Raw genomic sequence first — 288,358 nt, 5'->3', positions numbered from 1 at the left:
GGCTGTCATTTTGCTTTTTTTTTTTGAGGAAGATCAGCCCTGAGCTAACATCTGCAGCCAATCCTCCTCTTTTTTGCTGAGGAAGACATGGCCCTGAGCTAACATCCGTGCCCATCTTCCTCTACTTTATATGTGAGATGCCTGCCACAACATGGCTTGCCAAGCAGTGCCATGTCTGCACCCAGGATCCAAACTGGTGAACCCCAGGCCGCTGAAGCAGAAGGTGCGAACTTAACCACTGGGCAACCGGGCCAGCCCCTCATTTTGCTTTCTTGATGGTATCCTTTGCAGCACAGAAATTTTTAATTTTAATAGATAAAAAGTCCAGTTTATCTATTTTTTCTTTTGTTGCTTGTGCTATTGGTGTCATATCCAGAAAACCACTTTTTCAAATTTTTTTAAATTTTTTAAAATTTTTTTCCTTTTTCTCCCCAAAGCCCCCTAGTACATAATTGTATATTCTTTGTTGTGAGTCCTTCTAGTTGTGGCATGTGGGACGCTGCCTCAGCGTGGTTTGATGAGCAGTGCCGTGTCTGAGCCCAGGATTCGAACCAATGAAACACTGGGCCGCCTGCAGTGGAGTGCGCGAACTTAACCACTCGGCCACGGGGCCAGCCCCCAGAAAACCATTTCTTAATCCAAGATCATAGATTTCCACCTTTGTTCTCTTCTAAGAGTTTTATAGTTTTAGCTCTTACATTTAGGTTTTTAATCCATTTTGAATTAATTTTTGTGTTGGTGTGAGGTAGCAGTCCAACTGCATTCTTCGGCATGTGGCTATCCAGTTGTCCCAGCACTCTTTGTTGAAAAGACTCTTTTTTTTTTTTTGCCATTGAATTGTCTTAGCACTTGTAAATTGGTGTAAATCAATTTACTGTAAATTTTGGGGTTTATTTCTGGACTATCATTTCTATTCCATTGATCTATTGTCTATCTTTATGCCAGTAGCATACCATCTTGATTACTGCAGCTTTGTAGTAAGTTTTGAAATCAGGAGGTGTGGGTCCTCCAACTTTGTTCTTTTTCAAGATTGTTTTAGCTAATCTGGGTCCCTTGAATTTCTGTATGAAGTTTAAGATCAGTTTGTCAATTCATGCAAAGAAATCAGTTGGGATATTGATAGAGATTGTGTTGAATCTATAGATCAATTTGGGAAGTATTACTATCTTATCAATATTGTCTTCCAATTCATGAACATGAGATATCTTTCCATTTATTTAGGTCTTCTTCAATTTCTTTCAACAATGTTTTATAGTCTTCAGAATATAAGTTTTGGATTTCTTTTGCTAAATTTATTCCTATTTTCTTCTTCTCCTTTTTTTTTTTTTTTTTTTTGGTGAGGAAGATTGGCCCTGAGCTAACATCTGTGCTGATCTTCCTCTATTTTGTATGTGGGTCACTGCCACAGTGTGGCTTGATGAGTGGTTTAGGTCTGCACCTGGGATACAAACCCAAGAACACTAGGCCACCAAAGCAGAGTGCACCAAGCTTAACCACTACACCACTGGGCCAGCCCCGTATTTTCTCCTTTTTGATCATTTTCTTAATTTTATTTTTGTTTAGACTACATTGTTAAAGGTAATTTTCTCTGTTTATCTTTACTTTTTAAATGTTGTATAAAATTTAAAATTACATAGGTGACTCACATTATATTTCTAATGGACCGTGCTGTTCTAGAATAAAGAACTGAGGTTGGTGAAAATGAAAGAACTTAAAGGATGGGGTACATCCAGGGTGCTCATGACATTATGCCTCCAGAGCTACATTTGTGAAACCTGGTCTAGAATTTTCTCCTATTCTGGAAATCACTAGTCTTGAAGAGCTTCTGACTGCACTCCGAGATGACCCCTGTAGCCGCTCATCCTTGTTCTATACAGAGGGGGTCTAATCAGATATAACTGCAGGGTCTTCTGCGACTTCTTGGCTCTTGGGCCTACAAGGGTAGTAAAAGTCACATGGCCTGAGCCCAGGAATGAGAAACCAGGAAAAAGTAAGAAAAGACAGCTCATGATGAGTACGTCAAATTCTTTCGTATTATTTCCAGGAAAAGGAGTCATAGAGCCTTGTCATTGACCCTGGACTGTCTTGTACTCATCTCTCACCACTTCTGTTCACCAGTTGGCAGCCCCTCAGGAAATCTTCCCTGATCCTCCAGGATTGGAATAGATGCTCTTCCTATGTGTGCCCTTGGTGTTTTTGTATCATTTATTATACATATTTGAAGTCGTCGCTTTACTTTTCTTTCTTCCCCATAGCCTATAAGCTTCTTGAGCAGAGACAATACCTTGTTAACCACTGAACCACCTGTACCGAATTGACTGGAATGATAAATATTGAGTGAGGGAATGAATGAATGATCACTATGTTCCTTCTTTCTTTAGAATATTTTTACAGCATTGCCTTTAAAAAAAAGGTGCTTTGTAAGTGTATTTTGGTTCAGTGGACAGAATATTAAGCGTGTTGTCAAAAAACTGACCTGTGTTCCAGTTCTGCCTTTACTAGCTTTATTTACTAGCTGTGTGACCTTGAAGAAGTCACTTAGCTTCTCTGGACTACATCCCTCATCTGCAAGATGAGAGATTGAACTATTGAGCCTTAAGACTCCTTCCAGCCCTAATATCCTGTGAGATGTTGAAAACAGGACAAGCCTAGCTTTCAATTGTAGGTTTGCTTCCAGACAAGCAATTCAATGGAACAGCTGAGATCCCCAACCTTTTGCAAGGGCCTCTGCCTCCTCTCTCTCCTCCCTCCTCCTCCATGTCTTAGGAAATATTAATAGCCAAGAGCCTCACTGAGTATGGTTTTTAATAGAATCCAATTTCAGTCCATTTAGAGTGGGACTTTTCATGCTGACTTGGTAATTTGAACTCTATCATGCCTGATGGACTGAATGCATTTTCCCTGTCTGTGTGCCCGCCCTGGGCTGGTGGGGAGAGAGTGCAGGCATTGGGAGCGGGAAGCAGGGGCATCTTAATCAAAGTGGCTGCAGATCAGCTATTGTGGCCTCACAGCCAGCTTTGCTTTTCCTGCCCTGAGGCAGCTGATGGGGATGACAGGGCATTGGAAGAAGAGTGGACAAGGACTACTCTCCTGACGTTCGCCTTCTCCGTGCAGCCCAGAAGCCACTGGCCGGTGGGTGGAACTGTAGGAAGAAAACTGTGTTACTCTTTGGATGTGACTAGAAGACACTTGGTTCTGAAGACCATCAGAATTATTCCAATGGATTGCGATAGAGTCTCTGATACGCTTGGAGAGGGCACGTGATGGAGCATGGAGCCTCCTCTGCCCCCCTACAACCCCTAAGTACTTGTCCTATTTGATCAGAGAGTAGTCCAAGCGCCTGTTGGAAGCCCCCTTCCTCCTAGAATAAGATGGGGGAATATGGAAGATGAACATACAGGTATTAGTAGCCACACTCTAAATGAGAAAACTGAGGCTGAGGAGGGTTGGAGGAAGTAAAGGAATGTTTATTCCATGCTTACTCTGTGGCAGGCACTGAGCTAGGAGACAGCTAATTAATCCTCCGAGCAGCCTTTAAGGGATATAACATTATTCCCACGTAGAGGCAAGGAAAATGAGGATTAGAAAAGCCAAGTAACTGCCCAAGGTCACACAGCTAGTGGAAGTCAAAGCTAGTATTCAAACAAAGCTCCATCTACCCACTCCAAAAGATCACATGGTTTGAAACGGTGGAGCTCCATGCTCTGATTTGTCTGCTGGTCTACCTCAGCAGTGGCTCCTTAACCTGGCTGGTCATCAGAAGCACTTCAGGACATTAAAAAAAACTGTTGTATCTTGAGCTTTATCCCTTTGAGTCTGATTCAGTGGGCCTAATGCAGAGTCTGAGATTATATATTTTTAAAAAGCTACTTCAAGTGATTCTGATGTTTTGGAAAGCACAGCCCTGGAGCACATGGCTTCTCTTCTAACCCAAGTGTCCTAGGATTTCTTTGGTTCTCAGAAGCGCAGATCTAGTCCAGCCCTGCACTGATCTGAGGTAACATTTGCCACTGAATCCATTATCAATTCATCCCAGGTTCAATGCTCAACATTTACGGAGCACTCACTGTGTGCCAGGCATTGTGCTAGACATTCTGGTTGCAAAGATGAGTAAACCACAGTGCCAGCCTTGAGGAACATCCAGGTAGTGGGCGAGACAAGCACAGAGAGGAAGTTCCAATTTGTTGTCACAAATGCTAGGCAGAGGTCGGCTCGTGCTGCTTCAGGAGTGCAGACTAAGGGGTCAAGGAAGGTTTTAAGCACTGATGCCTTGGCCAAGTCCTCTAGGAGTGAGCAAGGCAAGGAGGGGGCTGGAGGGATGAGGTATGGACAATTGGACAGAGGGAACAGCATGGAAAGGCTGAGAGACCCAGGACAATGGGCTCAGGGAATCACAAGAAACTGTGCAGCAGTGGAATGTGGGGAACCTTGGGAGGAAGCCCAGGAGGTGAGCCTGGAAGAGTCAGTGGGAAAAAATCACATGACACATTGTGTGTTATGCTGAGTTTGGCCTTTATCCTAAAAGTGATGAGGAACCACGAAAGATTTTTAAGCTGTGGAGTGACATAATCAGATCGTGTTTTAGAAGGATCACTCTGATAGAACTGAGAGGGCGAACCGGAGGCAGAAGAAGCTGGCAACGGAGGAACAAATTAATTGCAGAATTAAGAATTTATGTATGTCAAAAAGCACCATAAATAAAATTTGAAAGCAAAGCACTTGGAAAGCATATTCGCAATGTTTCTTGACAAAAATAATATTCTTAATAAAATTACATATCGATAATAAACATACCAATATCAAATAAATAGAAAAATTACAAAGAAAGAAGTACAAGTGGTCAACAAGCATACGAAGAGGTTATTCACTAACAATCAAAGAAGTGCAAGTTCAAATAACATTGACATACTATTATTTTCCTATCAAATTGGTAAAGATTTGATAAGTGATCATACCCACGGAGTGAGGGTGCAGGAGACAGGGCACTCTCTGGGCTGCAAATAGGAGAGTGCTTCAGTACAAACTTTCTGGAGGGCAGTTGGCAATATATGTCAAAATTCCTAAAGATAGCCAAGCAATTTCCTTCTTGGATTTCATCCGAAGGAAAAAGTCAGAGATATGTGCAAAATTTAGCTGCAAGAATGTCTGTTGCAACATTATTTACAATGAAGACTGGGAACAAATGAAATAATCTCTGTTAGGAGATTGGTTACCAAACGAGGGTCCATCTATATAGGGAGGATGCTGTTGAAAAAGTTTGAGAGACGCACGAAAAACGTTGTGTTCATGATATAGTAAGTGAAGTAGCACAAAGTGCAAAAAAGTGTGTCCAATATGCTACCATTTGTGCATGTGGAAAGAGAATAGATATGCATATATTTGAAAACGCAAAAATCTCTCTGGAAGGATATACAAGTAATTGGAGAGAAACTAGAAGCTGGCAGACAGGGCGGGAGAGATTTACTTCTTATGCTATAGAGCTTTGTGTACTTTTTGAATTTGTATCTGTGTATGTATTACATATTCTAAAATATAAACACACGTTTTGAAAAGTAAGTTATTAAAGAATATATACAATGTGTTCCAGTTTTTGTAAAAAAAAAACAACTGTGTATGTGCATGTGTACATTTATACCAAAAAGAACAGAAAGATACATCCAAGAGGATAACAATGTTTGTCTTGGATGGTAGGGTTATAAGTTGGAGTTTGTCTCTTTTTTTCCTAAAATTTCTACAATACACATGTGAGGCTTTCATAATAATTACAAGAAAAGTGTAATTTTTTCCCCCAAAGAATCTATCACAAAAGTCCAAGCAGGAGATCACAACACAGGTCATATCCAGGATTAGTGATCCAGGTAGAGTTCAGCAGTGACATCTGCCAACAAAGTGTGTAATTAAATGACAGTCCCTGTTCTGGGGAGGGATGTCAGGAAGAAGGAAGCTGAAGGTTTGGTAAGGTGAACAGACCTGATTTTGCATAATTGCCCTCTGAAATATCTGTTGGACAAATGCATAGAAAATTCAGTCCCATCATCCCAAACATCAACCAATACCCCCAGGCAGCTTTTTTCTTTGGGATCATTTAATTTTGGGTCACAACGAATGGAGTTCCAATAAGCATGTGTACCTAAGCTGCTAGACAAGCAGACGGCCTGTACACTCGTACTGTGTGGTCCCACGAGGTTGTCCTCACTACTTCTGGTTTTTAACCTTTCTCTTTGGAAGGATGGCAACAATCTTATCCCCATCTGTCCAGTCCTGCCCAGACTCACTCGCCGAGGCAAGACTTCTCTCCTGCTCCATGTTGGGAATAGTTACTCTGAGTCCTTCTTGATGATAGGAAGACCTTGCCAGTTTTAACTGGTTCTGCAGGCCACTTCTGATATCATCTTCATCCTTCAGATCCCAACAAGCAGTTTGCCACCTCACAAACTTTCTGAGCTGCAAGCTTGGGAACAGGGAGTTTTGCACATTTGCTTTTCTACGTGTGCTGCAGGGTGGGGCCATGCGAAATCATTTTGGAGGAAGGGGGCAGAGAGAAGGATATGGTACGGGAGGGGGAGAATATGGCAGATGTAACAGCTTTTTCCTTTTCCTCTTCTCTAGAGGGTGAGCTATAGGCAAGCAACTGTGGGTCCCTGGATATTTCTAGCATCTTCTTGCAGCCCCCTTTGGAAGCCTTTGAGGAGCTTTGTGAATATAACCTGTGGTGCTGGCTTCTGGTCCCCTCAGCAGTGATTGGATTCTACAGCGGTGGAGCCTCTGATTAAACAAACAACCCATCATTAACTTTGTGTTGCCTTTCAATCTCTACCTATAATTGTGACTCTTTCCCAAAGCTGGGATGGAGTGAGGAATGCTAGGTGGGTTGTTTGGATACGTGCCAGCCCCAACAGCAAGTAGAATGAACAATACACAGAAATAACTGCTGAGTCTCAGCTGTCTCTTCCTGGCCTGTTACTGCCCTGACCACGAGGGAGTCAAGTGTAGGGACCTTTTCCTGCCTTGGGCTAAATGCAAGAGGCGGTCCACGTACCACCGTTGACGTAGTCAAGGCTTTTCAACTTAATACAAATTGTCCTGCTCTTGAATGGTTGCAACTGCTCAATATAATACTTTGCTGAGCAGCAACTCACTATGGAGAATCAGTAGCTAGAGTTCTGGCGTCAGACAGACCTGGTTCACATCCCAGCTATGCCACCTAAGGTCATGCAAACTCGGGATAGTTAATTTTTCTGGTTTTGAGTTTTCTTATCCATCAACTGGGAATAGTATCTCAGAGAATAATTGCATGAAAGAAATGAGATTATACATGTAAAGATCTGAGGATAGTGCATTTAATAAATGTGAACTATTAACATTATTGCATCTGTATATTTTAATTTGTACAATTATTGTCTCTTTCACTAATCACACGAAAAATACATGAAAGTGCTTTGAAAATTTTAAAGCATTCATAAATTAAAGGTGTCATTGGTAATCATCTCATATGAGGATTTCTCAACTCTTCCATTTCCTTGAAGACTGGGACTACATCCTATGTCCCACAGCATATTGCACAACGATAGGCAAACAATAAGCCCTCAGTAAATGTTTCTTACTTGACTGAAGCAACATGGCAGAGCACAAAGAGCAGAGATATCAGGAGACTAGGCTGGGATAAAATTAGTTTAAGGCAGGAGAGCCAGTCTGCAGTCATAATTTACTCATTCAACAAATATTTGTTGAACACATTCTATGTGCTAGATACTGAGTCCAGATAATTTCTTCAACAAGAGGCAGTACGAGTTCCCACAAAGCCAGGTCCCTGGGCAGTCTCCACCATCTCAGCCTACTCTGGAAGCACAAAGGCAGCAGCCAGCATTGTATACCACTGACAAATGGCCCAATTCTTTGGGGGAAGCCCCATCCTGCCTGGCTCTGATTGACCCTAAGTAGCTCTGATTGAGAGTTGGGAGAGGGAGTAAAAGAGAGGGGCAGGGCTGCTTCCAACAGAAATGACAGGAACTGCTGCCTGTTCACTTACTTTTATTTATACTTAATTAGTCCACAGTTCAATCCCCCAGTCTATACAATGCCCTTTTCCCTAGACGTCATCTCTCCCTCCCTCCATCACCTACGTGGTCAACCCTTGGCTCACTATACCCTGCCCTTCTGCTGTCGCAGCTGCCTGCTGGATGGGAGTATGGGAGAATGGTATGTGTGGTCACCAGAGAGCACTGAGAGTGGGCTTCAATGGCATGTGAATCCTGGCAGAGTCTCAGATCCCCAAGAGGGAGAGAAGAAAGCAGAAGCCAAGACAACAAGTGAGGGAGGGAGGCAAGGGCTGAGGTTCTCGGGGGTGGGAGTTGGGGGAAATCCAGTGTACAAATTCACAGTCTCTCTGTTGGCTCCTGGTGTTTGTCTCATCCCTGGATTTGTCACAATTGCCTTGAGATGCTCTGGTCTGTCAGAAAGGTGTGGAGGGGCCCAGCCCGTGGGCTCTGTGCCTCCTGCCTTTGAGATGGTATACCTGCCAGCCTCTGCCTCTGTCAGAAGCATTGGCCAAAGTCAAAGCTGAAATGGCCTGTGAGAGTCCTCTCCAGCTGTCCCCGAAGAAGTTAGGTCTCTCTCAGTGGCTGACCTACTAGAGAAGAGAATGTCTCTATTGTCTGGGCAACACACCAGATTCCAAATTTGCATGTCTCCTTTTCACACTGGAAGTAGACAAAGAGTTGAGGGGCAACCGGAGGAAGAAAGGGGAGCCAGAAGAAGTGGGGAGAAAGGAACAGAACCCAGGGAGGGGCTCTCCACCAGGGGGTGCCTGGAAGTCCCGGGTCAGGCACGGATGCAGCTTTAGAGAGGTGGTCTAGTTACATGGCTTCTTTCTCTCTCTGGGAGCATCTGCTGAGCTTCATCTCCGTCAGCTGGATATACCGAATCACATTGGTATCTGCGAGGAGAGAAACATACCTTAGGGAACACCTGGTGAGAGAAACTATTGGGTCTACCCAGAATCAGGGCAAAGCTGTGTCTGCAGATCACTGACAGGCTAGACTCCCTCAGCCAAGGTCCATGGTGGCTGATAGGGGAAGCAGGATGTTGGCCCACTCCTTCACTTCCTCTCCCAGCAAATGTGGACAGGTCACTGTGACCCAGGGGACAGACGGGAAGGAGAGGAGAGGAGGGAGAATTTCTCCCCTTATTTCTGGGTAGCAGCATCTCCCAGTGGTCCTGAGTCAGCACAGTTAGTTGAGACTCTGCTTGGAGTTGAACCTCAGGCAAGTCACCAACTTCTCTGAGCCTCACGTCTTGTCTGAAAGAAACAACCTCCATTTTTGAATGCCTACTTTGTGCCAGGTTTTTTTCCTTCATTAACTCATTTAACCCTTCTTAGAATCCTGTAAGGTATGCATCATCATCTTCACTGTGACAAAAGGGAAAACCAGGGTCCAGAGAGATGCCCACAGAGACACATAGTAGTCGATGCCTCTCCTGAGGATCATAATACCTTCCTCATAAAATTGCTGTGAGGACCAAACTAGACAAGTCTAAAAGTGCTTAATCCAATGATCAATAAATACTAGTTGAATGCAATATTTTTAATTGAAGAGTTTAAAATGATTTTGCTTCTTTGTCTTATTTTTATTCTTCTAAGTAGGGTCAGACAACCACCTCACCACAAACTGGGGAGTTTCCCCCCGATATCAGTTCGTAAATTAGTGAGCTGGGTACGACATACAACAGCTGCTTAGCTCTGCACACACCAGAATATAAGAGCTCCAGGGCTGCCTGGGATGTTTACTTCCAAAAGTAGAAATTAATACTATAGAATTCTCAAAAATACCAGGCACAGCATCCAGAACAGTGTGGACCTATTGCAGGTGCTCAAGAAAACTCCATTGAATGAATCCAGTTCTTAGTCCTTAAGTTGCTTACCGTATAGTTGGGAGAACACAATTTATATACAGAAAACCAATCAAAAACACACAAAAAAGAACTGCATTAAAAAAAATCAGACATATGAACAAGAAGGGCAACATCAAGCCAAAGTCATTGTTTAAACGGCATCTCCTCAGAGAGGCTCTTCCGACCACCTGGTCTAAAATAGCATCCCCTTTACTCCTGATCCTTTGACTCTGCTTTATTTCCTTTATAGCACTTGCCACTGCTAAATGTTACATAATCTATTTGTCCATTGGTTTACTGTCCATTTTCCTCCATTATGGCGTACACTTCTTGAAGGTAGCAACTTCCTTTCACTCACTGCTCTTTTCCCAGCACCGAGACAATTCCTGGCCCATTGTACCCATTCAATAAATATCTATGGAATGAATAAATGCCTGAGCTAGTGGGGATAAATTTAAGTGAATGGTACAGATAACGCATGCTCTAAGGAATGGGATTGACTGGAGAAACCACAGCATGCTTCCTGGAAGATGCTGAGCTTAGCACCAAAATTGTCCATTTGTATTCTGTCTTGCCAACCAGTGTGTGAGCTCCTTACAATAGGGATCATGTCTTCTCATCTGCATTCCTGGTGCCCAGCACAAATCTTGGCACATAGTAAAAATTCAATATATATTTATTGAATAAGTGAGGAGAGCTGGATTCTGGGTTGGAGAAGACAAAGAATTTCATATTCTATTCGAAAAGAAGAGGTGCCCAAGCTCCCTGGAACCCAGATCCTAGGCAAATGCATGGACTGTGTACTTTCCTCAATCCAGGTCCTAACACACACCTCACCCCTAATTTGCCATTTCTGCCCCTGCCTAACCCTGCCAGCCATGCAAGCTGTACACAACAACGAGAAGGCCTTGGAGCTGCCAGAGGGGGCTGATGGTAAGAAAACAGCCATTGATGCCTTACCTGTTGGCTGTCGGGTCCTTGCTTCTTTCAGATAGTAGAGTGCTTTGTCATAGTCTCCAAGGTGGTAGAAGGCCACACCAGACCTGTAAAGGGCCTTGAAGTTCTCGCCTTCCTTCTTCAGGACTTTGAGGCAATACTCCTTGACTCGTTCGTAGTTCACCAACTCAGCCTGCAGCAGGCAGGCTATGGAGGAAGCGAGAAAGATGGGAAAGGGCCATCAACACAGCAGAATCTGAATGTCTCCCTTTGGTTCTCTCTCCCCATTCAGAGAAGGTTTAGTAGGGTTGGGGTTTTTCACTGGGGTTTATGCCATGGAATTGGTGATCAAATAATCCTGGGTTCTAGGACTCAGTTTCATCACCCACAAGCTGTGTGACCTTGAGCAAGTTACTTAGCCTTGTCATATGGGTTGAGTTGTGTCCCCCGCAAAAGATATATTGGAGTCCTAACCCTTGGCACATCAGAATGTGACCTTATTTGGAAAGAGTCTTTACAAAGGTGATCAAGTTAAAACAAAGTCATTGCATGGATCCTAATCCAATAGGACTGCTGTCCTTATAAAAAACACCCTATAGACTGAGTTTTTGTGTCCCTCCAAAATTCATATGTTGAAAACAAATGCCCAGTGTGACAGTATTTGGAGGTGGGGTCTTTCGGAAGCTCCGCCCTCATGACTGGGATTAGTGCTCTTAGAAAAGAGACCCCAGTGAGCTCCCTCGCCCCTTCTGCTATGTGAGGACACAGCGAGAAGATGACCATTTACAAACCAGGAAGTGGGCTCTCACCAGACCCTGAATCTGCCAGCACTTGACCTTGGACTTCCCAGCCTCCAGAACTGTGAGGCACAAATGTTGTTTGACCCCACCCAGTCTATGGTATTTTTACTATGGCAGCCCAAATGGACTAAGACAAAGGGGAAGTTTGGACACAGAGACAGACACACACAGAGGAAATATGACGTGAGAGGCACAGGGAGGAGATGGCCGTTTATATGCCAAGGAATGACTGAGGCTACCAGAAGCTAGGAGAGAAGCATGAAACACATTCTTCCTCACGGACCTCAGAAGGAACTAGCCCTAACAACACCTTGATCCTGGACTCCTGGCTTCCAGAACTGTGTGTGGCAATAAATTTCTATTGTTTAAACCACCAGTTTATGAGACTTTTGTGGTGGCAGCTCTAGAAATAAGCTACAAGAGGCAATAACAATAGTAACTATGGCTAATATTTGTCAATTGCTTGCCTTGTGCCAGATGCTTGCCTCACTGTTTTACTTATATGAAAAATAATACATATAATCCTCAGAATACTATGATGTAGGTCATATTATTATTCCCATTTTACAGATGAGGAAGCTGAGGCCCAGAGAGGTTAAGTAATTTCCCAATGTCACGCAACATGAAAGAGGCGAGGCTGAGATTTAAATCAAAGTTGTCTGGCTGCAGAGCCCCAGTTCTTTATTGAGCTGTTGAGGGGATTATATAAAATAATGGTCATAAAGTATTTACTACAGGGCTTGGCACATAATAAGTACCCAAAGTGTTATTTAATATTATTATAATTCTTTTCTGCCCCTGCACCACTGCAGTGATGACCTCCTCTGACTTTCTTAAAGTTCTCACTCATACATGTTTGTCTCTGCAGTTCCTGGTAGCAGGGGCCTTCTGATGCGCTAGTAACCTGTCTCACATGGGGCGCAACTCTGGACATGAGAAGTGTGTCCTCTTGCCCTGAGTGTCCTGGGCAAGAGGGCTAAGGCTGGCAGGGGCCTATGGTGGGCCCCTCCTATTCCACAGTCAGCCATCTCTGAGTAAACCGTCTCCCCTTGAAGCTTTCTCTTACCTGCAAACAGCCACAGGGCCAGGACCAGGGGGCAGAAGCTTGTACAACTCTGGCGAGTGGGTGCCTCCTAAACTGTTGTGCGCTAAGAGCCTCACCTGCCTCACCCTGATCCCAGCCCAGCTCAGCAACCTCCGCCTCCATGGGATCACTCGAATATCTAGCAGGCACTAAGGGCAAAGAGGTGTGTTAGACACGCTGGAGGGATTACAAAAAAAGAAGGGGGAAAGACATCCATCTGCTTCTTCAAAGCGAATGAACACAGAGACTTAGAAGGCAAAACGGCGGCTTGGCGCCCAGCCCCGGCTGGTGGGATGGGGGAGAGGGCTCATGTACCGTTCCTTTGTGTTCAGGTCCAGGGGTCTAACGTCAGCTGTTTTGATCCCTTAAATAACTTTCCAGGGGAAAAAATCCCCCCAAATCCCTCAAACTCTTGCATTCTGAGGGGGAGGTGAACCACACAGTCTCTCAAGTTGGAGGTGTGAGAACCAGGAAGTGGAAGAGAACCAGCCCAGATCTAGAAACCGATCCATCAGGTTTCCCTGGCCAGAGGGCAGAAAGCCAAACAAGTCGACCGAAGCAATAGGCTGCCAAGCCGGTGGGCATGGGCGTGGGTGGCTGTTGTCACAGGGAACAGCAATAGCTGGCACGCCAGGGGGCCATCCCGCTGAGCTGATGCCACCAGCTCCCTTCCCCTCTCCTCCCTCAGCTGCGGGGCCTGCAGCTCTCTGCCCCGCTACCCCCATGATGCTGTTGGAGTCGGTGGTGCTTCCACAGCTCTGCAGACCGGGAGGGGTTTCTGTCAAGAGGTTTCTGCGTGTGAACCTCATTGGCTGCTACCTGAGTGGGACTCGGCGCCAACATCTGCTCCCAGAGCTAAAGGGTTTCCTGTCTGCAGCTTCCACGTGCCCCATCTGATGCCCTCTGCCAGCTTGAGAAGCCCTCTTCCTGTCCAGCCCTCTGTCTGCAAACAGACACTGCTGTTTGCTGACCGGAGCAGTCCAGGAAATGAACCTTTGTTTCTTTTAAAAACAGTTTTTGAATGTCCAAAATTGGAGGGAAAGGAAGCAGAAAGGCCTAGAAATGGAAAAGTTCCCCGTTCCCTCCCCCCCCCCCCCAACACCAACTCCCCAGGACAAAAGGAACAATAACAATTTCTGGGACTCATTCAGTGAAAATGTTTCGAATGCCCCTGCAGATCCAGTGGGAACTGTGATGTCTGGCTGCGGACCAGGGTTCAGACCTGGAGAGAGGTGGACCAGGTAGGTTACAGAGTGTGGAGCCCCTGCTGGCATTGGAGGCTGAGCCCAGGAAGACGGAGAAACCAGAGCTAGCTCAGGTCCAAACGGGCTGCCGTCCTGAAAGACTGGGCCGAGAGGTGACATCCAGATAAGAAACCAGAGGGGCCAGGCCCAAGCTCTCAAGAGGGTCGAGGTGGAGGGGGTAAGAGACAGTTTGGAAAGCTGCCCTCAGCCAGACCTACAGGTGATTTTTAGGTACCTCTCTAGTTCCGGTGGGGAGCTGTTTGGGAAACGTATGACAAGCCCATGGGATAAGTAAGATGGGATGTTTGTAGGCACATTTGTTTTGGAGTTGAGGAAGTTAAGAAGGAGACGTTGACCAGCAGTCTCCTGATGTTCCTTCCATGTGCATATGCCCACCCCCAGGGCCCGGGGCTGCAGTGGATCTTGAGAAGGTCTGCCCTTTCCTCCTCTCAGTTGTTAATCTCTTCCCCTACGTCAGAGGTGGTACTCAGAACCTTACATATACCATGTCTTAATCCTCACAGCAACTCTATGAAACAGGTTCTATTTTTATGCATCTTTTACAGATGATGAAACCCAGTTCCAGAGAAATTAAGTAACCTGCTGAAAGTCACTCAATGACGAGGTGGTAGAATTATGATATCTACCCACTTCTGCCAGGCTCCCAAGACTGTGCTTTTGATCATGGGCATCTGTGGGTCTGCACTTGAGACCCCTGGAAATCCATGTAACATCTGGTAAAAGACAGGTCACCTCTGGAAACTACCTTCCTCTGTGTTCTAGGGTCAACGAGGCAAAAAATGATGCCTAACTGCACTGGGCACCACACTGAGCCCTGGGATCAGCAGATAAACCAAACATTCCACTCCATCCTGGAGCTGATGGACTGGTGGGGAAGGCAGATATTACATTATCTCAAATATCCATGTGCCAAGTCCTGTGAAGGAGAAGGGAAGAGTGGGAGCATACTGAGAGGCCCTCAACCAATATAAAGTATCATGGGAGGGCTTCTTGGAAGAAGTGGTATTTAAGTTGGGTTCCAAAGATTGAGTGTTTCTCAACCTCAGCACTGTAAACATTTTATGCTGGATAACTGTTAGTTGTGGGGGATGTCCTGTACATGGTAGGATGTTTAGCAATATCCCTAGCTTCTACCCCCGAGGTGCCAGTTGCAACAAGCAAAAAAATGTCTCCAGGTATTGCCAAATGTCTCCTGGGGTTAAAATCACCCATTTGAGAACTACTGATCTAGGTGGAAAGGAGAAAAAGCTTTCTAGGCAGAGCTGAGAGAGAGAGAAGAAGAGAGAGAGAGAGGATGGCTTTTTCGAGGTGCTCTCAGAAGCCATGTCTGGCTGGAGCAGAGAGACTGAAGGGGAGGGACGGAATAAAGCTGGAAAAACAAGATGAAACCAGAACACCCAGACCCTCTGATCCAAGGTGAGGATCTAGGACTTTATTCTTAGGGCAAGAGAAGATTTGGATGATGAAATGATGGTGACTAGTTTGACTCAAGTGGAGGAAGAAAGGCAGGAGGAAGGGATTAATTTAAGTGGCATCCGACAGATAGAACCGATTGGCATTAGGGAACTCCTGAATGTTACATTCATGTGACTAGAACCCTTCATCCAGGAGATCTTAGACTGTCATTCTGGATTCACTGATGACCCAGGAGTGTTTTTCCACATTGTTGTAACCTGGTCTCTATTTGAATTAAGGTTTATAATACAATAGTCTCTGTGCTCTGCTACACAGCATGGATCAATATTTTACAGCACTGGGCTGGGAATCAGAAGAGCTGGATTCTAGTCCCACCTTTGCGACTAATGCTAAGATTACGAAAATCATTTTCCCTTTCTGGGCCTCAGTTTCCTATCCGTAACACACGGGGCCTGCACTTCGCTGAATAATCTCTACCATTATTTCATTCTAACAGCCTAGGAACACAGCTGTCCGCCACTTAATAGAAGGGTGAAATTGTTTCACTGGCTCTTCTTCAAAAGGAATTCTGTTCTCCCTATTCCTATCATGAGGCATCTTCTGTTGGGGATGACAATCAGAACTGGTGGGGAGGTGATCAAAAGGGCTTCTGTAAGACAACTCTCCCGCAATGTGCAGATTTTTTTGCGTGGAGATTGGATTGTGTTCTGACGTGGTCTTCCCAAGCCAAGGCTCTGGGCCAGGATCTTCCCTGAAGGGAGTAAGCACTGCCACTGTCAGTCAGTCTCAGGAGAGGAGGCTGTGGATTTGGGGAGAGGCAGGATACAGGCCAGACGGAGGGAGTCTGTTCTTGTCTGTGGCCTTGACTCTGCGTATACATTTGGATTCAAAAATTGAGTCATTCAGGGCCGGCCCTGTGGCCGAGTGGTTAAGATCGTGCACTCTGCTTTGGGGGCCCAGCGTTCATGGATTCAGATCCTGGGCACGGACCTATGCACCGCTCATCAAGCCATGCTGTGGCAGCATCCCACATAGAGGAACTAGAATGACCTACAAGTAGGATATACAACTATGTACTGAGGCTTTAGGGAGAGAAAGAAAGAAAAAAATAAGAGGAAGATTGGTAACAGATGTTAGTTCAGGGCCAATCTTCCTTACACACACACACATACAAAATGGGGAAACAGCGCTAAAAAAAAAAAAAAAAGATGGAGTCATTCAGTGGCAGAAGGGGTGCAGGGTGGGAAGACACATCCACAATCGACACAGGAAGATGGGCCTGGGCTCCCAAACACCAAATCTAGAAATCCTTTCAAAACAAATGTTATTAACTTTCTGGTCTCTGGGTCTTCTGAAAAGTCTGAATAAATGCTGCAGCATGGAATCCAACCTGTTGAGAACTGAGACAAGCTTCCATTCAAGCTTGGGAAGAAGTGCTAGAAGAGAAACAGCCTGCCCTTAGCCTCGTATGGTGACAGCAATGGTGGCCAGTGCAACTTATGAGAGAAAGGTAAATTAGGGGGACAAAAATTGGGGCTGTAAATCTTCAACCAACCTTCCCATGTGGAGACTCCTCTTCCACTGCCAACCTTGAGAGGTTAGGGCACGATTTTCTGAAAAGAGCTGGCAGGCTTTTTTAGCTCCACAAAGGAGCCTGTAGCAGGAGAAAGTTAGAGAAGTGGCAACCTAAAGAACCCTACTGCACACCCATGCATGCAGACAGAGGAAATCATACGATGTTGCCCAAACCAACCACACTGAGACCTCAGGCTAAACCATGCCAGATTCTCCTGGCTCTGGCACCTCTTTTGTTTTGTTTTTCCTGGTGCATGCAGGGCATAGTGACTGTCTGGGCAGAGTGCCACTCATTGGCATGAGATGAAGGGAAATGGGATGAGAGGAGGAAGAGCAAGTTCATGTAGCCCTTGGTTTTCTTCTTACAGCTGGTTCACTATAGTTTGCCTTTGCCTGTTGGACAGAAGGGAAGCATGGGCTGGATGGGAGGGAAGGAAAGACCCACCTGGGGCCAGGAGTGAGGAGAAGGAACCCAGTCTATGAGACCGCCTCACTTTTCTGGGTTGAATTGTGTCTCTCAAAAAGGTATGTTGGAGTCCTAATCCTCAACACCTCAGAATATTTGGAAAGAGGGTCTTTACAGGGATACTCAAATCAAAATGAGGTTATTAGGATGAACCCATATGTACTATGGCTGGTGTACTTATAAAACGGAGAAACTGGGACACAGAGACAAACCCCCACACAGGAAAGATGATGCGAATAGACATAGGATGAAGATGGCCATCCACAAGCCAAGGGACGCCTGAGGCTGCCAGAAGGTAGGAAAGAAGCCAGGAATAGCTTCTACCTCACAGCCCTCAGACGGAACCAACCGTGTCAACACCTTAATCTCGGACTCCTAGCCTTCAGAAATGGGAGACAATAAATTTCTGTTATTTTAAGCCACTCAATTTCTGGTACTTCGTTATGGCAACCCTAGGGAACTAATCCACCTTGCTGGTCATTCCTTTGGGAGGCGGGCCCAGGAAATGGCTACTACCTCAACGGGGGAAATTTTCCCCGAAGCTAATCAAATTTATTTGATTGGTTTTCAAATTTATTTCAAAGGGCAAAGGCATAGTAGTAAAGCGGAAGGAGCTTGGATGTGGGCAGAGGTGACATTCAGAATATTGAACAACCGCTACGGGTCCTAACCAAGCTGAATAGGCACATAGTATAGTGCCAGTTCTGGGGTGTTCTGGCTGCACATCAATGCTGGACCTGGAGATACAGTCTTGGGCTGGCATCCAAGCCCTGCCACCTACTAGCCCAGGCCCTTGGGCATGTTACTTAATCTCCCTGGGTCTCCTTCTTCTCATGTGTTAAATGAAGATAATGATACCTATTTTGTGGGAACTTTTGTGATGAGAAAATGAGATAATTAATGTATGTGACATGCCTCACACAGTGCTAGGCACAGAAGCTGATTCTCATAAATGCCAGTTCTTTATGAAGCCATTTGTCAAATATGGTTTCCCCAGCAATGTGCACATTCATTAGAAAAAATTTCCATTTTGAGTCCTACACACAACATATGATACACACTCGAAGCTACAGCTTAGTTTAAAGTAAATTTTTCAGAATGGTCAGATACATTTTGGAGGGTGATTTTAGAGGGTGTTTCTACGGCAGAGCAATGGGAATGTAGCGTGTGCAGTGAAATGACGATAAGTTTGACTTATGAGGCTCCGTATCCAGGACTGCAATGACCCACTAGTTTCACCTTTCCATCAAAGTGCTGATTTTCTCTTCCGTGTACACAAATGCTTGCATTCAGAGTTCTGAAAACAACTCTTTTCTTTTGATTTCTCATTTTTGTTTCATGGTCTAGGATGTACATAAACTCACACTGGCCCCAAACGTTTCCCAAATCTAGGTTTGATGCTTGGTTTTACTGACCAGCTTTCCTTTCAAAAGTGTGTTTTCCCTGTTGGAGGTGGGTGGGTAGATGCAGAGAACATTACAAAAGCAGCTTTGCAGCAAGAAAAGAGGGCAAGAGGGAAAGAATGGGGTGGGGTTCCAGGCCTGTTTTCTTCTCACTTACAGATTAGACGGGCTCTGAGTCAACAGTTGGTCCTACCTGCCCTCACCCCCACCACACACACACACCCCTGCTACCTGTCTCAGCTCCTTCCTCCCCCACGAATGGATTCCAGTCAGTATCTGGCTGACAGTTTTATGGATGGGGTTGGGGATGGACCCAAAGTCACTGGGCTCCTCTAGAGTCCTAATAATTCAGGAAAGCGAGGAGTTCTAAAAGCCAGCTGTGGCAGGAAAATTAATGGGCCTGGCTCTTGACTCTACAGGGCATGAGAGAGCCTATGAGGGAAGAGGGAAGTATTTTTAGCAGAGAAATGGCTGGCTACTTTCAGTGTCTCTGAGCTAGTTGATTTAAGGCAGTGTCCCCAGCACTGGTACTCACTCAGGTGTCCTTGGATTAAAACACCTCACCTCTGAGGGTCTCAGTGTTGAAGTGGGTAAAAATGAAGGTAATTATGGTTGCTGTCGACCTTTTCCTTGAAGACTCGTTGGCAGGATGAAGAAAGTCAGTGTTTCCCAAGCGCCAGACCCTGACGTCTGGCAAGAAACCCACAGACAAATGTTTCTCATTAAATCATCCGTGGAAACTTATTTAACATGGAGATTCTCAGACCCCATGCCCAGCGACGCAGACTCCAAAGAGCTAGAGTGGAGCCCAGTAATCTGCATTTTTAATAAGTCCCCAGTGGGCGCCTGCAGGTGGGCCTCCTCACCTCCTTTCTAGCATTTTAGAATTTGTTTCTTAAGGACCATCCAGTTGGTTAAACCGTGAGAGCCCAGGACAGATAAGGGGAGCTCCAGGATTACACACAAGGGCAAAGAGGTCCCAGATGGCCAAATCCTAGAGCTGGAAATTTGCACCATAGGCAAACAATTATCTCAGACAGACAGTCAACTTGTGACATTTTGGGCTTTTCTCTTCTTAGTGATTAGATACTTCTCGCTGGAGAACAGGAGCCCAGGCCAGGGAAACGGGGAAACAGGGCAGAAGGGCCGAGATGCTCCACAATGAGTCATGAGTCAGGAGAATCAAGTCCTGTGCCAGTCGGCAGTATTCATCCATCCTCCCAGAAGGGTAACAAGAGTAAGAGCAGGTAACTTTTATTAAACATGAATGGGCCAGACACTGTTCTAAGCATTAGCTGATTTAATCTTGACAACAGCGGCTGGCCCGGTGGCGCAGTGGTTAAGTTCTCACGTTCCGCATCTCAGCAGCCTGGGGTTCGCCCGTTTGGATCCCGGGTGTGGACATGGAACCGCTTGGCATGCCGTGCTGTGGTAGGCGTCCCACATACAAAGTAGAGGAAGATGGGCACAGATGTTAGCTCAGGGCCAGGCTTCCTCAGCAAAAAGAGGAGGACTGCCAGCAGATGTTAGCTCAGGGCTAATCTTCCTCAAAAAACAGAGTAAATCTTGAAAACAACCTATGGGGTAGGTTCTAGTATTTTGCCCATTTTCCAGATGGGGAAACTGAGGCCAGAAGTTCAGTCACTTGCCCAAAATTAGTAAGTGTCAGGGACAGGATTTGAACCTAAGCCATTTGGCACCTGAGACTGTGCTCTTAAGCATCACACACACGCTGCCCTCCTAGGTTGCTCAACTGCCTATAATGAATTTTAACGCCATGCCCTCATTAGACAGATTTGAGGCATGAGTTCTGCTTCTTGTGAGGAGTAAGGGTGAGATGGTGCCAAACTGTGCTCACTTTATATATTTCTCATCTAGTAGCTTCCAATATAACTCTCCAAGACCCTCAACTCCACTTGTTTCTCTACATTCAAAAAGAAAAGCAAACAAACAAAACCAAATGCAATTTCTATCAAGGCTTTTTCTGTTTTTCTAAGTTCTAAAACCAGCAACATCTTCAGTTCCATTGAGAGTCTGCCGTTATCCTAGTAGGGCTGACATGACACGTCTCTGGTTTCTTCCTGAAACAACTCCTACCTTAGCTGGTGCTTGAAAAACTAATCCCCACAATATTACTTTTTAATTGAAATTTTTATTGAGATAATTGTAGATTCACATACAGTTGTAAGAAATAATAGAGAGAGATCCCCTGTAGGCTTTAACCCAGTTTTCCCCCAATGGTAACATCCTGTAAAACTATAGTGCAATATATTCACTATAACATTGACAGTGATACAATCCACAGATCTCATTCAGATTTTCTTAGCTTAACTTGTACTCATTTGTGTGTGCGTGTGTGTGTACGTGTGTGTGTTTACCTATATAATTTTATCACCTATGTGAGTTCCTATATCTACCTCTAAAGTTAATTTATGGAACAGTCCATCACCATGAGGATCCCTTCTGCCCTTTTATAACTACAACCATGTCCTTCCCATATCCTCACCTCCTCTTTAACCCCTGACATCAAATCTGTTCTCCATTTCTAAAATTTTGTCATTTCAAAGTGTTATCCAGATGGAATCACACAGTATGAAGTCTTTCAGATTTGGCTTTTTTTCACTCAGCACAATCTCCTTAAGATGCATCCAAGTTGTTGCATGTATCAACAGTTAATTCCTTTTTCTTGTTAAGTAGTACTCCATGGCATGATGTACTGTATGTAGTTTGACCATTCATCTGTTGAAGGACATCTGGGTTGTTTCCAGTTTTTGTTATTATGAATTACACTGCTATGAGCAGTCATGGACAGCTTTCATTTCTCTAGGACAAATGCCCAAGGGTGCAATTCCTGGGTCATGAGGAAAAGCCTTCAGTCTCTCACCATTTAGTATGATTTCAGCTTTGGTTTCTTTGCAGATGCTCTCTATCAAGACAGGTAATTCCCCTCTATTTCTAACTTGCTGAGAACTTATTATTCTTCTGAAATACCTGTGAATTATAGCACACCCTTGCCTAATGGTAATGCTTTCACAGAACATGTTGGCTAGTCTTTTTCTAACGAGGTCAGATCTACAGGTATGGTCCTCAAGTGGACCCTGTAGTTTTCCCAAGAATAAAATTATTTTCACAGCCACATACGTAGATCCTGCCCATCTTTGCAGTTATTTATGAAACATGTCTTCTTTGCCCTTTCAGACAAGCATCTACAGGGCATCTTTAAATCCCCACAGACCAAAACCACATCACAGTGGTTTGCACATATTGTACACTCAATAAGTAGCAATACCTAATATTTGTATAGTGTTTTACAAATCACCTCACCTTGACAGTGACTCTGGGGAATAGGTGTTATTGGTCCTCCTTCTAGTAGCTAAGGTTTAAGGAAGTTAAGTCACTTGCTAAGGCCATCTGACTTGTAGGGAAAGAGCCAGGGTTGTCTAAGCCCAAGTCCCATGTTGGTTCTACTCCAGCAGAGCTGGTGGTAAAGAGTGGAAACCTGGACTGGCTGATCTCTAAAGGTCTTTTCCAAGTCTAAGGCACTGAGAAGCTATGACAAAAGAAGGATGGCTGACTCAGGGAGTTAGCATCCCACAAGTGACAGTATCTTTGGTCACACTGTACTTGCCCTGCGTGGGGTCCAGATAAAGAGTTCTCCCACTACTGCAGCTGCTGCTTCAACTACCAGGAATCGCTGGGCTTTATCTAGCGGACTAACTCTGATTCCATTCACATTAATTTCTGACCTTCTATGTTTCCAATCTAGCACATTCTTGCACTTGACTCAAACAAATATTGGCGAATGTTTCTTTTGTCTTGTTTTAACAATAATATCTTTACAGATCTCTTTTTTTCAGCATTACCAAGCTGCTCTTTGTTTTCCCACCCTTTGAATTCTTCACCTGGATGCCCCCAGCGTTCAAGGGCTGCTTGATTGAGGGCTGCTGCATCCCTCTCACCATCACCAAACAATCCTGGGCAGAGGCTCTTAGTAAACTTAATCAGTAAAGATTCATTCATCATGGCCTGTGCCTGAGGCTTCATAAGGAAAATGGAGAGCATTCAAAAGATATTGATATCTTCAAGGAGTTTATATTCTTCTTATTTACCCTTTGTTGGCCAGTACTTAGCTGTCATAGTGGCAGGTAAAAGAGCTAAGGTGAAAAACCAGTCTAAAAATCTTACACACGGAGGGCTTAAGTTGACAGTCCTTTAAGGGATATCAGAATCTGCTCAAGGGAGTTGCAGGGACAAAGGCTGAGGTCAGTTTAGCCTTGTGGTGCCTGTCACATGCCACCGTTCATGAGGGAAGGCAGAGACCTAGGTGCTATGGCAGCATACTTACAAGTTATCCCATCCATGGCTCCTAACACTCACTCTTGACCTCATTGTGTACACACAGAGAAGGGAGTAGTAGGAAGAAGGTAGGACAGGATTGTTGTTCATTGGAGTCTTCATTAACATCCCTTGTCTTGGGTTGGAAGTGGACTCTGGAATGGCCAGCAGGGCCATTTGGAATGTAACGAGTATATACCCTGAAATATTCAGAAGAAACCCATTATCTCCTATTATCTTTACTTTATTGGCTCTGGCCAAGGACACATGTCATTCCCATTGGCAGGATTCCTGAGCCAGGGTTGGGGAAAATCTCAGAAGCCAAAATTCCATGCTGTTCTCCTTTTGGACTTTAAAGAACATCTCTCCTATTCTGGTCACCTCTCCCACCATCCCTCCATGACCCCAGCAACGTCTCTCCTGTTCCTGTTGCCTCTCTACCATCCTTCCATGACACCAGTGCAAATATCACGTCACCAGATATGTTTGGGGATAAGTTAGTTAACAGGCACACGTGTAGCAGAAAGAGCACTCCCATGGCCTCTCTGTGGCAGCACAGTGTGTAGCAGCAAAGTGCTGGAAATAACCTAAATATCCATCAGTAGGAGACTGGTTAAATAATAACGGGACATTGGTACAATGGAGCATGACATAGACATTAAAATCAGGCTGTAGAAAAATATGTAATGACACTGAAAAATGTTTTCAGTGGAAAATACTGGTGGAAAAAACGAAGGTTGTAAAAGTTTGTAAAGTACAACCTGAATCTTGTGAAAAATAAATGTGTGTGTGTATATCAGTGTGAAGAATTTGTAATAGCAGGCATCAGATTTCCTCTTATGGAAGAAATTATCTTTTTCTGTTTTAGAATACCCTTATCAACTGCCTCCGTGGGGAAGGTGAAGATTTGAGATCAGCTGGAGGCAAATTAGGTGGATGAAAAGATGGCCAGACTGCTCTGCACATGAAATGGCAGGAATTTGAGGGTGGGAGAACCGAAGAAGGGGAGAAAGGCTGGAGGTGAAAAAAAGAACCTGAGAAGCATGGTAGGTAGTTGGAACCTGCCAAAACAGGTAAGTGGACGATAAGGAATTCCTGGTAGTCTGATGGCCAAATGAGCTTTAGGAAAAAGAATTTCCAATAGTCAATTTTTGGGATGTAAACTCCTTCTGTATCCCGTAACTTTCAGTAAAATCTGGTATGACATAAAGCCTGATGCGGTGGTGCTGTGGGATATGAAAGGGAAGACGCAACGAGGGGAAGTAGACGCCCTGGCTGACACCAGGTAGAGTGAGCAGCACCCTGTGGGGGCAGAGGGGAAGAAAGGAGACCAGGGGTCCACAGCACAGAGGAGACAAACTCCTTCTTTCCTAAATAAACTGGAGAAAGGTAGAACTGGAAGTGGGCCGGCTGACGTTTGTTTTACATATACATGTTTCAATACACTCAGAAGAAAGACTGGAAGAAAATAAACCCAAAGAGGAAAGAGTTGGCATCTTGGGGTGGTGGATGACAAGTGGGTTTTACTTCCTTCTTTGAATTTCCTTTATTTTCAGTATCTTCTACAACTACAATGTTTTACTTTTGTAATTAGAAAACTATTAAAAAAAATCACCTCTGCCCATTATGTCTTGAAGAAAGCAGGGGTGGAACTCGGGAGGGGAGGTGTGGAGAAGGCTTCTGAAGGGTTTCCTGAGCATGGTCATGGGCACTGCCTGTTCATGGGCACTGCCTTGGGGAGCCCTAGGTCATGAGAGGACCCTAGGCGTGATGGGGGAGGAGAGCCTGTAGGGGGATTAAAAGGAGGGCCCAAGGGACACACCTGCTGGTGCTTCCACCCTCAGAACATCTGCTCAAGCCAGGGGCTTTCTTCATCCGGCACCACGAAGGAAGCTCCATAGGCTGGCCCCAGCATGACGCGCAAGAGGGCAGGTAGTGCAGGCGTGACGCCGCCAGCCTTGCAGCCTCTCCCACAGATGGCCTCTCTCACAGAGGCCTTGCCTTCCTCCATTTCCCCTTCCCACCAGCAAGCTTTCTCAGTTGTAAAGCTCCCCAGGGAACCCAACTGATCACAGCATGTATCTTCTCTTCCTGGCAAATCCTTGTTCTCTCCTCTCAGACTTGGAACTGGTCTGACTCATGAGAGAGAGAGCCCAGGTTCTGTCATTGCCAGTTCAGTTCAAAGAAAGGGTCGGAGAATCCTGGGGCAGAGTACAGAGCGTGGCAGAGAACAGACACTGTCTGACTGAGGCTTACCTGCTTGCACAATCTCAGGCCAGAGACATGTTGGCCTAGAACCCAGCAGTTCCTGTTTCCTGGACACACCTGTATCCTGAGAAGCTGGAAGCAGGCACGGGCCCCATCACCCAAGGGCCCTTGGTTCTGCTGGAGCTCAGCTGCCCTTCAGAGGAGGCCTGAGGGGTTACTTGTTCACTCAGCCTTCCAGGCCCAGGAACGAACACAGCAGCTAGGAAACACCTATGTCAAAGGATGTTGGTTCACATCCTGCCCTGGAGCCACTTAGGGACGTGGAACTTCCCCTGACCCCTCTTTGTCCTGCTGTTTCCTCACTTGCTTCTCACATTCCCCACAGCCTCCTTTGCTGAGTCCTTTTTCCCTCCCCTCTCGCATGCTTTCCTGACTTAGTCCATCTTGGAGTAGGAGTTAGATTTACCTCTAACCTTCATTTATGAAGCATCTGTTATGTGCCAGGCACTGTGCTTCGCATGTATGCGTGTGTCATTTAATTTCAATCACCATCACAATCCTGTGCGGTGCATATTATTACTCCCATGCTGTAATGGAAACAGAAGCTCACAGAGGTTGGGACCTGTCCAAGGTGAATGAAGGAGTCAATGGGATGTCAGGATTCAAATCCAGATTCTCTTCTGCTAAGTAAAGTTCTCTCCTATTAGGCCACATTGCCCTGCAGATTTTCTGGGGTCCAGGTCTGCTGCCTGTCTGTTCCTCTGTGTTCTGTCTCTTTCTTTCCATCCTCATGGGCAGACACAGGGTTATAGCCTTCTTCCTATGTAGGTATCAGAAAGACTCCACACAAGTTCCCAATGATCCAGCGGCCTCTACAACCCAGAGGTACAGGTCCATTCAAGAAGGGAGCTCAGTTCTGACACAGCAGGAGCAATAGGCCCAGAATCACATCCCAAAATGTTCAGATCTGGCCCAGACGCTCAGGGTTCTCCAGTCTTGGGCCCAGAGTGGCAACTCTCTGAATCCCTATAACTTAGGCTGCAACTGTTCCCTGGAACTCTTGGCCCTGCCAGTCCATTTCTTAAAAAGCTTTTTTTTCTTGCCACCAGGACTTCATGGTCTAATGTAGCCAGTATTGCCAGGTCTTTGATGTTGAAGTCTGAATTTTGTAATAATTTGGGAAGATACAGAAGCAATCGGTAATATTTGGTGCCATCAACTTAGATTCGAGGGCCCAGATAATATTTTATATAGGCTTCCAGTCCATCCCCTGGGTTCTCTCAGAGACAGTCTGTCTGACTCTACTACCCTGGGGGGCTGTGAGGTCCCTTATTTTGGTTTATGCCCAAATTTGCAAGGGTTACCTTGGAAAGCTTAGTTGAGATCTTTTAATAATTGTTTGTCAGCACATACCAGTAAAGTGGAATAAAAGAGAGCTTGTTTCCTGTTTCCTTCCTAAATCTGGCTACTCCCAGAGAGAGAGGCCAAGGCGGGATGGGACTAGAGGGCTTTCAAAATCCTAGATGGTTCAACACTTCTGAAAGGAGACTTGGAGGGCATCTGACCCAACCCCCTTTGTTTATATATGGGGAAACTGAGTCTCAGAGTGATGTGACTTGTCCAAAGTCACAGAGCAAGTTAGCAGCAGAGTCTGGACTAGAATACTGGTTCTTACTCCCCCATGCGATGGTTTTGAGAACAGAGAAGGTTTAGATTTGGGCTGTGAAAAGCCACGACAAGCATCTAGTAACGCTTTGATGAACAAGTGAGCTTCCTTCTGGGGATTTCCTAGACTCAGAGGCCACCAAGAATCTTGGACCTTGAGGTCCCATACTGCCCCTTCCTCAACACCAGGGTCACACCACTGATGTTCAGGACCAGTTTATATCACAAGTGCTGACCCAACTCTCTTCCTAACTAACTAACGTGCTCTGAGTCCAGAGGGGAGCTACACTACTGTGGGGTCCCATGCTGCCAGGATCTAGCCCTGTATGTGGATTGGAGTTGGAGGGCACTGCAGAGGGTGATGAGTCATATTATGGGATATTAAGAGAAAGTTTGGGGTTTGGGATAATTTTTGTGTTACTGGCAGACAAGGATAGACAAGGCACAGATAATATGCAGAATGGCATTAAAAATTATGTGTTTAAGGTGGGTTTTCTTCAAGAAAATAAAAAGAAGAAAGCAGAAACTACCCATAATTTCTCTACACAGATAACCCTGTCATCATTTTTTCTTAAAAAATAAAAGCAATAATGCATATAGTTAGAAAAGTCAAACATTACTGAAAGATTTAAAATAAAAAGTTACAAAAAGACATGGAGGAAACTTAAATGCATTTTACTAAGTGAAAGAACCCAATCTGAAAAGGCTACATATTGTATGATTCCAACTACATGACATTCTGGAAAAGGCAAAACTATGGAGACAGTAAGAAGATTAGTGGTTGCCAGGGGTTGGAGGTGGAGGTTAAGAGATCGACGGGCAGAGCAAAGAGGATGTTTAAGGCAGTGAAAACACTCTGTATGATAATATAATGATGGATACATGTCATTATACATTTGTCTAAACCCATAGAATATACAACACAAGAGTGAACCCGAATGTAAACTATGGGCTTTGGGTGATAATGATGTGTCAATGGGGTTCATCAATTGTCACAAATGTACCACTCTGGTGGGGGATGTTGATAATGGGGGAGGCTGTGCACCTGTAGGGCAGGGACTAGATGAGACATCTCTGTTCCTTTCCCTCAATTTTGCTGTGAACCTTAAACTGCCCTAAAAACAATAAAATCTTAATAGTTAAAAAAAAAAAAGTTAAAGTCTCTCATCCCAATTCTTCTGCCTAGTCCCTTTTTCAAGCGAAGTTAGCAGCTTCACTTGTATGATTTCAGATAATCTTCTTGAACACAAATACTGTATTAGCATATACGTTTATGCTAGTTTATATCATTTTTTACACACCGGAATCATATTAAACACTGTTCTGCATTCTGCCTTTACACGTCATAGCAGATTTTGGAGACTGGTCTATACACCAGCACACACAGAACTACCCCATTCTGTGTAATGGGCCACACAGTTGAGAAAGAATGGCATGGAGAATTTTTCTTTTAAGAGCTGGAAGGGACCTTAGAGATCTTGGAATCCAACCCTAAATTTTATAAATCTAAAAACTGTGGCCAAGAGATAAAATTTCTTGAGCCAAGTCACCCAGCATGTTAGAGACAGAACTTGCACTCCAAGTCCCTGGTCACTAAGTCACGCTTCCGCCGTGTTCTTAAAGATGGGGACACCTGAACAGAACTGGGGAAATCTTAGCCTTCCGAGAACACCCCTTGTATTCTCCTCATCAGATGCTTGCTTTTTTGTGGACTATGAAGCAACCTGCATTTGGGAAACCATTTTAGTGTGTGTGTCTGAAACAATGTGGGAGAGTCAGTGTCAATAAGATATTTAATACAGAAACCAGGCATCAAGAGAGTTTTCCTAGTAGACACTATCCAATTATCCCTATTATCCTAAAATTGTAAGAATTAGAGATGAGAATTTCCTTCATTGGGCAAGTCTCACTTCTTATTCCTCCTCTTTTTTTGTTTTTCTCCTACATATTCCTTCCACTTAAAATGATAATTTACACTTCTAATACTTTGTAGCTTATAAAGTCCATTCACATAATCTTCTTTTTCCTTGCCCTCACCCTGTGAGTCAGGTTGGCATGATTATACCCACTTACTAAGGGAGGAAACTCAAGGTTAGAGATCTTGTGACCAGATTAAGTTCACATATGTAGTGAATGTGCCACCAGCTGTCATGTGAGTCTTCCTCAGTCAGTGTTCCACTGGACACAGGGCCAGTCGGTCTATTTAGTGCTGAGTTTGGGTTTTTTTGTTTTTGTTTCATGGGAGATGAGGTTTTGGCCCATGAAAACAAGAAGTTAGTATCAGTCAGTCATAAAAACACAAACTAAAAAATAAATATTAATTCCCAGGATGTTAGAAGAGCAAATGTTCCATGCCACACAGAAAAATACTGTGTCCAACCTCATTTGGCACTTAAATTGAAACACATTTTTAAATGATGGTATCATTGCTCTCATGACATTAAAATTGGCCAGGTCTAGAGTAATGCATTTGGTCAACTCCAGATGTTCTTCTGGTGGATCACACTGTATCCACAAAGGGTTATGGAAACAGTAATGGCTGAAGTGAACTCCTGCTTTTAACACTTGCACTTAAATTTCTCAAGACCTCTTAACTGGAATTCACACAGTCTGGAGCAAGAGGGGTAGAAAAGAGGAGGAGGTACAGGTGGGGCTTCTGCAGTCTCCAGGCTCATTAGAAATTATGACTCACTAGCTCCTCATTCCTCTCTGTCCATACAAATTCAGGTCACCTTCCTAATGAGAAAAGACCTAGGGAAACTATGACCTGGTTATAGAATGCAGGATACTTTTCCCTTACTCACCAAGGATGGGCATGGAATGAGAACCTATTCATACGAGGCACAATCACAGTAAAAGGATGTTTACCCTACAGAAGACAAGACTGAAGGGTGGGCAAGCGAGTTGTCCTAAAAATGTCAAGGTTTGTCCTTGTTACAGTGGTGAGACGTATTCTATGCTGCTCCAAAGGACAGACAGAATATGGAGGGATCAATAGAAATTTCAGGGAGGCAAGTTTTAGTACTTAAGGAAGAAACTCCTGAAGATGGAGGCTGTGGGGTGAATGGTTGGGACTATAGGTGTGGGAATTACGGACTTAGATGAGAAATCCCAGTTTGCCACATACTACCATGTGACCATGGGCAAGTGACTTAACTGTTCCAAGCTTGAGTTTTCTGTCTCACCAAGTTATACAGATTAAATGAAATTATATATGTGTGTGTGTGTGTGCATATATATACACACGCATATACATACATGTAAGTTCATTAAAGGCAGTGACCTTGTCCTTCATGTCTACTTCCATATACCAGCCCCCAATCCCACGGTCTAGCACATATTAAGTGCTCAATTAATATTAATGGAATGATTGAATTTATTGGATCCTTAATATGAGACAGATGCTGGGATAATCATTTTCATTCCTTTCAAACACATTCATGGAACATCTACGGGCTGCCAGGAACTGGGCTCATCATGGTATTTTTTACCACCAATACTGTCATTATTATTATTGTAGTTATTGTTTTGTGGGGGTGGTTCTTAAATGGGTCACTTTAGGCGGTGGTGAGTATCCCTATTGTTGGAAGTACCTAAGGTCGTGCTGGATGACAAGCTGGTAATGTTCACAAGGAAATTCATGCACCTGTGTAAGGTTTGGGGTCATATCCAAATCCGAAATCATAATTCTGATTTTACACAACTCTCATGCTAGCTAGTTAGCACCACTTCTCACTTTTGTTCTTTATACACAGAAACATTGTGGAAGGGAAACATTTGTCCCATGAACTTCCTCCATGAAAACTTGTCTGTCATTTGAGTGCCCTTTTAAAGTCCTTTTGGTAGAAAGGGAAGGGAAGCTCCACTAGGATGCATTTCAACCCAGGATTCTTCTAGCTCAAGTCAACCTCCCTTGGCACTGAACATCCTGCTTCCTTTTCAAAAATATTTGGGAACTGTTGGTTTTGGGTCCTACTAGACATAGTATCATATCATTGCTGATATGAAAATTTGTGTGTATGTATAAAAGAAAGATAACGAGCTTTACACTGCTAATGAATGATTTCAAGGCCATCTGAATACCACCAGGAAGGCTAAACTCCTTGAATCTTCTGTAGCATTATCTTTGGCTTATTTTTTATGTTTGGTACCATTGTCTGAGCTAGAGGTTGCTGCTATGTGGTTGGAACTGGACTAATCAGCTCAGAGAAAATGGAAAATTCTGTTCCCAACATGGACACCTGACTTCTCAATGCCAAATAGTGGGGAATTAGGAAATTGCTGGTTCCTTGGTTGAAACCAATAGGTTTTCATCCCGTTGTTGGATTAGGCAGAGCCTGGTGGTAAATGGGAACAGCTGGAAGGAGAGATTGTCCCATCAGAAGGTCACTCACAACCTGTGAAGCTCTGGGAACATCTTCTGGCTGCTCCACATCTTGGCCTTTCTGTCTGCACCGCAGCTGAGTCCCCTTGCCTTGGATGGGGTACTCCCATGTATTTTGGCTGTAGGGACTCTGACTTCAAGATGTCCTAAAGAGTTTCTGGCTAAGAGTCATCCAACTCATTTCCCTTGGAGGTAAACTAAGGAGCTTCAGAATCCACTTTAGAAACTCAGCCTGAGTCTACATTCCGAATGTTCTTTCCTTGAAAGCATTCTACAAATTTCAATTCTCACAACCTTTCTTGAAGATGATAGAAGCCACATTTACAGGCTTAAGATTTATTGGCCAACGTGCCGTCCAAGGAGCAGCCTCAGACCAACAATGGCTTGACTAGTCAAGCTCTCCCCTACAGATGGCAGGATCTTGGCTGAGCATCCTAGCATGAAGCCCCTTCTTTCCTCTTCTTTTGCCCAATTCTTACCCCAACAACTCATCTTCTGGCTACCAGGTTGCCACTTGTCTCTAGCTCTTGACCTCCTTTTCACCACTGAGTTCTTGCATTCGTAATTCATCCATCATTATGCTTGGTCCGCTGGTTCCACATTTCTGTTGAGTACCCCTTGTCTTAGAATCTGCCTCAGAGTCTATATTTAATTTTGTCCACCTTCCACGTACCCAGCTAGTCATCTTCTAAGTGTCCGATCTAGGGTTGGCTGTCACATAGGACCTATGCTCAGAGGGCCCTGTATTTGGTTTAATGCTCTGTTGCTGCCTTAATTTTATCTTTGAAACTGTGCTTTGTAAGTCAAGTTCAACAGGACAATGGAGCATGGATATGAGCAGTGGAGATAGGCACAACCATTCTTTGCAGTCCCATTTGCATATAGCACTCATGAGGTTCCACGAACACAGAATTCCAGTGGATCCACAATGCATGAGAGTTCCTCAAGACCCAGCTTAAGCACAAGGTAAGAGTGTTAAGTCTATAACTAAGTAAGCAGACATGCTAACAGCCCCAAGAAGCCATGCTTTCCATGCAACCCAGAAACTGCTTCAACTGCGGAAAGAAAACAATAGTGTTCTAAGAAAGATGAATGACCTAAATCTTCATTATATCCTTTCTTACTTATTTACTTTCCTGTACTAGCCAAAATGCTGAAAATGATGCATGGAAGCAAAGAATAGGGTAACCTATAGTTCCTTTTCCTTTCCTTACTCATCATAAAGCCAAGCTCAGTAGAAAGTGTGCACATAAAGTATGGATATGAAGAACTGCAATAAGAAGAGTTGAGTTTGTTTTGTCAGCATTTCCACTATTCTAGTAAGACTAAACTACATATGTATGTATAAGCCACAAAATGTGAATCGTGTAATTTATATGATTTCACATACAAGTGCTCAAATATTTCCATTTAAAACTGGCATTGCACAATATACAGAGGAACAGTAAGATTCATGCTAATAATTTAAAATTTTAATTTTCTTGTAATGACATTAAATAGCAAATAAAAACACCACGTCAAGTCAAAAGAGAGAAATCATGAAAGAACGGAAAAAGCTTTATCTTTTAAGACCTTTAATGACACTCTTCCCCTGCTTTTTGAATAAGGAGCCCCATGTTTTCATTTTGCACTGGGTCCCACAAAGTACGTAGCTTGCCCTGGTCCCATGGCTTCAAGACATGTTCCCAACACTGATAAAGCTGGTTCCCATGCCAGGTGTTTTCCCAGGGTGACCTCTCTAGGCTTGTCACACCCCTGTCCTGGGGCTTCAGTTGGGATCAATTGATATTATCTGCCCCTTTGGTAAAATAAACAAAAAAATCTCCCAAACATAGCTCTAAATGAATGGGAAAATGGAGGTAAAATGACGTGGTAGGGGCTTCTCTAAAGTCCCAGGGTATGCCATGGATAGAGGCACAAGCTGACTTTCATCTAGCCTTCAGATCCAGTGCCGTGGCCTGTTGGCACCCATCTCCACTGCTGGCATTTGAGTCTCGAACATCATTTGAAAATACCAACAAAGTCATTGTGTGCCGCAACCTTTTGATCACACCCCAGCTGGGGCCACCACAACCCCACAGGAACAGATGTAGAGCAAAAGGCTCTGCCCTTCAAGAGATTCTGCTAAGAACATTCCAGTGCCCCAGGGGAGTCCTGTGTCTTGTTCAAGGTCAACAGGAGCTGCTCCACAGGCCAGTACATGCTTCCTTTGCAGCCCTGGTAAGGATTAGATTTCTACATCTCCCCAGGCAGGTCAGAATGTCTTTTCTAATCATGTCAAAGTCATTATAAATTCTGAAGGAACAGGAGGCTTCCCATTTCTTTCCTTGAATTTCTTAGAGAATAAGACATGCAGGGGCCAGTCTGGTGGCGTAGTGGTTAAGTTTGGGTGCTCTGCTTTGCCTGCCCAGGGTTTCTGGGTTTAGATCCTGGGTGCTGATCTGCACCACTCATCAAGCCATGCTGTGGCAGCATTCCACATACAAAATAGAGGAAGATTGGTACAGATGTTAGTTTGGGGCCAATCTTCCTCACCAAAAAAAAATAAAAAAAGAAAGAAAAAGAATAAGACATGCAAAATCAAGTCTTGCACAACTGGCCATATCCCTCCTAATCAGAAGGAACTCCAAGCCAGAACAGACCACAACCATGGGCACTTTGAAAATTGCCTACGCACCCTTCATGTAGTCCCCCCAGGTCATCCAAATGGATTTCCAGAAGAATATCTGTTAGCACACTGTAGCTGCCCCCTTGCTATTCTCTTGGAGCCTTCCATGCAGAGTACAAATGTCCAGTGAGCCTAGGTTTCCTCCAGAAGCCTCACAACAGCCTTTTGTTTAGTGCTGAGATGCCCTTAGCAACATAGCCTAATCCTCCAGGTACTTCTGGCCTAGTCTAAGTTCCTTCAAAATGCCAACCTCTCCCTTATGCACAGCTGGGTAGAAGGACAGATCCTTGAGAGAACAAATATCTTCAGGTTGTCCCCACCTGGAGCCAGCTGGGCTGCTCAGCTGGCACTGCAGCCCGAGGGAGGGTCAGCTGCCTTTTTGCCAGAACGAACTTGTAGTTGCTGTCTCCTTTCTTTCAGCAGGCACAAGGGGGAAAGGATATCTTATGGACCATGCTGCATTGTCCCGCTCTAACAACAATAACAGGGATCGTTTTTCCTTCCCTTTCCATCAAACGATAATTGTAAACACGTGTAAAAATTTTATGTCACCATTTAAAATCATCTTCACAAAAATATTTTAATGAAACATAAAAATGCTCTGACATAATGGTAAGTGGGAATAAAAGCGGTATACAGGAGGTCCTTAGCTTTGTAAACCGTTTACATTTATGTACAGAAAAAAGTACAGGAAGGAAATATATCACAATGGATTTTGTTAGGTGGGGGTATTAAAGGTAATTTTGTATTTTCTTCTTTAAACTTTTTGGTATTTTCTAAAGTCTGTAGTGGTTTTGCAATCCAACAATAAAGGATACCTTCCTATTAGCTAGGATTTCTGAGAAAGTAGTAGTAACGATTTTGTGCATTGTCCCAAAGGAAACTAACATCAGGCTTCTGCTACTTCTCCAAGTGACTTCTACATGGCTCCCTTCTCCCAGTTGAGTTTTCTACACAGGATACAGATTCTGGCTTGACAAGACTGCTCAGCTCACAATTACTCTTCTTTTTTTTCTTGTTTATGTGAAACTTGACAATATTTGGAAATAGCCCTATCGGAGCCTTGAATCAAGCTGCCGTATTTCTTTCTCCTGGTTACCAAGGCTGAGAGCTCCCATCAGAATTTTCCAACTGTAAGGCTCTGGAGCCCACCCGAGACTGTACTCAAGGGAGACGGAGGCCTAGAGGACAGTGACTTTGTGCACCAAGGTGTGATGACAAGACACCGATTTTGGAGTTGAACGGCTCTGGAACCTCTGGGTTTTTTCCTCTGCAAAACTGATGATCATATTTCTTTAACTGAGTTGTTTTAAAGATTAAAAAAGATAAGGTATGTAGAGTGCCTAGCACAGTGCACATAATAAATTATGAATATTAATAAGTGGTGAGCACTGGGGAAGGCAGCAGAGGGGGAAATCGGCTGTTGCTACTCTCCTTTCTCTCATCGCTGAAGTTTTCCTAAGTGTGTGTGTGTTGGGGGGTGGGGGCGGAAGTGGAGGAGCTGTCCAGATCTCAGCCCTGCCCGGAATGGACCCATCTTTGGTTTCACCATGGAAATGTAACCACTTCTGGGGTAGAAGATAGGCAGTGCTAGCCACATGCCAGCAGCCAAAAGCATGGGGTGAGGGGCAACCCTCGAATGCCCATGAATAATACTAAATAGAAGACTCCATTACCACTCTGAAGTCATCGCATCAGAGATCCAGAGTGCCTCTTCCTCCTCCCACGGCCACTCTGCCCTTTAACTATTCATCAGGCAGGAGTGAGTGTGCCAGAGACTTACGGGAAATAAAGGGAATCAAGCTGTAGCTTGCGATGGATTGAAACATCCCATCTTTGCTATAAACTAGCACTTTATCTGCTGCTGTTGTTACTGGCACTGCTATCAGCACCCCCATTTCTACAACTGCTACTACCACTATTACTAGGGGTTCTGTAAGTTTGTAAACTACAGTGTATCCAGGGCCTGGCTTTTGCCTGATTAAAGAGGACACTGGACATGGCATTATGGGAAGGCAGAGAAAGGCTGGCACTAGAACCCTCAGAGGGAACAGAGCAGAACTGCATTTAGGAACAGAGCAGAATTATGGATTTTTTTTTCATCCCCCAACTGCTTGGGCCCCAGACACAGCCACCATCCCCAGCCACACCCAGTCACTCTCCCAACCCTCCTCTGCCCCAACTGTTCATAGCTAGTTTAGGCAACTTCAAGGGTTAGGGACCAGGAATAATGGCCTTTTATTTGGTCAGAGGAGCTAGACCATGCCCAAATGCCACCAAATGGAGTGGGAGAGAAGGAGAGATTGCTTTTCAAATACACGGCCATTGCCTCTGCCATCATCTTCCACTTTCACACAGAAAAACCCTGGAAAGACCCAGACCCTTCCTTTTGTAGGGACTTTAAATTTTCCTGTGTCAAAGTTAAATTTTTAAAAATGCCTGACTTTGACCTAGATCCCCCAAGTGAACTCTGGAATGTATATCTCACCTTCTCATCCCAATAGAAGGACCCCCTTTCTCCTCACACCCTACAGCCAGCTGGTGTGAGGACCAAAGCTACCCGGAGTGAGAATGAGGCAGGCAGGAGAGGGAGAATCAAGCGCAACCGTGAACTAGCTTCCCTTTGAGAGCGCTCTCTTCACCTGGCAACCGGGGGCCCCAGCAGAGCTCGGAGAGAAGAAAGGGGCATTTTGGAATCCATTTTGCTCAAGATGCTGAAGGCATCGTGGCAAACTGCCCTTGCTACTGGGGCCAAAGGAACTTGGGGAAGGACCTTACCCATAGGGATGAGGTCACTTGGGGGGAAGGTGAGGGCGAGCTCTGGTGCCAACGATACCTGAGGAGAGCAGCCACTGGGCACGCGGTGGGTGCGGGTGGCCCACCCTGGGCGCTGCTTCCCGCATTTGGACCCAGGTCCACTGGGGAGCAGCAGCAGCCACTGCCAGGCCAGCTGGGTCCCCTTCTGTCCCTCCAGTTATTTATAGGTGAGATTTACGATGGATGCGGAGGAAGGGACACGGGATGACAACGAGTTTGGGAAGGTATAATCCTAAAGTCACACTTTTTCCAAAGCGCCCCCCTCCCCGGTTCTCCTTCCCAGAGCAGCACGGTCCCCGCGAAGGAGTATGCATCTCGGGCGCGCCGCAGAGGTCGGCTTTGAACCGGAGGGCCGGGGACTGGGGACCCGCGCGGAGCGGGAGGCGGGGAGGGCAGGGGAGGAGGGGCCGGTGCGCGGCGCAGCTCACCTGCCAGGCTGTTGTAGCAGTCGATCTCGATGGCTTCCACCGTCTTGCTCTGCTCCTCCGAGAGGCGACCAGGATTGGGGGCCCCGGCCGGGGAGGCCGCGCGCGAGTCTCGCTCCCGTTCCCCGGGGACCGGCAGCAGCCCCTTCAGCTCCAGCAACGCCCGGTGGTATTTGCCGATGGCTTCGCGGAATTTCTTGTCCTTGTAGCACTGCGCCCCTTGGCTCTTGAACTCGTGCGCGCGCCGGATGAACTCGGCGGGCTCGGCCGCCGCCCCAGCCTGGCTCCGCGCCGGGGCCCCTCCGCCGCCGCCGCCCGGGACGCACAGTGGTGGCGGCGGCCGCAGCGCCTCGCTGGCCGCGGGCGGGCTCGGGTTCCCCTTGGCCCCGGCCGCCGAGCCCTTCCTCTCCATTCGGCCGCCACCCGGCGCCCCGCGCGCGCCGAGATCCGCCCGCCGCCGCCGCGCCCTCCGGGGTTTAAAAGCGGCGGGCGCCGGCCCCGCGCCTGGCGAGCTCGGCCGCGGCCGTGACACCCCGCGGCGGTCTGCCGCCCCGCACTCCCATTCTCCTCGCCAGCTGCGGGAAGCTGTTCTCTCCTCCTCCTCGGATTGCCTTCCCCTCCTTCCCTCCCTCCCCCACCCCCGCGCCGCCCGCCCTCCTCCTCGCCCTCCTCCCCTCCCGCAACCTGCGGGCGGCGGCGACCTGGCCCTCGCGCGCTCCGGGGCTAGAGGTTTAGGGGACCGCGGGCCCGATTGGGGTGGCGGTGATTGTCGCTGACCCGGAAGAAGCTTGGCTCGCCCGAAGGAGGGGAGGATTAATGACAAAGACGGCCCCGTTCTTTCCCATTCAATCCAGTCTTCGGGGGCGCGCCTAGTCAAAGAGACGAATGGGGGAAGGGGTGTGCGTGTGTGTGTGTTTAGGGAGGGGAGACGCCAGCGACGAAACGCCTGAAGACTCACCCTGGATAGATTTCTTAAAAACTAAAAAGGTGCGGCGGGGAACAAGGGGCGTAGGCACAAGCCATAGCTTCTTGTCCTTTGCAGTAAGACATTCATTTGTTTAAGGTGGCAAGGCCTCCTTTTTATGGATCCAGGTTGTCGCCGAGGTGTGTCTCAGTGTGTGACCTCCCCGGCGCCCAGAACAGTGTGCACTTCAGCGTGTGGGACGTTGTATTCCAGGAGCCACCGTGTGCCGACACCTTGGTGTGCCCACAGCTGTGCAGAATGAATCACAGATACCAGAGATGGAAAACACCTGTTACTGTCGGTCATCGAGCTTGGTATGAGTGCTTCTAATTTCCATTTACAGGACAGTCCATGCCCTTCCTCAGGAGATTCCATCCCTTACTTCATTCATTCCTTCCGTCAGCCCCGAGTGTCAGCTGTCTGCTGGGGATTTGCTGAGGCCCAGGGGCAGACAGATAGGCAAGCGACTGCCCTGCTCCCAATTAAGAAACTCCCAGCCTACTGGGAGAGCTACCCCGCCCACCCGTAGAGCCACTCTAGGAGGGAAGATGGCTAAGTGTCACCAGGGAGGAACAGAAGTGCTGTGGAGCCCGAGGAGGGGAGGGAGAGGTGGCTTTTTAAATAGTCGTGGGTCAGGAAGCTTTATGGAGGAAATGGCATTCAAGGGCCTGGAAGGATGGGTAGGATTTGGGCATGAGGAAACAGAAGGAAGTGACATATCAACCAGTGAGGAAACAGAGCAGAGTCGTGAAGTTTGAAATCTCAGGTGTGTTTGGGGTATCGTGGTTTGATTTTTTGGCCTAAACAGTACCGGGAAATGGTTGGGTTAGATGATGGAGGCATTTGGATGAAGAGTTTGGGTTTGATTTTGTAAGCAATGAAGAAGGCCGACCTATTTTTCTAGTGCTCCCCTCTCCTTTATGATGCTAAGGAAAACTATATACATTCTAAAGCAGTGGTTTTCAAAGTGGGGTTTCTAGACCCACAGCATCAGCATCACCTGGAAAACTGTTAGAAATACAAATTCTAGGGTTCCACTCCAGACCTGCAAACATCAGAAACTCTAGTGGTGGAGTCCACCAACCTGTACTTTAAAGAGCCCTCTGGTTGGTTCAGAGGCACACTCAAGTCTGAGAACCCCTGCTCCCCAGCCTTGCTACTCAAAGTGTACGCCGTGGGCCAGTAGCATCATTATCACCCAGGAGCCTGTTAGAAGTGCAGAATCTGCAAAATCGCAGACCTATTGACCCAGAATCTGCATTTTAACAAGCTCACCAGGTTATTCACAAGCCTGTCAGAGTGTGAGAAGCTGTAGAGGATTTGCAAAGTACAGAAACCTCCAACCTTGCACCATCACCCAGATAGGTTTTTTGTTAATATTTTGGTGTAATTCCTGCCAGTTGCTTTCTATTCATCTATGTTTATACAAAGCGCTCTTTTAACAAACATGAGTGATATGGAACCATAGATGCAGTTTCCTGCTCTTTTTACTTTACATTCTATGTGATTAAATAGTCTTCTAGAGCCTTGTTTTTAATGGCTTCATAAATTCATTTTATGTCTATACCATAGTGTACTTAACCATTTTTCTATGGTCAGACAGATAGATTCCAATTGTTTGCTGTTATAAATAACACTGAGATAAAAATAATATACACCGTTTATGTATAGCGCTTTCTTTGTGCCAGAGAGTGAGTTAAACACGCTACATATGATAATTCATTTAGTCCTCATAACAGCTCAGTGAAATAGGCACCATTATTACCCCTGTTTTGGACACCAGGTCACAGAGACTTGCCCATGGTCACACTGCTAAAAAGTAGTGGAGCTGGGACCTAAATCCAGGCAATCTGGCTTCAGAATCTATGCTCTTAACTATATTTACACTTAAATTTTTGTCCTAATTTAATTTTCTTACAAGAAATTATGTCCACTTTTAAAAATGTCTTGAAACATATTGTCACTTTGCTTTTTAGAAAGGTTGTGCTAACTGTGCTCCCGCCAGCAATGTACTAGTTTTCCAACATCCTTGCCAACATTGAGGGGTAAGCTTTAAAAAATGTTTTCTAATTTGGTAAATGGGAACTGTATATTGAATGAACTGGGATCTCTTTAATTACAAGGGTGAGCATTTTTCACATCTATAGTTCCCATTTATATGGTATGGAGGGTTTCTATTTGGACACAATCTTTATGTACTAAATTATACCTTATATGTTACAGTATCTTTTCTAAGTGCCTGAACATCTTTAATCTCATTTAATCCTCACCTGGGCCCCAGAGAAGGAAAATGATTCTCTGCTCACACAGCAAGTTTGCAGTGGTTTATGACCAGTGAGACATGGTATTAGTTTGGTGGTTAAGAGGCTTTGGACTCAGACAGGGGTGGGCTGCAATTCTATCTTTGCTGCTGCTTGGGCAAGTTATTCAACTTTTGAAAACCTGACATTTCCTCACACATTAAATGGGGATACTACTTGCTTCGTAAGGTTGTTGTGAAACACATTCTAAGTGCTCCACAGATGGTAACTTTACTCATTGAATCCTGTCATTATTGGATTCCATGATAATGTTATGGCAGACTCTAGTTAATCCATATTTGCCAACACCTGGCCCTTTTTATGTTAAGGTATTGTGTCAGGTAGAGCAAAGAGAAGACATTGGGAGTTGGGTGCTCTGAGTTTTTATTGTTAACTTCCTACTCCGGTGGTAGGAAGAGCTACTGAGGGCAAACAATGGATGAAGATCCATGCCTGGGATTTGGCTACTGTCAGAAATAAGACATAAATTGGGTCATGACAGTTACAACTATTTAAAGGTGAGAAGTACTGATGCGCCAAATTGCTTTTTGTTTTCCTACTGTGTCTTGGCTGTGTCATTCTTAAATTTTGGGTTTGAGAACAGGGCTGCAAGAGACATGAAATCCACATGGTATTATCCTGTGTGTGAAACAGAGCCCAACACCAGAGCTTAATACTAGCTTGGATGAAGGAGAACGTGAGTCTGGAAGGAAGGGGATATCATGGGCTGGGGGATGGAGTGAGAGGAGACTTACTATGCCCGTCTGTCCCACTTAGCAGAGCTGTGTGAGTATGTCTAGAACTGTTTTGTTTGCTTGTTTTTAGTATGCTTCTGTCTCTGTCTAAGCTACTCATTGGTAAATGTGTGCCGATTACTCAGAAATGGTCTCCTCCCTTCGAATGGAATTAAATAGGTGCCAAAGAGAATTTCTCAAACATCCTTTCATTAACTATTGACCGTATGCAGAGCACTATTTTAGGAAGTGAGCAAAGATACAAATGACAGACGATTTGGGCATGGATTTAGGATTCAGAAACTCAGTGCTTCTCAGACTTTAACGTGCGTATGAAACCCCCAGAGATCTTATTAGGATGCAATTCCCTAATTCCATTCATCTAGGGTGGGCCCAAGATTGTGCATTTCTAACAAGCTACCAGGTAGTGCTGATACCCATCTGGTGGGCTATGGCCCACATTTTGAGGAGCAAGTATTTAGAGGAAAGGGAAGGCCTCTCCCAGGGAGGACTTATTCACTAGATTGGTCAGGTTCCAGGAAATTAATTGGTCCACATTTAACAAGGGCAGGGTTGTGAACCCCCATGCAGCTTTCTCTTCTACCTCAAGCAGTAGGAATAGGTAAGCTGAACCAGGGCCTCTTCTTGGGATCTGGCCATCTTGTTTTCTCCTCCTCAAATGCATAGCCAGGCATACTTCTTATTACTTTCATTTCTGGTCCAATGTGGCAGGACACCGGGTGAGAAGATTTTGGTGTGTAGTGGGGAGGGAAAGGCTCATGTAGGCCTTTACTGTAGGCTGCTTGCTCCAACCTTCTGTTTACCAGAAAGCTCTGTACTAAGAAATTGGGTGTTTATTCAGGTGAAAATAAAGTAGTATTTTGATTTCTTCCTTGAATGTATTTCTTGCTCATGAACCTCACAGGGAAGAAAGACGATTGAGCCACAGTAGATTTCTAGTTCTCTTGGGTCCTTTGGTCCAATGTCATCAAAACCTCTCCCTTCATTCCTAACAGGCAAGCACTGGACAAAGGCCAATGAATCCATGGATGATCACACCACTAATGGAATAACTCATTACTGCTAAGAGATGCTGGAAGATTTCTTACAGAAGGTGTATGTGGAACTATTTGGATGGAAAGAACTGGGTGTGGTACCCAGCAGAAGGCACAGTGCTCCTGGTGGTTTTATGGGTCTCAGGCTCTGGATCTGCGCTGGGTTCTGACCTTGCTTCTGCTTCTGTGAGTCTCTGCCTTTCCCACTGCCTACCGGTCTTAGAAGACTGAAGTCCCTTTTCTTCCCGGACTCACTCTGGAGCTTGCATACCTCCTAAATAGATGGCATGCACTGCTTTTTCTCTTCCTTAAGCTCAGTTTCTTAAGCATATGCAAAAGACATATATTTGAATCTCTTTTATACTAATCTAAGCTGTTCAGGGTTTGGTCACATGCCAACCAAACCAGAGCTATTTTGTGGATGTTTTTCTAATTGCATTCAACTTCACAATTTACCTGAGAAAATTACAGCATTTCTATCACCAGTTTTTATCCATATTCAATCTTCAATCATCGCTCTGTGGAAAAGTGGGAGATTTTTAACTGTTTCATGTCCGCTTCTAGCATTAGCCATATGAGGCTAATGTAAGCTTCATATTTTCATTTGTGTCACCATCTGTCCCCTCACCCTCACCCCAACAACAAATTTCTCTATAATTCCAGGGCCCAGTTCAGCCTGGCCTTAGTTAGAAAAATAAGGCCTCTCTGCCTATCCCTGCTCTCTCCTACTACTCAATCCACTCTGCACCCTCTAACCTTCCCATCTCCAATGTCAACTGTAGCCCTCCATAGGGGCCATGATGTCATTATTTGAATTTGCTAGCATCCTTCCCTTAGGGGATTCTTTCTTCCCCTATTCCATGTGGTCCTGGTGGAGCTGTCAATCATGGTGTCTGAGGTTCCCCCTCCCCCAGTTACAAGTGCCTATTCCACTCTTGGCCAATCATATTATTCCATCTCCATACCCCACAGTGATTGGTTCAGGGAGGGGCATATGACCCAAGTAGAGACCATCAGAGATTTCCATGAGATTTATATACAGCTATTGGGAGAGAGAAGTTCTTTAAGCTGGAAGAATTTGAGGTGCTGCCTATCAGTTGTCATCTTGCTCACCACTTGGAAAAGGCCTATCTGAAAAATGAAGTTGAGGGGCTGGCCCTCTGGCGGAGTTAAGTTCCCATGTACTCTTCGGCCCCTGGGGGTTTCCCTGGTTTGGATCCCGGACACTGACAAGGCACCCCTCATGGGGCCACGTTGAGGTGGGTCCAGCATGCCACAACTAGAAGGACCCACAACTAAAATATACAACTGTGTGCTGGGGGAATTTTGGGAGAAAAAGCAGGAAAAAGAAAAGATTGGCAACAGTTGTTAGCTCAGGTGCTAATCTTTGAAAAAAAGAAAAGAAGTTGAACAGAGGCAAAAAGGATATGAGGGAGAGACAGAGCTCTGGTGGTATCAATTCAGTTCTTGGACCCAGCAGTTTTTAACACCAGATACCCCCTTGGACTTCCTAGTATGTGAACCAATGAATTCCCCTTTATACCTGAGCTGACTGAGTTGTCATCTACAATTGAAAAACTATTGACGTATTCCTTCTCAGATATTTACCCTCTTCACCCACCTCCTATTGCCACCCCAGTTTGGCTGCTGTTACATGTGGCTGGCAGCTAAAGCTGTGTCCCTCTGCCTAGAAAACATTCATTTAAAGAATTCTTTTATACTCACTAAAAAATAGTTTACTTATTCCGTTATTCTTAACTTTGTATTATAGAAAAATTTAAACATAAGCAAAAGAAAGAATAGTATAACAAATCTTCAAGAACCCATCTCCCAGCCAGCATAAACAATGAACAGCAACCAATATTTATTGACATATGCTCAGTTTTCCATGTTTCCATTCTCTCTTACATCTCCATGCCTTTGGACTCACAGTTGCCTCTATGTTTCATCTTTCTGTATTTTTCATTTGCTTACTCTTAGAACATTAGGTCTTTCAGCCAAAGTCACCCAGATTTGCTTCAAGATTTAGCACAGGTGTCATTTCTACTATGAAGCCTATTGACTTCCATATACAAGTTGGGTGTTCCTTCTACTCTTTTCTGGTAGCTCCTTCTTCATACTTTTATATTACAAAGCGCTTATTCATTCAACAAACATCTATTGAAAAATTTCACCATTTCAGGCAGTGGAGAACTAGCAATGAACAAAACAGGCAAAAATTCTCACCTTCATGGAGTGGAGGGAGACTGACAATAAACATCATAAGTAAATAAATTATATTGGATGTTAGAATGTGATAAGTGCAACAAAAAAAAGGGAGTTTAAGGGGAATTGTGTGTATATTCAAATTTTAAATAAGGAAGATCAGAGAGGCTGTGCTTATTATACTGCATAATGGATACCTGCTTACTTTTTTGTCTCTGCAACTGGACTACATCTTCTTGAAAGCAGGGATTGTGTCTTACTCTTTTTGTAGCCCCAGCACCTAGTACAGTAGTGCATTTTGTAACAGTTGTGGAATAAATAGAATAAACAAAAAATACAAGACACAAACTCGAAAGACTTTTGGTGTCAAGGAAGCTTTTTTAAAGATAGTACATATACATGGAAAAAAATTCAAACAGTTCTCTCTGTAAAAGAGTATATAATACAAATCAAATTTTCCATCTAGCCCTGGGCCAGTCCTCCAAAATTCATCCCGATGGCATCCACTGTTACTTATTTTTTATGCATCACGCCAGAGATTATCTACCTATCATCTATCTATCTATTGATCAATCTAAAATTATGAGTATTATCTTGGAAATCATTTTATTTCAGTATATTCAGAACTGCCACATTTTAAAATTTAGCTATACACTATCGTCTGTACATATGCATTGGAATATATTTTACCAGGCTTCAGTTGATGGATATTTAAGTAGTAATGAAGCTGTATTGATGAACCACTCAGCTCTTTGGGAAGTCAGGTTGTGCTGATTCTGATGATCAAATCTTTCATACTTAACTAAGTCAACACCTCCCCATCGGGGAGGAGGCCAGTCTCTACACCTCTTCATGTATTATTTAGTTTAACCACAACCTCCTGAAGCTGTTATTATGATGCTCACTTTACAAAGAAGAAACCTGAGTTTTTCAGAGGTTAGGTAATTTGGCCAAGATCATACAGCTTGGAAGTAGGGAGCAGGCCTGTCTGATTCCACAGGCCATGTTTTGCCACCATTGGAGTTTTGGGTTCTTCGGCTAGGGATGAAACAGAGAGGATTTACACAGACTGCCTAGTAGACTGTCTTAGATGATCTTTAAGATTCTTTCAGAATTTGGAAATGCTCTAACACTGTGCCACCTACAACTGGCCGTTCTCTGCTATTTTCTTTCTGGCTTTGTGCCCTGGGAGACTGACCCCTGCACCAACTGGGCTCCTTTGCCCTCTTGCTGCTGGTCAGCTTTCCCCAAAGGCAAGCACCAGCATGAGACTGGAGGATGGGGGAACAGAGAGATTAATAGATTTCTTTCCCACTCCCTCCCTGCTTTGGCACCACAGTTTTAGGGGTGACCATGTCCCACCATTAGGATAGTTATGGGAGGGTGCCCCCTTCTCCTTGGGTCCACCTGTCAATGGACTCTGGTAACACAATTTCTGCCTTTTGCCCAAATATCTTCCCTCTCCTTCTAGTCTCTGGATGTTTCAGCATTCTTTCTTGGTTCCTATAACCATGCCCACACTTTTGTAAATAGTCTCCATATTAAAAGTCTCTTCAGGTGAACCATTTACAATTAGATTTTATTTCCTGTCATGATCCTATTGTAAATACTATTTTAAGATATGCCTTTCAGGGACTCTTAAAGACCTGATACTACAAGACCCAATGAAATTTATCTCTAATGGTAAAATTTCAGGTTAGTAGGGCCAGCTCTTTGGAGCTAATCTAGACCTTTTAACTCTCAAATTCTATCTACTTGGCAGCAGCTTACTTGGCCAAGCACTGAGAACTCCTCTCCTATTGGTGTGTGAGGTTGTCAGCAGATGGATTTTTTTGTTATTGATCTATTTCTTATAATTTTATGTATGCATCAGTAGGCATTTAACATTTTAACAGTGTTTTCTAAGACACACACATACACAACTTTTCTTCCCCTACAGAACTGCTGGAGAGATGTATTAGTTATCTATAGCTGCATAACAAATTACCACAAAACTTAGCAGCTTAAAATGTTATTTGTGGTTTTTAAACAAACCCACAGTTTCTGTGAGAGTATCTTAGTTGAGTAATTCTGGCTCAGGTTCCTTCAGGAAGTTGTAGTCAAGCTGTCGGCTGGCACTGAAGTTGTCCGAAGGTTCTGCTGGAGGAGGTTCCAGTTCCAAGCTTATTCACATCATCGTCGGCAGGCCTCCATTCCTCGCTGGCTGTTGATTGGACATAGTTCCTTACCAGGTAGGTCTCTCCATAGGCTTTTTTTTTTTTTTGAGGAAGATTAGCCCTGAGCTAACGTCTGCTGCCAGTCCTCCTCTTTTTGCTGAGGAAGACTGGCCCTGAGCTCACATCCATGCCCATCTTCCTCTACTTTATATGTGGGACGCCTACCACAGCGTGGCTTGCCAAGTGGTGCCATGTCCGCACCTGGGATCCGAACCAGTGAACCCTGGGCCACCAAAGTGGAACATGCGCTGTACCACTGGGCCAGCCCCTCCATAGGCTTTTTGAGTGTCCTCATGACATGGTACCCAGCTTCGCCCAGAGCAAGAGATCTAAGAGATCCATAGTCTCTTAAAATCTAATTTCAAAAGTGATGTACCATCACTTTTGCCATATTCTATTGGTCACACAGACTAACCCTGGTACAAAGTGGCAGGGGACTGCACAGGGTGCAAATACCAGGAGGTGGGGAATATTGAGGGACATTTTGGAGGCTGGCTGCCTCAAGAGAGATGTAAGTATTATGTTTTTATCGTATATAGCTACCTGCTAGAGCTTAAGAGGGCATTTGTGTAATATCAAAAGAAAAATAAAATGAGGGAAGCTGACCAATGATCACAATATGTATAAAAACATGCATTTTTATTACAAAGGTCAGATAAAATTCAGGGCATTGAAAGGAATTTAGAACTCAAAGCTCTTTAGGTTTTTGTTTTTCTGTAAATTCAACTTCCTAATTTTAAAGTTGAAAAGTATTATCAATGCATCTTTAAGATGTTAAAATATCATTGGTTCCTGGAACATTGCTTTGGAGCTACGCTGCTGTTATGAAGTTTCCATAAAATTATTCTGTCAATCATTACCTTATGGTCCACTGGTTCTTAATCTTCTCAGGGGGAAGAGTCATGGACTACTTTGGCAAGTGTTGCCAGTGACAGAATCTGGTGGTGGTGTCGTGCAGGCTGCAGTATCCAGCGCCTAGCGGTGGTAGCATGCTGCTCGCACTGCACATTTATTTAATGGCATGATTGGGAGCACTGTTTTTGCCTGTGTATACCTAAGTCTAGCACTGGTGATTCTGTGAGCTACCCCAGAGCATTTTTTTTGGAGTATTTTGTTTACTTCTATTTTACTTCTATATTGAAAATATTTATGTAATGGATTCTGAAGGTACTCTGCCAGGGAGTGTGGAACACAATTTAGAGTGAAATGAATTTGTTGATATGGTCACACTTACTGGTTATTTTGGATTCAGTGTTTTTTTTTTAAATTATGGTAAGATATACGTGCCATAAAATTTACCATCTTAACTGTTTTTAGTGTACTGTTCAGTGGCATTGAATACATGCACATTGTTATACAACCATGACCACCATCCATCTCCCAAACTCTTTTCATCTTGCAAGACTGAAACTCTGTGCACATTAAACATTAACTCTCCCCTCGCCCCCCATAGCCTTTTTTTCTATTGTGGTAAAAAACATAAAATTTACCATCTCAACCATTTTTAAGTGTCTTGTTCAGTTGTGTTGAGTGTGTTCGCATTATTGTGAAACATATATCCAGAATTTGCTCATCTTGCAAATCTGAAACTCTATACCCATTAAACAACTCACCTCCTGCCAGCCCTTGAAAACCACCATTCCACTTTTGGTTTTTGTGAATTCGACTAGATACCGCATGTAAAATTTTCTTTGTGGTTACCATTGCAATTACATAAAGCATCTTAAAGTTATAGCATTCTATTTTAAACTCATAACAGCATAACTTCAATTGCATACAAAAACTCCACTCCTTTAAAGCTCCACCCACCACTTTATGTTATTGATGTCACAAATTCTATTTTTGTATATTGTATACCTGTTAACATGGATGTATAGTTATTTTAAAGTTTTCTTCATTTAAACTCTATGTACCAAAATTATAATAGTGCAGTTTACTATATTTGTCCATGTATTTACCTTTGCCGGAGAATCTTATATTTTCATATATCTTCATGTCTGCTCTCCTTTTGTTTCAACTTGAAGGACTCTTTTTAATATTCTTGTAGAGCAGGTCTAGAGGTAATAAACTCCCTCAGCTTTTGTTTACTTGGGAAAGTCTTCATTGCTCCTTCATTTTTGAAGGACAGTTTTGCTGAATACAATATTCTTGGTTGACAGATTTTTTTTTCCTTTAGCACTTTGAGTATATCATGCCACTCTGTTCTGGCCTGCAAAGTGTGTGCTGAGAAATCCACTGATAATCTTATGGAAGTCCCCTTGCATGTTATAAATCGCTTTTCTGTTGCTGCTTTCAGGATTATCTCCTTATCTTTGATTTTAGACAGTTTGATTATAGTGTCTCTCAGTGTGATTCTCTTTGGATTTATCCTAGTTGGATTCTTTAAGCTTCTTAAATCTGTATGTCCATTTCTTTCCTCCAGTTTGGGAAGTTGTGTGCATTATTTCTTCAAGTGAGCTCTCAATTCCTTTCTCTCTCTCTTCTTCTGGGATTCCCTAATATGTATATTAGTCCTCTTGATAATGTTCCATAAGTACCTCATGTTCTTTTTGCTTTTCTTTATTCTTGTTTTCTTTTTACTTCTCTGACTCAATGATTTCAAAGGACTCATCTTCAAGTTCACCAATTCTTTCTTCTGCCTTATGAAGTCTGATATTGAACTCCTCTAATGAATTTTTCAGTACTGTTATTATATTTTTAAGCTCCAGAATTTGTTTGGTTCTTTTTTACAGTTTCTCTCTCTTTGTTGATATTCTCATTTTGTTCAGGCATCATTTTCCTGATTTCATTTAGTTGTATATTTGTGTTCTTTTTTAGCTTATTCAGCATCCTTATGATAGTTATTTTGAATTCTTTGTCAGACAGCTCATAGATCTGTGTTTTGTTTTCATTTTTGTTTTGTTTGCTTGAGGAAGATGAGCCTTGAACAAACATCTGTGCCAATTTTCCTCTATTTTGTGTGTGGGTCACCACCACAGCATGGCTTATGAGTGGTGTAGGTTGGCGCTGGGAATCCAAGCCCACAAACTCAGGCCCCAGAAGCAGAGCACACAGACCTTAATTACTACACCATGGGGCTGGCCCCAGATCTGTGTGTTTTTTGGAGTCAGTTTCTGGAGTTTTATTTTGGTCCCTTGATTGGTCCATGTTTCTTTGCCTTGTAATCTTTCGCTGATACTTGGGCATTTGAAAAACAACCTCCTCTCCACCTTTGTGTATTGGCTTCATGCAGAGGAAGACTTTCACCGGTGGGCTCAGCTGCCGGTTCTAGGACATCTCAAACCTTTTCTGATCTATTGCTCCCCCTAGTGTCTGCATGTGATTCTGCAGCTCTAACACGCTGCTCTGTTTGCCTTTGTTTTGAGCGGCTTCCAAACTCTGGTGCCAGTCCCGTCAGTGGTCCAAGTCAGGCAAGATAGACACTAGTCCCTTAGGTAACCCACAGACAAGCTGGAATGTTGGACTCATGGTCCACTCTTCTGCTTCTATCCTGAGGGGGAACCCTGGTCTGAGAGATTTCGTCCCAGTTGCTCACCACTATGCTGCATAGGGGAAGGGCAGGGATAGGCGTGGTGAAAACTGCAAATTTTCTACCCCTTTTGTTGGATTCCCTTTTTGGTTTTACAATGACCTGAATGCTGTAGCTTCTTGGCTGGTCTCTAGAGTTCTCATAGAGATATTCTGGTCCATATATTGTTAACTTGGTGTCTCTGTGGAGAAAGAAGGCCTATAGCTTCTTAGTCTACCATCTTACTGACATCACTCTCTCCCCCCATAGACCTTTTTCTCTCTCTCTATTTTTTTAAGAGGGGGTAAGATTTGCCCTAAGCTAATATCCATTGCCAATCTTCCTCCTTTTTTCTTTCCCCCACAAAGCCCCAGTACATAGTTGTGTATAGTTGTAAGTTGTAAGTTGTAAGTAAGTTCTTCTGGTTCTTCTATGTGAGCCACTGCTGCAGCATGGCTACTGACAGACGAGTGGTGTGCTTCCGTGTCCAGGAACATAACCTGGGCTGCCAAAGTAGAGCACACTGAACTTTAACTGCTAGGTCGTCAGGTCTGGCTCCCCTGTAGCCTTTTAATCAATCGCTTTTCTACTCAAATCAATTTGACTAGTACAATATGATTCTCCTGGTGTTATGATGTTGGAATTGGGAAAACATCGAGGTTTGACAAATGAATGTGGAATTTCAGGCCCAGCGAGAGAGAGATTTTTCTGAGTTGGTAGCTGTTCTCATGCACCTCAAATCATACTTTTGACCACGACAAATGTTTGGATTGTGTGGGACAACTCTGGTTGCCTTGTGATAACTGTGAAGTGTGGGCTCATAATTATGGAGCTGCTGAAGATGGCCAGATTTTCTTTCCCTTCTCTTGTACTGAAGAACTCCTCAGATCTGCAGAATTGCATCTAAACTCCTACAGATTCTGCTGCTGTTGCAACAATCTGTCACCAGCCATGCTTATCATCCATTATTTATTTCCTTCCCTTACATTCTGCCCTAGCTCTCCCACTCAGAGTCTGCAGAGGCTTTGTCAGTAAATTCAGAGCTCAGGTGTAGGCCTGGGAGGGAGGTATTTGAACATAAGGGGTGGGTAGGGCAGGGGAAAAGACTTGGGATGAACATACAACTTCATTTACACTTATTTCTCTTATGTGGACCAGATAATCTTATACTGGGAATGTAAAATATCTGACCTGTCAAGACCAGAAATCCAGGGCTCTCTGAACTTCCTCAATAAATCAAAGTTCAAGCTCAGTGGTGGGGATTAAAGTGGTTGCTTAAGGCTAATATTAAGAGAGAAACATGTGAAAGTACATATTATACTACACAGAGGGAGTTGAATAACAATTTCCCTTTTTTCTTTACCTCTTTCCTTTTTCTCTCCTTCCAATCTTCCTTTAATTCTATTGTCCAGCAACTGAGCTGCATTATAATTGATAGATTTGTTCTATATTCATCAAGTAACTTTCTGTGCTGAGAAGGTAAGGTACGACATTGTTTTGAATTGGCTGTTATTTAATTCACAAAGTACTAGCACTATCAGGGCCACCTTAGCATGTGGGAGAAGAGGGGATGGTCTGGAGAAGAATTCAGAATCAAAACAGATAGACCTGAATCACTGGGGGCCTGGAAGGGCGGTACAGAGGTATTGTGGAATTTGAGGACTATCAGACAGCGAGGGGGCAAGTACAAAAAAGCAAGCCAAGTGTTCATTTCCAAGTCTGGGACATTAGCTTGAAGACTTCTCAGGAGTTATTTAAAATTTTTTAAAATTAAAACAAAATGTTGTTTTATTTTGTTGGGTTTTTTTTTTGTCCTGGCAAATCTGGGCTCTAGAGTTCCTCCTGAGCACTGAGAAGGAAATACAGCCAGCCTCGTGTTTCTGGAGCTAAAAGAAGAGCGAATAAAATATTGCTTTGTGAAGCAGAGACTCCTGCTGGCAAAGGTGGCTTCTGCTATATGGGCAGGCACTAGACTTTCCCAGGCTGTGGAGTGGGAAGCCAAGACTCAACCCTTTCCCTGAACCCTCAGTGTTAAAAAATGAATCTCTCTGCTTCAACTTGGCCCTGGGCCGACCTGTGACTGGCTCTACCTACCTCTTCTTCCTTAGCTACTTCCAATGCTTAGGTTAGACAAAAAGTTGTTAAACCAGATAAATTCACCACAACTATTCAAAACCATGATTTTAATGATGTAACTTAAGTGAAATAAAATCTGATAAGGCTCCATGGTACAGGGACAAATCATTGAACCTTTGAACAACAGGCAGCAAGGGGTTGGGTAGTAGGAGAGGGACCTCACAGGTCACCCTGACCAAAGTGTAGTAATTACAGTGAGGATTCTGAAGTCAGACTTGTGTTTGAAGCTTGGCACTGCCACTTATCACTTGTGTGCATTCAGCAAGTGACAACTTCTCTAAGCTTCAGGATCCCCATCTTAAAAATGGAGACAGTAGTACTTATTTCATAAAACTGCTGGGATGGTTAAACACCAAAATCCATGTCAAGTGTTTTCATTGAGTTTCTGGGGCATAATAAATACTCAATAGTTGTCAGTTATTTTTGTGACAATTATTGTCACCATCAAGATTAAGATGATAGGGGCCGGCCCCATGGCTGAGTGGTTAAATTCGCACGCTCCGCCTCAGCGGCCCAGGGATCCACCAGTTAGGATCCTGGGCATGGACATGGCGCTGTTCATCAGGCCATGCTGAGGCGGCATCCCACATAGCACAACCAGAGGCATTCATAACTAGAATCTACAATTATGTACTGGGCCCTTTGGGGAGAAGAATTAAAAAAAAAAGATTCTGAGCACTGAGAAGGAAATACAGCCAGTTGCAACAGTTGTTAGCTCAGGTGCCAATCTTTAAAACAAAAAAGATTGAGATAATAGATAGAAAATGGGAGCCATTATAGCGTGGTTGCTAAAGAATGTGGGCTCTGTGACCTTGGGAAAACTATTTAACCTCTCTAAACCCAGTGTCTTCTTATAGGATTGTTTGTGAGGTTCACGTGAAAAAATTTTGTCTGTACTTAGCCCAATATCTGACCAATGTTAGTTGTTATTATTTAGTCAAACTGAGATATAGAGAGGTTTACTGCCAACCTAGAAAAACACTTCAGTACTCTCTAAAAGGAAGGGGGGCATGTAGAGGAGTTTAAGGTTGAAAGAAACTCACTATAGTTTGAATTCAAAGGTCTAATATCCTTTTTAAATCACAGAGGTCAACCTAACTTACCTTTAGGCAAGGGCTACCCTCGTTCCAGTCTAGGCTGGGCTGGGCTCTTCCCTGGGACAAGGCCTAAGTTTTTGCAGTGATGAATCAGGATTAGAGGAGGAGTTAGTGAGACTGTTTATGTGTCTATGGCAGCTATAAAGGGTGTTTCGGCATGAGCCTATTCCAAACACTTAAAAAGTCAGTTGTTATTATTTGTGTTGTTTCCAACAAACAATGTGACCTCTATTACCACCCTCTTTGAGTCACCTCTCTCAAATGTAGCCCAGGTAGCTGCCCGGAATGAAAAGGATCTAGAAGAGTTTAGCAAATAGGATCTGTTACATAACAAACACCAGGTTTTGGGAGTACCTTATTCAGCAAGTAAGGCTAGGGGAAGCCAGAACAGAATGTTAAATCAACTCAAGCCCTTGGTGGGACAATAAAAAATTTCTATTGAACCTGTTTCTTTTGATGTTTTTGACAGAGCGCCAGGGTTCTGCTACATACTCAGTGGCTGCTAGAGCTCCTGAGTTTACATGTGGGATTCATGGAGTTCCCTTAGTTTCATCTGTCTAGTAGACATCTTCACTTGGATAATCCACCAGCACTTCAAACACAGCTAAAACAAAATCCAACTATTCTACCCGCTTCTCCAAACTGCTCTTCCATTCTGTTTCCTATCTCAGTAAATCATTCACCCAACTGCCAGGCTTGGAAGTCTGAGGAATTCCCCGTTTCTTCACCAGTACCTGGCAAATCCACCTCCTAAATATCATTTTAGTTCATTTCTTACTGTCACGTCCTTAATATAGGTCATCATCTTTTCAGGCTTAGATTAGGGTAACAAATTTCTAAATTCAAATTTGACCTCATCACTTCCCTCCTTAGAATCTTTCTTTAGTATCCTACTGCTCTCATTCCTTGATGTAATTTACAATGATCTTGCCCCTGGTTTCTGCTCTAGCCTTATCTCTCCTAATCTTCTCATATATTCTATGCTCCAGGCATTCTGAACATTTTCCACTTTTATGCTCTCTCTTGCTTCTTAGCTTTGGTTCATGCTCTTCCTTCTGCCTTGTATTTTCCTACCTCTCCTGTTCAGCTGGTGAACTCCTGCTCATCTTTCATGTCTCTGCTTAGACATCCCTTCCTCCAGGAAGTCTTCCCCTATCTCCTTCCTGTGTTTTGTACCCTCTTTTCATGGGTACATGACCACTCTGCTTCTGCTTCCTCCACCTCAGCTCCAGTTGCAGTGTAGTTTAATAAACAGGTTTTTAGTCCGTATCCCTCACTAGACTGAAACCTTGAGACTATGTCTATCTTATTCACTGTTATTTCTCCATCACCTAGCAGTGCTTGGCATAGGAGATTGCATTCTAAATATTTTTTGAATGAATGTATGAATAATAACACGAAAATGTCCTTTTATTATTCTTTTAACACTGCAGCTCTCTTAAGGTAAAATCAGCAATACTTGGTGATATCAACATGTAATCAGAAACTGAAAGATCCTAAAGTTCTCTCTTGATCCACATCTTCTTCAAGTCATCATTGGAAGTTGTCATCCCATCATATGCTCAGACCCATGCATATAGCCTATGGAAAGGGGGAGTGAGCCAAGGGTTTGATGCAGGAGTGTTGAAATGCAACAGCCTGAGATGTCAAAAGTTTCCATCCCTTATAGATTTAAGAACCTATAGGGGCTGGCCTGGTGGCGTAGTGGTTAAGTTCATGAACTCTGCTTCAACAGCCCGGGGTTTGTAGGTTTAGATCCCAGGTATGGACATGGCACCACTCATCAGACCATGCTTAGGTGGCGTCCCACATAGCACAGCCGGAGGCACTCACAACTAGAAATATACAACTATGTACTCGGAGGCTTTGGGGAGAAGGAGAAAAAAATGATTGGTAACAAGTGTTAGCTCAGGTGCCAATCTTTAAAAAAAAGATATAATTCACGTATTACACATTTCACGCATTTAAAGTGTACAAATCAATGGCTTTTACTATTCATAGTTGTGCAACCATCACCACAATCAATTTTAGAATCTTTTCATCAACCCCTAAATTATCACCCTCAGCCCCCCACCCCAATTTCCCCCAGCCCTAGACATCTACTAATCTAGTTTCTATTTCTATAGATCTGCCTTTCCAGACATTTAATGTAAAAGGAATCATATAATATGGGGTCCCTCTGAAATTTTAATAGGACAGAAATACTGTATATTTATTTATGTACTGTATGTATGTCTGTGCTTTATACATAGAGTAAGATTTTTTTACACCCCCTGTGAGGACCAGTTTTCATCGCCCCCATTGAGAATGCATGATCCAAGGTGACACTTAATTTCTCTACAGAACTGTCCTAACCAGCTGCGGATACCAAAAGTGTGAGTCATTTGTTGACAATACACGATTATCAAGATGAAGTCTTTGTTTAATTGGTTTTAATTATTACCACCAACCCCAGAAACTGGCTACAAGTGAACTCGTCATGAGCTTAAATAGAAGTGAATGCAGTTTTTCTGACTAAGCCTAAATATGATTTTATAAATGGAAAAAACTGATCCTAAGAAGTAGCAATCTGGGCTTTGTCTTTCACCTGCATCTGCCTTTGAGTGGACTTACTGAAGAGCTTTGGGTGTCACCTGGAGATGTCACCAGGGGGATCGGATCTGGCCATCAAAACTCTGCCACATTCTGGAAACCATTTGGGATAAAATAATAAAGTTGAAAGAAAAAGCTGGTAGTCTATGAAGTGCTTTGAATCCCTTTGAAATAAACATAATCTGAGGTTTGAAAAATATTCCTATTCCTTATTGAATAAGTGTCAAAATACCAGTGGGTCTCCCTTTTGTGGATGATTTTCCACTCAGTAGCTGTGTGCTTCCCCTAAGCTTGTATGTTTTGTTCCTTTTAACTACTGGAAATTTCTTCTGGGCAGAGACTATCATGAAGAAATCAATCCTGTCTCTTGTGTACCTTGGATTATTATAAACTTGACTATGAAAATCATCTCAAAAATCCTTATTTACAAGATTATTAATTGGTCCAGACATACCAGGACAGTTGGCTCTATACTGACAAGTTGGGGATGGCTCTTTACAAATGACTTTTTCAGGGATTAATAATTAGAGAAGGAAACCTGGTCTGGGGATATTTGCCAGAAGTGCCGATTTCCATTTTGCAGTGAATCAACATAGATACATTCCTTTCTTCCTCTTAAACTGTGGTTCTCAATCCTAGCTGTACACTGGAACAACTAGGCAAACCTTAAAAATGCTGATGCCTAGGCCTCACCTCAGAGATTCTGATTTAATTGGTTGGGGTTGTAGCCTGGGCATCAGGATTTTTAACCTACTTACATGAAAATCTCTGGGGTTGGGTCTCAGGCATCAGTACTTTTTAAAGCTCTCCAGGTGATTCCAGCATGCAACTAGAGCTGAGAACCACTGCCTCAAGCCTAGCTTCTTTTTGAGCATGTAAGTCAAAATCCACTCAACAGAGTAGGTACTTAATAAATTTTTACTCATTGATGGATGAATCATATGGAGTTAGAAAGCCTGGGTTTTACTTCCAATTCTGCTACTAACTACCTGTGCAAGTTACTTCCCTCTCCTTCGCCCTAACTTACTTATCTGCAAAGTGAGGAAAATGGGCCTTATGACATCTAAGGCATTTTCCTGTTCCAACTTTCTATGGCTAATACTAACTGTTTCTTTGTATTTTAAAGCTACAAAGGGTCCTTGAAACTTTTGTAGGATTTGGTTTATCAGATAAATAAAAGGGAATAGTGCCACCATTCTTCTTTGGCCAGTTAATTTTCACTGAACAGCTTTAGTAGTTTATCAGCTAATTACTAGGTGCTGGACACTGAACAAAACTAATGTAATTTCTTTCCTCATGGAACACAGGGGAAGAGGCTGCCCTTACATAGAGTGAGCATGGAGGTTATAGTTAAGCAGAAACCTGATAGGAGGTGTTAATTCACTCAACATTCAACAAATATCTATTGAGCTCTTCCTACGGGCCAGGGTTTACTCTTGGTGTTAGAAATAGAGCAGTGAAAAAAACCAAAGTCCTTTACTTGAGGAGCTTGCATTCTGGAAGTGAAAAGGAGGCAAAGGTGGTCTGGAGTCTGTGTGTTTATGGGAGTGGTGGGTGGAAAGAGGGTGCATCTCAGGCCAAGGAACTAGGTGGTGGAAAGATCCTGCGGAGGTCAGCTGGTTATTTCAGGAACTAAAAGCAGGCCAGTGTGGCTAAAACATAGTGAGGGTAGTGAGACTTGGTTGGAGAGATGAACTGGTGCTGGACCACAGAGATTTTTCAGGCCATGAAAATGAGTTAAGAAGGTTAAATATTCCATATTTGGTTTATGAAAAGCCTCTAGCATGAATTTGAATTGAGTCTGGGTTTGAAACAACTGTGCAGGGTTAGTACCTCAGCTGATGATTGAGCCCCACTTATATACCTTAATTAGCCATATTCTTGAATTTGGAAATGCAAGAACTTCTGCAATGTCTGTATATTGTTTACCCACAAGGCTGCTATAATACTAGTTGGTTGGTGGAGTCATGGCAGTAGTGAGTATGTGTGCATCCCTGGGATGGAGGATGGAACTATAGCCTGTCTGAATCTTAAAGGTCAAAGATCATGACCCATAAAAAAAGGTCTTATCAAAGGATTTATAGAGATCTACAGTAGCACCAAGAAACATATTTGGTCATTTATTCATTTGTTAATTTCACAGTGGACATTTATTGAAAGGCTACAACCACAGAAGTTTCCCCAAAGAAGAGAGACAGAGAATTTGACAATTACAACTTAATGTGATAAGTGTTGTATCAGCGATGTGCTCTGGATGCTATGGTAGTGTATAAGAGAGCTACCAAACTTACTTTGGTGATGGGGAGGGTCTGGGAAGAATTCTAACTCAGCTAACTTGAATTGCCTCAACTAAGTTTTGAAAGACTTCTAGGAGTTGGCCGGATAAAGGAAGGGAAGGGTATTCTAGTTAGAGAGAACTCCATGGGTGGAGGGATCAAGATGAGAGAGATTATAAGTGCACTGCTAGAGACAAAAGGTAGAGAGATGAGGTTGGAGAAGAAAATAGAGTTCAGGTCATGAAGGGTATTGTAATCCACGCCAAGGAGTTTGGACTTCATCCTGAGGACAATGGGAAACCATTCCATAATTTTAAGCAAGGGAGTGACCTACTATAACTTCAATAATGAATAATAATAGCTAACATTTATTGATTTCTTATTGTGTGCCAGGCACTCTTTTGAGGAGTATCACAAACAATGACTCACTTAATCTTTTCTGGAATCCTTGGAGTTAAGAATTATTATCAGCACCATTTTATAAATGAGGAGGCTGAGGCACAGTAATGCAGGAATTTTTCCCAGGGTGGCTCAACTAGTAAGAGGCTGAACTAGAATCCAAAACCAGACTGTTGGCTCCACAGAAAAGCACTTAACTACCATGCCACCTACCTAATTCCTTGTCACTCAAACTGTGGATCCTGGACCAGTAGCATCAGCATTACTTGGGAGCAAATCTTGGGCCTCACCCTAGACCTACTGAATCACAATCTGAATTTTAACAAGATTCTCCCAGGTGATTGCATGCACGTTAATGATTGAGAAGCACTGGCCTACCCCACATGAGGGAACTGGGTCAGAGGTGATGAACTGGAAGCCAAATACCCCATCTAAAGAGGAATACTCTTTTAGCTCCAGTTGATTTGTGAATGTCAAAATGTAAATAGCACTCTCACCCCTACTGCAAGTTCCTTTTTCATGTTTTGATGACAGGGAAGGGATAAAGATTTTTAAAAAACATTGTGTGGGGCATCAGTGTGTTGGCTAACAAAAGAGTTTGCAAGAAGAATTTGTCTAGCAGCTGCCAGTGTAAAACTCTGGCTCACATTTTAGAGATTTAGGGGGCAGGGAGAAGCTTCTCTTCCCTTGGATCAATTTTAGTTGCTTTTCATTGTCATTTAAGATGACAAATATTTGAGAGTAATGATTAGGGAATAAGTCTGGGAGTAAGGGGCAGAGGAAGCTGCTTCTCCTGTGTTTCACCTAGAGTCTTGAGAACTGCCTGAATATTCTAGGTGCATCTTCCGTGGTCCATTCAAGGTCTCCAGGAGAATACATTGGGGCTGGGGGCCAAAGCCACAGTTGGTGATAAAAAGCAATTATTTTCTTGGTGTGTCTTGGACCTTAAGGTGACAGCAGAAGACAGCTTGTCAAGAATATGGGGGCTCAGTGTTTTGTCCATCTGTCCTTGTCTTTTCAGAGAGTAATCAACATACATATGTATTTGGGAACCATTTTTCCAAGATATCCTTGGAATAACTGTAAAGTGTTATATCCTTATAGAGCATGATATAAAAATAGGTGTCTTTAGTGAGGCTGCTCTATTCTCTAACTGGCAAGAAACCCAAAGCAAGAAGTATAAATTTTCTTTTGCAGGCTTGTTAGGTAGCCATGAGAAGTTTTAAGTGACAGAATCTATATAATTGTATTTTAGAAATATCAGTCTGATGGGAATGTGAAGAGTGAATTGGAAAGGGTAGAGACTGAAGATCAATAAGGAGGCATTTTAATGGTCCAAGAGAGAGATGATGAGGTCATGAACAGTGTCATTGTCAGGACCACAGAGCGGAAAGATGAATTCTCTTTGCTTCAGACATTGCCCAGGTACATAAGACTCTACTGCACAGCTTTCCCCTGACCTCTAGCTCTTATTCCAATTGGATCTCACTATTTATATGGTCTATAGTCATCCCAAGCTTCATAAATTAAAAACTCCTCTTTCCTCCTTTATTCCCTATCTCAGTTCACCCATTCACCCAAGCCAAACAACTAAGAGTCATCCTGGACTTTCTTACTCCCACATCCGTTCAGTCAAAGTCCTTTAAATTCTACTTTCTTGAGGCCCATTATATCCATTCTTTCCTTTTCATTCCACTGCTATTTTCCCTATTCAGGTCCATATTCTTTTTCACTTAAACTATAGGCAGTAGCATCTCCAGTCACTTATACCCTTCAAACCATCTTTCATATAACTGCCAGATTGGTCTTTCTAAAGCAAAAATCTGACCTTATAATTACTCTCAGTAAAAAATTCTCCAGGGCTTCCCTCATTGCCTACAGGATAAAGCCCAAATTACTCATTACGGAATATAAGCCCTCCTATTACTCGGCTTCAATTCGCCTGTTGCTGTATCTTATACTTACTTATCTCACTCGTTAGCCACTTTACCTCTAATATCCAGACACAGGTAAATGTTTGCAAAACTTGGAATATACCAGCATGCTTCATGCCTACATATTTCTGTTTCCCTTCATTTCTCCTCTCGCTTGTCTCCTTTCCACCTTATCTGAAAAAAACCTCCTCATCTTTCATGTCAGCTCAGACGTCATCTCTTCCACGAAACCTTTGTGGAAAACTCCACCCCACTGCTCCCCTTATTTCCTGGGTAGAATTTCCTAATCCCTAGAGTGTAATAACAGTATAATAATAAATATTCAGAATAATTATTTATTGAATAAATGAAAACAATGAGTGTGTGCTCTTTACCTAGTTCATGAGCAGAAGAGTTTTGGTTATTGATATTTTTAAATACCACATCACTGTCTAGGAGAGCTTGTTCATTCCCATGGGCTTCAATTACCAGCTCCACACAACTAACTTCCAAAGAATCTCCAGTTATGTGTCTCTTACTGCTTACAAGATATTCCAGTGGGAAAAATAAACCAGAAGCAGGGACAGTAATCAGAAGTCTATTATAATATTGTACGCGAGAGGCAGTGAGAATGGAAATTAGGGAGCAAATTTAAGAGACATCTGAGATATGAGTTGCTTCCAGGCCATATGGGGAGACTCTTGCCAGTGCTCTGAAATTACACAATATGTGCTGATGTCTCCTTCCCCTATGGCGAAGGCTGACACAATGAATGCTCATAGGACTGAGGAAGGTCAAATATTTTCAGAGCACCACTCCTTTTCCCTTCCGTTCTCAAAGTCTGATGTACAGATGAGTGGGAAATCAGCAGAGTTGGGAAACAGGAAGAAAAATTCCAGTTTCTCCTTTCCCTACCCAAGCCCTGGGTCTAATCTTTGGTCTTGGGTTTCCCAGATATAATATATAAAACCAAGTCTGCCAACTACCCTCAGTAACTGCATGACGTTAGACCAAAACATTTCCTTTATGCCCTCTATTTACAATTTATAGCTTTTGGCAAATTGGCATGCTGGGCACTTCAATCCACCTCAGTTTATTACCAGATCTTGATTCTCCTGGATTCATATTGAGGAGTGTGGCTCCAGGACAAAATCCTATGTGTGATCTGTCTGGTCTGACCATAGCCAATTACAAGGCTTTGCCTGGCAGGCCTCATGCGGGAAGCTGCCCTCCCTAACTTAGACTTGGTGCACAGTGAGTGCATTCTAGTTTTCTGGATGGAGTTGCAGTCAAGAACTCAGCCCACCTTGGGCTAGCCATGCTCATATGCATATCTGCATTCCCATCCCACACACCTCCATTTGGAGGCCTCTTTACTGGGGGCTTCGGCTGAGACACTTTCCAAGCACCTCCACCAAGACCTCATTATCAGGGGCCCTTGGCTGAGGCAGTTTGACTCGGTACCTTTTCACACCTAGCCCTTTCCGCTCTTCTTTCCTGTGGCCCCACAGGTCCATAAAAAAGCAGGAGCTTTTTGTTCAGGCCTTCTTGGCAGTGAGACGATATCCCCCATCTGTGCCTCTATTAGATCCTTGTCTGGTGCCATTCCATGGGGAAAATGCAACACTAATGAGCCAGTGCCTTTCTCTTTTGCTTCTTGCCTGGACTGTTGCAGTAAGTGAATAAAGAGGTTTGGTTGTTACTTTCATTTTAGCTTGTTGTCCTAACTAACTGTCCACCTCAACACCTGGCAGCTGTTTCATTTCTCTATCTTTTAAATAGGTATAAGAATATTCCATTCCAACCCCCTTCTATTAAGGGCTCTGGGCTCTTGAAATAAGAGCTTTTTATTATACAAGCCATATATTCTACTTTTTTTTTCACTCTAGTAAGATTAAAATATTTTGAAAAAAGGAGAATGGATAATCCAGATGCACATTAGACTACGTTGGATAGAATACGGAAACCTCTAAAACAAAACAAATATTTTTGCTTGGCCTATGGAATAATGCGAGTAATTTTGGCCAGATGGAGCATGATCATGAATTAGCTACATGTAGATGAGATTTGAGGCACTAAAGAATAACCCACTGCATAGCTTTAAATTATACAGATGAGGCTCTTTGCCCATGGTGGTTTAATTATTTTCTTGGAAGACATTACACTTCATCATTCAGGAAGCTTAATGAATTTTATAATTACCCTTTCCTCTGAAGTCCACAGTGGTGATTTCCCATCTGGATTGGTAAAGAAGAACTCAAAGCAGGAAACCTTATTGAAGTGTGAAAAACTCAGGACAGCATTCCTTTGCTGACCATTCCCATTTTTGTACATATCCAACAGCAGATTGAAGTGCTTGCACCTGTGGGCCTGGGGGAGGAGGAGAGCAAGTTTCTTTTACCCCTCCAAAGGTCTATGCCTCTATTACTTTGATTGCTCCTGCCTTAGTTTAGGCCATCATCACCTCTTGTTTGGATTGTTAGAAACTATTGCTTCGTATGCATCCAGTTGACCTTCCACACGACAGTCTGAGTTCCCGTTACCAAATACAAGCCTCCATTGGCTAGCCAATGCCTTTAAGATCAAGGCAAAACTCCTAAGCAAATAATATCTGAAACAAACGGGGCCCAACTGTCCCTTCCAGGCTCATCTTTGAGCATCATCACATTGTAGGCTCAAGGCACAATATACCCACTCTTCTTTGAACAAAATCTCTTCCACTTCTGTGACTTTGCACCAGCTACATCCCCAGCCAGTGCAGTGTCCATTCCCTTTCCTCTTCTAGGAAAAATCATATTCATCTTTTGATACTGGTTGAAATTTCACTTGATGTGTTCAATATGTTAAAGGCAGAACAGCAAAGTGAGAAAGAGTAAGGGTACTGGAGACTTGAGCTCCCCTATTGATCATGGTAAGCTTGAGTGATTGTTTCACTTTCCTAAGCTTCTGTTTCCTCATTTGTAAGTTGGTGACTTTTCCCTCCTGGCTTCATTGAAGTATGATTGACAAATAAGAATTGTATATATTTGGGTTGTGCCATGTGATGATTTAATATATGTATACATTGTGAAATGATTACCACAATCAAGTTAATTAACACATCCATCACCTAACACAGTTACCATTTTTTTTTTTGTGGTGAGAACATCCAAGATCCACTCTCTTAGCAGATTTCAAGTACATAATACAGTATTATTAACTATAATCATCATGCTGTACATTAGATCCCCAGAACTTATTCATATTATAACTGAAAGTTTATACTCTTTAACCAGCATCTCCCCATTTCCCTCAGCTCCGGACACCATCATTCCACCCTCCGGTTCTGTGAGTTGGTGATTTAATAGTAACTGCTGTGTGAGGATGTCAGGAAGATTAAATGCAGCAATCTTTTTAAAGTGCTTAGCACTGTGCCTGGCATATCATAAGTAGTTAATATGTAAATGTTAACTATTATTTCTTTTTGCTGACATTTTCTCCAACTCAGTTGTATTTTAACTTTGTTATGTTTTAGCTTAACTAGCTTTTATGCCTAGACTTATATTAGGTCAAGTGAATTGAATGATGAAGAAAGCAATTTACCAACTCTAGTTCATTTATTCCTAAATATTTACCCCAGCTGTATCTCATGGAATATGGTTGAATAAGTTATATTGAACTGCTATGTGATGGTGATACTTCTAAGTGTCATTCTAGCAAGGACTGTTAAGCCAGGATCAAGCTTTTGTATTTTGGGAATTCTTAGAGTTCAGTCAGTTATTTTTAGTGCTTTGCTTTAATAATAAGCAACATTAACATAACCAAATAATTTGAGGACTCTTCCTTTGTCAAATCTTTCTACCTATATTTGCTATGTCTGGATGGAGAAAAATATTTTTACTGGATTTATACAAACAAGTGTGATTTTTAATACCACATACCATTTTGGACTTATTCTAATTTCAAACTTGACTTAATTCAATATTAACTACACACCAAAGCCAAACTTATTTCCATTCTATATGAAAATGCCATAGATATCATTGTGATTTCTAATCTTGCTTTGAGATCTGACAAACTCTTACATGTAAATACAGTTTTCTTATAAGGGGGTAACAGAATTTGCAGCAAAAATTAATTATGAATTACTTGTTTCATCTTTGAGTGTATACATGTGTACAACTCTGTCTTCTTCAGCTAAAAATATAAATTTAGACATGTTGAGAATAGAAAGCTTCGCCCATTATTCCACAGCTCCTCAGGAGCTTTATATTTGCTGTGTCTTATGTAAACCGTAACATGTACTACGTCACTTTTCACTGTGTATTACAATTTTGGTTCACACGGCTATTCTTTACCCACCCACAACTGAAGTTGAATGAATAAATAAAAATGAATAGAGGAATGAATACTGAGAAGATAAATTGTTTCTTTGAGTGATTTGTCCATGAATCAGACAGAGAATCTCAGGTTTGTGTACGGCATATTAAAAACAAAGCCCTGGGGCTGGCCCCGTGGCTGAGTGGTTAAGTTTGTGCACTCTGCTGCAGGTGCCCCAGTGTTTCGTTGGTTCGAATCCTGGGCGCGGACATGGCACTGCTCATCAAACCACGCTGAGGCAGCATCCCACATGCCACAACTAGAAGGACCCACAACGAAGAATATACAACTATGTACTGGGGGGCTTTGGGGAGAAAAAGGAACAAAAAATTTAAAAAAATAAAAACAAAGCCCTGAATGCTAGCACATATATAATATGGTTTTCCATTGTACATGGGTATACTGTATATCCAAATAGTATATGCATTGATACTCTTCATTTGCGTATCACTTGGGAATAACTTATGGCATGGATCAGTGACATGAGAAAAGACACTTTATTACAAAGTCTATCGTTTCAAACCTTTTTTCTATTTTTATTTGTCTACTGGTGAATTTTTTATCTTCTTTTAATCTGAATATGTGAAATGACACTGAATCTTACACTTGGACACCCACAGGAAAGTAAAGAATCAGCTCACATTATATTTTAGTTTCACATAAAGCCATACACACAAGGACAGAGATCTGTGAAGAAAAGTGTCATGTTATTGGTCAGAAAATGGAATATGAACCCAGAAATGTTCTTCCTACCAATAAATATTTGGTAAATGTTAGTATAAAATATACTCTAAAATGGCCCTAAGAAAATAAAATTATTTCTTTATGTCCACATATTTTAGATGTAGAACTAAATAAAATGTAAACTGCAGGGAAACTCAGCAGGGGATAATTATTGGAGAAAACAAAGAGCATAATTACTAGGAAGGCAAGCCTGGTATCAGAGTTACCAGGCAACCAATCCCAAGAGAAAGTAACATGAAAGTGGATTGGGAGATAAAGTCATCCAATTTTCCAAATGCCTGGGCAAATTAGGTGTCTGAGAAGAAGTGGAAATGAACACGTTATCATTTCATGGAGGCTCAAGAAAATTTCCTAACAAGTCAGCCGAGAGAGGATGAAGAGAAGGGAACTATTTGCAGACATAGACGTTATTAACCATTTCCTGCCTTCTCACTACTCACCTACTCCCCTCCAACTAAAATCACATTAACCACTAATTGGCAGCATGTGCAGAATAAAGTTTCTCTCCCCATTCTAATCTTGCTTACACATGAATAGACTTTTCCAGATAAATGCGTGTGTGTGTGCATGCACATTTGCTCTCTTGTGTATTATAAGCTGAGGGTGTGAATGAGGGAAGGAAGAGAATAGCTTTCAAAGTTTCCAGGTAGAATGACTTCCAAGGTCTCAAAGAAAAATATCCCGTGCAGTTCTGGAATCTGTGAGATGCTCCATGTTGTAGTGGTTCAGGATGTGGAGTTGTGGCTTAGGGTGGGAGATAAAGCTGAAAGGAAATTGGGGCCCACTTACACTTCATCCTGTGGGCAGAAAATAGAGAGTCAGTAGAGATTTAGAACAAGAAAACACTTTTTAAAGAAAAATTCCTCTAGCAACAACGTTCAGGCAAGACAGAATGGGTGTTGGGATTAAAAGAGATGCAGAGGAGGAGCCTGATACAAGAGAGGTGCCTGAAGAGAATGGACAAGATTTGCTAGATTAGATGTGGGCAGTAAGGAAGAGAAGAGGCAAGGTTTCTTAGCTAAGACCAAAAACACAGGCAGGAATGAAAATCTTTCAGTCTGGGATGCAGAACAGCAAGCTGGAGCTGTCAAGTAGACAGTTGCAAATATGTTCCTGGAACTCAAGAGAGAGGTCTGGATTAGGCTGCTTTGTAAATCATGATAACACGGATAGAAACTGAAGCCATAGTGTGGATTAGATCATCTAGAGAGGAGAGTAAAAATCAGGAAGATAGAAAAGACAAGGCCTGGAATTTAGGATTAGAGAATTTGTGGGTAAAAGAGAGAGAGAGAAGCCAATGTAAGAGATAGAAGAGGCATTGTCTGAGAGGCAGCAGAAATACTAGAGGAGGGTAGTGCCATGGAGATCAGGAAAAGACAGTTTTGAGAAGTTGAGGGTGTCAAAGAATATCAAATATCAAAGAAAAGGTGTTAAATAGAACATGTTCTCTGAGAACAAGGCATTTAACTTAGAAGTTAATAATAAAAAGATAAAACAAAAAGACAAAATTCCATATATTTGGAAGTTTAAAAAACTTACTTATAAGTAACTCATATGTCAAAGAATAAATTGAATTAAAACTTAACCAACTGTTAGAACAAATAATCATGAAAACACTATGCATCAAATCTTGAGGTATACAATGAAAATGTTTCTTCAAGGAAAATTTATAGCCTTACATGCTTCTTTAAGATATGAATAGAGGCTGAAAATTAATGAGCTAAATGTTCATCTCAATAATTTAGGAAAAGAACAAAGCCAAAGAAAGTAGAAGGAAATAAGTAATAAAAATAAAAGCAGAAATAAATTACATAGAAAAAGACATCATGGAGCAAGTTAATAAAGCTAAAAGTTGTTCTTTAAAAAAACAATCAAATTAGATAAACCTTTGGTGACATTAATCATAAAAAAAAGAGAAGGAAAAATTACTAAAAATTCGGGACATATGTGAAGATATAGCCTAGATTAAAACAACAATATGAGAACACTGTGAACAATTTTATGACTAATAAGGTTTGGGAATTATTAAATTATTACTTTCTTTCCTGTATTCTAGTTTAGGAAACTATCTAATCCTTTACTTGCAGGTCCCCAAGAGTCAAGTAACATCTACCAGCAAATTTCCAAGCTATTGCCACAGCAACCCACTTCCCAAGGTTTACTGGGATTGTCACTTGAGATATAGCAATTGACTTTCAGCGTCACTTCTGGGACCCTACTTGCCATACCAGTAGTTAGTCAAGGATCTTCCTTGTGATACTGTCTTTGCTTCACTCCAGAATTAGCCAAACATCTCAGGGGCATATTCAACCCAATCAGTGTGAGGATCGTTAGCCATCTTGAATGCCATACTGGCGTCTGATCAACTGAGTCGACCTTTGCCATTGCTAATGGGATCTTATTTGAGGTTTAGTTCTACACAAGCTCACAGACACTTGACAATTAACCTGCGATGAGAACAAAATTCCGTAAGAGGTTCTTGGAGGGAAGATGATTCTATTTCTCCTGGGCTAAGCTTATCAGTGCGCTATGTCTGGGATTCTAGGGTTGAACTCTTAGTGATCAAATTTTTTGTTTTCCTAAGGTGAACAGCTGCCTTCAGAGGTAACTGCCCCAGGTCAGGTTTTGGCATTTGCCATGCAGGGGTGGTGAAGATTTTCTCACAACCCTTAAAATACAAAATATTTGGTACCATATCTCCCTCTGGACCATTGGGGCTACTCTCACAGGTTCCAGGGTAACTTTTGAAAGATATCTCCTAGGTAATTCTGAGGTGATTTTCTGTCCTGGTCTGTATGATGAAGTAGCTGGCTTTTTCCTCACTAAATAAGAGAGAAAAAAATCCCACACAAATTTAATATTTGCTAGAACACTTTTCTGGTAGGATACCACACAAAACATAACTATGTATTTTTCTTTTTATTCTGTGGATTTCCAGAACATTAGCATAAATGAAGTTGTTGTTTGTTCTGCATTGTTCTAAGATCAAGAGAAATTTTGTTTTTCTTTATAACTTCCCATAAATCTTTTTCCAATGAACAATCTCATTACATTTCATTTATTATTGAATTCCAGAAGTTTATTATTGATCTGAGGGCCATTTTATCATCCATTCATTTATACACAATTTGTTCAATTGTGTGTGCTCAAATACTTGTTGAGCACCTGTTATACGGAAGACAGCTCGCCAGGGACTAGGTAAATACCATCAAGCAAACACATACATGAGCAAGTCCTCATGTAGTTTACAGTCTAGAGAATTTCTTTTTAGAAAAGTCTAAATTCAGGCCCTAGAGTTATAGAGGTATCCCTTTAAGGAAGGGCACACATTTCTGTATGTAAAGAATGGGGATAACATTATGTGTGTAAATTTAGCATATTGGAAAGAATGTTACAGAAAGTGAAACGCAGTAATGAGGAACAGTGTGTCAAGCATTTAAAAGGATCCTGTTTGAGGAAAAGCTGTTTATCTGGACTGTGACCATATGGAGGAAGGTGACTACTGTGCATTATCAATTATCCATGAGCACCATTTCCTTTAACCAATCAGAAATAATTGCCACCCTCTTATTGCAGAGCTTCTTGTTTTTCTCTTTCACTTGTACACTCACACTTGCATATCAAAAGATGTAAGTCCCCAAATCACAAAACCTCAAAAGGCCACATTGTACGTAGGGGAGACAGGTACAAATTTTTAGCATATCCTACAGAAAAGGAGGGTAGATACACCAGCATAAATGATTTTATAACAGAGGTAGTACGTAGCAAGAATTTTTATTTGTGTGTGTGTATACGGGTGTGTGGTTTAACACAATAAAACCTTATTTCTTGCTTTTGTTAAGGTCCAGTGCAGGTCAGTAGGGTGGCTTGACACCTGTGGTTGGTCATTCAGAGACCCTTGCTCCCTTCATTTTCAATCCATGGCCTCAAGTCTCTCTGACATCTAGCTGGTGGATGCAGAGGGAGAAAGTGGAAAAGGCACCAATGCCTTTAACCACCTTGGCCTGGAGATAACACTCCTCCCTTCCATTCATAGTCCAGTGATGGGAACCAGCTATGTAGCTCCATGTAGATGTAAGGGGAGTGGGAAATGTAGATTAGCTCTGTACTCAGGTAGATAATAAGTTTATGAGCAGCTAGCTCATCTACCTCATTCAGTTTCCTCATTTGCAAAATGGGAGTAATAATAGCTTGTGCCTCATAAAATTGTGAAGGAAAACATTCATCAAAGTGCTCAGCACAGTGCCTGATCCATAATATGTGGCTCAATAATCTGCAAATAATGTTGACATCCATAAGCAAATTTCCAATTAGATCTAATACCTTTGTGGCATTCTACTCCTTAAAATCTTTAATAGCTTCTCATTTCCTTTGAATAAAAAATAAATTATTTACCCAAGCTGAACAGAAAAAAGAAAAAAGAATTAGACAAAATGAGAACAGTCTAAGAGAACTCTGGGACAATATCAAGTGTGCTAACATTTGGATTATAGGTGTCCCAGAAGGAGAAGAGAGAGACAAAGGGGCAGAAAATTTATCTGAAGAAATGATAAATGAAAATTTTCCTAACCTAAGGAGGGAAACAGACATCCAAGTACAGGAACCACAGAGAGCTCCAAACAAGATAAGCCCAAAGAGGCCCACACCAAGACATATTATAATTAAAATGTCCAAAATTAAAGATAAAGAGAGAATCCTAAAAGCAGCAAGAGAAAGGCCACAAGTGACATACAAAGGAAAGCCCATAAGTCTATCAGTGGACTTCTCAGCAGAGACCCTACAAGTGAGAAGAGAATGGCATGATGTATTTAAAGTGCTAAACGAAAAACATCTACAGCCAAGAATACTCTATCCATCAAGGTTGTCATTCAGAATGGAAAGAGAGAGAAAGAGCTCCCCAGACAAGCAAAAATTAAAGGAGTTTATCACCAAGAAACCAGTTCTACAAGAAATGCTGAAGGGACTTATTTAAGTAGGAAAGTGATGACTGCAAATAGAGATTAAAAATTATCAAAACAAAAACAAAAAAAAAAACCAGGCAATAAAATCACTTGTAAAGGTAAAAATATAGTAAAGGTAGCAGATCAACTACCTGTGAAGATAATATGAAGGTTAAAAGACAAATGTACTAAAATCAACTATTTCAGTGATAAGAGGGTAACGGATAGACACACACTAAACAAGAGACTATATATGATTTCAAAAACAGAAAATGTAGGAGGAGGGGAGTGAAAAAGTAGATCTTTTAGAAAGAAGTGAAGCTAAAGAGTCTATCAACTCCATATAGACTGTTATATACATAGAATATTAAATAGGATCCTCATGGTAATCAGAAATCAGAAACCTATAATAAGCAAGAAAAAGAGTAAGACAAAAGAAATCAAACATATTACTAGAGATAGCCATCAAACCACAAGGGAGGAGAGCAAGAGAAAAAGGAACAGAGAAGAACTACTAAAACACCCAGAAAAAAAAGTAACAAAATGGCAATAAATACATATTTATCAATAGCTACTTTAAACATCAATGGACTAAATGCTCCAATCAAATGCCATAGCTTGGCCAATTGGATAAAAAAACAAGACCCATGTATATGCTGCATACAAGAGACGCACTTCAGACCTAAAGACACTCACAAACTGAAAGTGAAGGGATGGAAAAAGATATTCCATGCAAATGGCAAAGAAAAGAAAGCAGGGGTAGCAATTCTTATATCAGATAAAATAAACTTTAAAACAAAAACCGTAACAAGAGACAAAGAAGGGCACTACATATTGATAAAGGGAACAATCCAACAAGAAGATATAACACTTGTAAATATCTATGCACCCAACATAGGAGCACCTAAATATATACAGCAATTATTAACAGACATAAAAGGAGAAATAGTAACACAATAGTAGTAGGGGACTTTAACACTCCATTTACACCAATGGATAGATCATGCAAACAGAAGATCAATAAGGAAACACTGGACTTAAACAACACATTAGACCAGATGGACTTAGTAGATATATATAGAACATTACATCCAAAAATCACAGAATACTCATTCTTCTCAAATGTACATGGAAGATTCTCCAGGATTGATCACATATTAGGCCACAAAACAAGTTTCAATAAATTTAAGAAGATCGAAATACCATGCATCTTTTCTGACCACAAAGGTATGAAACTAGAAATCAACTACTGGAAGAAAACCAGAAAAGCCACAAAAACATGGAGATTAAACAAAATGCTACTGAACAATGATTGGGTCAATGGAGAAATCAAAAAATTCCTGGAGACAAATGAAAATGAAAATACATGCCAAAATCTGTGGGATACAGCAAAAGTGGTTCTAAGAGGGAAGTTTATAGCAATTCAGGCCTACCTCAACAAACAAGAAAAATCCCAAATAAACAATCTAAAGGTGCATCAAAAGGTACTGGAAAAAGAAGAACAAACAGAGCCCAAAATCAGCAGAAGGAAGGACATAATAAAAATCTGAGAAGAAATAAATGAAATAGACGCTAAAAAAAATAGAAAAAATTAATGAAACCAAGAGCTGGTTCTTTGAAAAGATAAACAAAAGTGACAAACCCTTAGTTAGACTCACCAAGAAAAACAGAGAGAGGGCTCAAATAAATAAAATCAGAAATGAAAGAGGAGAGATTACAACAGACATGTCAGAAATACAAAAGATTATAAGAGAATACTATGAAAAGCTATACACCAGCAAATTGGATAATCTAGAAGAAATGGATAAATTCTTAGAAACATACAATCTTCCAAAACTAGACCAAGAAGAAGTAGAGAATTTGAATAGACCAATCACCAGTAGGAGATTGAAACAGCAATTAAAAATCTCCCAAAAAATAAAAGTCCAGGACCAGATGGCTTCATGGGTGAATTCTACCAAACATTCAAAGAAGACTTAATACCTATCCTTCTCAAACTCTTCCAAAAAATTGAAGAGGAGGGGAGGCTTCCTAACTCCTTCTACAAAGCCAACATTATCCTGATACCAAAACCAGACAAGGACAACACAGAAAAAGAAAATTACAGGCCAATATCACTGATGAACATCGATGGAAAAGTTTTCAATAAAATACCAGCAAATCGAATACAACGATACATTAAAAAGATCATACATCATGATCAAGTGGGTTTCATTCCAGGGATGTAGGGATGGTTCAACATCCTCAAGTCTATCAACGTGATCGATGACATTAACAAAATGAAGAATAAAAATCACATGATCATCTCAATGGATGCAGAGAAAGCATTTGACAAGATACAGCATCCATTTATGATAAAAACTCTAAATAAAATGGGTATAGAAGGAAAATACCTCAACATAATAAAGGCTATATGTGATAAACCCACAGGAAATATTCTCAATGGAGAAAAACTGAAAGCTATCCCTCTAAGAACAGGAACCAGACAAGGATGCCCACTGTCACCACTCTTATTTAACATAGTATTGGAAGTCCTAGCCAGAGCAATCAGGCAAGAAAAAGAAATAAAAGGGATCCATATTGGAAAAGAAGAAGTGAAACTGTCACTTTTTGCAGACGACAATTTTATATCTAGAAAACCCTAAATAACCCACTAAAACCTTTTAGAAACAATAAATGAATACAGTCAAGTCGTGGGATACAAAATCAAAATACAAAAATCGGTTGTGTTTCTATACATTAACAACGAAGTAGCAGAAAGGGAAATTAAGAATAAATCCCATTTATAATTGCAACAAAAAGAATAAAATACCTAGGAACAAACTTAACCAAAGAAGTGAAAGATCCACACACCAAAAACTATAAAACATTGTTGAAAGAAATCGAAGAAGACACAAAGAAATGGAAAGATATTCCATGCTCTTGGATTGGAAGAATTAACATCGTTAAAATGTCCATACTTCCTAAAGCAATCTGTAGATTCAACGCAATCCCTATCAAAGTTCCAACAACATTTTTCACAGAAGTAGAACAAAGAATCCTAAAACTTATATGGAACAACAAAAGATCCCGAATAGCTAAAGGCTTCCTGAGAAAAAAGAACAAAGCTGGAGGTATCACACTCCCTGATTTCAAAATATACTACAAAGCGATAGTAACCAAAACAGCATGGTACTGGCACAAAAACAGACACACAGATCAATGGAACACAATCCAGAGCCCAGAAATAAACCCAGACATTTATGGACAGCTAATATTCGACAAGGGAGCCAAGAGCATCCAATGGAGAAAGGAGAGTCTCTTCAATAAATGGTGTTGGCAAAACTGGACAGTCACATGCAAAAGAATGAAAGTAGACCATTCCCTTACACCAGGCACAAAAATCAACTCAAAATGGATTAAAGACTTGAATGTAAGACCCAAAACCATGAAACTTCTAGAAGAAAACACAGGCAGTATGCTCTTTGACATCGGTCTTAGTGGCAAATTTTCAAGTCCCATGTCTGACCAGGCAAGGGAAATAAAAGAAAAAATGAACAAATGGGACTACATCAAACTAAAAAGCTTCTGCACAGCAAAAGAAACCATCAACAAAACGAAAAGACAACCTAACAATTGGGAGAAGATATTTGCAAACCATATATCAGATAGGGGTTAATGTCTAAAATATACAAAGAACTCATACAGCTCAACAACAAAAAACCCAACAACCCAATTAAAAAATGGGCAAAAGATCTGAACAGAGATTTCTCCAAAGAAGACACATCGATGGCCAACAGGCATATGAAAAGATGCTCAACATCATTAGCTATCAGGGAAATGCAAATCAAAACTATAATGCAGTATCACCTCACTCCGATCAGAATGGCTATAATTAACAAGACAGGAAACAACAAGTGTTGGAGAGGATGTGGAGAGAAGGGAACCTTCGTACACTGCTGGTAGGAGTGCAAACTAGTGCAGCCACTATGGAAAGCAGCATGGAGTATCCTCAGAAAATTAAGAATAGGTCTACCACATGATCCAGGTATCCCACTGCTCGGTATTTATCCAAAGAACTTGAAAATGCACCCCTATGTTCCTTGCAGCATTGTACACAATAGCCAAGACTTGGAAGCAACCTAGGTGCCCATTAAGGGACGGATGGATAAAGAAGATGAGGAATTTATACACAATGGAATACTACTCAGCCATAAGAAACGATGAGATCCAGCCATTTGTGACAACATGGATGGTCCTTGAGGGTATTATGCTGAGTGAAATTAGTCAGAAGGAGAAAGTCAAATACCATATGATCTCACTCATAAGTAGAAGATAAAAACAATGACAAACACATAGCAATGCAGATTGGATTGGTGGTTACCATAGGGGAAGGAGGGAGGGGGGAGGGCAAAAGGGGTGATCAGGCTCACATGTGAGGGGATGGACTACAATTAGTTTTCGGGTGGTGAACATGATGTAATCTATGCAGAATTTGAATTACGTTATGATGTACATCTGAAAGCTATATAATCCAATGTTACTGCAATTTTAAAAATTAAAAAAAAATAAATTATTTACAAAGCCCTCTTTCATCTGACCCCTGCCTACCTTCCCAGTCTTTTCCTACCATTCCTCCTTCACTTGTATGATCCAGTTTATATTGGCCTCTTTCGGGTTCTCAGACCAAGCCATTTTCCACTGCAGGGTCTCCTGTTCCCTCTACCTGAAATGCTTGTACCCAAGCTCTTCATGTGGCTGGTTCATTCTCATCCTCCAGGTCTCAGCTCAGATATCTCACATCCTCAGAGAGGTCTGTCCTAACCGTCCTATCCAAAGTGGCTTCCTCCAGTTATTCCCTAATTTATCCTCCCCCATTTTTGTTATCACAATCCGTAATGCTCTTCTTTATTTGTTTACTTATTTATTGGCTGTCTTTTCCATCAGATGTGTTGGCTCCCTGATGCCATAGGCTTTGTTTACTGCTTTATCCTTTCTTTCTAGAGCTGAGCAAAACATAGAGTGGGTATTAGATAACTGATAACTGACTGAGTGAATGGATGAATTAATTGAAGTTATACATTGAAGATCTTCTCAACTGGGTCTCTCACCTTAGACGACCAACATGTTAGCATTTCCCTGTTATTATTTCCACACAACTTCCAGTTGGCGCTCTAGCTCTAGCCTTCCCTCTCAGCCAAACCTCTTTTTTTTTCTTTCTGCTTTTTCTCCCCAAATTCCCCCAGTACATAGTTGTATATTTTAGTTGTGGGTCCTTCTAGTTGTGGCGCATGGGATGCTGCCTCAGCATGGCCTGACGAGTGGTACCATGTCCGTGCCCAGGATCCGAACCAGGGAAACCCTGGGCTGCCGCAGTGGAGCACATGAACTTAATCACTTGGCCGGGGGGGCGGCCCTCAGCCAAGCTTCTTGAAAGCACAATCTACACCCAATGCCACTTTCCCTTACTCCTGAACGTACTCTCCTCTGGCTTCTGCCCCTACCATTCCACAGAAGCTATTCTTGTTAGAGGCATCCTGTTTACCAAATCCAATGCCTGCTTCTTAGCCCTTTCCTCACTTGTTGGATTGCTCTGTTGAGTACTCCTCTCTTCCTGAAACTCTTCTGCTTTGGCTTCAGACTTCTATAGATACCTCTGTACAGCAGTGGTTCTCAATGGGGAGTAGTTTTGCCCCTTGGGGGATATTTGGAAATGTCTGGAGACATTTCTGGTCATTATACCTGGGAGGTCATTATATCTGCTACTAGCATCTAGTGGGTAGAAGCCAGGGATGCTGCTAAACATCCTCCAATGCACAGGACAGCTCCCCATACCTCCAGCAAAGAATGATCTGGCCCAAAACGTCAAGAGAGCAAAGGTTGAGAAACCCTAGTGTACAGAACATCCTGCAGACACTTCATGCACAACATGGACATGTTAAAAAATAAGTCATTACCCCTTTTGTCACCTATGTACTTATTACTTGTTATTCCTAATCTGATTAATGGCACCTAGTCTTATAAATCAGTATCTTAGGAATCATTTTTATTTCCTCTCTCTTCCTCATCAGGCTCATCTATTAGTCACTAATTCCCTTTCAATACTATTTCCTAAATATCTGTAATCTTTTCTCATCCCTCAGCTACCACTGCCTTTGTATGACTTCATTTGTTTGCAACTTCATTTGTATGTAGACTTCATTTAGTTTGCAACTGTTTCCTAAATGGACTTCTTCGAGTCTTATAAATGCCTCTGTCAACTTAAAAAGCAAATTTGCCTGTTATTTTATCCTCAAAATGAGTTTATTCAGGATATGCATGCTATGGCAAACCATAGGCAAATCCAGAAAACAAAGGTGGGCATGAAGAAAAAGAGGGAGTAGGGAGGGGCTGTTCTAAAGGAAACTGGGGGAAAGTAACAGTTGGAGGCTGCAGCAGCTTCTCATTGGCTGGGCTGTTGCTGAGTGGGGAGAGAAATCTTCAGTGCTAAGGTAGTTTTACTTCAGTACTAAAGTAGCAGGCGTTCATCTCTTCCTGTTTCACGTGATTGACATTGTGTGGTAGGGCATGAGAACTCCCCCTATAGGCCTTCTCAACTCCAATTAAGGTTTCTTTTTAATTTCCACACTTCCAACACATCGTCCTTAAATAATCTTCTAAAGTGGAAGCTCAGTCACATTTCTCCCACTGCCTACAAGATAAAGGCGGAGCTCCCAGGTCTGGCTTACCATATGTTTATTATCTACAGATCTGTGTTCTGTTGCTCTTCTTCCTAATCTTCTCTCCTAATAAAAACACAAGAAAAGGAAACCAACAAAGCAAAACGAAGAGCTTGATATCAAGTTTCACATTTCTCTTCTTTCTTGTTCTTTCACATTTCCAATAGAAATGATGTCCCCCTCTTTTGGAATACCCTCCCCACTAGGCCCTCCTGAAAATTTACTCCTAGAAAAATCTGTCTTTTTAAAAGTCTGCTCTGTGCACGTGCATATTTCTGTTGGGACACATTATATGCATACCATCTCAGGTATAAAATCTCACTTCAAAAATTGAAGTGTAACAAAGCAATATATTTTTATTCTACTTAGATTTTAAAATTTTGACTTCCCAGTCTACGAAGTGGAAAATCTCAGTAAATGCATGGTCCTGCTCCCTTGCCCCTGGGTTGTGTTTAAATTCTGGGGGAGCCTACATAGTACCTAAGTTTTCGAGAAGATGTAGGCACCTCTCATCACTGTACATAGGGTTTCATCAGGTTTTGGGGTTCTTTTCTCAGTAACTGTCTCTTGCTGGCAGATATCCTCACCATTTTGCTTTTATGGGGCTTGAGAATCTTTCTGAGGCTTTCTATGGGTTCCCCATACCACCAAATTATTCTCTCTCTGGTGTCTTGCTACCTACCCGATTACCTGGAATGCAAACACTAGGTCCTTACTCAGGGACTCAGTGGTATTCCCTTTCTTTTACTCTTGTTCATATTTTACTTCAGAAGTATTTCATGTCTGGTGAAATTTTTGTCTCAGAGGCATGGGTTTAGTTTAATGGGTTTAGTCACATAAAAGCTAATGACTCACAAATTCTGCTTAGTCCTGTCCCATCCCCACACTGGGGGCAGGATGAAAACTAGAATGGCCAGCAGCTCCTAAATCTAACAACTCATTGGATACACCTGAGGGAGCTTTTAAATGTAAAGATGCTCCCACCCCCAATTCTGCATAATCAGAATTTGTTTCATTAAACAATCACAGGAGAGCAAGGTCGAATTTTTGAATCTCTCAGCGGTGGGCTGGAGGCAGATCTCTGCTCTGTCTCTTTTTCCTCAACGTCTCCAAATTTCTTTCTCCAACAGTACGCCCAGCCTCTTCCTCTACTTCCCAACCGTCCCCTCCCCTCTCCCCCCTCCCCTCCCCTTCCCTCCTCCCCTCCCCTTCCCACCTCCCCTCCCCTCCTTCCAGTCCTGCCCCTCTCCTCCCCTCCCGCTCCACCGCCCGGTCCGCCCTTCTCCTTCCAGCCCCGCCCCTCTCATCCTAGGTCCGCCCCTCTCCTCCCAGCCCCGCCTCCTCCCCCAGGCCTGCCCTTTCCTCCCAGCCCCGCTTCCCTCCTCCCAGGCCCGCTCCTCTCCTCCCGGCCCCTCTCCACCTCCCAGCCCGCCCCTGTCCTCCCCGCCTCCTCCCCTTCCCTGGCAATCCCCTCCCGCGTTTGTGTTCCTTCTCACTATCCCTACCGTGTGCCACCCGCCGCTTCCGTCGTCATAGTTGTTACGTGTACTCTGCGCCGGAAGAAGAAGGCCCCAGCGCTTTTGGAGTTATGGCGGCGGTGGATATTCGAGGTAAGCTGTGCTGTTAACGCTTTGTTTCCTGCTTGTCTGGTGGTCTGGTTTGGGATTTATAGCTCGCGGGGGCAAGGTTCACGTTCGTTTGTGATGCCTCCTAAGTTCTTATGAGTGGTTTTTGTGTACTACCCGAGACTAATCTGGCGAAAAGTTGACTCGTTTTTCTGTTTCTCGGGGGGCTCCTAGAAGCGTGGAAACCAAGGGGCTGGAAGAAGCTCTGGGCTTTGAGCGCTCGGACCTGCAGTATTGTTCTGCACGCGTCTCTCTCCAACAGTATTGGGACTCTTCTTTTTCGTTGAAAGTGCGGCCTTTGGGCAGAGAGGGGTTTGGGGTAATGAGCGGACAGGATTGGGTTCACCTCCTGGGACTTGGCGTGGGGGCTGCCTTGTTCATTGCTAACGTCGAGCACGACGCGTCCCTGGGCATGAATCCCTAAGATATTCAGTGAGTTTTATTTTGGAGCCTATAATACCTTCCATCGAACTCCCAACAATTACTGAGGGCGGGGGTCGTTTCTTTTTTACAGCCGAACTGTAAAGGTACGCAAATATTTGTTGAATCATTTAGTAAATATATGGAGACGCAATCCCTTAATTGCTACTTGATCACGGGTAGCATTAGGCCATACATCTATCTCATCAACACGCATTCCCACATCCGTTTCGGTGAATTTGTAACTAAAAAAAAAAGTCTAGAATTGTGCTCTGGGTTTCCAAAGAGTGAACGGAAGGGCAACTGAAAAATAACTGAAGCATGAGGACTTAGTTCCACACAGATCAGGTTCCTCCAGGTTGGGATGAGGTATCGTGGAATTTCCCAGGAAAACTTCATAAGAGTGAGAAAGCGCCCGCGAATACCTTTATCTTTTACTATTGTGGTGGTGGCTCCCACGACACTTCCTACACCTGTGTGAAACTCTCAATGTAGATTTATTTCCCTTTGAAACTTTGTGGTACTTTTTCTTAGAGGAAGTGTGAATTTTTGTACCTAGATGCAAGCTTAGATTCATGATTAAATTTATCCTTCTCCCTTATATCAGATTAAACACAAAGGGCTTCCCTCAAAAGATGTTTGACTATAATATGTTTCTAATCATTTCTACACAGGGTTGTTTTTGTTTGTATATACTTGATTTTTAAACGGAAGTGTTTGAGATTCCTTTTTCTGTATTAACCAAATTGGAGTCCAGCGCATTTATTACAAATAGATTTTCATTTGTAGTTACTCAGAATATCCACTGATCTTCAGCATTTCTGGATAATGTTTTTCCATGTGTATCTTTCATTATAAGTGAGAGTTTCAAGTGGGTAATTTCGTCACTTGCTGATTGTTGGAGAGCTGTACTTGGACTGTGTCAATATATTCCCTTGTTGCTGAATGAAAAAGAGAAACATTTAGTCCATCACACTATTTTCAAATATTTAGCTTTCATAATGTTTTACTTTTTATTTAAATTTGTTGGGGTCATTACAAAGGCTCTAAGGTGGGAGTGTGTCTGATGTGTTAGAGAAACAGCAAGGAGGACAGTATGGCTGAAGCAGATTGAGAGAGGATGCAGGAAGGAAATGGGGTCAGAGCAATAATTGGCGGCTTGATCATGGATTGATGACTGACAATCCCTAGTAAGGTCTTTGACTTTTCTTCTGAGTAAAATGGAGAGCCACTGGAGGATTTTGACCAGAGGAGATGAACATAATCTGACTTAAGTTTTTCAAGGTTCACCTTGGCTGCTGAGAACAGTGTAGGACGGCAGGGGAGGAATTAGGGAGACCAGCTAGGAGACCATTTCTGTAATGCAGGGAGATTTGGAGGTAGCTTGGACTGGGGTGATAACAGTGGAGATGGTAAGAAGTAGTTGCTTGACTTGGTAGTGTATGTTCACTTTATGGGGCTGTGGTCATAGGTGGTCTCCAGGTGGGACATATAGTTCTATTTCACAGCCACATACTGCTCTCTTAATCCCAGTTAACCCATTTTGTAAATGAACATACTTGGATACTGGGGTATGAGTAAATCTGTGACCAGAAGAGTAACTTGTCCTTGGCTCTCAATCATGAATTATTAAACATTTGCTAACTGTTACAAATTAGGTCCTGTGCTAATTCCTGATGAGCGAGACACAACCCCCATTCTCTAAAAACTCACAATTTAATGGGAACACATTTAGATTTCTGGATTATGATGTGTTGAGTATTAATAATAAAAGTGTATAAAAACTGCTGTAAGAACATAGAGAAGCCATTATTTTTGACTTGCAATGTAGAGAAAGGCTTTGCAGAGATACTGACATTTGAAGTTTTAACCTAGCATGACCATTTAAATTATCTACTAAACTCATACTCTTGAGAATGAAGAGTCTCTATTAAAAAAATAAGGCACAAATTGTGGGGGTGAAGGGAGAGGCACAAACTAGGAGCACCGTGATTAAGACAGAAATAGGTTTGGTCATCGTAGTTGTAATTTGGCTACCAGCATTACCATTATCATCATCATAATTAACATTTATTGTCTTATTACAATGTGCTAAGCACTTCACATACATAATCTGGCATGTAGATATTATAATCCCCATTTTATAGATGAGGAAACTAAGACAGGGAAATTAACTTGTCTCAAGTTGCATTATTGTCAGTATACCTTTCCTTGTGCCATTCTTCTGTGGTGGTGAATTGTGGGCAGTGAAGTGGGAATTGTGAAGCTAGATTGTGAAATGCCACGTTAAGGAATTTGAACCTTATTTTTTTAGACAATAGGAATGCACTGACATTTGTTAAGTTAAAAGTGACATAATTAGATTTGTATTTTGCATAGAGGAGCGTGCCACGTTATGCAGATCTCACTTAAAAATGCATGAGTAGCATTTTTAAGGCTGAATAGGATTGAGAGAAGACCTGAAGACAGGAAGCCCCGTGAGGGGCCTGTTGTCCAGGTGACACTTCGAAAATGATTAAATAAGATAGTGGCAGTGGGGATGGAGAAGAGGAAATGTACTTGATTAGACTACATACTCTAGGGCAGCACTCACTGTTCTCCAGGTGGTCTCCAAATTTATAGTATTAACCCTGGCTTCTCTCATAAGTTCTTGATCTCTCTCTTTAGTGGATCTGTTCAATTTGAGGCCGCATAGTGTAGAGGAGTGTGGGCTCTGGAGCTGGGCTGCCTGGATTCACATCTCAGCTCTACCATTTATAGCTCTGTGACCTTGTCAAGTTACTTAGCCTTCCCATCTTTCAAGTTCTTCTGTAAAGTAGTATTAATAATAGTACCAACCTCCTTGAGTTGTGTGCTAAAAAGGTTGGAACAGTGCTTGGTACGAAGTCATTGTTTTCAAATGTGGTATATAGTATTCTCTCCATTTGCATCAGTCTCACAGGTCATACTTGCCTTACTTTTCATCTTTGACTAGTTTACTAAATGAGAAAAATGTGACATATAACTGCTGATCAAGAAACAGCTTGGTGAAGAAAATTATAGGGAGAATTTACTGAACACTCACTTGGAGCAGATGACATTTATAATTCCTTCTAATTCTGAGAGTCTGATTCCATATTTAAACTCAATGCATCTAAGCCAAATTTATTATCATTACTTCCCTAAATGAGTTATTGGTTCTTACAATCTCTGACTTTATAAATGGTCATTCAGGAAATTGTCTCTTTTTTCCCCTAAAAATGTCTCTTTTGTCCTTTACTTCATATGCATTGCCATTATCTTCCACCAGGTCTTCATTACCTCATACCCAGGTCAGCAAACTCTCCATAATCGTTGGTAGATAGGATCTATAATTATACATTTATTTGTTTCTGCAGATTATTCCTCTACCTATTTTGAAATGGTCTGTAATATTATCAGTATATTGTTAATAACTTAGTATGACACCATATAGACATTGTTTCCACCATCTAAGTGAGAAACAAACCTAAAATTGTCCTACAAATGCTTTTATGCAGTCATTCCTAAGGAAATAAAAAAGAAATGTGTAAGAAAGTTGATTTAAACAAAACTTTTAATAACCAGACTGTAGTGTTTAAAGCTGAGAATAATGGTTGTCCTTAGTTGTTTTTCATTAGAAGATCTGTCCTTTTCTGAAAACGTTATTTCCTGGCCTGTTAGATAATTTGGTTATGTCATGATCCATTTATGATGAACCATCTTAATGGATTGAACTGATTATTTGGTCATTAACATGCTTCATCTCTTTGTTTCCTCCTTTATTTTGTAACCCTTATAGCACATTTTACCTTTCTTTGCTTTTTTTCATTTGATTCATTTCGCTCAGAACTGCTTATAACCTTGGATTAGGTATTACTTGTTCAAAGATGCCATAAGCAATTACAGTTTAGGAGAGGTTGAAGTTTTCAGTTCTTTCTCCTTCAACCAGTATTTACCTCATTATCCCATCTATCATAATAGCTTCCTAACTTCTCTCTCTGTTCCTAATTGGGTGGTCTCAAACTGTTGGCTGTAGTTGTATCTTCTCTGGCGTGCATGTTTGAAAATTTTTGAATTAGTTGCCAACATATAAAAACTCATGGTTTCCAGTTTATGAAAGACCTGTTTAGATTTCAAGCCCATCATTTCTTCACCTAATCAAATTATTCTCTAAACATGTACTTTTATATTTCCCTACCTCTGTATGTGCATTTTCTCTGCTTGAAATTACTTTGCCTCTCTTTTCTCCATGGTGAACCTCTATTCTTGAACATATAGTGCTAAAACCTGCCTCCTCCTCAACCCGTGAAAAATCATTCCTGTTCCCTCAGGTAGGGTATTCTGCTCCCTCTACTGTGCTCTCATAACACATTTATTCGTACCTTGATTACAGCACTATTATGTTGCATATCATTGCTTTCTTGCATACTTATCTCTTCTGTTAGACTATGAGAGCATGTAGGTTAGGATCCATGTTGTCCCTATGTTCATAGTGCCTACAACATTAGATGCATAATAAATGTTTGTTGGGTTGGATTCTTTTTCTCTTTTCTCATCCTTTATCATTTTGTTTCTTTCCTATAGATAATCTGCTGGGAATCTCTTGGGTTGACAGTTCCTGGATCCCCATTTTGAATAGTGGAAGTGTCCTGGATTACTTTTCAGAAAGAAGTAATCCTTTTTATGACAGGACATGTAATAATGAAGTGGTCAAAATGCAGAGGCTTACATTGGAACACTTAAAGTAAGTTACTGTAAGAAGGTAGCGTCTTTGCCAACTAGAGATTTTACAGTGAACGGTTCTTTCAAGCTGTGGATCATGAAGTCCAGAGCGAAGTTTTGGAAGAACTGGAGTTTTGTTTGGGTTGTACCAATTTGACATGCAAATAAATTATTAGTAGTCAGTTGTAACCTAGTGTCTTTTCTGTATAACTTCATATATTACTGTCCAATTAAAATGTAACTATGAGGTTTATGTATCGATCTGATGAGTGATTTTAGCAATGCAAATGTTATCCTCAACCAAATAACTATACTTATTGTCTCCTCTTCATCTAATTTAATGTCTTAAACCATAGTCTGGTTTATAGTAGATTTTTCTTTGTATGGCTAAAGCAAACAAAAATTTTAGTCAAACAGTGCAAAGCAAGATTCTTCAGACGTAGGACGCTAAATAGTTAAGAATTTATTACTATTATGAAAGTTTCTGAAACAACTGTAATATAGTTTTTTATCTGTCAGGTAAACATTGGAGAGGGTTCATAAAATTAAATTCCTATGGTATTTTAAATAGCTTTTGTTATGAAGCAAATATTTACAACTATTAAGACAACTTACTATTTCTTTTAAACATAATCTGTTGGGTCAAAATCTTCTTGGGGGCAAGGATAAGGTTTTGATGTTTTCTAGTTGGGTAAAATGTATAGTTGACATATATAGTCAAGACCTGTAGAGTTTTCATGTATATTTTGATATTTTATCTATGTTTATAGATCTCCTTGGTCAGGAAACATGGTATTTTGGTTGCCTTTTTGGAAATATACACTCTTCAGTGTACTTTCATGACTGAAAACACTCAGATTGAAATTCATCATGAATTTTTGTAGAGAAATTTTGTTCTTATTTAATACAAATTTTACTTTATCTGTACCTGGGAAAATAGCCAGTTTTATTGAACAACTGCTTTTTAATATTAAACATAGGCAGTTTTAATCCTGTTTACAGTGTTGCTATACTTTTCTATAGTAATTTGAATGTTCTACAAAATTGTTTGTAGGTTTTTCATAGATGTCTGAATGGCTGTGTTCTGTTTTCAGTCAGATGGTTGGAGTGGAATACATCCTTTTACATGCTCAAGAGCCCATTCTTTTTATCATTCGGAAACAACAGCGGCAGTCTCCCACGCAAGGTAAAATGTGTAAACTTCAGGCATTATTTTCTTCTTAAGATACTGTGATTTATTTACTTCCTGAGCTATATGTTCTTATTTTTTTGGATTGGGTTCTGTTTTGGGGGTCCCCAAGACCAACATACATACATGTTCCGTGTTTTGCTAGAAGGACTCAGCAGACACAGCTTGTAGTTAGTTATGCCTAAGATTTGTTAGGACAACACAGTAAGGATACCCAGCCAGATCAGTAAGAGAAAAAGCCATCTCTAGGAATCCATGTGTAAGCTTTCTGTGCTTTCCCTCCTGTGAGGGACCACATCAAGTGTATCCTCCCTCCAGCAGTGAAATGCAGCCCCACGAGTGTAATATGTCTCCTCAGGGAAGTCCATTGGAGACTCTGAGTCCAGAATTTTTATTGAGGGCTAGTCATGTAGACATCTTCACCTGCCAAAATTCCAGACTCTCAAAAGGAAATTAGGTTTCCGATATTCAGTTACATGTCACTTAAGGACAGGGATACGTTCTGAGAAGTGCATCATTAGGCAATTTCATTGTTGTGTGGACATCATAGAGTTTACTTACACAAACCTAGATGGTATAGCCGACACACCTAGGCTATATGGTACCAATCTTATGGGACCACTGTTGTATGTGTGGTCTGTTGTTGACCAAAACATTGTTAGGCTGCGCATGACTGTAATCACATTGTTTGTACAAATTGTCTAGGCAGACTGGTGTAGCAGGCATAAATTTATCACTGAGGAAATGTTTCAAACCCTGAGTTCCCCTAGTCACATGCTTACACACCAAGAGTCTTCCAACATGCCCAAGGAAAACTCTCCAAGTGCTAACAGAATAACTCACTACATTGAAGCCACTTCTTCCTGTGAGAATAGTTGTTGGAGTTCCACCTGAACCTCAAGCATCCCAAGTAACTTTTCTTCTCATCTCAGTCCACTGAGTCTAATTCTGTTACAAAATACATGGTAGATGCATTTGCCCAAATTCATAGAGGATCAATTGAAAATCCTCATTGACACATTCAGCCAAAAGTCTTACCTGAATTATATTAGCAAACAAAAACTTGGTTTTGAAATTACACTGAAGAGTATAGAATTCGGATTTGATTTTGAACCAGAGAGCTGGTCACTTGTTCCAGAGATGACCACTTACATTTCCTAATTAGATAACCCTCATCAAGATTTTTAGGAGCAACCTTCACCCTTTCATTCCAGAAAATGACTTGCTAAGGAGATTGTGGTTCTAGAGTCGAGAATCCAAATATAGTTTCAAAATCAAAGATCTAGAGTCCCTGCCCAGAGGAAAAGAGAACCTTAGAACAAAGACAAGACCAAGGACAAGATTTCCATGATGAGAAGGTTCAAGGTATAGAAGCTATACAAGACGGCACCAGCCTCACTAGCAGCTGTTTTATTCCTTCGGACCCAGGACTGGGGCACAGAGGCAAGTTTGGTGCATCTGGTATCTTCACCCTGAGCCCTAAATCTCTCTTGCTCTAAGCTTTTACTCCCCAAAGTGTGGTTGAGTGACAGCAGCACTGGATCTCTTGAGAACTTGTTAGAAATGCACTATTCCTACTGAGTAAGGATCTGATTTTAACAAGATACTCTGGTAACTCAGATGGCACATTAAAGTTTGAGAAGCACTGCTCCTAGGGCAAGAGTAGGCAAACTTTTTCTGTGAAGGTCCCAAGTACATATTTTAGGCTTTCTGGGCCTCACGATCACTGACAACTACTCAACTAGTGCCTTAGCAGCCTTAGATGATGACGTAAGTGAATGGGAACTCCTCTGAAGCTCCAGTGTAACTTGATTTACAAAAATAGGAATTGCCGAACCCTGCCTTAAGCTGTGATATGGGAAAATGTCAAATTTTGGTTGTTCTTTTTATAGAAATCTATTTGGCAGTTTGTGTGCATAGCTGTATTCATAAACTTTTTTTTTTTTGTTTTCCTTGCACTGCTTTAGTTATCCCACTGGCTGATTACTATATCATTGCTGGAGTGATCTATCAGGCACCAGACTTGGGATCAGTTATAAACTCTAGAGTGGTAAGGGTCTTTACATTCTTTAAACACTAAAGAAATTTTAATTGAGCTACCTTGCTTCGAAGAATTAAACAAGAGCTCCTCTCCCTTGTGTAAATTGGTATAAAGTGTTGACTATTAGCATGTCTTGAGCATTGGTTACTGTGGACCAACTCCATGTTAAAAGTATATACCACAGCCCCAGCTATATAGTGATTCAGGTTCTGAAAAACAGAAAATTACTGTCTTTGCATATGTAATGTTTTGTGAGTATTTACTTTGTAAATTTTGGTTATCTAATAAGAAATTTAGAATTCATTTTCTTTTTACAAGCTTACTGCAGTCCATGGCATTCAGTCAGCTTTTGATGAAGCTATGTCATACTGTCGATATCATCCTTCCAAAGGGTATTGGTGGCATTTCAAAGATCATGAAGAACAAGGTAGGTAGGATACCTAGGTCCTCCTAAAACTCTTTTTGATACTTTGAGAATGAAGCTGTTTTCTTAAGGAGAACAGCTATTCGTGATTTCTGGGTGTGTTTTACTTTTCTGTAGGAAGACTCTTCATAGGATGATGATATTGTCACAGCTATGATTCATGTAACTAGATGTGGTAGTAATAGCTTTCTCATAGGAACAGATATAAATTTTAATGTGTTAAGTAACTGGTAATAAGTTGATTCAAGGTTTTAAAATATTTGGAACATACAGAGGAAATTGGTGATGAGGAATGAGTAAGAATGATATTTCCTGCTTACCTAACTGTTGAGTCATCTTGAAATCTGGAACCTGAATCCCCCCAGTCTGTGAAGTAGGGGAGATGCTCTTAGAGCCCTCTCTCCAGATAACCAGTCTGTTTTTTTATCTTTCTATGTTATCACCTGTCATCAAGCCAGCTTCCCGGTTTCCATAGCTGCTAATCTACTGCTTGTTCTGCATCATATTTTACCAATAAAAGTACTTGTAGAAATGTGTCTCTAGCATTATACCTATATCCTACGTTTCCTTCTCTGAGAAATGGCAACTCAGAATAAATCACTGAGGGAAAGGTAGCCTTTAAATAGAATTCAGACCCATGGAATGAACAGCTATATTTATTTATTTATATTTATTTATTTTCAGATACAGCTATATTTATTCTTGATAGTAGGTGCAGGCCACAACATTTGACGTAGGAAAGTGTGTATCAGTTGAATAAACCTCTCTCAAGAGCTGTTTGCCCCTAGCTTAAGGAAATGTTTGGAGCAATGCTTACCTGGAAGTCTTCATTTAGAGACAGTTCCCCTATACACCACACTCCTAGGGAAAATTCCACATGTGATTAGCCTTAGAATTTCTCTTGCAAGTTGTTCTTGTCTTCATGGTCTTCTGTTGTTTGGTTTGTCCTGTTTTTTCCCAATGGGTTATAGTCTTCACAGTTGAGTATGGTAACTTGAGTTTGTAAAAGTTGCATTTTCCATTTGCACCTATCAAGTTTTGTGGGAAAAGACCATTTAATTCATGTAAAATATACACAAGATAATTTCAAACCAATAATCTGGATTATGACATAGGTAATTGTGGAAAACTTTAGCCTTAAAATTCTCATGTCTGTTTATGTTTACATACTAAAACTGGAGTATCTTTAAAAGACATATCAGCTTTTTAAATGTTAGAATGTTAACTTCATTTCAGAGGGACAGTTAGAATACTTCTGTGTATATGTTGTGTTTAACTTATTTGGGGGATTATTTTTGGAATAGCAGCCATTAAAAATAATGGAGTTTGAGTGTATTCATGGCAGGCAAAGATTTGTAAAAATGTAACACACAAAACTAGGCAGTGTTTTTATTTAGACTTCGTATTTTAATAGATAAAGTCAAACCTAAAGCCAAAAGGAAAGAAGAACCAAGCTCTATTTTCCAGAGACAACGTGTGGATGCTTTACTCCTAGACCTTAGACAAAAATTTCCACCCAAATTTGTGCAGGTAATGAGAATGTGTGGTTAATTTTTTTTTTTTTTCCTTTGGTGAGTAAGATTGGTTCTGAGCTAACATCTATTGCCAATCTTCCTCTTTTTGCTTGAGGAAGATTGTCGCTGAACTAACATCTGTGCCAGTCTTCCTCTATTTTTGTATGTGGGATGCCACCACAGCGTGGCTTGACGAGTGGTGCATAGGTCCGCACCTGGGATCTGAACCCTCAAACCCCAGGCTGCCAAAGTGGAGCACATGAGCTTAACTACTATGCCACTGTGCTAGCCCCTGTGTGGTTAATTTTGATTTGACGCTTTTCCCTGGCATATTTAGTTTTAATTGAGAACTGTTTTCAGATGTGACCTAAAAATACGGATTTTCCTCAGTTAAAAAATGATCTGTGAATCAAAGGAAAAGTTTTTAAAGACTTAGTGGAGGAAGGGAATGGAATTAATACTGTTCTGTGCTCTTGAGTGTAATTCCTCGTTGAATCTTCAAAAACTATGCGGAGTGCATCTAGATAATATTCTCATTCAAAAGGTTGCTAAAAGTGTCATAGATGGTAACAAAACTAGAATCTGAAACTCATGCAGTTTTTACTCTGTGTGCTGCCTTCCAGCCTTATGTAGTGGATAGTTAAGTCTTTATATGATAGAACAGTTAAAACTTTTGTAACAAAAAGAAGAGAATATTTGAAGCAGAGAGTTTGATGTGATAGATGGGAGAGGGCAGGAGTAATGATAGTTGCATCATATTGGTGTTTAAGTTACGTGAATTCTATCACAGTAGTCCCTGCTCATCCATGGTTTCACCTTCCGTGGTTTCAGTTACTCTCAGTCAACTAGGATATCTGATGTATAGTCAGAAGGTCAGTAGTAGCCTAATGCTACATCGCAATGCCTGTGTCATTCACCTCACTTCATCTCATGTAGAAAGCGCAAAGACTCTCTTGAATCTTAAAAACAAAATAAAAACAACCCTTACCTTGTAGAAAGTTATGGAAATTTAAAAACATCTGAAAGTAGAATAATTCAAAATGAAACCCCCTTGAAACCTATTACCTTGCTTCAACAATTATCAAACATGGCCAGTCTTGTTTTATTTCTTCTTCCCTCACTTCGTCCCAGTTATTTAGAAGCAAGTTGCAGACTTCATATCATTTCAGTGAGTTTTTTACATTTTTGTTTTAAAGCTTTAGCCATAGTCACACTTAAGTTGTCATTTTCCAGAACTCTCCCCTTTTAACCATCCAAGGGCCAAAAGCCCACTCCCAAAGAGAGAGTATGTCCAACTCTATGTAACAGAAGTAGGACTAAGATGGCTTTCTCTAGAACTGTGAATAATCCCTTTGCCCCTCCTACCCAAAAGATTTCTCCTCAGATCTGGAGAAGAAAAATTCTTGGTCTACTCGAAGTCTCCTCTGAACTCCTATTTACCTTTTGCGTCTCCCAAAACCATCTGTAGCTCAGGACTTTACTCCTACTTATCCATTGTATTAAATAGTTGAGCTTCTGGATCCAAGGGTTGTTACCCCTATTGGGAGGTGCTTGGGAGAATATTGGTGGAGTCCTGCCTGCTTCTTTGAAGCTCTTTTTTCCATATTTTAATACTTGTCACTACTGAAAGTACACTAAAACTGATATGATGGGACTTCAGGCCCTCAGAGCCTTTTATGATGAATGCCTTTTCACTGCTGCTTTTAGAAGATGCTAGAAAACCATAGGATATTCACTTCAGCTAGGTTTAAGTTTGTTAAGTTTGTTAGAGATTTTCTTGAAGGACTCACAGGATTTATTACAGTGACATAGTAAGGATATACAGGCAGATATAAGGGAAAAAGACATAAGTGGAGTCTGGAGGAATCCATGTGCAGGCTTCCTTATACTCTCTTATTCTGGAGAGGGGTCACCAGAGGGCACTCTTCTCTCAGCAATGAAAACGCAGCAACACATATGTGATATTTCTGCCCAAGGAAGTCCCATAGAGACTTGGTGCCCAAGTCTTTCGGGGAAGTTTATCATGTAGGTGCCCTCTGTCTTACACATGCTGAAATTCCACATTCCCTGAAGGGAAGCTGGTATTCAGCATAAACAACATTGTTTGCAAAAGAGCTAGGCACAGTGAGGCATCACTATCTGTTAGGGAATGGTGGAACCGTCCCCAAACCCACGTTCCTAGACACCAGCCAAGGGTTAGCTTTGCAAGCTGGCCTTTTCAGGGATAGCAGCCGTAGACCTTCTACGTTAACCTTTTCTACACAATGGATAATAATATGGAGCTCGGTTTTGGTCTTATTAAGTGTAATAGTTCCCAGAACTTGTAGTTGGAGTGGACTAGTAGGCAAATGGCAACATGATTCTGGAACATCTGCTATCAGAAGATTTTGTAGTGTTTAGTCATACGAATAGATAAGAAAGCTTAGGGAGGGCATGTAAATTCAGAAAGAAATTCAGAAAACAAATGGAGGCATTAAACTTAGAAATGAAGAGAACACTTTTCTTCTGAGATGAGAGGGAAGTATATAAAGGTGTTTTATATATATGTATATATGTATGTGTGTACATATGTATATGTATATATGTAAAGGTATAGTAAGTTTGAAGGTAGATAGGAGGGAACTTGGGGCATTGACGTCCTTTTTTTTCTTTAAACATAGGTGGTAGAATCAGTATTGCTGAGGGTGAGGGGTAGGTTCTGAGCCTTGAGGAGGGAGGAGGAGAAGGAAAGTGTTTTAAAGCATTCAACTTGGGTAATGGGAAAAGGGAGATGACAGGGCCCAGTCAAGTAAAAGAATTGCTGTACAGAATGGAGGATCTGACCTTGTTCCTGACCCCTAGGGCCCCCATCATTTTCCCCTGCAGTTTGATATCTAATAGGATACTCATCACAAGCCTTATGTTTATAGTAAAATACCCCTTTTTCCTCTTACTTCCGGTAGCTGCCAACTTTAAAAGTTGGAGAGTTCATCCAGATGTCATTCTGCTTTCGTATAGCTCATATCCCCTAGACAGATGAGGCTTTGGAGTCTTGAAAGGCTCCATGTTCCCCTCCCATTGGATTCTACTTCGCTGCTTTTTGAAAAGCATTGTAGCCTGGCTGCAGAGGCAGAGGGCTCTGTAGATGTTCAAGGATTTTTATGTTTGACTCTCTGTTCTAGGTTGAGGTTTGTGTCTTTTCTGGAACGGGAATAAGAAGTAGAAAATGATAAATTTACTTTATGGTACACGAGTAGTAGTGCTTTCTTCATGAAGTCATTTATAGTATAATTTGAGTGAAGATATAATTTTAAAAAGAATTAGGAAGTCAAGAAGAAGAAAGGTTTGCTAACCTTCCCTGTTTTCTTCTCCCTCTTTCTCCCCCTCAACCACCCCTTTAAAAAAATTATAGCAAAAGTCTGGAGAAAAGCCTGTCCCAGGTATGTTTCATCTGATATTCTTATTAACCTTGAAATAAGACCAAACAACCTGTTAAACTCTATAACTATAGCATGTGAGGTGAGTGAGCTATGGTCATTTTGTCCTTCTAGACTCTCATGGTAGTTTGTTACTCCTAACCTTTGAGACTTCCTGAATTGCCAAAAGATGGTGCTTTTGTGGTAGTGATATTAGTACTTAAAAGATGAATTGGAGTAGGAAGAGTAGGTGTTGAGGAGACGTGGAGAGGCTGAGGTGATTTGAGGTTGTTTTTAGTTCAAATCTCAGTATAAAGAAAGGCTTTGTGTTTCATTATTGAAAACAAGTATTGAGCTATCTGTTGAACTGGGATAGAATAATTATATATTGTTTTTATGCATAGTTTCTTATTTAAGTGTCATTTGTTTTTGTCTAATATCACAGATTTGCTTGAGTTATCCAGTTTTTAGGTTTATAAATGGGTTCTTTGACATCTGCCTGATGAAACCACTGAATTTAGAACTTGAGATAAGGAGTTCTAAATGAATTTGAGAGTCTGAACCATTCACATTAACCATTGTCTAAAATGATCTCATCCCTCCATCCCCACCCTCCAAAATATACGTTTTTGATGTCCAGTGGATCAGACAAAGAAAGAGGCAGAACCTCCGCCAGAAACTGTGAAATCTGAGGAGAAGGAGACCACAAAGAACGTTCAACAGACAGTGAGCACTAAAGGCCCCCCTGAAAAACGAATGAGACTTCAGTGAGTACTGGACAAGAGAGAAGCTTGCGAGACTCCTCTTGTCAATCATTATGCCTCATTACTGTGAGAGGCTCTTGAACTTTACAATTCTTTGTCACAGCCCTCTTATTTGTGTAGAATGTACTTGTTCTTTAAGAAAGGGTGTAAAGATCCTGATACTTTTGATATTGATATTATGTATCTTTTGTAACCTGTCCTCAGCTGGACTTGAGCAGCCTCCTCACTCACATGTGTACTGCTATATGTGTTTAAAAACAAAGTAAAGGTGTTTGTATAAATTACTTTATCATGACTTTTCTTCCCCCTTATTTCTTTCTCTGAAATATTTCCAGATGCACTTTGTAAACACAAAGGATTAATGTTAAAGTAGTGACTAAGCTTATTTTCTTTTATTAGTTGCGTATTCCTCAATATTAAAATAATATAGATACTGATAATACTGATAATTTGAAAGATAAAGGAAAGGGAAAAAACCTCACTCACCAAATACCATCACCCTACCCATACTAAACGATGTTGTGAATTTTGTCTTTTTCTCTGTGTAGATATTTTTAAAACCAGTTTGTAATTATTCTGTTCATACAATTGTACTTTATCATACTATGATGTCTGTTGTAAGCGCTTGTCCATGTTTACTTAATTTTTATAGACTATTTATTTTAGTGACTGAATAATTCTTGTGAATTACGTGTTTTTTTAAACTCTTCCCATGTTATACTTGTTTTCCCAATTTGCATTACTTTAAAAAAAGGCTGCAGTGATTACATTTGTATATAATGACTTTTCAATATTTAGTATTTATTTCCTTAGGATAGAGTCCCAGCAATAGAATCACTAGAATCTGTACTTTTTTTTGTTTTTTGAGGAAAGATTAGCCCTGAGCTAACATCTGCCAATCCTCCTCTTTTTGCTGAGGAAGACTGGCCCTGAGCTAACATCCATGCCCATCTTCCTCTACTTTATACATGGGATGCGTGCCACAGCATGGCTTTGTACTTTTTTTTTTTTTTTGCTCAGTCCATAGTGCCAAGTTGTTTTTCTCAAAAGGCTTGGACTTCTTATCATTCAGACAGCAAAGTATGAAAATACCAAGTTCTCCAGAATCTCACTGCCACTGAGTATTGTAATTTATGTTTTTTAGTGCTAATTAAGTAGCAAAAAGTGATTTATTATTTTAAGTGGTTGAATAAGTTCTCATCTTTGATTTTTGCTTTTTTGAAGTGTCTGATCTATATTATGTAAAATTTTTCTTTTAGCTTTTTATTTTGACATAATTTCAGGCTTACAGAAAAGTTGTAAGAATAGTACAAAGAATCCCTACATATATACCTTTTGCCCAAATTTCCCATATATTAACATTTTTCTGTATTTGTTTAATCTCTCTCTCCCTCTTACCTCTTGCTATCAATTGCTGTTTCTCTCTCTGTATTTTATATGTATGTGTGTATAAAATACATATATGTATCAAATACACACACACACACACATATACACCTTTTATTTTTGGATTGAAAGTCAGTTACAGTCATGATGCCCATTTCCCCTAAGTACGTTACTGTGCATTTTCTAAAATCAAGGACATTCTTTTACATAGCCACAGTACCAAAATTAAACTGGTATGATACTATTATCTAATTAGATCTTATTCAGATCTTGGTGGTAGTGTCAAGAATGTCATTTGCAGCAAAAGAATATCCTGAATTATACATTGGATTTAGTTGTCCTGTCTCTTTAGTCTGCTTTAATCTGGAACGGTTCTTTAATCTTCCTTATTTTTGCTTGCTAATGTAAAGAATTTAGGCCAGTTATTTTGTTGAATGTGTTTCAGTTTGGGTTTGTTTGATATATTTTCATGATTAAATTCACCTCATGCAGTTTTGTCAGGAATACTATGGAAAAGACGCTTATAGAGGCATGTGTTGTGAGTTTGCCCCGTTTCTGTTGATGTTAACTTTGATCACTTGGTTAAGGAAGTAGTCTCTGTCAGGTTACTCCACCATAAAGTTACTATTTTTCCTGTTGTAATTTATAGATGTCTCCTTGGGGAAATAGTTTGAGGCTCTGTAAATGTTCTGTTATTCATCTAATTTTTACCTTCTAGTTAACATCCACTGATAATTCTTGCTTGAATCATTTATTACTATGATGGTTGCCAAATGATGATTTTCTAATTCTGTCATTCCTTCAGTTTATTAGTTGGCTTTCTGCTATAAAGAAGAGCTTACCTTTCTCCTCTACTTATTTATTTATATCATTGTGGACACCTGGATTCTTATTTTATTCATTGAGTAGTATTTCTTTACTATTGTGATTTATATTGATGTCAAATTGTCCCAGATTGGCCAATGGAAGCCCCTTTAAGCTGATTCCTGTGTCCTTTTGACCTGACCCTGTCTAACATTCATTGAACTTTTTTCTTTAAAGGTTGGCACCTGAGCTAACATCTGTTGCCAATCAATTTTTTTTCCTTCTCCCCAGTACATAGTTGCATATTTTAGTTGTGGGTCCTTCTAGTTGTGGCGTGTGGGCTGCTGCCTCAGCATGGTCTGACGAGCAGTGCCATGTCCATGCTGAGGATCCAAAGCAGCGAAACACTGGGCCACCAAAGCGGAGTGTATGAACTTAACCACTCAGCCATGGGGCTTGCCCCTAAACATTTTCTTTGTTTTTTGGCGCAATAAGATATTCCAAGCTCATCCCAACCCTGGAGTCAGCCATTTCTCTTAAGGATCCTTAATTCCTTTTGGTGGAGAATGCATTTGGAAATCAAGATGTGTGTGCTAGATGTGCGCATTTGCTACTGAGGTGCCATTGCTTCTAGGTTCTCTCAGCTGATAGAGTTAAGAAATAGATATATACATATGTGTGTGAGTGAATACACATATGTTCACACACATCTATATCTATCTGTCTATTCTATATATATTAAAAGCTATCACTTCACGCTGATACCACCATTTCCAATCTGTCACCACAGGGTTCACTCTGTTCTCTTCCATATTTGTAACTCTCTTCCACATTGCTGAGAATTCTGGTTCTTGTTATCCACAGTATTTTTACTTACTTGCTTAATCCTAGAATAACAGAATGTAGTTTAGAATTGCTAACATACGCCTCTGCAAGAAAGAAACCTAGTTAGAGTCTACTATTTGTGTTTAGCTTGAGGACGTGTATAGTTCAGATACTGTGTTTACAAGAATTGGGTTGATTTTTTTTCCTCTTCAGTGTGGTTACATTACTCATTTGTTGGATGGTTCAGTTCATTTGGTTCTGTTTTGAGTTCCATTTTAGGTTTTCTCCTCATTCTTATTGGTCTTTCTGTTTTGTTGTTGTATTGTTTTGGGGTGTGTGAGATGTGAACGATTCTAAATGTCTGAACTGTCCAAAAGAGATTTTGAGTATCACTCCCCTTCCTCCTCTCCCCCACTCATTTCTTCTGTCTTTTCTACCTCATTCCTACCCACCCCCTCAAAGGAACCAACCTAGTTTCTAGTTTACCTTTACTGTATTTCTTTTGCACAAATGAATAGATCTTCTATTTCTCCTTCTTACACAAAAGGCAACATATTATATAATCTCTTACACTTTGCTTATCTTCCACTTAATTTAAGCATGAATTTTTGACATAAAGATATTAACTCTGTTTATTATATTTACTTCAAGTATTTTTCCAACTTTTTTTTTCCAGCAAAGCTCCTTTTCTTTCAACTACATTATTATAAAATACACTTACAGAAAAGGACACAAAAGACTACAACTCATTGTACCCCTGTAGCTCACCATGCAGGTAGAGGAGTTGAATGTTACTAATACTCCAGAACCTCCTTTATGTCCCCTCCTGATCACGACGCTTGTCCTTATGATCAGAGGTCACCCTTATCCAGTTTTATGGTGATCACTTATTTTTTTGATATTTTTACCATGTAAATATGCATCTGTAAATAAATGTTTAGTTTTAATTGCCTGTTTTTTATTTCTAATATAAATGGATTCAGCGTGTATGTTTCATGTATGGCTTTTTTTGTTCAATGTTATGTTTTTGAGGTTCATCAAAGTTGTTTCATGTTATTGTGGTTCTTTTATTTTTATTTCTGTTCAGCATTCCATTACATAAATATGTTACAACTTCTTAAATCCATTCTAATGGTGATGGATGTTTGGATTGTTTGTAGTTTTTGGCTGTTATGAAAAATTGCTTTTATGAATATTCTTGTATGTACATGTTTTTTGGTATATATTATAGGCTGAATTGTCTCCCCCCTCAACAAGATATGTTGAAGTCCTAACTCCCAGTATCTCAGAATGTGACCTTATTTGGAAATAGGGTCATTGCGGATGTAATTAACCAAGTTGAAGTCCTGCTAGATTAGGCTGGGCCCCTAATCTTATGCAACTGGTGTCCTTGTAAAAAGATGGCCATGTGAAGAGACAAAGGGAGAACACTGTGTGAAGATGGAGGGTTGGAGTGTTGCACCTACAAACCTAGGAACATCAAAGATTGCCAGCATCACCAGAAGCTAGGAAGAGGCAAGGAAGGATTCTCCTGTAGGTTTCAGGAGGAGTATGGACCTGCTCACACCTTGATTTTGGACTTGCAGTCTTCAGAAGTTTGTCACAATTAATTTCTGTTGTTTTAAGCACCAGTTTTGTGGTACTTTGTTATGGCACCCCTAGGAAACTATTAACAGTGTACATGTGCTCATGTTACTTTTTTACTCAAAGTGCTGGATTATAAGTATACCTTTATTCAACTTCGGTGATAATGCTAAAATATTTTCCAAAGTGATTGTACTGTGTTATACTCCCACCAGCAGTGTGTGAGAGTTCCCGTTCCACACTTTTACTGACCCTTGATGTTGTCAATTAAAGAAAAATTTAGTCATTCTGATGGGTGTACAGTGGTATCTCGTTGAGGCTGAAATTTGTATTTTCTGGTGATTGATGATGTTAAGCATCCTTTCATATAATTATTGATTACTTGAATATTCATTTTTGTGAAGTGCAACTTTTGCATTTTCCTGTCGTTTCATTTGTCTTTGTCTTATGGAGTCTTAAGAGTTCTTTTTGTGTTTTGGATAGGCGTCCTTTGTCAGTTACATGTGTTGTGTTTAAATATATCTTCTCCACTCTGGCTTGCCTTTTTACTCTTAATGATGGCCTAAAAATGAACAGAAGTTCTTAATTTTAATGTAGCTCAGTTTATCAGTCTTTTCCTTTATTGTTACTGCTTTTTTGTGTCTTGTTTGAGGTTTTTCTCTACATTGAGGTTATGAAGATAGTTCATTCTCTAGATGCTTCGTAATTTTGCATTTCACATTCAGTAGTATAGTCCATTTGGTTGGGATTGACCTATAGATAGTTTGGGGAGAACTGACATTTTAACAATATTGAGTCTTCAGAACCATAAACATATTATCTTTCTACATTTTCTTTCATTTCTCTCTGCAAAGTTTTGAGTTTTCAGAGTGCAGGTCTTGTACACCTTTTGTTAAATTTATCCTAAGCATAACTTGTTTTTTTGATGCTATTGTAAAAGATGTTTAAAAATTTTTATTTTCTATTTGTCTCTAGTATATAGTATATGGTTTTGCTTTTTGTTTATTTGACCTTGTATCCTGCTACTTTACTAACTTCAGATATTAGTTCTGGTAGCTTTTTTGTATGGTGCTTAGGATTTTCTACCTCCATGATCATGTCATCTGGGAATAAAAAATTTTATTTCTTTTCAATCTGTATGTATTTTCTTAAAATTGTGGTAAAATGTACATAACATAGAATTGACACTTTTAACCATTTTTAAATACACACCAGAGGCATTAAGTACATTCACATTGTTGTGCAGCCATCACCACCATCCATCTGCAAAACCTTTTCATCATTTCAAACGGAAACTCTGTACCCGTTAAACAACTCCCCTTTTCCCTCTCCCCCAGCCCCTGATGTCCACCATTCTACTTTGCATCACTATGAATTTGACTACTCTAGGTACCTGATATAAATGGAGTCATACAATATTTGTCTTTTCGTGCCTGGCTTATTTCATGTAGCATAAGGCCTTCAAGGTTCATCCATAGTCTAACATGTATCAGAACTTCCTTTTTCAGGCTAAATAATATTCTGTTGTATGTATGTGTGTGTATGTGTACGCACACACATTCTGTTTATCCATTCATCAGTCAAAGGACATTTGAGTTGTTTCCACCTTTTGGCTATTGTGAATAAGGCTGCTGTGAACATTGATGTACAAATATCTGGCAAGGTATGTGGGAAGGGATGCAGAGCTTCCATGCCCTTTCTGGGTGTCCCTTTCTCCCTGAATCGCCACATGTTCACCGATCTGGAAGCTCTCTGAACTCTGTCCTTTTGGGTTTTTATGAAGGCTTCATTACATAGACAAGATTGATTAAGTGCTTGGCTATTGGTGATTGAACTCAATCTCTAGTCCCTTTCTCCTGGAGATGCTTGGAGTGGTGGGACTGCAAGTTTCAGTCCTCTAATCACATGGTTCCTTTGGTCGACCAGCCCCCATCCTTAGGTGGCCTACGGGCATTCCAAATGCCACCTCATTAACATCACAAAAGACATTTTTATGGCTCTCCTCACGTAGGAAATTCTGAGGGTTTTAGGAGCTCTCTGCTAAGGAGGGGATGAAAACCAAATATGTTCTTATAATATCACACCTAATGGTTAGTGATGTTCAGCATCTTTTCATGTACTTATTGTCCGTTTGTATATCTTGTTTTTTACGTATAAAATATTAAAAATATTAACGGAAGATTTGTATATCTTTGGAGAAATGTCTATTCAAGTCCTTTGCACATTTTTGAATTGGCTTTTTTGTTATAGGAGTTCTTTATTCTGGAGGATATCAATCCTTTATCATATATATGATTCATAAATATTTTATCCTGTGGGTTGCTTTTCACTCTGTTGATGGTGTCATTTGACGTACAAAAGTTTTTAATTTTGATGAAGTCCAGTTTATCTACTTTTTCTTTTTTGCCTGTGATTTTGGTATTGTAAGAAATCATTGCCAAATCCAATGTCATTTAAGTGTTTTTGCTATGTTTTTTGTAAGTATTTTATACTTTAAGCTGTTACATTTAGGTCTTTGATCTATTTTGAGTTAATTTTTGTATTTGATTTTAGGTAAGTGTCCAGTTTCATTCTTTTGCATGTCAATATACAATTTTCGTAGCACCATTTATTGAAAAGACTGTCCTTTCCCTATTGAATAGTCATGGCACTCTTGTTGAAAATCATTTAACCACATATGTGAAGGTTTATTTCTTGGCTCTCTATTCCTTGGTCTGTATGTCTGTTTTTATGCCACTAACACACTCTTGATTACTGTAGCTTTGTAGGAAGTTTTGAAATCAGGAAGCATGATGCTTCCAACTTTGTTCTTCCCTTTTAAGATTGTCTTGAGTATTTGGTATCCCTGAGATTCCATGCAAATTTTAGGAATTATAACTGTGTACTGGCCATTTGTCTTGTGTTTTTGTGGGGTGTTTTTGGTGAGAAAGATTTCCTTTGAGCTAACATCTGTGGCTAATCTTCCTCTTTTTTTTTATGCTTGAAGAAGGTTAGACCTGAGCTGACATCTGTGCCAATCTTCCTCTATTTTGTAAGTAGGTCACTGGCACAGCATGGCTTGACAAGTGGTGTAGGTCCATGCTCAAGATCTGAAACCACAAAACCGGGCTGCTGAAGCAGAGCGTGCTGGAGTTAACCACTACACCATGGGCCTGGGCCCCGTCTGTACTGGCTATTTGTCAGTGTTTGAAAATAGTTGTTTTATGTATTTGGTCTAGTGTTCTAGTTCTTGTGGTGTAAGGGCACGTTAGGTGCCGGTTACTCTACCATGGCAGAAAGCGGAAGTCTGGTAGTTTTAAATTTTATCAAACACATTTTACACTTTCAAAAACAAAATCTGTTGAGATAATCATATGATTTTTCTTTTTTCTTCTGATAATATGATCAGTTACACTGGGTTTTTGACCCAAATGTTAACTAGTCTTGTATTTCAAGAATAAACTCCATTTTGTTATGTTGTTAGTTTTTTTTATATATTATTGGAGTAAATTTGCTAAGAATTGGTTTGGAATTTTTACATTTAATTTTAGTAAGATTGCTCTGTAATATTCTCTTTCCTATAAGTTCTTTTTTGTTTTGGTAACTAGGTTATGTCAGTGTCATATAATGAGTTGGGAAATATTCTCCCCTGTTTTGTGGAATAATTTGTGTAGTTTTATTTTTTCCTCAAATGTTTGGTGGAAGTTACCCATGAAACTCGTGTTTTTCTTGAGAGGAAGACTTCTAGTTATGGATTCACTTTCTTACCTATTAAAGATTTGAAAAGTTTTTTTTATAAGCTTTCGTAAATTAGTTCCTTCTAGTACTTTATCTATTTTAGGCTAAAGATTGTTCATAATATTCTGTGATCTTTTAATTTCTGCAGGATCTGTAGATATATCCCCATTTTTCCATGCCTGATAGTTATGATTTATGTCTTCTGTTTGTTTTTTTAAAAATTATTTTATTGAGGTCATAATGGTTAATAACATTGTGAAATTTTGGGTGTACATTGCTATTTATCAGTTTCTGTATGGACTGCGTTGTGCTCACCACCAATAGTCTAATTTTTATCTGTCACCATATATATTTACCCCTTTTGTCTGCCCCCCAATCCACTTCCCCTCTGGTAACCACTAATCCATTCTCTTTGTCCACATGTTTATCTTCCACATATGAGTGAAATCATACAGTGTTTGTCTATCTCAGACTGGCTTATTTCTCTTAACATAATACCTTCAAGGTCCACCAGTGTTGTTGCAAATGGGACGATTTTGTCTTTTTTATGGCTGAGTAGTATTCCATTGTATATATATATATACCACTTCTTCTTCTTTTTTTTTTTTAAAGATTTTATTTTCTTCCTTTTTCTCCCCAAAGCCCCCTGGTACATAGTTGTGTATTCTTCGTTGTTTGTCCTTCTAGTTGTGGCATGTGGGACGCTGCCTCAGCGTGGTCTGATGAGCAGTGCCACGTCCGCGCCCAGGATTCGAACTAACGAAACACTGGGCCGCCTGCAGCGGAGTGCTCGAACTTAACCACTCGGCCGCGGGGCCAGCCCCATACCACTTCTTCTTTATCCATTCATCACTTGATGGGCACTTGGCTTGCGTCCACATCTTGGCAATTATGAATAATGCTGCAGTGAACATACGAGTGCATAAATCCCTTTGAATTGTTGATTTCAAGTTCATTGGATACGTGCCCAGTAGTGGGATAGCTGGGTCATATGGTATTTCTATTTTTAGTTTTTTGAGAAATTTTCATACTATTTTCCATAGTGGCTGCGCCAGTTTGCGTTCCCACCAGCAGTGTTATGAGGGTTCCCTTTGCTCCACATCATCTCCAACATTTGTTGTCTTTTGTCTTGGTAATTGTAGTCATTCTAACAGGTGCAAGGTGATGTCTCGTGGTTTTGATTTGCATTTCCCTAATGATTAGTGATGTTGAACATCTTTTCTTGTGCTTATTGGCCATCTGTATATCTTCCTTGGAGAAATGTTTGTTCATATCCTCAGCCCATTTTTTGATCGTGGTTGTTTGATTTTTTCTTGTTGAGTTGTGTGAGTTCTTTATATGTTATAAAGATTAACTCCTTGCCGGATATATGATTTACAAATATTTTTTCCCAGTTGGTGGGTTGTCTTTTTGTTTCGATCCTGGTTTCCCTTGTCTTGTAGAAGCTCTTTAATCTGATGAAGTCCCACTTGTTTATTTTTTCTTTTATTTCCCTTGTTCGAGAAGACAGGTTGCTCAAAAAAGAACCTTTAAGACTGATGTCAACGAGTGTACTGCCTAATTTTCTTCTAGAATTTTTATGGTTTCAGGTCTCACCATCAAGTCTTTGATCCATTTTGAGTTTATTTTTGTGTATGGTGTAAGAGAATGGTCACTTTCATTATTTTTCATGTGGCTGTCCAGTTTTCCCAACACCCTTTGTTGGAGACTTTCCTTTTTCACTTGTATGTTCTTAACTGCTTTGTGGAAGATTAGCTGTCTGTAGATGTGTGGTTTTATTTCTGGAACTTCAGTTTTGTTCCATTGATCTGTGTGCCTGTTTTTGTACCAGATCCATGCTATTTTGATCACTATAGCTTTGTACTATGTTTTGAAGTCAGGATTGTGATGCCTCCAGCTTTGTTCTTTTTTCTCAGGACTGATTTATCTATTTGGGATCTGTTGTTGCCCCACATGAATTTTAGGATTCTTTGTTCTATTTCTGTGAGGAATGTTATTGGGATTCTGACTGAGATTGCATTGAATCTGTAGATTGCTTTAGGTAGTATGGATATTTTAACTATATTTATTCTTCCAATCCATGTGCGTGGAATGTCTTTCCATTTCTTTATGTCATCATCAATTTCTTTCAGTAATGTCTTGTAGTTTTCATTGTATAGGTCTTTCACTTCTTTGGTTAAATTTATTTGAAGATATTTTATTCTTTTTGTTGCGATTGTGAAGGGGATTGTGTTCTTAAGGTCTCTTTCTGTTAGTTGATTATTAGAGTATGGAAATGCAAGTGATTTTTATAAGTTCATTTTGTACCATGCAACTTTGCTGTAATTGTTGATTATTTCTATTAGCTTTCTGATGGATTTTTTAAGGTTTTCTATATATAAAATCATGTGATCTGCAAATAGCGGAAGTTTCACTTCTTCCTTTCCAAATTGGATTCCTTTCATTTCTTTTTCTTGCCTAACTGCTCTGGCCAACACCTCCAGTACTATGTTGAATAAGAGTGGTGAGAGTGGGCACCCTTGTCTTCTTCCTTTTCTCAGAGGGATGGCTTTCAGTTTTTCCCCATTGAGTGTGATATTGGCTGTGGGTTTGTCATATACGGGTTGTATTATGTTGAGGTACTTTCCTTCTATACCCATTTTATTGTATGTTTTTATCATAAATTGATGTTGGATCTTGTCCAATGCTTTCTTTGCATCTATTGAGATGATCGTGTGGTTTTTGTTCCTCATTTTGTTAATGTGGTGTATCACATTGATTGATTTGTGGATGTTGAACCATCTCCGTGTCCCTGGTATAAATCCCACTTGATGATGGTGTATGATCTTTTTAATGTATTACAGTATTTGGTCTGCCAATATTTTGTTGAGTATTTTTGCCTCTATGTTCATCAGTGATACTGGCCTGTAATTTTCCTTCTTTGTGTTTTTCTTGTCTGGCTTTGGTATGAGGGCGATGTTGGCCTCCTAGAATGTATTAGGAAGTGTTCTGTCTTCCTCAATTTTTTGGAATATTTTGAGAAGGATAGGCCTTAAATCTTCTTTGAATGTTTGGTGGAATTCTCCAGAGAAGCCACGTGGTCCTGGACTTTTATTTTTTGGGAGGTTTTTGATTACCATTGGAATCTCTTTACTTGTGATTGGTCTATTCAGATTCTCTATTTCTTTTTGATTCAGTTGTGGGAGTTTGTAGGAGTCTAAGAACTTATTCGTTTCTTCTAGATTGTCCAATTTGTTAGCATATAGTTTTTCATAGTATTCTCTTATAATCTTTCCTATTTCTGTGGTGTGCATTGTAATTCCTCCTCTTTCATGTCTAATTTATTTATTTGAGCCTTCTCTCTTTTTGTCTTAGTGAGCGTGGCTAAGCATTTGTCAATTTTGTTTATATTCTCAAAGAACCATCTCTTTGTTTCATTGATCCTTTCTACTGTCTTTTTGGTTTCAACTTTATTTATTGCTGCTCTGATTTTTGTTATTTCCCCCCTTCTACTGACTTTGGGCTTCGTTTGTTCTTTTTCTAATTCTATTAGGTGTCGTTTGAGATTGGTTATTTGAGATTTTCCTTGTTTGTTAAGGTGAGTCTGTGTTGCAGTGAATTTCCCTCTTAGGACCACTTTTGCTGCATCCAAAGCGTGTTGGTATGGTGTGTTTTCATTTTCATCCGTCTCCAGATAATGTTTGAGTTCTCCTTTAATTTCTTCAGTGATCCAGCGCTTTTTCGGTAGCATGCTGTTTAATCTCCACATCTTTGCCCCTTTCCCAGCTTTTTTCTTGTAGTTGATTTCTAGTTTCATAGCCTTATGGTCAGAAAACATGCTTGATATTACTTCAGTCTTCTTAAATTTATTGAGGCTTGCCTTGTCTCCCAACATCTGGCTGTCTTTGAGAATATTCCATGTGCGCTTGAGAAGAATGTGTAACCTGCTGTTTTTGGATGGAGTGTTCTATATGTACCTGGTCTAGTTTTTCATTTAATTCTACAATTTCTTTGTTTTGACTTTCTGTCTGGATGATCTACCCATTGGTGTAAGTGGGGTGTTGAAGTCCCCTGCTATCATTATGTTGTTGTTAATATCTCCTTTTAGGACTATTAATACCTTGCTTTATGTACTTTGGTGCTCCTGTGTTGGGTGCATAAATATTGGTGTAATGTCTTCTTAGTGGAGTGTCCCTTTGATCATTATATACTGCCCCTCTTTGTGTCTCTTTACCTGTTTTGTCTCGAAGTCTACTTTGTCTAATTATGGTGACACCTGCTTTCTTTTGTTTGCCATCAGCTTGGAGTTTCGTCTTCTAACCCTTCACTCTGAGTCTGTGTTTGTCTTTGGGGCTGAGATGTGTTTCCTGGAGGCAGCATATTTCTGGATGTTGTTCTTTAATCTATCTTGCCACTCTGTGTCTTTTGATTGGAGAATTCAATCCATTTACATTTAGAGTGATTATCAATATATGAGGGCCTAATGCTCTCATTTCTTCACTTGTTTTCTGGTTCTCCTGCATTTCCTTTGTTTCTTGTCCTGCGTATTGCAGACTACCAATTCAGGTAGGTAGTTTTCTATGCTACTTTTCTTAGTTTTCTCCTTATTTATCATTGTGTCTCTGTTCTAATCATTTGTTTAGTGGTTACCATGAGGTTTGTATAAAAAATCTCATAGATGAGACAGTTCATTTTCTGATATCCTCTTATTTACTTAGACTAAGCTGGTTTCATCCCTTTCCTCTTCCAAGTTGTTATTGTCACATCTTATTTCATCTTGTGTTGTGAGTTTGAGCTTAAAATGACAAGATTATATTTACTTTTGGTGTTTTCCTTCCCATTGTCTTTAATGTCATAATTAAGCATTTGCGTAACCTGTTCTGATGGAAAACTGCAATTTTCTGTTTTTGTCTATCCACTTATCTCCTTGCTCAGGGTTTTGTAACCCCCCACCCTTTTTTTTTCAGGTATGAGGGCCTTCTTGAGGATTTCTTGTACTGGGGCGGCGGGTGTCTTGTGGCGATGAACTCCATTAACTTTTGTTTAACCAGAAAAGTTTTTGTTTCTGCATCATATTTGAAGGATTTTTGCTGGATAGAGTATTCTTGGCTGAAAGTTTTGTCTTTCAGAATTTTGTATATATCATTCCACTCTCTCCTAGCCTGTAAGATTTCTGCCGAGAAATCCGCTGACAGCCTGACAGGGGTTCCTTTGTAGGTTATTTTCGTCTGCCTTGTTACCCTTAATGTTTTTCCTGTGTCATTGACTTTTGCCAGCTTTACTACTATATGCCTTGCGGTTGTTATTTTTTTAACATTCGTAAAGTTTGGAGATCTATTGGCATCTGTCACATGGATTTCCAGCTTCTTCCCCAAGTTTGGGAAGTTCTCAACTAATTTTTTTTTGAACAATTTTCTGCTCCATTCTCCTTCAGTTCTCCCTCTGGTATACCTATAATCCTTATGTTGCATTTCCTAATTGAGTCGGATATTTCTTGGAGAATTTCTTTATTTCTTTTTAGTTCTCTCTCCTCTATCTGCAGCATTTCTATATTCCTGTCCTCCTGACAGCTAATTCTGTCCTCCATATTATCAGCCCTAGTGTTCAGAGAGTCCATATTTTTCTTTGTCTCATCCATTGTGTTTTTCATCTCCAACATTTCTGATTGGTTCCTCTTGATAGTTTCAAGCTCTTCTGTGAAGTAACTCCTGAAATCGTTGAATTGTCTATCTGTATTCTCTTTTAACTCGTTGAATTTTTTAGTGACAGCTACTTTGAATTCTTTATCATTTAGGTTATATATTTCTGTGTCTTCAGGATTGATTTCTGGGTACTTGTCATTTTTCTTGTGTTCTGGAGATTTAATATATTTTTTCATACTGCTTGATGGCATGGATTTGTGCCTCCACATAGAGATAGAATTTGGTCCCGGCTTCCACTTTCTGCCACTAGGGGGAGGTGGCAGGAGCTATGTAATCTGCACCCACCAGGATCCCCATCAACAGAGCCTGTTTGAGCCTGAGCCGCTCCTTGTTATTGCAGGGATCCTCAGGGGTCTCCCACCAACTGTGGGAACAATCACACAGGGGCTCTGGGCTGTTGCCGCCTGGTCCTACAGATCCACCCAGGTGTGCATCCCCTTTCAGGGCCTCAGTGGTGTTACGGGCTTTTGAGGCAGCCAGGAGCTCGTTCGCCTGGACTTGCAGCTCCACTGCTGTCTGGTCCTAGGTTGTAGCAGCTGTCGTGCTTGGTGGATGGGGCCTCCCTGCTGGGTCTTAGCCAGTGCCGCTCCCTGGAACTGTGCTGGGATTATGGACTCTCCCACCAGTTGAGAGAGTGATCACACAGGGGCTCAGGGCTGCTGCCACTTGCTCCCACATTCCCACCAATTGTACTGCCCATTTGGGGATGCTGTGATACTGTAGACATTTGTGGCAGCTGGGGGCACTTTCGCCCATGCTGCAGATATGCTGCTGTCTGCTGCTAGGTCACAGCAGCTTTTGTGCTTGGTAGGTGGGGCCTTCCCACTGGGACCAAGCTGAGTCTCTCCCTGGGGCCACAGTGGGACTGTAGGTTTACCTGATGGCCCAAGGAGCGATCATGCAGGGGCTCAGGGTTGTTACTGCCTGTTCTAACAGCCCTGGTGGGGTTCCCCCTTTGGGGCTGCAGCAGAACTATCGGCATTTAAAGCAGCCAGGGGTTTGTTTACCTGGACTTGCAGCTCTGCCGCTGTCTGCTCCTAAGCCAAACCAGCCTTTGTGCTTGGTGGGCGGGGCCTCCCCACTGGGTCCAAGCCTGAGTCACTTCCTGGGGCTGCGGTGGGACTGTGGGTTTTGTCACTGGACAAAAGAGCAATCACAGAGGGCTCAGGGCTGCTGTCACCTGTTTCCACAGTGATACCAAGGCTCACGCCCACCCTTGGAGCTGCAGTGGTCCTATGAGCACTTCAGTCAGGAGAGCAGTCGCTTATGGGTACTGGGCTGGCTTGGGGCCAGAGTATTCTCACCTATCTCCACCTCCTCCCTGGGGGTAGTCCATTCACCTTCCAATGGGTCTCTTAGGCATCCTGAGGTGCTGTGTGGGTATCCTCCATTGATCAACACATGTCCATTTAGTTGTAGTTCAAAGGGGGAGAGAAAGGGAACAGCTCACTCCACCATGTTGCTGACACCGTGCCATTTTTATTTTTACCGTTTATTGAGACTTCCTTTATGACCATGGATATCATCTATTCTGGTAAATATCTCACGTGCATTTGAATATGATGAGTATTTGAAATGGTTGGATATGGTGATTTATGTGACACTTAGGCTAATTGATTAATCTTGCTTAAATCTTCTATTTCCCTGTTCATTTGTTTTGTCTGAGTGTTCTATCAGTTGCTGATAGAAGTGTGTTAATACCCACAAGTAGCTTTCTTTACTGTTCTATTTCTCCTCTTTGATCTCTTGACGTTTGCTTTCTATATTTTCAAGCTATTAAGTAGATATAAATTCCTGTTGAATTATATCATGTCTTGAGGCAGCTAGGCATCCCCTTGAGGGATAACTTCCCCAGCAGAGATCATTACAGGGTTTCGAGGTAGAGGTGGCTAAATTCCTCAGACAGGAGAGGTCTGGGTTCTCTCCCTGGTGAAGGAGTCTCAGGAATAATTGAGGGGATCTAGATACTCAGAATCACTTAAGTCCACCTGGAATTCCCCTTTGCAAGTGTCAAGGATTTTTCCCTTCTCAGTCAGTATCATAAATTTCCCTCTAGAGTCTTGGCGAATCTATGTACTCAGCTTACGTTGTGATTCTGTATCTCCACAGTTGAATTCGATTTCCTGTGAGGTTGGTCATGTGGCTAAAACAAATGAGAGATTCTTTTAGGCCCACCATTATCAGCTCTCTGAGCTGAGAATTTAGAGCCTTGAGCTTATTGTGCAAATTCTCCAATAGAATGCAGTATGGCCACCCCACCCCTCAGTCCTGGAGGTGACCTTAGTCATCATCATAGCCCTCACTTAGTCCCCCCACACACTTGCTTCTGTAGGATGCTTCATGACAACGAACATGGGGTGGTAATTTAATTGATTGTGATGTCACTGTATGCCCATTCCCCACTGGACAGGAGTTCAGCAATGCGTTAAAGCCATGGACATGCCCAAACCAATCCCACAGTCCTGTTTTGTCTTGTCTCTCTTGGCAGCACTCCTGGTACCTAGTCCTGTATCTGTCAAGATCTAGTCCAGAAACGAGAAACCCAGCAAGTGTAATTATTATAGGGAATTCTTGAAAGGGTGTTAGAGGACTAAAATGATAAAAAGGGCACACTGAGGAACACAGAGGTATGAGTTGCCAGAAGGAGCCCCACTCCTAAGAATGGGGGAACAAAGGGAAGTGATTGGGGTTATCGTAACCTAGAAACTCTCCAAGTGGGCCTCAAAGATCTGGACCTTGACTGTAGAAGACAGAGCATTGCCCAGGTGATGCTGGCAGTTTAAGAACTCAGAAAAGGGAGACCGTGCAGCTGATAGCTGTACCTCTTCTAAGGTAAGGCTGAGCTGGTGCTGGTTCCTTGGGTGGAAGAAGGTCCTCCAAACTGTGACTCAGATCTTGGAGAGAGAGGTGCTACACACATGGGGCTTATATCAAGCTGCTTTGTGCTATGGCCTGGAACATCTGAGAAAGGAACCCTGGCATGGGTTGCTTAGGATGCTGGAGGATGGCTGTGTACATCTGGCTTTCAGACTTCTGGGGAGGGCGCGCTGTCCACCAGGTACTTATGCCTTTGACAGGGCTTGATGGAGCTGGTCCTGGGAATGTGATAACCAACTCTCACCACCGGAGCAAAGCACCATTGCTGAGGATTCACAGAAAGTAACGACAGAAAGCAAGTCCCTTGTCCTCTCCTTTTGCCTTTTATTCTTCCTCTAGTACCCTTCTTGGCAAAACTCTTCAGCAAGCCAAATAGCAATGGAGAAATACGATGTGCAGATTCCCATCTCTAGCTTCATAGACACAATATAAATTTTATTTTTGGAATTCAGAAAATAGTTGATAATTAGCATAAGGAGTGTCAGCAGAATGCTGCTGTAGCTTTTGTGGTTACAGGTAAGAGAAGGTGACACTGATCTTTGTGAAGTTCTCTGATATTTTCTACCTTATCATGTTTCAATTACTTGTGGCTCCCTAAATCGATTTCATAACCCTGTGTGGTTTGTGACCCAAGTTTGAGAAACGCTGAGTTAGGTTGTGAACGAGAGTGAGTGGAGACATAAGAGAGGGATTTTGATGAGTTTGATATAGTTTCTAGAAATAGAAGAAAGAGTTCATGACTGATGCAGAGGAAGGTTCTCACACTGCTTGAAGTGCTGGTCATAAAAAAAGGAAGGGCTTTGGAGTGACACCAGTCAGATAATTAGTGCTAATGCCATGTTCCTTCAGGGCTTGTCTTTGGAGCAATGCAATGGTGGCAAAGACAAGAGTCTCAAAGACTCTTGGCAATGGACTTTTCTATTTTTACCACATCATTTTCCTGATAAAGCTTAATAGAGGTTATTTTCCTCTTTATGATCCTTCATCTTTATTAATCCTCTTACAACTCACACATTCCTATCTTAATATCTCCAAATCTGTAGCAAATACCAAGGATATCTTGAAGAGAGACTTGGATAGGAAATGTGGTAATTAGGATTTCACCTCTATCAGAGGTGCTTTCCCTGAGAGGTTTCATCTAGTATTCTTGGTTTCCAGGAGCCATCTATTAGTTCTGGAAAAGTCCCAGACGTATACAGGTGTTCTTGATATAATACTGAGGTTATTTCTCATGCTCTATACTGCTGATCCTGTTTCTGTTCTTACTTAGAAGATTCAGGCCACCAGTATGTGTTTAAATATGTCTCCACGTTTGTTTTAACTTTTGCTGTCTAATATTAAGCAAATTATTGTTACTTTTAACTGAAAGTCAGTCAATGAGCACAATTAGCTTTTAGCTGAACTAAAATTTTCATTTTCAATGGAATGACATAAGTCCACTCGAATTATGGTCTTTTGAACATTTTAATGTACTGACTCTAGGCTTAAACTCCTCAATCCAGCTTTCTCTAGAGAACTCAGCTAACTCACCAGCCATGTAAAGAAGAGAATAGAGTCTGTATTTATAGAACCAAGATGAGTCTCTTATAATTGAGAACATGATGCAACTGGGCTGGGTGGAGAGCAGCCTGCTGCCTCCTTGTGTAATTGGAGGCAACTGGGCTGTTTGCCTTGCCCCAAAATAGCAGCCCCACTCCCTGTTTCCCCATCAGTGTGGCTGCCTTCCTTTGAATGTCCAGGGCTTTTCTGCAGATAAAAATTTGTCTTGATTGGATGGGGTCTCCCCAAGTAATGAGTCCCTTACATGGGGCTTACTTTGACTGCTAGCTTCAAACAGAGTGGGGCTAGATAAGATGCCTGCAGAAGAAAAGGAGAGATGGAACAAACTGTCTGAATAAAGGGACAAAAATGGTGGGTTTGGGGTTGTTTGTCCACGTGCTTGCTGAAGATAGCAGGGTACCAGTAGAGTTTTGGGTGGAGGGAAAATTTGGGAGTCAGATGTCAGTCTTTTTTAATGTGGAAAATTTGATGCCAGTTTACATGTTTAGAGACTAGTATGTAAGGAATCCTTGTGTATCCACCATCCAGGTTCAACAATTATCCACCTGTGATGAATCTCCTTCATCTCTTCCCCTGGAAGCCTGCCCTTCCCCTACTCCTTCTCCTTTCATGTGTATGAAAGACAGTCTCAGGCACTTTATTGATTCAAGCCTTGTCCCAATTGCAGAATCACTTTTATCTATGTTCTTCTTTCTCTCTCTTCCACCCTCCCTCTCCTACCCACCCATCCTAGCTCTTCTTTCTATTTTCACTTTCAGCATTGCAGCTCTGATGGTCCAGGTCTGCCAGGACACAAATCCATAAGGGTCAGCGCTGCACCCTGAGCAGCTCAGAGGGAGGAGCCAGACCAGCAGTGCCTTGTGTTCTGCTCTCTTCTGCCCTGGACAGATAGCTCCATAATGACAGCTCCATGATGGCAATGGGTAAGACCCTGGTGCACATCAGGGTCACTCTTCTGCTGCTCTGGTTTGGGGTGTCTCTGTCCCTTTCTGGACACTCTCAGTCCAGGCCCTCTCAGCGCTTCTCCTCCCCGGAATTGGTGATCCCCTTGAAGGTGACTGGCAGCAGCAGAGATGCAGAGGCTCCAGGCTGGCTCTCCTACAGCCTGCGGTTTGGTGGCCAGAGACACATTGTCCACATGAAGGTCAAGAAGTTCTTGGTTTCCAGACATCTCCCGGTGTTCACCTACACAGACCAGCGTTCCCTCCACCAGGATCAGCCTTTTGTTCCTGATGACTGCTACTATCATGGTTATGTGGAGGGGGTCCCCGCGTCCCTGGTTGCCCTCAGTACCTGTTCTGGGGGCTTTCGAGGAATGCTACAGATAAATGGCCTTGCTTATGAAATTGAGCCAGTTAGGTTTTCTGCCACATTTGAACACCTGGTCTACAAGATAGATGATGATGATACACAGTTCCCACCTAGGAGATGTGGGTTAACAGAAGAAGAAATAGCACGCCAATTGAAGTTGCAAGAGTCATATGATTCCACTCTGAGGCAAAGTTCTTTTACAGGCTGGTGGACTCACTTGCGGTTTCTTGAGCTAGTAGTGGTCGTGGACCATCTTCGATATGTTCACTCTCAAAGTAATGTGTCCGTAGTGCAGACCGAAGTAGTTAGTGTCGTCAATATATTAGATGCGCTCTATGGCCCTTTTGAGCTTGACATAATTTTGACTGGGCTTGAGATCTGGACTGAAGGAAACCAAGTTGCCACAGATGACATATATAGGGTTCTGGAAGATTTTGGATTGTGGAAGTATTTACAACTTGATGCCCGACTGCCACATGATATTGCCCATCTTTTCATTAAAAAACACTTCGGCATAACGATTGGTCTTGCCTACGTTGGAGGAGTATGCCAGAGTCCTCACAATTCTGGAGTTGATGTTTTTGAAGATAGGAGTCTGCTTCTTTTTGCACTTCTTGTGTCCCATGAGCTTGGTCATAATTTGGGTATGGCTCATGACGATCAATGGTGTCTATGTGCACTTGAGTTTTGCATAATGTATCCCTCCAGACAGGTGACAGATAGATTCAGCAATTGCAGTTATGCCCAGTATTGGGACAATAGTTTCCGTAGTGGAATATGTATTCAGCCTCCTCCATATACATGGGATATACTGCAGTATTGTGGGAACCTAGTGGTTGAAAAAGGAGAGGAATGTGACTGTGGAACCACACACCAATGTATAAAAGATCCTTGTTGTCTGTTGAACTGCACTCTGAAGTCTGGAGCTACTTGTGCTTTCGGGCTTTGTTGCCAAGACTGCAAGTTCATGCCATCAGGGTCTTTGTGCAGACAACAGATCAATGAATGCGACCTTCCAGAGTGGTGCAATGGGATGTCCCATCAGTGCCCAGAAGATGTATATGTGCAGGACGGGATTCCCTGTAATGACAGTGCCTACTGCTATGCAAAGAGATGCAATAACCATGACAAACAGTGCAAGGAGATTTTTGGCAAAGATGCAAGGAGTGCATCTCAGAAGTGCTACCAGAAAATCAACACCCAAGGAAGTCGATTTGGTCACTGTGATATCCAGGGCACAATATACGTAAGATGTAATGACTCTGATATCCTGTGCGGGAGAGTTCAATGTGAAAATGTGGGAGTAATTCCTAAACTGATAGAACATTCTACAGTGCATCAGCTTCACTTCAATAACACTACTTGCTGGGGCACTGATTATCATTTAGGGATGTCCATACCTGATATTGGTCAAGTGAAAGATGGCACAATGTGTGGTCCAGAAAAGATGTGCATCCAGAAGAAGTGCGTTGAGAAGGTTTCTCCTTCACGAGACTGTAAGCCTGATACCTGCAGCATGAAGGGGATCTGCAATAATAAACAGCATTGTCACTGCGACCGTGGATGGGCACCTCCCTTCTGTACACAGGAAGGCGATGGAGGTAGTGATGATAGTGGCCCACCTCCTAAGCGCCAGAAGCCAGAAGTGCAGGCGAAGTGGGGTTACCTGTTAGCATTGTGGCTTATTCCTTTGATTCTTTTAATTTTATGTTGCTGCCTTGTGCTTTGTATGATATGCACAAAGGAGGAAGAAGAGACTGAAGAAGAGACTGAAGAAGAAACAGAAGACTAAGGGTCCTGCTTCATCAAACATATCTCTAGTTTTCTTTTAGTAGTAGAGAAACGTTGGGGCATGTCTGACTGTTTAAAGAAAACATTAATGGTCCCTCATGTCAGGATCACAAGCATTAATATGACACCAAAGGATTTCTAGCATGTTCTTACTCTTCAGTGTTTAAAGCAATATTAAAAGTTCACTTTTTCTGGAAGTCACATCTTTATGTTTCCTGAGAAAAGACACAGCAAAGACACCTTTTAAAAAACTGAATTATAGTTGACATACAATATTATGTTAGTTTCAAGTGTACAGCATAGTGATTTGACATTTATGTACTTTACAAAGTGATCACCACAATAAGTCTAGTAACCATCTGTCACGATACAAAGTCATTACAGTATCATTGACTATATTCCCTATGCTGTACACGACATCCAGATAGAACATTTATAACTTGAAATTTGCACCTCTTAATCTCCTGACCTATTTTGCCCATCTCCCTATTCCTCACCCTTCTGGCGACCACCAGTTTGTTCTTTGTATCTATGACTTTGTTTTGTGTTTTTTTGTTTATTCCTTTGTTTTCTTTTTTAGATTCCATGTATAAGTGAAATGATATGGTATTTGTCTTTCTCTATCTGACTTATTTCACATAGTGTAATACCTTCTAGGTCCATCCATGTTGTCACAAATGGCAAGATTTCATTCTTTTTCATGGCTGAGTAATATTCCATTATATATGTATACCACATCATCTTTATCCATTCATCTGTCAGTGGACACTTAGGTTGGTTCCATATCTTAGTTATTGTAAATCACGCTGCAATGAACATAGGGGTGCATGTATCTTTTTGAATTACTATTTTCATTTTCCTTGGATAAATACCCAGAAGTTGAATTGCTTGACCATATGGTTGTTCTATTTTTAGTTTTATTGAGGAACCTCCATACTGTTTCCCACAGTGGCTGCACCAATTTACATTCCTACCAACTGTGCATGAGTGTTCCCTTTTCTCTATATCCTCGCCAACAGTTGTTATTAGTTGTCTCTTTGATAATAGCCATTCTGACAGGTGTGAGGTGATATCTTATTGTGGTTTTGATTTGCATTTCTCTGATAATTAGCGATGTTGACAATCTTTTCATGTGTCTGTTGGCCATCCATCTGTCTTCTTTGGAAAAATGTCTATTCAGGTCTTCTTGCCATTTTTTAAATCAGATTGGTGTTTTTCGTTTTAATATATATTGAGTTGTATGAGTTCTTTATATATTTTGGATGTTAACCCCTTATTGGCTGTGCCATTTGCAAATATCTTCTCCCATACAGTAGGTTGTCTTTTCATTTTGTGGATGGTTGCTTTCATTGTGCAAAAGATTTTTTTTTTTTTCTGAGGAAGATTTTCCTGGAGATAACATCTGTTGCCCATCTTCCTCTTTTTTGTATGTGAGCTGCCCCCGCAGCTGACCACTGACAGACGAGTGGTGTAGGTCTGCGCCCAAGACCTGAACCCCAGCTGCTGAAGCAGAGTGCCAAACTTAACCACCACGCCACTGAGGCTGGCCCTGCAAAAGCTTTTTAGTTTGATGAAGTCCCATTTGTTTATTTTTGCTTTTGTTGCCCTTACCTGAGCAAAAATGCATTGCTAAGACTGACATCAAAGAGTTTACTGCCTATGTTTTCTTCTAGGCATTTTTTGAGTTCAGATGTTACATTCAAGTCTTTAATCTCTTTTGAGTTAATTTTTGTATATTGTGTCAGAAAGTAGTTCAGTTTCATTCTTTTGCATGTAGCTGTCCAGTTTTCCCAACACTATTTATTGTAGAGACTGTCTTTTCCCCATTATGCATTCTTGCCTCCTTTGTCAAAGATTAATTTACCATGTAATTGTGGGTTTATTTCTGGGCTCTCTATTCTGTTCTCTTCATCTGTGGGTCTCTTTTTGTGCCAGACCTATACTGTTTGGATTACTGTTGCTTTGTAGTACAGTTTTAAACCAGGAAGCATGGTACTTCCAGCTTTGTTCTTCTTTCTCATGATTGCTTTGGCTATTCGGGGTCTTTTGTTTTAGGATTTTAGGATCGCTTCTTCTAGTTCTATGAAAAATGCCATTTGTATTTTGATAGGGATTGCATTGAATTGTAGATTGCTTTGCGTAGTATGGACATTTAAAAAATAGTAATTCTTACAATCTATGAGCAGGATATATCTTTCCATTTATTTGTGTCATCTTCAATTTCTTTCATCAGTGTCTTGTTTCAGACTACAGGTCCTTCACCTCCTTGGGTAAGTATATCCTTAGGTATTTTATTCTTTCTGATGCAGTTATAAATAGGATTGTTTTCTTAATTTCTCTTTCTGATAGTTTGTTGTTCATGGATAGAAATGCAACAGATTTCTGTATATTGATTTTGTACTCTGCAACTTGACTGAATTCATTTATTAGATCTAATATATTTTTGGTGGCGTCTTTAGGGTTTTCTCTATATAGCATCATGTCATCTGCGAATAGTGACAGTTTTACTTCTTTCTTTGAAATTTGGATACCTTTTACTTCTATTTCTTGTCCGAATGCTGTAGCTAGGACAATGCTATGTTGAATGAAATGGCAAGAGTGAGAATCCTTGTCTTGTTTCTGATCTTCGAGGAAAAATTTTGAGCTTTTCACTGTTAAGTTTGATGTTAGCTATGGGTTTGTCATAGATGGCCTTTATTATGTTGAGCTGTGTTCCCTGTGTACCCACTTTGTTGAGAGTTTTTAATCATAAATGGTTGAATTTTGTCAGATGTTTCTTTCTGTATCTGTTGAGCTGATTTTTATCCTTTCTTTTGTTAATGTGGTGTATCATGTTGATTGATTTGCAGATATTGAACCATTCTTGTATTCTGGGGATAAATCCCACTTGATCGTGACGTATGATCCTTTTAATGTAGTGTTGAATTTTATTTGCTAATATTTTGTTGAGGATTTTTGCATCTATGTACATCAGGGATATTGGCCTGTAGTTGTCTTTTTTGGTAGTATCATTGTCTGGTTTAGGTATCAGGGTAATGCTGGCTTCGTAGAATGAGTTTGGAAGTGTTCTTTCCTCTTCAATTTTTTGGAATAGTTTGAGAAGGGTATGCATTAATGCTTTAAATGTTTGGTAGAATTCACCTGCGAAACCATCTGGTCCTAGACTTCTGTTTGTTGGGAGGTTTTTGGTTATTGATTCAATTTCATTATTAGTAATCAGTCTGTTCAGATTTTCTGTTTCTCCCTGACTCAGTCTTGAGAGATTGTATGTTTCTAGGAACTTTTCAATTTCTTCTTGGTTGTTCAATTTGTTGGTGTATAATTGGTCGTGGTTATTTCTTATGATCCTTTGTATTTCTGTAGTGTTGGTTGTAACTTCTCCTCTCTCATTTTTGGTTTTATCTATTTGGGACCTCTCTTTTTTTTTCTTGGTGAGTCTGGCTAAAGATATATCAATTTTATTCATCTTTTTGAGGAACCAGCTCTTAGTTTTATTGATCTTTTCTTTCTTTCTTAGCCTCTAATGGTTTATTTCTGCTCTGCTCTCTATTTTCTTCCTTCTACTACTTTTGGGCTTTGTTTGATCTTTTTCGTGTAAGGTTAGATTGTTTATTTGAGATTTTCTCCTGTTTCCTGAGGTGGGCCTGTATCACTATAAGCATCCCTCTTAGAACTGCTTTTGCTGCATCCCATAGATTTTGGAACATTGTGTTTCTATTTTCACTTGTCTCAAGGTATGTTTTGGTTTCCTCTTTGATTTCTTTATTGACTCATTGGTTGTTTAGTAGCACGTTGTTTAACCTCCACGTGTTTGTGTTGTTTCCAGTTCCCTTCTTGTAATTGATTTCTGGTTTCATAGCATTGTGGTCGGAAAAGATGCTTGATATGATTTCAGTCTCCTTAAGTTTATTGAGACTTGTTTTGTGGCATAACATGTCCTCTATCTTGGAGAATGTTTCATATGCACTTGAAAAGAGTATGTATTCTGCTGTTTTAGGATGGAATGTTCTGTATCTATCTATTAAGTCCATCTTGTCTAATGTGTTGTTTAAGCCCAGTTGTTTCTTTATTGATTTTCTATATGGATAATCTATCCATTGATGTAAATGGAGTGTTAAAGTCCCCTACTATTAATGTATTACGGTAGATTTCTCTCTTTATGTCTGTTAGTATTCTATATTCAGGTACTGTTATGTTGGGTGCATAAATATTCACAAATGTTATATGCTCTTTTTGGATTGATTCCTTTATCCTATGTAGTGCCCTTCTTTGTCTCTTGTTACAGTCTTTTTTTAAAAGTCTATTTTGTCTGCTGTAAGTGTTGCTTCCTCAGCTTTCATTTTGTTTTCACTTTCATGGAATATCTTTTTTCGTCCCTTCACTTTCAGTCCGTGTGTGCCTTTAGATCTGAAGTGAGTCTCTTGTAGGCAGCATGTATATGGTGTTGTTCTTTTATTCATTCAGTCCCAGTATGTCTTTTGGCTGGAGCACTGAATCCACTTACATTTAAAGTAATTATTGATAGGTATGTATTTATTGCCATTTATTAATGTTTTCTGGTTGTTTTTGAAGTTCTCTGTTCCTTCCTTCTCTTGCTCTCCCTTGTGATCTGATGAACTTCTTCAGTGGTACATTTGTATTCCTTTCCCTTTACTTTTTGTGTGCCTGTTATAAATTTTTGGTTTGTGGTTATCAAGAGGTTCACATATAGCAGTCTGTTTTAAGTTGATGGTCACTTAAGTTTGAGTGCATTCTAAAAGTACTACGTTTCTACCTGCCTCCATGTTTTATGTTTTGTTTTGTTACATCGTATTTGGCATCTTTTAGCTTTGTGTATCCTTAGCTGATTATTGTAGCTATAGATGATGCTTAGTACCTTTGTCTTTTAAGCTCATTCTAGCTATAGAGGTGGTTGGGCCACTACCTTACTATATGTTCGCCTTCACGAGTGACACCTTTCCTTTCGTATTTTCTTATTTCTAGTTATGGGCTCCACTTTTCTGTTTACAGGAGTCTCTTTAACATTTCTTGTAAGACTGGTTTAGTGCTGATGAACTCCTTTAGCTTTTGCTTGTCTGGGGAATTCTTTATTTCTCCTTCAATTCTGAAAGATAACATTGCCAAATAGAGTACTCGTGGCCGTAAGTTTTTCCTTTCAGCACTTTGAATATATCATGCCACCCCCTTCTGGTCTGTAAAGTGCCTGCTGAAGAATCAGCTAATAGTCTGCTGGGCTTCCCTAGTACATAATTAGTTGTTTTTTTCTTGCTGCATTTAAGATTCTTTGTTTATCTTTAACTTTTGATGTTTTCATTGTAATGTGTCTTGGTAGAGGTCTCTTTGAGTTCATCTTATTTGGAACTCTCCGTGCTTCATGGACTTGGATGTCTGTTTCTTTTGCCCATTTGGGATGTCTGGCCATCCTAGTTTTCAGCCATTATTTCCTCAAATGGGTTTTCTGTCCCTTTCTCTCACTCTTCTTCTGGGACCCCTTTAATGGTAATGTTAGTATGCTTGATGTTGTCCCAGAGATCCCTTAAAGTAGCCTCCTTTTTAAAATTATTATTTTTCTTTCTGCTGTTCTGCTTGGGTGATTTCCACTACTCTGTCTTCCAGTTTGCTGAGCCATTCTTCTGCATCATCTAATCTGCTCTTGGGTCTCTCTAGTGTATTTTAAATTTGTTATTGTATTCTTTGGCTCTGATTGCTTCTTTTTTCTATTTTCTGTTTCTTTGTTGAGGTTCTCACTGTGTGCATCCATCCTTTTCCCAAGTTGAATGAGCATCTTTATGACCATTACATGGAATTTCTCTGGTAGATTGCTTATCTCCATTTTGTTTAGTTCTTTTTCTGAGGTTTGCCTTGTTGTTTCATTTGGAATATATGCCTCTGTCTGTTCATTTTGCCCAGGTCTTAGCCTTTTCTATTTCTGTTTCTATCACTCTAACATGTAATGTCTGGGATGTGTCACTACATACTCTGTTTCTGTTTTGCCAGCTGTCTTCCAGGTGGCTGTGCCAAAAGGGTGCAGCAGAAGTAGCCTGGAATGATGGATGGGGGAGAATGGAGTTTACTTTCCTGTGTGCTAAAATGTACTCTCACTGTCCTTTTGGCTGGGGCCATTCACTCTGGTAGCCATGTCTGGTTTCAGATTCCAGATTTGTTGGCTCTATCAGAACCACCTTCATTCATCCTTAGAAGTATCAGCACCGGTTGACCACTGATACCCCCAGAGATCCTAGTTGCAGCTGGGGTTAGCAGGTAGGTTGTCCTCCTCTGAGTTCCTGAAGCACTGGCCGCAGGGGGTCACTTGCCCTCCTTGGAGGTCCTGGTCCCTGCTCTGCAGAGGACCTGTTTTAATCCTCAGTACTCTAATAAACCCAGCCTCTTTCCTTTGTTCCCCTGGCCCTAGGGCTGTTAGGTGCTTTCAGGAGTTACTTGATTGTGATAGTTTGAGTTCTCCAGAAGCAGACACGGAATTGGAGTTTAGGGGGCAAGATGGTTATTAGCAACGAAGGTCTGGAAAGGAAAGGGATCTCTGATGAAGCCAGTTTTGCAGACAGAGAAATTGATCTATTTTGTAGGCCTGAACAAACCTTGGCCAACCTGGGTGAGCACTATGGAGTGAATGTCTACTGTCAGAGTTTTCTCACTTTGGACTGCAGTGGTGAAGTCTTCATACCCTCATTATGGTGTGAAATGTAGTTGTTGTTGGTTCTGGACCTCTCCCTACGCTGCTCATTCTGTGTGACTGTTTCTTAAAGTTATTAATAAAGTTTAATAAGGATAAGACCTCTGATTCTTGACAATCCAGTTTTTTCTGTTTTCTCAAAAATATTTGGAAGAACTAACTGTCAAAATCTTTTCTGAATGTATGATTTCACATTCAATCCTTTTAATAGAGGTAGAACTGTTCAGTTTTTCTGTTAATTGTGTCAGTTGTGGTGAATTGTGTTTTTCAAAGCATTTGTTGATTTTTCTTATGTTTTTATCTTTATTGGCATAAAGTTGTTCATAATATCTTTTCATTTTCCTTTTTATGTCTATAGGAACTCTAATTTTTTTAAAATAAAAATCTTTTATTGTAGGAATTGCAAACAGAAATATATGCAGAAGTTGGAAAGTGATGGAAACCGTGCCAGTGGACTGGGTTTGAGTAGAATTGCTGGTAGTTTTAGGGACTCGGGTGAACACAAGAGCATATACTGTGCTAAAAGGAGAAGCTATGGTTCATTTCCATGCAGTTGTTAGACTGGTGTTGCTAGATCTTCTAGTTTTTAAGAAAAAACTTGAACAAAACAAATCACATACCTGGAGGCCAGTTATGGCCAAAGACCACCAGTTTCTGGCCCTTGCTTTAATGCTTAAAACGTGAATGCTGCAGATCCTAGGCAGAATGCACTTGCTTTTCTCCTCCCTGGTTTTCCCTAGAATCCCAGATAGCAGTCAGCATGGTCGGAACTATCCCCTTTCTGAATGGAGTTGGTGGTTCGTGGGTGCAGCTTCATGGTTACTATTACTCAGAGTCTTGCCAACTCTGCTACATCTGAGAAAAGCTTGAATTTATACTTCCAACTCCTTATAAGTGAAGTCTCCCTACGTCTCCTGTGATTTCGAGTTAGGTAAGGACTTTGAGGAGAGCGTGTCTTAAAATATTTTTCTACTCCCATGTAAGTTTCTGCATATCCCAAATTTTGTCAAGACCAGAACCTATGAACCAGTGGACTAGTTGTGGGTATGAAAAATAGTGTCCAGGAAAAGAAAACTAGGAAAACATCATGATCCCAAAGTCAAGGGAAGACAGTGTTTCAGGAATGGGGATGAATACAGTTGAAAAGTCAAACGGAATGAAGAAGTTTTTAACTTTTCATTTTGAACCAATTTTAGACTTACAGAAAAGGTGCAGAAAGATATTCAGTATATTCTTCACCCAGTTTCCCCAATGTTAACATCTTACATAACCTCAGTACAATTCTCAAAACAAGGAAATTAACTTGGTACAACACTTGAACTAAATTGAAGACCTTACACAAATGTCACCAGTTTTTTCCACCAAGGTCCCTTTTGTTTCAGGATACTTTCCAGGCCTCCACATTGCAATTTCTTATTATTTCTCCTTAGTCTGTAGCATTCTATAAGAGTTAATGACTCGAATTTTACCTCCTTACTTCTTCCTGAGACTGGCAATTTGTGTTTTTTCAACTTTTTTCTTGATCAATTTTGCTAGATGTTTATCAAGTTTATTATTCTTTTCAAGGAACGAGGTTTTGGCTTCATTGGTTATTTTATGTCATTGTGTTGTATTCTTAATGTTTTTCCTTTTTTCACTTTTAAAGGTTTTATTAGCTGTTGTTTTTCTAACTTCTTGAGATTATAGATTATTTTTATTGTTTCTAATTTTCTAATATACACTCTGAAAGCCAAAAATTTCCATGTAAGTATTGCTTTAACTACATCTTGCGAATTTTTCTCCTGTTGTATTTTCATTCATTAGCAGTTAGTCCAAAATATTTTCCATTAACATTTCCATTTCTTGTTTTAATCATGTGTTTTTAGGAATTTGTTTTTGAAACACTTCGTTGCTTTTTATTCCTTTTAATATATATATTTAAAATTGCACAGTAGTTAAGGAACATACGGTGTAATTTTTATTCCTTAAAATATGTTGAGTGTGTAAATACATAAACATCTATTTTGGCAAATATCTCCTATGATTATGAAAAAGTATGTATTCTGTATTTGTTTGGTGAATGTTTTCCATGTGTCTGAGTTAATGTGATGAATGTTACTTTAGTCTTCTACTTCTTTATTAATTTGTTTTCTGGTATTTACTCTTGTTTCCTGAGAAAAACGTGATAATGTCTCCAACTAGATTTTGGATTTTTCTATTCCTCCTTTTTGATTTCAGCTTTTGTTTTATATATTTTGAAGTTATATTAAGTATATACAAATTCTGTTTGACTTGCCCCTCTTATCATAATAAATACAAACCTCTTTATCCCTATTAATACCTCACCTTTTCTATTGTTACTATGGTTTTGCCAGCTTTCTTTCATCTAGTATTTGTGTGGTTTATCTTTTTACACCAGTTTGTTTTAAACCCTCCATGCCTTTAAATTTAAAATATGTCTCTTGTAAGCAGCATATAGCATAATAGCTTTCATGTATCTTACAAAGACATCTATTTGCTGATGTACTGCTAGTCAGGATAGCATCCTGCATATCCAGTTGAATCACAGGAGCGTCATTACTGTAGTGGACCAGTGTGATGTTCTGTAGGATGATAAGAGAAAAGAGAGCAGAGGAGCTGATATAAGACCTTAAAATGTATTTATGGCCCAGCCAGATAAACCACTTCTGATTGCTGTTAAAAATTGTATAGAGGAAAAAGCATTTTCTGAGAACTAGTTACATAGCAGATTCTGTCTGTGTTAGGTTGTTTGGCCGAGATATCATATCTGAAACAGCAGATGTAATTACAGTCACCCCTGCTTAAGTTTACCGTCATCCATAGATATTTTTCATGATGCACCTACTTTGCATGTCAAATAGGTGAGTTAAATGTGGACTTGATGGGTATCATCACGCCTATTTTTTTAAAGTCTTTGATGGTGGCACAAATTCTTGCAATTTGCAAAACATGTACGATCATGTGTCACTGAACAATGGGAATATGTTCTGAGAAATGCATCATTAGGCAATTTTTTTGCTGTGTGAACATAGAGGGTACTTATACAAACCTAGATGGTATAGCCTACTACACATCTAGGCTATATGGTACTAACCTCTTTTTTTTTAATTGAGGTAACATTGGTTTATAACATTATATAAATTTCAAGTGTACATCATTATATTTGGTGCTAATCTTATGGGACCACCATCATATACACAGTCTATTGTTCATTGAAATGTCATTATGTGGCACATGACTATGGTATTGCTTAGAAGATGAGGGGTATGCACATATGTGACCATTCCTACAAAAACAGACTCCACATGATGGGTCAAGGTGTCAGTGAGGGATTTTTCCAGTTGCTGATCACGATTATTCCAATATGAATTCAGAAACTGTGGAGATACACCCAGGTAGCGTCTTCAGACCCATTGAGCCCAGTGTGAAACAGCTTTGGGCCAAAACTCCCATCTATTGCTCAAATGATCACAAGTATCCCATTTGAATGGTAGACCACAGTCGTGTTTTGTGTCCCAATAAAATAGAATCAATTTAGACACATGTATAGCAATCCCTGAAATATATGGGTATTTCACTTTCTGCATGGCACCGTCCTTCTCAGTAATGGCCATAGGTCTTGGTGGGGAAATAATGGTATATTTTCAGTGTATGCTTGAAGCTGTGTTGCAGGTTTATTCCTCAAATGGACCCAGCCTCCTATTCAATCAAGGGGTCTTGGGTCTGTGAAGTGGTCTAGTCTAGAAACTGGGTGAGAAGTTGTGGCTGTCTACTTTGGTAGAGAGATTTTTATCCATCCAGTCTAGTAGGTTCCCTGTTATATAACCAAGTAATGTTTTCATAGGCTTCCTATCTTTTAATCAAGGATCATAATGAACTATTAGCCTTTGCTAAAGACTCCTAAGGCTCAAAACATTCTGGTTAGCACTTCATTCCTGCAACCCATTATGAGAAATGCACCTATTTTGTATCTGTGGTTTAAGCTCTGGCATGTGGTTACTGCTCCTCTGGAACCTGATTATTCCCTTTAGAATCAGGGAACCCATCAGATCACCTGATCTCCATAAGTTCCTACTCTGACTGGAGGGCCACAGTGATGTTTTGGGTCTACTGGAATCAATGTTAGTTCAGAGTTAGTGTCTAGTTATCTCCAAAAGCTGTGATTATTTCCTTTCCCCCAGTGTACAGTTACCCTGGTAAAAGGCCATAGGTCCCTCTGGGGAAGACTGAGAGAAAGATTAACTGTGTACATTTTCATTAGTGCATCAGGGTCCTTCCTCAAGGGGATCTGGCCTCCCATTCATTCAAGGGGTTCTGGGTCTGTAAACTGGCTCAACTCTGGGAATTGATTGAGGAGCTATGACTCTGTTTTATGATTTGAACTAGACTTTATTCACTTGACTTAGAACTTTTCTATTTGTATAGATCCAGTAAGAATTTCTGTTTCACTTCTAGGAACATCATGATTAACTAGCCAACACCATGTGTCTGCATAATTCAGACTATTCTGATTGCTGCTTTGGCCCTGCTATCCATTACAGTAACCACTCTTACCTTGTCTTTGGTGATTGAGTGCTGCCACTTGTCCGCTGCCACCCTGGGATCCATATATTCCCATTGCATTTAGGTTTTCCAATTAAGTGGCTGTGTTTCCCACTCTAAGGTCTGGACTACAGAGAAGAGCCCTCATGGAGCTCTTCAAGCATGCTGGGCTCCCCTCACAAATTTATTTCTGAAAACATTAGTGACAGATGTGGACCATCCCACTGTGGGTGGGTAGGTGTTAAATGACAAATCCACTCTAACATTCCAATTTCTCTAAGCCTCTGAATTCCCTCCTCTACATTAAAAGAAAGAGGTCAGGCATTTCCAGTTTGCTCATGGTGGGTCTTGTTTTGATCCATGCTTCAGCCAACCAACCAACAAAACTGGAGATTCTGGGTTTTTTAGCGAGGGAGCTATGGGAATTGGCACATTCTATAGTTATGGGACAAACTGTTAGAGCCTTTCAACTCCCCAAGCTGCAACATTAAATGTGAATCTCTGCTTCTTGAGCCCATATCAGTAAATTGAGCCTGACTCAACTTTATGTTCCTTTCGCCATTATCCCACACTCAGTATCCATTCCCACACATGTTCCCCAGATGTCTGCTTGTGTAAATGAGAAAACAAATAGTTCTTTTGGAGTGTAGTGCACCTCCTCATGGGTCATACTTTGTACCTCACCTAGGGATCTGCTGAGACTTAGCTCTAGTTGTAGGTCTAGAAGTAAAGAGGGCTGGTGGGGTGGGTCATGAGGAGAATCAGCATTGTCTTACATGGCAGCTATCTTAGGGGAAGCCGTTACTGTTTCTTCAAGAAATGCAGAGTTAATCTCCCCGGATGGAGATGGAGAAGCTGCTACCACTGGGGGTGGGGAGGCCAATTCCATGGAGAGTAGGGAGTGCTCTTACCCTGGCCAAGAAGGCTTATCAGTATATAGGGGCTGGGTGTCCCCAGCTTCATTAGGATCTTCCCATCCTTCCCTATCCCAGCTTACGGGATTTCATTCTTTCTCAATCAATGCCTTCGCTTTAACAGTAGGCACCCTGTGAGGCTGAGAGTTCAACTTGCATTCTAATTCAGCCAATGGCAGGATCAGGTTCTGCATTTGATTTTCACCAGTTTCAGCCCTGTGGCTCCAGGAGATAAGGCTCTCCTTCATGGCATATATAGGAGCTCTTAAGTCATTTATAGGGTTTTGGGCTGGGAATTGGAATCCCTGGGTTCATCCTTTTCTTTCACCACTTTGTCTAGCAACCTTAGAGGCAACCAACCAAAATCATTATATCTCTTCATTTTCTTAAAATGTTCAAAAGTATTATATACAGAGTCACTTATCCCCTGCTTCATATAGTGGTTGATTGGGAGTATCCAATGCAGATGTTTTTGTGTATCTCTATAGACATTTCCCCATGGACTGTTGGAGCTCTTTCTGCCACTGGAATTAGAGTCATTAGAGTCTTTAAATTTAATCAGATGAGAGAGCCAATTTCAGAAATTCCAGAACCAATTTAGAAAACTCATGTTTAAAATTCTGTTCCTCTTGGGGCCAGTCCCATGGCTGAGTAGTTAAAAGTTTGGCGCACTCTGCTTCAGTGTCCCAGCTTCATGGGGTTTGGATCCCGGGTGCAGACCTACACCACTCATCAGCATGCTGTGCTGGCATCCCACGTACAAAATAGAGGAGGATCGCCACAGATGTTAGCTGAGGGATAATCTTCCTCAAGCAAAAAGAAAGGAAGATTGGCAACAGATGTTAGCTCAGGCTGAATCTTCCTCAGAAAGAAAAACAAAGAGAGAAGGAGAGAAAATTCTGTTCCTCTAGAACCACTCCTGGTATCAAAGTCTATTATTAGTCAGGACTCTTCAGAGAAGTAGAACAAATAATATACATGTTCACATGGTTAAGGAGGCCGAGAAGTCCCATGACCTGCCATCTGCAAGCTGGAGAACCAGGAAAACCGGTGGTGTAGTTCCTTCTGAGTCTGAAGGCCTAAGACTCAGGGGAGCAGATGATGTAAGACCCAGTGGAAATCTGAAGGTCTGAGAACCAGGAGCACTGACGTCCCAGGGCATGAGAAAATGGATGTCTCAGCTCAATTAGAGAGGCTGAATTTTCCCCTCTGTCTTTTTATTCTATTTAGGCCTTTAATGATTGGATGATGCCCACCTGCATTGGTAAGGGTGGCCTTCTTTACTCAGTCAACTGATTCAAATGCTAGTCTCTTCCAGAAACGCCCTCACGGACGTACCCAGAAATAACATTTTACCAGCTATCTGGGAATCTGGACACATAAAATTAGCCGTCACAGGGATGTAACATAAACCCCATATCTCAAGGGGAGGAATGTGAACAAATTTGCAGCCCTCGTTAATGTTCCAAATGGAGCACACTCTGTTGGTGAAATTATGGGGAACATAGATTCACATATAGTGCAGGTGATAATGACAACTGGTAGAACCCATGTGGAATGGAATTTGTTGATATCCAGCAAAAATACATGTGCACCCAGGTTTGGACCCAGTCATCCTTCTTCTGGAACCCTATCCCAAAGGTATACTTCAAAACTTTGAAGTTACTTTGGTATAAGGTTATTGATGGCATATTAATAGGAAAAGTTTGGGAGCTGCACCAATGCCTACTCACAGAGGACTATTTGAATAAAATACAGTACTTCCACACAATGGACACTCACAACATTAAAAACGGATAAACAAAATTTCCTTGTAGTAATATGACATGATCTCCAGGACCAAAAAGCCGGATTCATCACTTTGTATCTAATATGCTGCTACTCTTTTTGTAGGTGACAGCAGATTTACACATATGGAGGTATATGGGGTAACTATTTGGGTTCAAAACTGATTCGGCTTGAACTAAAAAGTCTGACTTATGGCCTATCAATCATATATTGTACATCTGCTTTATGCATTAAAGTAAAGAATGCACTCTCAAGATAAGACTGCATACTTCCCCTCCTCCACCCAATTGGTAACACCTGGATTAGTCCCTTTCCTGACATCAGGGTCATGTTGACCTGCTAATTTGCAACTAAAGAAGTCTTTGAACTTTTGATGAAAGTGTATCCTGGGTGTGTTTAATGTATGTTCTTTTGTTCTAAAAAGATAGGCAGTACTGAGGGGGTCTTGTCAAGATGATGGTGTAGGCAGACTCTGAACTTACCTCCTCCCAAAAACACTACCAGGTTACAACTATTCTTGGAAAATTTACCCTGGAGAGAAAACTGAAAACTGGATAAAAAGAACCCCCACAACAATGGACAGTCCTGACTGAGGCAGAAACACAGAAATTTCTTCTGGAGAGAAGGAAAGCCACCTTGAAGAGCTGCAGAGCTTCACACCAGCCAGGCAGGAGCTACCCTAAGGTACGCAGCCTTCCCTGGATAAGTGGGGACCTTAGTGGGGACACATTACTGCTATAAGCATCTTTCAGACTCAGCACAACTGAGACGAGTGTCTACTATCTGGCTTCATGGGCTAATAACTGCAACGGGGGAATACTCCCAGAAAAGCTATTGGACAAAAGCCAAAAAACCCTGGCCCTTGAAGGGCCCATGCACAAATTCAACTGTCTCAGAGAACAACCTAAGATCACTAAAAAGAAAGCTACACGGTCCTTTGGTGAAAAGAGACTCACCTGGTGAAAGGTGAAGCCTCTCTAGAGACTGAGACATTGTTGGCAGCCGTTGTTGCGACCTAGTACAGGAGTGCTGACACAGAGCCTGGCAGATGCCATTGAAGTTTTTCCCCTGGCCTGTTAGCCCAGGGGTCTGCCATGCCCACTCCACTGCAGATTTAATCCAGTTCGGCCAGAGCAGGCAGCCAGCCCTAGGGAATGGCCCCACCCAACAGTAAGTCCTTAGGCTCCTTGTCAGGCCACATAGACTGGGTGCCTTGATCCTCTACAGACATGCAAGTGTGTCCACCTCTGTGGGGCAGAGCCTGTGGGAGGAGCAGGTGAACTGTGGGGGACATTGATGGAGAGGTGTGGGCCTCTGCAGTGGAGTGACTGGGTACGATCTAGGGTGTCAGGAAGTGTGCACAGACCAGGGCCGTGTTGATGGGGTGTGTGGAGTTGTTGGGGTGGGGCTTATCGGTGGCAGAAGACCTCTGCTTCACAAACAGCCACAAAGAGGATTGGCCGCCACCTTCCAAAGCCTGAAACAATTGGGTGCTCCCATGCCTGGGGCCTGCCCCACTGAGCTGCAATACTAAGAGAGATTACAACAGCCTTGCCGGTCAGAGGCCTATGACAACTGTAAGCTCCTGAGCCAAGCACCCAGCTACACGGGGTACCTACCCAATTAATAGGAAAACTGTAACAGGAGTGTGCTATGAGGCCTTGTAGCCAACAGTGCTGGGGCTCCCCAAACCTGATTTACAAACAGCCAGGGAGGGAAAGACTAGGCTCCCTGGGTACCCGTGGTAACAGCAACCCTGCCACAGCAGAAGGACACAAGTAGCCCACAAAATGGTCACTCCTGGATGATTTGGACTGTGATGAGCAGCAAGCACGCTGCTGGGCCTCCAAAGGCATGTCTTACATAAGGCCACTTTTCCAAGATCAGGAGACATAGCTGACTCACCTAATACAGAGATGTAAGCACAGAGAAAGAGGTATAATGAGAAGGCAAACGAATAGATTCCAAGCAAGGGAGTAGGACAAAACCTCAGAAAAGGAACTAGATGAAACAGAAATAAGCAATCTACCTGACAAAGAGTTCAAACAGAAACTCACAAGGATGCTCACTGATATTGGGAGAAGACCGGATGAACACAGTGAGAATGTCAACAAAGAATTGGAAAATATAAAAAAGAACCAGTCACAAATGAAGAATACAATACTGCAAATGAAAAATTCACTAGAAGGGCTCAATAGCAGAGTTGAGGGTACAGAAGAATAGACCAGCGAGCTGGAAGAAAAACTAGTGGAAATCACCCAAGCTGAACAGAGAAAAGAAAAGAGAATTAGACAAAATGAGAACAGTCTAAGGCAACTCTGGGACAATATCAAGCACTCTAACATTCATATTATAGGTGTCCCAGAAGGAGAAGAGAGAGACAAAGGGGCAGAGAATCTATTTGAAGAAATAACACCTGAAAACTTTCCTAACCTAAGGAAGGAAACAGACATCCAAGTACAGGAGGCACAGAGAGCACCAAACAAGATGAACACCAAGAGGCCCACACCAAGACACATTATAACTAAAATGTCCAAAATTAAAGATAAGGAGAGGATCCTAAAAGTGGCAAGAGGAAAGCAACAAGTGACGTACAAAGGAAAGCCCATAAGGCTATCAGTGAACTTCTCAGCTGAAACACTACAGGCTAGAAGACAGTGGCACGACATATTTAAAGTGCTGAAGGAAAAAACCTACAGCCAAGAATACTCGATCCAGCAAAGTTATCATTCAGAATGGAAGAAGAGATAAAGAGCTTCCTGGACAAGCAAAAATTAAAGGACTTTATGAGCAAGAAACCAGTTGTACAAGAAATTCTAAAAGGAATTATTTAAGTCCTTTAAGCAAGAAACAGAAGACCACAAATAGAGATAAGAAAATTATCAAAAAAGGGGAAAAAAGGACCTAAAATCACTGGTAAAGACAAAAATACAGTAAAGGTAGCAGATCAACCACCTATGAAGATAATAGGAATGTTAAAAGGCAAAAGTACTAAAATTACCTATTTCAATGTTGACAAGGTAATGGATAGACACAGACAAAAAAGAGATTCGATATGATTTCAAAGACATAAAATGTGGGAGGAGGGGAGTAAAAGAGTAGAGCTTTTAGAAAGAGGTCAAGCTAAAGAGACTGTCGACGCAATAGGGATTGCTGTATACATAGAATATTCTATAGGAACCTCGTGGTGATCACAAACCAGAAAGCCATAATAAGTAAACAAATAAGTAAGAGGAAAGAAATCAAACCTGTTACTAAGGAAAGCCATCAAGCCACAAGGGAAGAGAGCAAGAGAAGAAGCAAGGAACAGAGAAGAACTACTGAAACACCCAGGGAAAAAAGTAACAAAATGGCAATAAATAAATATTTATCAATAGCTAATTTAAATGTCAATGGACTAAATGCTCCAGTCAAAAGACATAGAGTGGCCAATTGGATAAAGAAACAAGACCCACATATACACTGCATGCAGGAGACACACTTCAGGCCTAAAGACACAAACTCAAAGTGAAAGGGTGGACAGAGATACTCCATGCAAATGACAAAAAGAAAGTGGGGGTAGCAATACTCATATCAGACGAAATAGACTTTAAAATGAAAACTGTAACAAGAGACAAAGAAGGGGACGACATAATGATAAAGGGAACAACCCAACAAGAGGATATAACATTTGTGAATATCTATGCACCCAACATAGGAGCACCTAAATATGTAAAGCAATTCTTATCAGACGTAAAGGGAGAAATAGACAGGATCACAATAATAGTAGGGGACTTTAACACTCCACTTACACCAATGGATAGATCATCCAAACAGAAGATCAATAAGGAAAGATTGGCCTTAAATGACACATTAGACCAGATGGACTTCATAGACATATACAGAACATTCCATCCAAAAACAGCTGAAAACATATTCTTTTCAAGTACCTATGAGACATTCTCCAGGATAGAGTACATGTTACACCACAAAACAAGTCTCAATACACTTAAGACTGAAATCATATCAAGCATCTTTTCCAACCACAGTGGTATGAAACTAGAAATCAATTACAAGAAGAGAGCTGGAAAAAACACAAACACGTGGAGGTTAAACAGCATGCTACTTAACAACCAATGAGTCAATAAAGAAATCAAAGAGGAAACCAAGAAATACCTTGAGACAAGTGAAAATAGAAACACAAATCGTCTGTATCTACAATAATCAGTTAAGGATGCACAAAATTAAATGCTGTTAAATACATCTTATTTAACAAACAAAGCATGGAGGGGGTAAAAATGTAGTACTTTTAGAAAGCGCTTGAATTTAATTGACAATCAACTCAAAATAGACTGCTATACGTGAACCTCTTGGTAACCACAAATCAAAGACTTATAATAGGGACACAAAACATAAAGAGAAAGGAATGCAAACATACCCCTAAAGGTGCAGCAAAAGCACTTCTAAGAGGGAAGTTCATAGTGACACAGACCTACCCCAGGAAACAAGAGAAAGTCTCATATAAGCAACCTAACTTTACACCTCAAGGAAGTAGAAAAGAAGGCCAAACAAAGCCCAAAATTAGTAGAAGGAAGCAAAGATCAGAGCAGAAACAAACCAATAAAGGCAAAAGAAAAGAAAGAAAGAAAAGACCAATAAAACCAAGAGCTGGTTCCTGAAAAAGAGAAGTAAAATTGATAAATCTCTAGCCTGACTCACCAAGAAAAAAGAAAGAGAGGGGTCCCAAATGAGTAAAATAAAAAATGAAAGAGGATAAGTTACACTCAACGGTCTAGAAATACGAAGGATCATGAGAAATAACCATGAGCAATTATACAGCGAGTTACTCTTTTTCTGGGTTTCTGCCATGTATACAGGTTGGAAAGCTTTGTTTCATTTTCTTCTGTTACTCTGTTTCATGTCAATTTAATTCTTAGACCAGCAGGAAGGAGCTAGAGGGTAGAGACTGTAGTTGTATACAGGAATGTTCATAGCAGCATTATTTATGAATTTATTCCACAAACTGGAAACAAACCCCCAGTACTTAATAGATGAATGGATAAACAAACTGGTATATTCATCCGGTGGAATAAAACTCGGTAAATCAGAACAAATTTCTGATACGTGTAAGAACATGGATGTATAGCACAGATATTGTGACAGAAGGAAATCAGACCAAAGGAACTCAGGATATGATTTAATTTGTGAGAAGTTCTAGAATACTCCAAAATAATTTATGAGAATAGAATTTAAGTTAGTCGTTTCTTGACGTAGGAATGGAGGGAACTTTCTGGAGTGATGGGAAACTTTAGTATCTTGATTGGGGTGTGCTATAGGTTGAATGTTTGTGTCTCTCCAAAATTCTTATGTTGAAATTCTGCCCCCTGAGGTGACGGGATTAGGAGACAGGGCCTTTGGGAAGTGATTAGATCATGAGGGTGGAGTCCTCGTGAATGGGATGAGCACCTTTATAAAAGAGGCCTCAGAGAGATCACTCACCTGTTCTGCCATGTGGGGTTACAGCAAGAAGGTGCTCTCTATGAACCAGGAAGCAGTTCTCACCAGACACTGAATCTGCTGGTGCCTTGATCTAGGACTTCCTAGCCTCCAAGACTGAGAAATAAAGTTCTCTGGTTTATAAGCTACCCAGTCCGTAGCATTTTGTTATAGGACAAACGGACCAAGGCAGGGTGGCGGTTACAAATCAAAACTCATCAAGCTGCCCCCTTAAGATTTGTGTATTTTATTGTATGCTAAGTATACATCAAAACAGTTAATTTTTTATAGAAGTTGTAGCTTCAGCTTCTTTTTGACCCATCCAGAATAGCACATCAGTAACTTATCTCCATCTTCTTTACCTTTCCCACAATCATTTCAACACAGAATTGCATGTAATTGGACTCAACTCAGTCTAAGAAAGTTACCGAGAGCCACTTATCTCACTTGTTTTCTCCTCTTGTGGATCACATCTTTGGTTGGGAAGAGTAACACACACATTACAATTTAGAAAAGAATTAAGAATATACTACTGTTTAATGTGTTTTGTGAAATATTGGAGGGTTTTTTAAAAATCAGGGCAGTCAGGAATATTCAAAAAATTGCGAGTATGCTTTGAACTCAGGCTGAAATGAATTGGCCATAAGGGAAAAATGTAATTTCTAAGAAGAAAGAGTAACTTACGAAAGGTAGAAAGAGGAATAGAACTGATTGTAACGATAAGAATTAGACAATCGGCAAATTCAAACGTTAGATGTGTGTTAAGAATTAATGGAAAATATGAACAGATTAAAAGGGTTTGGCTGCTTGAGGAAAGAGAAGAGCCAGTTAACCATTTATAGTTTATGTGACTGGAAAATGTGGACTGAAAGCTGTGAGGATAGGGGTGACACGAAGAAGGTAATGTTTGAAAGATAATTAGGCTGCTTCTAGCATTCAGGCCCTAGAAAAAGTACAATCAGGAGAGCCATCGGCAAAATGCTGCATTAGTTGGTAGGGCATCTAAGTGGTCTGAAGAGGATTGTTCCTGGGCACAGAGAGAACCCGGAAATGAGTTAGTTTGGAGTCACCATGTGTGTTATCTTGACCCTTTCAAAATGCTCCTTGAATTTACTTCCTCTTTTGTGTCTCATCTGTCAGTACTTGTCCTGGCTCACATTATCTCCTGCTTAAGGGAGGGCAGTGGGGGTATTTTGGGAGGAGGAAGGAGCTTGGTAAGTGTAGGGGTCTTTGATCCGGGTGTAGAATGTGGAGACAGCAATAAGCCCTCGTCCTAGGTCCTCCTTCCACAACAACTCAAAGAATTATAAAAAAAAGTCTCCCTGGTGCTAATTTCCTAGTGAAATAGTTTTAAAAGTTATTTTGAATGTAAAGATTACATGTTGTTTAAATGCAATATATGTGCAGAGAGCAAATTTTTAAGATAGAAAACCACATACGGTGAGAATGTGTCCCTCTCTCCCTGTCCCAGATACCTAAATCTCTTCTGCAAAACCATTCACTGTTACTACTTTCTTTTTTCTTCTTTAAGAAACATACTATATATTTATGACGCTAAATATGTGCATATCGGTATAACATTTCATCACACAAAAGACAGCCTGTGACACAGGTCTCCTCCACCTTGCTTTTTTCTTAACAGTATACTTTGAGGATAGTTTCGTATCAATAGACATGTACAGGTTCTTCATTTTTATCAATTGTAAAGTAAGTATTCTATTCTATAGGTACACAATAACTTATCCAATCAGTCCTTAATGTTCCAATATTTTATGATTAGGACTAGTAGTCAATTTACTTGTATGTGTTTTCTTATGTGTGAGTGTACCAGTAAGACAAGTATCTAGGAGTGGAATTGCTGGGTCAAAGAGAATGCTCGACATTTTTTTTAAGAATTTGTTTTTGTGCAGAACTTTTAGGTTCACAGCAAAATTGCAAGGAAAGTACAGAAATTTCCCGTATACTCCTTGCCCCACACACGCATGGACTCCCTCATTATCAATATCCCCCACCAGAGTGGTACATTTCTTACAAGTGATGACACACTATGACACATCATAATCGCTCACGGTCCATAGTTTACCTTAGGGCTCACTCATGGTGTGGTACATTCTGTTGGTTTGGACAAATGTATGAAGACGTCTATTCATCATTATAGTACCATAAGAATATTTTCACTGCCCTAAAAATCCTCTGCGCTCCACCTATTCGTTCTTTCCCCACCCCAGCCCCTGGCAACTACTGATCTTTTTACTGTGTCCATAGTTTGCCTTTTCCAGAATGTCATATAGTTGGAATCATACCATATGTAGACTTTTCAGATTGGTTTCTTTCACTTAGTAATATGCATTTAAGGCTCCTCCATGTCTTTTCATGGCTCGATAGCTCATTTCTTTTTAGTGCTGAATAATATTCCATTCTCTGGATGTGCCACAGTTTATTTATCCATTCATCTACTGAAGGACATCTTGGTTGCTTCCACGTTTTGGCAGTTACAAATAAAGCTGCTATAAACATCCATGCACAGGTTTTTGGATGGACATGAAGTTTTCAAGTCCCTTGGGTAAATAAAGGAGTGTCATTGCTGGATTATATGGTAAGAGTATCTTTAGTTTTGAAAGAAACTGCCAAACTGTCTTCCAAAGTGGCTGTACCATTTTGCATTCCCACTGGCAATGTATGAGATTTGCTGTTTCTTCGCATCCATGCCAGCATTTGATGTTGTCAGTGCTCTGGATTTTGGCCATTCTAGTAGGTGTGTAGTAGTATCTCATTTTTGTTTTAATTTGCAGTCCCTTGATGACATGATATGGAGCCTCTTTTCATAGGCTTACTGGCCATCTGTATATCTGCTTTGGTGAGGTGGCTCTTAAGGTCTTTGGCCCACTTTTTAATCAGGTCGTTTGTTTTCTTATTGTTGACTTTTAAGTGTTCTTTGTATATTTTGGATAACAGTCCTTTATCAGATATGTTCTTTACAATTATTTTGCCCCAATCTGTGGCTCATCTTCTCATTCTCTTGATATTGTCTTTGACAGACTGAAAGTTTTTAATTCCCATGAAGTCCAACTTAGCAATTATAGCTTTCATGGATCATGCCTTTGGTGTTGTATTAAAAAGTCATCATATCTAAGGTCATCTAGGTTTTTCCCCATGTTGTCTTCTAGGAGTTTCATTGTTTTTCATTTAAGTCTATGATCCATTTTGAGTTAATTTTTGTGAAAGATGTAGGGTCTGTGTCTGGATTCTTTTTGCATGGGGATGTCTAGTTGTTTCAGCACCATTTGCTGAAAAGATTCCCTTTTCTCCACTGAATTCCCTATGCTCCTTTGTCAATGATCACTTGACCGTATATACGTGGTCTTATTTCTGGACTCTCTGTTTTCTTCCCTGGACCTATTTATCTATTCCCTCAGCAATACCACACTGCCTTGATTACTGTAGCTTTATAGTAAGTCTTTAAGTCGAGTAGTGTCAGTCCTCCAACATTGTTCTTCTCCTTCAATATTGTGTTGGCTATTCTGGGTCTTTTGCCTTTTCATATGAACTTTACGATCAATTTGTCCATATCCACCAAATAACTTGCTGGAATTTTAATTAGGACTGCATTCGATCTATGTGTCAAGTTGGGAAGAACTGACATCTTGACAATATTGTGTTTTCCTATCCATGAACATGGAATATCTCTTCATTTATTTAGATTTTTTTTAGAAAAAAATTTTGTTCAGAGTTTTGTGGTTTTCCTTATATAGATCTTGTACCTATTTTTTCAGATTTCTACCGAAGTATTTCATTTTGGGGGTGTTAATCAAATGGTATTGTGCTTTAAATTCCAAATTTCATTTGTTCATTGCTTACACATAGGACAGTGATTGACTTTTTTCTGCTGACCTTGTATCCTTCAACCTTGCTATAATTGTTTATTAATTAAAGGAGGGTTTTTTTTTTTTTACAGTTCTCATTGGTTTTCTACATACATCATGTCATCTCCTCTAAAAGAAATAATTTTTCCTTTTCAAATCTGTATACATTTTATTTCCTTTTCTTGTCTTATTGCAGTAGGTAGGAATGTCAGTATGATGTTAAAAAAGAGCGGTGAGGGAGGACATGCTTTCCTTGTTCCTGATCTTAGTGGGAAAGCTTCAAGTTTCTCACCATTGCATATGACGTTAGCTGGGTTTTGTTGTAGCTATTCCCTATCAAGTTGAGAAAGTTCCCCTCTATTCCCAGTTTACTGAGGGTTTTTGTTTATTCTTATGAACAAATGTTGGATTTTATCAAATAGTTTTTCTATGTCTATTGATATGATCATGCGATTTTTGTTTTTCAGCCGCTTAATGTTATAGGTGACACTTGATTTATAAATGTGGAACCAGGCTTTCACTTGGGATAAGTCCCCCTTGGGTGTGGTGTATAATTTTTTTTATACATTGTTGGATGCGTTTTGCTAATATCTTGTTGAGGATTTTGTATCTATATTCATGAAAGATATTGGTCTGTAGTGTCCTTTTCTGGTAGTGTTTTTGTGTAGTTTTGGTATTAGGGTAATGCTGGCCTCTTAGAATGAGATGAAAGTATTACCTCTGCTTTTATCCTCTGAAAGATATTGTAGAGAATCGGTATAATTTCTTCCTTAAATGTTTGTTAGACTTGGTGCTTTCTGTTTGGGGAGATTATTAATGGTTGAATTTCCTTGATAAATAAAGGCCTATTCATGTCTATTTTTTCCAATGTGGTTATGAAAGATAATATCTTTCAAGGAGTTGGTCCGTTTAATGTAGGTTATCAAATGTGTGAGCATAGACTTGTTCATATTATTCCTTTGTTATCATTTATTTTGGCATTGTTATTTAGAAATTTTAATGTTGCTTTTTTATTATCGAGGTCATAATAGTTTATAACACTGTGAAATTTCAGTTGTACATTATTATCTGCCCATCACCCTATATATGTGCACCTTTACCCCTTATGCCCACTCCCCAACCACCTTCCCCTCTGGCAACCACTAGTCCTTTGTCTTTGTCAATGTGTTTATCTATCTTCCATATGTGAATGAAATCACGCAGTGTTCTTCTTTCTCTTTCTGGCTTATTTGGCTTAACATAATACCCTCAAGGTCCATCCCCTTTATTACCCTTTTAATGTCCATAGGTTCTGTAGTTCTTTCATTTCTGGTGTTAGTAATTTGTGTCTCTTCTCTTTTTTTATCTTAATTAGCCTGGCTAGAGGTTCCTCCATTTTGTTGATCTTTTGAAAGAACCAGATTTTGGTTTTGTTGGCTTTCTCTATTGATTTCCTGTTTTCAAAATCACTGGCTACTGTTCTAATTTTTATTATTTCTTTTCTTCCCCTTCCTTTGGACTTAATTTGTTCTTTGTTTTCTAGTTTCTAAGGTGGAAACTTACATTATTGCTTTTTGATCTTTCTTCTTTTCTATCGCATGGGTTCAATGCAATAAATTTCCCTCTAAGCCCTGCTTTTGCTACATCCCACAGATTTTGATAAGTTGTGTTTTCATTTAGTTCACAACATTTTTAAATGTCTCTTGAGGTTTCTTCTTTGACTCATGTGTTGTTCAGTAGTGTGCTGTTTAATCTTCACATCATTTGGAATTTTTCAGTTCTCTTTTTGTTAGTGATTTCTAGATTAATTCCACTGTGGTCTGAGAGCAGACATTGTGTGATTTCTATCCTTTAAATTTGTTCAGCTGTGTTTTATGGGCCAGAATGTGGTCTATCTTGGTGAAGGTCTCACATGAGCTAGAGAAGAATATGTATTTTGCTGCTATTGGCTGATGTAGTCTATAGATGCCACTTATATCCAGTTGGTTCGTGATGTTGTTGAGTTCCACTGTGTCCTTCCTGGTTTTGGTCAGCTGGACCTCTCCATTTCTGATAGAGGGGTGTGGAAGTCTCTTACTATGATAGTGGATTCATCTATTTCTCCTTGCAGTTCTGTCAGTTTGTGTCTCATGTCGTTTGATGCTCTGTGGTCAAGTGCATACAGGTTAAGGATTGGTATGTCTTCTTAGAGAGTTAACCTTTTTATCATTATATAAATGCCCTTCCTCATCTCTAATAACTTTCCTTGCTTTGAAGTGTGCTCTGTCTGAAATTAATATACCTACTCCCTGTTTTGTTTGATTCATGTTAGCATGGAGCATTTTCCTCCACAATTTACTTTTAATCTATATATGTCTTTACACGTAAAGTAGGTTTCTTGTGGACAACCTATAGTTGTGTCTTGTTTTTTTATCCACTGTGACAATCTCTCTTTCAACTGGCACTTTTAGACGATTGACATTCAAAGTTATTATTGATATAGTTGTATTAATATCTACCGTATTTATTGCCCCTGTTCCTTTTTCTATTTTTATCTTCCACTCTTTCTGCCTTTTGTGTCTTAATTGAACATTTTATATGATTCCATGTTCTCCCGTTAGCATACCAGTTATACTTCTTTTATACCTTTTTGGTGGTTGTCCTACAGTTGTAATACCCATTTCATTTACAGCTAACACAAGTCCACTTTCAAATAACACTATACTGCTTCACAGATATTGTATCTTATAGTAAGAAAAATAATCCTAATTCATTGATCCTGTTCCTTGTATCATTGCTGTCATTCATTTCACTTATCTATAACTATGTGTAAGTATATATATATATATGCATAAGATATATACACAACCACACATCATGAAATACGTTGTTTCTATTGTTATTTGTATAAACTGCCATCTGTTAGACTAATTAAGAATAATAAAGATTGGGGCCGGCCCTGTGGCCGAGTGGTTGAGTTTGCGTGCTCTTCTCCAGGGACCCAGGGTTTCGCCAGTTTGAATCGTGGGCACGGACATGGTACCACTCATCAAGCCATGCTGAGGCGGCATCCCACATGCCACAAGTAGAAGGACCCACAACTAAGAGTACACAGCTATGTACCCGGGGGCTCTGGGAGAAAAAGGAAAAATAAAATCTTTAAAAAGAAAAAAGAATAATAAAGATAAAAGATTTTCCTTTACCTTCATTTATTCCTTCTTGAAAGCTCTTCTCTTACGTGGATTTGGGTCTGTGGTCTACATTATTTTTCTTTTCTCTAAGGAACTTCTTTTACATTTCTTGCAAGGTAGGACTACTGGCAAAAAATTTTCTCAATTTTTGTTGGCCTGAGAAAATCTCTAATTCTCCTTGAGTTTTGAAGGATAATTTCACAGACTATAGAATTCTATTTGGAAGGGTTTTTTTTCCTGTCAACACTTGAAATATTTCACTTCACTCTCTTCTTGCTTGCGTGTTTTCTGAGGACTAGCGAGATATAAATCTTTTCTTATTCCTCTAAAGGAAGGGTGTTCTTTTCCCCTCTGGCTTCTTTGAGGATTTTTTTCTTTATCTTTGATTTCATGTAATTTAAAAATGGTATGCCTAGGTGTAGTTTTTTTTGACGTTTAATCTAGTTGGTGTTCTCTGAGCTTCGTGGATCTGTGGTTTGGTGCCTGACAGTAATTTGGGGAAATTCTCAGTCATTATTATTTCAAATATTTCTTTCTGTTCCTTTCTCTCTTTCTTCCTTCTGGTAGTCCCATTACATGTATGTTACACCTTTTGTAGTTGTCCCACAATCCTTGGATATTCTGTGCTGTATTACTTAAGTCTTTGTTCTCTCTGCTTTTTGGTTTTGGAGAATTCCATTGATAGATCTCTTAGCTTCGAGAGTCTTTCCTCAGCTGTGTCCAGTCTACTAAGCCCATCAATGGCATTCTTCGTCTATGTTACAGTATTTTTGATCTATAGCATTTCTTTTTGATTCTTTCTTACGATTTCCATCGCTCTGCTTATTTTGCTACCTTTTCTTGCATGCCATTGACTTATTTTTTTATTTTAACTTTTTATTTATCTTTTTTGAGGAAGATTAGCCCCGCGCTAACATCTGCTGCCAATCCTCCTCCCTTTTGCTGAGGAATGCTGGCCCTGAGCTAACATCCGCTCCCATCTTCCTCCACCCCATATGTGGGATGCCCACCACAGCATGGCTTGCCAAGCGGTGCCATGTCCACACCTGGGATCTGAATCAGAAAACCCTGGGCCGCCGAAGCGGAAGTGCGCACTTTAACCGCTGCACCACGGGGCCAGCCCCAACATGCCATTGACTTTATCTATTAGAGTCCTTATCATATTAATCATAATTGCTTTCAGTTCCTAGCCTGATCATGCCAATATTCCTCTGTCTCTTCAAGATTGTCTTTTCTTTCCTTTTGGTATGCCTTGTAATTTTTTCTTGATTGCCGCACACGATGTACCAGGTAATAGGAACTTCTGTAAATAAGCCTTTAGTTTTGTGTGAGGTGTGGGGGAGGGGAAGCATTCTATAGTCCTATGATTAGGTCTCAGTCTTTTAGCGAGCCTGGGCCTCTGGACTGTGAACTTCAAAATTGTGTCTCATGTTTTTGCTCCCCCCTTAGGTAGGAGAGGTTGGCTATAGTGGGCTGGAGTTGGGTTTTTCCCTTCCCTCAGGTCAGTTAGGCTCTGATAATACCCCAGCAGGTTAGGCTCTGGTTAACTAGTTTCTCCTGAGGGTAGGCCTCATTAAGAAGAACGGAGTGCTTTGTCATATTTCAAAATGGTTCCTCCCCCCTACCCCTTGCCAGATTCGGGGGGGGGGGGCATTTTCTCCATTATTTACTGTGGAGATCTAGTCAAGCTCCTGGAGGTAAATCTCACAATATTGTGGGGACTCTCCTTTGCTGTGTCCCCTTGGAGTTTTTAACTCTCAGAGGTGTCCACAGTGAGCTTCCAGCTATTTGTCAATTACACTTCATGTTTTCTATCCTGGGACTGGTTCCTGCAGTGCTTTCTGCTCCCGAGTCTACTCTGGTAAGCCGCAACTCCCTGTATTTGCCTGTCTTTCTCTCCAATCTCGGGACCAGTGGTTTTTCCTGTGTCCTCCCCTCTCTTATGGATCCAAGAAGAGTTGTGGCATTTTCAGTCTGTTCGTCATATACTCATTTTTAGGACATACTGGTGACTTCCAAACGCCTTACATGAGGAACCAGAAAGTTTTGATCTCTATCCATGAGACTAGAATTTTTAACCTATATTCATGAGAGATATTGTCATCTACTTTCCTTTTCCTGTAATATCCTTGTTAACTTTTTGTTTTGGGTTATACTGCTCTCATAAAATGATTTGGAAAGTCTCCATCTTATGTTTTCTGTAAGAGCGTACAAAAGATGATATTTTCCTTTCCTGAAGATTTGGAAGAATTCAGCAGTGAAGCAACCAGGCTTAGAATATTCTTTAAGAGCTGTTTTTAAATTATAGGTTTTTAATAGATATAGATTATTGTTCTCCATTTCTTCTTAAAACATTTTTGGTAAGAGTTTTTCTAAATGAATTTGTCAAGTATGTTGTCAAATTTATTGTATTAAAATTATTTATAACATCATCTTGTTGTCTTTTAGTAACCCAGAGGATTCATAGCCAAGACATTTTTTTCTTTTTGATATTGGTAATTTTTTTATTCTCTGTTTATTTCTTATTCATCTTTCTAGGAGGTTGCCAATATTGTGAATTCCTTTCAAATAACTACAGTTTTACTTTATTGTTTTTCTCTATTGTGCATCTGCTTTCTGTTTCATGCTTTCATTCTTATTTCCTTTTTATTCTCTTCTGCTTTAATTTGCTATCTTTTTGCTAACCTCTTAAATGGAAACTTAAGTTATATTTAGCATTTCTCATTTTTAATATATTTATTAAACTTATAATTTAACCTCTAAACATTCTTTGTCTGTGTCTCCCAAATTTTGATACATTGTATTTACACTGTTCTACTCAAAGTGTTTTCCAATATTCACTGTGATTTTTCCTTTGACCATTGAATGTAAAGAATTTTATTGTTGAATTTCCAATTTTAGGGGGAATATCTAGTTATATTTCTTAGTTACTTCTAGTTTAATACCTCTCTGGTCGGAGAATAAACTCTGTGCAATTTTAACCTTTCGAAATTTGTTAAGACTTGCATTAAGGCCTGCAATATGATCTGTTTTGATACATGTGACAAGTGGACTGGAAAGTAATATGTATTCTGCAATCTGATGGTTGGAGGGAAGTGCTGTATAAGTGTCAGTTAGGTCACATTGTTAATATTATTACTGTTCAAATGAGCTATCTCCTTATAAAATTTTGTCTATGTGTTCTTCCAGCTATTGAATGAACTTACCACAGTCTCTAATTTTGATTGTTGATTTTCTTATCTCTCTTTTTCATTCTTTCCATTTTTGCTTTATATCATTTGAAGCTATGCTATTGGGAGCATACAAATTTAAAATAGTCAGGTCTTACTGTTTTTTTTTACTGAGGTATAGTCGACATATCACATTAGATTAGCTTCAGGTGTACAACATAATGATTCAATGTTAGTATGTATTGCAAAATAATCACCACAATTAGTTTAGTTAGCATTCATCTCCATACAGTTACAAAATGTTTTTTCTTGTGATGAGAACTTTTAAGATCCACTCTCTAAGCAACTTTCAAATATGCAATACAGTGGTATCAACTATAATCACCATGCTGTACATTATATCCTCATGACTTATTTATCTCATAACTGAAAGTTTGTACCTTTTGACCCCGTTCACACATTTCCCCCACTCCCCACCCCCCAGCTTCTGGTAACCACCAATCTGTATTTATGAGCTTGTTTCTTGGGCATTTTTCGTTTGTTTGTTTGTTTCTTTTTTTAGAATCTACATATATGTGAGATCATATGATATTTGGCTTTCTCTCTCTGACTTATTTGACTTAGAATAAGACCCTCACGGTCCATCCATGTTTTTGCAAATGGCAAGATTTCATTGTTTGTTCTTAAAGGCCGAAAGACATTCCAGTGTGTGTGTGTGTGTGTGTGTGTGTGTGTGTGTGTGTGTGTGTATAATGTATATTATATATATTTATAATATATATATTCTTTATATATGTAAATAAATACATATTTATATATCGCATTTTCTTTATCCATTCATCCATCGATGGACACTTAGGTTGTTTCTGTATATTGGCTATTGTAAATAATACTGCAATGAACATGGGAGTGCATGTATCTTTTTGAATTAGTGTGTTTGTTTTCCTCAGGTAAATACCCAGAAGTGGAATTGCTGGATCATATGGTAGTTCTATTTTTAACTTTTTGAGGAACCTCCATACTGTTTTCTGGGGTGCTGCACCTATATACATTCCCACCAACAGGGCCCAAGGATTCCTTGTTTTACACATCCTCAACAACACTTGTGACTTCTTGTCTTTTGGATTATAGCCATTCTAACAAGCATGAGGTGACATCTCATTGCGGTTTTGATTTGCATTTCCCTGATGATTAGTGATGCTGAACATCTGTATGTCTTCTTTGGAAAAATGCCTATTCAGACCTTCTGCCCATTTTTAAATTGGATTGTTTGTGGGGTTTTTGCTACTGAGTTGTGTGAATTCTTTCTGTATTTTGGTGTTATCCTCTTATCATATTATGATTTGGAAATATTTTCTCCCCTTCAGCAGGTTGCTTTTTCATTTTGTCGATTGTTTCCTTTGCTGTGCAGCAGCATTTTAGTTTCATGTAGTCCCACTTGTTTATTTTTGCTTTTGCTTCCTTTGCTGTTGGTGTCAGATCCCAAAACTCATCACCAAGACCAACGTCAAGAGGCTTACCACCTATGTTGTCTTCTAGGGGTTTTATGATCTCAGGGCTTACATTCAAGTCTTTAATCCATTGTGTGTTCATTTTTGTGTATGGTATAAGTAGTGGTCAAGTTTCATTCTTTGGCATGTGGCTTTCAGTTTCTGTAAAAACATTTATTGAAGAGACTGTCCTTTCCCCATTGTATATTCTTGGTTTGTTTGTTGTAAATTAATTGTATGAGTGGGTTTTTTCTGGGCTCTCAATTCTGTTCCATTGATGTATGTGTCTATTTTTATGACAATATCATACTGTTTTGATGACTATAGCTTTGTAATATAGTTTGAAATCAGGGGGCATGATGCCTTTAGATTTGTTCTTGCTCAAGATTGTTTCAGCTATTCAGGGTCTTGTGCGGTTCCATGCACATTTTAGGGTTGTTTCTCTTATTTCTGTGAAAAATGCCACTGGAGTTTAGATAAGGATTGCATTGAATCTGTAGATTGCTTTGGATGGTATGGGCATTTTAACAATATTAATTCTTCCAATCCATGAGCACAGAATGTCTTCCCACTTATTTGTGTCTTCTTCAAGTTCTTTTACTATGTCTTATAATTTTCAATGTACAAGGCTTTCACCTCGTTGGGTAAATTCATTCCTAGGTGTTTTATTCTTTTTGGTGCTAGTAAATGGGGTTTTTTCTTTAAATTCTCTTTCTGCTAGTTCATTGTGAGTGTATAGAAATGCAACAGATTTTTTAATATTTTGGTTGTATCCTGCAACTCTACTGAATTTGTTGATTAGTTCTAACAGTTTTCTGGTGGAGTCTTCAGGGTGTTTCTATATGTAGAATCATGCCATCAGCACATAGTGATGGTTTTACCCCTTCCTTTCCAATTTGGATCTCTTTTATTTCTTTTTCTTGCCCAGTTGCTCTGGCTAGAATTTCTAACACACTATGTTGAATAAAAGTGGCAAGAGTGGGTATCTTTATCTTGTTCTTGATCTTAGAAGAAAAGCTTTTAGTTTTCATCATTAAAGATGATGTTAGCCATGGACTGGTTATGTATGGCCTTTATTATGTGGAGGTATGTTCCTTCTATACCCATTTTTGTTGAGAGTTTTTATCATAAATGGGTGTTAAATTTTGTCAAATGCTTTTTCTGCTTCTCTTGAGAGGATCCTGTTATTTATATCCTTCACTTTGTTAATGAGGTGTATCGCATTGATTGACTTGCAGGAACAAGTCAATCAATGTGAACTTGCAAGGATGTTGAATCATCCTTGCATCCCTAGAGTAAATCCCACTTCATCATCGCATATGATCTTTAAGTGTATTGTTGAATTTGGTCTGTTAATACTTCGTTGAGTAGTTTTGCACCTATGTTCATCAGGGATATTAGCCTGTAATTTCTCTTTTCTTGTGCTGTCTTATCTAGTTTGGGTATCAAGATGATGCTGGCCTCATAAAATCAGTTTGGAAGTGTTGCTTTCTCTTCTATGTTTTGGGAAAGCTTCAGAAGGACTGGTATTAATAATTCACTGAATGTTTGGTAGAATTCACCAGTGAAGCTGTCTGGTCCTGGACTTTTGTTTGTGGAATACAACTTTAAAATAAAATAGCCAGTTATTTTACCTGGAAAGTGAGTTTATTCAGGAACACCAAAAGATTGCCGTTTGGGACATACAAACTATGGTGAACTACAGGCAAGTCCAGAGAACAAAGGAGAGTTTGCTTTTACAGAGGAAAATGGGGAGTTCAAAGGGCCTGTTCTATAGTCTTCATGGTGTTTGATGAACTGATCCTATGCTGGTGCATTTGTGGTAGTACTCACCTTTCTCATTTGGGTACAGTTTTAGTTACTTTGGTTCTGGGTCTTGTGTTCCTCCACTGGCTCTCCACATGCTCAGATGCTGCTGTCACCTATGCTGCAGTTCCCGGATTGTCTTGGTGTGCTGCTTGCACTGCTGCCAGGTGTGCTGGGTTCACGGGTGTCACTGTCACTAGCAGAGGCCTGGGGACCCAGGGACTTGTAAACAGCTCTTGCTGCTGGTGGAGCCGGTGTCAGGGTTGCTGCCACTGAGGATTGGGTCACTGGTTCTGCTGTGGTTCCTGTTGCTTCTGGTCAGAGATTTCTCCCTGCCACCATTGGGAGGGGAGACAGGGGCTGTTTTTCTGCTCTTGCCCTGTCTGCTCATAGTTGTGCCAGTTGGCTGCTCTGCATTTGTGCAGGCCAGGCCACAGCCACTTGGTGTGGCACCTTCACGTGGGCCGGGCCACCACTCAGGCAGGGGGCCTTTGCATGAGCTGAGCCCCCGGCACTTGGCAGGGAGTGTTTGCGCAAGCAGGGCTGCTGCCGCACAGTGGGCACTCCTGCGGGCCAGGCTATGCTGTTCCAGAAGCATTCATGCACGGGCTGGGCTGCTCCTACCTCCATTCACAGTCATGCCGGCCACAGTGTGAGGAAACATAACCTGGATGGCTGCCTCTGGGGAGAGGGAGGGGGCCGCTCTCCTAGTTCCACTGCTTCCTGGGGGTCTAGTAACCCACCTTCAGATGGATAGCTGCATGGATCTCTCAGGCATCCTGCTGTGTTGTGTAGGGAATCGTCTGTTGGTTAACGGATGTCCGTTTAGTTGTAACTTCAAGGGGAGAGACAAAGGGAACGACTCACTCTGCTATGATGTTGACATCACCTCGGGAAGACCTGTTCTAAATGAAAGTTCACTGGAGGAGAGTAACGTTTCAGGGTGGTGATGGCTCCTCACTGTCTGAGCTGTGGCATTTTCCAGTGGCCGGGCTTGTTGCTGGGCAAGAAGAAAATCCTCCTTCCCTCTGCTGGGGTAGTATAGTAGTAGACAACTTCCTGTTGGAGAAGCAAGACACATCTCTGTTTGGTAGGATGTGAGAGCTCCCTCTACAAGCCTTCTTGAGTCCAGTTTTAGCTGAGGTTTCCTTTATTCATTTTTCACAGCAAGGTTTTTGATTACTGATTCAGTCTCCTTACAAGTAATCAGTTTGTTCAGATACTGTATTTCTTCATGATTCAGACTTGTTAGGTTGTTCATTTCTAGGAATTTATCCATTTCTTGTAGTTTGTCCAATTTGTTGGTATGTCATTGTTCATGGTAGTCCTTGTGATCCTTTGTATTTCTGTGGCATCAGTTGTATTGTCTCCTCTTTCCTCTCTGATTTTATTAATTGAGTCCTTTTTCTTTTTTTCTTGGCGAGTCTAGTTAAAGGTTTGTTAATTTTTTAAATGTTTCAATGAACCAGCCCTTGGTTGCATTGATCTTTTCTATTCTTTTTAGTCTGTATTTCATTTATTTCCCCTCTGATCTTTGTTATTTCCTTCCTTCTACTAACTTTGGGCTCTGTTTGTTCTTTTTCTAGTTTCTTGAGGTCTAAGTTAAGGTTGTTTCTTGATGTACACATATCACTATGAGCTTCCCTCTTAGAACTGCTTTTGCTGCATCCCATAAGTTTTGATGTGTTCTATTTCCATTTTCCTTTGTCTCAAGGTATTTTTTAATTTCTCTTTTGTTTTCGCCTTTGGCCCATTGGTTGTTCATTAGCATGTTGTTTAATCTACATGTATTTGTGAATTTTCCAGTTTCCCTCATGTCATTAACTTCTAGTTTCATACCGCTGTCGTCAGAAAAGATGATTGATTTGATTTCAATCTTTTAAAATTTATTAAGATTTGTTTTGTGGCCTAAGAAATGATCTATCCTGGAGAACGTTCCATGTGCACTTGAGAAGAATGTATATTCTGTTGTTTTTGGATGGAATGTTCTGTATATGTCTGTGCAGTCCGTCTGGCTTAACATGTCATTTGAGTTCAATGTTTCCTTGTTGATTTTCTGTCTGGATGATCTGTCCATTGATGTGAGTGGGGTGTTAAAGTCCCCTGCTATTATCATCTTGCTGCCTATTTCTCCTTTAGGTCTGTTAATAGTTGCTTTATATATCTAGGTGCTGCTATGTTGGGTGCATAAATATTTACAAATCCTCTGATTGGACTGGCTCTTTTATCATTATCATACCCTTCCTTGTCTCTTATTACGGGGTTTGTTTTAAAGTGTATTTTGCCTAATATAAGTATAGCTAGCCCAGCTTCCTTTTGGTCTCCACAGGCATGGGATATCTTTTTCCATCCCTTCACTCTCAATCCGTGTGTGTGTCCTTACATCTGAAGTGAGTCTCTTGGGGGCAGCGTACAGATGGGCCTTTTCAAAGCCATTCAGCCACTCTATGTCTTTTGTGTTTGTGTGAGGAAGATTGGCCCTGAGCTAACATCCGTTTCCAATCTTCCTCTTTTTGCTTGAGGAAGTTTGTTGCTGAGATAACATCTGCGCCAATCTTCCTCTATTTTGTATGTGGGATGCCACCACAGCATGGCTTGATGTGCGGTGCGTAAGTCCATGCCTGGGATCTGAACCCATGAACCCTGGGCTGCTGAAGTTGAGCACATGAACTTAGCCAGTATGTCACCGGGCCAGCCCCACTCTATGTCTTTTGATTGGAGACCTTAGTCTGTTTACATTTAAAGTAACTATTGGTAGAGATGAAGTTATTGCCACTTTGTTAATTGTTTTCTGGCTGTTTTGAAGTTCCTCTCTTTTCCTCTCTTCTTCTCTTGCTCTCTTCCTTTGTGGTTTGATGACTTTCTTTGGTGGTATGCTTAACTTTCTTTCTTTTTATCTTTTGTGTGTTTAATAGGTTTTTGCTTTGTGGTTAACATGAGGCTTTCATATAACAACTTATATTTTTCACATTTTATTTTAGCTTGATAACTTAAGGTCAAATGCATTCTAAGGCTCTATATTTTGACTCTAACCCACGCACATTTTCTGCTTTTGATGTCATGTTTTACAGCTTATTTCTTGTGTATCCCTTAACAAATTATTGTAGTTATAGTTACTTTTACTACTTTTATCTTTTAATCTTATTTACCTATTTATTTTCAGATGTACATCATGATATATTTTGAATTCTGTGTAGATTACAACATGTTCACCACCTGCAAACTAATTATAGTCCATCCCCTCACCTGTGAGCCTAATCACCCCTTTTGTCCTCCCCCCTCCCCCCTTCCCCTGTGGTAACCACCAATCCAATCTCCATTGCTATGTGTTTGTTTGTCGTTGTTTTTATCTTCTACTTACTAGTAAGATCATATGGTATTTGTCTTTCTCCTTCTGACTTATTTCACTCATCATAATACTGTCAAGGTCCATCCATGTTGTCACAAATGGCTGGATTTCATCGTTATTTATGGCTGAGAAGGAGTCCATTGTGTATAAATACTACATCTTCTTTACCCATTGGTCCCTTGATGTGCACCTAGGTTGCTTCCAAGTCTTGGCTATTGTGTATAATGCTGCAAGGAACATAGGGGTGCAAGTATCTTTATGCCTTTGTGTTTTCGAGTTCTTTGGATAAATACCCAGCAGTGGGATACCTGGATCATATGGTAGATCTATCCTTAATTTTCTGAGGATACTCCATACTGCTTTCCATAGTGGCTGCACCAGTTTGCACTGCCACCAGCAGTGAACAAGGCTTCCCTTCTCTCCACATCCTCTCCAACACTTGTTGTTTCCTGTCTTGTTAATTATAGCCATTCTGACTGGAGTGAGGTGATACCGCATTATAGTTTTGATTTGCGTTTCCCTGATAGCTAATGATGTTGAGCATCTTTTCATATGCCTGTTGGCCATCTGTATATCTTCTTTGGAGAAATCTCTGTTCAGATCTTTTGCCCATTTTTTAATTCAATTATTGTTTTTTGTTGTTGTTATTGAGCTGTATGAGTTCTTTGTATATTTTGCATACTAACCCCTTATCTGATATATGGTTTCCAAATATCTTCTCCCAATTGTTAGGTTGTCTTTTCATTTTGTTGACGCTTTCCTTTGCTGTGCAGAAGATTGTTAGTTTGATGTAGTCCCATTTGTTCATTTTTTCTTTTGTTTCCCTTGCCCGGTCAGACATGGGCCTTGAAAATATGCTGCTCAGACTGATGTCAAAGAGCGTACTGCCTATGTTTTCTTCTAGAAGTCCCATGGTTTGGGTCTTACATTCAAGTCTTTAATCCATTTGGAGTTGATTTTTGTGCCTGGTGTAAGGGAATGGTCTACTTTCATTCTTTTGCATATGGCTGTTCAGTTTCCCCAACACCATTTATTGAGAGGCTCTCCTTTCTCCATCGTATGCTCTTGGCTCCCTTGTTGAATATTAGCTGTCCATAAATGTCTGTGTTTACTTCTGGGCTCTCAATTTTGTTCCATTGATCTGTGTGTCTGGTTTTGTGCCAGTACTATGCTGTTTTGGTTACTATCGCTTTGTAGTATATTTTGAAATCAGGGAGTGTGATACCTCCAGCTTTGTTCTTTTTTCTCAGGAATCCTTTGGCTATTCAGGATCTTTTGTTGTTCCATATTAAATTTTAGGATTCTTTGTTCTATTTCTGTGACAAATGTTGTTGGAGCTTTGATAGGGATTGCGTTGAATCTATAGATTGTTTTAGGAAGTATGGACATTTTAACAATGTTGATTCTTCCAATTCAAGAGCATGGAATATCTTTCCATTTCTTTGCGTCTTCTTCGATTTCTTTCAACAATGTTTTATAGTTTTCGGTGTACAGCTCTTTCACCTCGTTGGTTAAGTTTATTCCTAGGTATTTTATTCTTTTTGTGGCAATTGTAAATGGAATTGTGTTCTTAATTTCTCTTTCTGCTACTTCGTTGGTAGTGTATAGAAACGCAACCGATTTTTGTACATTGATTTTGTATCCTGCAACTTGACTGTGTTCATTTATTGTTTCTAAAAGTTTTTTAGTAGAATCCTTATGGCTTTCTAGGTATAAAATCATGTTGTTGGCAAGGAGTGACAGTTTCACTTCTTCTTTTCCAATATGGATCCCTTTTATTTCTTTTTCTTGCCTGATTGCCTTGGCTAGGACTTCCAATACTATGTTAAATAAGAGTGGTGACAGTGGGCATCCTTGTCTGGTTCCTGTTCTTAGAGGGATAGCTTTCAGTTTTTCTCCATTGAGAATGATATTTGCTGTGGGTTTGTCATATATGGCCTGTAATATGTAGAGATATTTTCCTTCTATACCCTTTTTATTTGGAGTTTTTATCATAAATGGATGCTGTATCTTGTCCAATGCTTTCTCTGCATCTATTGAGATGATCATGTGATTTTTATCCTTCATTTTGTTAATGTGGTGTATCACATGATAGATTTGCGGGTGTTGAACCATCCCTGCATCCCTGGAATGAAACCCACTTGATCATGATGCATGATCTTTTTAATGTATTGTTGTATTCGATTTGCTAGTATTTTGTTGAGGATTTTTGCATTGATGTTCATCAGTGATATTGGCATGTAATTTTCTTTTTTTGTGTTGTCCTTGTCTGGGTTTGGTATCAGGATAACATTGGCTTCATAGAATGAGTTAGGAAGCCTCCCCTCCTCTTCAATTTTTTGGAAGAGTTTGAGAAGGATTGGTATTAAGTCTTCTTTGAATGTTTGGTAGAATTCAGCAGGGAAGCCATCTGGTCCTGGACTTTTATTTTTTGGACGGTTTTTGATTGCTGTTTCAGTATCTTTACCAGTGATCGGTCTATTCAAATTTTCTACTTCTTCTTGGTCCAGTTTTGGAAGGTTGTATGTTTCTAAGAATTTATCCATTTCTTCTAGATTATCCAATTTGTTGGCATATAGCTTTTCATAGTATTCTCTTATAATCTTCTGTATTTCTGAGGTGTCTGTTGTAATCTCTCCTCCCTCTTGTCTGATTTTATTTTATTTTATTGTAAGATTTTACTTTTTCCTTTTTCTCCCCAAAGCCCCCTGGTACATAGTTGTATATTCTTTGTTGTGGGTCCTTCTAGTTGTGGTATGTGGGACGCTGCCTCAGCGTGGTTTGATGAGCAGTGCCATGTCCGCACCCAGGATTCGAACCAACGAAACACTGGGCTGCCTGCAGCGGAGCGCGCGAACTTAACCACTCGGCCACAGTCCAGCCCCTGTCTGATTTTATTTATTTGAGCCTCCTCTCTTTTTTTTTGGTGAGTCTAGCTAAGGGTTTGTCAATTTTGTTTATCTTTTCAGAGAACCGGCTCTTGGTTTCATTAATTTTTTCTATTGTTTTTTTAGTCTCTATTTCATTTATTTCTGCTCTGATTTTTATTATTTCCTTCCTTCTGCTGATTTTGGGCTTCATTTGTTGTTGTTTTTCCAGTACCTTTAGATGCACTTTTAGATTGTCTATTTGGGATTTTTCTTCTTTGTTGAGGTAGGCCTGAATTGCTATAAACTTCCCTCTTAGAACCGCTTTTTCTGTATCCCACAGATTTTGACATGTCGTGTTTTCATTTTCATTTGTCTCCAGGAATTTTTTTATTTCTTCTTTGATTTCTTCGTTGACTCAATCATTGTTCAGTAGCATTTTGTTTAATCTCCACGTTTTTGTGGCTTTTCTGGTTTTCTTCCTGTAGTTGATTTCTACTTTCATACCTTTGTGGTCAGAAAAGATGCATCGTATTATTTCGATCTTCTTAAATTTATTGCGATTTGTTTTGTGGCCTAATATGTGATCAATCCTGGAGAATGTTCCATGTACATTTGAAAGGAATGTGTATTCTGTGGTTTTGGATGGAATGTTGTGTATGTATCTACTAAGTCCGCCTGGTCTAATGTGTCCTTTAAGGCCACTGTTTCCTTATTGATCTTCTGTTTGGATGAGCTATCCATTGGTGTAAGTGGAGTGTTAAAGTCCCCTACTATTATTGTGTTACTGTCTATTTCTCCTCTTATGTCTGTTAATAATTGTTTAGGTGCTCCTATGTTGGGTGCATAGATGTTTACAGGTGTTATATTTTCTTGTTGGATTGTTCCCTTTATCATTATGTAGTGCCCTTCTTTGTCTCTTGTTGCAGTTTTCGTTTTAAAGTCTATTTTGGCTGATATAAGCATTGCTACCCCCACTTTCTTTTCTTTGCCATTTGCATGGAATATCTTTTTCCATCCCTTCACTTTTAGTTTGTGTCTTTAGGTCTGAAGTGTGTCTCTTGTATGCAGCATATACATGGGTCTTGTTTTTTATCCAGTTGCCAGCCTGTGGCATTTGATTGGAGCATTTAGTCCATTGACGTTTAAAGTAGCTATTGATAAATATGTATTTACTGCCATTTTGTTGCTGTTGTTCTGGGTGTTTTAGTAGTTCTTCTCTGTTCCTTTCTTTTTCTTTCTTCTCCTCCCCTGCGGTTTGATGGCTATCTTTAGTAATATCTTTGATTTCTTTGGTCTTACTATTTTTTTTTTTTTTGCTTATTATAGGTTTATGATTTGTGATTACCATGAGGGTCCTATTTAATATTCTGTGTATATAACAGTATATATGGAGTTGATAGACTCTTTAGCTTGACCTCTTACTAAAAGCTCTACTTTTTCACTCATCTCCTCCCACATTTTATGTTTTTGAAATCATATATAATCTCTTGTTTAGTGTGTATCCATCCATTACCCTCTTATCACTGAAATAGGTGATTTTAGTACATTTGTCTTTTAACCTTCATATTATCTTCACAGGTAGTTGATCTGCTACCTTTACTATATTTTTACCTTTACAAGTGATTTTATTGCCTGGATTTTGTTTTTGTTTTGATAATTTTTTTTATCTCTATTTGTGGTCATCACTATCCTACTTAAATAAGTTCCTTCAACATTTCTTGTAGAACTAGTTTCTTGGTGATAAACTCCTTTAATTTTTTCTTGTCTGTGAAACTCTTTATCTCTCCTTCCATTCTGAATGACAACCTTGATGGATAGAGTATTCTTGGCTGTAAGTTTTCTCCTTCTAGCACTTTAAATACGTCATGCCATTCTCTTCTCGCCTGTAGGGTCTTGGCTGAGAAGTCCGCTGATAGCCTGATGGGCTTCCCTTTATATGTCACTTGTGGCCTTTCTCTTGCTGCTCTTAGGATTCTCTCTTTGTCTTTAATTTTGGACATTTTAATTATAATACGTCTTGGTGTGGCCTCTTTGGTCTTCTCTTGTTTGGGGCTCTCTGTGCTTCCTGAACTTAGATGTCTGTTTCCTTCCTCAGGTTAGGAAAATTTTCCTGTATTATTTCTACAAATAAATTTTCTGCCCCTTTGTCTCTCTCTTCTCCTTCTGGGACACCTATAATCCGAATGTTAGCATGCTTGATATTGTCCCAGAGTTCCCTTAGACTGTTCTAATTCTTTTTTCTCTTTTCTGTTCTGTTTGGGTGATTTCCTCTAGTCTTTTGTCTAGCTCACTGATCCGTTCTTCTGCATCCTCTACTCTGCTATTGAGTCCCTCTAGTGAATTTCTCATTTCCAGAATTGTATTCTTCATTTCTGATTGTTTTTTTAATATCTTCCAGTTCTTTGCTGATGTGCTCACTGTGTTCATCCATTCTTCTCCCCATATCTGTGAGCATCCTCATGATATTTTGTTTGAACTCTTTGTCAAGTAGATCACTTGTTTCTGTCTCACTTAGTGCTTTTTCTGGGGTTTTGTACTGTTCCCTTGCTTGGAAAGTATTCCTTTGTCTCCTCATTATGCCCCTTTCTCTGTGCTTGTTTCTATGTATTAGGTGAGTCGGCTATGTCTCCTGATCTTGGAGAAGTGGCCTCATGTATGAGATGCCTTATGAGGCCCAGCAGTGTGCTTCCCTCTTGTCACCAGTCCATAAGAACCAGGAGTGATCCCTTTGTGGGCTACTTGTGTCCTTCTGCTGTGGCAGGGTTGCTCCCACTGCAGGTACCCAGGGAGTCTAGTGTTTCCTTCCCTGGCCAGCTGTTTGTAAATCCAGTTTGGGGAGCCTCAGCACTATTGGCTACAAAGTCTATCAGCATGCTCCTATTGCAGTTTTCCTCTTAATTGGGTTGGTACCCAGTGTAGCTGGTTGCTAGGCTCAGGGGCTTATAGTTGTGATAGGCCTCAGGCGACAAAGCTTTTGTCAGTTCTCTTAGGAGTGCAGCTGAGTGGGGCTGGCCCTTGGCATGGGGGCACTCAATTGTTTCAGTCTTTGGAAGGTGGGGCTGATCCTTTTTATGACTATTTGTGAAGCACAGGCCTTCTGCTGCTAGTTAGCCTCATCCCCCACAGGACCACATACACCGTCAACACAGTCCTGGTCTGTGCACACTTCTCAACCCCCTGGAGTATAACCTGACGCCACACTGCAGAGGTCCCCACCTCTCTACCAATGCCCCCCACAGTTCACCTGGTCCTCACACAGGCCCTGCCCCCACAGAGGCAGACACCCTTGTCTGCCTGTAGAGGATCAAGGCACCCAGTTGATGCAGGCTGAAAAGTAGCCTGAGGGCTTGTTAGGTGGGGCCGGTCCCTAGGGCGGGTTGCCTGCCCCAGCTAAACTGGATTAAATCTGTCCTCTAGTGGGCGTGGCAGACCCATGGGCTAACAGGCCAAGGGATGAACCTCAATGGCACCCACCTGGGTCCGTGTCAGCACACCCGGACCAGCTCAGAACGATGGCCCCCACCAATGTCTCAGTCTCTGGAGAGGTCCCTCCTCTCACCAAGATGCCCCCAGAGCCCACCAGGTGAGTCTCGTTTCACCAAAGGACCGTCAGCCTTCTCCCTGGTGATTTTAGGTTGCTGCAATGAGTGAGTTTGTGTGTGGACCCTTTAAGACCAGGTCTTTTCAGCTTTTGGCCGATAGCTTTTCGGGGGGTATCCTGGCTGCAGTTAATAGCCCGCAAAGCCAGACAGTAAGACCCCCATCTCAGATGGGCTGAGTCTGAAGTATGCTTATAGCAGTATCGCCCCTGCTCTGGACCTCACTCCTCCAGGGAGGGCTGCGTACCTTAGGGTGTCTCCCGCCTGGCCAGCTGAGGAGCTCCGCTGCTCCCAAAGGTGGCTTTGTTTCTCTCCAGCAGGAATTTCTGCCTCCTCTGCCTTCATCAGGACTGTCCCTTGTTGTGGGGGTTCTTTTTATCCAGTTTTCAGTTTTCAATCCAGGGTAATTTTTCCAAAAATAGTTGTAACCTGGTTGTGTTTGTGGGAGGAGACGAGTTCAACATCTGCTCACACCTCCATCTTGACGAGATCCTTGTCTTTTAATCTTCATGGCAACTTTATAAGTGATTAATCCACTACCTTTACTATATATTTATCCTTACCAGCGAGATTTATACATTCACATGTTTTCTTGCTACTAATTAGCACCCTTTCTTTTCAGCTTAAAGAAATCCCTTTAACATTTCTTCCAGGGCCTGTCTAGTGGTGATGAACTTCTTTAGCTTTTGCTTCTCTGGAAAACTCTTTCTCTCTCCTTGAATTTCGAATGACAAGCTGGCCAGTTTGAGTATTCTTGGTTGGAAGTTATTTTCTTTCAGCACTTTGAATATATCGTGTCACTGTATTCCCGCCTGCAAAGTTTCTGCTGAAAAATGTACTGATAGTTTATGAGAGTTCTCTTATATGTAATAAAATGTTTTTCTCTTGTGACTTTTAAGATTCTCTCCTTGTCTTTAATTTTTGACATTTTAACTATGATGTCTTTTGATGTGAGTCTCTTTGAGTCCATCCTAGTTGGAAATCTCTCAGTTTCCCAGATCTGGATATCTGTTTCCTTCCCAGGTTAGGGAGGTTTTCAGCCATTATTTTGTCAAGTAAGTTTTCTGCCTTCCTCTCTCTCTTTCCTCCACCTGGCCTCCTATAATGTGAATGTTGGTCTGTCCCCTAAGTTCCTTATGGTATCTTAACTGTTTTTCATTCTTTTTTCTTTTTGCTGCTCTGATTGGGTGAGTTCCCTGCCCTGTCGTTGAGTTCACTGATCCTTTCTTCTGCTTCATCTAGTCTGCTGTTGAACCCTTCTAGTGTATTTGTCAGTTCAGGTATTGTATGCTTCAGCTCTGTGACTTCTATTTGGCATTTTCTTATATTGTCTGTCTCTTTGTTGAAGTTTCCACTGTGTTCATCCATTCTTCTCTTCAGTTTTGTAAGCATCTTTATGACCTTTACTTGGAACTCTTTATTAGGTAAGTTACTTCCATTTCGTTAAGGTTGTTTTCTGAGGTTTATCTTGTTCTTTCATTTGGAACATATTCCCCTGTTTCTTCATTTTGCTTAACTCTTTGTTTTAGTTTCAAAGTGTTAGATGAAACAGCCACTTCTCCCAGTCTTGAAGGAGTGGCCTCGTGTAGGAGATGAACCTTATTGTTCAACCTTTCCCAAGTTCTTGGTTGTCTCACAAATCTTTGCGATCGTCCAAGCACCTTATTTATTTTTAACAGGTCCCAGTAGCTGAGGGTGTGCCAAGACCTGTCAGTGTTCCAAAGGGGAGGATCTCAGTCAGCACCCAGTTTTCCGGCTGATTGGAAGTCAGACCCTCAGGCAGCAGCCTTTAAGTATGGAAATATATACAGTTCTGTGGGACCACAACTATAAGCCCCACTGGCCACCAGAATCTGGCAATCTGGAGGTGTCCCCCAGGCCACAGTTGCAAAAATTAGGGCGCTAGATGTGTGTATAAGCTCCTTTCTGGGAGATACTAGCAAGCTGCAGTGAGGCAGAGGGAGAGTGCAAAGACGGCATCCACCAGCCAATGTTCCCTGAGAGCACTTCCACAGGCTCCTAGATGTTTGCCAAATATGACATCTGCCCCTGGGACTGAAGCTCCAGAACAAGCAAAGAGGCCTCTCTCACAGAAAAACTGGAAGTGTGTTTCAGTCTGCTGTCTGTGCAGTGCCTGGTGGGTGGTAGCCTTCCAAGGACTGTCTCTCTCATTGTTACAGTGCCGTGGGACTCAGGGATGCAAGCCCCGCTGGCCACCAGAGCCAGGAGATTGAGGGGGATCCCCTGGATGGCAGCTGCAGAAACTGGGACACCAGACATAAGAAACTAGGGCACCAGATTGTGTAAAAGCTCCCCTTCAAGAGGTAATGGTGCTCTGGAGCATGGCAGAGGGAGAGTGCCTGCTCTTCCAGCTCTCTGGAAAGTATTACAGTCAGCCCTTAGATGTGTGTTTAATGAGAAGCCTGCCCCTCAGGCTGCAGCCGTGATGATGAGCTAATAGGCCTCTTTCACAGAAAGACTGAGCTCCTGGGTCTGTTGCCTCTTGCTGTCCCTTGGGGGTGGTAGTTGTTTAAGAACTCTTTCTCCATTGGTTATAGTCCTGTGGGATCCACAAGCATAAGCCCCATTGGCCACCAGAGCCAGGAGATGTAGAGGTGTCCCCCTGGCATTACTTGCAAAATTGGGGCACCAGACAAGGGTTAAGCCCCTTTCCGGGAGATGCCAGCGAGTCGGAGCGAAGCACAGGGATAGCAGAAAAATGGTGTCCACCGACCTGTCTTCTCTGAGAGCACTCTGTAGGTCCCTAGATGTGCCACAGCAGAAGTCTCCCCGACAGGCCAAAGCTCTTGGACAAGAAAATAAACCTCTTTACAGAAGGAGGGTGTGTTTCAGTCTGCTGTCTGTGCAGTGCCCTGGGCCTGGTAGCCTGCCAAGAATTCTCTCCAATTGTTAGCGTGCCATGAGACCCAGGAACACAAGCTTCCCCAGCCTCCAGAGTCAGGCAATCAGGGCGCACCTGGGTGGCCACTGCAAAAACCAGGGACAATCATTGCACACAGTAAAACTTTTTTAAAGAAAAGCTGGAGGATATAATCATCTATTTTGTCACAATAAAGGAAAATTTTAGATAAAATATACGTCTCAAGATATGTATAGCTTACCAAAAGCAACTCAGGAAGAAATGTAAAATTATGACTGGTGCTATTTCTTTTAGTAAAAGGTAGGAGTAAATAACCTATCTTCCCCCTGTCTCTAACCCCAGGCCCAAATGGATTCACAAGCACATTTTAAATCACTTTTAAGGAGAGTTAGTTGTTATTTTGTATAAAACATTCCAGAGAAAGAAAAGGAAAGTTCCTCCAACTAATTTATTAGGCTAGATTACCCTTGATGTCTGAATCAGACAATGAAAATAACTTACCTCTGAATATCAAGGTAAAAAGTCTAAAAACATATCATGAGCATTTAATTCCAGCAATGTGTAAATTAACCATATTTTATCACAGGAACTTAAGGAATGTTTTTGGCAAAAATATTCAGGTAATCCACCCTATGCAGAAAAAGCATATGCTAGTATCCAGTACCCACTCCCAGAGACTGTTCTGTGTGTGCTTGGGAAGAAAGTGTATTGTGCTGCCATTGGTGGGAATGTTCTGTATATATCATTGGGGTCCATAAAATCCAACATTTCTTTGTTGATTTTCTGTCTGGATATTCTATTCATTGTTGAAAGTGGGGTACTGAAGTCCCTACCATTATTGTATTGTTGTCTATTTCTCCCTTCAGAGCTGTTATCATTTGCTTAAGATTTTTAGGTGCTCCAACGATAGGTGTGTGTTGTACTTACGACTGTTAGATCTTCTTGGTGAATTCACTCCTTTGCCATTATATAACGACCTTGTCTCTTGTTACCATTTTTGGCTTAAAGTCTATTTTGTCTGATATAAGTGCAGCTGCCCCTGCTCTCTTTTGGTTTCCATTTGCATGGAATATCTTTTGCCATCCCTTTACTTTGAACTTATGTGGGTCCTTAAAGATGAAGTGAGTCTCTTGTAGGCAGCATAGAGTTGGGTCTCGTTTTTCAATCTGTTCAGCCACTCTTTGCCTTTTGATTGGAGAATTTAGTCCATTTACATTTAAAGTAATTATTTACAGGTAAGGTTACTAATGACATATTATTAATTGTTTTCTGGCTTTTTAAGTTTTCTTGTTCTTGTATTCCTCTGTTGCTGTCTTCCTTTGTGATGATTTTTCATACTCATGTGCTTTGATTCCTTTCCCTTTATCTTTTGTGAATCTACTGTAGGCTTTTGCCTTGGGGTTATCATGAGGCACACATAAAACATCTTATAGCTATAACAGTCTATTTTAAGCTGATGACAACTATACTTCAATTGTGTACCCAAACTCTGCCATTTAACTCCATCTCCATGTTTTATGTTTTGTTTTGTTTTGAGGAAGATTTGCCCTGAGCTAACATCCATTGCCAATCCTCCTCCCTTTTTTTTTCTTTTGGCTTCAGGAAGATTAGCCCTCAGCTAACCTCTGTGCCAGTGTTCCTCTGCTTTCTATGTGGGATGCCTCCACAGCATGGCTGATGATTGGAGTATGTCTGCACCCAGGATCCAAACCTACAGACCTGGGGGCTGAAGCGGAGTGCACGGAACTTTAACCACTTGGCCATGGGGCCGGCCCCTCGCTGTTTTATGTTTTTGATGTTACAACTTGTCTCTTTTTATAATGTGTATTCATTAACAAATTACTTAGCTATAGTATTTTTTAATACTTTGTCCTTTAATTTTTAGACTACAGCTAGGTGGTGATACACCAGCATATTACAGTACTGGAGTATTGTGAAATTGAGTATCTACTTACCTTTACCAGTTTGTTGTATATTTTCATGTTACTAATTAGCCTCCTTTCATTTCAGCTTGAAGAACTTTCAGCATTTCCTGTAAGGCAGGCCTAATGGTGATGAAGTCCCTCAGGTCTAGTTTGTTTGGGTTTTCTTTATCTCTCATTCCTTTCTGCACAACAACGTTGCCATGTAGAGTATTCTTAGTTGGCAATGGTTTCTTCTTTCATCACTTTGAATGTACCATCCCACTCTCTCTTGGCCTGATTGATCTCTGCTGAGTATCCACTAATAGCCTTATAGGGAGTTTCATTGTATGTGAGAAAATTTTTTCTCTTGCTGATTTAAAATTCTGTCTTTGACTTTTACACAATTTTTTTTCTAATGTGTCTTTTTTGAGAAGATCATTTTGAGTGGCAATTTCATGGTGACCTATTAACCTCATAAACATGGATGTCCAATTCTCTCCTCAGATTTGGGAAGTTCTCAGCAATTCCTTCTTTTTTTTTTTTTAAGATTTTATTTTTTTCTTTTTCTCCCCAAAGCCCTCCGGTACATAGTTGTATGTTTTAGTTGTGGGTCCTTCTAGTTGTGGCATGGGGGATGCTGGCTCAGCATGGCTTGATGAGTGGTGCCATGTCCACGACCAGGATCCGAACTGGCAAAATGCTGGGCCACCAAAGTGGAGTGTGCGAACTTCACCACATGGCCACTCAGCCATTATTTCTTTAAATAAACTCTCTTCTTCTTTTTCCCCCTCTTCTTCTTCTGGGACTCCAATGATGCATAGACTGTTTTCTTAACAGTTCACCACAGTTCATAGAGGCTTTCTTCACTCTTTTTCATTCTTTTCCTTTGTTTTCTGAGTAGATAATTTCAAAAGTACTGTCTTCTACTTCACGGATTCTTTCTTCTGCTTGATCCATCCTGCTCCTGATCCTCTCTATTGAATTTTCATCTCATTCATTTTGTTTTCAGCCACAGAATTTCTGTCTGGTTCTTTTTTATGATTTGTCTCTCTCTGTTAAACTTTTCATTTAGTTTGTGTATTGTTTTCCTGATTTTCTTGAATTGTCCTTCTGTGTTTTCCTCTAGCTCACTGAATTTCCTTAGAACAGCTATTTTGAATTCTTTATCAGGCAAATTGCAGATCTCCATTTCTTTGGGTTCAGTACTGGAAAATTATTGTTTTCTTTTGGTAGTGTCGTGTTTCCTTGATCTTTCATATTCCTTTAAGTTGTTCTCCTCACATTTGGAGAAGCAGTCTTCACTAACTGGCTTTGGGAAAGAAACAGCTTCCACTAACCCAACTGAGGATTCTGAGGCTTTTTTTGCCTTTTCTATGGGTACTTGTGAAACACACTTTGGGCTCTCTCTCACGGCACATTTCTTAAGGTTGTGTGACTTCACTCAATCCCACAAAATGAGGCTGAGTGCTGATAGCCTCCCTGTTGCTTTCCCTAGCCAGTGCTGAATGTTCAAGTTTGTAGTTGCTCTGAAGCCCACAGAGTTGGGCTTTATGCATGCCCTCACCAGTTGTCTGCAAAGGCTCACTTTCACTACCTTTGGGAGCACCCACAGGGAACCAGTCATGAGGATGTGTGTGGGTGAAGTACCTGGAGTGCTGAGGGTGCCTGGGGGCCATCTGGGGGACCCACAGGTGAGGTGTCACAGTGACTTGTGGGCAGGCTTCTTGATGGAGACCATGACATGGTTAGTAGGATCCATGTCCCTTGAATGCCTTCAGAGAGTCCTATCTACTGCTTTCCCAGCCACTGCCCACCCCCAGTCTCACAGCACACCTCAGTGGAGGGGGAGAGAAAAAACTGGGTCTCCTTGGCAGTGTGCTGCACAGCTGAGGAAGCTGGGTGCTCACTCACATGATATCACTTTCCCCCTCGTGAAAAATCACAGCCCAAGAAGGTCTCTCTTGGCGCTGAGATGTCCTGCCTTGGGGGAAGGGGATGTGGCTAAGGTGAAACTATTCCTCTTAGCCTCTCCAGTGTGTCCAATCTCCGATTATTTTGCTGCAGCGGTGTGCTAGAACTTCTCCACTGGACTCCTGGATTTCCACAAAAGCTCTCTCATCCATGGGTAATTGTCTAAACCAGAGTTCTTTGAGGTGAAGATGCATGATGATGAGGTCACTCTTGCTTTTTGTTCATTTTATTGCTAATGTTAACCAAATAAACGTAAAAAGCAACACTTGACAGATACTGTAGGTAGATGAAAAACTTTTGTGTCATAAGCATGTGAATTTCAACAGATCTACTACCTCCCAGGTATGTGATCTTGGACAAAGCCTTAGTCTTTCAGAGTTTGAAGGTCCACATGTTACAGTCAGAGATGGAATGTACTTTTCCAGGATTTTGTAATGATCAAAAGAAAGCACCTAAGGAGGGCCTGGGTCATTTCAGGTACTTAATATGTGCCAGCTGCTATCATTCTCATTCTTCTTATTGTTATTCTTGGGTTGTGCTAAACCTGGGGTATTCCAGGTGTAATGACGTCGGCACTGCATCCTTGTTGTAAGACCTTCACATACAGAGTCATTGATCACTCGTGTATATCACTTTATAAGGTCTCTGGTTATTGAAGTCATAGTATCTCACTTCTAAAATCACAGGAATTTCCTAAGCACAGCCTGTCTATAAAGTATGGGATGGAACTGTCTGATATACGTACAGAGACAAAAATTTAGGTAAAAAGAAATAAGAAGCAATTATGTCAGGAGTAGTCTGCTAGAAGAGTCTGATAAGCGGTATGTGTGACATTTGTGCTATTTAAATGCCTCCGGTCTAGGATCAAATCTCCTTCTGAAAATGTGGAGTCCAGATGAGGGTAGCTACCAACGGGAAGGGGATGGACTCAGCAGTAGAGGATCAATAGGATTGCCCCTCAGCAACATTGTAATTTGTTCATCTTTTATAGAGCTCTCTTAACCAGCACTTCTTGTTCAGGTGGCTTATCTGGTAGAATGATCTGGATCTTCATCCACGAAGGGTCTGAGCCTCTGTTTACTTTGCCCTTGTCAAACATGGATTGCTGCATTGGCACCAGTATCTATTAAATTTGAGGTTAGATGACCATTTACTAAAAGGGCTGTTTCTTGCTGATCCAGAGGCAATTATTGAAACTGGAGTGTATCTTTTCATTGTACATATCTTTCATTTTCTTGGTTAAATTTATTCCTAGGTATTTTACTGTATTTGATGCTATTTGGAATAAGATAGTTTTCTTTATTTCTTTTTCAGATATTTCATTATTAATGTTTAGTAACAAAACTGATTTCGTTATGCGGATTTTATATCCTGCAACTTTACTGAAATCCATGATTAGTTCCAAAAGTTTTTTGGTTGAGTCTTTTGGATTTTCTGCATACAAAATCATATCATGTGCCAATAGCAACAATTTCACATCTTCCTTTCTGATTTGGATGCTTTTTATTTCTTTGTCGTGCCTAACTGCTCTTGCTAGGACTTCCAGTACTATGTTGAATAAGAGTAGTGAGAGTGGGCATCCTTATCTTGTTCCTGATCTTAGAGGAAAAGCTTTTATAGTTCTCCATTGACTATAATGTTAGCTGTGGGTTTGTTGTATATGGGCTTTATTATGTTGAGGCATGTTCCTCCTAAGCCCAGTCTGTCGAGGGCTTTTATAATGAAGGGATGTTGTATTTTGTCGAATACTTTTCCTGCATCTATTGGAGGATCGTGTGATTTTTATCTTTCATTCTATTAATGTAATGTATTACAGTTATTGATTTGCATATGTTGAACCATCCTTGCATCCCAGGGATAAATCCCAGTTGGTCACGGTGTTAATCATGTATATGTAATCATGTGTGTCTCGCCTCTTGCATGCAACATAATGCCTATGAGATTTATCAATGTTGTCGTATGTCTTCACATTTGTTCATAGTTATTACTGTGTAATATTCCATTTGATGGGTATACAGTGTTTTGTTTAGCATTCCACTTGTTGATGAACATTGGAGTTGATTCCACTTTTTGTCTATTATTAACGATGCTGCAATGAAGATTCTTACATAAGACATATTTGGACATAACTTTCTAGGAGAGGAACTGCTGAGTCATAGGGTAGGTATAAGTTTAACTTTAAAAAAACTGCCAAACTCTTTAGAAAGTGGCTGTACCATACTACACTTCCACCAGAAAGGTGCATGAGTTTCAGTTGCTCTACAGCCTCACCCAAACCAACTAATCTTAGGCATGCTAAGGGATGGGAAGCGATATCTCAATCTGGTGGCAATGTCCATTCCCCTGAATAACTAATGACATTATGCATAGTTATTATGTTTACTAGACAGCTCTATATTTTCCTTTATGAAGTGATGGTTCAAGTCTTTTTGCCCATTTTTGTGTTGGGCTATTTGTCTTAGTGTTATTGAGTTGTGAGAGCTTTTCATATATTTTGGATACATATTTCTTTGTTCTTATGTGTTCTACACACACTTTCTCCCAATTTGTGGCTTGCCTAACCATTTTGTGAATGACATCTTCTAAAGAGCTGACATTTTTCATTTTGATGAATCCCAATTTATCATTTTTTGTTATCATTAATGCCATTAATGTTATCATTAATTGCATCCTAAGAAATCTTTGCTTATCCCAAGTTAGTAAGAATATTTGCCTTATTAAAATTCCTAGAAATGTAATCATTTTAGCCCTTACATTTAGTTGTAAGATCCTCCCAAGTTAATTTTTGTGTATGGTAGCTGTAGGAGTCAAGGTTAATTTTTTTCACTTAGACATCTAGTTTTCCCACCACTGTTTGTTAGAGACCATGCTTTCCTCATTAACTTATCTTGGGGTCTGTCTTAGTTTTCCATTGGTCCTGTAAAAATTACTACATATTTAGAGGCTTAGAACAATGGAAATTTATTATCTTACAGTTTGGTAGGTCTTTATTCCTTTATGGAGACACCGGGAGGATTTGTTTCCTTGCCTTATCCAGCTTCTAGAGACAACCCACATTCTTTGGCTCACAGCCCCCTTCCTCCATCATCAAAGCCAGCAGCACTGCATGTCTCTGACTATTCTTTTGTAGTCAGCCTGGAAAAGTTATCCTCTTTTAAGAACACAGGTGTTTAGATTGGGCTTACCTGCATAATCCAGGCTAATCGCCCCATCTCAAGGCCATTAACCTTAATCGTATTTGCAAAGTCCCTTTTGCCATGAAAGGTTACATAGCCATAGGTTCAGGAAGTTAGGATGCTGACATCTTGGTTGGGGGGTGGGGGTAGGCATTATTCTGCCAAAATATTGTCATAACAATGGTCAAATAAGTCAATTGAAAAAAATAGTGTCCAGCAGTAAAAAGATACACAAATAATCAATAGAAATATGAAAATTCAGGAAGAGTAATGCCCCACTCGCCCTTCCAAGATGTCAGTGTCCTAATTTCTGTAACTGGCCTAAGACAGTTGGCACTAGAAGTGATCCTACTCTAAGAATGGGATTTTGAAACTGGATCACTCAATCGCCTTTTGGAAACAAGGGTTTGGATGGTAGGAAGTGGGGTCATGAAAATACCTGCAGCTTTATATCAGCTAAGTCTCTCAACTACGGTGCATTCAGATGGAAGGAGATGCAATGGCTTAGGTAAGAGCTCTACTTCTTGAATGTTCAGGTCAGGCAGCTCTCAAGTTGGAGTACATTATGAAACCCAGAAAGGCTCCATTTAAAGAAGTACTCAACTCCTGAAACTGAAAGGCAGAGTGTGATGAACATCAGGCCTAAGGCTCAGAGAGGTGGGCATGCTAGAATGAATTTAGCATGTAAGACTAGAAAATCCACCAGCTGGACATGTTGCCTGGAAGGGCCCAGAGGGCATCTCTTCACTACATGTGCAAGGAATGCACTGGTGAAAGGGGCACTGGCACCCATGAGAAGTAGGTTGATGCTACTATGGAACTGGGCCCCTTAGGCTCATTGAAGATGACAGGATTCCAAAATGGCAGGGGCCAGGTGACAACATTTAATCATGCAAAGCAAAACGTAGTTCATGTAACATTAAGCAAGGTGGGAATGTCAATCAAGTGACCTTTGACCCAGAGGGATCTATGATGATGTCTAATAGAACATGATATTCCTATGATAGAGATAGATCGGGGGAGGGGGGGTCTATGAGGGTATAGCATAACTTATGCCCGCAAAAAGATCTAAAAGATGATGTTAGTAGCCATAATGGGAAATTGTAGTCCCTCACCCAATAGCCAGACCTGAGCCAGTTCTCAGACCCAGACCCATTGATTGGAATGGAAGCAGGATCCCCTCAAGGGAAGATTCAGAAGAAAACAAGAAATGTGTTTATAAAATCCATTCCCTAACTCCTTGCTCAAATGATACTCAGATCTTGGAGAAGGGAGTTGTTCAGATTTTACCAGTGTTGTCAGATACAGGGTCTGAGCTGACATTGATAACAAGGGAAACAAAATGCTACCATTTATCCTCCATTAGTGTGGGGGCATATGGAGGCAAGGTAACAAACAGATTGCTGGCACAAGTCCTCTCATAACCTATGCAAAGGTTGACAGACGTGCCTGCTGTCCTTTTCCCTGTCCTTCACCAAAAAATTGATGGATATACTCAGCAGCTGGCAGAATGCTCTCGTGGGTTCCCTGATATAAAGAGTAAGGGTCTCTATATCAGCCAGGGCCAAGTGGAAACCCTTTAAACTGCCTTCTTCCCCGACACAGGAGCACTATGTAAGTAAGGCACTTGCAAAGATAATGTTTACCTCAAGGGCTTAAGAATGGTGGTCCGACTTGTATTCCCATTTAAGATTCTTGTGTGGCCCCAGACAAAAACTTACTGGTCAGCAGTTGCTTGTTCTGTGGGCCACAGAGGTGACCCGCTCAGTGGAATCCACTGCGGGGAGCATGGCAGATCAACAGCCTCCCTTGAATCTATGGAGTCATTCACTCCACGCTGTGTTTCTGTTGGGCCAATGTATGAGCATGGTGAGACTTGAACAGGGCCATTGCTGCTCAACATAGGAAATTGTAATGAGTCCATCTGGCTCCAGGGCTCCCCACTGGCCTGGATGAACCTGATTCAGACCTACTCTGTGGTCTCAGGCTCTTCCAGTGCAGTTCCTTTTTGCTCTCCTGTCAGAGGAAAGGCATCATGGCCTGAAGGCTCTCTCTTTCTTCTCTTACTCCTCTCCCTTTATCCTTATAGATGTTTCCCCCAGTAAACCGTCTTATGTGTAACTCTGTCTTGTCATCTACTTCTCAAAGAACATGAAATGACACAAGTGGTGCTGAGAGTGGTGTGACAAAACAGCAAGATGGGGTTTGGGATCTGCTCAATCAACACTCAGCTGGCAAGGAGGATCCTACCCCAAGAGGAATGTGAGAATACCCTCTCATAAAGTGGTAGCCCACTGCTGAAGCATTTACCAATGGTCAGGAAAAGGTCCTGTTGGAGGGAACTTTCTTTTGTGTGCAATGATTTAGGCATTTGAAAGATATGGAAGCAGCAATGTCTATGTGCTTGGCAGAGTTGTGTGATTTTCACTAAGTTGTGTTACTGCCCTGTAAAAGGTTATGAGAACTAGGGCAACTGCCTTAGTTTACTCAAAGGTAAAGGCTATAAGTGAATTCCAGAAGGCTTTTTTGGTTGCTTACCAAAGGGCCCTAAACTCCTGGGTGGAAGAGAAATTATAGCTGAGGAGCAGTCACAGGATTAGATGGACTCCAAGGGTGCCAGAGACTTTTACATGGTCATCCAGAGCACGTCTGTTATGCTGGGAAAAGCCAGGATCTTTAAGCATGAGATGGTGACATCTGGGTGGATGCCCCTGAAGATACTGGCTTTGCAGATCCATGTGAATGCTCACAGCCTGTCTGCCATGAGGAACTGTCCCCACTTCTCCTCCTGGCTGCCCTACCTTATATCCTGGCTGCTGTGCCATACCGAGCATAACCTGGCTGAAGTCATGCAATCCCTGATATGACAGGAATGAGACTACACACGGAAGTAGCTGCAAGAACCACCCTAGCAAGGGCCCATCCTAGAAGATGGGGCATACTCATTGCTAGGGTGATTCTTAGAAGCAGGGAGAAAGCAGTAGCCCATCCTGGGCTAAGTGGAAATGCTTAATTTTCCATGGGAGTTGGCAGAACAAGACCAGGAGAAGCAGGCATGCTACACTGCATACATCATGTGAGGCTGAGGGCCCATCAAGAATGTTCTGGTCAGATTGACGTCAGCATCATGATGGAGTGAACTTGCCAGGGACTCTCTCCCCTCCAACATACAACAAAAAGGGGAAACCATACTCCAACAGAGGACATCCTAACAACACAAAAACTTTGGAGAGACACACAACCACACAATGGAGGGCGGAGAGGCTGGAGCCCCCCTCAGAGGAGCTGGGACAGGGTTAGAGAGAACTTCGCTCCCTCCCCTAAAGACTGCAATTGGGACTGCGGGATGATCCATGAGGAAGGGAATGGGGGCGGGGTTGGTCATTCAAGGGATCACCAAGGACTCCCTAGTGCCCTTGCAAACTAGAAGGAAGCCCTCTAATAGGGTGAAAGCTTTTGCGGGGGGTGACCTCATCAAGCCAACACTCCAGGAGACCAGATAGAGAGCTGATCAAGAAAGCCCGGAGTGCATGCAGGAGAAAGTGCCCCTCCTCCCACCCAACCTGCACTGCTCCAATGCCTGAGTTATCAGCTGGAAGCCAAGGGTTCAGAATACGTGGCTCTCAACCCCCACCCAGTGGCAATGGGCAGTAACTGCAACTGAATAATGTCAGAATGCCTAAGACCCGACCTTCCAACATCAGACACTACATCAAATCTCCAGACCAGAGAGAAATCGACAAGCGCCCTGAACTCAGTCCTGAGGACACAGAAATATGTAAGTTAAATGACAATGAATTCAAAATAGCTATCATCAAGAAACTCAATGAGGTAAAAGAGAACGTAGAGAAGCAATTCAAAGAGTTCAGGAGGTACTTCACAAAAGAGATTGAAACTATAAAGAAGGACCCATCAGAAGTATTAGAACACAATGGAAGAGATAAAACAAAATATGGATCCCCTGAATGCTCGAGTGGATATCACAGAGGAGCGTATCAGCATAATCGAAGATGGACATGTTGAAATGCTCCAGACAGAGAAGGAGAGAGAACTCAGACTAAAAAGAAATGAAGAAAGTCTCCAAGAAATATCCAACTCAATGAGGAAATGCAACATAAGGATTATAGGTATTCCAGAAGGAACAGAAGGAGAATGGAGCAGAAAATGCATCCAAAGAAATAGTAGCAGAGAGCCCCCCAAAGCTAGGGAAAGAGAGGGAAATCTGCATGGAAAAGGCTTCCAGATCTCCTAGATTTCTCAATGTGAAAAGACCTGCTGCAGGGCATATACTAGTAAACAAATACCTGGCAAAAATGAATGACAAAGAAAGAATACTCAGGGCAGCAAGGCACAAGAAAATAACCTACCAAGGAACGCCTATCAAACTTTCAGCAGATTTCTCTTTCCCTGACCAACAAAATCTAAGGTACTACATAGCCACGAGACCCTCCCTGCAAGAAATCCTCAAGAAGGCCCTCATACCTGAAAAAAAAAAAAAGAGGGAGAAAGGGGACACAAAACACAGAGTAAGGAGATAAATAGGTAGACAGAATCAGAATAAGAAAGCAAATATTCAATGATAGAATTAAGCTAGTGGGAAGGAAAACACCAAAAACAAGGATAATCCTGTCATTTTAACCACAAACTCACAACACAAGGTGGAATAAGATATGAGAAAAACAACTTAGGAGGGGTGGAGGAAAGGGACTGAATCGGTTTAGACTAAGGAAATAAGAAGCCATCAGAAAATGGTCTATGTTATGCACGAGATTCTGAATACAAACCTCAGGGTAACTACTAAACAAAAAAGCAGAACAGAGACACAAAGAATAAATAAGGAGCAAACAAGGAAGCACATCATAAAAAACTATGTAATTCAATGGGTAGAACAAAAGACACAGCACAAGAAACAAAGAAAATGCAAGACGACCGGAAAATGAATGATAGAATGACAGCATTAAGCCCTCATACATCAGTAATCACCCTAAACATAAATGGATAGAATTCTCCAATAAAAAGACACAGAGTGGCAAGATGGATTAAAGAACAAGATCCAGCAATATGCTGCCTCCAGGAAATACATCTCAGCTCCAATAACAAACAGAGGCTCAGAGTGAAGGGGTGGAAGACGGTACTCCAAGCTAATGGGAAACAAAAGAAAGCAGGTGTCGCAATACTTATATCAGACAAATAGACTTCAAGATAAGACAGGCAAAGAGGGACAAAGACGGGCAGTATAGAATGATCAAAGGGACACTCCCTCAAGAAGAAATGACACTTATAAATATCTATGCACCCAACTCAGGAGCACCAAAGTTCATAAAGCAACTATTAACAAACCTAAAAGAAGATATTAATAATAACACAATAATAGCAGGGGACCTCAGGCCTCCACTCACGTGAACGGATAGATCATCCAGACAGAAAATCAGCAAGGAAACAGTGGAATTAAAGGCAAAGCTAAAACAGTTGGACTTAATAGTCATATATAGAACACTCCATCCAAAAACAGCAGAATACACATTCTTCTCAAGTGCACACGGAACATTCTCAAGGATAGAGCACATGTTGGGAAACAAGGCAAGCCTCCATAAATTTAAGAAAATTGAAATAATAACAAGCATCTTTTCCAATCATAATGCTATAAAGCTAGAAATTCATTACAAGAAAAAAGCTGAGAAAGCGACAAAGATGTGGAGACTAAACAACATGCTACTGAACAAGCAATGGATCATTGGTGAAATTAAAGGAGAAATCAAAAAAATATCTGGAGACAAATGAAAATGATAACCTACCATACCAACTCATATGGGATACAGCAAAAGCCATATTAAGAGGGAAATCCATCACAATACAGGCGCAGCTTAACAAACAAGAAAAATCCCAATTATGTAATCTCAAATTACACCTAAGTGAATTGGAAAAAGAATAACAAACAAAGCCCGAAGTCAGCAGGAGGGGAGAAATAATAGAAATCAGAGCAGAAATAAATCCTATTGAAACAAAAAAGGCAGTAGAAAGGATCAATGAAACAAAGAGCTGTTTCTTTGAGAAGATTAGTAAAATTGACAAACCCCTACCCTGACTTACAAAGAAAAAAAGAGAGAAAGCTCAGGTAAACAGAATGAGAAATGAAAGAGGAGAAATAACAGACTCCACAGAAATACAGCGGATTATAAGAGAATACTACAAAAAACCATATGCCAACAAAAGGGATAACCCAGAGGAGATGGATAAATTCTTAGACTCTTACAAACTCCCGAAGCTGAATCAAGAAGAAACAGACGATCTGAATAGACCACTCACAAGGAAAGAGATTGAAACAGTAATCAAAAGCATCCCAAAGAATAAAAGCCCAGATGGCTTCCCTGGAGAATTCTACCAAACTTTCAGAGAAGATTTAATACCTATCCTTCTCAAGCTATTCCAAAACATGAGGGAAGATGGAACACTTCCTAACACATTCTACGAGGCCAACATCACTGTGATACAAAGCCTGACAAGGACAGCACAAAAAAGGAAAACTACAGGCCAATATCATTGATGAACATAGATGCAAAAGTCCACAACAAAATTTTGGCAACCCAGATTCAGCAATACTTCAAAAGGATCGTACATCACGATCAAGTGCGGTTTATACCAGGGACACAGGCATGGTTCAACATCCGCAAATCAATCAACGTGATACATCACATCAACAAATTGAGGAATACAAACCACATGATCATGTCAACAGATGCAGAGAAAGCATTTGACAAGGTCCAACAGCCATTTATGATAAAAACTCTTAACAAAGTGGGGATACAAGGAAATTACCTCAACATAATAAAGGCCACGTATGACAAACTCACAGCCAACATCATACTCAATGGGCAAAAACTGAAAGCCATGCCTCTGAGAACAGGAACAAGACAAGGAGGCCCACCATCACCACTGTTATTCACAGTACTGGAGGTTTTGGCCAGAGCAATTAGGCAAGAGAAAGGAATAAAAGGAATCCAAATACGGAGTGAAAAAGTGAAACTCTCGCTCTTTGCACATGACGTGATCTTATATATAGAAAACCCCAAAGAATCCATTGGAAAACTAATGGAAATTATTAACAACTCTACAGTAAAGTTGCAAGGGTCAATATCAACTTACAAAAATTGATTGCTTTTCTATACTCCAATAACGAACTTACAGAAAGAGAACTCAAAAATACAATTCCATTTGCAAGCGCAACTAAAAAAATAGAGTGTCTAGGAATAAATTTAACCAACGAGATGAAGGACTTATACAATGAAAACTATAAGACATTACCAAAAGAAATTGATGATGACATAAAGAGATGGAGAGAGATTCCATGCACACGGATTGGAAGAATAAACATAGTTAAAAGGCCCATACTATCCAAAGGAATCTACAGATTCAGTGCAATCCCTATCAGTATCCCAATGACATTCTTCACGGAAATAGAGCAAAGAATCCTAAAATTCATATGGGGCAACCAAAGACCTCAAATTACTAAAGCCCTCCTGAGAAAAAAGAACAAAGCTGGGGGTATCACAATCCCTGACTTCAAAATGTACCACAAAGCCATAGTGATCAAAACGGCATGGTACTGGTACAAAAACAGGCACACAGATCAATGGAACAGGAGTAAAAGCCCAGAAATAAAACCACACGTCTATGGACAGCCGATCTTTGACAAAGGAGCCAAGAACACATGATGGAGAAAAGATAGTCTCTTCAATAAATGGCGTTGGGAAAACTGGACAGCCACATGCAAAAGCATGAAGGTAGGCCATTATCTCATGCCATACACAAAAATAAACTCAAAATGGATCAAAGACTTGAAGATACATCCTGAAACCATGAAACTCCTGGAAGATAATATAGGTAGTATACTCTTTGACATCGAACTAAAAAGGATCTTTTCCAATACCACGTCTTCTCAGACAAAGGAAACAAAAGAAAAAATAAACAAGTGGGAGTAATCAGACTAAAGAGCTTCTGCAGGGCAAAAGAAACCACAATCAAAACAAAGAGGCAACCCACCAACTGGGAGAAAATATTTGCAAATCATATATCTGACAAGGGGTTAATCTCCATAATATATAAGGAACTCACACAACTGAACAATAAAAAAACAAACAGCCCAATCAAACAATGGGCAGAAGATATGAACAGACATTTTTCCAAAGAAGATATACGGATGGCCAAAAAACACATGAAAAGATGTTCAACATCACTAGTCCTCAGGGAAATGCAAACCAAAACTACACTAAGATACCACCTTACACCCGTTAAAGTGGCTAAAATCACTAAGACTAAAAATAACAAATGTTGGAGAGGATATGGAGACAAGGGAACCCTCATACACTGCTGGTGGGAATGCAAACTGGTGCAGCCACTAAGGAAAACAGTATGGAGATTCCTCAAAAAACTGAAAATAGACCTACCATATGACCCAGCTTTCCCACCACTGGGTATCGATCCAAACAATTTGAAATCAAAAGTAACATATGATCCCCTATGTTCATAGCAGCACTATTCACGATAGCCAAGACATGGAAACAATTCAAGTGCCCATCGACTGATGATTGGATGAAGAAAATGTGGTGTGTATATATGTATATGTATATATATATATATATATACACATATATACAATGGAATACTACTCAGCCAGAAAAGAAGACAAATTCATCCCATTTGCAATAACAGGGAAGGACCTGGAGGGAATTATGCTAAGTGAAATAAGCCAGACTGAGAAAGACAAACACCAGATGATTTCACTCATATGTGGAATATAAACATACACATGGACAAAGAAAACAGTTTAGTGGTTACCAGGCAAAGGTAGGTGGGGGTTTGGGCACGGAGGTGAAGGAAGCACTTATGTAGTAACAGACAAGAAATCATGTACAACTGAAATCTCACATCAATGTAAACTATTATGAACTCAACTTTTTTTTTTTAAAGAATGCACACATCTTGATATAGAGAACAGATTGGTGGTTGCCAGAGGTGGGAGGTGAGGGGTGGGTGAAATGGGTGGAGAGGGTCAAAAGGTACTAATTTCCAATTATAAAATAAATAAGCCATTGGGAGGTAATGTACAGCGTGTGTTGTGACTACAGTTAATAATACTGTGTTGTATATTTGACAGTTGTTAAGAGGGTAGATATTAAAAGTTTTCATCACAAGAAAAAGAATTTTTATAACTATGTATGGTAACAGATGTTAACTAGACTTATAGTGGTGATCACATGCAATATATACAAATACTGAATCATCACGTTATACACCTGGAGCTAGTATAATGTCAACCATACCTCAATAAAAATTTTTTAAAATGCACTGGTGTAAGGGGCATCGTCATCTCTGAGGCGTTCAGTTGTGTCTCTCCTCTGTAGGCCAGTTCAGTAATAGGACAGGTTGTCACAGATCAGTGTTTGTTAACGGCTATGGGGATAATGAGGTCTCTTGAAGTAACAGAGGCCAGGTGGCTGCACTTAACAGCTGAAACTAGGGGACCACAGTTACCATAAAAATTGTGCTGGTTGGAGAGGCAGCTAAAGGGATTTACCTGTAGGGAATTTGAGGTGGTAAAGGTGCAACATATCTCTAGTGGCAAATAGACGAGTAGCCAAGGAGAGTGTTGCTTAATATCTACAATCAGAATAAGGCAAAAATGGAGGAGTAGGAGGCTGGAAAGGGTGGCACCAGTAAAAAGTTATGATCCCTGTTCAGTTATTGGAGCGAAGTTGCTGTTCAGATGCACTGTCTGTTGACTAAAGAGATCACTGGGTTCCTAGGAGGAAGGACATATCAACATCGTGACAAATATATAATGTAATGATTCTCCGAGTCCTTTCCCCAAGGAACCTACAACCATTTCCTTGGGAGTCTCTATGCTAGGGATAGAGAAATACCTGGCGTCGAGAGGATTATTGGACAGTATCTGCATTGACATTGATACTCAGGGCTCCAAAGCATCATCATGGACCCTGTTGTAGTGGGAGGTTATGAACATTGGGCAAGAAGTGGTGTCCTAACTGATGTTCGGTTTACAGTGGGTTCAGTGGTCTGCAGTCCAACGCAGTGGTCCCTTCTCCAAGTCCTCAGGTATATAATCAGGATTGATATCTTTGGCAGTTAGAATAACATCCCTATGGAGTCCTTGCATGTGGAATAAGAGCTATCCTCATCACACAACCAGTGGAAGCTTCTTCAGTGTCCCTCTAACCCCGGGCAGCATAGTCAATCAAAGGCAACATTGTGTTCTGGGTGGGAAGGTGGACATAAGTGCCAGCATTAGAGACTACAAGAGGCAGCAGTGATTGTCCCTATCAGAATTCCATTTAGATCACCAATCTGGCCCCTGCAGAAACTGTATGGATCCTAATGAATGATTGTAGACAAGCACAAGCTCTCCCACGTAGAATCTCTCATTGCAGCTGCTGGGTCAGATGTGCTATCATTGCTAGAGCAAATTAATATGGCCTCAGGTGCATGGCATGCAGCCATTGATCTGGTCAATCTGTTAATCTCTATTCTGATCCGAAAAGAGATTAAAGGTTAGCATCCATAAGGCGTGGACAATCATATTTATACCTTTGTTCCTAGGGTTACGTTTACTCTCCTGCCTCTGGCATAATATTATCTGAATAGATCTAGACGGTCCTAACATCCAGAAAACATCGTACTGATTCATGATATCAACGGTATCATGCTAATGGGACACGGCAAACATGAGTTGGTTAGTTTATTTGTGGTCTTACTAGGAGACATACACTCCGAGAGTGGGAGATAAACCCTACAAAGATTCAGGGACATGCCACATTATTAGAGTATTTGGGGGTACAGTGGGTTAAGGTCATGTTGGGACCGACCCTCAGAGTAAAGGCAAATTGTTTCATCTTGTATTTCCTACCACAAGGAAAGTGGTGCCCGACATATTCCTCTTTGGGTAGTTGAAGCAAATATTTCACACCTATGAATACTATGTTGGCCCACATACTGGATGATAATGAAGTCGGTCATCCTTGAGTGGGACCCAGGCAAGAAAGGGCCTTGCTGTAGACCTAGACCGTGGAGCAAGCAGAAGCCATCATTTGGGCTGTAAAGTCTGGCACACCTGAGCTCTCTGACCCTGTGGGGGTTACTGGTGATGGGAAAAGATGCAGTGTGGAGCTTGCGGGAAGTCCCAGAAGGAGAACCACAGTCCAAGCCCTGGGGGTTTGAAACAAGGTCATGCCATCTGCCCATCGAGAAACAGCTCTTGGTGTGTTCTGGGGCCCTGGGCAACATGGCTTTTTGACCATGAGGCTCCAAATGAGCATATGCCTTGAATCATCCAGTATAAACTAGGTCCTTTTGATTCTTCCAAGCCATAAAGTGAGACGGATCTGGCAGCAATTCATGGTGAGATCCAAAGAGGACATCTAATGTGAAGCTCATACAAGAGGAGAAGACTTGTGTAAAGCTGTATGAACAGGTAGTTGGAGTCACCATATCATTTGCCGTGGTTTCATGAGTGCACTGCGCTCAGCTTGCATATATGCCCATGTGGGGGTTTTGTGAAGCCAGGTGAAGGAGGTCTAAAATGCCTGAAATTGGTACATGGAAGGGTAGGCGTGGTATGTGGGTTCAAACCCAACATGGAAGATGGCTGCATAACATTCCTCTTCAGAGATGACTAAAGAGAGTAAAGTGAACAAAATCATTGTATTGGGCAGAGTTATGGCTACTGCACATGTTCATCTACCCTATGTGGAAGGGTAAGTGGCCCAAGGTGGGCCTCAAATGAGACCACCTCAGGCAGCCAAGGTTCTTACCAACTGGTCAGGGGCCTGGAATAAGAAGGACTAGAGAGTCAGAGAAAAGGTGGTGCAGGGTAGAGATACGTGGCTTCAGATAGAGCAGTAGTCAGCAAGTGTGAAGGTTTTTGTAGCACAGGTTCATGCCTACCAAGAAGCCTGCACCCTGAAAGAGGCCCTGAAAAACCAAGCAGGCAAAATGGCTTGGCCAGTCAACATTAGACAAACTTCAGCACTGACCACCCTGGAACTGGCCCAATGGGCACATGAACAGAGTGGCCATGGTGGCAGAGGTAGCGGCTACACTGGGCTCAATAGCATGGACTCCCACTTGCCAAAGGAGTCAAGTGAAGTACTGCTGTCTCCAAATGGCCAACTTGCCAACAACAAAGACCAATGTTGCTAAGTCACTCTTCCTCAAGAAAACCTAGCAGCTAATTGGTGGGGAGTTGACTACATAGGGCCCCTTCCATCCTGGAAGGACCAGCAATTAGTCCTCACAAGAATAGATAGCCATTCTAGTTGTGATAAATTGCCTCCTCTGCCTGCACAGCCACAGCCAACACCACTATTGGGGGCTTACTTATGAAGCACATGATGTTTAACCATGGAATCCCACATGACTTAGCATGTGAACAGATAATTCATTCTTCAGTGAATGAGGTACAGGGATGGGTCTATCCCAATGGAATCCATTGTTTGCATCACATATCAAATATTCAGTAGCAACTACCCTCACACTGTGCTGCAACAGCCTACTGAAGACATAGAAAAATGCCAGCTCAGAAACAATACTCTGGAAGGAAAGAGTGCCATCCTTCACGGTACAGTGTGTATTTTAAATCAAAGACTGCTACATGGTACTCTTTATCCATTACAAAGAACATATGGGACCAGGAACCAAGGAGCAGAAGTTGGGCGGCCCTACTTACCATCACTCTTAATGATCCACTAGTGGTTTTTCTGCTTGCCCCCCCGCAACTCTGTGTTCTCCAGCGTTGTAGGTCTTGGTCCACAGGGACTGCACTTTAGCCAGGGACACAGCATGAGTCCCACAGCACTGCAAGCTACAACTGCCATCAAGGCACTTCAGATATCTTGTGTCCAAGGACCAGACAGTGGAGAAGAGGAGTCGCTATTTTGGACGGAGTAGTTGACCCTGAGTAGAAAGGGGAGGTAAGGCTGCTAAGCCTCAGTAGGAGCATGGAGGGTGATATATGGAACCTAGGTGTTTCATTTGGGAGCCACGTGGAACTCCCTTGGGCAATGGTAACTGTGAATGGACTTGTGCAGCAATCTTGACCGAGAAAGTCTCAGACTCCTTGAGGATGAAGGTGCAAAAGTTTTCAAACAAACGATATATACAGTCTCGTGTTTCCCCTTATCTTCTGCTCTGCCCATTTCCTTTTTTGTCTTTATACCTCCCACACACCATGACTGTCTCAAAATACCATGAGGCTTGCAAAAACAGTTCTCAGAAATACTGTTCTATTGGTTATAGGAACTCCAAACAAGAGGCAGGAAAACAGGACCAACCCCAAGCTACAAGTTTTGGCAAAAGGTGAACTGGCCCTAAGGTTAAAATGCAGGATGGTTATTCAAATTCTTCCTATCTTATAAAAACCTTGACCCTGGTTCAGTTGTGTATTCACCTGGTTTTCGGGTATTCCCTGATCCACCTCAACTGAATGAAGCCTTTAACCTCTACTTGAGTCACATAAATCTTTGTTTTTGTTTTTGTTTTTATACTTTCGTGCCATTGCCTGAGAGAGGTTGGACAAACCCCCAACACTGCCTGTTTGGGTCAAGACCAGCATATATCAAAGAACCCTAATTTCCTTGGCTGGGGAGGTAAGTCCTCCTCCTGTTCTCTGCATTTTTCATAGCATGGAGGTTGCAGGCCGTCATTGTTTTGTAGGTCAACCTCTTGTCAGACCGATGTCAGTATTTCTCCTTCTGTTTGTTGGAGTTCTTTTGATGAGCGGAGAATTAGGCATTTTTCCTAACTTAGAGCAGGTCCCTCCTTCTAGCTCAGACTTCTTTCACTGGAGGAAACTCCTGGTCCAACCAAACCCCTGGCCAGATTTGCTCTAGATATATGGTCTGCCACCAAGGTCCTACCGCTATTAATTTCCTCTCAACGTGGCATGATTTCAGTAAGTACAATCTTGGGCTGCAGTGGCCTTTGATTTCGTGGGCATTGTCAAACTTGTGTATTGTGGTATCTTAGAAGAGAGCGTATTAGCATAGTTGTCACACCATGGGCAGCTTACATCAGTTGCTACAAAGAAGCCAAGGAAAGAAATACTTTGAACAGATTCTAATCTTTTCAGGCCTCTTTTAAACAACTTCCACCTTCTTCCCCTCCCAAAGTCCTTGTCCCTTCTGTCTACCCCTGTTCTGGTCTCTCCTAACTCCACTCCATTCTCACCTCCCTCCTACCCTGATCCCTATCTTCCTATCAGCCCCTCTTTCTCTTCTTCCTCACCTTCTCCAGCTCCCTCTTATCTTTGTCCTGAAACTTCATCCTTTCTTGAAATGCCACAAATCTTTTGAAGGCTAACCCTGAGTGATTCTGCATTTCTGAAGCATCCAACCTTGTTGACTAGAGTGTGGTGAATCTGTCTCAAATATCCAGCACTAGTTAGAAAGTGCTTTTAAGGAAAACTCATGTTAGTCCTTGACCTGACACAGCCACCTTTTTAAAAATTATGGCCTATAACCTGAGATATCAAATGCTATTTAGAAACACTAAATGGACTAGCAGACCACACCCATCCTCAGATTAAAACACTGAGTTTGCCATTTTGGAGGTAACAGGATAACCAAAGATAAAAACCATGCACACTCAAATTTATGGTACCCAAAATTAAACAGCTTGAGGGAAACAAGAGGTCCTTCACAAAAGCAAAACCCCTCAATAAGGATAGAAGCAGATGTTGGGAAAATGGAAATAAAGAGAGAAAAAGGTTACAGGGTCTGCAGTTATCATACTTTGACAAATGGACTGCTCAAATCAAAACAAAATGACTCCCCTTCCAGAAGACACACTCTAGTTTCAACACTGCCTTTGGACCAGCAAGAAGTAACCAGTTAGTAAATGGTTATTTGGATCAGTTAGTAAATGGTTATCTAACCTCCTTGTGAGTAGATACCAGAGCCAAGTGCAAATGCAGCAACCCATGTTTGACAAGGGCATAGTAAATGGGGACTTGGGTTCTTAATGGATGAATATCCAGATCACTCTACCAGATAAGCCACCTGGACAAGAAATGCTGGTCAAGAGAGCTCTGTAAAAGATGGACAAATTACAACATCGTAGAGTGGCCATCCTATTGATCCTCTACTCATGCGTCCCTCCCCTCCCCTTTGGTAGTTACCCTCATCTGGACTCCATATTTTCAGAAAGAGATTTGATCCAAGACCTGAGGCATTTAAATAAACAGCATGAATGTAACACTTACCGTATCAGACCCTGTTCTAGTGCATTATTTTGGAAATGATCGTGTGCTGTTTCGTTCTACCTAAATTTTTGTCTCTGTTCATATATCAGTCAGTTCCATCCTGTACTTTATATACAGGCCGTGCTTAGGCAATTCCTGAGATTTTTACTCTGAATACTATAACATTAATAACTGGAGGCCTTAAGAAGTGATATATCAGTGATCAATGGCTCCTCATGTGATGGTTTTACAAGATACAATGCCAAGGCAGTATATTTGGAATACCCCAGGTGTAGCACAACCCAGGACAATAATGAGCATGATAGCGTTAGCATGTATTAAGTGCCTAAGGTGTTCCGGGCTCTTCTTAGTTGCTTTCCACTGATGATCACAAAACTCTGGAAAAGTACATTTTGTCTGCCAATGTAACATGTAACATATAACTGTGGATCTCGGGAAGCCTAATACTTTGTCCAAGATCACATACTTACCAGGTGGTTGAACTGCTGTTGACATTCACGTGCCTACAACACCAAAGTTTTGTATCTTCCTACTGGATCTGTAAAGGTTTCTTCTTAAGCTTATTTAACGTGAGGAAAAAATGAACAAATCACAAAAATCTAGTACATAACCCCTTGGGAAAATGTCCAATGAACTGTTAAACAAGTGCATACCAATGCAAACAAGATTTGCTACAGGCGTGCCTATAAAACATTAGACTCCACATTTTAAATAAACACAGGTCCTCTTGTTAGTGAATCTAAGAGTACCTTCCATTATCTACAGAAATAGTAATAATATGACCAGACATGAAATGTTAAGTGAATTTAAACACACAGACCCATTTTTACCTGCCATGTCATTTTATTTCAAGATGGCAACCTCAGAATAGTTATAGGATTATGTGATTATCAGAGTGATTATTGACCATTTCTCCCAGCAAGGGCCACTGTGAATTTTGCCATTTTGTGCATTCCAGTTAGTATTTACTTGTGTTGAGGTTGTTGGCGGCCTTCTTCAACAGTTTTTTCCTCGGTTCTCTTTTCTAGGGTTTCTTCTAATTTTGAACACATACCACCAAGAATTGAAATCCCAAAAAGGGTGAAACGTATAAGCAGTAGAGCTATTCCCTTGTTCAGAGCAAATATTATTTTGGGTTGAAGACGTAGTGTTTTGTCAGGTGGAGGGCCACTATCTAGGCTACCACCTGCTCCTCTCTCTTCGCATGATGGTGGTTTCCAACCGTCCATACAGTGACATTGTTTCCTGTTGTTGCACACCCCTTTGAAATTGCATCTCTTGATATCACAGTCAAAATTAATGTCTTGATAAAAAGTACAGTTCTGATTTAAACAATATTTTCCTGGCCCACATGTTGCACCATCCACTACAAGCCCCATTTCTGGTATTTCTGCCCCATCGTGTACATCGTATCCAAAGCATTTTTCGTTATCTGCTATTATATGACGGAATGTAGTATGCTCACCTCCACCAGGAATTTGGCTGACAGCAGTACAATGTAGCATCCCACAAAAAAGGTCATCCTCTTCACATGGCACCGAGGTTGATCCTCCTCGTATCAACCTCACCCCACAGTTTCCAAATCGGTCGCCAATTAGATTCAATTTTGTATAGCACACTTCTGCAGCATCTTTTACTTGGTGGCCAAAAAGGGCTTGACACTGCATATCACGGTCAGTACAGTTTCCTCTCACACAAACAGCTAATGGTGAACATGGGGTTCCATCCTGGATATAAAGGTCATCTGGACAAGCATGTGTTGTCCCGTTACAGAATTCTGGTAGATCACAAATACCAGGCGTGTCTCTGCAAACCTTTCCAGGCTGAGCATACCTACAGCCAATGCAGCAAGGTCCTATACTACAAATACTACCGGAGCTTAGGGCACAATGGGTCTCACAACATTTATCCATACTACAAGCTTTAAGGGAGCCACAGTCACATTCTTCATCCATATTTATGATCTTGTCACCACAACGAGGAGCTACATAAGGAAAATTTGTGTATGCTGGATGTTTTACACCCAAACAAGGATCCCACCCTCTAGCCCGTTGAAGCATTCTGTTATATGTACAATTGCTCATCATATCTAGAAGACCAGGCTGAGGAGCCATGACACAGCTAGCTCTCCGAAAACAACTACAACCAGATGTGTCATGCCCTGTGCCGAGTACATGACATAATGTATGGGCTTCAATAGCTGCACCTAAAAATATGTGATAATTTCCTACAAATGTATATGCTACTCCCCAATTGGGGTTGCATATTCCATTATGGATACCATAATATGTGACCCCACTGAGTTTATGTCCTGTAAGAAGCAGTGAAGTATCATGACGAATATACCCCCACCATTGCAATTTCCAAATACCAAAGTGACTTAAAGCTGCATAAGCACTAGGCCAGGTATGTAACTGTATCTGATCTGAACGAGTCCATATGCACATAACACGTATGGAAACATCGTAATGAGCTTGTCTGAAAATGGTATCCACTATGTTGTTCATAAGCACTACATTCTCTACTATACGTGTCTGGTTTCTATCCAGAACATATAGTGAGTTAGTAACCGTGTAGTGAAGTTTTAAGTATTTCCTGTGTGGCCACCACAAATACACAGGGGCTGCTCTAGGAGTTTCAGCAAGTGTTGCCTCTTCATATGCGTGATCTTTATCTTCCTCCTCAATCGTACACCTTTCCACCTCTGATCTTTCTTCTGACACAAGCAGAGAAATCACATGCTCAAATTTGGAAGAAGCCTCCAGTGGTTTGATCTCATAAGTGAAGTCATCCACCTGCAGCATGCCATGCAGACCCCCATAGCAGGTGTCCAGGGTGCCCATAGACCCAGGAACCCCTTCCAGGTAGCTGTAGTAGTAACAGTCCCGGGGGACATAAGGGTAGTCCTCCTGCATGGCACCTTGGTCGTCATCGGTGATAACAGGAAAATGTCTGGGCAGCAAGCTCTTCTTGACTTTCAGGTGAACCACATGTCTTTGGCCCCTGAAGTGAATCTTGTAGGAAAGCTGGCCTTGTATCTCAGCTCCACTTACCCTATGGGAGACCTTCCTGGGGATCACAACTTCAGAGGAAGTGAAGCGCCATCCTGGTCGGGCATGGGAGCAGCAGACCGGGGACAGGAACAGCCAGAGCAGAGGCAGCCAGAGATCGCCCGTCTTATGGGCCTGGGCCCAGGAAGGCCCCATGAGTGAGGGAGCCTGTGACTCAAAAAACAGTGCAGTCAGGTGGGAGGCAGGCAAGGCTATTCCTGAAACAGCAACTTCTCTAGCAGTGTAGTCATGAGGAGAGCAGAGACAGGCTGAAGGCTTGGCACCCTGGGGAGGTTGAGGAGGGAGGGGGGAGCTATGACATAACAATGTGTGTTTATTAGGGGAGGCTGTGCTCAGGCATCTGGGGATCCTAGCTCAGGGGACTTAGAGAAGGAAAGAAAATGGGAGGAATTAGGAGAAGTAGGGTGTATACCTGGGCTCAAAAGTGCCACGGACTCTTGGAGAAGTCACAGGGGAAGAATAAGTGGGTTTGTTGCAATTTTAAGACACTAATGACTTTTTCCCCCTCACACCTTAATAAGATAAGGGATCAACATTTAACTAAAATAGAGAATGGAGAGGAGAGTTAAAGCTTCTCTTTATAAGAATTTTGAGGAGAGACTTAGATTCATAAATGGTAAAACTTGAATGCTGTAGGGGGTGGTTGATGGAAAGAAAGAGTAAACAGAGGTCATGAGAAGACAAATTAGAGTGCATAATAGTAGTTTCTTATAAAGGGAAACTTATACCTACCGTATGTCCCAGCAATTCTAGGCCTCGGAAACTACCCATAAACACTTGTATATGAATGTTCATAGCAGCATCAGTCATGAATTTATTCCACAACCTGAAACAAACCACCAGTAATCAGTAAATGAATGGATAAATAAACTGGTACATTCATCCAGTGGAATGAAACTCAGTAAATCTGAACAAATTTTTGACACATGTAAGAACGTGGATGTAAATCACAGAAACTAAGATACGATTTAATTTGTATGAAGTTCCATTATACTCCAAACTAATTCCTGGGAATAGAATTCATATCAGTAGTTCCTGAAGTGGGGGAATGGAGCAATAGAGGGAACTTTCTGGAGTGATGGGAAACTTCTGTATCTTTTTTGTTTTTGTTGAGCCAACATTGGTTTACAACATTATATAAGTTTCACGTGTACAACATTACAATTTGACTTCTGTACACACTACGGCATGCTCAGCATCAAAATCTAGTAACCATTCTTCACCGTACAATTGACCCCCTTTACCCATTTCACCTTCCTCCCATCCCCTTCTTCTTTGGTAATCACCAATCTGTTTTCTGTATCTATGTTTGTTTTTGTTTTTGTTTTGTTTGTTCATTTATTTTGTTATTTTCATATTCCACATATGAATGAAACCACACAGTATTTGTCTTCCTCCATGTGACTTATTTCACTTAGCATAATACCCTCTTCAACACTTGTTATTTCTTCTCTTTTTATTTTTATTCATTTTTAGTTTTTATTTTTTCCTGAGGAAGATTAGCCTTGAGCTAACTGCTGCCAATCCTCCTCTTTTTGCTGAGGTAGGCTGGCCCTGAGCTAACATCCGTGCCCATCTTCCTCTACTTTATATGTGGGACTCCTGCCACGGCATGGATTGCCAAGCAGTGTCATGTCCGTACCCGGGATCCCAACCGGCGAACTGCGGGCCGCTGAAGCCAAACGTGAGCGCTTAACTGCTGCGCCATCAGGCAGGCCCCTCTTCTCTTTTTAAAAAATATTTTAATTTAGTAATTTTTTATTGAGGTAACATTGGTTTGTAACATTATATAAGTTTCAGGTGTACTTGATTATGTTTTAATTTCTGTCTAGACTCAATCATGTTCACCACTCAAAGACTAATTTCCATCTGTCACCATACACATCTGCCCTATCTCCTCTTTCACCCTCCTCCCTCCCTGCTTCCCCTCTGGTAACCACGGATCTAGTTCCTATATCTATGTGTTGGTTTGTTGCTGTTGTCTTTATTTGCCACTTAGGAGTGAAATCATATGGTATTTGACTTTCTCAATCTGACTTATTTCACTTACCTTAATACCCTCAAGGTCCATCCATGTTTTTGCAAATACCAAGATTTCATTGCTTTTAATAAGTGAGTAGTATTCCATTGTATATAAATATATATATAGAGAGAGAGACCACATCTTCTTTATCCATTCATCTGTTGATGGGCACTTAGGCTGTTTCCAAGTCTTGACTATTGTGAATAATGCTGCCATGAACATAGGGGTGCGAATATCTTTTAGCATTAGTGTTTTTGTGTTCTTTGGATAAATACCCAGAAGTGGAAGAGCTGGATCACACAGTAGTTCTATTCTTAATCTTTTGAGGAATCACTATACTATTTTCCTTAGAGGCTCCACCAGTTTACGTTCCCACCAGCAGTGTATGAGGGTTCCCTTTTCTCCACATCCTCTCCAACACTTGTCATCTCTTGTCTTTGTAATAATAGCCATTCTGAGGGGAATGAGGTGGTATCTCCTTGTAGTTTTGATTTGCATTTCCCTAATAATTAGTGATGTGGAACATCTTTTCATGTGTCTGTTTGCCCTCTGTATATCTTCTCTGGAAAAATGTCTGTTCATATCCTCTTCCCATTTTTAATTGGGCATTCTGTTTTTTGTTGTTGTTGTTGCTCAGTTGTATGAGTTCTTTATATATTTTGGATACTAACCCCTTATCAGATCGATGATTTGCAAATATCTTCTCTCAATTGTTAGGTTTGTCTTTTGTTGATGGCTTCCTTTGCTGTGCAGAAGCCTTTTAGTTTGACACATTCCCATCTCTTTATTTTTTCTTTTGTTTCCCTTGCCTGGGGAGACATGGTATTCAAAAAGACACTGCTAAGACCAATGTCAAAGTGTACACTGACTCTGTTTGCGTCTAGGGGTTTTATGGTTTCAGGTCATACATTCGCGTCTTTAATCCATTTTGAGTTAATTTTTGTGCATGGTGCAAGATAACGGTTTAGTTTCATTCTTTTGCATGTGGCCATCCAGTTTTCCCAACACCATTTACTGAAGAAAGTTTCCTTTCTCCATCATGTGCTTTAGGCTCCTTTGTCAGAAAATTAGCCGTCCATGGATGTGTAATTTATTTCTGGGCTCTCAATTCTGTTCCTTTGATCTGTGTGTCTGTTTTTGTGCCAGGACTGTGCTGTTTTGATTACTATATCTTTTTAGTATGTTTTGAAGTCAGGGAGTGTGATACTTCCAGGTTTGTTCTTCTTTCTCAGGGTTGCTTTGGATATTTGGGTCTTTTGTTATTCCACACAAATTTTATGTATATGATTCCTTGTCCTATTTCTGTGAAAAATGTCATTGGAATTTTGATAGGGATTGAAATGAATCTGTAGATTGCTTTAGGAAGTATGGACATTTAAACTAAGTTAATTATTCCAATCCGCGAGCACAGAATATCTTTCCATTTCTTTGTGTTTTCTTTGATTTCTTTCGACAGTGTTTTATAGTTTTCACTGTACAGGTCTTTCACTTTCTTGGTTAAATTTATTCCTAGGTATTTCATTCCTTTTGTTGCTAGGGTAAATGGGATTGTATTCTTAATTTTTCTTTCTGCTATTTCATTGTTAGTGCAAAGAAACACAACTGATTGCTGTATGTTGATTTTGTGCCCTGCAACTTTACTATATTTGTTTATTATTTCTAACAGTTTTCTGGTGGGTTGTTTAGGGTTTTATATGTATAAAATCATGTCATCTGCAATAGTGACAGTTTTGCTCCTTCCTTTCGAGTTTGGATCCCATTTATTTCTTTTTCTTTCCTGATTGCGCTGACTAGGACTTCCAATACTATGTCAAGTAAGAGTGGTGACAGTGGGCATCCTTGTCTGGTTCCTGTGCTTAGAGGACTAGTTTTCAATTTTTCTCCATTGAGTATGATGTTAGCTGTGGGGTTGTCATATAGGTCCTTTATTACGTTGAGGTACTTTCCTTCCATACCCATTTTATTCAGAGCTTTTATCATAAGTGGATGATGCATCTTGTTGAATGCTTTCTCTGCATCTATTGAGATGATTTTGTGATTTTTATCCTTCCTTTTGTTAATGGGGTGTATCACGTCGATTGATTTGTGGATGTTGAATCATCCTTGCATCCCTGGAATAAATCCCAGTTGACCATGGTTATGATCCTTTTGATGTACTGTATTCGATTTTCCAGTATTTTGTTGAGGATTTTTGCATATGTGTTCATCAGTGATAGTCGCCAGAGTTTTCCTATTTTACGTTATTCTTGTCTCGTTTTGGTGTCAGGGTAACGTTGGCCTTGTAGAATGAGTTAGGAAGGGTCCCCTCCTCTTCAGCTTTTTGGAAGAGTTTGAGAAGGATAGGTATTAGGTCATTGCTGAATGTTTGGTAGAATTCACTGGGGAAGCCGTCTGGTCCTGGACTTTGGCTTTTTGAGAGGTTTTTGATTATTGTTTTGATCTCTTTCCTAGTGATCAGTCTACTCAGATTCTCTATTTTTTACTTCTCCTTTTTATAATAACAGCTAACCTGTTTTGTTTTTGTTTTTGTTTTGCAGGGAACGATTGGTCCTGAGCTAAGATCTGTTGCCAATCTTCCTCTTTTTTATTTTCTTTTTCTTTTCCAAAGCCCCAGTACATAGTTGTATATCCTAGTGGTAAGTCAGTCTAGTTCTTTTATGTGAGCCGCCACCACCACATGGCAGTGTGTTCTGCCATGTTCAGGTAGCGTGGTTCTGCGACTGGGAAGTGAACCCGAGCTGCCAAAGTGGGGAGTGCTGAACTTTTAACCACTAGGCCATTGGGACTGGCTCTTTCTATTTCTTCTTGATTCAGTTTTGGAAGGTTATATGATTCTAAGAATTTATCCATTTCTTATAGATTATCCAATTTGTTGGCATATCGGTTTTCATGGGATTCTCTTATAATCCTTCATATCCCTGTGGTGTCCTCTGTAATTTCTCCTTTTTCATTTCTGATCGTATTATTTCAGCCTTCTATCTTTTTCTCTTGGTGAGTCTAGCTAAAGGTTTGTCAATTTTGTTTACCTTTTCAAATAACCAGCTCTTAGTTTCATTGATTCTTTCTAACCCCTTTTTTGTTTCAATAGGATTTATTTCTGCTCTGGTTCGATAATTTCTCTCCTTCTGCTGACTTTGGCTTTTGTGTGTTCTTCTTTTTCTAATTCAGCTAGGTGTAATTTGAGATTACTTATTTGGGATTTTTCTTGTTTGTTAAGGTTTGCCTGTATTGCAACGGATTTGCCTCTTAATACAGCTTTTGCTGCATCCCATATCAGTTGGTATGGATTGTTATCATTTTCATTTGTCTCCAGATACTTTTTGATTTCTCCTTAACTTCTTCAATGCTCTATTGCTTGTTCAACAGCATATTGTTTAGTCTCCACATCTTTGTCCCTTTCTCAGCTTTTTTCTTGTAATGAATTTCTAGCTTTATAGCATTATGACCAGAGAAGATGCTTGTTATTATTTCAACTTTTCTAAATTTATGGAGGTTTGCCTTGTTTCCCAACATATGGTCTATCCTTGAGGATGTTCCATGTGCACTTGAGAAGAATGTGTATTCTGTTGTTTTTGGATGGAGTGTTCTATATGTGTCTCTTAAGTCCAACTGTTTTAGCTTTTGGTTTAATTCCACTGTTTCCTTGTGGATTTTCTGTCTAGATGATCTGTCCATTGATGTGAATGGGGTGTTGAGGTCCCCTGCTATTATAGTGTTATTTTTGATATCTTCTTCTTTTAGGTTTGTTAATAGTTGCTTTATGACCTTTGGTGCTCCTGTGTTGGGTGCATAGATATTCCTAAGCGTTATTTCTTCGTGATGGAGTGTCCCTTTGATCACTATATTGCCCCTCTTTGTCTCTCTTTACCTGCTTTATCTTGAAGTCTACTCTGTCTGATATAAGTATTGCAACATCTGCTTTCTTTTGTTTGCGATGAGCTTGGAGTATCATTTTCTAGCCCATCACTCTGAGCCTGTATTTGCCATTGGAGCTGAGACGTGCTTCCTGGAGGCAACAAATTGTTGGGTCTTGTTCTTTAATCCACCTTGCCAGTCTGTGTCTTTTTATTGGAGAGTTCAATCTGTTTACATTGAGGGTGAGTATGGATGTATGAGGGCTTAATGCTGTCATTCTATCATTTGTTTTCCGGTTTTCCTGCATTTCTTTTGTTTCTCGTCCTGTGTGTTTTGGTCTACCCATTGAGTTATGCAGTTTTTTATGATGTGTTTCTTTGTTCTTTCCTTGTTTGTTTTTGTGTCCCTGTTCTGCTTTTTAGTTTAGTGGCTACCATGAAGGTTGTATTCAGAATCTCACATATAACATAGTCCACTTTCTGATGGCCTCTTATTTCCTTAGTCTAAACTGATTCAGTCCCTTTCCTCCTCCCTCCTAAGTTATTATTCTGATATCTTATTCTAACTTGTGTTGTGAGTTTGTGGTTAAAGTGACAAGATTGTCTTTGTTTTCAGTGTTTTCCTTCCCTCTAGCCTAATGCTATAGTTGAATATTTGCTATCCTATTCTGATTCTGTCTATCAACATGTCTCCTTGCTCTGTGTTTTGTGACCCCTTTCTCCTGTTTTTTCTTTTTTTCAGGTATGATGGCCTTCTTGAGGATTTCTCATGGCGGTGGGGGTCTCATGGCTACGAAGTCCCTTAGCTTTTGTTTGTCTTGGAAAGATTTAATTTCTCCCTCATATCAGAAGGATATTTTTGCTGGATAGAATGTTCTTGGCTGAAGATTTTTATCTTTCAAAGATTTGAATATGTCATTCCACTCTCTCCTGGTTTTTAAGGTTTCTGCAGAGAAATCTGGTGAAAGTCTGACAGGGGTAACTTTGTCGGTTATTTTCTTCTGCCATGCTGCCCTGAGTATTCTTTCTTTGTCATTCATTTTTGCCAGTTTTACTACTATATGTCTTGCAGTAGGTCTTTTTACATTGACAGATCTAGGAGATCTGGAAGCTTCCTCCACACATATTTCCCTCTCATTCCCTAGATTTGGGAAGTTCTCTGCTATTACTTCTTTGAACATGCTTTCTGCTCCATTCTCCTTCTCTTCTCCTTCTTGAATACCTATAATTCTTATGTTGCATTTCCTCATTGAGTCAGATATTTCTCAGAGACTTTCTTCATTTCTTTTTAGTCTTACTTCTCTCTCCTCCTCTGTCTGGAGCATTTCAACATGTCTATCTTGGATTATGCTGATTCACTCCTCTATGGTGTCCACACAAACATTCAGTGAATAGTATTTTGTTTCGTCTCTTCCGTTGTGTCTTTCATCTCTAATATTTCTGATTGATTCTTCTTTACAGTTTCAATCTCTTTTGTGAAGTAGCTCCTGAATTTGTTGAATTGTTTCTCTACATTCTCTTTTACCTCATTGAGTTTTTTGATGATAGCTATTTTGAATTCTTTGCCATTTAGTTTACTTATTTCTGTGTCCTCAGGACTGAGTTCTGGGTGCTTGTTGTTTGCTCTCTGGTCTGGAGATGTGAGGAATTACCTGATGTTGGAAGTTTGTGTCTTTCCCATTCTGATATTATTTGGTTGCAGTTACAGCCTATCGCCAGTGGATGAGGGGTCAAGAGCCGCATATTCTGAGCCCTCTGCCCTCAGCCGAGATGGCACAAGGTGGGTCAGGGGAGGGGCGCTTTCTCCTGTGTGCAGTCCCGGGTTTCTGGATCAGCTCTCACTATCTGGTCTCCTGGGGTCTTGGTTTGATAAGGTCACCGTGTGTGAAAGCTTTCGCCCCGTTAGAGGGCTTCCCTCTAGGCTGCAAGGACCCTAGGGAGTCCTGGATGGTCCTGTGGATTCACGACCCCTCCCCCACTCCTTCCCTCATGGAACCTCCCACGGCAGTGACTGCAGTCTTTAGAGGAGGGAGCGAAGTTCTCTCTTACCCTGTTCCAGCTCCTCTGAGTGGGGCTCCAGCTTCTCCGCCCTCTGTCCTGTGGCTGCCATGACCCTTCGAGGATTTTTGTGCTTTTAGGGTATTTTCTGTTGGAATGCGGTTGCTCCTTTTTGTTGTCTGTTGGAGGGGAGAGAGTCCCGGTCAAGTTCACTCCGCCATGACGCTGACATCTGTCTAATACTTTTGTCTTTTGACCTAGATACTAGCTTTATAGGTGGTTGATCCACTACCTTTACTGTATATGTGACCTTACCAGTGATTTTTTTCTGTCATAATTTTCTCATTCTTAGTTTTGGTATTTTCTTTTCCCTTAAATACGTCCCTTTAACATTCCTTGTGAGGCCAGTTTAGTGGTGATAAACTCCTGTAGTCTTTGCTTGTCTGGAAAACGCTTTATCTCTCCTTCCATTCTAAATGATAACCTTGCTGGGTAAAGTATTCTTGGCTGTGGGTTTTTTCCTTTCGATGGTTTGAATATATTGTGCCACTCCCTTCGAGCCTGTAAGGTTTCTGCTGAGAAGTCAGCTGACAGCCTTATGGGGTTTCCTTTGAGTGTAACTTAGGACTCTCTCTTTATCTTTAATTCTTGATATTTTAATTATAACGTGTCTTGGTGTGGACCTCTTTGGGTTCACCTTATTTGGTGCTTTCTGTGCTTCCTGTCCCTTGATGTCTGTTACTTTCCTCAGGCTAGGGAAGTTTTCAGTTAGTATTTGTTCAAATATGTTCTCTGCCTCTTTGTCTCTCTCTTCCGCTTCTGGAACACCTATAATATGGATGTTAGTACATTTGGTTGTCCCAGTGGTCCCTTAGAGTGTTTTTGTTCTTTTTAATTCTTTCTTCTCTTTTATGGTCAGCTTGCATGATTTCCTCTACTCTTTCATCCAGATCAGTGATCTGTTCTTCTGTGTCATCTTACTCTGCTGTTGATTCCCTCCAGTGAACTTTTCATTTCCATTATTGTCTTCTTCAGTTCTGATTGGTTCTTTTTTATATTTTCCAATTCTTTGTTGAATTTTTCACTGTGTTTATCTATTCTTTTCCCAAGATCAGTGAACATCCTTATAACTGTTAGCTTGTACTCTTTATCAGGTAGATTGTTTATCTCTGTTTGGTTTAGTTCTTTTTCTGAGGATTTGTCCTGTTCCCTTATTTGGAACATATTCCTCTGTCTCCTCATTTTGCTTATTTCTCTGTGCTTAGATCAATGTATTAGGTAGATCAGCTATGTCTCTCGATCTTGGAAGTGTGGCCTTATGTAGGAGATGCCTTATGGGATCCAGCAATGTGCTTCTCTCTCATTACCCATTCCAAATGTTCCAGAAGTGTCCCCTATGTGGGCTGTGTGTGCTCTTCTGTTGTGGTGGGGTTGCTCTCGCTGCAGGCACAAGGATAGGCTAGGCTGGCCCCTGGGCCAGCTGCATTGTAAGGCTCAGCCATGTGCGGCTGCTACAGACACTTTACTGGGTGTGAGCAAGCCCCAACATGACTGACTGTGAGGTCTAATAGCACACAACTATTGCTGTTTTGCTTTGAAGTGAGTCAGGTCTGCAGTGTGGCTCGTTGCTAGGCTTAGGGGCTCACATTGCTGCAGGCTTCTGGTGTGGTTCTCTACAGTGTGCAGCTGTTGTCAGCTCTCTCAGGATTGCAGATGGGTGGGGCTGGCTGCAGGTACATTGGCACACAATCACTTCAGGCATTCGAATGTGAAGCAGATCCCCTGTGTGGCTGTTTGAGATGGGCAGCAGCATTATTCTGCTGTGACTGACACATCCCACCACCCACGGGTCCACATGCCCTGCCAATGCAGGCACACCCTACTGAGGTGGACCCATCTGCCTTGCTGCACATGTCCCGCAAACCTTGCCTAAGCAGGCCTGTAAGTTTGCTGCAGGCTTGCTGGTAGGTGGGGACAGTCCTGCCCCACCTGCAGGCAGGCTGCCTGCCATGGCTGTGCTTGATTAAATCGGTGCTCTAGTGGCTGGGGCAAACCCCTGCTCTAACAGCCTAGAGGAAGGAATCCAATGGCGGCTGCCAGAGTCTGTGTCAACATGACTAAACTAGGTCACGTTAATGGCTGCCACCAGTGTTTCAGTCCCTGGGTGGCTGGGGGTAGGCCCAGCCACCTCCTGCCCCTGTGACATGCACTCTGAACTTAGTAAGCAAGTCTCTTTTACCAATGGACCATGCACTTTTCTTTCTACTGTTTTTGTGTTAGTTTCTGGAATGGGTGAATCTGTGTGTGGGCCCTTTAAGAGTGGGTTTTTCTTTCTCTGAAATTCAGTCATTTTTCTGGGCATATTCCCTGTTGGTTTTGAAAGCCACCAAAGCCAGATATTATGGGATCTCCTCTCGGTTGTGCTAAATCTAAAGGCTGGGATGCCTATTGTAGTACAGCTCCCTCACTCCTCCAGGAAAAGCTTCATCCCTTTGAGATTGCTGCTGGTCATGAAGGGTTGCAGCTAGGACTGGTTTTCTCCTCAGCAGAGATGTATTTCTGCCTCTTCCATCGTGTCAGTGTTGTCCCTTGTTGTGGGGGTTCTTTTTATCCAGTTTCCAGATCTCTTTCAGAGGAAATTGTCCCACAGGTAGTTGTAGCTTTGTTGTGTTTGCGGGAAGAGGTGAGTTCAGAGTCCTCCTATGCTACCATCTTCCAAACTCCCTCTCTCTATAGGAAATGCTGAAGGAAGTTCTTCAGGCTGGCAGGCCTCGTGGGCAGAAAGCTGCCCTCCTCACACCAACTTGGTGCACAGCGAATGCATTGCAGCCTCAGAGGGGAGTTGCAGTCAAGGACTCAGGCTCTTGTCTTTTTGATAATAGCCATTCTAACGAGAGTAAGATAATATCTTCTGGTGGTTCTGATTTGCATTTCCCTAATAATTAGTGTTGTTTAACATCTTTTCAGGTGACTGTTCACTATCTGTATGTCTTCTTTGGAAAAATGTCTATGCAGATCCTCTGCCCATTTTTTAATCATGTTGTTTGTTGTTTGGTTATTGAGCCTTATGAGTTCTTTATATATTCTGGATGTTAACCCTTTATTGGATATATCATTTGCAAATATCTTCTCCCAATTTGTAGGTTGTCTTTTCATCTTCTTGATGGTTTGCTTTCCTATGCAGAAGCTTTTTAGTTTGATGTAGTCCCATTTGTTTATTCTTGCTTTTGTTTTCCTTACCTGAGGAGACATATCCAAAAAGATATTGTTAAGACTGGTGTCAAACAGTGTACTGACTATGTTTTCTTCCAGGCGTTTTATGGTTTCAGATCTTACATTCAAGTCTTAGATCCACTTTGAGTTAATTTTTGTGTATGATGTGAGACAGTGGACTAATTTCATTCTTTTGTATGTCACTGACCTGTTTTCCCAACACCACTTATTGTGGGGTCTTTCCTTTCCCCATTGTGTGTTCTTGGCTCCTTTGTGGTAAATTAGTTGTCCATATATGTATGGGTTTATTTCTAGGCTCTCAAGTGTGTTCCACTGGCCTGGCTTTTCTGCCAATATCATGCTGTTTTGATTACTCTATCTTTGTAGTATAATTGAAATCAAGGAGTGTGATTCCTCCAGCTTTGTTCTTTTTCTCATGATTGCTTTGGCCGCTCAAGGTCTTTTGTGGTTTTATACACATTGTCGGATATTTTGTTCTATATTGAATCTGTAGATTGCTTTAGGTAATATGGACATATTAACAATGTTAATTCTTCCAATCCATGAGCCTAGAATATCTTTTCATTTCTTTGTGTCTTCTTCAATTTCTTTCAACAATGTTTTATAGTTTTCAGTGTACAGGTCTTTCACTTCCTTGGTTAAATTTATTCCCAGGTATTTTTTTCTTTTCGTTGTGGTTACAAGTGGGATTGCTTTCTTAATTTCTCTGCTAGTTCATTTTTAGTGTATAGAAATGCAACAGATTTTTGTATATTGATTTTGTACCCTTCAACTTTACTGTATTCATTGATTATTTCTAACAGTTTTTTGGTGGAGTCTTTAGGGTTTTCTATATGTAAAATTGTGTCATCCACAAATAGTGGCAGGCTTACTTCTTCCTTTCCAGCGTGGATCTCTTTTACTTCTTTTTCTTGCCTAATTACTCTGACTAGGACTTCCAGTGCAATGTTGAATAAGAGTAGTGAAAGTGGGCATCCTGTCTACAAAGATAGTTCTCAGTTTTTCACCACTGAGTATAATGTTAGCTGTGGGTTTGTCAAACAAGGCCTCTCCAGTCATGCACCACATTAATGATATTTTGGTCATCTAAGGACAGTGCTCCTATAAGATTATAATAGAGCTGAGAAATTCCTATCGCCTAGTGATGTTGTAGCCATTTTAACATCATAGTGCAACACAATACTCATGTGTTTGTGGTGATGTTGGTGTAAACAAACCTGCCACACTGCAAGTCATAGAAAAGTATAGCACATACAATTATGCATAGTACATAATAGTTGATAATGATAATAAACAAGTATGTTACTGCTTTATGTGTTTACTACAATTTTTATCATTACCTTAGAGTGTACACTTTCTACATAAAAGAATAAAAGTTCACTGTGAAACACTATGCTGGATTACCTCGGCAGCAACCTCATACATCTCGTGTTTACTGCCTCTCTTGATTGCATCATTTTCTCTTGTGCTTGATTTAATCTTGTGTTGTTTCGTTCATCATAGCCCCTAAGCTTACAAAATTCACTGGTATTGTTGACAGTAAGAGACCACATCAAGTGACTGACCTGGAAACAATATTAAACGGAATTAAGGACTACAAAGATGGAAAGTCAGTGATGGCTATTTCTCACCAGTCAGGCATGTGCCATGCCACCATAACTAAGATCTTGAAGCACGAGAAAAAAGTGATAGAAGCTGTTAAAGGATCTGCTTCATTGAAGGCACTGAAACTAACAAAAATTCAAGTAGGGCCTATATCACCCACGGAGAAACTTCTAATGACCTGGAATGAAGAATAGACACAGAAGCATATCCCTCTCCACACCATGATGATCACGGCCAAAGAAAAAAGTTTCTCTGTGATAGTGAAAGAAAAGGCTAGAGCTGACTATGATGCTGAATTACTGCCAGTGTTTGGTGGTTTAAGTAATTCAGGAATCATTATTCATTACATAATGTGAAAATTGAGTGGTGAGTCTGCAAATGATGCAAGGGAAGGCTGCTGAAGAATTTTTGGAAGCTCTGAATCAGCTGATTGTGGAGGAAAATTTCTTGCCAGAGCAAATATTCAATATGGATGAAACCTCCCTATTCTAGAAACAGATGCCTGAAAGGACTTTCATCCTTAAGGAGGTCAAGTTAATGCCAGGTTTCAAGGCTTTTAAGGACAGGATAATAGTCTTGCTTGAGGGCAGTGTTGCAGGCTACAAATCGAAACCCTTCGTGATCTGGCACAGTGAGGACCCCAGGGTCTTCAAGCATAGCAGTAAGCACACACTGCCAGTGTACTACAGGAGCAATAATATGTCATGGATGACCAAGCTCCTCTTCCAAGGTGTCCTCTTAGTTGCTATACCAGTGAAATGGAGAAGTACTGTTTGGAGAATAGCATACCTTTCAAAATTTTGCATATTGTTGATGATGCTTCCAGACATCCTCCTTTTATTGGTGATGTTAATCCCAATATCAAAGCAGTGTTTCTCCCTCCAAACACCATCTTTTTGATCCAACTAATGGATCAAGGAGTTACAGCAGGTTTTAAGGGCTACTACCTGAGGAGGACCTTTGCCCAAGCTATTGCTGCAATTGAGGAAGGCACTGAGAAGACAGTGATTCGATTGTGGAAAGATTACAACATCTGTGACTGCATCAAGAACCTAGCTGGGGTTGGGGTGATACCACCAGAAAGTGTATGAATGGCAGCTGGAAGAAGACACTAAAGAGGTTCTTCCATGACTTCAAATGATTTGCCATGGATGAGGAAGTTGCAAAAATCAGCACTGCTGTGGTTGAGATGGCAAACACTTTAACATGGATGTAGATGAGGATGACATCAAGGAGCTCCTAGAGGTGGTTCCAGAGGAATTGACTAATGAGGAGTTGTTGGAAACAGAACAGGAGTGCATAGCTGAAAAAGAAGCAAGAGAAAAGGAAACTACAGGAAAAGAAAAAGAATGCCCAAGAAAATTCACAGTGAGGGGCTCCGCAGAAGCTTTTGCAGACCTCAACAAGCTCCTTAAAGAGTTTGAAAAAGTAGACCCCAACACGGAAAGGTTTTCATTAATAGAGAGGAATGTTCATGATGGATTATCTGCTTACAGGCAAATCTATTATGGAAAATAGAAACAAACCAAGCAAGCCACCATGGATATATTTCTGAAAAGAGGTACACCTCCTCAAGAAGAGCCTCAGCAGGTCCTTCAGGAAGTGTTCCAGAAGAAGGCATAGGAGATGACAACTCCGTCTTTGTGTTGCTCCTGAAGACTTTTCAGTGGGACAAGATGTGGAGGTGGAAGGCAGGGCTGATATAAGTGTAGCTACCCTCCAGTTTCTTTTAGATAGCACTTGCATGGAATATCTTTTTCCACACCCTCACTTTGAGCCTATGTGTGTCCTTAAAGCTGAAGTGAGTCTCCTGTGGGCAGTATATAGTTGGGTTTTGTTTTTGTTTTTTACAAAGAGTTACAGCCTCTGTGTAACTTTTGATTGGTGATGGATTGGATTGGAATCCATTTTTTTCCTTTGGTGAGGGAGATTGGCCCTGAGCTAACATGTGTTGCCAACCTTTCTCTTTTTGCTTGAGGAAGATAGGTCCCGAGCTAACATCTGTGCCAATCTTTCCTCTATTTTGTATGTGGGTCGTCACCACAGCATGGCTTGATGAATGGTGTAGGTCTGCACCTGAGATCTGAATCCACGAACCCCGGGCCACCAAAGCAGACTGTGCTGAACTTAACAACTACCCCACCGGGCTGGCCCCTGAATTCAATCCATTTACACTGAGAGTTGTTACTGATATGTAAGGACTTACTAGTGCTATCTTCTTGTTTTCTGGTTGTCTTTTATTTCCATTGTTTCTTTTTCCCTTCGTTTCTGCCTACCTTTGTAAATTGGTGATTTTCTGTTTCCCCCTTGTGTATGGATATCCAGTTTTCTCACAACCATTTGTTTAAAAGACTAGGGTTTTTTTCCATTGAGTGATCTTGGCTCTTTTACCAAAAATCTTTTGACCAAATATGTGAGAGTTTATTTCTGCGCTCTCTATTCTGTTCCATTACTTTATGTCTCTCTCCTTGTGTCAGTACCGTTGTTTTCACTATTGTAGCTTTGTAGTAAGTTTTGAAATCAGGACTGTAAGTCCTCCAGTTTTGCTCTTCTTTTTCAAGATGGTTTTGGCTATATGGGATCCTTTGAGATTCCTGATGAATTTTTGGATGGGTTTTTCTATTTCTGCAAATACATGATTGAGTTTTTGATAGGGATTGCATTGAATCTGTAGAACACTTTGGATCGTATTAACATTTTAACAATTTTAAGTCCTCCAATCTATAAACATGGGATGTGTGTCCATTAAGGTGTGTGAGTAGACGTATCTTACTGTGGATTTCTTATTATTTGATAGCACTTCTTTTTTATGTTCTGGACACAAGCCTTTCAACAGTTACGTGTGATACAAAACTCCCCACTCTGTCGCTTATCTTTTTGCTCTCTTTATGATACCTTTTGATGAACAAAAGTCATTAATGTAAATTAAGCTGTATTTGTCAGTCTGTTCCAATATCGTTAATGTTATTGTGTTTTTTAAAAGCCCTCCCTAAAACCTGAATTTCTGAAGATATTCTCCTATATTATCTTCTGAAACTTCCAGTATTTTGCTTTTCAAATTTAAGTCATTAGTTGATCTAGAATTGATTTTGATTATGGTACGAGTGGAATTCTAAAGTAATTTTTACATGGATACCCAGTTGTCCTGCTGTCACTTACTGAAAAGTCTGTCTATTACCCTACTCCTCTACATGCCATCTCTGTCATATATTAAGTATTAGTACATGAGTGATTCTTTTCCTAGGATCTTTATTCTCTTCCATTGGCCTATCTGTCTATCCCTGCATGAATGCCACCCCACATCAATTACCACATGAGAGTCAAAACATCTGACAGAGAATGTCCTTCCACCATTTGTACTTTTTAAAGAGTGCCTTAGCTACTTATTGATCCTTTGCAATTCCATACACGTTTTAGAAGTAAATTTTCAAGTTCCTCAAAAATAGTGCAATTTTATATGGATTTCATTGAAATCATAAATCAATTTGGAATGAACTGACATCTTTAAAACATTTTCTTACAATTCATTAGCATGCCACATCACTTCACTTAATTAAGTCTTTTTAAATATCTCTCAATGAAATTTCTTAATTTTTTCTGTAGAAAATTTATACACCTTTTCTTGGACTTCCTAAAAATTCTACTTTGCTAAATATTTTCTATTTTTCACACTATTGTAACTGATATCCTACAATTACCTTAATTTCATTTTCTGTTTCTGGCATATAGAAATGCAATTATTTCTTTGAATATCGATTTTATATGTCTCAACCTTGCCATATATAGTACTTTTATTGAGGCATAAATTTGCATAACATACAATAGAATCTAATTTTTTTGGGTAAATGTATAGAGTTATACAGACATCATCATAATCCAGTTTTAGAATTAAATTTTCTCCAACACATGTTATTTTCCTCAGCACATGTTATTTCCACCTTTTGGCTGTTGTGAATAGTGCTTCTATGAACATATTTGTACAAGTGCTCATTTGAACATTAGTTTTCAATTCTTTGGGGTATATACCTAGAAGTGGAATTGCTGGATCATAGGATAATTCTATCTTAAACTTTTTGATAACCACCAAACTATTTCCCACACGGCCGCAGTATTTTACATTCCCATCAACAAAGGACAAGTGTTCCAATTTCTCAAAATCCTTGCCAAGATGTGTTAGTTTCTTTTTTTTTGAAGTTAGAGCTAACCTAGTGAGTGTGACCCGGTATCTCATTGTGGCTTTGATTTCTGTTTCCCTGATGACTAATGCTGTTGATCCTCTTCATGTACTTGTTGCCCATTTGTGTATCTGCTTTGCATAAATGACTGCTCAAATCCTTTCCCTATTTTTAAATTGGATTTGTCTTTTTGTTGTGGAGTTGTATGTGTTTTTTAGATATTCTGGATACTAGACTCTTACCAGGTAAATGATTTGTAAATGTTTTCTCCAATCCTATGGATTTTCTCTTCACTCGGCAGATAATGTGATTTGATACACCATAGTTTTAAATTTTGATGAAGTCTAACTACTTATTCTTATGTTGTGATATCTAAGAAACCACTGCCAACCGCAAGGTCATTAAGATGTATCCTATGGGCTTTTAAAAAATAGACTTTATTTTTTAGAGTAGTTTTAGTTTCACGGCAAAATTGAACAGAAAGTACAGAGTTTCCGTATACTCCCTCTCCCAGCCCCACATGCACAGCCTCCCGCACTATCAACATCTCACAACAATGGTATATTTGTTCCATTTGAAGAACATACATTGACACATCATAATCAAACAAAGTCCACAGTGTTTACATTAGAGTTTGTTCTTGGTGTCATATATTCTATCAGAAAGGACAATTGTATAATGGCATGTATCCACCATTATAGTATTATACAGAGTATTTTTACTACCCTAAAAAATCCTCTGTGTTCCGGTTATACCTCCCACCTTCCTCCCTAACGTTGGCAACCACTGATCTTTTTTGCAGTCTCCATAGTTTTTCCTTTTCTGGAATGTCATATAGTTGGAATCATACAGTATGTAGCCTTTCCAGTTTAGCTTCTTTCACTCAATAATATACATTTAAGGCTCCTCCATGTCTTTTCATGGCTTTATAGCTCATTTCTTTTTAGTGCTGAGTAATATTCCATTGTCTGGATGTACCACAGTTTATTTATCCATTCACCTATTGAATGATGTCTTGGTTCTTCCAAGTTTTGGTAATTATGAATAAAGCTGCTACAAACATACATGTGCAGGTTTTTGTGTGGCCATAAATTTTCAACTCCTTGGATAAATACTAAGAAGCATGATTGCTAGATCATATGACAAGTGTATGTCCACCTTTGTAATAAACTGCCAAACTGTCTTCCAAAGTGGCTGTAGAATTTTGCATTCCCATCAGCAATGAATGAGAATCCTTTTTTTCCTCATCCTCACCAGCATTTGATGTTTCAGTGTTCTGAATCTGGGCCATTGTAGTAGTGTGTACTGGTATCTCATTGTTTCAATTTGCATTTCCCTGATGACATATGGTGTGGGACATCTTTTCATATGCTCATTTTCCATCCGTATGTCTACTCTGGTGAGGTATCTGTTCAGGTCTTTGGCCAATTTTTAAATCAAGCCATTCATTTTCTCATTGTTGCATTTTAAGAGTTCTTTGTATATTTTGCTTAACGGTTCCTTATCACATATGTGTTTTGCAAATATTTTCTCCCAATCTGTGGCTTGTCTTCTCTTTCTCTTAACAGTGTATTTCACAGAGCAGAAGTTTTTAATTTTCAAGAAGTCCAGCTTATCAATTATTACTTTCGTGCATCATGCCTTTGGTGCTGTATCTAAAAAGTCATCGCCATATCTAAGGCTATCTAGGTTTTCTCCTATGTCACTTTCTAGGAATTCTGTAGTTTTGTGTTTTACGTTTAGGTCTAGGATCCATTTTGAGTTAATTTTTTGTGAAAAGTGTAAGGTCTGTGTCTAGAATCATTTTTTTTAAAATGTAGATGTCCCGTTGTTCCAGTACCATTTGTTGAAAAGTCTATATTTTCTCCGTTAAATTGCCTTTGTGCCTTTGTCAATGATCAGTTGGCTATATTTATGGCAGTTTATTTCTGGGCTCTGTATTCCACTCCATTGATCTATTTGTCTATTCTTCCGTCAATACCACACTGTCTTGATTACTGTAGCTTTATAGTAAGACTTGAAGCTGGGTAGTGTCAGTCCTCTGACCTTGTTCTTCTCCTTCAATATTGTGTTGGATATTCTTGGTCTTATCCCTGATAACTTTAGAATCAGTTTGTCAATATCCACAAAATAACACTGGTTTCTCAGAGGGATTTTGTTGAATCTCTAGATCAAGTTGGGAAGAACTGGCATCTTGATAACATCGAGTCTTCCTAGCCATGAACATGGAATCTCTCTCCACTTATTTAGTTCTTCTTTGATTTCTTTCATCAAGCTTTGTATTCTTCCTCATATAGATTTGTACATTCTTTTTAGGTTTATACCTATTTCGTTTCAGGGGGTGCTAATGTAAATGGTATTGTGTTTTTCATTTCAAATTCTACTTGTTCATTATTGGTAGATAGGAATGTGATTTCTTTGCATATTAACCTTGTATCCTGCAACCTTACTAAAATTGCTTCTTAGTTCCATAAATTTCCTTGTTGACTCTTTCACATTTTCTACATGGATGATTATGTCATTTGAGAAGAAAGACCGTTTTATTTCCTCCTTCCCAATCTGTATGCATTTTATTTCCTTTTCTTGTCTTATTGCACCAGCTTGGTCTTCTAGCATGATTTTGAAAAGGAGTAGTGAGAGGGGACATTGTTGCTTTGTTTCTGATCCTAGTGGAAAAGCTTCTAGTTTCTCATCATTAAGTATGATATTAGGCACAGGTTTTTTGTGGATATCCATTATCCAGTTGAGGAAATTCCCCTGTATTCCTAGTTTGCTAAGAGGTGTTTTTTTAAATCATGAATGGATGTTGGATTTTGTCAAATGCTTTTTCTGAGCTATTGATATTATCTTGTCTTCTTTCAAATGCTGAAAGAGGGTCCCTGAAAAAAACTCAAAAGACTTCTTCTTTCATCTTATAAAAAGAGAAATGTTAAAAACAATTTGATGTGTTGAATTGTGTGTAAAGCATTGTCAAATAAGAGATGCTTATTCTTCTCCAGGTTATATTTGTATGGGTAAATATTATTAATATAAATATCTCAGAAATTGTGTGACGTTCATAGATATGTGTCAATGACCTCACTGTTCATGATATGTTCTGATATAATGATATGAGTCATAATTCCAGTTATTATCTTAAAATTTTGTATGTTAGAGAAATAACCATATTTCCTTGTGAAATGAACTCTCATCAGAACTTTAACCATGGCCATTGGAAGTCCTTTGTCATCCATAGAGCATTTTTAGTTTGCTCTGATTCTTCTCTGAAAATGTTTGCAATCTACCACAGGCCAGAATGCATCATCAAAACCTTCCTTAAATAAATTTTAGACCAGGCTACTGGGCAAAGTGAGGATTTCCAGAACTTTAGTGAAGAAGTTGATGCATTCATGAAGCTGCTAACCAAAGATCAAGCAAAACAAGAACGATTATATGGCACTGAGTGAACCAATGAAGAATAAATATAATTATACAGCTTTTGCTTCAAACTTTCTGAATCTTTAATATTCTCATTTCTGCTTATAAGAATCAACTTTCTCTTTTCTCTCATACCATCTAGAGCTCACAACAATTTAATAGAATATACCTTCATAAAAACAAACATTTTTTTCTCCCTATGTAATCACTCCAGAATTCAGAAACTCTTATTGAGTGTTTTTACTTTTTTGGCAATATGGTTATTTAGCATTAGTTCAATAAGGATCTGTTCTCCATGAAACACAACACAATTGAAAACATTGGTTATATCACCAAGGCTTTATGTGGAATGCCATATTTGAGAATGATGTATAGAATCAGATACGGCCAGGCAGCTTTAAGGAACAAAATTTGACTTTATGGACCCACTGCTTACAACGTCCTCTTGGAAAAACCAACCTGACGCCTGGCTTCCAGTGTTTCCAGTCTCCTAGGTGAGTGAGGAAGGTTATTTCCTGGCATGCCCAGAAACTTTGGGACCTTTTGGGGACATTGAGAAGAGAGGAATTCATCCAAATTTGTAGTTACTACAAGTGAAGTCTAGTGCTGAGTTTCTCACTTGACTTCTTAGCCTTGAGAGGCTCTTAAAAGTCTAATCTGAGTTTCTTTATAAAAAGTCTCAGCAAAGCAAACTCAAAAAGGCCTTTGTGGTCAATTAGCATTCTTGCTGCACTTACATAAATAATCAGGCCAAATATAATGAGATGACTTATTTTGTAGACAAGAATAACCTTACTTTGGTTATCTTTGATCAAAAGCAGGATGACTGTGGAGAGAAATTTTATGTTTAAACAGAAAATTATAGTATGCCCCTGTGAATTTTCAATTCTTCTAGCTTCCTCCAGTGTCTGGCTAAAAGTGAGAAGTTGTGACATCTCCAAATGGTGATGAGAATTTGAAGAAATGGGGTAACTCATACGTTAATGGTGGGAATGTAAAATTGTACAATCACTCTTGAAAATATTTTGGCAGTTTTCAAAAAAGAAAACTATAAAGGTAACTAATATACAATTGATAAATTTTATGCCTGGCCATTTATCCCGGAAGAATGATTTGTGTTCACATAAAATCATGTGCATGAATGTGTACAGCAGCTTTATTTATAATATCCCCAAATTGGAAACAACCCCGGTGTCCTTCACTGGGTGAGTGGTTAAACACACTGTGGTACATTCCTACCACGAAATGCTGTTCAGATATAAGAAAGATTGAACTCACAATGCACTCAATAACCTGGATGAATCTCCAAAAGACTATGCTAAGTGAAAAAGGCCAATCCTGAAAATTTCCATATTGTACGATTCCATCCTTATATTACAAAATTATCGAAGTGGAGAACAGATTAGCGGTGGCTGGGGTTAAGGAGTGGATGTGGGAGGGGAGGAAGAGTGGGCTTGGCTGTAAAAGGGGAATGTGAGAGATCCTGTGGCGGTGGGAATATTCTCTGTGTTGACGGTCTCAATATCCATATCGTGGTTATATTATACTAAGGGTTGCGAGATGGTTTTATTTGAGGAAGCAGCATAGGGAGTACATGGGATCTCTATTATTTCTTACAACTGTATGCGAATCTACAGTTATTTCAAAATATAAAGTTTATTTTAAAATTGAAGGAGAAATAAAGATTTTTCTCAAGCAAATGAAAACTGAACAAATTTATTGCCAGCATAATTACCCCAGAAGAAAGTTTTAAGAGACGTCAGCAAGATGGCAGACTAGGGTGCTCAAGGCCCTTGTTCCCCTATGGAGATACTGAGTTAACAACCCATATGGACCAAAATACCTTTACAAGAACTCTAGAAACCAATTAAGAAGCTACAATATACAGCCAAATGGACAGCCAAGAAAGGACTGCATCAAAAAGAGTGAGAAAGTTGGTGGCATTTAGCTTGCCTTTGCCCCTACAGACAGTGACTGAAAGCCATACAAAAGTAGAAAGTTCTCTGGTAAAGCTAAATACACGGACAAATAGAAAAACTTGTATTATTGTAATTTTGGTTTGTAACTCCACTTTTAATTTTTTTTTATTTAGATACTCTTTGATTTGTGTCAGAAATGTTTTCAGGTTTTTTAAAATTAAGACTTTATATTTTAAGAAAAGTTTTAAGTTCACAATAAAATTGAAGGGGATATGCAGAGATTTCTCATGTATCTCCTGCCCCTACACATGCATTATCTCCCCCACTATTAGTATCCTCCACCAGACTGGTACATTTGCTATGATTGATAAAACATATATTGGCACATCATAATCACCCAAAGTCCACAGTTTACATTATGGTTTACTCTTGATGTTGTACATTCTATGGATTTGAACAAATATATAATGATATTTATCCATCATTATGGTATTATACAAAGTATTTTCACTGCCCTAAAAATCATCTATGCCCTGCCTCTCCCTCCCTCCCAACCCCTGGCAACCGTTGATCTTTTTACTCTCTCCATAGTTTTGCCTTTTCCAGAATGTCATATAGTTGAACCATATAGTAAATAGCCTTTTCAGATTTGCTTCTTTCACTTAGTAATATGCATTTAAAATTCCTCCATGTCTTTTCATGGCTCAATGGCCCATTTATTTTTCTCACTGAATACTATCTTATCATCTGAATGTACCATAGTTTATCCATTCACCTACTGAAGGATGCCATGGTTGTTTCCAAGTTTTGGTAATTATGAATAAAGCTACTGCAAACATCCATATCCAGGTTTTTGTGTGGACATAAATTTTCAACTCCTTTGGGTAAATACCAAGGGGCACAACTGCTGGATCATATGGTAAGAGTATACTTAGTTTTATAAGAAACCACCAAACTGTCTTCTAAAGTGGCTGTACCATTTTGCATTCTCACCAGCAGTGAATGAGAGTTCCTGTTTCCTGTTGCTCCATGTCCTCACCAGCATTTGGTGTTGTCAATATTCTGGATTTTGGCTGTTCTAATAGGTAAGTAGTGGTATCTCATTATTTTAATTTGCATTTCCCTAATGACATATGATGTTGAGCATCTTTTCATATACTTGTTTGCCATCCATATATCTTCTTTGGTGAGGTGTTTGTTAAGGTCTTAGGCCCATGTTTTAATGAAGTTGTTTGTTTCCTTATTGTCAAGTTTAAGAGTTCTTTGTATATTTTGGATAACAGTCCTTTATCAGTTGTGTCTTTCACAAATATTTTCTCCGTGTCTGTGGTTTGTTTTCTCATTCTCTTGATATGGTCTTTCATAGAGCAGTAATTTTTAATTTTAATGAAGGTCAGCTTGTCAATTATTTCTTTCATGGATTGTACCTTTGGTGTCATATTTAAAAAGCCATTACCATACCCAAGATCATCTAAGTTTTTTTCTATGTTATCTTCTAAGATTTTTATAGGTTTGTGCTTTACTTTTAAGTCTTGTGATCCATTTTGAGTTAATTTTTGTGAAGAGTATAAGATTTGTATCTAGATTCACTTTCTTGCATGTGGCTATCCAATTGTTCCAGGACCATTTGTTGAAAGGATTATCTTTGCTACATTGTTTTGCCTTTCCTCCTTTGTCAAAGAACAGTTGACTATAATATATGGGTCTATTTCTGGGATCTCCATTTTGTTCCATTGTTCTGTTTGTCTATACTTTCACCCATACCATGCAGTTTTGATTACTGTAGCTCTACAGTAAGTCTTGAAGTCAGCTAGTGTTAGTCTTCCAACTTTGTTCTTCTCCTTCAATATTGTGTTGGCTATTTTCGGTCTTTTCCTCTCCATATAAACTTTAGAAACAGTTTGTAGAAATCCACAAAATAACTTGCTGGGACTTTGATTGGGATTTCATTGCATTTATAGAGCAAGTTGGGAATAACTGACTTCTTGACGATGTGGTCTTCCTATCCATGAACTTGTAATCTCTCTGCATTTTTTAGTTCTTCTTTGATTTCTTTCATTTGTTTTACAGTTTACCACATATATGTTTTGTAGTTTTTCATGAACATATTTGGACCTCTTTTGACAGATTTATCACTAAGCATTTCATATTTTTTTGTTATTTGATTGATGCTATTATAAATGGTATTGTATTCTAATTTCAATTTCTTTTTTTTAATTTTTATTTTTTTTGGATGTACATCATATTTCAAATTCTGTACACATTACATCATGTTCACCACCTGAACACTAATTATAGTTCATCCCCTCACATGTGACCCTAATCATCCCTTTTTCCCTCCCCCCTTCCCCAATGGTAACCACCAGTCCAATCTCCAATGCTATGTGGGGTTTTTTTTGTCATTTTTATCTTCTACTTATGAGTGAGATCATATGGTATGTGACTTTCTCCCTCTGACTTATTTCACTCAGCAGAATACCCTCAAGGTCCATCCATGTTGTCACAAATGGCTGGATTTCATCATTTCTTATGGCTGAGTAGTAGTCCATCATGTATAAATACCACATCTTCTTTATCCATTCGTCCCTTGATGGGCACCTAGGTTGCTTCCAAGTCTTGGCTATTGTGTATAATGCTGCAAGGAACATAGGGGTGCAAGTATCTTTATGCCTTTGTGTTTTCGAGTTCTTTGGATAAATACCCAACAGTGGAATAGCTGGATCATATGGTAGATCTATCCTTAATTTTCTGAGGATACTCCATACTGCTTTCCATAGTGGCTGCACCAGTTTGCACTGCCACCAGCAGTGAACAAGGCTTCCCTTCTCTCCACACCCTCTCCAGCATTTGTTGTTTCCTGTCTTGTTAATTATAGCCATTCTGACCAGAGTGAGGTGATACCTCATTGTAGTTTTGATTTGCGTTTCCCTGATAGCTAATGATGTTGAGCATCTTTTCATATGCCTGTTGGCCATCAGTATATCTTCTTTGGAGAAATCTCTGTTCAGATGTTTTGCCCATTTTCTAATTGGATTGTTGGTTTTTTTGTTGTTGAGCTGTATTAGTTCTTTGTATATTTTGGATATTAACCCCTTATCTGATATGTGGTTTGCAAATATCTTCTCCCAATTGTTAGGTTGTCTTTTCATTTTGTTGATGGTTTCCTTTGCTGTGCAGAAGTTTTTAGTTTGATGTAGTCCCATTTGCTCATTTTTTCTTTTGTTTCCCTTGCCCGGTCAGACATGGGACTTGAAAATATGCTGCTCAGACTGATGTCAAAGAGCGTACTGCCTATGTTTTCTTCTAGAAGTCTCATGGTTTTGGGTCTTACATTCAAGTCTTTAATCCATTTGGAGTTGATTTTTGTGCATGGTGTAAGGGAATGGTCTACTTTCATTCTTTTGCATGTGGCTGTCCAGTTTTGCCAACACCATTTATTGAAGAGACTCTCCTTTCGCCCTCGTATGCTCTTGGCTCCCTTGTCGAATATTATCTGTCCATAAACATGTGGGTTTACTTCTGGGCTCTCAATTTTGTTCCATTGATCTGTGTGTCTGTTTTTGTGCCAGTACCATGCTGTTTTGGTAATGGAAAGAGGAAGAAATGAATTCTTGTTAAAGTGTAAACAAATTGTTGTTTGTTTAATAAAATCTCCTGACCCTGTTCCTACTGTGCTTCCTGGCTAAGCTTGTCTGCTCTAACTCTTCACCTTAGTTTGGCAGTATGGGTATCCTCTTGGAGGATTTGCTTTGAATACCAGAATATAATCTCCATGAGGGCAGCGTTCCTTTTATCTGTTTTGCTCACTGTTGTATTCCAATACCTAGAACAGTGCCTAATGCACAAAAAATATCTGATTGAAGTAAATAATCTGAATATATTACTAATTGCAGAAAATTAATTAGGATAAGTAAAATTAAGACTTTGGTCCTCTTTTTGAAACTGCTGCAGCTCTTGCTCAAAATTGAACTTTGAATATTTAAAATATGCGTATTATAATGCTTCCTTTGGTACTTGCCCTTCACCAATGTCTTTGTTCCCAAATTGTCTTATCCTCAGTCTATTCTCAGTGTTTTTGGAAATTTTTCTTGAAAATACATATCTAATCAGATATCCTCCATATATGTTCCCAATAACTTCTGAATGCCACTCTTTGTACACTGTATGAAATGACCTTTTGATATCATTTTCCAATATGCTTTGCACAATTTGCATCCTCTGGCTATTTTCTGTTTTGAATATACTTGACTGTGTCTTGTCTCTGTACATCTGTACATCCAATTCCCATCCCCCAAATGCTATTTACCACCTTCCCCTACCCCTTGCCCTAGAAAACTCCTATTTTTCTCTCAATAGAGGTTAAACGTCAAATCTTTGGAAAGGCATTCCCTTGTGAAATGTTAGGTGTTCCACTTGTGTGCTCCTGTCACTTTGTGGTCATCCCTTTGATGAATTCTAGGAATAGATGAAGAGAGAGGTGAACAATGTACATGCCAGGAATAGAAAAAAGAAAGGCCATCTAGTGGAGCCAAAGAAACACAGAGGCATGAACCAAGACAATCTGATTAAACTTGGTTTTAGAAGACAAACCAGAGAAAGAGTCACATGTTTTAAGTGTACATGTCCATATGACAACAAAATGCAGCTGCTCCAAGTTATTCTCTTTTGAATATGCCTTTTGTAAAAACAAAAAAAGGTTAAATTTGACTCTAGTCAAATTTATCAATCAATTCTTTCATATTTACTGAGTTTTATATTTTTCTTTGAGATTACTTTGAGAGAATCCTTTTTATTTTCTGGGATTATGTTGGCTTCAGTGTTAATGCTTAAATCTGGAATTTATTTTGCTGTAAGGAACGAAATAGTAATCCAACCATGTTTTTTCCAATGGCTCGCCGGTTGTCCCAATACGTTTTATTCAATAAGCCATTGTTCTTTGCTTTACTGGTAAATTCAGATTTTGTATTATATTTTAAAGTTAACTTGTTAGAGTCATGTTATTTTACTTGCAAATTTTTACAAGAAGCTGTACCTTTTGCAATATTTCTAATTGTAGAAAAGCTGCATTGTTATTTTATGTTGGTTGAGTTAATTAGGGCTGGATCAGTCAAATACAGTAGTCCTCCCCTTATCCGAGGGTGTACGTTCCAAGACCCCCAGCCTGAAACCCTGGACAGTACGAAACCCTATAGATGACATTTTTTTCTATACATACATACCCATGATAAATTTTAATTTATAAATTGGGCATAGTAAGAGATTAACAGCAACTAATAATAAAATAGATCAATTATAACAATACGATGTAATAAAAGTTACTGTAGATCTTAGCAACCTCAGCATATGATTTTTTTCTTTTCTTATTGAGGACTTTTACCTTTTCACTGAAAGAAAGCACTTTATGGCTTCTCTTTGGTATAACTGAATTGCCAGCATCACTACTCTTGCACTTTGGGGCCATTATTAAGTAAAGTAAGGGTTACTTGAGCACAAGCACCATGATTACCGCAACAGTTGCTCAGATAATAGAGATGGCTACTAACGGGCGGGTAGCATATACAACATTGATACACCGGACAAAGGGACGATTCATGTCCCAGGCGGGACAGAGCAGGGAGGTGTGAGATTTCACCACGCTAATCAGAATGGCATGCAATTTAAAACTTATGAATTGTTTATTTCTGGAATTTTCCATTTAACATTTTCTGGATAGGAGTTGACTGCGGTCAACTGAAACCATGGTAAGTGAAAAAATGGATAAGCGGAGACTACTGTATATCAAGATTAGGAGATAGAACTAATCTCCTTATATTATAAGCATTTCATATAATCTTAGAATCTTACATACTGTCTTAATTTGGGTTCCCCAAAAAGCAGACACAGAGACAAGGATTTAGGTGGAGTTAGTTTTTTTGGAAAGTGCAAAAAAGAGTATATTAATGAGCAAGTCTCCACTGTGGGCTACTGGGGTCATCCCCTGTGGACTCTCTAAGAAGTCATGTGAAACACGCCTCAGAATATTTCTCCTTGGTACGGGAGAAAGTTGTCAGGAAGAGAAGTGAGATACAACACTTGAAGCAGAAATCTGTCAGAGCACGGAAATTGTCTACTGCAGCTGCCAGTGAACTCAGGTGGGACAAGGGGATGGAGGGTGGGCCATCAGCATCTACTGTACCCAGTTTCCCTAGAAAACAGAGCTTGAGGCAAAGATTAAATGCAAAGGTACCTTCTGCATACTGGTCACAATTCCTATAGACACTAACGGCTTTCTACTTCACAGGAGTGTGCTTGGCCCATTCATGGAGCAGGCTGGCAGCAAGAAGGAATTAATACATCCGGAAACAACTCTTAAACAATGAGAGATGTTTTGTGAATAAACCTCACAGCTTCCACAATCCTCATGGGACAATTCGGAGGTGTCTGACAGTGTGTCTCAGAGAGTCCACAATAGAACTGTGTCCTGATTGTTGCTCACATGGTCACACAGCCATTAATGTATGCTTGATTTGCTTTTACCCCTTTCCTGTCACACTTTTCCACTCCTTCACCATGCACTCACATCTTGGGATTACATCCCAAATAAACTGCGCAGACTCAAATCCTTGTCTCAGGGTGTGTGTCTGACAGTTGGTAACAGAAGTGTTCCTTAAAAGGCAGATCCATGGGATGTGAGATTTTAGAACGATCAGTCACTTGTTCGATGGCAACTAGGACGCACAGTTGCAGCCAGAGAATTTGTGACAACTGGTGTGCTGCAACATCATCAACTAAGACTCTCACTTGTGGTATGTTAGGATGAGGTACAGATGGAAGTGGCGCCCTGGCTTATACAATAGCTCTAGTATTTGAATTAGAGATATGAGAATTATGAAGTTAGTTAACTACTGAAGAAGCCGTGAAGAGAGAAAATGACAGGCTCAGGTCAAATAACTTGGGCATGGTGTGAAAGTCATAAGACCTCCTTGACAATGTTTCAAAAGAATCTCATCTCACAGACTGTGCTACAAATAAGACACAAAATTTGTCATAAATGTGCAGAATTATAAAGATACTGAATTTAGAGCTCTGGTATGTTTCTTGTGTAAAAATCACAGGTTCATTAGGGAAGAGGTATTATCCTGAGATTCTGAATGAGGACATTTGAGTGGATGCATTTGAAAACTTGAATCCTGAGATTCTCATGGACACTCTGGGCCAGCAGAACTCACTTGTTACCCCTTGTTAGAAGAGAGCAGCCTCTTATTGTCTGGAGACCATGCTTCACGAAAGATTATGCTTATCTTCCTGAAGATCTGTTCTTAACTTCCCCCCATTGCATCTAGACCAATAACTAGGCTCAGGCCTCAAAATGGCCCAAGGGGGGATAATGCTGACCTTAGTATGAGAGGAACTGGGTCATTGATCAAGAAAGCTTTGGAAGCTAATATGTGCCATTAGGAGCCAGGAGAATATATATAGGAATAGATTCTGAGGCTACTGGGTTAGGAGAAATAGAATATATGATTATACAGGGGAAAGCCTTTTAATAAGGTTGTGCTCAGGATTTAACAATCTTTTGCAAAGATGCCCAGTGCTTATCCTACGATGCTGCTGGAATTATTGCATCTTTGAGGCTTGGAAATGTTGATAGACGACAATAATTGAGGTGGAAATGTTAGCACCACTTTGGCAGAGAAGTGAATTAGGGGGTGAGAATATACAGGGAAGGCATGTTAGAATGGATTTGTTAGAAAAGATCAGACAAACCACTACTGACCCTGTTTCTCTGGAGATCCTAGAGGACACCGTCTTTACTCAAGCAGTAAGAAATGCACTAGTCAGAGCAAAGCAGACATCACTGGAGCCTCAATGGTGGCTGTCCTTGTAGGCCAGGGTTGATGGCAGGACATGGTGCTTTAAAACTGGGCTCCCTAGTATCAGTGAAAGTGATAAGATTCCAGAACAGTATAAAAAATTGGTCCTTGACTGTCAGAAACAAAGTGGGCATAATTACCATAATGGGCAATAAGACTGGAATGGCAAACATTGGGCCCTGATCTAAGTGTATTTGCGGCCATGTCTAATAGACTTGGGTCCTCCTAGGGATGAGATAGGTGAGCAGGCAATTAGGGCATTTATTATCTTATACAAGCAAAAGCTGGTCATCCGTATACTGATGCCAACTTCTGCGGTGGGTATCTCTTATCCACTTCAGACCTGAGACAGCTCAATCACTGACCTATTGCCAATTGAAGGAGAGACCAGATATGTTTCAGGAAGGATCCTGCAATGTCACCACAAATATATACAATAAATATTCCCCTGCATAGAGATCTCATGAAGATGGTGGCCTAGGCAGACACTGAACTCACCTCCTCCCACAAACACAACCAGGTTACAACTATTATTGGAAAAATTACCCTGGAGAAAAAACTGAAAACTGGATATAAAGAACCCCCACAACAACAGACAGTACTGACTGAGGCAGAAGATGCATAAATTCCTTCTGGAGAGAAAGCAAGCCACCTTGAAGAGCTGCAGAGCTTCACAGCCAGCCAGGCAGGAGCCACCCTAAGGTATGCAGCCTTCTCTGCAGAAGTGGGGACCTTACTGGGGGCATCTTACCACTATAAGCATCCTGCAGACTCAGCACAACTGAGATGAGTGTCCTACTATCTGGCTTCATGGGCTAGTAACTGCAACGGGGGAATACACCCAGAAAAGCTATCAGACGAAAGCCAAAAAAACCCAGCTCTTAAAGGGCCCCTGCAAGAATACACCTATCTCAGAGAACAACCTAAAATCAGCAAAAGGAAAGATGCACAGTCCTTTGGTGAAAAGAGACTCACCTGGTAGGCTCTGGGTGCATCTTGAGAGAGATGAGGCCTCTCTAGAGACTGAGACATTGGTGGTGGGCATTGTTGTGACCTAGTACAGGCATGCTGACACAGACCCTGGCAGACGTCATTGAAGTTCTTCCCATGGCCTGTTAGCCCAGGGGTCTGCCACACCCACTAGAGAGCAGATTTAATCCACTTCAGCCAGAGCAGGCAGCTGGCCCTAGGGACTAGCTCCGCCCAACAGCAAGCCCTTAGGCTACTTGTCAGCCCACATAGACTGGGTGCCTTGATCCTCTACAGGCAGGTGAGTGTGTCCACCTCTGTGGGGCAGGGCCTGTGTGAGGACAAAGTAATCTTGGGATGCGTTGGTGGAGGGGTGTGGGCCTCTGCAGTGGGGCGACTGGGAAGGAAAGACTAGGCTCCCTGGGTACCTGCAGTAAGAGCAACCCTGCCACAGCAGAAGGACACAAGCAACCCACAAAGAGGTCACTCCTGGATCATTTTTCTGGTAACAAGAGGCAAGCACACTGGTTGGCCTCAAAAGGCGTCTGTTACATAAGGCCACTTTTCCAAGATCGGGAGACATAGCTGACTCACCTAATACATAAATATAAGCACAGAGAAAGAGGTATAATGAGAAGGCAAAGGAACAGATTCCAAGCAAGGGAACAGGACAAAACTCCAGAAAAAGAACTAAGTGAAAAAGAAATAAGCAATATACCTGACAAAGAGTTCAAACAGAAACTCATAAGGATGCTCAGTGATATTGGGAGAAGACTGGATGAACACAGTGAGAACATCAACAAAGAACTGGAAAATATAAAAAAGAACCAATCACAAATGAAGAATACAATATGCAAATGAAAAATTCACTAGAGGGACTCAATAGCAGAGTAGACGGTACAGAAGAATGGACAAGTGAGCTGGAAGAAAGCCTAGAGGAAATCACCCAAACTGAACAGATAAAAGAAAAGAGAATTAGACAGAATGACAACAGGCTAAAGGAACTCTGGGACAATATCAAGCACACTAACATTCATACCATAGGTGTCCCAGAAGGAGAAGAGAGAGACAAATGGGCAGAGAATCTATTCGAAGAAACAACAGTTAAAAACTTTCCTAACCTAAGGAAGGAAACTGACATCCAAGTATAGGAAGTACATAGAGCACCAAACAAGATGAACACCAAGAGGCCCACACCAAGACACGTTATAATTAAAATGTTCAAAATTAAAGATAAAGGGAGAGTCCTAAAAGCAGCAAGAGAAAAGCAACAAGTGACATACAAAGGAAAGCTCATAAGGCTATCAGCAGACTTCTCAGCTGAAACCCTACAGGCTAGAAGAGAGTGGCATATTTAAAGTGCTGAAAGGAAAAAACTTACAGCCAAGAATACTCGATCCAGCAAGGTAATCATTCAGAATGGAAGAAGAGATAAAGAGCTTCCTGGACAAGCCAAAATTAAAGGAGTTTATCACCAAGAAACTAGGTCTACAAGAAATGCTGAAGGGAATTATTTAAGTGGGAAAGAGAAGACCAAAAATAAGGATAAGAAAATTATCAAACCAAAAAAAACACAACCAGGCCCTAAAATCACTGGTAAGGGCAATAATACAGTAAAGGTAGCAGATCAACCACCCATGAAGATAATATGAAAGTTAAAAGACAAAAGTACTAAAATTACTTATTTCAATGAAAAGATAACAATGGATAGACACACAGAAACAAGAGATTAGATATTATTTCAAAAACATAAAATGTGGAAGGAGGGGAGTAAAGGAGTAGAGCTTTTGGAAAGAGGTCATGCTAAAGAGACTATCAACTCAATAGAGATTGCTATATACGTAGAATATTATATAGGAACCTCATGGTAATCACAAAGCAGAAACCTATAATAAGTAAACAAACAAGTAAGAGGGAAGAAATCAAATGTATTACTAATGAAAGCCATCAAACCACAAGGGAAGAGAGCAAGAGAAGAAGCAAGGAACAGAGAAGAACTACTAAAACACCCAGGAAAAAAAGTAACAAAATGGCAATAAATAAATATTTATCAATAGCTACTTTAAATGTCAATGGACTAAATGCTCCAATAAAAAGACATAGGGTGGCCAATTGGATAAAAAACAAGACCTATATATATGCTGCATACAAGAGACACACTTCAGACCTAAAGACACTCACAAACTGAAAGTGAAAGGATGGAAAAAGATACTCTATGAAAAGGGCAAAGAAAAGAAAGTGGGGGTAACAATACTTATATCAGACAAAATAGACTTGAAAACAAAAACTGTATCAAGAGACAAAGACGGGCACTACATAATGATAAAGGAATAAATCCAACACAAGTATATAACACTTGTAAATATCTATGCACCCAACATAGGAGCACCTAAATATATAAAGCAATTATTAACAGACATAAAGGGAGAAATAGACAGGACCATAATAATAGTAGGGGACTTTAACACTCCACTTGCACTGATTGGATAGATCATCCAAACAGAAGATCTATAAACATTGGCCTTAAATGACACATTAGACCCAATGCACTTAGTAGATTTAGAGAAAACATTCCATCCAAATCCCTCAGAATACACATTCTTTTCAAATGGACATGGAACATTTTCCAGGATTGATCACATATTAGGCCACAAAACAAGTCTCAATAAATTTAAGAAGATCCAAATAATACCAAGCATCTTTTCTGAATACAATGGTCTGAAACTAGAAATCAACAGCAGGAAGAAAATCAGAAAAGCCAGAAAGTGTGGAGATTAAAGAAAATGCTACTGGACAACAATTGGCTCAATGAAGCTATCAAAGGAGAAATCAAAAAATACCTAGAGACAAATGAAAATAAAAATATGACATGCCAAAATCTATGGGATACAGCAAAAGTGGTTCTAAGAGGGAAATTTGTAGCAATTCAAGCCTACCTCAACAAACAAGGAAAATACCAAATAAACAATCGAATAGTGCATCTAAAGGAACTGGAAAAAGAAGAACAAAAATAGCCCCAAATCAGCAGAAGGAAGGACAATAATAAAAATCACAGCAGAAATGAATGAAATAGAGACTAAAAAAAAAAAGGAAAAATTTAATGAAACCAAGAGCTTGTTCTTTGAAGAGCTAAACAAAAGTGACAAATCTTTAGCTAGACTCACCAGAAAAAAGAGAGAAGGCTCAAATAAATAAAATCAGAAATGAAAGAGGATAAATTACAATGGACACCTCAGAAATACAAAAGATAAGAAAACAACAAAACAAAACAAAATACAAACCTAACAATTGAGAGAAGATATTTGCAAATCATCGATCTGAGAAGGGGTTGGTATCCAAAATATATAAAGAACTCATACAACTCAGCAAGAAAAAAACAACACGGCCAATTAAAAATAGGAAGAGGATATGAACAGACATTTTTCCAGAGAAGATATACAGAGGGCAAACAGACACATGAAAAGATGTTCCACATCACTAATTATTAGGGAAATGCAAATCAAAACTACAAGGAGATACCACCTCATTCCCCTCAGAATGGCTATTATTACAAAGACAAGAGATGACAAGTGTTGGAGAGGATGTGGAGAAAAGGGAACCCTCATACACTGCTGGTGGGAACGTAAACTGGTGGAGCCTCTAAGGAAAATAGTATAGTGATTCCTCAAAAGATTAAGAATAGAACTACTGTGTGATCCAGCTCTTCCACTTCTGGGTATTTATCCAAAGAACACAAAAACACTAATGCTAAAAGATATTCGCACCCCTATGTTCATGGCAGCATTATTCACAATAGTCAAGACTTGGAAACAGCCTAAGTGCCCATCAACAGATGAATGGATAAAGAAGATGTGGTCTCTCTCTATATATATATATTTATATACAATGGAATACTACTCACTTATTAAAAGCAATGAAATCTTGGTATTTGCAAAAACATGGATGGACCTTGAGGGTATTAAGGTAAGTGAAATAAGTCAGATTGAGAAAGTCAAATACCATATGATTTCACTCCTAAGTGGCAAATAAAGACAACAGCAACAAACCAACACATAGATATAGGAACTAGATCCGTGGTTACCAGAGGGGAAGCAGGGAGGGAGGAGGGTGAAAGAGGAGATAGGGCAGATGTGTATGGTGACAGATGGAAATTAGTCTTTGAGTGGTGAACATGATTGAGTCTAGACAGAAATTAAAACATAATCAAGTACACCTGAAACTTATATAATGTTACAAACCAATGTTACCTCAATAAAAAATTACTAAATTAAAATATTTTTTAAAAAGAGAAGAGGGGCCTGCCTGATGGCGCAGCAGTTAAGCGCTCACGTTTGGCTTCAGCGGCCCGCAGTTCGCCGGTTGGGATCCCGGGTACGGACATGACACTGCTTGGCAATCCATGCCGTGGCAGGAGTCCCACATATAAAGTAGAGGAAGATGGGCACGGATGTTAGCTCAGGGCCAGCCTACCTCAGCAAAAAGAGGAGGATTGGCAGCAGTTAGCTCAAGGCTAATCTTCCTCAGGAAAAAATAAAAACTAAAAATGAATAAAAATAAAAAGAGAAGAAATAACAAGTGTTGAAGAGGGTATTATGCTAAGTGAAATAAGTCACATGGAGGAAGACAAATACTGTGTGGTTTCATTCATATGTGGAATATGAAAATAACAAAATAAATGAACAAACAAAACAAAAACAAAAACAAACATAGATACAGAAAACAGATTGGTGATTACCAAAGAAGAAGGGGATGGGAGGAAGGTGAAATGGGTAAAGGGGGTCAATTGTACGGTGAAGAATGGTTACTAGATTTTGATGCTGAGCATGCCGTAGTGTGTACAGAAGTCAAATTGTAATGTTGTACACGTGAAACTTATATAATGTTGTAAACCAATGTTGGCTCAACAAAAACAAAAAAGATACAGAAGTTTCCCATCACTCCAGAAAGTTCCCTCTATTGCTCCATTCCCCCACTTCAGGAACTACTGATATGAATTCTATTCCCAGGAATTAGTTTGGAGTATAATGGAACTTCATACAAATTAAATCGTATCTTAGTTTCTGTGATTTACATCCACGTTCTTACATGTGTCAAAAATTTGTTCAGATTTACTGAGTTTCATTCCACTGGATGAATGTACCAGTTTATTTATCCATTCATTTACTGATTACTGGTGGTTTGTTTCAGGTTGTGGAATAAATTCATGACTGATGCTGCTATGAACATTCATATACAAGTGTTTATGGGTAGTTTCCGAGGCCTAGAATTGCTGGGACATACGGTAGGTATAAGTTTCCCTTTATAAGAAACTACTATTATGCACTCTAATTTGTCTTCTCATGACCTCTGTTTACTCTTTCTTTCCATCAACCACCCCCTACAGCATTCAAGTTTTACCATTTATGAATCTAAGTCTCTCCTCAAAATTCTTATAAAGAGAAGCTTTAACTCTCCTCTCCATTCTCTATTTTAGTTAAATGTTGATCCCTTATCTTATTAAGGTGTGAGGGGGAAAAAGTCATTAGTGTCTTAAAATTGCAACAAACCCACTTATTCTTCCCCTGTGACTTCTCCAAGAGTCCGTGGCACTTTTGAGCCCAGGTATACACCCTACTTCTCCTAATTCCTCCCATTTTCTTTCCTTCTCTAAGTCCCCTGAGCTAGGATCCCCAGATGCCTGAGCACAGCCTCCCCTAATAAACACACATTGTTATGTCATAGCTCCCCCCTCCCTCCTCAACCTCCCCAGGGTGCCAAGCCTTCAGCCTGTCTCTGCTCTCCTCATGACTACACTGCTAGAGAAGTTGCTGTTTCAGGAATAGCCTTGCCTGCCTCCCACCTGACTGCACTGTTTTTTGAGTCACAGGCTCCCTCACTCATGGGGCCTTCCTGGGCCCAGGCCCATAAGACGGGCGATCTCTGGCTGCCTCTGCTCTGGCTGTTCCTGTCCCCGGTCTGCTGCTCCCATGCCCGACCAGGATGGCGCTTCACTTCCTCTGAAGTTGTGATCCCCAGGAAGGTCTCCCATAGGGTAAGTGGAGCTGAGATACAAGGCCAGCTTTCCTACAAGATTCACTTCAGGGGCCAAAGACATGTGGTTCACCTGAAAGTCAAGAAGAGCTTGCTGCCCAGACATTTTCCTGTTATCACCGATGACGACCAAGGTGCCATGCAGGAGGACTACCCTTATGTCCCCCGGGACTGTTACTACTACAGCTACCTGGAAGGGGTTCCTGGGTCTATGGGCACCCTGGACACCTGCTATGGGGGTCTGCATGGCATGCTGCAGGTGGATGACTTCACTTATGAGATCAAACCACTGGAGGCTTCTTCCAAATTTGAGCATGTGATTTCTCTGCTTGTGTCAGAAGAAAGATCAGAGGTGGAAAGGTGTACGATTGAGGAGGAAGATAAAGATCACGCATATGAAGAGGCAACACTTGCTGAAACTCCTAGAGCAGCCCCTGTGTATTTGTGGTGGCCACACAGGAAATACTTAAAACTTCACTACACGGTTACTAACTCACTATATGTTCTGGATAGAAACCAGACACGTATAGTAGAGAATGTAGTGCTTATGAACAACATAGTGGATACCATTTTCAGACAAGCTCATTACGATGTTTCCATACGTGTTATGTGCATATGGACTCGTTCAGATCAGATACAGTTACATACCTGGCCTAGTGCTTATGCAGCTTTAAGTCACTTTGGTATTTGGAAATTGCAATGGTGGGGGTATATTCGTCATGATACTTCACTGCTTCTTACAGGACATAAACTCAGTGGGGTCACATATTATGGTATCCATAATGGAATATGCAACCCCAATTGGGGAGTAGCATATACATTTGTAGGAAATTATCACATATTTTTAGGTGCAGCTATTGAAGCCCATACATTATGTCATGTACTCGGCACAGGGCATGACACATCTGGTTGTAGTTGTTTTCGGAGAGCTAGCTGTGTCATGGCTCCTCAGCCTGGTCTTCTAGATATGATGAGCAATTGTACATATAACAGAATGCTTCAACGGGCTAGAGGGTGGGATCCTTGTTTGGGTGTAAAACATCCAGCATACACAAATTTTCCTTATGTAGCTCCTCGTTGTGGTGACAAGATCATAAATATGGATGAAGAATGTGACTGTGGCTCCCTTAAAGCTTGTAGTATGGATAAATGTTGTGAGACCCATTGTGCCCTAAGCTCCGGTAGTATTTGTAGTATAGGACCTTGCTGCATTGGCTGTAGGTATGCTCAGCCTGGAAAGGTTTGCAGAGACACGCCTGGTATTTGTGATCTACCAGAATTCTGTAACGGGACAACACATGCTTGTCCAGATGACCTTTATATCCAGGATGGAACCCCATGTTCACCATTAGCTGTTTGTGTGAGAGGAAACTGTACTGACCGTGATATGCAGTGTCAAGCCCTTTTTGGCCACCAAGTAAAAGATGCTGCAGAAGTGTGCTATACAAAATTGAATCTAATTGGCGACCGATTTGGAAACTGTGGGGTGAGGTTGATACGAGGAGGATCAACCTCGGTGCCATGTGAAGAGGATGACCTTTTTTGTGGGATGCTACATTGTACTGCTGTCAGCCAAATTCCTGGTGGAGGTGAGCATACTACATTCCGTCATATAATAGCAGATAACGAAAAATGCTTTGGATACGATGTACACGATGGGGCAGAAATACCAGAAATGGGGCTTGTAGTGGATGGTGCAACATGTGGGCCAGGAAAATATTGTTTAAATCAGAACTGTACTTTTTATCAAGACATTAATTTTGACTGTGATATCAAGAGATGCAATTTCAAAGGGGTGTGCAACAACAGGAAACAATGTCACTGTATGGACGGTTGGAAACCACCATCATGCGAAGAGAGAGGAGCAGGTGGTAGCCTAGATAGTGGCCCTCCACCTGACAAAACACTACGTCTTCAACCCAAAATAATATTTGCTCTGAACAAGGGAATAGCTCTACTGCTTATACGTTTCACCCTTTTTGGGATTTCAATTCTTGGTGGTATGTGTTCAAAATTAGAAGAAACCCTAGAAAAGAGAACCGAGGAAAAAACTGTTGAAGAAGGCCGCCAACAACCTCAACACAAGTAAATACTAACTGGAATGCACAAAATGGCAAAATTCACAGTGGCCCTTGCTGGGAGAAATGGTCAATAATCACTCTGATAATCACATAATCCTATAACTATTCTGAGGTTGCCATCTTGAAATAAAATGACATGGCAGGTAAAAATGGGTCTGTGTGTTTAAATTCACTTAACATTTCATGTCTGGTCATATTATTACTATTTCTGTAGATAATGGAAGGTACTCTTAGATTCACTAACAAGAGGACCTGTGTTTATTTAAAATGTGGAGTCTAATGTTTTATAGGCACGCCTGTAGCAAATCTTGTTTGCATTGGTATGCACTTGTTTAACAGTTCATTGGACATTTTCCCAAGGGGTTATGTACTAGATTTTTGTGATTTGTTCATTTTTTCCTCACGTTAAATAAGCTTAAGAAGAAACCTTTACAGATCCAGTAGGAAGATACAAAACTTTGGTGTTGTAGGCACGTGAATGTCAACAGCAGTTCAACCACCTGGTAAGTATGTGATCTTGGACAAAGTATTAGGCTTCCCGAGATCCACAGTTATATGTTACATGTTACATTGGCAGACAAAATGTACTTTTCCAGAGTTTTGTGATCATCAGTGGAAAGCAACTAAGAAGAGCCCGGAACACCTTAGGCACTTAATACATGCTAACGCTATCATGCTCATTATTGTCCTGGGTTGTGCTACACCTGGGGTATTCCAAATATACTGCCTTGGCATTGTATCTTGTAAAACCATCACATGAGGAGCCATTGATCACTGATATATCACTTCTTAAGGCCTCCAGTTATTAATGTTATAGTATTCAGAGTAAAAATCTCAGGAATTGCCTAAGCACGGCCTGTATATAAAGTACAGGATGGAACTGACTGATATATGAACAGAGACAAAAATTTAGGTAGAACGAAACAGCACACGATCATTTCCAAAATAATGCACTAGAACAGGGTCTGATACGGTAAGTGTTACATTCATGCTGTTTATTTAAATGCCTCAGGTCTTGGATCAAATCTCTTTCTGAAAATATGGAGTCCAGATGAGGGTAACTACCAAAGGGGAGGGGAGGGACGCATGAGTAGAGGATCAATAGGATGGCCACTCTACGATGTTGTAATTTGTCCATCTTTTACAGAGCTCTCTTGACCAGCATTTCTTGTCCAGGTGGCTTATCTGGTAGAGTGATCTGGATATTCATCCATTAAGAACCCAAGTCCCCATTTACTATGCCCTTGTCAAACATGGGTTGCTGCATTTGCACTTGGCTCTGGTATCTACTCACAAGGAGGTTAGATAACCATTTACTAACTGATCCAAATAACCATTTACTAACTGGTTACTTCTTGCTGGTCCAAAGGCAGTGTTGAAACTAGAGTGTGTCTTCTGGAAGGGGAGTCATTTTGTTTTGATTTGAGCAGTCCATTTGTCAAAGTATGATAACTGCAGACCCTGTAACCTTTTTCTCTCTTTATTTCCATTTTCCCAACATCTGCTTCTATCCTTATTGAGGGGTTTTGCTTTTGTGAAGGACCTCTTGTTTCCCTCAAGCTGTTTAATTTTGGGTACCATAAATTTGAGTGTGCATGGTTTTTATCTTTGGTTATCCTGTTACCTCCAAAATGGCAAACTCAGTGTTTTAATCTGAGGATGGGTGTGGTCTGCTAGTCCATTTAGTGTTTCTAAATAGCATTTGATATCTCAGGTTATAGGCCATAATTTTTAAAAAGGTGGCTGTGTCAGGTCAAGGACTAACATGAGTTTTCCTTAAAAGCACTTTCTAACTAGTGCTGGATATTTGAGACAGATTCACCACACTCTAGTCAACAAGGTTGGATGCTTCAGAAATGCAGAATCACTCAGGGTTAGCCTTCAAAAGATTTGTGGCATTTCAAGAAAGGATGAAGTTTCAGGACAAAGATAAGAGGGAGCTGGAGAAGGTGAGGAAGAAGAGAAAGAGGGGCTGATAGGAAGATAGGGATCAGGGTAGGAGGGAGGTGAGAATGGAGTGGAGTTAGGAGAGACCAGAACAGGGGTAGACAGAAGGGACAAGGACTTTGGGAGGGGAAGAAGGTGGAAGTTGTTTAAAAGAGGCCTGAAAAGATTAGAATCTGTTCAAAGTATTTCTTTCCTTGGCTTCTTTGTAGCAACTGATGTAAGCTGCCCATGGTGTGACAACTATGCTAATACGCTCTCTTCTAAGATACCACAATACACAAGTTTGACAATGCCCACGAAATCAAAGGCCACTGCAGCCCAAGATTGTACTTACTGAAATCATGCCACGTTGAGAGGAAATTAATAGCGGTAGGACCTTGGTGGCAGACCATATATCTAGAGCAAATCTGGCCAGGGGTTTGGTTGGACCAGGAGTTTCCTCCAGTGAAAGAAGTCTGAGCTAGAAGGAGGGACCTGCTCTAAGTTAGGAAAAATGCCTAATTCTCCGCTCATCAAAAGAACTCCAACAAACAGAAGGAGAAATACTGACATCGGTCTGACAAGAGGTTGACCTACAAAACAATGACGGCCTGCAACCTCCATGCTATGAAAAATGCAGAGAACAGGAGGAGGACTTACCTCCCCAGCCAAGGAAATTAGGGTTCTTTGATATATGCTGGTCTTGACCCAAACAGGCAGTGTTGGGGGTTTGTCCAACCTCTCTCAGGCAATGGCACGAAAGTATAAAAACAAAAACAAAAACAAAGATTTATGTGACTCAAGTAGAGGTTAAAGGCTTCATTCAGTTGAGGTGGATCAGGGAATACCCGAAAACCAGGTGAATACACAACTGAACCAGGGTCAAGGTTTTTATAAGATAGGAAGAATTTGAATAACCATCCTGCATTTTAACCTTAGGGCCAGTTCACCTTTTGCCAAAACTTGTAGCTTGGGGTTGGTCCTGTTTTCCTGCCTCTTGTTTGGAGTTCCTATAACCAATAGAACAGTATTTCTGAGAACTGTTTTTGCAAGCCTCATGGTATTTTGAGACAGTCATGGTGTGTGGGAGGTATAAAGACAAAAAAGGAAATGGGCAGAGCAGAAGATAAGGGGAAACACGAGACTGTATATATCGTTTGTTTGAAAACTTTTGCACCTTCATCCTCAAGGAGTCTGAGACTTTCTCGGTCAAGATTGCTGCACAAGTCCATTCACAGTTACCATTGCCCAAGGGAGTTCCACGTGGCTCCCAAATGAAACACCTAGGTTCCATATATCACCCTCCATGCTCCTACTGAGGCTTAGCAGCCTTACCTCCCCTTTCTACTCAGGGTCAACTACTCCGTCCAAAATAGCGACTCCTCTTCTCCACTGTCTGGTCCTTGGACACAAGATATCTGAAGTGCCTTGATGGCAGTTGTAGCTTGCAGTGCTGTGGGACTCATGCTGTGTCCCTGGCTAAAGTGCAGTCCCTGTGGACCAAGACCTACAACGCTGGAGAACACAGAGTTGCGGGGGGGCAAGCAGAAAAACCACTAGTGGATCATTAAGAGTGATGGTAAGTAGGGCCGCCCAACTTCTGCTCCTTGGTTCCTGGTCCCATATGTTCTTTGTAATGGATAAAGAGTACCATGTAGCAGTCTTTGATTTAAAATACACACTGTACCGTGAAGGATGGCACTCTTTCCTTCCAGAGTATTGTTTCTGAGCTGGCATTTTTCTATGTCTTCAGTAGGCTGTTGCAGCACAGTGTGAGGGTAGTTGCTACTGAATATTTGATATGTGATGCAAACAATGGATTCCATTGGGATAGACCCATCCCTGTACCTCATTCACTGAAGAATGAATTATCTGTTCACATGCTAAGTCATGTGGGATTCCATGGTTAAACATCATGTGCTTCATAAGTAAGCCCCCAATAGTGGTGTTGGCTGTGGCTGTGCAGGCAGAGGAGGCAATTTATCACAACTAGAATGGCTATCTATTCTTGTGAGGACTAATTGCTGGTCCTTCCAGGATGGAAGGGGCCCTATGTAGTCAACTCCCCACCAATTAGCTGCTAGGTTTTCTTGAGGAAGAGTGACTTAGCAACATTGGTCTTTGTTGTTGGCAAGTTGGCCATTTGGAGACAGCAGTACTTCACTTGACTCCTTTGGCAAGTGGGAGTCCATGCTATTGAGCCCAGTGTAGCCGCTACCTCTGCCACCATGGCCACTCTGTTCATGTGCCCATTGGGCCAGTTCCAGGGTGGTCAGTGCTGAAGTTTGTCTAATGTTGACTGGCCAAGCCATTTTGCCTGCTTGGTTTTTCAGGGCCTCTTTCAGGGTGCAGGCTTCTTGGTAGGCATGAACCTGTGCTACAAAAACCTTCACACTTGCTGACTACTGCTCTATCTGAAGCCACGTATCTCTACCCTGCACCACCTTTTCTCTGACTCTCTAGTCCTTCTTATTCCAGGCCCCTGACCAGTTGGTAAGAACCTTGGCTGCCTGAGGTGGTCTCATTTGAGGCCCACCTTGGGCCACTTACCCTTCCACATAGGGTAGATGAACATGTGCAGTAGCCATAACTCTGCCCAATACAATGATTTTGTTCACTTTACTCTCTTTAGTCATCTCTGAAGAGGAATGTTATGCAGCCATCTTCCATGTTGGGTTTGAACCCACATACCACGCCTACCCTTCCATGTACCAATTTCAGGCATTTTAGACCTCCTTCACCTGGCTTCACAAAACCCCCACATGGGCATATATGCAAGCTGAGCGCAGTGCACTCATGAAACCACGGCAAATGATATGGTGACTCCAACTACCTGTTCATACAGCTTTACACAAGTCTTCTCCTCTTGTATGAGCTTCACATTAGATGTCCTCTTTGGATCTCACCATGAATTGCTGCCAGATCCGTCTCACTTTATGGCTTGGAAGAATCAAAAGGACCTAGTTTATACTGGATGATTCAAGGCATATGCTCATTTGGAGCCTCATGGTCAAAAAGCCATGTTGCCCAGGGCCCCAGAACACACCAAGAGCTGTTTCTCGATGGGCAGATGGCATGACCTTGTTTCAAACCCCCAGGGCTTGGACTGTGGTTCTCCTTCTGGGACTTCCCGCAAGCTCCACACTGCATCTTTTCCCATCACCAGTAACCCCCACAGGGTCAGAGAGCTCAGGTGTGCCAGACTTTACAGCCCAAATGATGGCTTCTGCTTGCTCCACGGTCTAGGTCTACAGCAAGGCCCTTTCTTGCCTGGGTCCCACTCAAGGATGACCGACTTCATTATCATCCAGTATGTGGGCCAACATAGTATTCATAGGTGTGAAATATTTGCTTCAACTACCCAAAGAGGAATATGTCGGGCACCACTTTCCTTGTGGTAGGAAATACAAGATGAAACAATTTGCCTTTACTCTGAGGGTCGGTCCCAACATGACCTTAACCCACTGTACCCCCAAATACTCTAATAATGTGGCATGTCCCTGAATCTTTGTAGGGTTTATCTCCCACTCTCGGAGTGTATGTCTCCTAGTAAGACCACAAATAAACTAACCAACTCATGTTTGCCGTGTCCCATTAGCATGATACCGTTGATATCATGAATCAGTACGATGTTTTCTGGATGTTAGGACCGTCTAGATCTATTCAGATAATATTATGCCAGAGGCAGGAGAGTAAACGTAACCCTAGGAACAAAGGTATAAATATGATTGTCCACGCCTTATGGATGCTAACCTTTAATCTCTTTTCGGATCAGAATAGAGATTAACAGATTGACCAGATCAATGGCTGCATGCCATGCACCTGAGGCCATATTAATTTGCTCTAGCAATGATAGCACATCTGACCCAGCAGCTGCAATGAGAGATTCTACGTGGGAGAGCTTGTGCTTGTCTACAATCATTCATTAGGATCCATACAGTTTCTGCAGGGGCCAGATTGGTGATCTAAATGGAATTCTGATAGGGACAATCACTGCTGCCTCTTGTAGTCTCTAATGCTGGCACTTATGTCCACCTTCCCACCCAGAACACAATGTTGCCTTTGATTGACTATGCTGCCCGGGGTTAGAGGGACACTGAAGAAGCTTCCACTGGTTGTGTGATGAGGATAGCTCTTATTCCACATGCAAGGACTCCATAGGGATGTTATTCTAACTGCCAAAGATATCAATCCTGATTATATACCTGAGGACTTGGAGAAGGGACCACTGCGTTGGACTGCAGACCACTGAACCCACTGTAAACCGAACATCAGTTAGGACACCACTTCTTGCCCAATGTTCATAACCTCCCACTACAACAGGGTCCATGATGATGCTTTGGAGCCCTGAGTATCAATGTCAATGCAGATACTGTCCAATAATCCTCTCGACGCCAGGTATTTCTCTATCCCTAGCATAGAGACTCCCAAGGAAATGGTTGTAGGTTCCTTGGGGAAAGGACTCGGAGAATCATTACATTATATATTTGTCACGATGTTGATATGTCCTTCCTCCTAGGAACCCAGTGATCTCTTTAGTCAACAGACAGTGCATCTGAACAGCAACTTCGCTCCAATAACTGAACAGGGATCATAACTTTTTACTGGTGCCACCCTTTCCAGCCTCCTACTCCTCCATTTTTGCCTTATTCTGATTGTAGATATTAAGCAACACTCTCCTTGGCTACTCGTCTATTTGCCACTAGAGATATGTTGCACCTTTACCACCTCAAATTCCCTACAGGTAAATCCCTTTAGCTGCCTCTCCAACCAGCACAATTTTTATGGTAACTGTGGTCCCCTAGTTTCAGCTGTTAAGTGCAGCCACCTGGCCTCTGTTACTTCAAGAGACCTCATTATCCCCATAGCCGTTAACAAACACTGATCTGTGACAACCTGTCCTATTACTGAACTGGCCTACAGAGGAGAGACACAACTGAACGCCTCAGAGATGACGATGCCCCTTACACCAGTGCATTTTAAAAAATTTTTATTGAGGTATGGTTGACATTATACTAGCTCCAGGTGTATAACGTGATGATTCAGTATTTGTATATATTGCATGTGATCACCACTATAAGTCTAGTTAACATCTGTTACCATACATAGTTATAAAAATTCTTTTTCTTGTGATGAAAACTTTTAATATCTACCCTCTTAACAACTGTCAAATATACAACACAGTATTATTAACTGTAGTCACAACACACGCTGTACATTACCTCCCAATGGCTTATTTATTTTATAATTGGAAATTAGTACCTTTTGACCCTCTCCACCCATTTCACCCACCCCTCACCTCCCACCTCTGGCAACCACCAATCTGTTCTCTATATCAAGATGTGTGCATTCTTTAAAAAAAAAAAGTTGAGTTCATAATAGTTTACATTGATGTGAGATTTCAGTTGTACATGATTTCTTGTCTGTTACTACATAAGTGCTTCCTTCACCTCCGTGCCCAAACCCCCACCTACCTTTGCCTGGTAACCACTAAACTGTTTTCTTTGTCCATGTGTATGTTTATATTCCACATATGAGTGAAATCATCTGGTGTTTGTCTTTCTCAGTCTGGCTTATTTCACTTAGCATAATTCCCTCCAGGTCCTTCCCTGTTATTGCAAATGGGATGAATTTGTCTTCTTTTCTGGCTGAGTAGTATTCCATTGTATATATGTGTATATATATATATATATATACATATACATATATACACACCACATTTTCTTCATCCAATCATCAGTCGATGGGCACTTGAATTGTTTCCATGTCTTGGCTATCGTGAATAGTGCTGCTATGAACATAGGGGATCATATGTTACTTTTGATTTCAAATTGTTTGGATCGATACCCAGTGGTGGGAAAGCTGGGTCATATGGTAGGTCTATTTTCAGTTTTTTGAGGAATCTCCATACTGTTTTCCTTAGTGGCTGCACCAGTTTGCATTCCCACCAGCAGTGTATGAGGGTTCCCTTGTCTCCATATCCTCTCCAACATTTGTTATTTTTAGTCTTAGTGATTTTAGCCACTTTAACGGGTGTAAGGTGGTATCTTAGTGTAGTTTTGGTTTGCATTTCCCTGAGGACTAGTGATGTTGAACATCTTTTCATGTGTTTTTTGGCCATCCGTATATCTTCTTTGGAAAAATGTCTGTTCATATCTTCTGCCCATTGTTTGATTGGGCTGTTTGTTTTTTTATTGTTCAGTTGTGTGAGTTCCTTATATATTATGGAGATTAACCCCTTGTCAGATATATGATTTGCAAATATTTTCTCCCAGTTGGTGGGTTGCCTCTTTGTTTTGATTGTGGTTTCTTTTGCCCTGCAGAAGCTCTTTAGTCTGATTACTCCCACTTGTTTATTTTTTCTTTTGTTTCCTTTGTCTGAGAAGACGTGGTATTGGAAAAGATCCTTTTTAGTTCGATGTCAAAGAGTATACTACCTATATTATCTTCCAGGAGTTTCATGGTTTCAGGATGTATCTTCAAGTCTTTGATCCATTTTGAGTTTATTTTTGTGTATGGCATGAGATAATGGCCTACCTTCATGCTTTTGCATGTGGCTGTCCAGTTTTCCCAACGCCATTTATTGAAGAGACTATCTTTTCTCCATCATGTGTTCTTGGCTCCTTTGTCAAAGATCGGCTGTCCATAGACGTGTGGTTTTATTTCTGGGCTTTTACTCCTGTTCCATTGATCTGTGTGCCTGTTTTTGTACCAGTACCATGCCGTTTTGATCACTATGGCTTTGTGGTACATTTTGAAGTCAGGGATTGTGATACCCCCAGCTTTGTTCTTTTTTCTCAGGAGGGCTTTAGTAATTTGAGGTCTTTGGTTGCCCCATATGAATTTTAGGATTCTTTGCTCTATTTCCGTGAAGAATGTCATTGGGATACTGATAGGGATTGCACTGAATCTGTAGATTCCTTTGGATAGTATGGGCCTTTTAACTATGTTTATTCTTCCAATCCGTGTGCATGGAATCTCTCTCCATCTCTTTATGTCATCATCAATTTCTTTTGGTAATGTCTTATAGTTTTCATTGTATAAGTCCTTCATCTCGTTGGTTAAATTTATTCCTAGACACTCTATTTTTTTAGTTGCGCTTGCAAATGGAATTGTATTTTTGAGTTCTCTTTCTGTAAGTTCGTTATTGGAGTATAGAAAAGCAATCAATTTTTGTAAGTTGATATTGACCCTTGCAACTTTACTGTAGAGTTGTTAATAATTTCCATTAGTTTTCCAATGGATTCTTTGGGGTTTTCTATATATAAGATCACGTCATGTGCAAAGAGCGAGAGTTTCACTTTTTCACTCCGTATTTGGATTCCTTTTATTCCTTTCTCTTGCCTAATTGCTCTGGCCAAAACCTCCAGTACTGTGAATAACAGTGGTGATGGTGGGCCTCCTTGTCTTGTTCCTGTTCTCAGAGGCATGGCTTTCAGTTTTTGCCCATTGAGTATGATGTTGGCTGTGAGTTTGTCATACGTGGCCTTTATTATGTTGAGGTAATTTCCTTGTATCCCCACTTTGTTAAGAGTTTTTATCATAAATGGCTGTTGGACCTTGTCAAATGCTTTCTCTGCATCTGTTGACATGATCATGTGGTTTGTATTCCTCAATTTGTTGATGTGATGTATCACGTTGATTGATTTGCGGATGTTGAACCATGCCTGTGTCCCTGGTATAAACCGCACTTGATCGTGATGTACGATCCTTTTGAAGTATTGCTGAATCTGGGTTGCCAAAATTTTGTTGTGGACTTTTGCATCTATGTTCATCAATGATATTGGCCTGTAGTTTTCCTTTTTTGTGCTGTCCTTGTCAGGCTTTGTATCACAGTGATGTTGGCCTCGTAGAATGTGTTAGGAAGTGTTCCATCTTCCCTCATGTTTTGGAATAGCTTGAGAAGGATAGGTATTAAATCTTCTCTGAAAGTTTGGTAGAATTCTCCAGGGAAGCCATCTGGGCTTTTATTCTTTGGGATGCTTTTGATTACTGTTTCAATCTCTTTCCTTGTGAGTGGTCTATTCAGATCGTCTGTTTCTTCTTGATTCAGCTTCGGGAGTTTGTAAGAGTCTAAGAATTTATCCATCTCCTCTGGGTTATCCCTTTTGTTGGCATATGGTTTTTTGTAGTATTCTCTTATAATCCGCTGTATTTCTGTGGAGTCTGTTATTTCTCCTCTTTCATTTCTCATTCTGTTTACCTGAGCTTTCTCTCTTTTTTTCTTTGTAAGTCAGGGTAGGGGTTTGTCAATTTTACTAATCTTCTCAAAGAAACAGCTCTTTGTTTCATTGATCCTTTCTACTGCCTTTTTTGTTTCAATAGGATTTATTTCTGCTCTGATTTCTATTATTTCTCCCCTCCTGCTGACTTCGGGCTTTGTTTGTTATTCTTTTTCCAATTCACTTAGGTGTAATTTGAGATTACATAATTGGGATTTTTCTTGTTTGTTAAGCTGCGCCTGTATTGTGATGGATTTCCCTCTTAATATGGCTTTTGCTGTATCCCATATGAGTTGGTATGGTAGGTTATCATTTTCATTTGTCTCCAGATATTTTTTTGATTTCTCCTTTAATTTCACCAATGATCCATTGCTTGTTCAGTAGCATGTTGTTTAGTCTCCACATCTTTGTCGCTTTCTCAGCTTTTTTCTTGTAATGAATTTCTAGCTTTATAGCATTATGATTGGAAAAGATGCTTGTTATTATTTCAATTTTCTTAAATTTATGGAGGCTTGCCTTGTTTCCCAACATGTGCTCTATCCTTGAGAATGTTCCGTGTGCACTTGAGAAGAATGTGTATTCTGCTGTTTTTGGATGGAGTGTTCTATATATGACTATTAAGTCCAACTGTTTTAGCTTTGCCTTTAATTCCACTGTTTCCTTGCTGATTTTCTGTCTGGATGATCTATCCGTTCACGTGAGTGGAGGCCTGAGGTCCCCTGCTATTATTGTGTTATTATTAATATCTTCTTTTAGGTTTGTTAATAGTTGCTTTATGAACTTTGGTGCTCCTGAGTTGGGTGCATAGATATTTATAAGTGTCATTTCTTCTTGAGGGAGTGTCCCTTTGATCATTCTATACTGCCCGTCTTTGTCCCTCTTTGCCTGTCTTATCTTGAAGTCTATTTGTCTGATATAAGTATTGCGACACCTGCTTTCTTTTGTTTCCCATTAGCTTGGAGTACCGTCTTCCACCCCTTCACTCTGAGCCTCTGTTTGTTATTGGAGCTGAGATGTATTTCCTGGAGGCAGCATATTGCTGGATCTTGTTCTTTAATCCATCTTGCCACTCTGTGTCTTTTTATTGGAGAATTCTATCCATTTATGTTTAGGGTGATTACTGATGTATGAGGGCTTAATGCTGTCATTCTATCATTCATTTTCCGGTCGTCTTGCATTTTCTTTGTTTCTTGTGCTGTGTCTTTTGTTCTACCCATTGAATTACATAGTTTTTTATGATGTGCTTCCTTGTTTGCTCCTTATTTATTCTTTGTGTCTCTGTTCTGCTTTTTTGTTTAGTAGTTACCCTGAGGTTTGTATTCAGAATCTCGTGCATAACATAGACCATTTTCTGATGGCTTCTTATTTCCTTAGTCTAAACCGATTCAGTCCCTTTCCTCCACCCCTCCTAAGTTGTTTTTCTCATATCTTATTCCACCTTGTGTTGTGAGTTTGTGGTTAAAATGACAGGATTATCCTTGTTTTTGGTGTTTTCCTTCCCACTAGCTTAATTCTATCATTGAATATTTGCTTTCTTATTCTGATTCTGTCTACCTATTTATCTCCTTACTCTGTGTTTTGTGTCCCCTTTCTCCCTCTTTTTTTTTTTTTCAGGTATGAGGGCCTTCTTGAGGATTTCTTGCAGGGAGGGTCTCGTGGCTATGTAGTACCTTAGATTTTGTTGGTCAGGGAAAGAGAAATCTGCTGAAAGTTTGATAGGCGTTCCTTGGTAGGTTATTTTCTTGTGCCTTGCTGCCCTGAGTATTCTTTCTTTGTCATTCATTTTTGCCAGGTATTTGTTTACTAGTATATGCCCTGCAGCAGGTCTTTTCACATTGAGAAATCTAGGAGATCTGGAAGCCTTTTCCATGCAGATTTCCCTCTCTTTCCCTAGCTTTGGGGGGCTCTCTGCTACTATTTCTTTGGATGCATTTTCTGCTCCATTCTCCTTCTGTTCCTTCTGGAATACCTATAATCCTTATGTTGCATTTCCTCATTGAGTTGGATATTTCTTGGAGACTTTCTTCATTTCTTTTTAGTCTGAGTTCTCTCTCCTTCTCTGTCTGGAGCATTTCAACATGTCCATCTTCGATTATGCTGATACGCTCCTCTGTGATATCCACTCGAGCATTCAGGGGATCCATATTTTGTTTTATCTCTTCCATTGTGTTCTAATACTTCTGATGGGTCCTTCTTTATAGTTTCAATCTCTTTTGTGAAGTACCTCCTGAACTCTTTGAATTGCTTCTCTACGTTCTCTTTTACCTCATTGAGTTTCTTGATGATAGCTATTTTGAATTCATTGTCATTTAACTTACATATTTCTGTGTCCTCAGGACTGAGTTCAGGGCGCTTGTCGATTTCTCTCTGGTCTGGAGATTTGATGTAGTGTCTGATGTTGGAAGGTCGGGTCTTAGGCATTCTGACATTATTCAGTTGCAGTTACTGCCCATTGCCACTGGGTGGGGGTTGAGAGCCACGTATTCTGAACCCTTGGCTTCCAGCTGATAACTCAGGCATTGGAGCAGTGCAGGTTGGGTGGGAGGAGGGGCACTTTCTCCTGCATGCACTCCGGGCTTTCTTGATCAGCTCTCTATCTGGTCTCCTGGAGTGTTGGCTTGATGAGGTCACCCCCCGCAAAAGCTTTCACCCTATTAGAGGGCTTCCTTCTAGTTTGCAAGGGCACTAGGGAGTCCTTGGTGATCCCTTGAATGACCAACCCCGCCCCCATTCCCTTCCTCATGGATCATCCCGCAGTCCCAATTGCAGTCTTTAGGGGAGGGAGCGAAGTTCTCTCTAACCCTGTCCCAGCTCCTCTGAGGGGGGCTCCAGCCTCTCCGCCCTCCATTGTGTGGTTGTGTGTCTCTCCAAAGTTTTTGTGTTGTTAGGATGTCCTCTGTTGGAGTATGGTTTCCCCTTTTTGTTGTATGTTGGAGGGGAGAGAGTCCCTGGCAAGTTCACTCCATCATGATGCTGACGTCAATCTGACCAGAACATTCTTGATGGGCCCTCAGCCTCACATGATGTATGCAGTGTAGCATGCCTGCTTCTCCTGGTCTTGTTCTGCCAACTCCCATGGAAAATTAAGCATTTCCACTTAGCCCAGGATGGGCTACTGCTTTCTCCCTGCTTCTAAGAATCACCCTAGCAATGAGTATGCCCCATCTTCTAGGATGGGCCCTTGCTAGGGTGGTTCTTGCAGCTACTTCCGTGTGTAGTCTCATTCCTGTCATATCAGGGATTGCATGACTTCAGCCAGGTTATGCTCGGTATGGCACAGCAGCCAGGATATAAGGTAGGGCAGCCAGGAGGAGAAGTGGGGACAGTTCCTCATGGCAGACAGGCTGTGAGCATTCACATGGATCTGCAAAGCCAGTATCTTCAGGGGCATCCACCCAGATGTCACCATCTCATGCTTAAAGATCCTGGCTTTTCCCAGCATAACAGACGTGCTCTGGATGACCATGTAAAAGTCTCTGGCACCCTTGGAGTCCATCTAATCCTGTGACTGCTCCTCAGCTATAATTTCTCTTCCACCCAGGAGTTTAGGGCCCTTTGGTAAGCAACCAAAAAAGCCTTCTGGAATTCACTTATAGCCTTTACCTTTGAGTAAACTAAGGCAGTTGCCCTAGTTCTCATAACCTTTTACAGGGCAGTAACACAACTTAGTGAAAATCACACAACTCTGCCAAGCACATAGACATTGCTGCTTCCATATCTTTCAAATGCCTAAATCATTGCACACAAAAGAAAGTTCCCTCCAACAGGACCTTTTCCTGACCATTGGTAAATGCTTCAGCAGTGGGCTACCACTTTATGAGAGGGTATTCTCACATTCCTCTTGGGGTAGGATCCTCCTTGCCAGCTGAGTGTTGATTGAGCAGATCCCAAACCCCATCTTGCTGTTTTGTCACACCACTCTCAGCACCACTTGTGTCATTTCATGTTCTTTGAGAAGTAGATGACAAGACAGAGTTACACATAAGACGGTTTACTGGGGGAAACATCTATAAGGATAAAGGGAGAGGAGTAAGAGAAGAAAGAGAGAGCCTTCAGGCCATGATGCCTTTCCTCTGACAGGAGAGCAAAAAGGAACTGCACTGGAAGAGCCTGAGACCACAGAGTAGGTCTGAATCAGGTTCATCCAGGCCAGTGGGGAGCCCTGGAGCCAGATGGACTCATTACAATTTCCTATGTTGAGCAGCAATGGCCCTGTTCAAGTCTCACCATGCTCATACATTGGCCCAACAGAAACACAGCGTGGAGTGAATGACTCCATAGATTCAAGGGAGGCTGTTGATCTGCCATGCTCCCCGCAGTGGATTCCACTGAGCGGGTCACCTCTGTGGCCCACAGAACAAGCAACTGCTGACCAGTAAGTTTTTGTCTGGGGCCACACAAGAATCTTAAATGGGAATACAAGTCGGACCACCATTCTTAAGCCCTTGAGGTAAACATTATCTTTGCAAGTGCCTTACTTACATAGTGCTCCTGTGTCGGGGAAGAAGGCAGTTTAAAGGGTTTCCACTTGGCCCTGGCTGATATAGAGACCCTTACTCTTTATATCAGGGAACCCACGAGAGCATTCTGCCAGCTGCTGAGTATATCCATCAATTTTTTGGTGAAGGACAGGGAAAAGGACAGCAGGCACGTCTGTCAACCTTTGCATAGGTTATGAGAGGACTTGTGCCAGCAATCTGTTTGTTACCTTGCCTCCATATGCCCCCACACTAATGGAGGATAAATGGTAGCATTTTGTTTCCCTTGTTATCAATGTCAGCTCAGACCCTGTATCTGACAACACTGGTAAAATCTGAACAACTCCCTTCTCCAAGATCTGAGTATCATTTGAGCAAGGAGTTAGGGAATGGATTTTATAAACACATTTCTTGTTTTCTTCTGAATCTTCCCTTGAGGGGATCCTGCTTCCATTCCAATCAATGGGTCTGGGTCTGAGAACTGGCTCAGGTCTGGCTATTGGGTGAGGGACTACAATTTCCCATTATGGCTACTAACATCATCTTTTAGATCTTTTTGCGGGCATAAGTTATGCTATACCCTCATAGACCCCCCCTCCCCCGATCTATCTCTATCATAGGAATATCATGTTCTATTAGACATCATCATAGATCCCTCTGGGTCAAAGGTCACTTGATTGACATTCCCACCTTGCTTAATGTTACATGAACTACGTTTTGCTTTGCATGATTAAATGTTGTCACCTGGCCCCTGCCATTTTGGAATCCTGTCATCTTCAATGAGCCTAAGGGGCCCAGTTCCATAGTAGCATCAACCTACTTCTCATGGGTGCCAGTGCCCCTTTCACCAGTGCATTCCTTGCACATGTAGTGAAGAGATGCCCTCTGGGCCCTTCCAGGCAACATGTCCAGCTGGTGGATTTTCTAGTCTTACATGCTAAATTCATTCTAGCATGCCCACCTCTCTGAGCCTTAGGCCTGATGTTCATCACACTCTGCCTTTCAGTTTCAGGAGTTGAGTACTTCTTTAAATGGAGCCTTTCTGGGTTTCATAATGTACTCCAACTTGAGAGCTGCCTGACCTGAACATTCAAGAAGTAGAGCTCTTACCTAAGCCATTGCATCTCCTTCCATCTGAATGCACCGTAGTTGAGAGACTTAGCTGATATAAAGCTGCAGGTATTTTCATGACCCCACTTCCTACCATCCAAACCCTTGTTTCCAAAAGGCGATTGAGTGATCCAGTTTCAAAATCCCATTCTTAGAGTAGGATCACTTCTAGTGCCAACTGTCTTAGGCCAGTTACAGAAATTAGGACACTGACATCTTGGAAGGGCGAGTGGGGCATTACTCTTCCTGAATTTTCATATTTCTATTGATTATTTGTGTATCTTTTTACTGCTGGACACTATTTTTTTCAATTGACTTATTTGACCATTGTTATGACAATATTTTGGCAGAATAATGCCTACCCCCACCCCCCAACCAAGATGTCAGCATCCTAACTTCCTGAACCTATGGCTATGTAACCTTTCATGGCAAAAGGGACTTTGCAAATACGATTAAGGTTAATGGCCTTGAGATGGGGCGATTAGCCTGGATTATGCAGGTAAGCCCAATCTAAACACCTGCGTTCTTAAAAGAGGATAACTTTTCCAGGCTGACTACAAAAGAATAGTCAGAGACATGCAGTGCTGCTGGCTTTGATGATGGAGGAAGGGGGCTGTGAGCCAAAGAATGTGGGTTGTCTCTAGAAGCTGGATAAGGCAAGGAAACAAATCCTCCCGGTGTCTCCATAAAGGAATAAAGACCTACCAAACTGTAAGATAATAAATTTCCATTGTTCTAAGCCTCTAAATATGTAGTAATTTTTACAGGACCAATGGAAAACTAAGACAGACCCCAAGATAAGTTAATGAGGAAAGCATGGTCTCTAACAAACAGTGGTGGGAAAACTAGATGTCTAAGTGAAAAAAATTAACCTTGACTCCTACAGCTACCATACACAAAAATTAACTTGGGAGGATCTTACAACTAAATGTAAGGGCTAAAATGATTACATTTCTAGGAATTTTAATAAGGCAAATATTCTTACTAACTTGGGATAAGCAAAGATTTCTTAGGATGCAATTAATGATAACATTAATGGCATTAATGATAACAAAAAATGATAAATTGGGATTCATCAAAATGAAAAATGTCAGCTCTTTAGAAGATGTCATTCACAAAATGGTTAGGCAAGCCACAAATTGGGAGAAAGTGTGTGTAGAACACATAAGAACAAAGAAATATGTATCCAAAATATATGAAAAGCTCTCACAACTCAATAACACTAAGACAAATAGCCCAACACAAAAATGGGCAAAAAGACTTGAACCATCACTTCATAAAGGAAAATATAGAGCTGTCTAGTAAACATAATAACTATGCATAATGTCATTAGTTATTCAGGGGAATGGACATTGCCACCAGATTGAGATATCGCTTCCCATCCCTTAGCATGCCTAAGATTAGTTGGTTTGGGTGAGGCTGTAGAGCAACTGAAACTCATGCACCTTTCTGGTGGAAGTGTAGTATGGTACAGCCACTTTCTAAAGAGTTTGGCAGTTTTTTTAAAGTTAAACTTATACCTACCCTATGACTCAGCAGTTCCTCTCCTAGAAAGTTATGTCCAAATATGTCTTATGTAAGAATCTTCATTGCAGCATCGTTAATAATAGACAAAAAGTGGAATCAACTCCAATGTTCATCAACAAGTGGAATGCTAAACAAAACACTGTATACCCATCAAATGGAATATTACACAGTAATAACTATGAACAAATGTGAAGACATACGACAACATTGATAAATCTCATAGGCATTATGTTGCATGCAAGAGGCGAGACACACATGATTACATATACATGATTAACACCGTGACCAACTGGGATTTATCCCTGGGATGCAAGGATGGTTCAACATATGCAAATCAATAACTGTAATACATTACATTAATAGAATGAAAGATAAAAATCACACGATCCTCCAATAGATGCAGGAAAAGTATTCGACAAAATACAACATCCCTTCATTATAAAAGCCCTCGACAGACTGGGCTTAGGAGGAACATGCCTCAACATAATAAAGCCCATATACAACAAACCCACAGCTAACATTATAGTCAATGGAGAACTATAAAAGCTTTTCCTCTAAGATCAGGAACAAGATAAGGATGCCCACTCTCACTACTCTTATTCAACATAGTACTGGAAGTCCTAGCAAGAGCAGTTAGGCACGACAAAGAAATAAAAAGCATCCAAATCAGAAAGGAAGATGTGAAATTGTTGCTATTGGCACATGATATGATTTTGTATGCAGAAAATCCAAAAGACTCAACCAAAAAACTTTTGGAACTAATCATGGATTTCAGTAAAGTTGCAGGATATAAAATCCGCATAACGAAATCAGTTTTGTTACTAAACATTAATAATGAAATATCTGAAAAAGAAATAAAGAAAACTATCTTATTCCAAATAGCATCAAATACAGTAAAATACCTAGGAATAAATTTAACCAAGAAAATGAAAGATATGTACAATGAAAAGATACACTCCAGTTTCAATAATTGCCTCTGGATCAGCAAGAAACAGCCCTTTTAGTAAATGGTCATCTAACCTCAAATTTAATAGATACTGGTGCCAATGCAGCAATCCATGTTTGACAAGGGCAAAGTAAACAGAGGCTCAGACCCTTCGTGGATGAAGATCCAGATCATTCTACCAGATAAGCCACCTGAACAAGAAGTGCTGGTTAAGAGAGCTCTATAAAAGATGAACAAATTACAATGTTGCTGAGGGGCAATCCTATTGATCCTCTACTGCTGAGTCCATCCCCTTCCCGTTGGTAGCTACCCTCATCTGGACTCCACATTTTCAGAAGGAGATTTGATCCTAGACCGGAGGCATTTAAATAGCACAAATGTCACACATACCGCTTATCAGACTCTTCTAGCAGACTACTCCTGACATAATTGCTTCTTATTTCTTTTTACCTAAATTTTTGTCTCTGTACGTATATCAGACAGTTCCATCCCATACTTTATAGACAGGCTGTGCTTAGGAAATTCCTGTGATTTTAGAAGTGAGATACTATGACTTCAATAACCAGAGACCTTATAAAGTGATATACACGAGTGATCAATGACTCTGTATGTGAAGGTCTTACAACAAGGATGCAGTGCCGACGTCATTACACCTGGAATACCCCAGGTTTAGCACAACCCAAGAATAACAATAAGAAGAATGAGAATGATAGCAGCTGGCACATATTAAGTACCTGAAATGACCCAGGCCCTCCTTAGGTGCTTTCTTTTGATCATTACAAAATCCTGGAAAAGTACATTCCATCTCTGACTGTAACATGTGGACCTTCAAACTCTGAAAGACTAAGGCTTTGTCCAAGATCACATACCTGGGAGGTAGTAGATCTGTTGAAATTCACATGCTTATGACACAAAAGTTTTTCATCTACCTACAGTATCTGTCAAGTGTTGCTTTTTACGTTTATTTGGTTAACATTAGCAATAAAATGAACAAAAAGCAAGAGTGACCTCATCATCATGCATCTTCACCTCAAAGAACTCTGGTTTAGACAATTACCCATGGATGAGAGAGCTTTTGTGGAAATCCAGGAGTCCAGTGGAGAAGTTCTAGCACACCGCTGCAGCAAAATAATCGGAGATTGGACACACTGGAGAGGCTAAGAGGAATAGTTTCACCTTAGCCACATCCCCTTCCCCCAAGGCAGGACATCTCAGCGCCAAGAGAGACCTTCTTGGGCTGTGATTTTTCACGAGGGGGAAAGTGATATCATGTGAGTGAGCACCCAGCTTCCTCAGCTGTGCAGCACACTGCCAAGGAGACCCAGTTTTTTCTCTCCCCCTCCACTGAGGTGTGCTGTGAGACTGGGGGTGGGCAGTGGCTGGGAAAGCAGTAGATAGGACTCTCTGAAGGCATTCAAGGGACATGGATCCTACTAACCATGTCATGGTCTCCATCAAGAAGCCTGCCCACAAGTCACTGTGACACCTCACCTGTGGGTCCCCCAGATGGCCCCCAGGCACCCTCAGCACTCCAGGTACTTCACCCACACACATCCTCATGACTGGTTCCCTGTGGGTGCTCCCAAAGGTAGTGAAAGTGAGCCTTTGCAGACAACTGGTGAGGGCATGCATAAAGCCCAACTCTGTGGGCTTCAGAGCAACTACAAACTTGAACATTCAGCACTGGCTAGGGAAAGCAACAGGGAGGCTATCAGCACTCAGCCTCATTTTGTGGGATTGAGTGAAGTCACACAACCTTAAGAAATGTGCCGTGAGAGAGAGCCCAAAGTGTGTTTCACAAGTACCCATAGAAAAGGCAAAAAAAGCCTCAGAATCCTCAGTTGGGTTAGTGGAAGCTGTTTCTTTCCCAAAGCCAGTTAGTGAAGACTGCTTCTCCAAATGTGAGGAGAACAACTTAAAGGAATATGAAAGATCAAGGAAACACGACACTACCAAAAGAAAACAATAATTTTCCAGTACTGAACCCAAAGAAATGGAGATCTGCAATTTGCCTGATAAAGAATTCAAAATAGCTGTTCTAAGGAAATTCAGTGAGCTAGAGGAAAACACAGAAGGACAATTCAAGAAAATCAGGAAAACAATACACAAACTAAATGAAAAGTTTAACAGAGAGAGACAAATCATAAAAAAGAACCAGACAGAAATTCTGTGGCTGAAAACAAAATGAATGAGATGAAAATTCAATAGAGAGGATCAGGAGCAGGATGGATCAAGCAGAAGAAAGAATCCGTGAAGTAGAAGACAGTACTTTTGAAATTATCTACTCAGAAAACAAAGGAAAAGAATGAAAAAGAGTGAAGAAAGCCTCTATGAACTGTGGTGAACTGTTAAGAAAACAGTCTATGCATCATTGGAGTCCCAGAAGAAGAAGAGGGGGAAAAAGAAGAAGAGAGTTTATTTAAAGAAATAATGGCTGAGTGGCCATGTGGTGAAGTTCGCACACTCCACTTTGGTGGCCCAGCATTTTGCCAGTTCGGATCCTGGTCGTGGACATGGCACCACTCATCAAGCCATGCTGAGCCAGCATCCCCCATGCCACAACTAGAAGGACCCACAACTAAAACATACAACTATGTACCGGAGGGCTTTGGGGAGAAAAAGAAAAAAATAAAATCTTAAAAAAAAAAAAAGAAGGAATTGCTGAGAACTTCCCAAATCTGAGGAGAGAATTGGACATCCATGTTTATGAGGTTAATAGGTCACCATGAAATTGCCACTCAAAATGATCTTCTCAAAAAAGACACATTAGAAAAAAAATTGTGTAAAAGTCAAAGACAGAATTTTAAATCAGCAAGAGAAAAAATTTTCTCACATACAATGAAACTCCCTATAAGGCTATTAGTGGATACTCAGCAGAGATCAATCAGGCCAAGAGAGAGTGGGATGGTACATTCAAAGTGATGAAAGAAGAAACCATTGCCAACTAAGAATACTCTACATGGCAACGTTGTTGTGCAGAAAGGAATGAGAGATAAAGAAAACCCAAACAAACTAGACCTGAGGGACTTCATCACCATTAGGCCTGCCTTACAGGAAATGCTGAAAGTTCTTCAAGCTGAAATGAAAGGAGGCTAATTAGTAACATGAAAATATACAACAAACTGGTAAAGGTAAGTAGATACTCAATTTCACAATACTCCAGTACTGTAATATGCTGGTGTATCACCACCTAGCTGTAGTCTAAAAATTAAAGGACAAAGTATTAAAAAATACTATAGCTAAGTAATTTGTTAATGAATACACATTATAAAAAGAGACAAGTTGTAACATCAAAAACATAAAACAGCGAGGGGCCGGCCCCATGGCCAAGTGGTTAAAGTTCCGTGCACTCCGCTTCAGCCCCCAGGTCTGTAGGTTTGGATCCTGGGTGCAGACATACTCCAATCATCAGCCATGCTGTGGAGGCATCCCACATAGAAAGCAGAGGAACACTGGCACAGAGGTTAGCTGAGGGCTAATCTTCCTGAAGCCAAAAGAAAAAAAAAGGGAGGAGGATTGGCAATGGATGTTAGCTCAGGGCAAATCTTCCTCAAAACAAAACAAAACATAAAACATGGAGATGGAGTTAAATGGCAGAGTTTGGGTACACAATTGAAGTATAGTTGTCATCAGCTTAAAATAGACTGTTATAGCTATAAGATGTTTTATGTGTGCCTCATGATAACCCCAAGGCAAAAGCCTACAGTAGATTCACAAAAGATAAAGGGAAAGGAATCAAAGCACATGAGTATGAAAAATCATCACAAAGGAAGACAGCAACAGAGGAATACAAGAACAAGAAAACTTAAAAAGCCAGAAAACAATTAATAATATGTCATTAGTAACCTTACCTGTAAATAATTACTTTAAATGTAAATGGACTAAATTCTCCAATCAAAAGGCAAAGAGTGGCTGAACAGATTGAAAAACGAGACCCAACTCTATGCTGCCTACAAGAGACTCACTTCATCTTTAAGGACCCACATAAGTTCAAAGTAAAGGGATGGCAAAAGATATTCCATGCAAATGGAAACCAAAAGAGAGCAGGGGCAGCTGCACTTATATCAGACAAAATAGACTTTAAGCCAAAAATGGTAACAAGAGACAAGGTCGTTATATAATGGCAAAGGAGTGAATTCACCAAGAAGATCTAACAGTCGTAAGTACAACACACACCTATCGTTGGAGCACCTAAAAATCTTAAGCAAATGATAACAGCTCTGAAGGGAGAAATAGACAACAATACAATAATGGTAGGGACTTCAGTACCCCACTTTCAACAATGAATAGAATATCCAGACAGAAAATCAACAAAGAAATGTTGGATTTTATGGACCCCAATGATATATACAGAACATTCCCACCAATGGCAGCACAATACACTTTCTTCCCAAGCACACACAGAACAGTCTCTGGGAGTGGGTACTGGATACTAGCATATGCTTTTTCTGCATAGGGTGGATTACCTGAATATTTTTGCCAAAAACATTCCTTAAGTTCCTGTGATAAAATATGGTTAATTTACACATTGCTGGAATTAAATGCTCATGATATGTTTTTAGACTTTTTACCTTGATATTCAGAGGTAAGTTATTTTCATTGTCTGATTCAGACATCAAGGGTAATCTAGCCTAATAAATTAGTTGGAGGAACTTTCCTTTTCTTTCTCTGGAATGTTTTATACAAAATAACAACTAACTCTCCTTAAAAGTGATTTAAAATGTGCTTGTGAATCCATTTGGGCCTGGGGTTAGAGACAGGGGGAAGATAGGTTATTTACTCCTACCTTTTACTAAAAGAAATAGCACCAGTCATAATTTTACATTTCTTCCTGAGTTGCTTTTGGTAAGCTATACATATCTTGAGACGTATATTTTATCTAAAATTTTCCTTTATTGTGACAAAATAGATGATTATATCCTCCAGCTTTTCTTTAAAAAAGTTTTACTGTGTGCAATGATTGTCCCTGGTTTTTGCAGTGGCCACCCAGGTGCGCCCTGATTGCCTGACTCTGGAGGCTGGGGAAGCTTGTGTTCCTGGGTCTCATGGCACGCTAACAATTGGAGAGAATTCTTGGCAGGCTACCAGGCCCAGGGCACTGCACAGACAGCAGACTGAAACACACCCTCCTTCTGTAAAGAGGTTTATTTTCTTGTCCAAGAGCTTTGGCCTGTCGGGGAGACTTCTGCTGTGGCACATCTAGGGACCTACAGAGTGCTCTCAGAGAAGACAGGTCGGTGGACACCATTTTTCTGCTATCCCTGTGCTTCGCTCCGACTCGCTGGCATCTCCCGGAAAGGGGCTTAACCCTTGTCTGGTGCCCCAATTTTGCAAGTAATGCCAGGGGGACACCTCTACATCTCCTGGCTCTGGTGGCCAATGGGGCTTATGCTTGTGGATCCCACAGGACTATAACCAATGGAGAAAGAGTTCTTAAACAACTACCACCCCCAAGGGACAGCAAGAGGCAACAGACCCAGGAGCTCAGTCTTTCTGTGAAAGAGGCCTATTAGCTCATCATCACGGCTGCAGCCTGAGGGGCAGGCTTCTCATTAAACACACATCTAAGGGCTGACTGTAATACTTTCCAGAGAGCTGGAAGAGCAGGCACTCTCCCTCTGCCATGCTCCAGAGCACCATTACCTCTTGAAGGGGAGCTTTTACACAATCTGGTGCCCTAGTTTCTTATGTCTGGTGTCCCAGTTTCTGCAGCTGCCATCCAGGGGATCCCCCTCAATCTCCTGGCTCTGGTGGCCAGCGGGGCTTGCATCCCTGAGTCCCACGGCACTGTAACAATGAGAGAGACAGTCCTTGGAAGGCTACCACCCACCAGGCACTGCACAGACAGCAGACTGAAACACACTTCCAGTTTTTCTGTGAGAGAGGCCTCTTTGCTTGTTCTGGAGCTTCAGTCCCAGGGGCAGATGTCATATTTGGCAAACATCTAGGAGCCTGTGGAAGTGCTCTCAGGGAACATTGGCTGGTGGATGCCGTCTTTGCACTCTCCCTCTGCCTCACTGCAGCTTGCTAGTATCTCCCAGAAAGGAGCTTATACACACATCTAGCGCCCTAATTTTTGCAACTGTGGCCTGGGGGACACCTCCAGATTGCCAGATTCTGGTGGCCAGTGGGGCTTATAGTTGTGGTCCCACAGAACTGTATATATTTCCATACTTAAAGGCTGCTGCCTGAGGGTCTGACTTCCAATCAGCCGGAAAACTGGGTGCTGACTGAGATCCTCCCCTTTGGAACACTGACAGGTCTTGGCACACCCTCAGCTACTGGGACCTGTTAAAAATAAATAAGGTGCTTGGACGATCGCAAAGATTTGTGAGACAACCAAGAACTTGGGAAAGGTTGAACAATAAGGTTCATCTCCTACACGAGGCCACTCCTTCAAGACTGGGAGAAGTGGCTGTTTCATCTAACACTTTGAAACTAAAACAAAGAGTTAAGCAAAATGAAGAAACAGGGGAATATGTTCCAAATGAAAGAACAAGATAAACCTCAGAAAACAACCTTAACGAAATGGAAGTAACTTACCTAATAAAGAGTTCCAAGTAAAGGTCATAAAGATGCTTACAAAACTGAAGAGAAGAATGGATGAACACAGTGGAAACTTCAACAAAGAGACAGACAATATAAGAAAATGCCAAATAGAAGTCACAGAGCTGAAGCATACAATACCTGAACTGACAAATACACTAGAAGGGTTCAACAGCAGACTAGATGAAGCAGAAGAAAGGATCAGTGAACTCAACGACAGGGCAGGGAACTCACCCAATCAGAGCAGCAAAAAGAAAAAAGAATGAAAAACAGTTAAGATACCATAAGGAACTTAGGGGACAGACCAACATTCACATTATAGGAGGCCAGGTGGAGGAAAGAGAGAGAGGAAGGCAGAAAACTTACTTGACAAAATAATGGCTGAAAACCTCCCTAACCTGGGAAGGAAACAGATATCCAGATCTGGGAAACTGAGAGATTTCCAACTAGGATGGACTCAAAGAGACTCACATCAAAAGACATCATAGTTAAAATGTCAAAAATTAAAGACAAGGAGAGAATCTTAAAAGTCACAAGAGAAAAACATTTTATTACATATAAGAGAACTCTCATAAACTATCAGTACATTTTTCAGCAGAAACTTTGCAGGCGGGAATACAGTGACACGATATATTCAAAGTGCTGAAAGAAAATAACTTCCAACCAAGAATACTCAAACTGGCCAGCTTGTCATTCGAAATTCAAGGAGAGAGAAAGAGTTTTCCAGAGAAGCAAAAGCTAAAGAAGTTCATCACCACTAGACAGGCCCTGGAAGAAATGTTAAAGGGATTTCTTTAAGCTGAAAAGAAAGGGTGCTAATTAGTAGCAAGAAAACATGTGAATGTATAAATCTCGCTGGTAAGGATAAATATATAGTAAAGGTAGTGGATTAATCACTTATAAAGTTGCCATGAAGATTAAAAGACAAGGATCTCGTCAAGATGGAGGTGTGAGCAGATGTTGAACTCGTCTCCTCCCACAAACACAACCAGGTTACAACTATTTTTGGAAAAATTACCCTGGATTGAAAACTGAAAACTGGATAAAAAGAACCCCCACAACAAGGGACAGTCCTGATGAAGGCAGAGGAGGCAGAAATTCCTGCTGGAGAGAAACAAAGCCACCTTTGGGAGCAGCGGAGCTCCTCAGCTGGCCAGGCGGGAGACACCCTAAGGTACGCAGCCCTCCCTGGAGGAGTGAGGTCCAGAGCAGGGGCGATACTGCTATAAGCATACTTCAGACTCAGCCCATCTGAGATGGGGGTCTTACTGTCTGGCTTTGCGGGCTATTAACTGCAGCCAGGATACCCCCCGAAAAGCTATCGGCCAAAAGCTGAAAAGACCTGGTCTTAAAGGGTCCACACACAAACTCACTCATTGCAGCAACCTAAAATCACCAGGGAGAAGGCTGACGGTCCTTTGGTGAAACGAGACTCACCTGGTGGGCTCTGGGGGCATCTTGGTGAGAGGAGGGACCTCTCCAGAGACTGAGACATTGGTGGGGGCCATCGTTCTGAGCTGGTCCGGGTGTGCTGACACGGACCCAGGTGGGTGCCATTGAGGTTCATCCCTTGGCCTGTTAGCCCATGGGTCTGCCACGCCCACTAGAGGACAGATTTAATCCAGTTTAGCTGGGGCAGGCAACCTGCCCTAGGGACCGGCCCCACCTAACAAGCCCTCAGGCTACTTTTCAGCCTGCATCAACTGGGTGCCTTGATCCTCTACAGGCAGACAAGGGTGTCTGCCTCTGTGGGGGCAGGGCCTGTGTGAGGACCAGGTGAACTGTGGGGGGCATTGGTGGAGAGGTGGGGACCTCTGCAGTGTGGCGTCAGGTTATACTCCAGGGGGTTGAGAAGTGTGCACAGACCAGGACTGTGTTGACGGTGTATGTGGTCCTGTGGGGGATGAGGCTAACTAGCAGCAGAAGGCCTGTGCTTCACAAATAGTCATAAAAAGGATCAGCCCCACCTTCCAAAGACTGAAACAATTGAGTGCCCCCATGCCAAGGGCCAGCCCCACTCAGCTGCACTCCTAAGAGAACTGACAAAAGCTTTGTCGCCTGAGGCCTATCACAACTATAAGCCCCTGAGCCTAGCAACCAGCTACACTGGGTACCAACCCAATTAAGAGGAAAACTGCAATAGGAGCATGCTGATAGACTTTGTAGCCAATAGTGCTGAGGCTCCCCAAACTGGATTTACAAACAGCTGGCCAGGGAAGGAAACACTAGACTCCCTGGGTACCTGCAGTGGGAGCAACCCTGCCACAGCAGAAGGACACAAGTAGCCCACAAAGGGATCACTCCTGGTTCTTATGGACTGGTGACAAGAGGGAAGCACACTGCTGGGCCTCATAAGGCATCTCATACATGAGGCCACTTCTCCAAGATCAGGAGACATAGCCGACTCACCTAATACATAGAAACAAGCACAGAGAAAGGGGCATAATGAGGAGACAAAGGAATACTTTCCAAGCAAGGGAACAGTACAAAACCCCAGAAAAAGCACTAAGTGAGACAGAAACAAGTGATCTACTTGACAAAGAGTTCAAACAAAATATCATGAGGATGCTCACAGATATGGGGAGAAGAATGGATGAACACAGTGAGCACATCAGCAAAGAACTGGAAGATATTAAAAAAACAATCAGAAATGAAGAATACAATTCTGGAAATGAGAAATTCACTAGAGGGACTCAATAGCAGAGTAGAGGATGCAGAAGAACGGATCAGTGAGCTAGACAAAAGACTAGAGGAAATCACCCAAACAGAACAGAAAAGAGAAAAAAGAATTAGAACAGTCTAAGGGAACTCTGGGACAATATCAAGCATGCTAACATTCGGATTATAGGTGTCCCAGAAGGAGAAGAGAGAGACAAAGGGGCAGAAAATTTATTTGTAGAAATAATACAGGAAAATTTTCCTAACCTGAGGAAGGAAACAGACATCTAAGTTCAGGAAGCACAGAGAGCTCCAAACAAGAGAAGACCAAAGAGGCCCACACCAAGACGTATTATAATTAAAATGTCCAAAATTAAAGACAAAGAGAGAATCCTAAGAGCAGCAAGAGAAAGGCCACAAGTGACATATAAAGGGAAGCCCATCAGGCTATCAGCGGACTTCTCAGCCAAGACCCTACAGGCGAGAAGAGAATGGCATGACGTATTTAAAGTGCTAGAAGGAGAAAACTTACAGCCAAGAATACTCTATCCATCAAGGTTGTCATTCAGAATGGAAGGAGAGATAAAGAGTTTCACAGACAAGAAAAAATTAAAGGAGTTTATCACCAAGAAACTAGTTCTACAAGAAATGTTGAAGGAACTTATTTAAGTAGGATAGTGATGACCACAAATAGAGATAAAAAAAATTATCAAAACAAAAACAAAATCCAGGCAATAAAATCACTTGTAAAGGTAAAAATATAGTAAAGGTAGCAGATCAACTACCTGTGAAGATAATATGAAGGTTAAAAGACAAATGTACTAAAATCACCTATTTCAGTGATAAGAGGGTAATGGATGGATACACACTAAACAAGAGATTATATATGATTTCAAAAACATAAAATGTGGGAGGAGATGAGTGAAAAAGTAGAGCTTTTAGTAAGAGGTCAAGCTAAAGAGTCTATCAACTCCATATATACTGTTATATACACAGAATATTAAATAGGACCCTCATGGTAATCACAAATCATAAACCTATAATAAGCAAAAAAAAAAAAATAGTAAGACCAAAGAAATCAAAGATATTACTAAAGATAGCCATCAAACCGCAAGGGAGGAGAAGAAAGAAAAAGAAAGGAACAGAGAAGAACTACTAAAACACCCAGAACAACAGCAACAAAATGGCAGTAAATACATATTTATCAATAGCTACTTTAAACGTCAATGGACTAAATGCTCCAATCAAATGCCACAGGCTGGCAACTGGATAAAAAACAAGACCCATGTATATGCTGCATACAAGAGACACACTTCAGACCTAAAGACACAAACTAAAAGTGAAGGGATGGAAAAAGATATTCCATGCAAATGGCAAAGAAAAGAAAGTGGGGGTAGCAATGCTTATATCAGCCAAAATAGACTTTAAAACGAAAACTGCAACAAGAGACAAAGAAGGGCACTACATAATGATAAAGGGAACAATCCAACAAGAAAATATAACACCTGTAAACATCTATGCACCCAACATAGGAGCACCTAAATATATAAAGCAATTATTAACAGACATAAGAGGAGAAATAGACAGTAACACAATAATAGTAGGGGACTTTAACACTCCACTTACACCAATGGATAGCTCATCCAAACAGAAGATCAATAAGGAAACAGTGGCCTTAAAGGACACATTAGACCAGGCGGACTTAGTAGATACATACACAACATTCCATCCAAAACCACAGAATACACATTCCTTTCAAATGTACATGGAACATTCTCCAGGATTGATCACATATTAGGCCACAAAACAAATCGCAATAAATTTAAGAAGATCAAAATAATACGATGCATCTTTTCTGACCACAAAGGTATGAAAGTAGAAATCAACTACAGGAAGAAAACCAGAAAAGCCACAAAAACGTGGAGATTAAACAAAATGCTACTGAACAATGATTGAGTCAACGAAGAAATCAAAGAAGAAATAAAAAAATTCCTGGAGACAAATGAAAATGAAAACACGACATGTCAAAATCTGTGGGATACAGAAAAAGCGGTTCTAAGAGGGAAGTTTATAGCAATTCAGGCCTACCTCAACAAAGAAGAAAAATCCCAAATAGACAATCTAAAAGTGCATCTAAAGGTACTGGAAAAACAACAACAAATGAAGCCCAAAATCAGCAGAAGGAAGGAAATAATAAAAATCAGAGCAGAAATAAATGAAATAGAGACTAAAAAAACAATAGAAAAAATTAATGAAACCAAGAGCCGGTTCTCTGAAAAGATAAACAAAATTGACAAACCCTTAGCTAGACTCACCAAAAAAAAAGAGAGGAGGCTCAAATAAATAAAATCAGACAGGGGCTGGACTGTGGCCGAGTGGTTAAGTTCGCGCGCTCCGCTGCAGGCAGCCCAGTGTTTCGTTGGTTCGAATCCTGGGTGCGGACATGGCACTGCTCATCAAACCACGCTGAGGCAGCGTCCCACATACCACAACTAGAAGGACCCACAACAAAGAATATACAACTATGTACCAGGGGGCTTTGGGGAGAAAAAGGAAAAAGTAAAATCTTACAATAAAATAAAATAAAATCAGACAAGAGGGAGGAGAGATTACAACAGACACCTCAGAAATACAGAAGATTATAAGAGAATACTATGAAAAGCTATATGCCAACAAATTGGATAATCTAGAAGAAATGGATAAATTCTTAGAAACATACAACCTTCCAAAACTGGACCAAGAAGAAGTAGAAAATTTGAATAGACCGATCACTGGTAAAGATACTGAAACAGCAATCAAAAACCGTCCAAAAAATAAAAGTCCAGGACCAGATGGCTTCCCTGCTGAATTCTACCAAACATTCAAAGAAGACTTAATACCAATCCTTCTCAAACTCTTCCAAAAAATTGAAGAGGAGGGGAGGCTTCCTAACTCATTCTATGAAGCCAATGTTATCCTGATACCAAACCCAGACAAGGACAACACAAAAAAAGAAAATTACATGCCAATATCACTGATGAACATCAATGCAAAAATCCTCAACAAAATACTAGCAAATCGAATACAACAATACATTAAAAAGATCATGCATCATGATCAAGTGGGTTTCATTCCAGGGATGCAGGGATGGTTCAACACCCGCAAATCTATCATGTGATACACCACATTAACAAAATGAAGGATAAAAATCACATGATCATCTCAATAGATGCAGAGAAAGCATTGGACAAGATACAGCATCCATTTATGATAAAAACTCCAAATAAAAAGGGTATAGAAGGAAAATATCTCTACATATTACAGGCCATATATGACAAACCCACAGCAAATATCATTCTCAATGGAGAAAAACTGAAAGCTATCCCTCTAAGAACAGGAACCAGACAAGGATGCCCACTGTCACCACTCTTATTTAACATAGTATTGGAAGTCCTAGCCAAGGCAATCAGGCAAGAAAAAGAAATAAAAGGGATCCATATTGGAAAAGAAGAAGTGAAACTGTCACTCCTTGCCAACAACATGATTTTATACCTAGAAAGCCATAAGGATTCTACTAAAAAACTTTTAGAAACAATAAATGAACACAGTCAAGTTGCAGGATACAAAATCAATGTACAAAAATCGGTTGCGTTTCTATACACTACCAACGAAGTAGCAGAAAGAGAAATTAAGAACACAATTCCATTTACAATTGCCACAAAAAGAATAAAATACCTAGGAATAAACTTAACCAACGAGGTGAAAGAGCTGTACACCGAAAACTATAAAACATTGTTGAAAGAAATCGAAGAAGACGCAAAGAAATGGAAAGATATTCCATGCTCTTGAATTGGAAGAATCAACATTGTTAAAATGTCCATACTTCCTAAAACAATCTATAGATTCAACGCAATCCCTATCAAAGCTCCAACAACATTTGTCACAGAAATAGAACAAAGAATCCTAAAATTTAATATGGAACAACAAAAGATCCTGAATAGCCAAAGGATTCCTGAGAAAAAAGAACAAAGCTGGAGGTATCACACTCCCTGATTTCAAAATATACTACAAAGCGATAGTAACCAAAACAGCATAGTACTGGCACAAAACCAGACACACAGATCAATGGAACAAAATTGAGAGCCCAGAAGTAAACACAGACATTTATGGACAGCTAATATTCAACAAGGGAGCCAAGAGCATACGATGGAGAAAGGAGAGCCTCTCAATAAATGGTGTTGGGGAAACTGAACAGCCATATGCAAAAGAATGAAAGTAGACCATTCCCTTACACCAGGCACAAAAATCAACTCCAAATGGATTAAAGACTTGAATGTAAGACCCAAACCATGGGACTTCTAGAAGAAAACATAGGCAGTACGCTCTTTGACATCAGTCTGAGCAGCATATTTTCAAGGCCCATGTCTGACCGGGCAAGGGAAACAAAAGAAAAAATGAACAAATGGGACTACATCAAACTAACAATCTTCTGCACAGCAAAGGAAAGCGTCAACAAAATGAAAAGACAACCTAACAATTGGGAGAAGATATTTGGAAACCATATATCAGATAAGGGGTTAGTATGCAAAATATACAAAGAACTCATACAGCTCAATAACAACAACAAAAAACAATAATTGAATTAAAAAATGGGCAAAAGATCTGAACAGAGATTTCTCCAAAGAAGATATACAGATGGCCAACAGGCATATGAAAAGATGCTCAACATCATTAGCTATCAGGGAAACGCAAATCAAAACTATAATGCGGTATCACCTCACTCCAGTCAGAATGGCTATAATTAACAAGACAGGAAACAACAAGTGTTGGAGAGGATGTGGAGAGAAGGGAAGCCTTGTTCACTGCTGGTGGCAGTGCAAACTGGTGCAGCCACTATGGAAAGCAGTATGGAGTATCCTCAGAAAATTAAGGATAGATCTACCATATGATCCAGGTATCCCACTGCTGGGTATTTATCCAAAGAACTCGAAAACACAAAGGCATAAAGATACTTGCACCCCTATGTTCCTTGCAGCATTATACACAATAGCCAAGACTTGGAAGCAACCTAGGTGCACATCAAGGGACCAATGGGTAAAGAAGATGTAGTATTTATACACAATGGACTCCTTCTCAGCCATAAATAACGATGAAATCCAGCCATTTGTGACAACATGGATGGACCTTGACAGTATTATGATGAGTGAAATAAGTCAGAAGGAGAAAGACAAATACCATATGATCTTACTAGTAAGTAGAAGATAAAAACAACGACAAACAAACACATAGCAATGGAGATTGGATTGGTGGTTACCACAGGGGAAGGGGGGAGGGGGGAGGACAAAAGGGGTGATTAGGCTCACAGGTGAGGGGATGGACTATAATTAGTTTGCAGGTGGTGAACATGTTGTAATCTACACAGAATTCAAAATATATCATGATGTACATCTGAAAATAAATAGGTAAATAAGATTAAAAGATAAAAGTAGTAAAAGTAACTATAACTACAATAATTTGTTAAGGGATACACAAGAAATAAGCTGTAAAACATGACATCAAAAGCAGAAAATGTGCGTGGGTTAGAGTCAAAATATAGAGCCTTAGAATGCATTTGACCTTAAGTTATCAAGCTAAAATAAAATGTGAAAAATATAAGTTGTTATATGAAAGCCTCATGTTAACCACAAAGCAAAAACCTATTAAACACACAAAAGATAAAAAGAAAGAAAGTTAAGCATACCACCAAAGAAAGTCATCAAACCACAAAGGAAGAGAGCAAGAGAAGAAGAGAGGAAAAGAGAGGAACTTCAAAACAGCCAGAAAACAATTAACAAAGTGGCAATAACTTCATCTCTACCAATAGTTACTTTAAATGTAAACAGACTAAGGTCTCCAATCAAAAGACATAGAGTGGGGCTGGCCCGGTGACATACTGGCTAAGTTCGTGTGCTCAACTTCAGCAGCCCAGGGTTCATGGGTTCAGATCCCAGGCATGGACTTACGCACCGCACATCAAGCCATGCTGTGGTGGCATCCCACATACAAAATAGAGGAAGATTGGCGCAGATGTTATCTCAGCAACAAACTTCCTCAAGCAAAAAGAGGAAGATTGGAAATGGATGTTAGCTCAGGGCCAATCTTCCTCACACAAACACAAAAGACATAGAGTGGCTGAATGGCTTTGAAAAGGCCCATCTGTACGCTGCCCCCAAGAGACTCACTTCAGATGTAAGGACACACACACGGATTGAGAGTGAAGGGATGGAAAAAGATATCCCATGCCTGTGGAGACCAAAAGGAAGCTGGGCTAGCTATACTTATATTAGGCAAAATACACTTTAAAACAAACCCCGTAATAAGAGACAAGGAAGGGTATGATAATGATAAAAGAGCCAGTCCAATCAGAGGATTTGTAAATATTTATGCACCCAACATAGCAGCACCTAGATATATAAAGCAACTATTAACAGACCTAAAGGAGAAATAGGCAGCAAGATGATAATAGCAGGGGACTTTAACACCCCACTCACATCAATGGACAGATCATCCAGACAGAAAATCAACAAGGAAACATTGAACTCAAATGACATGTTAAGCCAGACGGACTGCACAGACATATACAGAACATTCCATCCAAAAACAACAGAATATACATTCTTCTCAAGTGCACATGGAACGTTCTCCAGGATAGATCATTTCTTAGGCCACAAAACAAATCTTAATAAATTTTAAAAGATTGAAATCAAATCAATCATCTTTTCTGACGACAGCGGTATGAAACTAGAAGTTAATGACATGAGGGAAACTGGAAAATTCACAAATACATGTAGATTAAACAACATGCTAATGAACAACCAATGGGCCAAAGGCGAAAACAAAAGAGAAATTAAAAAATACCTTGAGACAAAGGAAAATGGAAATAGAACACATCAAAACTTATGGGATGCAGCAAAAGCAGTTCTAAGAGGGAAGCTCATAGTGATATGTGTACATCAAGAAACAACCTTAACTTAGACCTCAAGAAACTAGAAAAAGAACAAACAGAGCCCAAAGTTAGTAGAAGGAAGGAAATAACAAAGATCAGAGGGGAAATAAATGAAATACAGACTAAAAAGAATAGAAAAGATCAATGCAACCAAGGGCTGGTTCATTGAAACATTTAAAAAATTAACAAACCTTTAACTAGACTCGCCAAGAAAAAAAGAAAAAGGACTCAATTAATAAAATCAGAGAGGAAAGAGGAGACAATACAACTGATGCCACAGAAATACAAAGGATCACAAGGACTACCATGAACAATGACATACCAACAAATTGGACAAACTACAAGAAATGGATAAATTCCTAGAAATGAACAACCTAACAAGTCTGAATCATGAAGAAATACAGTATCTGAACAAACTGATTACTTGTAAGGAGACTGAATCAGTAATCAAAAACCTTGCTGTGAAAAATGAATAAAGGAAACCTCAGCTAAAACTGGACTCAAGAAGGCTTGTAGAGGGAGCTCTCACATCCTACCAAACAGAGATGTGTCTTGCTTCTCCAACAGGAAGTTGTCTACTACTATACTACCCCAGCAGAGGGAAGGAGGATTTTCTTCTTGCCCAGCAACAAGCCCGGCCACTGGAAAATGCCACAGCTCAGACAGTGAGGAGCCATCACCACCCTGAAACGTTACTCTCCTCCAGTGAACTTTCATTTAGAACAGGTCTTCCCGAGGTGATGTCAACATCATAGCAGAGTGAGTCGTTCCCTTTGTCTCTCCCCTTGAAGTTACAACTAAACGGACATCCGTTAACCAACAGACGATTCCCTACACAACACAGCAGGATGCCTGAGAGATCCATGCAGCTATCCATCTGAAGGTGGGTTACTAGACCCCCAGGAAGCAGTGGAACTAGGAGAGCGGCCCCCTCCCTCTCCCCAGAGGCAGCCATCCAGGTTATGTTTCCTCACACTGTGGCCGGCATGACTGTGAATGGAGGTAGGAGCAGCCCAGCCCGTGCATGAATGCTTCTGGAACAGCATAGCCTGGCCCGCAGGAGTGCCCACTGTGCGGCAGCAGCCCTGCTTGCGCAAACACTCCCTGCCAAGTGCCGGGGGCTCAGCTCATGCAAAGGCCCCCTGCCTGAGTGGTGGCCCGGCCCACGTGAAGGTGCCACACCAAGTGGCTGTGGCCTGGCCTGCACAAATGCAGAGCAGCCAACTGGCACAACTATGAGCAGACAGGGCAAGAGCAGAAAAACAGCCCCTGTCTCCCCTCCCAATGGTGGCAGGGAGAATCTCTGACCAGAAGCAACAGGAACCACAGCAGAACCAGTGACCCAATCCTCAGTGGCAGCAACCCTGACACCGGCTCCACCAGCAGCAAGAGCTGTTTACAAGTCCCTGGGTCCCCAGGCCTCTGCTAGTGACAGTGACACCCGTGAACCCAGCACACCTGGCAGCAGTGCAAGCAGCACACCAAGACAATCCGGGAACTGCAGCATAGGTGACAGCAGCATCTGAGCATGTGGAGAGCCAGTGGAGGAACACAAGACCCAGAACCAAAGTAACTAAAACTGTACCCAAATGAGAAAGGTGAGTACTACCACAAATGCACCAGCATAGGATCAGTTCATCAAACACCATGAAGACTATAGAACAGGCCCTTTGAACTCCCCATTTTCCTCTGTAAAAGCAAACTCTCCTTTGTTCTCTGGACTTGCCTGTAGTTCACCATAGTTTGTATGTCCCAAACGGCAATCTTTTGGTGTTCCTGAATAAACTCACTTTCCAGGTAAAATAACTGGCTATTTTATTTTAAAGTTGTATTCCACAAACAAAAGTCCAGGACCAGACAGCTTCACTGGTGAATTCTACCAAACATTCAGTGAATTATTAATACCAGTCCTTCTGAAGCTTTCCCAAAACATAGAAGAGAAAGCAACACTTCCAAACTGATTTTATGAGGCCAGCATCATCTTGATACCCAAACTAGATAAGACAGCACAAGAAAAGAGAAATTACAGGCTAATATCCCTGATGAACATAGGTGCAAAACTACTCAACGAAGTATTAACAGACCAAATTCAACAATACACTTAAAGATCATATGCGATGATGAAGTGGGATTTACTCTAGGGATGCAAGGATGATTCAACATCCTTGCAAGTTCACATTGATTGACTTGTTCCTGCAAGTCAATCAATGCGATACACCTCATTAACAAAGTGAAGGATATAAATAACAGGATCCTCTCAAGAGAAGCAGAAAAAGCATTTGACAAAATTTAACACCCATTTATGATAAAAACTCTCAACAAAAATGGGTATAGAAGGAACATACCTCCACATAATAAAGGCCATACATAACCAGTCCATGGCTAACATCATCTTTAATGATGAAAACTAAAAGCTTTTCTTCTAAGATCAAGAACAAGATAAAGATACCCACTCTTGCCACTTTTATTCAACATAGTGTGTTAGAAATTCTAGCCAGAGCAACTGGGCAAGAAAAAGAAATAAAAGAGATCCAAATTGGAAAGGAAGGGGTAAAACCATCACTATGTGCTGATGGCATGATTCTACATATAGAAACACCCTGAAGACTCCACCAGAAAACTGTTAGAACTAATCAACAAATTCAGTAGAGTTGCAGGATACAACCAAAATATTAAAAAATCTGTTGCATTTCTATACACTCACAATGAACTAGCAGAAAGAGAATTTAAAGAAAAAACCCCATTTACTAGCGCCAAAAAGAATAAAACACCTAGGAATGAATTTACCCAACGAGGTGAAAGCCTTGTACATTGAAAATTATAAGACATAGTAAAAGAACTTGAAGAAGACACAAATAAGTGGGAAGACATTCTGTGCTCATGGATTGGAAGAATTAATATTGTTAAAATGCCCATACCATCCAAAGCAATCTACAGATTCAATGCAATCCTTATCTAAACTCCAGTGGCATTTTTCACAGAAATAAGAGAAACAACCCTAAAATGTGCATGGAACCGCACAAGACCCTGAATAGCTGAAACAATCTTGAGCAAGAACAAATCTAAAGGCATCATGCCCCCTGATTTCAAACTATATTACAAAGCTATAGTCATCAAAACAGTATGATATTGTCATAAAAATAGACACATACATCAATGGAACAGAATTGAGAGCCCAGAAAAAACCCACTCATACAATTAATTTACAACAAACAAACCAAGAATATACAATGGGGAAAGGACAGTCTCTTCAATAAATGTTTTTACAGAAACTGAAAGCCACATGCCAAAGAATGAAACTTGACCACTACTTATACCATACACAAAAATGAACACACAATGGATTAAAGACTTGAATGTAAGCCCTGAGATCATAAAACCCCTAGAAGACAACATAGGTGGTAAGCCTCTTGACGTTGGTCTTGGTGATGAGTTTTGGGATCTGACACCAACAGCAAAGGAAGCAAAAGCAAAAATAAACAAGTGGGACTACATGAAACTAAAATGCTGCTGCACAGCAAAGGAAACAATCGACAAAATGAAAAAGCAACCTGCTGAAGGGGAGAAAATATTTCCAAATCATAATATGATAAGAGGATAACACCAAAATACAGAAAGAATTCACACAACTCAGTAGCAAAAACCCCACAAACAATCCAATTTAAAAATGGGCAGAAGGTCTGAATAGGCATTTTTCCAAAGAAGACATACAGATGTTCAGCATCACTAATCATCAGGGAAATGCAAATCAAAACCGCAATGAGATGTCACCTCATGCTTGTTAGAATGGCTATAATCCAAAAGACAAGAAGTCACAAGTGTTGTTGAGGATGTGTAAAACAAGGAATCCTTGGGCCCTGTTGGTGGGAATGTATATAGGTGCAGCACCCCAGAAAACAGTATGGAGGTTCCTCAAAAAGTTAAAAATAGAACTACCATATGATCCAGCAATTCCACTTCTGGGTATTTACCTGAGGAAAACAAACACACTAATTCAAAAAGATACATGCACTCCCATGTTCATTGCAGTATTATTTACAATAGCCAATATACAGAAACAACCTAAGTGTCCATCGATGGATGAATGGATAAAGAAAATGCGATATATAAATATGTATTTATTTACATATATAAAGAATATATATATTATAAATATATATAATATACATTATACACACACACACACACACACACACACACACACACACACACACTGGAATGTCTTTCGGCCTTTAAGAACAAACAATGAAATCTTGCCATTTGCAAAAACATGGATGGACCGTGAGGGTCTTATTCTAAGTCAAATAAGTCAGAGAGAGAAAGCCAAATATCATATGATCTCACATATATGTAGATTCTAAAAAAAGAAACAAACAAACAAACAAACGAAAAATGCCCAAGAAACAAGCTCATAAATACAGATTGGTGGTTACCAGAAGCTGGGGGTGGGGAGTGGGGGAAATGTGTGAACGGGGTCAAAAGGTACAAACTTTCAGTTATGAGATAAATAAGTCATGAGGATATAATGTACAGCATGGTGATTATAGTTGATACCACTGTATTGCATATTTGAAAGTTGCTTAGAGAGTGGATCTTAAAAGTTCTCATCACAAGAAAAAACATTTTGTAACTGTATGGAGATGAATGCTAACTAAACTAATTGTGGTGATTATTTTGCAATACATACTAACATTGAATCATTATGTTGTACACCTGAAGCTAATCTAATGTGATATGTCGACTATACCTCAGTAAAAAAAAACAGTAAGACATGACTATTTTAAATTTGTATGCTCCCAATAGCATAGCTTCAAATGATATAAAGCAAAAATGGAAAGAATGAAAAAGAGAGATAAGAAAATCAACAATCAAAATTAGAGACTGTGGTAAGTTCATTCAATAGCTGGAAGAACACATAGACAAAATTTTATAAGGAGATAGCTCATTTGAACAGTAATAATATTAACAATGTGACCTAACTGACACTTATACAGCACTTCCCTCCAACCATCAGATTGCAGAATACATATTACTTTCCAGTCCACTTGTCACATGTATCAAAACAGATCATATTGCAGGCCTTAATGCAAGTCTTAACAAATTTCGAAAGGTTAAAATTGCACAGAGTTTATTCTCCGACCAGAGAGGTATTAAACTAGAAGTAACTAAGAAATATAACTAGATATTCCCCCTAAAATTGGAAATTCAACAATAAAATTCTTTACATTCAATGGTCAAAGGAAAAATCACAGTGAATATTGGAAAACACTTTGAGTAGAACAGTGTAAATACAATGTATCAAAATTTGGGAGACACAGACAAAGAATGTTTAGAGGTTAAATTATAAGTTTAATAAATATATTAAAAATGAGAAATGCTAAATATAACTTAAGTTTCCATTTAAGAGGTTAGCAAAAAGATAGCAAATTAAAGCAGAAGAGAATAAAAAGGAAATAAGAATGAAAGCATGAAACAGAAAGCAGATGCACAATAGAGAAAAACAATAAAGTAAAACGGTAGTTATTTGAAAGGAATTCACAATATTGGCAACCTCCTAGAAAGATGAATAAGAAATAAACAGAGAATAAAAAAATTACCAATATCAAAGAGAAAAAAATGTCTTGGCTATGAATCCTCTGGGTTACTAAAAGACAACAAGATGATGTTATAAATAATTTTAATACAATAAATTTGACAACATACTTGACAAATTCATTTAGAAAAACTCTTACCAAAAATGTTTTAAGAAGAAATGGAGAACAATAATCTATATCTATTAAAAACCTATAATTTAAAAACAGCTCTTAAAGAATATTCTAAGCCTGGTTGCTTCACTGCTGAATTCTTCCAAATCTTCAGGAAAGGAAAATATCATCTTTTGTACGCTCTTACAGAAAACATAAGATGGAGACTTTCCAAATCATTTTATGAGAGCAGTATAACCCAAAACAAAAAGTTAACAAGGATATTACAGGAAAAGGAAAGTAGATGACAATATCTCTCATGAATATAGGTTAAAAATTCTAGTCTCATGGATAGAGATCAAAACTTTCTGGTTCCTCATGTAAGGCGTTTGGAAGTCACCAGTATGTCCTAAAAATGAGTATATGACGAACAGACTGAAAATGCCACAACTCTTCTTGGATCCATAAGAGAGGGGAGGACACAGGAAAAACCACTGGTCCCGAGATTGGAGAGAAAGACAGGCAAATACAGGGAGTTGCGGCTTACCAGAGTAGACTCGGGAGCAGAAAGCACTGCAGGAACCAGTCCCAGGATAGAAAACATGAAGTGTAATTGACAAATAGCTGGAAGCTCACTGTGGACACCTCTGAGAGTTAAAAACTCCAAGGGGACACAGCAAAGGAGAGTCCCCACAATATTGTGAGATTTACCTCCAGGAGCTTGACTAGATCTCCACAGTAAATAATGGAGAAAATGCCCCCCCCCCCCGAATCTGGCAAGGGGTAGGGGGGAGGAACCATTTTGAAATATGACAAAGCACTCCGTTCTTCTTAATGAGGCCTACCCTCAGGAGAAACTAGTTAACCAGAGCCTAACCTGCTGGGGTATTATCAGAGCCTAACTGACCTGAGGGAAGGGAAAAACCCAACTCCAGCCCACTATAGCCAACCTCTCCTACCTAAGGGGGGAGCAAAAACATGAGACACAATTTTGAAGTTCACAGTCCAGAGGCCCAGGCTCGCTAAAAGACTGAGACCTAATCATAGGACTATAGAATGCTTCCCCTCCCCCACACCTCACACAAAACTAAAGGCTTATTTACAGAAGTTCCTATTACCTGGTACATCGTGTGCGGCAATCAAGAAAAAATTACAAGGCATACCAAAAGGAAAGAAAAGACAATCTTGAAGAGACAGAGGAATATTGGCATGATCAGGCTAGGAACTGAAAGCAATTATGATTAATATGATAAGGACTCTAATAGATAAAGTCAATGGCATGTTGGGGCTGGCCCCGTGGTGCAGCGGTTAAAGTGCGCACTTCCGCTTCGGCGGCCCAGGGTTTTCTGATTCAGATCCCAGGTGTGGACATGGCACCGCTTGGCAAGCCATGCTGTGGTGGGCATCCCACATATGGGGTGGAGGAAGATGGGAGCGGATGTTAGCTCAGGGCCAGCATTCCTCAGCAAAAGGGAGGAGGATTGGCAGCAGATGTTAGCGCGGGGCTAATCTTCCTCAAAAAAGATAAATAAAAAGTTAAAATAAAAAAATAAGTCAATGGCATGCAAGAAAAGGTAGCAAAATAAGCAGAGCGATGGAAATCGTAAGAAAGAATCAAAAAGAAATGCTATAGATCAAAAATACTGTAACATAGACGAAGAATGCCATTGATGGGCTTAGTAGACTGGACACAGCTGAGGAAAGACTCTCGAAGCTAAGAGATCTATCAATGGAATTCTCCAAAACCAAAAAGCAGAGAGAACAAAGACTTAAGTAATACAGCACAGAATATCCAAGGATTGTGGGACAACTACAAAAGGTGTAACATACATGTAATGGGACTACCAGAAGGAAGAAAGAGAGAAAGGAACAGAAAGAAATATTTGAAATAATAATGACTGAGAATTTCCCCAAATTACTGTCAGGCACCAAACCACAGATCCACGAAGCTCAGAGAACACCAACTAGATTAAACGTCAAAAAAAACTACACCTAGGCATACCATTTTTAAATTACATGAAATCAAAGATAAAGAAAAAAATCCTCAAAGAAGCCAGAGGGGAAAAGAACACCCTTCCTTTAGAGGAATAAGAAAAGATTTATATCTCGCTAGTCCTCAGAAAACACGCAAGCAAGAAGAGAGTGAAGTGAAATATTTCAAGTGTTGACAGGAAAAAAAACCCTTCCAAATAGAATTCTATAGTCTGTGAAATTATCCTTCAAAACTCAAGGAGAATTAGAGATTTTCTCAGGCCAACAAAAATTGAGAAAATTTTTTGCCAGTAGTCCTACCTTGCAAGAAATGTAAAAGAAGTTCCTTAGAGAAAAGAAAAATAATGTAGACCACAGACCCAAATCCACGTAAGAGAAGAGCTTTCAAGAAGGAATAAATGAAGGTAAAGGAAAATCTTTTATCTTTATTATTCTTTTTTCTTTTTAAAGATTTTATTTTTCCTTTTTCTCCCAGAGCCCCCGGGTACATAGCTGTGTACTCTTAGTTGTGGGTCCTTCTACTTGTGGCATGTGGGATGCCGCCTCAGCATGGCTTGATGAGTGGTACCATGTCCGTGCCCACGATTCAAACTGGCGAAACCCTGGGTCCCTGGAGAAGAGCACGCAAACTCAACCACTCGGCCACAGGGCCGGCCCCAATCTTTATTATTCTTAATTAGTCTAACAGATGGCAGTTTATACAAATAACAATAGAAACAACGTATTTCATGATGTGTGGTTGTGTATATATCTTATGCATATATATATATATACTTACACATAGTTATAGATAAGTGAAATGAATGACAGCAATGATACAAGGAACAGGATCAATGAATTAGGATTATTTTTCTTACTATAAGATACAATATCTGTGAAGCAGTATAGTGTTATTTGAAAGTGGACTTGTGTTAGCTGTAAATGAAATGGGTATTACAACTGTAGGACAACCACCAAAAAGGTATAAAAGAAGTATAACTGGTATGCTAACGGGAGAACATGGAATCATATAAAATGTTCAATTAAGACACAAAAGGCAGAAAGAGTGGAAGATAAAAATAGAAAAAGGAACAGGGGCAATAAATACGGTAGATATTAATACAACTATATCAATAATAACTTTGAATGTCAATCGTCTAAAAGTGCCAGTTGAAAGAGAGATTGTCACAGTGGATAAAAAAACAAGACACAACTATAGGTTGTCCACAAGAAACCTACTTTACGTGTAAAGACATATATAGATTAAAAGTAAATTGTGGAGGAAAATGCTCCATGCTAACATGAATCAAACAAAACAGGGAGTAGGTATATTAATTTCAGACAGAGCACACTTCAAAGCAAGGAAAGTTATTAGAGATGAGGAAGGGCATTTATATAATGATAAAAAGGTTAACTCTCTAAGAAGACATACCAATCCTTAACCTGTATGCACTTGACCACAGAGCATCAAACGACATGAGACACAAACTGACAGAACTGCAAGGAGAAATAGATGAATCCACTATCATAGTAAGAGACTTCCACACCCCTCTATCAGAAATGGAGAGGTCCAGCTGACCAAAACCAGGAAGGACACAGTGGAACTCAACAACATCACGAACCAACTGGATATAAGTGGCATCTATAGACTACATCAGCCAATAGCAGCAAAATACATATTCTTCTCTAGCTCATGTGAGACCTTCACCAAGATAGACCACATTCTGGCCCATAAAACACAGCTGAACAAATTTAAAGGATAGAAATCACACAATGTCTGCTCTCAGACCACAGTGGAATTAATCTAGAAATCACTAACAAAAAGAGAACTGAAAAATTCCAAATGATGTGAAGATTAAACAGCACACTACTGAACAACACATGAGTCAAAGAAGAAACCTCAAGAGACATTTAAAAATGTTGTGAACTAAATGAAAACACAACTTATCAAAATCTGTGGGATGTAGCAAAAGCAGGGCTTAGAGGGAAATTTATTGCATTGAACCCATGCGATAGAAAAGAAGAAAGATCAAAAAGCAATAATGTAAGTTTCCACCTTAGAAACTAGAAAACAAAGAACAAATTAAGTCCAAAGGAAGGGGAAGAAAAGAAATAATAAAAATTAGAACAGTAGCCAGTGATTTTGAAAACAGGAAATCAATAGAGAAAGCCAACAAAACCAAAATCTGGTTCTTTCAAAAGATCAACAAAATGGAGGAACCTCTAGCCAGGCTAATTAAGATAAAAAAAGAGAAGAGACACAAATTACTAACACCAGAAATGAAAGAACTACAGAACCTATGGACATTAAAAGGGTAATAAAGGGGATGGACCTTGAGGGTATTATGTTAAGCCAAATAAGCCAGAAAGAGAAAGAAGAACACTGCGTGATTTCATTCACATATGGAAGATAGATAAACACATTGACAAAGACAAAGGACTAGTGGTTGCCAGAGGGGAAGGCGGTTGGGGAGTGGGCATAAGGGGTAAAGGTGCACATATATAGGGTGATGGGCAGATAATAATGTACAACTGAAATTTCACAGTGTTATAAACTATTATGACCTCGATAATAAAAAAGCAACATTAAAATTTCTAAATAACAATGCCAAAATAAATGATAACAAAGGAATAATATGAACAAGTCTATGCTCACACATTTGATAACCTACATTAAACGGACCAACTCCTTGAAAGATATTATCTTTCATAACCGCATTGGAAAAAATAGACATGAATAGGCCTTTATTTATCAAGGAAATTAAACCAACCATTAATAATCTCCCCAAACAGAAAGCACCAAGTCTAACAAACATTTAAGGAAGAAATTATACCGATTCTCTACAATATCTTTCAGAGGATAAAAGCAGAGGTAATACTTTCATCTCATTCTAAGAGGCCAGCATTACCCTAATACCAAAACTACACAAAAACACTACCAGAAAAGGACACTACAGACCAATATCTTTCATGAATATAGATACAAAATCCTCAACAAGATATTAGCAAAACGCATCCAACAATGTATAAAAAAAATTATACACCACACCCAAGGGGGACTTATCCCAAGTGAAAGCCTGGTTCCACATTTATAAATCAAGTGTCACCTATAACATTAAGCGGCTGAAAAACAAAAATCGCATGATCATATCAATAGACATAGAAAAACTATTTGATAAAATCCAACATTTGTTCATAAGAATAAACAAAAACCCTCAGTAAACTGGGAATAGAGGGGAACTTTCTCAACTTGATAGGGAATAGCTACAACAAAACCCAGCTAACGTCATATGCAATGGTGAGAAACTTGAAGCTTTCCCACTAAGATCAGGAACAAGGAAAGCATGTCCTCCCTCACCGCTCTTTTTTAACATCATACTGACATTCCTACCTACTGCAATAAGACAAGAAAAGGAAATAAAATGTATACAGATTTGAAAAGGAAAAATTATTTCTTTTAGAGGAGATGACATGATGTATGTAGAAAACCAATGAGAACTGTAAAAAAAAAAAACCCCTCCTTTAATTAATAAACAATTATAGCAAGGTTGAAGGATACAAGGCCAGCAGAAAAAAGTCAATCACTGTCCTATGTGTAAGCAATGAACAAATGAAATTTGGAATTTAAAGCACAATACCATTTGATTAACACCCCCAAAATGAAATACTTCGGTAGAAATCTGAAAAAATAGGTACAAGATCTATATAAGGAAAACCACAAAACTCTGAACAAAATTTTTTTCTAAAAAAAATCTAAATAAATGAAGAGATATTCCATGTTCATGGATAGGAAAACACAATATTGTCAAGATGTCAGTTCTTCCCAACTTGACACATAGATCGAATGCAGTCCTAATTAAAATTCCAGCAAGTTATTTGGTGGATATGGACAAATTGATCGTAAAGTTCATATGAAAAGGCAAAAGACCCAGAATAGCCAACACAATATTGAAGGAGAAGAACAATGTTGGAGGACTGACACTACTCGACTTAAAGACTTACTATAAAGCTACAGTAATCAAGGCAGTGTGGTATTGCTGAGGGAATAGATAAATAGGTCCAGGGAAGAAAACAGAGAGTCCAGAAATAAGACCACGTATATACGGTCAAGTGATCATTGACAAAGGAGCATAGGGAATTCAGTGGAGAAAAGGGAATCTTTTCAGCAAATGGTGCTGAAACAACTAGACATCCCCATGCAAAAAGAATCCAGACACAGACCCTACATCTTTCACAAAAATTAACTCAAAATGGATCATAGACTTAAATGAAAAACAATGAAACTCCTAGAAGACAACATGGGGAAAAACCTAGATGACCTTAGATATGATGACTTTTTAATACAACACCAAAGGCATGATCCATGAAAGCTATAATTGCTAAGTTGGACTTCATGGGAATTAAAAACTTTCAGTCTGTCAAAGACAATATCAAGAGAATGAGAAGATGAGCCACAGATTGGGGCAAAATAATTGTAAAGAACATATCTGATAAAGGACTGTTATCCAAAATATACAAAGAACACTTAAAAGTCAACAATAAGAAAACAAACGACCTGATTAAAAAGTGGGCCAAAGACCTTAAGAGCCACCTCACCAAAGCAGATATACAGATGGCCAGTAAGCCTATGAAAAGAGGCTCCATATCATGTCATCAAGGGACTGCAAATTAAAACAAAAATGAGATACTACTACACACCTACTAGAATGGCCAAAATCCAGAGCACTGACAACATCAAATGCTGGCATGGATGCGAAGAAACAGCAAATCTCATACATTGCCAGTGGGAATGCAAAATGGTACAGCCACTTTGGAAGACAGTTTGGCAGTTTCTTTCAAAACTAAAGATACTCTTACCATATAATCCAGCAATGACACTCCTTTATTTACCCAAGGGACTTGAAAACTTCATGTCCATCCAAAAACCTGTGCATGGATGTTTATAGCAGCTTTATTTGTAACTGCCAAAACGTGGAAGCAACCAAGATGTCCTTCAGTAGATGAATGGATAAATAAACTGTGGCACATCCAGAGAATGGAATATTATTCAGCACTAAAAAGAAATGAGCTATCGAGCCATGAAAAGACATGGAGGAGCCTTAAATGCATATTACTAAGTGAAAGAAACCAATCTGAAAAGTCTACATATGGTATGATTCCAACTATATGACATTCTGGAAAAGGCAAACTATGGACACAGTAAAAAGATCAGTAGTTGCCAGGGGCTGGGGTGGGGAAAGAACGAATAGGTGGAGCGCAGAGGATTTTTAGGGCAGTGAAAATATTCTTATGGTACTATAATGATGAATAGACGTCTTCATACATTTGTCCAAACCAACAGAATGTACCACACCATGAGTGAGCCCTAAGGTAAACTATGGACCGTGAGCGATTATAATGTGTCATAGTGTGTCATCACTTGTAAGAAATGTACCACTCTGGTGGGGGATATTGATAATGAGGGAGTCCATGCGTGTGTGGGGCAAGGAGTATACAGGAAATTTCTGTACTTTCCTTGCAATTTTGCTGTGAACCTAAAAGTTCTGCACAAAAACAAATTCTTAAAAAAAATGTCGAGCATTCTCTTTGACCCAGCAATTCCACTCCTAGATACTTGTCTTACTGGTACACTCACACATAAGAAAACACATACAAGTAAATTGACTACTAGTCCTAATCATAAAATATTGGAACATTAAGGACTGATTGGATAAGTTATTGTGTACCTATAGAATAGAATACTTACTTTACAATTGATAAAAATGAAGAACCTGTACATGTCTATTGATACGAAACTATCCTCAAAGTATACTGTTAAGAAAAAAGCAAGGTGGAGGAGACCTGTGTCACAGGCTGTCTTTTGTGTGATGAAATGTTATACCGATATGCACATATTTAGCGTCATAAATATATAGTATGTTTCTTAAAGAAGAAAAAAGAAAGTAGTAACAGTGAATGGTTTTGCAGAAGAGATTTAGGTATCTGGGACAGGGAGAGAGGGACACATTCTCACCGTATGTGGTTTTCTATCTTAAAAATTTGCTCTCTGCACATATATTGCATTTAAACAACATGTAATCTTTACATTCAAAATAACTTTTAAAACTATTTCACTAGGAAATTAGCACCAGGGAGACTTTTTTTTATAATTCTTTGAGTTGTTGTGGAAGGAGGACCTAGGACGAGGGCTTATTGCTGTCTCCACATTCTACACCCGGATCAAAGACCCCTACACTTACCAAGCTCCTTCCTCCTCCCAAAATACCCCCACTGCCCTCCCTTAAGCAGGAGATAATGTGAGCCAGGACAAGTACTGACAGATGAGACACAAAAGAGGAAGTAAATTCAAGGAGCATTTTGAAAGGGTCAAGATAACACACATGGTGACTCCAAACTAACTCATTTCCGGGTTCTCTCTGTGCCCAGGAACAATCCTCTTCAGACCACTTAGATGCCCTACCAACTAATGCAGCATTTTGCCGATGGCTCTCCTGATTGTACTTTTTCTAGGGCCTGAATGCTAGAAGCAGCCTAATTATCTTTCAAACATTACCTTCTTCGTGTCACCCCTATCCTCACAGCTTTCAGTCCACATTTTCCAGTCACATAAACTATAAATGGTTAACTGGCTCTTCTCTTTCCTCAAGCAGCCAAACCCTTTTAATCTGTTCATATTTTCCATTAATTCTTAACACACATCTAACGTTTGAATTTGCCGATTGTCTAATTCTTATCGTTACAATCAGTTCTATTCCTCTTTCTACCTTTCGTAAGTTACTCTTTCTTCTTAGAAATTACATTTTTCCCTTATGGCCAATTCATTTCAGCCTGAGTTCAAAGCATACTCGCAATTTTTTGAATATTCCTGACTGCCCTGATTTTTAAAAAACCCTCCAATATTTCACAAAACACATTAAACAGTAGTATATTCTTAATTCTTTTCTAAATTGTAATGTGTGTGTTACTCTTCCCAACCAAAGATGTGATCCACAAGAGGAGAAAACAAGTGAGATAAGTGGCTCTCGGTAACTTTCTTAGACTGAGTTGAGTCCAATTACATGCAATTCTGTGTTGAAATGATTGTGGGAAAGGTAAAGAAGATGGAGATAAGTTACTGATGTGCTATTCTGGATGGGTCAAAAAGAAGCTGAAGCTACAACTTCTATAAAAAATTAACTGTTTTGATGTATACTTAGCATACAATAAAATACACAAATCTTAAGGGGGCAGCTTGATGAGTTTTGATTTGTAACCGCCACCCTGCCTTGGTCCGTTTGTCCTATAACAAAATGCTACGGACTGGGTAGCTTATAAACCAGAGAACTTTATTTCTCAGTCTTGGAGGCTAGGAAGTCCTAGATCAAGGCACCAGCAGATTCAGTGTCTGGTGAGAACTGCTTCCTGGTTCATAGAGAGCACCTTCTTGCTGTAACCCCACATGGCAGAACAGGTGAGTGATCTCTCTGAGGCCTCTTTTATAAAGGTGCTCATCCCATTCACGAGGACTCCACCCTCATGATCTAATCACTTCCCAAAGGCCCTGTCTCCTAATCCCGTCACCTCAGGGGGCAGAATTTCAACATAAGAATTTTGGAGAGACACAAACATTCAACCTATAGCACACCCCAATCAAGATACTAAAGTTTCCCATCACTCCAGAAAGTTCCCTCCATTCCTACGTCAAGAAACGACTAACTTAAATTCTATTCTCATAAATTATTTTGGAGTATTCTAGAACTTCTCACAAATTAAATCATATCCTGAGTTCCTTTGGTCTGATTTCCTTCTGTCACAATATCTGTGCTATACATCCATGTTCTTACACGTATCAGAAATTTGTTCTGATTTACCGAGTTTTATTCCACCGGATGAATATACCAGTTTGTTTATCCATTCATCTATTAAGTACTGGGGGTTTGTTTCCAGTTTGTGGAATAAATTCATAAATAATGCTGCTATGAACATTCCTGTATACAACTACAGTCTCTACCCTCTAGCTCCTTCCTGCTGGTCTAAGAATTAAATTGACATGAAACAGAGTAACAGAAGAAAATGAAACAAAGCTTTCCAACCTGTATACATGGCAGAAACCCAGAAAAAGAGTAACTCGCTGTATAATTGCTCATGGTTATTTCTCATGATCCTTCGTATTTCTAGACCGTTGAGTGTAACTTATCCTCTTTCATTTTTTATTTTACTCATTTGGGACCCCTCTCTTTCTTTTTTCTTGGTGAGTCAGGCTAGAGATTTATCAATTTTACTTCTCTTTTTCAGGAACCAGCTCTTGGTTTTATTGGTCTTTTCTTTCTTTCTTTTCTTTTGCCTTTATTGGTTTGTTTCTGCTCTGATCTTTGCTTCCTTCTACTAATTTTGGGCTTTGTTTGGCCTTCTTTTCTACTTCCTTGAGGTGTAAAGTTAGGTTGCTTATATGAGACTTTCTCTTGTTTCCTGGGGTAGGTCTGTGTCACTATGAACTTCCCTCTTAGAAGTGCTTTTGCTGCACCTTTAGGGGTATGTTTGCATTCCTTTCTCTTTATGTTTTGTGTCCCTATTATAAGTCTTTGATTTGTGGTTACCAAGAGGTTCACGTATAGCAGTCTATTTTGAGTTGATTGTCAATTAAATTCAAGCGCTTTCTAAAAGTACTACATTTTTACCCCCTCCATGCTTTGTTTGTTAAATAAGATGTATTTAACAGCATTTAATTTTGTGCATCCTTAACTGATTATTGTAGATACAGACGATTTGTGTTTCTATTTTCACTTGTCTCAAGGTATTTCTTGGTTTCCTCTTTGATTTCTTTATTGACTCATTGGTTGTTAAGTAGCATGCTGTTTAACCTCCACGTGTTTGTGTTTTTTCCAGCTCTCTTCTTGTAATTGATTTCTAGTTTCATACCACTGTGGTTGGAAAAGATGCTTGATATGATTTCAGTCTTAAGTGTATTGAGACTTGTTTTGTGGTGTAACATGTACTCTATCCTGGAGAATGTCTCATAGGTACTTGAAAAGAATATGTTTTCAGCTGTTTTTGGATGGAATGTTCTGTATATGTCTATGAAGTCCATCTGGTCTAATGTGTCATTTAAGGCCAATCTTTCCTTATTGATCTTCTGTTTGGATGATCTATCCATTGGTGTAAGTGGAGTGTTAAAGTCCCCTACTATTATTGTGATCCTGTCTATTTCTCCCTTTACGTCTGATAAGAATTGCTTTACATATTTAGGTGCTCCTATGTTGGGTGCATAGATATTCACAAATGTTATATCCTCTTGTTGGGTTGTTCCCTTTATCATTATGTCGTCCCCTTCTTTGTCTCTTGTTACAGTTTTCATTTTAAAGTCTATTTCGTCTGATATGAGTATTGCTACCCCCACTTTCTTTTTGTCATTTGCATGGAGTATCTCTGTCCACCCTTTCACTTTGAGTTTGTGTCTTTAGGCCTGAAGTGTGTCTCCTGCATGCAGTGTATATGTGGGTCTTGTTTCTTTATCCAATTGGCCACTCTATGTCTTTTGACTGGAGCATTTAGTCCATTGACATTTAAATTAGCTATTGATAAATATTTATTTATTGCCATTTTGTTACTTTTTTCCCTGGGTGTTTCAGTAGTTCTTCTCTGTTCCTTGCTTCTTCTCTTGCTCTCTTCCCTTGTGGCTTGATGGCTTTCCTTAGTAACAGGTTTGATTTCTTTCCTCTTACTTATTTGTTTACTTATTATGGCTTTCTGGTTTGTGATCACCACGAGGTTCCTATAGAATATTCTATGTATACAGCAATCCCTATTGCGTCGACAGTCTCTTTAGCTTGACCTCTTTCTAAAAGCTCTACTCTTTTACTCCCCTCCTCCCACATTTTATGTCTTTGAAATCATATCGAATCTCTTTTTTGTCTGTGTCTATCCATTACCTTGTCAACATTGAAATAGGTAATTTTAGTACTTTTGCCTTTTAACATTCCTATTATCTTCATAGGTGGTTGATCTGCTACCTTTACTGTATTTTTGTCTTTACCAGTGATTTTAGGTCCTTTTTTCCCCTTTTTTGATAATTTTCTTATCTCTATTTGTGGTCTTCTGTTTCTTGCTTAAAGGACTTAAATAATTCCTTTTAGAATTTCTTGTACAACTGGTTTCTTGCTCATAAAGTCCTTTAATTTTTGCTTGTCCAGGAAGCTCTTTATCTCTTCTTCCATTCTGAATGATAACTTTGCTGGATCGAGTATTCTTGGCTGTAGGTTTTTTCCTTCAGCACTTTAAATATGTCGTGCCACTGTCTTCTAGCCTGTAGTGTTTCAGCTGAGAAGTTCACTGATAGCCTTATGGGCTTTCCTTTGTACGTCACTTGTTGCTTTCCTCTTGCCACTTTTAGGATCCTCTCCTTATCTTTAATTTTGGACATTTTAGTTATAATGTGTCTTGGTGTGGGCCTCTTGGTGTTCATCTTGTTTGGTGCTCTCTGTGCCTCCTGTACTTGGATGTCTGTTTCCTTCCTTAGGTTAGGAAAGTTTTCAGGTGTTATTTCTTCAAATAGATTCTCTGCCCCTTTGTCTCTCTCTTCTCCTTCTGGGACACCTATAATATGAATGTTAGAGTGCTTGATATTGTCCCAGAGTTGCCTTAGACTGTTCTCATTTTGTCTAATTCTCTTTTCTTTTCTCTGTTCAGCTTGGGTGATTTCCACTAGTTTTTCTTCCAGCTCGCTGGTCTATTCTTCTGTACCCTCAACTCTGCTATTGAGCCCTTCTAGTGAATTTTTCATTTGCAGTATTGTATTCTTCATTTGTGACTGGTTCTTTTTTATATTTTCCAATTCTTTGTTGACATTCTCACTGTGTTCATCCGGTCTTCTCCCAATATCAGTGAGCATCCTTGTGAGTTTCTGTTTGAACTCTTTGTCAGGTAGATTGCTTATTTCTGTTTCATCTAGTTCCTTTTCTGAGGTTTTGTCCTACTCCCTTGCTTGGAATCTATTCGTTTGCCTTCTCATTATACCTCTTTCTCTGTGCTTACATCTCTGTATTAGGTGAGTCAGCTATGTCTCCTGATCTTGGAAAAGTGGCCTTATGTAAGACATGCCTTTGGAGGCCCAGCAGCGTGCTTGCTGCTCATCACAGTCCAAATCATCCAGGAGTGACCATTTTGTGGGCTACTTGTGTCCTTCTGCTGTGGCAGGGTTGCTGTTACCACGGGTACCCAGGGAGCCTAGTCTTTCCCTCCCTGGCTGTTTGTAAATCAGGTTTGGGGAGCCCCAGCACTGTTGGCTACAAGGCCTCATAGCACACTCCTGTTACAGTTTTCCTATTAATTGGGTAGGTACCCCGTGTAGCTGGGTGCTTGGCTCAGGAGCTTACAGTTGTCATAGGCCTCTGACCGGCAAGGCTGTTGTAATCTCTCTTAGTATTGCAGCTCAGTGGGGCAGGCCCCAGGCATGGGAGCACCCAATTGTTTCAGGCTTTGGAAGGTGGCGGCCAATCCTCTTTGTGGCTGTTTGTGAAGCAGAGGTCTTCTGCCACCGATAAGCCCCACCCCAACAACTCCACACACCCCATCAACACGGCCCTGGTCTGTGCACACTTCCTGACACCCTAGATCGTACCCAGTCACTCCACTGCAGAGGCCCACACCTCTCCATCAATGTCCCCCACAGTTCACCTGCTCCTCCCACAGGCTCTGCCCCACAGAGGTGGACACACTTGCATGTCTGTAGAGGATCAAGGCACCCAGTCTATGTGGCCTGACAAGGAGCCTAAGGACTTACTGTTGGGTGGGGCCATTCCCTAGGGCTGGCTGCCTGCTCTGGCCGAACTGGATTAAATCTGCAGTGGAGTGGGCATGGCAGACCCCTGGGCTAACAGGCCAGGGGAAAAACTTCAATGGCATCTGCCAGGCTCTGTGTCAGCACTCCTGTACTAGGTCGCAACAACGGCTGCCAACAATGTCTCAGTCTCTAGAGAGGCTTCACCTTTCACCAGGTGAGTCTCTTTTCACCAAAGGACCGTGTAGCTTTCTTTTTAGTGATCTTAGGTTGTTCTCTGAGACAGTTGAATTTGTGCATGGGCCCTTCAAGGGCCAGGGTTTTTTGGCTTTTGTCCAATAGCTTTTCTGGGAGTATTCCCCCGTTGCAGTTATTAGCCCATGAAGCCAGATAGTAGACACTCGTCTCAGTTGTGCTGAGTCTGAAAGATGCTTATAGCAGTAATGTGTCCCCACTAAGGTCCCCACTTATCCAGGGAAGGCTGCGTACCTTAGGGTAGCTCCTGCCTGGCTGGTGTGAAGCTCTGCAGCTCTTCAAGGTGGCTTTCCTTCTCTCCAGAAGAAATTTCTGTGTTTCTGCCTCAGTCAGGACTGTCCATTGTTGTGGGGGTTCTTTTTATCCAGTTTTCAGTTTTCTCTCCAGGGTAAATTTTCCAAGAATAGTTGTAACCTGGTAGTGTTTTTGGGAGGAGGTAAGTTCAGAGTCTGCCTACACCATCATCTTGACAAGACCCCCTCAGTACTGCCTATCTTTTTAGAACAAAAGAACATACATTAAACACACCCAGGATACACTTTCATCAAAAGTTCAAAGACTTCTTTAGTTGCAAATTAGCAGGTCAACATGACCCTGATGTCAGGAAAGGGACTAATCCAGGTGTTACCAATTGGGTGGAGGAGGGGAAGTATGCAGTCTTATCTTGAGAGTGCATTCTTTACTTTAATGCATAAAGCAGATGTACAATATATGATTGATAGGCCATAAGTCAGACTTTTTAGTTCAAGCCGAATCAGTTTTGAACCCAAATAGTTACCCCATATACCTCCATATGTGTAAATCTGCTGTCACCTACAAAAAGAGTAGCAGCATATTAGATACAAAGTGATGAATCCGGCTTTTTGGTCCTGGAGATCATGTCATATTACTACAAGGAAATTTTGTTTATCCGTTTTTAATGTTGTGAGTGTCCATTGTGTGGAAGTACTGTATTTTATTCAAATAGTCCTCTGTGAGTAGGCATTGGTGCAGCTCCCAAACTTTTCCTATTAATATGCCATCAATAACCTTATACCAAAGTAACTTCAAAGTTTTGAAGTATACCTTTGGGATAGGGTTCCAGAAGAAGGATGACTGGGTCCAAACCTGGGTGCACATGTATTTTTGCTGGATATCAACAAATTCCATTCCACATGGGTTCTACCAGTTGTCATTATCACCTGCACTATATGTGAATCTATGTTCCCCATAATTTCACCAACAGAGTGTGCTCCATTTGGAACATTAACGAGGGCTGCAAATTTGTTCACATTCCTCCCCTTGAGATATGGGGTTTATGTTACATCCCTGTGACGGCTAATTTTATGTGTCCAGATTCCCAGATAGCTGGTAAAATGTTATTTCTGGGTACGTCCGTGAGGGCGTTTCTGGAAGAGACTAGCATTTGAATCAGTTGACTGAGTAAAGAAGGCCACCCTTACCAATGCAGGTGGGCATCATCCAATCATTAAAGGCCTAAATAGAATAAAAAGACAGAGGGGAAAATTCAGCCTCTCTAATTGAGCTGAGACATCCATTTTCTCATGCCCTGGGACGTCAGTGCTCCTGGTTCTCAGACCTTCAGATTTCCACTGGGTCTTACATCATCTGCTCCCCTGAGTCTTAGGCCTTCAGACTCAGAAGGAACTACACCACCGGTTTTCCTGGTTCTCCAGCTTGCAGATGGCAGGTCATGGGACTTCTCGGCCTCCTTAACCATGTGAACATGTATATTATTTGTTCTACTTCTCTGAAGAGTCCTGACTAATAATAGACTTTGATACCAGGAGTGGTTCTAGAGGAACAGAATTTTCTCTCCTTCTCTCTTTGTTTTTCTTTCTGAGGAAGATTCAGCCTGAGCTAACATCTGTTGCCAATCTTCCTTTCTTTTTGCTTGAGGAAGATTATCCCTCAGCTAACATCTGTGGCGATCCTCCTCTATTTTGTACGTGGGATGCCAGCACAGCATGCTGATGAGTGGTGTAGGTCTGCACCCGGGATCCAAACCCCATGAAGCTGGGACACTGAAGCAGAGTGCGCCAAACTTTTAACTACTCAGCCATGGGACTGGCCCCAAGAGGAACAGAATTTTAAACATGAGTTTTCTAAATTGGTTCTGGAATTTCTGAAATTGGCTCTCTCATCTGATTAAATTTAAAGACTCTAATGACTCTAATTCCAGTGGCAGAAAGAGCTCCAACAGTCCATGGGGAAATGTCTATAGAGATACACAAAAACATCTGCATTGGATACTCCCAATCAACCACTATATGAAGCAGGGGATAAGTGACTCTGTATATAATACTTTTGAACATTTTAAGAAAATGAAGAGATATAATGATTTTGGTTGGTTGCCTCTAAGGTTGCTAGACAAAGTGGTGAAAGAAAAGGATGAACCCAGGGATTCCAATTCCCAGCCCAAAACCCTATAAATGACTTAAGAGCTCCTATATATGCCATGAAGGAGAGCCTTATCTCCTGGAGCCACAGGGCTGAAACTGGTGAAAATCAAATGCAGAACCTGATCCTGCCATTGGCTGAATTAGAATGCAAGTTGAACTCTCAGCCTCACAGGGTGCCTACTGTTAAAGCGAAGGCATTGATTGAGAAAGAATGAAATCCTGTAAGCTGGGATAGGGAAGGATGGGAAGATCCTAATGAAGCTGGGGACACCCAGCCCCTATATACTGATAAGCCTTCTTGGCCAGGGTAAGAGCACTCCCTACTCTCCATGGAATTGGCCTCCCCACCCCCAGTGGTAGCAGCTTCTCCATCTCCATCCGGGGAGATTAACTCTGCATTTCTTGAAGAAACAGTAACGGCTTCCCCTAAGATAGCTGCCATGTAAGACAATGCTGATTCTCCTCATGACCCACCCCACCAGCCCTCTTTACTTCTAGACCTACAACTAGAGCTAAGTCTCAGCAGATCCCTAGGTGAGGTACAAAGTATGACCCATGAGGAGGTGCACTACACTCCAAAAGAACTATTTGTTTTCTCATTTACACAAGCAGACATCTGGGGAACATGTGTGGGAATGGATACTGAGTGTGGGATAATGGCGAAAGGAACATAAAGTTGAGTCAGGCTCAATTTACTGATATGGGCTCAAGAAGCAGAGATTCACATTTAATGTTGCAGCTTGGGGAGTTGAAAGGCTCTAACAGTTTGTCCCATAACTATAGAATGTGCCAATTCCCATAGCTCCCTCGCTAAAAAACCCAGAATCTCCAGTTTTGTTGGTTGGTTGGCTGAAGCATGGATCAAAACAAGACCCACCATGAGCAAACTGGAAATGCCTGACCTCTTTCTTTTAATGTAGAGGAGGGAATTCAGAGGCTTAGAGAAATTGGAATGTTAGAGTGGATTTGTCATTTAACACCTACCCACCCACAGTGGGATGGTCCACATCTGTCACTAATGTTTTCAGAAATAAATTTGTGAGGGGAGCCCAGCATGCTTGAAGAGCTCCATGAGGGCTCTTCTCTGTAGTCCAGACCTTAGAGTGGGAAACACAGCCACTTAATTGGAAAACCTAAATGCAATGGGAATATATGGATCCCAGGGTGGCAGCGGACAAGTGGCAGCACTCAATCACCAAAGACAAGGTAAGAGTGGTTACTGTAATGGATAGCAGGGCCAAAGCAGCAATCAGAATAGTCTGAATTATGCAGACACATGGTGTTGGCTAGTTAATCATGATGTTCCTAGAAGTGAAACAGAAATTCTTACTGGATCTATACAAATAGAAAAGTTCTAAGTCAAGTGAATAAAGTCTAGTTCAAATCATAAAACAGAGTCATAGCTCCTCAATCAATTCCCAGAGTTGAGCCAGTTTACAGACCCAGAACCCCTTGAATGAATGGGAGGCCAGATCCCCTTGAGGAAGGACCCTGATGCACTAATGAAAATGTACACAGTTAATCTTTCTCTCAGTCTTCCCCAGAGGGACCTATGGCCTTTTACCAGGGTAACTGTACACTGGGGGAAAGGAAATAATCACAGCTTTTGGAGATAACTAGACACTAACTCTGAACTAACATTGATTCCAGTAGACCCAAAACATCACTGTGGCCCTCCAGTCAGAGTAGGAACTTATGGAGATCAGGTGATCTGATGGGTTCCCTGATTCTAAAGGGAATAATCAGGTTCCAGAGGAGCAGTAACCACATGCCAGAGCTTAAACCACAGATACAAAATAGGTGCATTTCTCATAATGGGTTGCAGGAATGAAGTGCTAACCAGAATGTTTTGAGCCTTAGGAGTCTTTAGCAAAGGCTAATAGTTCATTATGATCCTTGATTAAAAGATAGGAAGCCTATGAAAACATTACTTGGTTATATAACAGGGAACCTACTAGACTGGATGGATAAAAATCTCTCTACCAAAGTAGACAGCCACAACTTCTCACCCAGTTTCTAGACTAGACCACTTCACAGACCCAAGACCCCTTGATTGAATAGGAGGCTGGGTCCATTTGAGGAATAAACCTGCAACACAGCTTCAAGCATACACTGAAAATATACCATTATTTCCCCACCAAGACCTATGGCCATTACTGAGAAGGACGGTGCCATGCAGAAAGTGAAATACCCATATATTTCAGGGATTGCTATACATGTGTCTAAATTGATTCTATTTTATTGGGACACAAAACACGACTGTGGTCTACCATTCAAATGGGATACTTGTGATCATTTGAGCAATAGATGGGAGTTTTGGCCCAAAGCTGTTTCACACTGGGCTCAATGGGTCTGAAGACGCTACCTGGGTGTATCTCCACAGTTTCTGAATTCATATTGGAATAATCGTGATCAGCAACTGGAAAAATCCCTCACTGACACCTTGACCCATCATGTGGAGTCTGTTTTTGTAGGAATGGTCACATATGTGCATACCCCTCATCTTCTAAGCAATACCATAGTCATGTGCCACATAATGACATTTCAATGAACAATAGACTGTGTATATGATGGTGGTCCCATAAGATTAGCACCAAATATAATGATGTACACTTGAAATTTATATAATGTTATAAACCAATGTTACCTCAATTAAAAAAAAAGAGGTTAGTACCATATAGCCTAGATGTGTAGTAGGCTATACCATCTAGGTTTGTATAAGTACCCTCTATGTTCACACAGCAAAAAAATTGCCTAATGATGCATTTCTCAGAACATATTCCCATTGTTCAGTGACACATGATCGTACATGTTTTGCAAATTGCAAGAATTTGTGCCACCATCAAAGACTTTAAAAAAATAGGCGTGATGATACCCATCAAGTCCACATTTAACTCACCTATTTGACATGCAAAGTAGGTGCATCATGAAAAATATCTATGGATGACGGTAAACTTAAGCAGGGGTGACTGTAATTACATCTGCTGTTTCAGATATGATATCTCGGCCAAACAACCTAACACAGACAGAATCTGCTATGTAACTAGTTCTCAGAAAATGCTTTTTCCTCTATACAATTTTTAACAGCAATCAGAAGTGGTTTATCTGGCTGGGCCATAAATACATTTTAAGGTCTTATATCAGCTCCTCTGCTCTCTTTTCTCTTATCATCCTACAGAACATCACACTGGTCCACTACAGTAATGACGCTCCTGTGATTCAACTGGATATGCAGGATGCTATCCTGACTAGCAGTACATCAGCAAATAGATGTCTTTGTAAGATACATGAAAGCTATTATGCTATATGCTGCTTACAAGAGACATATTTTAAATTTAAAGGCATGGAGGGTTTAAAACAAACTGGTGTAAAAAGATAAACCACACAAATACTAGATGAAAGAAAGCTGGCAAAACCATAGTAACAATAGAAAAGGTGAGGTATTAATAGGGATAAAGAGGTTTGTATTTATTATGATAAGAGGGGCAAGTCAAACAGAATTTGTATATACTTAATATAACTTCAAAATATATAAAACAAAAGCTGAAATCAAAAAGGAGGAATAGAAAAATCCAAAATCTAGTTGGAGACATTATCACGTTTTTCTCAGGAAACAAGAGTAAATACCAGAAAACAAATTAATAAAGAAGTAGAAGACTAAAGTAACATTCATCACATTAACTCAGACACATGGAAAACATTCACCAAACAAATACAGAATACATACTTTTTCATAATCATAGGAGATATTTGCCAAAATAGATGTTTATGTATTTACACACTCAACATATTTTAAGGAATAAAAATTACACCGTATGTTCCTTAACTACTGTGCAATTTTAAATATATATATTAAAAGGAATAAAAAGCAACGAAGTGTTTCAAAAACAAATTCCTAAAAACACATGATTAAAACAAGAAATGGAAATGTTAATGGAAAATATTTTGGACTAACTGCTAATGAATGAAAATACAACAGGAGAAAAATTCGCAAGATGTAGTTAAAGCAATACTTACATGGAAATTTTTGGCTTTCAGAGTGTATATTAGAAAATTAGAAACAATAAAAATAATCTATAATCTCAAGAAGTTAGAAAAACAACAGCTAATAAAACCTTTAAAAGTGAAAAAAGGAAAAACATTAAGAATACAACACAATGACATAAAATAACCAATGAAGCCAAAACCTCGTTCCTTGAAAAGAATAATAAACTTGATAAACATCTAGCAAAATTGATCAAGAAAAAAGTTGAAAAAACACAAATTGCCAGTCTCAGGAAGAAGTAAGGAGGTAAAATTCGAGTCATTAACTCTTATAGAATGCTACAGACTAAGGAGAAATAATAAGAAATTGCAATGTGGAGGCCTGGAAAGTATCCTGAAACAAAAGGGACCTTGGTGGAAAAAACTGGTGACATTTGTGTAAGGTCTTCAATTTAGTTCAAGTGTTGTACCAAGTTAATTTCCTTGTTTTGAGAATTGTACTGAGGTTATGTAAGATGTTAACATTGGGGAAACTGGGTGAAGAATATACTGAATATCTTTCTGCACCTTTTCTGTAAGTCTAAAATTGGTTCAAAATGAAAAGTTAAAAACTTCTTCATTCCGTTTGACTTTTCAACTGTATTCATCCCCATTCCTGAAACACTGTCTTCCCTTGACTTTGGGATCATGATGTTTTCCTAGTTTTCTTTTCCTGGACACTATTTTTCATACCCACAACTAGTCCACTGGTTCATAGGTTCTGGTCTTGACAAAATTTGGGATATGCAGAAACTTACATGGGAGTAGAAAAATATTTTAAGACACGCTCTCCTCAAAGTCCTTACCTAACTCGAAATCACAGGAGACGTAGGGAGACTTCACTTATAAGGAGTTGGAAGTATAAATTCAAGCTTTTCTCAGATGTAGCAGAGTTGGCAAGACTCTGAGTAATAGTAACCATGAAGCTGCACCCACGAACCACCAACTCCATTCAGAAAGGGGATAGTTCCGACCATGCTGACTGCTATCTGGGATTCTAGGGAAAACCAGGGAGGAGAAAAGCAAGTGCATTCTGCCTAGGATCTGCAGCATTCACGTTTTAAGCATTAAAGCAAGGGCCAGAAACTGGTGGTCTTTGGCCATAACTGGCCTCCAGGTATGTGATTTGTTTTGTTCAAGTTTTTTCTTAAAAACTAGAAGATCTAGCAACACCAGTCTAACAACTGCATGGAAATGAACCATAGCTTCTCCTTTTAGCACAGTATATGCTCTTGTGTTCACCCGAGTCCCTAAAACTACCAGCAATTCTACTCAAACCCAGTCCACTGGCACGGTTTCCATCACTTTCCAACTTCTGCATATATTTCTGTTTGCAATTCCTACAATAAAAGATTTTTATTTTAAAAAAATTAGAGTTCCTATAGACATAAAAAGGAAAATGAAAAGATATTATGAACAACTTTATGCCAATAAAGATAAAAACATAAGAAAAATCAACAAATGCTTTGAAAAACACAATTCACCACAACTGACACAATTAACAGAAAAACTGAACAGTTCTACCTCTATTAAAAGGATTGAATGTGAAATCATACATTCAGAAAAGATTTTGACAGTTAGTTCTTCCAAATATTTTTGAGAAAACAGAAAAAACTGGATTGTCAAGAATCAGAGGTCTTATCCTTATTAAACTTTATTAATAACTTTAAGAAACAGTCACACAGAATGAGCAGCGTAGGGAGAGGTCCAGAACCAACAACAACTACATTTCACACCATAATGAGGGTATGAAGACTTCACCACTGCAGTCCAAAGTGAGAAAACTCTGACAGTAGACATTCACTCCATAGTGCTCACCCAGGTTGGCCAAGGTTTGTTCAGGCCTACAAAATAGATCAATTTCTCTGTCTGCAAAACTGGCTTCATCAGAGATCCCTTTCCTTTCCAGACCTTCGTTGCTAATAACCATCTTGCCCCCTAAACTCCAATTCCGTGTCTGCTTCTGGAGAACTCAAACTATCACAATCAAGTAACTCCTGAAAGCACCTAACAGCCCTAGGGCCAGGGGAACAAAGGAAAGAGGCTGGGTTTATTAGAGTACTGAGGATTAAAACAGGTCCTCTGCAGAGCAGGGACCAGGACCTCCAAGGAGGGCAAGTGACCCCCTGCGGCCAGTGCTTCAGGAACTCAGAGGAGGACAACCTACCTGCTAACCCCAGCTGCAACTAGGATCTCTGGGGGTATCAGTGGTCAACCGGTGCTGATACTTCTAAGGATGAATGAAGGTGGTTCTGATAGAGCCAACAAATCTGGAATCTGAAACCAGACATGGCTACCAGAGTGAATGGCCCCAGCCAAAAGGACAGTGAGAGTACATTTTAGCACACAGGAAAGTAAACTCCATTCTCCCCCATCCATCATTCCAGGCTACTTCTGCTGCACCCTTTTGGCACAGCCACCTGGAAGACAGCTGGCAAAACAGAAACAGAGTATGTAGTGACACATCCCAGACATTACATGTTAGAGTGATAGAAACAGAAATAGAAAAGGCTAAGACCTGGGCAAAATGAACAGACAGAGGCATATATTCCAAATGAAACAACAAGGCAAACCTCAGAAAAAGAACTAAACAAAATGGAGATAAGCAATCTACCAGAGAAATTCCATGTAATGGTCATAAAGATGCTC

The 288,358-nt window shown here is 40.5% G+C and overlaps 5 protein-coding genes and 1 long non-coding RNA gene across 12 annotated transcripts; 4 read left to right on the top strand and 2 right to left on the bottom strand.

Annotated features, from left to right (window-relative positions):
- Window positions 1–5,587: 5,587 nt before the first annotated feature.
- TTC9 (tetratricopeptide repeat domain 9) lies at window positions 5,588–37,944 on the bottom strand. Its single transcript, XM_014830163.3, has 3 exons — window positions 37,342–37,944; window positions 10,852–11,034; window positions 5,588–8,935 (listed from the first exon to the last, which is right to left on the bottom strand). The coding sequence occupies exons 1-3, from the start codon at window positions 37,748–37,750 to the stop codon at window positions 8,856–8,858; spliced, it is 672 nt and encodes a 223-aa protein (XP_014685649.2). The 5' UTR covers window positions 37,751–37,944; the 3' UTR covers window positions 5,588–8,855.
- Window positions 37,945–38,138: 194 nt separating this feature from the next.
- Window positions 38,139–65,113, top strand: LOC106824084 (uncharacterized). 3 transcript variants are annotated; one of them, XR_011504655.1, is made up of 4 exons: window positions 38,139–38,616; window positions 42,353–42,577; window positions 46,676–46,827; window positions 55,897–65,113. It is a non-coding gene; the product is annotated as an uncharacterized lncRNA (long non-coding RNA). The 3 variants fall into 3 exon arrangements; XR_011504653.1 differs by having other exon boundaries at window positions 42,353–46,827; XR_011504654.1 differs by having other exon boundaries at window positions 42,353–46,827; window positions 47,704–65,113.
- Window positions 65,114–78,819: 13,706 nt separating this feature from the next.
- Window positions 78,820–215,368, top strand: MED6 (mediator complex subunit 6). Of its 5 annotated transcripts, XM_044773894.2 has the most exons (8): window positions 78,843–79,084; window positions 84,104–84,263; window positions 85,336–85,427; window positions 87,398–87,480; window positions 87,790–87,898; window positions 89,310–89,425; window positions 92,801–92,828; window positions 93,445–99,300. In XM_044773894.2, the coding sequence occupies exons 1-8, from the start codon at window positions 79,063–79,065 to the stop codon at window positions 93,573–93,575; spliced, it is 741 nt and encodes a 246-aa protein (XP_044629829.1). In that variant the 5' UTR covers window positions 78,843–79,062; the 3' UTR covers window positions 93,576–99,300. The 5 variants fall into 5 exon arrangements, with proteins under 5 accessions (XP_070369997.1, XP_044629831.1, XP_044629829.1 ...); XM_070513896.1 differs by lacking the exons at window positions 92,801–92,828; window positions 93,445–99,300 and adding an exon at window positions 214,590–215,368 and having other exon boundaries at window positions 78,820–79,084; XM_044773896.2 differs by lacking the exon at window positions 92,801–92,828 and having other exon boundaries at window positions 78,820–79,084.
- Window positions 112,764–115,241, top strand: LOC106824088 (disintegrin and metalloproteinase domain-containing protein 20-like). Its single transcript, XM_044773892.2, has one exon. The coding sequence runs from the start codon at window positions 112,913–112,915 to the stop codon at window positions 115,103–115,105; it is 2,193 nt and encodes a 730-aa protein (XP_044629827.2). The 5' UTR covers window positions 112,764–112,912; the 3' UTR covers window positions 115,106–115,241.
- Window positions 183,847–187,042, bottom strand: LOC106824086 (disintegrin and metalloproteinase domain-containing protein 20-like). Its single transcript, XM_070513895.1, has 2 exons — window positions 186,817–187,042; window positions 183,847–186,231 (listed from the first exon to the last, which is right to left on the bottom strand). Exons 1-2 carry the CDS (start codon window positions 186,892–186,894, stop codon window positions 183,979–183,981), a joined length of 2,331 nt encoding a protein of 776 aa, XP_070369996.1. The 5' UTR covers window positions 186,895–187,042; the 3' UTR covers window positions 183,847–183,978.
- A 6,831-nt stretch (window positions 215,369–222,199) lies between the features above and the next one.
- On the top strand, window positions 222,200–225,382 carry LOC123287414 (disintegrin and metalloproteinase domain-containing protein 20-like). Its single transcript, XM_070513894.1, has 2 exons — window positions 222,200–222,412; window positions 222,998–225,382. Exons 1-2 carry the CDS (start codon window positions 222,335–222,337, stop codon window positions 225,248–225,250), a joined length of 2,331 nt encoding a protein of 776 aa, XP_070369995.1. The 5' UTR covers window positions 222,200–222,334; the 3' UTR covers window positions 225,251–225,382.
- Window positions 225,383–288,358: the final 62,976 nt, after the last annotated feature.

The sequence above is a fragment of the Equus asinus genome, chromosome 7, assembly GCF_041296235.1.
Source record: "Equus asinus isolate D_3611 breed Donkey chromosome 7, EquAss-T2T_v2, whole genome shotgun sequence".
NCBI lineage: Eukaryota > Metazoa > Chordata > Mammalia > Perissodactyla > Equidae > Equus > Equus asinus.
Note: the sequence above shows the minus strand (reverse complement) of the source record. Positions and strands in the feature narration are given on the sequence as shown.

Excerpts from the sequence above, each read along its gene's own strand:
- TTC9 (XM_014830163.3), bottom strand. The coding sequence starts at position 37,750 with ATGGAGAGGAAGGGCTCGGCGGCCGGGGCCAAGGGGAACCCGAGCCCG. Across the intron at positions 11,035-37,341 it reads CTGCTACAACAGCCTGGCAG|CCTGCCTGCTGCAGGCTGAG; the intron begins GTGAGCTGCGCC and ends CTTCCTCCATAG. Across the intron at positions 8,936-10,851 it reads AAGGACCCGACAGCCAACAG|ATACCAATGTGATTCGGTAT; the intron begins GTAAGGCATCAA and ends CTCTCCTCGCAG.
- MED6 (XM_044773894.2), top strand. The coding sequence starts at position 79,063 with ATGGCGGCGGTGGATATTCGAG. Across the intron at positions 87,481-87,789 it reads CAGTTATAAACTCTAGAGTG|CTTACTGCAGTCCATGGCAT; the intron begins GTAAGGGTCTTT and ends TCTTTTTACAAG. Across the intron at positions 87,899-89,309 it reads CAAAGATCATGAAGAACAAG|ATAAAGTCAAACCTAAAGCC; the intron begins GTAGGTAGGATA and ends GTATTTTAATAG.
- LOC106824088 (XM_044773892.2), top strand. The coding sequence starts at position 112,913 with ATGATGGCAATGGGTAAGACCCTGGTGCACATCAGGGTCACTCTTCTG.
- LOC106824086 (XM_070513895.1), bottom strand. The coding sequence starts at position 186,894 with ATGACTGATGCTGCTATGAACATTCATATACAAGTGTTTATGGGTAGT. Across the intron at positions 186,232-186,816 it reads TAGAATTGCTGGGACATACG|GCTCCCTCACTCATGGGGCC; the intron begins GTAGGTATAAGT and ends TTTGAGTCACAG.
- LOC123287414 (XM_070513894.1), top strand. The coding sequence starts at position 222,335 with ATGACTGATGCTGCTATGAACATTCATATACAAGTGTTTATGGGTAGT. Across the intron at positions 222,413-222,997 it reads TAGAATTGCTGGGACATACG|GCTCCCTCACTCATGGGGCC; the intron begins GTAGGTATAAGT and ends TTTGAGTCACAG.